General features: G+C 40.0%; 1 protein-coding gene and 1 long non-coding RNA gene across 7 annotated transcripts; one reads left to right on the forward strand and one right to left on the reverse strand.

Moving 5' to 3' along the window:
• The first annotated feature begins 1,000 nt into the window (after window positions 1-1,000).
• On the forward strand, window positions 1,001-137,179 carry NYAP2 (neuronal tyrosine-phosphorylated phosphoinositide-3-kinase adaptor 2). Of its 5 annotated transcripts, none has more exons than XM_033068174.2 (8): window positions 1,001-1,078; window positions 1,821-2,318; window positions 8,923-9,165; window positions 62,520-62,818; window positions 83,752-84,849; window positions 101,941-102,150; window positions 109,923-110,026; window positions 133,159-137,179. In XM_033068174.2, exons 3-8 carry the CDS (start codon window positions 8,960-8,962, stop codon window positions 133,384-133,386), a joined length of 2,145 nt encoding a protein of 714 aa, XP_032924065.1. In that variant the 5' UTR covers window positions 1,001-1,078; window positions 1,821-2,318; window positions 8,923-8,959; the 3' UTR covers window positions 133,387-137,179. The 5 variants fall into 5 exon arrangements, with proteins under 5 accessions (XP_032924065.1, XP_032924066.1, XP_032924063.1 ...); XM_033068172.2 differs by having other exon boundaries at window positions 1,004-1,721; XM_033068173.2 differs by having other exon boundaries at window positions 1,004-1,579.
• An 87,785-nt stretch (window positions 137,180-224,964) lies between these two features.
• LOC117001009 lies at window positions 224,965-231,679 on the reverse strand. Of its 2 annotated transcripts, XR_004418896.1 has the most exons (3): window positions 231,603-231,679; window positions 228,921-228,977; window positions 224,965-225,769 (listed from the first exon to the last, which is right to left on the reverse strand). It is a non-coding gene; the product is annotated as an uncharacterized LOC117001009 (long non-coding RNA). The 2 variants fall into 2 exon arrangements; XR_004418895.1 differs by lacking the exon at window positions 231,603-231,679 and having other exon boundaries at window positions 228,921-231,592.
• Window positions 231,680-288,358: the final 56,679 nt, after the last annotated feature.

Raw genomic sequence — 288,358 nt, forward strand, 5'->3', positions numbered from 1 at the left:
CTCTTCACAGGACTGCCTCCAGTTCTACACTGTAGATTCTTCCCTTCCAGATCTTTTCCCTTAACACAAAGAAAAGTCCTCCAAATCTTCAAAACCTGTTCTGGCTTTGTAACCTATCTTAAAACATTCTTTTGAAATGGTCTCTTGGAGATGTCACGAGGAAAATTCACTGCCCTGTTTCATGGGGTTGCAGGAGGTGTGCTGGGACATGCACTATTACAGTGAGCACAAAATGAATTAGCAGTGAATGAGAGACAGTTTTAGCATCAGGCTTTCTTCAGGCTGTGGTTCCAATGCATGAAGGTGGTCACTGTGTTTTTCAACTATCTTGAGTGCTGTTGAACGTGGGATGATGTTGATATTCCAGTTGTGGGGTAGTAAATCTGGAAGAAGTTGTCCTGTGCTCAGAAGGAAAGGTCTTATTTGTGTACCAGTACAGCTTTTCATGTGAACATGCATTACTTTAAAAGGATTTCATTCCATGACCATAATTTGTTATTAGTTTTAGGAATAAATTCAACTGTTACTGTAACATCAAAATCAATATTTATACTAGAGAAAAATATGCCTGTAACATGAGAAAGAAGAAAGAATGAAATGTCATTTGACAATGGGGTAATGCAATCTGTGCACATTCAGCTATCGCTCCTTTCCCTGGCTTTGGTGCAGGGAGTGAACGCTTTTGCTTTGTGTCCAGGCTGCAGGTTTGGGGGAGAGAAAGCAAAACTGCACATACTCTGCAAGGAGGAGCTCTAACACAGATTGATCCGGTTCAGAAGAAAGGAAATGTTTTCTTCCAAACCATTACACAAATTCTGGATGAGCATAAAACAGTGTAGTTTCACCCTGAATGCTTTTCAAACAGAATGCTTCTTTCTAGAGTGTGCATGTCAATATAAGGAAAACGGCATAAATGTCACGCTCAGTCTGTCCGAGCTGCGTAGTTTTGTTCTCGTGCAATGGGAGCAGGTGGTGGGAGGTTGTTTTGATGGGCTGAGAAGCTCCTCCCCTCCTTCCCCAAGCAGCATTCTCATCTGCGTCAGCAGTAATTGTGTGCCTTGCACTGCTTTCAGTGAGGGTGAGTGCAAAAGATACATCAATACCAGGTATCAAACTGAGGCTTAGATGCTGCTTTTAAGTGGCTACTCATTTCCTTGAGCCATAGTATGGGCTAAAGGTTAACTTACACATTCTCCGTGGAAGAACGATTTGTCTTTTTTTGGGGAAGGGAGAAGGAGGGGGAAAGGGCGTTGTTTCATATTCTTTCCTACCTATAGACTCCATGTGATGTACAGTGCTGCTCATGCAGATTCCCCCCCTCCACTGGATTATTTGCTAATCAGACTTCAGCGCAGTGGCGATAAGGCCGAGACTGTTGCCTAGCTAGGAGCCTTGTGCCGGCGCCCGAACCTCGGAGCCAGGAGCGACGCCGCTGCCGCGCCGGCTCCCGGCGCGCCCCCGCTCCGGCGCGCCGCGTGTCCATGGGCCCGGCGCGGCGGAGCTGTCCGAGGTGCTAGGATGCTGGTTGTAGCCGGATTGCAGCGGGAGAGGAGCCCCACAGTCCTGCTGGCACCCGAAGGTAGGCTTGCTCTTTGTTTGAGAATCCCTGATTAATCAACAGCAGCATCCACGGACCCGGGCAGCTGGGGAGAGCAAGCCTGCCTGTAGTCACGGGGGAGAGACCGAGATGATGCCACGAGCCAGACTGTTTCAGACCTTCTGTAAGTGGCAATGAGCGAGCAAGCATCTTTCCTGCTGCAAGAAGCCATTTGGATAGGATATTTGCTGTTCCTTATATTCCTTTCTTTTTGTCTCCACAGAACATATTCAAATGAGGCACCTTAGAAATCTCTATGTTAGTGCATATGATGGTGCTGTAATCGTCTGTGTTGTAAAGTGGGTAAAAATCATCCAGTTTCTTCTCTGCTGGACCTCAACGCAGGGTGTTGTTTATACCCTCCCATTATCTGTACCCTCTCCTCTCTGAATGTGGATTTAAAGAAGCAAGCACCTGTCTTTTCTTTCCACTTCATTTTTTTTAAGCCAAACTTTCCATGCCATTTTAATCGTACGTTAAGAAGATCTGTAACATAACACATTGACTTATAGTGATGTCGAATTCTACAATCTGGGCAATTCTGCCAACAAGATTTAATGCACTTTAACTGAAGAAGAAACTGAGCCTAACTGAAAATCTGTTTCTTATGGTGCTGAAATATCCCTTCCGACTGCACTGAGATAACCACAGGAAAGGGCTTTTACAGGCAAAAGTCACCTTTGATTATTGCACTTAGTGGTCCCCGTGGACTTGAATTTTGGTATGTACTTATTTTAATACATCATATGAGCATGCTAATAAAATACAGTGTGAATTAGAATGAGAAAGTAACATTACAAAATGAAATAATGAGTTGTCAGAATGCTTAGTGATGAGGTTGCATGTATTTTTAGAAGGTATTAATCAAGCCATTGCTAAACTGAAAGCTGAAGTCAGTTTGACTGGTTTTGTGTATTTCACATGTTGATTGTGCTTGTAATAAAGACATTTGGCAGCTGATTTTTTTTTGTTTGTAAAAAGCACTGTTAAATAATTAAAACCATTCTTTTATATTTTCTGATGAATTAATTGAAATAATTTCTAACATCTATGGTAGTCACTTAGCAGACCCATTGTATCATTAATATTTTACAGCATCTTAACATGATGCTGGTGGTAGTGAAATCTCCATTTCATTTTCTTAAAGAGGAGGAAAAAAAAGTCCATTAGTAAGAAGCTCATGATTTCTTCTGAGTCCAAATGAACTCCTATTTGCATAGAGAATGTGTGTATATGTCTGCTTGTGTGGTTTTATTTCTTGTTGTTGTCTGCATAATAATGGGATGATAAAAAGTCATAATTGCACTTAAGTGCTGGCCATCCCAAATCTAGGTTTGCAATTGTCCAGCATCCACATAGTTAGTAGAAAACCTAATTTTCCTCTGGGAATAAAAGTGATAAAAGTGTTGCTGTATTGTAAAGTAAACAACAGCTTTTTACATCCTGGAGTCATAGAGGAGTCATTGTTAGCAAAGACCCTTTTACCTTTCAAAAAGGCAGCTGCAAGGGGGCCAAAATTCAAGGCCCAGGGTATTTTTTAGCTCTTAAAACTAGAGAGAACACTGATTTCCCCTAGGAAGGGTAGGACATTTGTAGAAATTAACTATTCCTTTAAACCAATGCAGTAGCAATTTTAGTCTACTGAAGGAGACACTTTTAACCTCTTTAAGTGAGGGGCTCAGCACTACTTAGCTTTAGTGATTTCACCCAGGTGCTAGAGCTCATGCTGTGCAATTTAATGAGCACCAGGTATATAATCTGTAATCCCAGCCAGAATATAGCTTCTACTTCCAAATGACAGTCATGATTCCTTTTCTTCAAATATCTGCATATATAGTTGTCAAATGATATGTAGTAGGAAAGTTGCAGCTGATTTCAGAAGGTCTTTCCTCTTTGACATTATAATTTCCAGCATCAATGTGTGTGGAAACAGAAATGTCATTTTATTAAGAATGAACAAGGAAAGCAACACTGAAAGGTATGTTTTAGCAATTTGTCTCATCACATTCACCTGTTTGGGTATTTCAAGTATTACGTGGTAGAAGGCACAATTATGATGAGAGTTCTGCAAAGTAGTATCTAGTATATTTTTCACTCACTAGTTTTTTCTTGATTGCAGTGAAAGTATTTTTTTGTACACCCAATACCACTAGGTCCTTATTAGTGCTGCTGCGGTCAGCAGTTTATGAAAATTGGATACGGCTGGCCTGTCTGCTTTTATTCTTGCAAGAAGCTAGAATACAGCTCAGACTCAAGGGGTGAATGGCTGGTTATCACCCCTGTTTGTGCAGAATCTTTCTGCTATAATGAATTTAGTGGGGGGAGTTAAAAGGTAATGAGAAAGCAGATCTTCTTTCAGGAATAGGAGGCAGTGTTTGGGAGGGAGTCGGGCAGTATAGGAGAGATGTGCAGTAGGCCTTTATGAATTTGAGATTAGACTCAGGACTTTGGACAACCCTACACTTGTTTTTCCATGGTCTCTTCTACATTAAAATTAAAAAAAAGAAAATCCCTCTGGTTTGGAAGAAGGCAATCAGTGCCTTTGTCATTACTTCAAAAAGCTCCTTCAGTTTAATGTCAGCACTGCCAATTTTCAATGCAGCACAGCTGCAGCTTATGGCTGTCAAGCAAGCTGAAAAGCAACTGATATTTTAGGGATCCTGATATAAGAGGGAGAATGGCATGTCTGAATCTTCATGTGTAGCACTACTTGGATACTGTAATATTCAGTAGATTACTCATTCTGAAATCAATATTTTTGCATGCTGATCATATGAAAAGGAGGTGGTATGTGCTTTAATCAAAAATGCTGTATATGTGGCATCAGAGCAAAGGGTTAGATAGAAGTAAGGTATGCACCCGTCCTGTGAAACACAATGCACTCTGCTCTCACAGAAATTGTATCTGAATCAATACAATGATCTTGAATTTAGTTATGCAAATATTTTTAGGCAAACCAGGAAGGGGACTGCTTGCCCTTGCCAGTAAACCAGATGCATTGGCAGAGAAGGGGAAAAAAAAATCTTACTTGCTTTACACCTCCTATGCTGACAGCTGAATGCACGAGCTATGCCAGTATGAGCTACTCTGTGCTCCTCTGCTGAGGTCTCTCTGATCTGGGGGTACCTGAAGGGGCAGGTGCTAGTGGGCAAGATGGGTGTAATTGTGGCTTTTTCTCTGTGAGGTTTCACAGAGTGTTATTCTTTAAGAAGCAAAGTGCACATGATGGAGCACTCCTTCTTTGTGTCCTTGTGCTCAGATGGATTTTCAAAGATGTTCATGTTCAGTGAACACTCAGAACCAAGTTCCTCCAAACCATTTTTGTTGACTTCTCAGTATGTTGGCTTCAATAGCTAAACTCTAAGGCTTTTCCTCTGCTCCACTGTCTCCTTTTGTTCCTTCACAATAAGGAGGGGAAAGAAAGGAGTGTCTAAGAATTTCTCAAAACTGCCAGTTATAATTTTCAGGACTGTTTGATTTCAGATAACAAAATGCACTGAAAGCAACTTGATTACAAATATATAGGTGACTCTGTGTAGTCCTTGTTACTGGCTAACAAAATCCCTGACCATAGTGTGCATGTTAGGGATACCAGGATCGTGGGGCCTCAGCTTACATGACTTATTTAGCAATTTACATTTGCACAGTTTTAATCAAATATGAACGTGCTCAAACAGACCCCTTGTTTATGCCAGTATCTGCCTGGCAAATGGTTACCAACTGCTCACTGCCTGAGTTTACCAGTCATCAGCACCTTTGCTCAAAAGTTGATCAGTGCTGTCCAACCATTTTCCAAGGAGGGAGACAGGTAGACACTGCATGGGGTTCCAGGGGCTCTATGTGTTGATTGCAGCCGCTTGCAGTTATTGAGCATGTTTGTTAAGGTACTGTATTCTCTGAAGAGGCATTAATACCTGTAAGTAAAATTGGTCCTAGTGTGCTGCTCGAGGAATACCAAGACTGTAAAAATGTTTACAGTAATTAATTATGCTTTTTGCACTTGCTGTTTGCATTTTTAATCCCTGTGTAAGTATAATATGCACAGCTGTACACTATTAGTAAATGTAGTGAGACAGTAAAATACCACATACACAGGAGGTACAAGGGGTTTGAATCAGAAAATGCTTGCTGCTGGCACAGCTGCCCTTTGGAGTCAGTGCCATAAGAGCAGGTTCAAGGTTCTGAAACATCTGTATGTCCCCAGCTACCCCCAGGAGTACTAAAATGAGTTTGGTGTGCAAGGATCAAAAAAAAGGTGTGCAAGCATGCAAGGATCAAAAGTCACAGGAGGACTTCAGTAGCTCCAGTTGCTCAGTACTGTTGTGGGATTGGGCCCCTATTAGGACAAAGAATAGATCTTGATAGTTGTACAGATAGACCAAAGATCTTGGTAGAACAGATTTTTGATAGATCAGATTTTGATCTGTTTAGTAAATAGTAAGGTTTGGCATGAGTTTAGTAATAAAAAACATCAATAGCAAACTAGAATTTGAAGTCTCTGCTCTGTTCATGAAGCAGAATAAGGGCTTTTTATTTAATCCTTTTTGGATTAAATAAACTGTAATGACTTCATCTTCCTATTTCAAAAATAAACATCATAATACAAAGAAATTGAGCATATCCTTAATTGTCAGCTCAATTCTGATTCCCAAAAAGAAAGGAATACATGAGGGGAAGAAACGCAGAATAGTCACAAAAGACAATGTAAAGCATACCATGTCTCTTGCGGGAAAATGGATGAGAACTGCAATTTTGAAACCCTGATTAAGTTATCTTCAGTATAAAATTTCCTACTGAATTTCAGGAGTAAATCCTGGTCACTGAAGAAATTAATTGCAATACTGCCATTCAGGTCACTAGGGTGAGATTTCTCTGTCTTGCAGGTTTATTTGAACTTAATTCAACATATGCAGAAACAAAGTTTTACTAGAAGTCCAAAATGGAATACATGATGATATAGCCATCTACAGGGAAAATGGCCCAGACTTTAACCATCAAAAAGCAGACACCATTTGAGGAGTTCAGAGAAAGGGGAGTTAGAGCTGTCTGTGCTGTTAGCATTGGTTTTAATCTTGTAGCCTTCATGCTGTAGAGAGAGACTCAGGAAGGGGCTTTGATATCTGGCCCTTTTTTTAATCAGCAAGATTAGGAATTAGTCTAAAATTATGTCTGCTGAAGAATCATAACATTCATAGCATCTGTTCAGCTCATTGTCAGCTTTCCAACATCCTCCTGTGCCGACAGTGTGCTACTTATGGTGCACATATAGAATGGCTGAATGCATATTCCAGCCCAGCAGAGTTCTAGCCAGCTCCAATGATAGAGCTGTGTGAAATGGTATGCAGGCACATTGGACTGCACTAAGACCTCATTCACTGGTTTTACCCTGCAGGGATTAGTAGGAGATGCTTATACCCATGCTTGAAAATGCTTAAAGATCACGTCAGTGACCCTCAACATCAGCCTTATGTTCATGTTTAGGCTTAGTTGATAGAAAAGGTCATTCTTGGAAGGCAGGGGAGGTAATAGGAGAAGACCCTTTGCATCCTCTGATCTTCATGATTTTAAGAGTTGTGTTACCATTGTACAGAAATAATTTTGATTTGCAGACATGAGAGAAAAAGGGGAAATTATCAGTATGCTTTTAAGGTATTTAAAATCAGGCTAGTGCCTGAAACTAGCTGCTTGTTGTCATTGTCACTTCAAAAGTTCCCCCAATCAAAACAGGGCAAAAATATTCAAAGGCATAAAAATATTTCTCTACTCTTTTCCTCCCTGGTATTTTCAGAGTCAGGGCTAAGATCTGAAGCCCAAGAGTGGATTTCTAGAATCCTTAAGAGAATTTAAATTTATTTATTTACTTATTTCTAACCAATGCAAACTTAGATCAGAATTTTACTTCTCCAGCTATGAAATGAATATTAGAAATGTAACATTATATTAGGAAGTAGGGGAAAGATTTTTTGTAGCTGATTCTACAGGAACCCTGCCCCTAAGATCTGTGTGCAGACAGGATTCTAATTGCCTATTCAATACGATGCTTTCTAGTTGTAGTGTTGGCATGTTCTGAGGCTGATTCCGAGAAGCCACGCCATCCTTCTTCAGGGAAGGGAAGAATGCTGTAGCAGTGAATAAGCAAACGTGCCTTAGAGAGCTGAGTTCAGCTGCCAGGTCTGCCAGCAAGTCACTCAGTGACTCGTGCACTAATTCCCTGGCTGTGGGATGGTGTGCAGGTAATGCCCCTCAAGCTTGTAATGCTTCTGGACCTTAGAATAACCAGTATTTAAAATAAGAACAGTCCTATTTTTTTAAACTTTCCTTTTACTTGTTTAGTAAGTAGTTGATCCAGTGCTATCAAGCACAGACTTTAGACAGAGAGAGTCTATCTCTTGAAATTCTACCTTGCTTTTAGTCTCTTGTAGTATTTACTGATGTGTCTATACACCAGAGCGCTTGCAACTCCCCGGAGTTCTGTTGATGAATAGGAAACCGTTGGGGCCTTTCTGTAGGGTTTTTAGACTGCCTGCCACAGACCCAGGAACGACCCAGGGGTCTAAATGTGTCTGCTCCAAGGTGTTTTGCTGGAGGTGCTATAAACCCCAGTTTCTGCCATACCTCTGGAATACAGATTGTTGGAGACTTCAAGGGTCTGTTCTGAAGGTCCCAGCTCAGCTGGGCATTCTTGCCCATTCTTGGAGGTTCAAGCTAACAAGATGTTGAGCAGAAGATGAGCAGGGCTTATGGGCTCATATCACATTAATAAGAAATACAGGAAAATATTTCACACTAATTCTTTCTAAGTTCTGAACCTGAAGAAACTTTTAAGTTTTTTGTTTTGAAAAACGGAACAATACTTTTCACCTGAAATTTAGGATATCCTGCAGGTTAGGTCAGGAACTTTGTCTGGTTTTCATAATAGGAATTTTTTCTGGTAATCTACTCTGGTGCAGCCTTATCTAAACTGTAAAAGGTACCTGTCATCTTGTGATGGGAGCCTTCTCAGTTCAATTCAAACTAAGATTCAGTGTTTATGCAACTGATGGGTACTAGGAAATGGGAAGGGGTAGGAGGCAATGTTTTGGGATTTAAGCACTATAATTGTATGGACTACATTGCCTGGAAGAAGAGACTCTCGGTTTTGTCTCCTCTTGTCTCAAGCAATGTTGTTCTGTGTACTGAATTGCTTTGTTTATTATCCTTTAAATGGGAAAGTCTGAAAAATTGTCTCTTACGGAGATCTTAATTACAACTGACATGATCTTGCTGTCATAAACCATAAGCTATTTTCCTACTGATTAAGGTATTATGTGTTTTTCAACCTGCAGGAAACGTTGCTTTCCTTTGTTCATTATCTCCTGCAAGATGATGAGTTCTAATCAGGAGGAGGTCACTTTGGGCGCTTTTCTCCAGTATATTGAAGATATGGGGATGAAGGCCTATGATGGCTTGGTCATACAGAATGCATCAGACATTGCTCGAGAGAATGATCGCATGAGGAATGAAACAAACCTGGCTTACTTGAAAGAAAAGAGTGAAAAACGCCGAAAACAAGAAGAAGCAATAAAACGGTAAATATTTTGATAAAAAGGATGACTGGTCTGGCAGAGTGAATGAAAAGCAAGGGATTCAGATGTGGTAAATATGTGTGGAACAACTGATTTTTAAACAGCTTGCTGGCAAAAGCAGTAGAGAACGTTGGCCTCTATGAGGCCTTTTATATGTGGTTTACATTGTGTAGACATAGTTTGAGCATGTGTGGCATCTTGAGCAAGTGTGATTCGTAACAAAAAGTTTGGGTGATTGGAGTAGGAGATGTAGATCTAGTGACAAATGGGTTGTCATCCTCTTAGTGCTTTTAGATGAACAATTTGTACTTTGTGCAAAAATGTGTGCGAGCAAGACAGGAATAGTCTCACAGGTCAAAATAGACTCTTCTTGAGCTGATGTTTTAAATTTGGTCGATTTTCAAAGCTTTCTAACTGGTGTCTGATGGGTTTTTTTTAAAAAAAGGTCTATTATTTACATTTTCCTTTCAATTCAGTGATCTCTAAAGTCAGTAACAATATTGCAATCACTTACAGGAAAACGGATCAAACCCCTGATGGGCAGAACCCTATAATGCTCTTCTTGAACAATTCCATTGATTTTAATTGACAGTTAATGAGAGGAACACTTACATGACCTGGCCTCTTGTACCAATGGATATCAATGAAATCTCTGCAGCCTCTTGAAGAGGAAAAGAAGGTTGAATGGCATAGATATAAATATTTATTACATACACATTTGCTGATACAAAAAAATTGTTTTTTCTTGAGGTGAAGATAAAATTCTGCAATACAGATAAATCCTCCATCGAAATCCTTAACTTTTATATATGAATGGATGGCTTGAGCATAAACTGCTAGGACGTCCTTTGAATTTTTCCCCCCAGCATGAATCTTCTGTATTTCAGTTTAAGTGATTAAATTTTATGTTATGTCTTGGGTACTGTACATCCAGGTATAACAGACATGCTGTGCTGTGAACATTTGAGCAACGCCTCGGTAGTCTGATAATTTTGATAGAACGTTAAAAGGAAAAGAGTCGCACACACAGTTTGAGAGAGGAGGGAGATGAAGGAATTTAAAGAAAAAATATGGTTGCTTTATGTTCCAGGAAGTGGAACTATTTGGATTGTCAGTAATTTCATTGGAGTGATAAGAATAATGTGAAATTAAGGTGGATACAGCTAATTAGACTGTACTCTGGCTAAGCTGCGTGCGTGTACTTTTATACATGTGACCATAAAGGTTATCATGTACCAGAACAGATTTTATGAATAGGTTTCATGGGACATGAGAGAGCAACTTGTGGACCTACCTGGTTCTTTATAGTCCTCTAGCCAAGCTTCTCTACTTCATTTGAATAGTAGTGACAGTATTTCCTACACTGTGGTTGGTTTGTGTGGTTTGTTCATTGATCCTGGCAAAGCGATTTGATGAAGAGCTCTGGATAAGCACAGATGATTTAGGGCTAAGCCAAACCATGAAATTCTTGCCCACACTGAACTGTGATCAATGAGAACAGAGTATTTATCCTCAGTCACAGAGCCAGAAGACAGGAGGTAGAGGACCAGCAACACAGTGGGTTTATTAGAGGAACAGCATGTATCTGTACGTGATTTGGAGGTACCAACATTTCCTCAATACAGTGCTCTTCTGTGGGAAACTATATTTGCAGTGATCCCCTCTGATCCCTCTCCACTTGGCTTATCTCAATAACACTTAGCAGGGAAACAATATCTACCTGGGGAAACAAAGTAGGGAAACGCCTCGGGAAATCTTGAAAAACACTTTTTTAAAGTATTCTTTGCTTTCTCCCATATATGGAGAGGTAAAAAAAATGGTACTTGAGATCAACCTTTGGTTGGAAAAACTAAAAGCAATGGCAGATCAAGGACAAATACCTGATTTGACTAAAGGAACCATGATGTCTGAAGTCACTTAGGCTGATTGCAATTGAGTTGGCTCCCTCTAGTAACCTCCAGAGATTCATCCAAGACCATGTTGTCTATTGAAATGCAGCAGTCAGGAAAGGTAAAGTGGGATTATTGATTTCTTTGTTCTGTACTATATTCCTTATGTCTTTACCTTATCTTGGTGGGTATTTATATTATCCTAATTCCTGAGAGCGTGGCCTAGATAGCAAGTGGTGCACATGTGCAGTGGTAACTGCTACCAGTCTGGAGACTCCCAATAGCTGAAAACAATCTCCTTAGCAACAAGGGAGTCATCCCCTGTGACTAACTGCAGGTAGATTTTTGAGGAGGAGAGGGGGTTCCCACAAATATTTTTCTTTTGCATGTGAGAATCAAAATAAGCAGCTTTGGCACATACAGAGAATTACCTGCTAGTCCAATTATTGAATTATTTAGAAGCTATTCAATTTTAGTGTTCAGATGGTCTCTATTAGAAGAAGACTGTTTGTGTATATTAACAACATAATAATGAGTAATATTGTCTAATAAAGTGGTGGTATTCACACATAACACTATTTAGAAACATCTGTTATTTACCTAAATCATCTCATAACTATGCTGAATGACTTAAGTTCATTGAAATGTATTAGTCTGAGCAGTTTGGAAACAAGACATGAAAAATGACCTAAAAAAATGTGTTTGTTGTATGTTTTGCTTTCCAAAGGATACATTGGGCTGCATTTCTTCAGTAGCACTGAGGCACCTTCAGTGTGATTGCTGTCTCATGGTGTCTGGTTCTGATAGGTTAATTGTGGGGAAAAATGTATGGATCCGTTGTACATTGTGGGAGATAAACACAGCGTATTGGATTGGGAAAAAAAAAAAAGCAACTAGTCTTTGTCTAATCTTGCTGGGCTGAGTCAGCTGATCTGATCTGAATTTCTGACCTAATTTTAGTATGGTACTTAGCGCTCATGCAGAGAAAACAAGGTTAATGTGCTGATTAGCAGCTGAGAGTAAGACACAATAAATACATATGTATATAGGACCTAATGTATAGTTTTTTCTTCCATCTTTTATTCATCTGGTCTCATTACATGATCATTGTCTATTCAGGGAGCTGTGTCCAGATTAAGAGAAAGTACTGGCATATTGCCCACAGAGCCTAAAAACTGCAAATAAAGTTATGGAGAAATATCATTTTTGCTGGCAATATCATGAGATGTATATTTGCCATGATACAATATCAGCTGTAGGCAGCATTTCTGGGAAAAGAAGGTAAATTTGCCTTAGCTATCGTGGGTGCCAGGAAAAATGTGAGTATTTGGAGTTTACATAGGGGTTTGATAGATTTACCAATTGTTTTCTGATTCATCCATAACTGAAATGCACATATTAGATACTTTATTATTATTGTTTTGTGTGGATACTTCACCAGTGTTTTCCCTTTTTAGTTGCACAAATGTAAAATCTTGGTAAGAAACAAATAATGAACTCTCCTCCTCTGAAGGCTCGGACATGTTGCGTTAATCAGAGTTAAACTTTCAGGGACTACATGCTTTCAAAGGTCTGGCTTCTATATTTTATGCATCATTCAGGTGACTGTTTCTGTCAGAGAAGTCTTCATTTTCACTTTTAACACTGTGAAGATTTGACTATTGTACTGTAAAGCTGGTGGTGTCAGTGGGCATGAATTTCTGCCTGCCAAATCCTGTACTTAGTCATCAAAATATTTACTTCTAATGGTTTCCCTTACTTGGAGCTCATTCCCAGGACCTAAATGGCTCCATGGAAAGCCTTGCTTCTGCTTGTATCCAGACAGATGCTGTCAAGAGGAGGAGCTTTTAGGAGCACTGTTGTGTGCTAAAGCTAGCAGAAATGGGCCAGCCAGCCAGTGGCAGAGTTAAGCTCTTGTAGTAAAGAAGGAATTGTAATGAACAGCTGTCAACATATAACATCTCCTTTCTTTGGCAAACAAAGTACTGAAGACTTCCCCATCAGCAAAAGTAAGATCACATTTTTCTCTTGCTTTTTTTTAAATTCTTTTTTAAAATGATCCTGGAAGTAATTTAATTCAGGTCTTATATTTCTGTAGTTTTCTGGCATTCCTATCCTTAGTTTCCCTTATGAACAGAACAAGACATAAATTACATGTCCTTCAGCTAAAAGTCATGTTATCAAGTGTGGGTGACAGCAAGAAAATATAAAAAGATTTCTATTATTGGGATTGTTCACTGCCAAAAGCTCTGTTCAGATGAGAAAATGTGTGTAATCTTAGACTATATGGACATGCTGAAGAGTTTCTACCAAAATATTTTTACCAGAATAAAAAATAACCTAAAATAATTTCATTATGAACTTAATTTTTATAGTTATGTCTTGAAATCAGAACAATACTTGAAGTGAAAGAATATTTCAAGTCCTATTTCTTTTTTTTCTGAACATCTGTCTGTATTTGAAATTCTGTGTAGCAAGCTGTGCATTTTTAAATTTGCAGGAATAATTATGCATGCTAGACTATAGTATGCTTATAGCCTGACCTAAAAAAAATAGTGAAGGAAGTGCATTAAATATTGTGGGTCATGGTGAGAGCCTCAGTTGAAATACCTGTGGGCACATTATTGAGATATTATACATTACAAGCTTGTTAACCCATAGTTTTTGGCTCAGTGTGTTGATGTAAGCTGGGGAGGTTATTTTTTGTTTGGTTTTTCATTTTTGTTTTGGTTTGTTTGTTTTGAGGATTTTCTGTGGTTTTGTTTTTAATTCAAATCTGAGTTCACTTAGTGAATGTGATTTTTAGATATGAGGTCAGTGGTATGTACTTCTTTGATCAAAAGGTTTGTGCTATGAGGAAGCTTAACTGGGGCATTGTTTCCTTTATCTTCCTCCTGGACACGTTGCATGCTCATTTCATCCTAGATTAAGTTATTGCTCTGATACCACTGTTATGGTGGAAGTGGCTGATGAGGTGTGATAGAGACTAATTTTTCTATGATTTCAAATCCTTTTTCTCATGAAAATATGCTGGGGTGTCTTTTGTAATTGGTTCAACGTAGAAAGAGGAGCACTGATAGATTTTCATCAAGAGTAAGTAAAATGGTAGTGCAGTCAGTGACCTCCAAATGTATTTTTGTTGCTTTTATAAGTAAACAGATGTTATGATCTAGCCAACAAATCCTCCCTTCCAAATGCTCATATCCATATGGCTGCCTGTATTATTGCCACAAAATAAACAATAGACACAATGCAAACTATTTTATGTTGCTGTTATTCTGAAAAAAATTATTTTAGAATAGTCATGTGATTAACGTAATTTAAAATTTACCATAGAGGCTGATATCCAGCCTCAAAACCCAAAAGACCAAAGAAACAAAGCAGAAATCATTATCATTTTGCTATCTAAATCTTGATGTTATTTTCAAAGACTTGATGTTATTTTCAAAGCCCTTTCAGGGCTTCTGCCTAAAACTTTTACCTCTTCTCAAGCAGTTTACATGGTCTCTTCCCCTTCATTGTTCCACAAATTGCTCAGATTTATATTGATCTACTATGTAAGTGGGTGCATTCTTTTCTCTCAGGATTCATTTGCTCTGTTGAAAAGCACATTGTGAATGTGGGGTCACAGAGATCCCAGAAGGCTTCCAAAGGGGTTCCAGACCCCTGTTCTTGTTAAAACCCCGTGGAAATGTCTCAACACTGTCGGTATTCACAGGTCTGCCCTGACCACCTGTGTAAATGAGTGAAGACCTTGCTCCAAGGAGCCACCTCAGCCCACACTGAGTCATCCTGCAGGTGTGTTGTACCTCCAGGACAGTCCTTGGTACACTACTGCTGAGAGATGCTGGGGCTCTGTGGATCTTAATGGACAGTTTGTAGCAATTTCTTCCCACTCCACTTCTATTTCCAGTCTCTTCTCTCACTATCTTTTGATTACTCTTCAGCTACAGGATGTAGTTAAAATTATCCTGTATTCCTCTAACTCAAAATCTCTCTCAGCAAGAGATGCATGTAGAGCTGTCGAAATAGAGATATTTTGCATGATACAGTACAGCTCAGGTGGTACCGTTATTTGTGGTCAAAGGTTTGCATTTGTTTGAAAAATATCTTCAAATATGTTACAGAATTGCAAAGAGTAGAGGAGAATTTAATTAAAACTGTTGTTGTGAAAACTGGGTAAAAAATAAGGAAGACTATTCTCAAGCATGCCCAGATGAAGTTTTTATAACTATTTTAGGATGGACTTCATTAATTGAAAAATACATTCAGTAATACAGCATAATTCATATACAAATTAAAAGCATTGATCTGGTCTGGTTCAAGTTTTCCAGTAACCAAAAAGTGCTCCATGCTGAAGTTCGATGACCCCTGACAAATTTTGTAATTGCCTGTGACCCAAATTTAGAATTCGTGTTGCAACCTGGAGAACAGATACTTGTACAAAAAACATAGAAAGAAATCTCAAAACCCTTTTTAGCAAAATTGCAACTAGCCATGGTACTAGACACTGGGAACACACAGCCCTGTCTGAGAACCCAGCAGAACTGATGCTTTGTGCCAGCATCACAATGGTAAGAGTGAGTCTTTCCGTACCTTCAGGAAAATCCATCATTTAACAATAACTGTTCATAAAGTTGAAGAAAAACAAATGTTTCCTTTGAGCAAAATAGCTCAGTTCATTGCTCTTTTCAGGGCCATGAATTGCAGCTGTATTTGGCTGGATTTAATATTAATAAAGATTGCTTTAAGCCCCATCCAGCTGGCAGGCATCTGTGCCCTTTGCATGTTCTCCTCACCCTCCTGACAGGCTATGCATACTTTATTTATTTATTTCTATTCTTTCACAGGGAAACATGGTCTAATACTTGATTATCTAATTGGGATGTTTATTTTCTTAGCCAAAAGTAGAGTCTGCTCTTGGGTATGCCACTGGAAACAGATGTCACACCACTTCTGTAACAGAAGCATCAGGTGAAGGGCATCTTGTTATCAAGTTATGCTGCATTGGTGGCTAAAATTTGTATGAAAAGAAGAATATGTACGTATACTGATTATATTTTTGTGTGATTGGATTAAAATAGGAGCAAGGAGAGATTAGAGAAGAAATGGATTGCAGAGATGTTATTAGCTGTGGGTTTTACAGTTAATTTGAGAATGCTTTTATTTTTCCTTCTGGCTTTCTACTCTAATTTAAGTTGTAATCCTAAGAGAAGCCAGTTAAAAAAAAAAAACAAACATAAAAATAAATAAATGCACAAAGCCCTCACCACAAAAAGCCCCCATAACACCAACCAAATAAAAAAAGGCCTTTGTGGGATGTGTCCTGAGTAAGGGACCTTCCTTCAGGAGGAGTAGAGCCAGCAGGAGGGGCCAGCTCAGCCCTCGGGAGAGTCCTGCTGGGCTGGGGCAGGGGCTGCTGCCAGGAACTCCCAGAGCTGATTCCTGGAGCTGCCAGGAACCTGACAATGAGCACAGGGAGCTGCTTTGCTCCCACCAAAGGTGGGCATCAGTGGAATTGGTTTTCATTTCCCTTTTTATTGCATAGTACCGAGGACTCCAAATGGAAATTAGGTTCCTCTGAAACACTAAGGCAGTGCATGCAGAGCAAAGACAGCTCACAGCATGAGCTGAAATTGTACCCAACAGATGACTAAAGGGGCAGCTGAGGAGTTAGGGGACTGCTCATTTCCTTCTCTATATTGGTGCAGCACAGCATAAACTGAAGTGTGTCCCCAGTGGTTGTGATGAATTACATCCAGCAGTTCTCTCTGAAAGCTAGAGAGGAGCAAACACTTCCAACGGACTCTGGCAGATGCTTCTGAAATGTGTTAAGATTCAGAAGACCAAAGCCAGCTAAAATCCACAGAAATATTCCTGCCAACAAGTGTGTTTCTTGACAGAATGGTAGCATTTTAAAAGATCAAAAATGAGAGTAACTGCAGGGTTTTCCATAAATTAATAAGATTTACCTGGGTTTAATCCATTTCTCTTTATGGTGGATTATACAGGGCGTATCTCACCCGTAGATCCTCTGTGAGCTGAGGGCACTTTAGTTATTAGGTTGAGATCACATGTTGGAGCCATTAAGTGAATTGCTTTGAACAGCCTTCCCCTGAATGCCAGGGCAAATGCCGTATTTCATACCCTTAGCTAATTTCATGCTGTAATTTAATTCCAGAAACATACTTTTAATTGAATCTTTAAAGACAAAAGGAAACTGCTGAGTCCTTTAGTATTGCAAAAATAGATTGTTTAAAAATGTAGCCCATCTAGAGAATAATCTTCTATAATTAAACACAAAGTTTGTTTTGCTTCTCTGTGTGCAGCTATGGGGTAGCAAATTCCTGCTGTTTGCAGAATGCTCAGGGCTGCAAGAGAGGTACTGAGGAGCGTGAGAAGTTATTTATCTTATGCTCAGTTTTGTGACTGACATGATTCAGTCCTGCAGCCATCCATAAAGGGATGTTTGAATAAGTAAACCAAGAAAGACTAATTAAAAAATTATTCTGCTAACACCAAAATCACATTAGGAGGAGCCTGACTGCTGATCCATTTTTCTAATTTTTGGTGATGAGATAAATTTGAGTGAGATATCAACAATTTTATCATTAACAAAACTCAGTAGCACAACAAAATCAGTTATTTTCATCCTGAGACTACATCCAATATTTTAGTGGTTAGATTTTGATATTCATCTTCTGTAGGCAGACAGATTCAAAATAGTTTCAGTAAAAATTCATATAATCTGTTATGCAATTTTGTTGTGGGAGAAGCATCTTGATTGGATCAGTAGGGATGTAGGTCTTCAATTTTTTGGACATCCGATTAAAAAATAATAGCAATCAATGCTAAATGCTGCTCACTCTAATACAGAGGAAATCCTGGAGCATCACTTTGTGCTTTAGTATTTTGATTCTTTTAAATCAGCAAATGATTTGCAATGGAGATTTTCCCTTCTATTGCTATTGGAGAAAAACCTATAGTATGTGCTAGAAGTGAGATGTGTAGGGGTGCAGTAAAAACCATAAGGTTAGAGAAGAGAAGGATGTGAAATTAACCCATGAAACCCGAACAGAGTATCTTCTAATGAGGGGAAAGAACAAAGACAACATCATGATCTTTGTGTGCTGAGAGAGCTCTGCACTTCCACGTGCCCTGAGTTGGTAGCAATTACAGACTGGATGGTGCTGTAAGGTTGGAGAGCAGCCCCTTATAAGTGATGAGCAAAGTTAGGAAGCCCATGTAGGCATAGGGGGAGTCTATTTGGCTTTAACTAAAATTAAATTTTTATTTGGTTTTCTGGAGGGAAGGAAATACTGGGAGAATCAATTTTTTTTTTTTTTCAATGCCAGTTATCCCTTTTCAGGCACTGCTACAAACATGGAGACAAAGGACTGACTTTTAGTAAAAATTTCAAGTACTTTGAGGTCTGTCTGCTTTTACATAATTGCTTGAAGACTTGGGCACTCACTTTTTATGGCTAGGCTCCTTATAAATTATTGTGTAAAGTCTCTATCTGAGATTATTTCAGGACTTGAATATCTTTTCTCTGAAAGCAGTAGCACACTGGAATATCCCCTGTATGTGTATTAAACACTGAAGGCTGTGGTATGCCAGAGGTCTCTGAACATTTTATGTTAGATCCTGGCATCATAGTGAGGTTCCTGAAAGTGCAAGAACAGGCCTTGCTGGAATTGGCCTCAATCTGGTAAATCAGTCCTGTGGCTGCCCCTACAGAAACAGAATCCCCTCAGTAAACCTGCCTTTGGGTTGCAAGCTTCAACTGCATTCCATCACCAAGTTAGGAATGGCAGCCCATATGATGCATGTCTTCATTAGCCTGCTGTACTAGCAAGCTGCTTAATTTTGGTACCAGATGTTAGGGCTCTGATAATAAACTGCTACCTCAGTGTGAAAGGAAGACCTTTTACAGAAATTTCCTGCATGTAATGTCAGCCTGTGGATTACCACATTAAGAAATGCAAAGAGTGAATTTTAGGGTTGGTTTGACATGATTTTTCTTTCACTGGATCTGTTCTCCTCCCTTCCAGTTTTAAGTGATTAAAAGGATGAAGAAGAAATTCAATATTCTTGGTATTTAAATGGAAGAATATTCTGAAATTCATGTACTGCAGTTTATGTCAAAATGCAGCTACTATCAAAGATTGAACTGCTAGTGTTTGTTACATGGGTATTGTTCTGAGATTAAAAGGTTTTTCAGCAGTTTATCAAATAGCATTTCAGAGATAATTTTAATTGTTTCAGTTTTACATCCTAAATGTTAGGCAAAGTGAAGTGCAGGGTTTTTTTCCCTAGGAAATTATATTTGTGCATTGCTAATCTGAATTTCACTGCCTCGGTGCTGGAGCGGATTGGGAGCCGCATATGTGCTTGCCATGGCAACCCCTGGCTCACATGACACCCGCTGGTTCAGCCAAAGAGCTTCATGGCTTATTGAGCACAGACCACACACACCAGCGGCCATGTGACTGCTCCAGCCCCAGCAGCTCCTTAAAGGGAAACTGGCTATGAGCATCTTGCCTGCGTTCCTTCTTCTCTTAGATGCTGTTTTCAGCATTTTTGAAAAATAGATGAAGGTTGAAAAGGCTTTACTCATAGCTTTTTTTTGTCCTCCTGTCTTTCATTTGAAAGACATCTATGTGTGAAGATAAAGTAGTGGGGTTTTTAATTATGATTTTTTAAATTAGGTATTAAAGAGCTCTTTGCAGTTGAGTGAACTATACTGAATATATTGTTTTTCTGGAAACATTTTTTGCTCTCACCTCCTAGATTCTAATAGATTTCAGTAGAGTAAATGAGGATAGAGCAAAAAAAATCAAAACCAACTATGGTCCGTTCCATTATCAACAAAGCATTCCAAAAATACCATTGCTCCTTTACATACTTCCTCACAGACCCGATGATGATGACAATAACCATGATCTCCAGCTCCTTACTCAGCAAAACATAGACTGATACAAGTTTTTCCTAACTTTGCTTGTTTAAAAGGAGTTATGTGTGACATTTGATTAGGAAATTTGGAGAGCTGCAGTCTCACAGGAATGAGTGGTGGTGTGCAAGGAGAAGTTAAGAGTTGGGGCTAGAGTTGAGTGTCTGCACCTTAATGTACATGAAGGGAACAGCAGCAGGGCAGGGCTGCCCTGATTCCTTTGCTATAGGGCAGGTGCAGCATATGCTGCTGTCAGTGTCAGCTCTGCCACCCACTGGCACAGCTTGTACTTGGAAAGGAGCTCCTGAAAAACTGATCTTTACTAAAACAATGGAAAGGAATCACTTTTCCCTTCTCTTTGCCTCTCCTCTGTCAGTGCCTGACTGAAGCAATGCTGTTTTCTTTCTCATCTAGTTGGAACCTGAGGTTTTTGTGTCAGGAACTTTGTGCGAGCCCAGCTACACCACTGGTGTGGTGTCTGACTAAAATGGAGAGCACTGCACAGCAACAAAACACTGTGAAATAATGCATTTATCTTAATTAGTTATTGCCAACATCCCTTGAAGTTATTTAGGCTCCTGTCTGCTATGCACCTGCAATTTATCAAGCATTATAGAGAGACCAACTCTTAAGTTCATGTGCTGAAGTTAATTTTTGTGATTTATGGTGTTGCTCTTGAACTTGAAAAAAATCTATTTTCAGTGTCCGGTTCCAGGCTGTCATATTTTCATCCTCATTTCCCAAGTAATCAGTCAAGGTGCAAATACTGATAATTAACACTATTCAGTGAAAGACTGCTTGTTCCTTCTGTTTCAAATGAGTTTATTATTTGGTTATCATTTTGGGGAAGATCTATGGTAAGAGAACAATAACCTGCTTTGAGAATTAATTTAGAGAGGTACTTGTACCTAAATTGACCACTCAACAGGGAAGAAATATTGTCTGTGTTATTAGGGACATAGTGGTAAAGTGTGTATCCATGCATCTCTGCCAGTAACTGTACACAGATTCTAATACAAAACCAACCTTCAAATAAGGAGACTTGTAAGGGAATATGTAATAAAAACTCTTTTGGCAGAACAAGGTATTCTAGGTTACTGTTTTTATTGTGTTTTATGACAGTAGTTTCAGCATCTTTTATTTGCTATTAATACATGTTCTGATATATTATTAAGAGGGAAAGGAAACTTAGAGATTGTCTTTCCAGGGAAGGCACTGAACAAAGGCCCTCTCCACTCCACTAAAATGTAGTGAAGATTTTGACAACCGCTCCCAGCAGTCTGCTGCTGCTGTGTTGTGCTGTGTCTGCAGAAAGGGAGGAGTGGCAGCAATATTTCCCCTTTCATGAAGTGGCTTTTTAGAATTCATTCCTGCATACAAGTGGGATATTGCATTACCAAAAAATATTATCACAATCAATTAGTTTCCTGAGAAACAGGCCCAAACCACTTTTCTATTCTAAAATTTCAAATTTCATTAATTCAGTTAACTATTGAACTTTGCTGTCTAAAGATTTGTGTTTAAACCACAGGTTTCTGTATTGTTTGTTTGCATTTATGGCAGTGGAAAAGGCTATTTAGGCTTGTGACAAAATATTTTGACTAGCCTCTTCCTACTTAGTCATTTGTTTTCCTCAGTATATATTTATTGTGAATTGTCTTCCCAAGAGATTACAAAAAAGATGGTAGCTTTCACTAGCTGATCTTTGCTGCCATTAAATTGAATGCTGCTCCAGGAGGTTCTGTACCAAGTGGGTTTGTTGGACTGGGTCTAAAATTTGTGGAAATAATGTCACTACCAGTACACATCAGAAAAAAAAGCCCAATAACTTCATTGCAAGACATTTAGGGTTGCTAAGAGACAGAATATAATTATCTGCCAATTTGTTTACCATTCCCAAACACTTGGAAGGGGGAGAGCTGTGGGCTGCCCTGAATTCTAAGCTATGCACAAAACAAGCTGAATGCATTTTCTTGTCAAATGCAGTTTTAAGGGCATTTGGAAGTGACACAAGAGCTTTGACCTCTGGTTTCTTCCTAAATGTCTAATATCAGTTATTTTCATTTCCCTCTCACTCTCCAAATCTATATTTATATGCATTTTAACTGATAATACAAAAAAACCAAACCAAAACCTGAGAAAATGAAATGTATAGAAATATGCAGTTTTTCTAGTAAGAGAATTAACAGCTGTGCTTGCTTGTAAATGATGCATTCTTTAAAAGTGGCAGTGTTCAGTGTTCCTGTGTTATGATGCCATTATTAATGCATGCTGACGTTAATGTAAGGTTGACCAGCATATGTTATTGATTCTTTTTATTCTCTTTTTATTCTCTTTTTCTAAAATGTTTTGTGTTGGTTTGCACTTTGAGATAAATACTGCAATTAACTTTGGGTGCAAATGTAGTTTGTGCTACAATGAAGTTTTCCATTTCTTGTTGTCACCATGGCTATTATGTAGGCAGTATAAGATTTATGTCATCCTAAGCTATTAAATTTCTTGGTTTTAAAGGCGTGCATCTGGTAAATTAAATATAGGCAGTAAACAGAGAGAAGCAGTGTTTTTGCCCCTGTTCTCAGAATAATTTCTTCCATTGCTCTTTCTTTAATGGAAATAAATATTCATTTTTAGCCAATGTGAAACCCTAACTGTAAAATTGAAGAACTCCTGACAATACTAAATGTATAAGCAATTCTCAGCAGCCTAATAAAATCTAAGTCTGTGTTCAGTCAGTATCTCTGATAATGCAGTGCTGAAGTATGTCCATACAGGTGCATTACTGTTTTGTGGGATGTTGCTCTAGGAAGGTTGGAACAAATTGCCCTGGAGTGTGGTGTTTGACCTCTGCACCTCACCCCAGCAAGGGCTGTGAATCTTTCTGTTCACTGAAATTCATCGAGATATATGAATGTAGATGTTTTTACCAAGCTTTAGCTAAGCCAAACTGCAGGTCATTTCCCCAGAAAAACTGTCCCAGAACAACTTTGTCTGGCAAGCCCTTTTTTCTAGAGGCTGGTAGCCTCTACTTTCTGAGGCAGCTCTTTGGGGAAGCACAGGAGTTTTAGGAAAAAACCATTGGCCCCTCAGTGTCACTCTGGCTCATTCTCTGATACTTGTGGCTGCAAAAGTAGTCTTGGTTTAGTTCTGCTAAAATCCAGCTTTTAAAGTCCGCATGAGAAACAACAGGGCTGAAGGCACAGTGGCCTGTGGCACAGGCCATTCTTTTAATTTCCAATTCAACAGCAGAAGCCTGTATTGGGTAACTGAAGTGTCCCAGTTTTCCTCCTGACACCTTCTGAGTGCTCTGGAAGGCTGTCTCAGGCAGTGGGAGCTCAGCAGGGGCTTTCGGGTGGTTGCTTCTCTGCATGGGGTCCCAGTGATCTGCAGTTGGCTCCCAGGTGTTAACACCCGGGGACTGCCTGAAGAGAAGGGGCTGAGTCACTGCCTGTGAAGTCTGTACCTGGTGATCTGTTGTGACTGCACTGACACCCCCAAGTCCTGGGTCTTGCTGCAGAAGCCTTTAATATAAGGAGATGCCGCACTGTGAAGGGGTTTACTGCAACTTTGTGGTTTGTTTTGGTGACAGCTTTTGTTCTATTTCACACTAAATGCATAGTCAGGAAAAATAGGGTAAGATAAATGATATTCCTTTATATATTTCAACTTCTGGATGCCAAACTGTTGAGATGGAAAATAATTGAATCAGTAAATTTCCTCCCCTCTTTGTACAGAATCTCATAACTTTTTGCTATATTTCTTTTCCTTTAATTTTTCAGAATTACTCTAGGGTGTTCTTTGACAGCAAGGGAAACACAGTGACAGAAAAATAGGAAGAGCGGTTGGTTATTTCTAACCTTTTTTTGTCCGTTTCATGCAAATAAGAGGATGGAAAAAGCTTTTTTCAGTCTTTAATGGCAAGGCCATCAGAACTGCATATTTATTGTAGACCTTCTACCATAAAGTGCCTTGTAAATAACTGGGATGCACACTCTAATGATGTTGTTGACGCAAGGTGATGCTGTTTAGTGATTTTAGTTGCTACCCACTAGTAAAAGGGACCTTTAGATTATTTTTAATGAAATACATGATTGTTCATATTTTTATTAATTAAAGAAATGTAAATAATTGTTTGGAGCATATTAACAATAAGTTTACACGTGTATATGTTAACTACAATAGTCCAGTTCCTGAGGTAATGCATAGAAAGTATTGTTTTTTCTGGCACATCTCGTGCTGTACAGTCTCACTAAGCCGCCAACTGCAAGGTCAGCTTCATGAATAAATGGCATATAGCTCAACCTCTGTGTGAAAATAAAAAACACTGCCATTATTTTTTTGAGTTATTTTTTAGGAAGTCTTTTGTTATTCCATATGTTGGTTTATACCATGATTTCTTGCATTAAGACTGAATAAAATGCTTCTGCTTTTGTTGGAAAAATCTGTCAGTATGCCTGCTGGCCTTTCGTATGCTTGACACATTTGTTGTGCTTTTTCGGCCCTTGATTGTGTCTGTTTGATTTCACAAAGTTGTGGTAACCTGCCTCGAGGCTTTCTATGGTGTGAGGTCAAATTCCACACGACCAGCAGAGGTGTTCGCCTGAGCTCAAGCCTCAGTGCTCTCTGTCCATGTCAGTCACTGTCCTGCATATGTTTTATAGGGCACAGCAACCAGCAGTTGCTCAGTACCTGGGTTTACTGTTCATGCAGGGGCTGGTGTGTGTATCAGTAGTGCTGTGGTGCCTCCTGCCCCCTGAACCAGACAGGAGGGAGACAAGGGACTGCCCAGGCTGGGGGGCAGTGATCCAGCAGGTGGCCTGGGTGGAAAGCTCTACAGCTGGGGTCCTCTGGCAGCTGCAAATCCCACCACAGCTCAAACTCAGGGCACAAGGCAGAGCTGCTTTTCTCAGTGTCACAGCCAAGCTTTGCCCTGTGCTCCAGAAGAGAGCTGCTGCTGCCCAGCATGGGCCAGGAGCTCCTGAGGAAAGGCATTTGTACAAATAAACTACAGAACTTTCTTTCAATCCTTATTAATCTGTTTAGAACAAGCATTGCAGATGAGTTCAGGTGTCTGTTGGAGGCTACTAGATTCTGTTTAAGCTGAGTATACTTGGTACAAGAGTCAGAGGGGGTTTTTTGGTGGTTAGAACACAGCTCTGAATAGTTACAATAGTGTTTGTTGGCTGTGCAATGATCTTTACTAAATAAAGTAACATATAAAATATGATGACTCTCAGCATATTAGCCTTTCAAACATTGGAGCTGCCACGTAAAAGGAAAGGAAATTCGGATCTGCTTTTGTTAATAAAGAACTGGTACACCATATTAACATCTGGAGACCGTTTGATTTCCTCCTATTGATAGAGGTTGAAATATCGGGACAAATTTATGAAGGCTGTGATAATTTTTTTCTTCCTTAGTTTCTTGTTTGTTCAAAAATTACCTCCCCTAGAAAGTTCTGTTAGTCTATCTCCTGCTTTCTTGTAAGACCTTAAAGAGTATATTAGGCCTGTGTGTATTCTAGCAGAAATACTGCATAATGTTTTTCCCATTTCTAATCTGAACAGCCTGGCAAGAGCATGCTGGGAGTTAGAAGCTGCCTGCTTTGAAATCTGCAGGTAGACATCCCCACAATTTCCCCTGTTTATAGAACAGAGCTCAAGAATGGTGGTCTGGAGAAGATAAGATCAAAGCAAGGCAGAGAAACGCATAAGATAAATAATGCAAAAGTAAAAATTTTCCAAGTATTTGGAATTCTCCTGGACTAATACCTCCAAATGCAGCAAATTATAACCCAGTATCTCTTGTCTTTGTGTCTTTTTGCTCTATGGATCATTAGCTAATAACTACATATGCCATGAGAAGTTTTTTTTCTCTGATTCACCGTTATGTTTTGCTCCTACAAAATAATTGTGAAGAATTGAAAAAGCGTTATGTAGACTTTTAAAATTCTGTTTCGTAGGAAATTCTGCATTTTTTGAATTTTACTTTCCAACTAAAGCTATAATTGGAGTTGTTTGTTTTTTCCTGTGAAATGAATTTAAAAGGCAAAGTCCAAATATTTTCTTTCAATATGGTATTTTAAAATACTGAAATTAAAGGTCACTTCATGTTGAAACATCTACATGTTAAAAGCTTCGAATGTGACCACTGAATATGGATTCTGTCAAAATGCTCACTTTTAAGTTGTTTCTTGACCTAGAACACTATCAAAAGTGGCACAGGCTGCAGACGGCCTGGCTTTCAGCAAAATCTTTCATCATCTTCTCACATAAGGTGAGATTCCAGATTAAATATGGTAAAATGTAGGAGTGGAATGGAACAAAACAACCAAAACCTAACCAAACCAACCAACCTTGCTTAAAATGCTCACTCGTGTCTGTTGTCCTGGTAAGGTTGTAGTCTCCAGGTCCTTTGGATGTGTGTTCTGTCCTGTGGGTTTGCTGTGGTTTCTGTGCTGGTGACAGCGAGAAATGTGCCTGGGTGGGCTTTCAGTGAAGTGCATAAGGAGCAGTCTCAGGGCAGTAAAAGGGACCTGAGTAAGGAGACTCCTCACAGACTGAGATCATCTGAAGGCCAAAGCAGTTGATCCATGATTATTTCAATGTGCTTTATGAACCATCTGTGATTTAAGGTGCCACTTGGTCCACAGTGCTTGTCACCCTGTTGGAAGAAACTCTCCATGACCAGAGGCAGTGAAGCAGAAATTGGAGAACAGAGAGGCAGCAGAGGAATTGGAGTTCTCAGATATTTACTGCAAAAAAAAAAAAAAAAAAAAAAAAAAAAAAAAAAAAAGTGGAACAGGATGGTCGGTTGTAATCGTGTGTCATTAGCAATTTGCAGTCCTACAATTCACCCTTTTCATTTCTTGGTTTGGGAACTGGAAGCCATTTCTCCTGTGTCCTCTCTAGTATATGGACACCTTCTGTCAATTCTCAGGGAAAAAAAAGGGTGTAAGATATCTAAGAAGATCTAAGATTAATTTTTCTTTATTTCTTTAGAAAGTTATAGTGCTAGGCTGTGCATTGAGGAAGGCCTTTTAATTTCATTGAAAGAATAAATTAGACTTTGTTTCATTTAAAACATTTAATTTTCAGTTCTTTGCCTTAGCTCCTGACCTAAGTCCAGGACTGTCAATATTAGTGTTATTTGCATACCTGACTTCATATTTTTCCAATTTTTTAGTCATATAGATCAATGCAGGAGAACAGGTGTACACATGAAGAAAATTGAGGTACTTGTTTGCTAAAGTAGCCTTTCCTAGACAGACTGGTTTTGGACAATCCCAGTGCTTCAGGAGACTTGCAGCCTGCAAAGTTTAGATGAGCTGATTGTTGTGTTGGCAGTTTTATATGTGTATTGGGCTTTGCAGTTCTGGTGAGTGCAAGGTTTCACAGCACACAACAGTCACCTTTGGGTTCTTCAAGTTGGGGATCTTTTGGCTTTGCAAACCACAGCTGTGCCCAGATCTGTGAACAGATGGGCCTCAGACTCAGCCATTTTCAGATTAAAATTTTACCCTGTGTCCCAATGTGTCTCTACCAACATAACCCAGGTGTTAAAGTTGTAGCAGAAGGCGCCTGGAGGAGCAGGATTGCCTGAATATTTAGTGTATGGCTGTAAGCAACTTAGAATTTGCAAAGGGATGCAGTGTCCATATGGTGCAGACCTGCCAAAGCTTTTGGTTTAAAAGTCTGCAGTAGCCTTAAGATAGCTGAGGCGAGTGGAACTTGTTTAGAAGGGTGAACATGAAATGACATCATGAGAAAGAAATGCATTGCCTGCTATTTTTCTCTCCTCTGTGAAGTCAGAGCATTGATCTAGTTTTAGTTTGGACTACAGCAAATTTCAGGTTGTTTAATCAAAATTGATTCTTTGCCTCCTCAGTGGCATCTTGAATTTGCAAGAATTTTCTGTTTCTTCATTGTGTTTATGAGGCCACAAGATACAAAGATATCTAATCTTGCTGCTTTAATACTGTGCTTTTTAAAGCTTGGGATATTTATTAGAACCTGTCAAAGACCAGCAGATGTAATTTGATGAATAATTTGTTTGACAAGCAGTGGCAAAGTTCCTCAGATGATTCATACTCTCTGATTGCCTCACCTAAAGCTTTGTAGTTGCTTTGCTTTCACTGCTGCGTCCTCATTTGTCTCTTTGCAATACTTTCTGCTGAAAGAGATGCAAATCACTTTCCCCAGTCCTTTTCATCTTTCTGTGTATGCATAGGAAACAGTGGAACATCCTAATCTGAGCATTTTGAGCTGTTGTGGATAAGGCTTTTACAAGACACACTCAGAGCCCACTTTGAGCCCACTCACCTGAACACAGAAGGGGAACAGGAGATGCAGTTGTGCATTTTTAGAACAAATGTCTCTCATAATCTGGTAAAACATTCAGAAGCAAATTTAGCTTAATCCTAAAATTAGCCAGTTTTCTCCCACTACAGTTTTAGAATCTCATTGCATATATGATTAAATATTTAATTTTCAGCCTAAAGGAAGTAATTTTGGGAGTAGAGTTCTCAGACTCAGTCGCTGATTTTATATTTTAAAATTTTATTTATCAAGCGCCTCAAAGCCTCAGAAGGAGAGAGGTCTTCTCAACAAGGCACAGTCTGTGACTATTTTTCATAAAATGGGATTTCCACTTCTTGTAACAGCTGTGTTGCTATTCTTTTAGGGCCATTATGCCTATTCATGGAGGAAACTGTTAAGACAGTTTAGTCTTTATCCTCTTCCTTGGAGACTGATGCTTTTGATTTATTTTTTTGTTGTTGATTTTTAATGGGAATGTGTGATGAGTCTGTGGTCAGGTCACACTATATCACACTGGAAAAAAAGCCTGTGTGGTCAAAAACCCTCCCAATTTTGTAATTATAATGAAGGCTTGTATATCCGTTCTAATTGCCGCAAGTGAACCATTTCCTGGCCATGCTGATAACACATCCTACTGCAATAACCACATCTGAGCCGTGGTGGAATACCTGTTGAATTGGGATAGTAGTTATAAAGAAGAAGAGAATGAAGCACCCACCACTGCAGAAGATGGTAAATTTTCTTCCACTTTGATTTCATTTTATTTGTCTAGATGAGAAACTAGAAATAGATTCCAACTGGATTGGAACTATTAATAAATAGATCTTTAATCAGTATATTCTCCTACTTTTCCCGAGCTCACAATTTGTCCTGAAGCAGTGAAGGCTAACATAAATCTAGTTCAACTTTCTTTAATGACAGCAATAACATTTGGGACGAACTTATTCCTGAACTGAATTTGCAATAAACCACTGGGAAAATGCTATTTTTTTCATCTCTGCATGGTTTACTTGTGAGTAACCTGTCGCATTTTGACATTATTAGGGTAAGAATGCTGATGTAGGGGGTCCTGATTCAGCTCCTGTTCATTATTCATTTGCACCCCGAGTAAATACTTCAGTGGTTTCTGCTTGCCATGAGCCATCACGCTGCTGAAGCTGCCAGAGACTGCAGCAAGCAAAACAAAAGGTCAGGAGCACCCCAGGTCTTTTGGCGCTGCTGCAGCAATCCTTCCTTACAATTGCATAAGCGAGCAACAACTCCGGCACAATCAGCGCCTTTCTCACCTGGCGCTGCGCGATCATTAGCGGCTTTCTGCCGTGCGGAGCTGCTCCAGCCCAAGGGGGATGAAATCCCCCCGGAGTTGTTTCTCCGGCTGCTGCAGACAGCAGCTGCCTGCCGTCCTTTGAAGGTGTGACAGGCTGTGAAGGAGCAGCCCCGGCGCTGCTGCCATCGCGTGCGACGCCGCAGCCGCGCCCGCATGCCGGCGAGCGCTGTGCGCATCGGGGCCGTGCAGGATGACGGCTGACAGCTCCGCCGCCTTCAGCTCGCTGCTGGCTGCGCCTGCCGCGGCCTGCTTGTACAACCACCGCGCTCTTTGAGGGGATGTTCCCTCTTTCACGCTCAGCCAAGTTTCATCTGGCTCTGGGATGCTCGGGAAAACAGGGCACGGAGAGGAGTTTCCTTCTGCCTCGTGACTGCTGTGACAGATAAGCAGTGCCTGAGATGGGGAGGGATGCAGTGATAACGCCTCCGTGTGCCTCTGGCACCAGGGAGGAATTGGGTCAAGAGCAGCACTTGCTCTTCTGATGCTCGTGAACACGATGGAGATGCGACTGCTTACTGAGTATTTTTTGCAAGCTTCTCTAAACTTTGGGTTCCATCAAAGAGAGCAGGCTGGCTAGACTTCAGGTCCAACCCAGCAGGACAATTTCTGTGTACCAATACTACCTCCCATGTGGAAGATTTTTACATATACTGATAAATTACTTTCAGATTCCTTGGTTAAACAGGTTACAGAACAACATTTCAGGAAGAGAGGGTATGTTATAAAATGTCAAGAATTAATTTCCAAATCATTTTAAAACACTTCAAAATTAAATATTTTAAATTTCTGGTCATGTTCATTCACTTACTGGGATATTTTAGTTATTCTCTCTCTCCTAGACAACTCAAAAATAATGACTCCTTTTAAAAGGCACTGTGATTGGCAGGACTATTTCTAAAGTATTATGTGGTAGGTAATTTCCACCCATATTCTCTTTTCAGACTTGGGATTGATAGGATAGGTGCCAAGCTGTCACATTATAGCCTTTGGTAACTAAAATACTGGATGGCATTAGTATTGGTTCTGGATAATTACTTGTTTTTTGAGCAAAGCTTTGACAGACAATATTATGGACAGATCTACAAAAATTTGCTTTTAAAAGCTCCTCTCATGCCACAGAAAACAAAGATTTTGTTTTGCAGGTAGGGCTATTTGGGGACCAGTTGGTACCATTTAATGTAGGAGATGGTTGAATGATTTGTGGAAAATAAGGTTATCTGACAAATTCAGCCCATATTTCAGTTAATAAATAATTCATAAGCTAGTCGTGACTTCCACAATGCATTCATTATTCATAAGGACCCGCTGAATAATTTGTGCAAACAAATTTCAGCCTATAGAGTACCCGTGAGTTGTTTTGTGCTTGTTATTCTTTGTGTGTGAGCGTGGTGTTTGGTTATATTTTCATACTATACAAAACTCTTAAGTTGGAGGGTAGTAGATAACATTGAATAGTTCCCAAAGCAAATGGAATCCTTTCCTGTGTGAGACAAAAAATATTTATGTCATGTTTTGCCAGTGCTGACTTTAACAATACAAGCATTATTAGGGCTGGAGCTGTTTACATCTTCAAGCAGAAGGTCACATGGATGTGGTTCACTTGGGCTTAAAATTTTAAGTCCCAACACCAAATGTTGTCCAGTTCTGCATGGATTTTCTCAGGGAATGTTTTAATGCCTAACTGGATGTCTTTTCTTCCTCCTGTGTGTTTGTTTGTTTGTATTTTTGTCTGGTTGTTTTTTTGTTTTCTCCTTGCAACAGAATTTTTGCATGTTCTTCTCTGTGAATTTGCTTTTTGTGAAAACTACAATTCTTCTGATTTCTAGGGGAGGTGGATGTTGAGGAAGGGAGAAAGGATGAGGAATAGGAAATGGTAACAGGAATATAAATAACAGTAAAAAAGATCTCCTGAAAATTATATATATGTATCAAAATTCTCCAATAAGAGGGCTTGAGCTGATGCAAACAAATTCTCAGCTCCTCATAAGTCAGACAAGAGCTTAAAGAGGGGTGTCCTGTTGTGCAGAGGAAGAAGGCCAGAGAGACTTGTTTGAACTCCCCTGCCACTTTTTTTAGAGGACAAAAATTTACCAAAGTAGGGCTTTGGAGAGAAGGATTTTCTTTTCTCTCTGCAGTTGTTAGAAAATGAAACCTGAAGAAAGTCACTAAACCTGCTTTCCTTTGCTTGCCCTCCTGCTTTGCCTGCTTCTTACCTTCAGGACTATGAACTCCTTGCAGAATTGTCCATGTCTTATTGTGGTTGTGCCCAAGATGGGACCATGGAGGTGTGTGAGGATGCTGGAGGCAGCAGCACTGGAGTGTCCTGCCTACAGACACTTCCCTCAGCCTCAGTGGGAGCAGTGGGGTGTATCCTCCATACCTCTGAGTAAGGCTGCTTGGTACTGTTCATCATCTTGAACTGAAAGCTGCTGGATCAGAGGTTCTTGATCATTTTAGGAGGCTCAGACTTTCTTCCTTTATATCTTGTCTTACTTTTTTTAATAATGGAAAGATGTCTAAATATAAAATGGAGGTAGCATTCCTTAATTGCAGATTCTGAGACAGAATCTGAGTTCAGAAGCCATATAATTCCATTACCTGTAGGGAAACAACAGGAATCAAGTTTTCAGTTTTCATTAGAGAGAGAAGATGAGTTATGAAAAGAGTTAATAAGATACTCCTTAAGCAGCTGGGGAGATGTAAATTTTAAGGCAACAGACCTCTTTGTGAATAGCTTGGGTTAACAGCTTGTTAACTCTAGTGTGATTCAAAGTGATACTGAGCTGGTTTATTTGGAGGGGCTGTAGAATATGGTTTAAAACTGCTGCTTACATCTGCATGTTTAATGTCCCAGGTTTTTGGTTATTGTTGGGATCAGATGTCTTTTGCGCCAGACATCTGGAGTGATAAGCCAACTCCACTTTTTGTGCATACATGTAGGTACATGTGGAATTACTCATGTGCATCTTGATGAGAAAAACACTCACACACCTCCTAATTATTCCTGTTTGGAAAGAAATAAATAATGATGTTGTCTGATATTTGTACAATTGCACCATCCAGCTCTGAGGAAGATTAAACCAACCTCATGCTTCACACACAAATGACATTTCTGAAGGCCTGGGTATTGAGTGCAGCTCCTGAGAAAATATGGGGCACTGACTATTTGAGCTTGTATTTGGATGCTAGAATTAAGTTAGAGGATTCCTGTGAGATGTGTGATGTTCAAGCTGCATTCCTCAGGCAGTGTCTGTTTCTGTGTGGATTTGTGATATTGGGAGGAGAGTCTGGATGATTTGTTCAGGGGGTCTGGATGCCTCTGACCTACTAGGATGAAAGCTAGAGACTCAGCTATCAAGCAAAGCTGTAATTTTGGGATGAGAATCCCTACTTGGTATCAGACACAAGATGGTGATCTCTTACCATCATTGCATCAGACAGCAATTGTTGTAGTACAAATAGTTCCCTCATTTACACCCACTGGTTTTTCACTGGGAAGGAGAGTAGAAATGAGTGTCCTCATTGCCATCATTGGATGTTGGCCCAGTTTCTAAATTAAAACCATATTCCATATGTGAGTTTAGGCACTGAACCTTGGTGTTTGGCCTACAGTCATAACTCCCTGGATCCAGACAGCTCTCAAAAATTTGGAAAAATTTAACTGAAGCTCTAATTCTGGATTCAATTTTCACTGTCTATTACATGCTTTCATAAACTGTGCCTGTCTCTGAGCCACAGAAATAAAGCTGTGTTTTCCAAATAGGAGGTAACCAGTTGTTCTGCTGGAATGGGATAAGATAGTTCCAAAAGCAAACCTTCCAAGGCAGGAACAGAGCACACTTGTATGTGTGTGTTTACAGAGAAGAACTTGCTGTTGTGCCTCCAAATAAAAAGGTTGTTTTTAACACAAACTGTAACACGAGCCCAACTAAAGGACTTTTGAGCAATAAAAAAAGAAAAGGGGAGGTAGAAGTCTTAAGCCAGTTTTCTTGTCAAAACTAGGTGCTCCCAAAAGCTGCACCCCCACTGCAAAATGATATAGACCACCAAGAATAAGGTACCCTCTTTTGTAGTACTCATTTTGTCTGAAAGAAAAAAAAAACAATGTCTGTGTTAAAGGGTTTGTCTTTGACAAGCCCTCAGTTCACCTTCAATGCTTTAATATGTACCAGTAATAATGATTACAGTTGAAGATGCCATTATGCCACATGTCCTTTTATTGGTCTCTAGGGAGTATTTGCAAGTACACAGAGATAAGTGGAAGTTATTGCTTTGATAATCAAACCATGTGTGTCATATGGCATATGGAAATTAAATATTATTTAATAATAATCTTATTTTAAATTAAGCAACACTTCATTTTAAAACATGTATAGGCTTAAGTGTATATCCTTCATCTGGTATGTAAGACTAAATAAATATATGTGTCATGGAGAAAGCCAAAATTCTGTAAGCAATAGCAGAAATTATATGATCAGATCTGGAGCCCTCAAAAAATGTATCAGTTTATATATTTTCTCACACACTATGCTTAAATTATCAACTTCCCTTCTCCCTCTGCTTTAATGGGTACTAATCAACTGTATTGTTTAATTGGCAATACTTTCATTGCTTAGGTTATCAGTCCATTTTTTTACTAAATTCTGCCATTCTTAAGTCTAAAAAAGAGTGAGTTTTTGAACAGAGAAATTCACAGCTGGACACTTCTGATCCCTTAGTAAATAACAGAGAATGGAATTAATTTCATTTCTTCTTTGTGTTCTTGGTATAGATTTTCTCTTTGCTAAAGATTTGTTTTAAAGTTTATAGTCTACCTACTAAGAATACACATTTATAAAGGATTTTAGTGGAAGGAAAAGCTCTGTCATTGTACTCTGCCTTCCCTGTTCAAGAAGTTATTAATCTAAAATCGATCCCTTTTTATTTTGCCAGATTTGATCAGTTTAAGGCACTTAGAGAACATTCCCTCTTGATTACTCCTAACATTTCAGCAGCTGAAAAGAATCTTCCTGAAGGTAGCAGGAAAGTATCCCTGCCTACTCCTGACCAGAATATCCTCCTTGAAACAAGAAATCCCTCATGAAAGAACTTCAGATCTAATCCTGGACAGCGATGAAGAATCACTTTGAGGCTAAAATCTAGATTTTAATTGTTCGTAGTTGAATAAAGTAGGAATTGGTTAATTGACACCAACACAAAGAACTGCCAAAAATAGCCCATGGCTTGCTCCTGCTGCATCCGGTTGATGGAAGGATTCTCACCCACACAAATAGAAACAGAATCAAGCTCCCAATAGCTCCACTATTTTAGTACCTGTTTGTTTGGGTTTTGTGATCTTCCTTTCTTTCTTTTCTCTCCTCCTGACAACCTACCTGTCAGGAAACGAACCCACTATTTAATCTAATGATGTGTTTACATTTATTAATCAATTTGAATATATATTATCCTTGGTGTGACATTCTTCCCCCTTGTCTCCTCCCCCACATCTAAGCTGGCATCATTCAAAGTGATAAGTATCTGCCTTCCTTTTTCACTTGAGAAAGTGGCACAGAAGTTAAAGCACTTCAAAGGGATTGTTATCTCTCCATAGCTATTGTATAATTAAACATCAGCCTCCCCATACCTATGTACATTCTCCTTGATCTTTAAGTAGGAAAACAAAAGGAAGAGGCATCTCCCGTGTTTGTCTTCTCTAACACATGAGCATTAGTTTTTCATATTTCTGCTGTAAACTGACTTGCTTTGTGGGAAAGAAGCTGAACTAGGGCAAAAAGATTTGTATGCTGCTGCAGAAAGCTACTAGTACAATCTCTCTACCAATTGATTAAATTGTGAAGATGTGTGATTAATTATAGCTTGGTCAAATTTGACCTATTAAATATAGGGCAGGATGTGTGCAGTGACTTGCAAGATTTAAAGTGGAGTTTTACGCTGTGGACAAGGGGATGCTTTGCTTGTCTGTTTTGCTCAGCATGTCTCAAATAGGTTTTAACTGTAGCAAATTAGGTAGAGCTAGATGAAATGAAAGCCACCTCCGGCTGAATTATCCAACTTAAAACAGCTTTAGCATACTATTTTTAGATTTAAATATTCCTGTTTCATGGTGGGAGATGCCAAAGTTAATCTGCTTATGAAGATTCAGATTTCTGAAGTTTCCACATGGGGTCTGTTCAAGAAAATAAATTTTCTGTTTTAGTGTTTTAAACAAATTTAACTTTGGATTTTTAATTTAGCTAGAGGAGGCAAATTTCTATCCAGGACCACATTTTGGTATGGTAGGTAAATCCTTATCAAGCCAAATTTTCAAGCATGTAAACTTGGATTGTGCCACCAGCTTTAATGGAGCGACAGGAATTCTGCCATCAACCAAGGAATTTTCTTCTGGAATCAGTCAGTGCAAGAGGTGGGTGATGGGAAAGGATGACACAGCACCTAGACACTCCCTATTTTCAGCTATTTCTGAAAAAAGTTTTTTAAAAAAAAACTGATCAAAGGTGTTCCAAAATATCTCTCCTCTTACCTGAAATGACAGTAGTCTGACTGTATAGAACTGTAACAGGCAGCTCACAGGAGACAGGTGACACATTTTGCTTGGTTTCAGACTCACTGCAGTAGGGTCTAATGAACGCATCTGCTAAAAGCTCGTTAATGTTTGAGCTCTAATTCATTGTTATATATAACATAATGATAACTATTAGTGCTGCTGAACTACAGCAGGGGGCTGAATGTGCAAATAGCTTTTCCTCCAGTCTGGAACTAAATGTTGCTGGCCTGGCTGCAATCCCAGCTGGCTGGTTAAAGAAACCTGTCAAGGGATCACAGGAATATAGACATCAGTGGTGCATTTGGAATTAAAGCTTGCTCTGAGCTTTTGATTCTTTTATTCTCCTTAAAGATTTCCAGCACAGTGCAGTGTGGATAACTCTTCTTAGCACAAAGAACCTGTCCAAGCAAGTGTCTGAAGTAGGGTTTCAGATGGGTTTTCTCTGAGGAAAATATTTGTCTTTAAATCTTTTCAGCTCTAATTAAGCCTGCATACCTACATTTCATGTCTGTGTGAGCTGTAATTGCTAACATTTGCACAGAGGAGCTGCCATGGCTGCTTTGTAAAATGCAAGTGAGCAGAATCCAGCCACCAGGCCCAGTCAGTTTTAATGACTGACTGACTGGATCTTGCAAAAAAAGGATGGAGCTCTGCAGCATTTGTAGCCTGCTCAAAATCAATGTGCCTTCACTTCAGAACTGGGGATTGCAAGCTCTTCTTCCCTTCAGGGATTAAACTGCTTTGTGCTTCCCACTGCCAGGGGAAGTTTGGAGAAGGGCAGTGCTTGGGGAGGAACAGCAGCTACAGGGCTGAGATGCTTTCACTTCCCTCCCAGTCCATGATGGAGTTACCAAAACACAATGCTGGGCTAGCAGCTTAGGGGAACAGCTACAGAAATAAGTAAGGTGGGAGGAGAAGCAGTTGCAGCTGGCTGGATAGAGCAGAACCAATTCACGTCTTGGCTCCCGTCCCGCTGTGCCCCGGTCCTGCCTGTCCTGCTGGTGCAGCAGGTAGGTGTGGGTGTGGTGGGGCTGTCTTATCCCCACCTTCCCTATTCCCTTGAGGCAGTAGGAACTGCTTGCTCATAGGCCCATGCAGAGGGGATGCACCTTAGCTCAACTATGCTGTGGATCCAAGCCTGAAGCAGAATGCTTCATTTCTTCTGTTTGTGGGTTTGCTTGTACTGGTGAATGGATGAAATGGATCTCTCTGTGGAGCACGGATATGTGGGAGGTATGTGCTTTTCTGTCTCCAAACAATAGCAACCCTGCTTCTGGAGTTGTCTTTCTGGCCTGATTTTTCACTTTGGCTGGCTATCTGTGTAAGTGAAGGCATAGTTTGAGACTGAATTATACTACTGAAATATTAGTGATATGTTAAACTGGTGTGAAATCAGACTCTGGCTACTCATGTCAACTCTCTGGGAATAAGGAAGGAACTGAATTGCTTCTACCCAACAGAATCAGTCACTGCATCCAAATCTGGTACCTTGTCTGACACTTCAACAAAGACCTTACTGTCCTCAGGTGAGATACCAGGTGAGGTACATGAATCTCTACTAGTGAACCAAAACACAAGTCTATTGCATCAGCTTTTATCTACCATGGTTAAAATGGAATTTAGTGTCTGGGGTTGTTACTGTCACTCATTATTAAAGGTCTGATTATGCTGTTGATTCTTTTTTATTGGGTTAGAATCCATTTTTTATTTTCTACTGCATGAATTTTAGCAATGTGAAAACAAAGGCTTTAATTAATTGAACTACTTAACTTTTCCAATATACATCAGGCCTGCTCTTTTCCACATGTGTATCCAGAAGGGTAGAATAAAAGTGACATATGGTAAAAGGAAGCAGAATGTCTAAGCTCAGGTCATTAAAGTGGTAATAATAAAATGGAAAATACCATTTTCACTAAACGGAAAATACCACCAAGACTACTCCAAACTGTCATGATCCACACTCAATTCATTTTTATTTTTTATAGTGTTAAATATTTTGGGGGAGGAAAAAGTTTATATCAATTAAATTCATTGTATGGTTGTTAAATTGTAAATAACTAAAACTGCTGAAGCTTCTCCTCCAATAAAATTCTAATTGGCCTTTTAAAGTAACTGCACTAATAAATTTCCCTTTTCCGCCTCCTCATACTTAACAGACCAGAGATCCTTAGCTGGCATAAGTCAGCATCATTTTTTTCAGTCCTGTGAGGTTTTCTAACCTACACCAGCTGGGAATCTGGCCCAAAGCAGAGCTGGGACAAGGGAAGAGAAACATCACCTCTAGTGTATTCACATATTGGATTGTTACTCTGGCTGAAGTCAGTGCACTGCTACTTATAGAGGAGGAAAATGGGACATTGCAATAATTTGTACTCATTGAAATGGTTTATACACAGTGATAGACAGAGTAAAAAATATGGATCAATTTTGCAGCTGCTGCTGGTTACATGTTAAGCAGGTTTTGTTTGCAAATAGGACCAAAGGTAACTGCAATGCCTCTCCTCAGGATGTGTAAGGACTGGCATGCTGCTGGTTGGAGCAACTTCTGCCCCACAGGGCACCTGATGCCAACAGTGTGGCTGCAAAATGGGGCACCCCCCATGACCCATCCCATTTTAGTCCCGTGGTTTGAATGTCCATAACTACACATTTGAATAGCTTGGGCACCTCCTGTGGAAGGACAGGAGCCTCCAAAGGATGAATGCTTTATAAATGATGATACGAAGAATGAAGCCGGTCTTAGGCAGTGTGTGCACTCAAGCGAAGAGATGAAGGGAGGTCTTCCCCCCTATATTTGCCTGTTTCCTGTATTTTGAATAGCCTATCCCATCTTTCATAGCAACCTTACTATTGCTACTATTCTGATGGTTTATTTTTATTCTCTGTGCCATTTCTGATAGCAACCATGCCTAGAGACCATTTCTTTCTTAAAATGACCTTAGATATAATAATTCTTTTGTGCACAAGAGTGATTCAGGATTCTCTGCTTGCTACTGTCAATATATTTCTGGGGTTTGGCTGTGGAGTGTCTCTCTCTGTGCTTAATGTACTTCCAGACCGCTTGATCTACAGATTCTGCATTAAATATTAAGGCTTGTACATGTAACCTTTACAGTTTTGCTTGTGTACAGAAGATTTTGGACATGAAAATACACATTTCTAAATGCAGTGATTCCATTTTGTTGTGTTTCTACCTGCAAATTCCATGTACCTTTGCACTCTTGCAGCAAGTGTGGGGTATTCTGGCAGCAATATCCTCTGGGAGTGTGGCAGAAGCCCCAGGGTGGAGCACAGTCCTGGCACTTCACTCTGGTTTCGGGTGATGGATTGTGCTAGTGCATCACCCTGTTCTGCCACAGGATATAGGGCAGGGCTCTCCCCCTGCTGCCAGCAGAACCTCCTCTGCCTGTAAGAGAGTCTTGGGCAAAGCCACCATCCAAATATGTCACATAATGACACAGTTGTAGCTGCAGACTCCCAGCTGTACACAGAGCTGTTTCTCCTGTTGCAGACATGGGAGTGTGTGGGCACACCAAAAATTGCCTTTTACGTGTCAGGTTGCAAGGAACCTGCTTTGGTGTCTAATTATTCCCAGTCTGCAGGGGGGCTGATTCCCTGTAAATAGCACTTAGTCTAGTCTCATTTATTGTTTTTCCCCAAGTATTTCATTTTGACAGCGCTATAAACAAAAACACTTCTATGCATCTTTCTTTGCTGAATTATTTATTTGAATGTAGATATGAATCATCGTTATTGCCGAATACAGTGCAGTCAGGTCCTGGTACTAAAACATCAGTGCTAATTAGCTGGAAATAAAATTGTCAAAAATACTTGATTCTAATTAGGGTTTTTTTAATGTTTATACACTGTGGACTTGATCTTCCTCTCCATGTCTGTGTAAATCTGGAATGCTTTCATTTCCTCTAGTATGGTATTCATGCAAATAAGATGATAACTTTATGGCATGTTCTAATGGTTATTATATGCTGTTAGCTAAATTAGAAAGCAGTTCAAACTTTAAATTGTTTGATTAAGTAAAATCAGTCCACATGTTTTCCACTGCATATCTAAAGTGTAGAAATATTATCAGGTATGCAATTCCAGAAATATAGATCTGACCACATTCTGAAAAACAACTATGTACTCTTACCTATTCTACATACAAATATGCACATATAATTAACTGACTCCTTTTTATAGCTGCAATTGTTCAGTTTGTACGGTAAAAGTATTAGAGCTGATCTGCACAATAAGAATACCATGTCATAAGTGTTGAAAGTTATTGAGCTTCTCTCAGGTTTCCCCACATAGTTCATTTTGTCATTATCTTTCTCCTTGAAATCTGTTTTTTTCTTAAGTGAAGCTCAGCTACGTCTTGATGTAATTCCTCACTTGTTCCCTATCCATTTTTCCCAGTATTCCTGTTCATCAGACTACCCAATCCTCCAGTATTGCCTCTGCTTTGTACTTCTGTCCCAAGAGGTTTCTAGAATAACCTTTAGATGGGTAACCAGACATGAAATGAGTTTGATATGATATGATAACCAGATATGAAATAAGTTTGTTTTTAGTATTGTACTCTATTTGTCTCTTTTATTCAGACAAACTTTAGATTTATACCTCAATCTCACTGAACTTCAAAATAGGTCACATCTAATGAACATCTCATCCTTGATAGGCAGGAATTTTTGAATCCTGAGTTGACTCTCACTGATTCCTGGTAATCAGCCTGGGACAACTGAGGCATTTCTGCAATTTCCTCAGTCCAGATTTACATACTGTATGCTGTTCTCTATAAGATCCATGCCCTCTACTTTATGGATATAAAGACAGGAAGAGAAGTACATTCTTTTGTTTCTCTGAAATGAAAATGAACGTAAATCATAAATTCTTTTTGCTGAGAGTTAAATTTAGATGCAGTTATGCCAAACTAACGTGGTTGCAGGCTGTTAAGCTATTTATTTTTGCAACTACTTAAGTAGAAACTAAAGTAGAAAACATTTTTTACAGCAAATAATTGACATGTTGTTTTTCTGCTTTATAAATTGCTTAAGGGGGGCTTATGATTTTATTCATAGATTTATAAATTTGTTATAACTGTTTGGATAATTCTGTGGCTAATCCTTGAGCTGCTAAATAGTTTATAAACTATTTACTTTCTATTTTGAGAATTTTTGATTTAGAATTCAGAGGCTATCAGTAGCTGGTTCCCTGTGTTCTTGACTAGCTCTGGGGTTCCTGCTCTTTCATGGTCTGTAGGATGGGTGTCAGGACCTTTAAGAGCATTTGCAGTAGTAAAGAAATAAAAGTGACTTTAACTTGCTTGATTTAGCAACACAGTATATTAAGTTTCTGGTATGACCATCCCACTTGAAATCTTGCTGTCTGGGAGTATTCTCTAATGTTTAGCCCTGAACCAGGTCTGACCCAATCCCGGATCAGGGTGAATTACCTCAGATATTGACTCAGGGATTTGCTCACCCCAGGACCTCTGAGGTCAGGAAAGAATAGAAACTGCTCTCCTGTTTAGCTGAGAATTCAATTAGAGAAGGGCACCATTTATTTTTCTGCATACACCCTGAATTAATTGCCAGATTAAACTGTTTCCCTGTGTCAGCATCCCTTGCTGTCCCAAGTTCTGCTTGATGGAGACTTGAGCAGGTTCTGTTGTGCTGCAGCCCCATTAGCACAATCTGGAAAGGCCATGTAGGGTGCTCACAGATGTACAGTGACACATACATTTGTGTTTGATGAAATATGACCCAATAAATGGAGAGATTGCATTTATCACCTGTCTAAGGAGGCTGAATAGGAAACAGGAGATGCTTAGGAAGGGGCTGTTCAGCATATTATAGGTTGTATCTCGTTTCATTCCAGAAGCTCCAACTCAGTCAATTCTGCTGCATTTAAGATGACTATAATGAGGGATGTAATGTCTCTATGAATTACCTGAAAATCTTTTATAAGCTCTGTCACTATTCTTTCCCTTGAGATTAAAGATGAATCTTGGGTATTTGCCATCTAGGAATCTACCTAATTACCTGAGGTTATACAGTGGTCAGTTAGAGATATTTTATGAAGGACAAGGGAGTTGTCCTAGTGTTTATAAAATCAGAAATTAGGCACATAGTTTCCCTGCAGGTTGGTTTGGGAAGACAAAGCTAGGAAATTCCTAACAGGAAACTTCTATTTCATGAGAAGATCCATCTCCTCAAGTAGGTCATCCCTCACCTGTGGGTCTTGATTCCACAAGGACCTCAGACTGGGCAGGAGACAAGGTTCGAGGCTGTATTACTGCATCCCAGAAAACTGGTGGCAGTTCACAGATCCAGAGGTGTTTCCTCTAGTTATAAAGCAAAAATCCCTTCCTAGAGGACATTTCTAGACCTGAATAAAAAGTGTAAGGATGCTATCAGCCTTTCCCTTCCCAAAGACAGCCTCATGCACTATTGCAGCAGCTTTGCAGCCCCATTCATTTCATCACTTTCCCTGCCTTTCCTAGGGTGCACTGAACTCTACTCCCTGACGAGCTCCCACTCCTTCAGGCCATTTTAACTAGCAAAATATAGTTGCTCACATGGAACAAGTAGTTTTGTCATTCTTTGAAGATCTGTGCTCCTCATTTGACTTGTCTCATTGACATTTCTCCCTGGCCAGTTCTTCTGGAATTTGTAGGGCGCAGACTGGAAGTAAAGGGTCTCGATTGTCCAAAAGCAAGGAGAGGGCTTGTGGCTTGTGTTTGCAGGCTTCAGTGGGTTATTGCACCCCTCCTCCTTACCTTCCTGTTGGAGATGGCTAAATGAGATGTATCCCCTTGCTAACTGCTGCAGTGTGCAATCAGGCCTCATTGATATGCTGAGCTTTACGATAGTTTGTTATAATTTTTCAAAGGAAATGGAATGGCTTATTGTGCTTTAATCTATCCTAAAAGAACACATCTAGAAAGTATTTTCAAGTACTTTCAAGAAATATTATGACACTTTCTTGACAGGGTAACTCCATCTAGAAGCAACACAAGAAAAACCTGAAATGACAGGGATTACTTCACTTTGAAAAAAGAATAAAGAACATACTTTATTATGATTCCATGACACTTCTTTGAGCTGAAACTAATGAATAAAAAGTTATTAAGGCCATGGATTCTGATGCTTTTTACACTATATCCTAGGACCATGAATTCCAATAATGATGTTAATGCTAAGTACATCTTTTTATGTATTGTGCACAAAAGTGCTTTGTAAAACATTGGGAAAATAGTTGTTTGATGGTTTCTGCTAAGTAATACTTTATGTCATGCTTCCACAAGTAGTTTTCTCCTAGAAAACAAGTTTTCTCCTTTTGCTAAGCACAGCTTATCAAGCCTTGGTTTTATTTTTAAATTATAGGAATCTATTTTTAAAGCATAGTTATTATCCAAAAACTTGCCATCTTTACCTGGTATGTGTGTGTAACAAAAATGATTTGATTCTCAGACTGAGTTGCCTGAACTATATTTCACACATTACAAGAAGCATTAACACATACTAGTAGAAAAAACTTGGCCTTGAAAATGCTCTGCTTGTACATATAGAAATCCACAGGCTGAAGTTCTTCACTTACCACGTACAACACAAAATTGAAGGAATTTCTTTGCAATAATTAATTAAATTACCTGGGAGATAACACAGACATTAATTTTAACATTTCATTTAATGCTTCCTTGGACTTTCTATAGCTGGGTAACCTGAACTGTGATTTGTGTTTGGATCAATGAAGCCCTTCCATAAATCCTGTCCCATGGTATTAGGGTGGAATAGAACTTTCAAGATAATGATCGTGCTTTTATTGCTACCACAGAAAATGATGATTTATTTGGCTCTGGCCACCTTGTAAACATCCTAGTGCATAAGAACAGAGCAGAGAAATGTGTAAGACATCTTTATTGTTTATACATACAGTAATATTCACTGTATGTGGTTGCCCAAACTAGCAACATACAATTTGATCTAAGCATGGATGTAAATTCTCAGGCTCAGCCTCAAGAATAAACAAAATGGCAAAACAGGAAATGATCACAGACTGAATGTTCTGAAGCAGTTCCAACTCGTTTGATTTACTGTCTGATCATCTTTCTCTATCAGAATGGCAATTTTGGTTTTGGAGAACTACTTGTCGTAGATGAGTTTTGTGAGAGAATGGCAGTCACTACAAAAAAGTCAGCAGTTTCATGATGTGGTATCTAGAACACTGGAATTATTTCCAAACAAAGAAATTTTGAATACCATTCTTGTGCCATCATTGATACCCATGACAGCAGATCTAAAATACAAACTTTAGGTTTGTTTGTGAACTCAAAAATCTTATCAAGCCATATACTAAGGTGGGCCTGTATCAAAACACAGTGCGTGAGGATATTTGATCCTGGTATAGGTCAAACTTGTTGCATGCTCCTGTACCATCACTGGGCTTTGTGAAACACAATACAAAGTCTTATATCTGAGCATTACATCTCCTCAGATAGTGTAATTGAATTATCACTGCACTCATGGTCACTCTGGTAATTCTGGAGACATACAGAAGGCAAACATGGTTTTATGCCCTTCCTCAGTGCAGTTGAGAGCAGAAGAGGGTTTGCTCTCTTGAACACATGAATTTTATATCCAGTCCAGAGAGTAAACAAATGTCCTCCTACATAGAATATTGCCAGTTTGAATCCTGATGAAAGGATTAATATCTTTGGATCTGAGCCCTGAAAATGCCTGATTTAATACAATGTCTTTTCTAATTTATCCTGCCAGCTGATGTTTTACCACTGGCACCATGTATTTATATGTCGGGTTCTCCAAAGGGATGCCCATGACTTGTGTAGGTCATGTTGTTGTAGCAATGTGTTCCCCATGCCAAACTGGACAGCTACTTCCCCTAAAACCTGTGTCTGTTGTCAGCTTATATCAGATTCCCTCCAGTGTGTTTGGACTGTGATTTAGGCAATTCTTACATATTTTTTAAGTAGCTATTGGTAATTCCAAGACCTACAATCTCCACTTCAACCAGTCTTTGATTCCAAGACCACTGTGCTGTCAGAGCTGGAAGCCATATCCAGCAGCACTTGCATGGACAATGACTTCTGCAGGGAACATGCTGCCTTTTAAAAGACCACATGGTTAATCTCTGACAAGTGTTCTTTGTGAAAGAGAGAACCCTGACTGTCACATCTTGGGGTCTGACTTTTGATAGCTCCACTCTTCATTTCCAGCCAAGGAGTTTCTGTTGTTTAGCCCTTTCTCATAGATTTTCAAGTGGACTGGAAACAGGCTGAGGATAGGCACTCTTGTATAGCTTCTCCTCACCTGCCATGATGAGGTGAAAGGTGCTGCTGCTACCACCTCATCTCTGTTTTTAGTCCCCCATGAATGACACCTGCAACATGTTATGCTGTGGGAAAATATTACAACCAAAGTTCAGTCCCAAGAGCTCCCTCTTAGTTTATTTGACAAGCTATGCTAAATTTGGGTTTTGGATGTTTTTTTTTGGTTTTGTTCATTTGTTGTTTGTTTTTTGTGTACCTCCTCACTGGCAGAGCATGAGATAATAGAAAAAAAGTCTGTGACTTAGGCTAAACACAACTTAGTAAAATACCAAAACATCAGTGTATTGTCAACACCATACTCATTCCAAATCCAAAACACAGCTTTATAACAGCTACTGAGAAGAAATTAACTCCATCCCACCTGGAACTAGGGCACTGTCACAGCAAAACAGATTTTGCATTGCTTTATTAGAAAGCATTGGACCATTCCCATTAAATGTACTGTACTAGGGATTTTACTGTTAACTATGCACTGACACAGTCTCTTGTGTCAATGATCCAAATTTTAATGGTTTCATACTCTCCGTCAACATGATGTATCATAATTGCTTTTTTGGACGAGTTACAAGCTGAGTGTAAATATTTAGTATTAATGAATTCAGGTTTATTATGTGCAAGTATATCTGCAGTGCAGCAAATATGCATCCATCCATGAAGAATCTTACTATGCTCAGGGCAGGACTTGTCCCTTTCTTCCTCATCTTCCTCTTCCTGTTTATCTGGCTTGTGGAAAACAAAATAACTTGTTTTTCTCCAGTTGTTACTGATCCTCTCACCCTTGGCACTTCACGGTGTTTACTGGACACACTCTTGCATTTCTGTCTGCCGTGTCTTTTGTTACAAACAGATTGTCTAAATACTCAAACCTGTTCACAGGTTGCTGGCCAAGGGCTATATCATATTGACAATATGAGGTATTTTATCTTTTTCTTTTGTATTTATATTGTATTTTACAGTCTCACTTCTGCTAATGTACTGGGAAACTTTGGACAGCAAGGTGGGAAGTAATGAGTTGGCAGCTGGAGATAAGCCAAGAACATATTCTGCTTTGCTTTCCAGGTCTGTGGCCTCACAGCAAGCCCCTTTTGTGCTCTCAAGCCAAAGACTTGGTTTTCTCCTGAGAAAGTCATTTGTGTCAAAAGAGTGCATTGGAGGGGTCTTCATAGCATCAACAGTTCCTTCCTGAGATGGTGTGTGGTGCCTTGTGGTGCCCCCCTCTCTGAGAGCTCTGAAGCTGTGTTCAGACCAGTGTTTCTGTGTATTTCAGAGGTGAAACTCTAAGCACATAGAGAAAAGCAGAAGTGTGACAAAGCGTGGTTCTGGGTTTGAGATTGCTGCTTGGGAATTGTGGGATGTGTATTCAGGTCTTGGCTCAGCTGTTTGTTCTGCAACCATCTGCCAACTTTTGAAACTGGGCAACAGCAGCTATCCAAGAGAAAATTACCAGGAGAGACCAAGGTAGTGTAAGTCCCTGAGACTATATAACTGTACAAAACAGCTGCCCATGGCTGGATCCCCTGTACTCAGTGGGTTTCTGAGGCCCTTGTCCTCCTGCTGACTTGCAGCTCCACTTGTGGAGCTAGTTCTGTTTTATCAAAACAAGCTTTGTAGGAAGGCTTTTGCTTTCCCCTGTGCTCCTCATGCCTTCCTTTCCCCTTGTCTCTAAATTAAGAGCAAGTGTAAAATATCAGAGCCAGCACACAGCTGCTGACAGCTGTGCTGGTGCTGAACATTTGCACAGAAGCTCCCTCAGTGTCTAACATGGAGTGCACAGGGTGACTGATGGGTCTGCATTAGCAGGGGGCATGCAGAAAGGAGGAGAAATAACTGTGAAAAGTTGAGGCAAAAATCAAAGGCTGAGAGAAATGACAAAGAGAGCAGTGGATGTTTCTCTCCAAGAACTCCTCATGAATCCTTAGGTTTCCTGCTGCCTTCCCATATTTTATAAATGGACTGAACAGATGACAGTTTATATATATAAACCTAATGAGGTGCTGCTAGTCTTCTGTGAAATTGGTTGGATACCTAGTGATAAGCTAATACTTAGTAGCAGTTTTCCCTCTCATGACAGTATGAGTCCTAAATATCCAGTTTTATTTGGTGTCTTTTGTAATAAGGCAGATGATAGTGTCATTAAGTTTTGACTGGGCTACAGCCAGGTTCCCTCTGCTCAGGCTGGCTGGTCTGACAAGATGCTTCTGGGCTGTTACAGCTCTTGTGGAGACCAGACCCTCCCAGGGGCTGGCTGTGATGGTGCTGCCTGCTAGATATGTGCACACTGGTCCTGTCCCAGGGAATGAGAAAAAATCAGTGCAAAGGAAAGAGGCTGTTGAGACCACCTTGTTCTGGTAGGAGTGGCTGGCCAGTGGCTTAGTCTGCATCTCTCAATTTGAAGCCTCTGCTGGCCTGTGGCTTTAAAGTTTTCTGGGGTTCTGCAGTAGTCTGTAATTGCTCTGAGTCTGAACTGACCTGGCTTGTGGTTAATCATTTACACATATTCCACAGACTTGCCCAGAAAGTGGTAGGCATTTTCAGAGAGCAGGATAACTACTTCTGAATGCCAGCAATAAAATTGCCATTTATATTAAAAAGCCCAGAGTGCTTAAAATTGAGTTGGAAATAGTAGATGAGGCATTGCTTAATTTTCTCTTGCCCTTTCAATATCACAGTCAATTTTTGCTGCTGTTTTTAATAATACATTGAAGAAAATGTGCATGCTGTAAACCTTTTAGCTATGATTAAACTCTTAGAATTTTGTTTCTCTTTTCTTTTTCTTTAATTTAAGTCTCAGTAAATAGATGATTTTAAAATAAAGTGGAGACAAGTAATAAGGCCTGTTCGGAATAGTTTGGAGGCCCATGTGTTACCTGATGGAAGGCCGTTCTCATATAATATATTGTAATTTACTTAACATTGCTAATATTTTATAGCCATAGCTGCAGTTCAGCAAGAACTCTACAGTCATTCTGTAGGGAACTCAGCCCTAAAATTGCATATAAAAATTTTGTGCTGCTGAAGCTTGCTGTAGGTTCAACTCACTGACCCACTCAGTGATTTTATTAGCAATTTAAACTAAAAACATCTCTTTGAAAATTTTCAAGCTGTTTTGGAGAATTCCAAAGTGTGTTTCTATTGTGAAAGTGTCATCAGAACAAGCTTGCATTGCAAATTGTCATATATCTCTCTCATATACTTGATGATTTCTTACAAAGAAATGCCTTAAATTCTTTTGCCCATTGACCTCCTAGTGACTTTAAGCCCCAGTGGAGGCACGCTTCTTTGAGGGTCTAGATTTACTTATTTTTTGTTTAGCTTTCCAAGTATAAAGCTAAAACTTTATAGATTAATTTCCCTTTGCCTTAATACAACAAAACACAGTCTATCAAATACATCACTGCAAGCTCACCTTAATAATCTGAGCCTTTAGACTTACTCAGCCTGAGAATAAATTGAAGAATCCTAGAATCAGGTTCTTGGAGGAACATTTTCTCCCACAGGAGTTCTAATGAGCAGGTAACAGACAGACTGGGCAAGGACCTGAATAACAATAAAACACATTAGTGATGGAAGCTAGGAAAATGACAGAAAGTGCAGCAAAACAAAAAGGAACAACAATGTTCATTATTCTCATAGAATACTAATGGAAATATTAAGCCACGTATTGGAGCATTGTTATTGGAAACAGCACTAGCTGAGATTGAAGCTTTCTGTGTGAGATTGTGTGAGTAATACACGTGTGTATAACCGTTTCTAAAGGAAGTTTTGGGGGACTTGACTCTCAAGAACTTTGTTTCTAGGGTGCTTTAGGCTCTGTTTTGACTCTCAATTACCTTGCACTTTAAGTTAAAAAAGCAGGACAGAGACTTGACTTGGCTCACATTCTTCCTGGCCACGAGAAGCAGAGGGCACAGAGGGCTCCTCTCCAAGGACATGTCTTAGACGTTTGTCCAGCCATTCATAGTCACTGTAGTCACAGAGTGACTTGAGTGGGTAGGAAAAAAGCTGACCTTTGTTTATTTCCATAGAAAACAGAGCAGTTTGTTTATACTCCTCTCTGGCTCTGTAGTCCTGACAAAGCACAGTGGGGCAGATCTGAGGCTGGCTTTGATAAAGGATGTGAGGAGATTGTGCATGGAAAAGGGACAGAGGGACTGGGCAGTCCTGCTCAGGTTTCTCAATTTTGTAGAAATTTTGTAGTCGTTTCTTTCAAACTTAATACATAATGGATTGAGTTTCTGGTTTCAAAAAGAGAATGCAACCGATTTGCTCAGCTTAGATTTTTTCTTCCTACTAGTCTGCGTCTTTAACAATTTTGGACTTTGCATTCAGGCTCTTCCCAACTGAAATAGCTTCAGTTCATATTCTCATAACTGATGTAAACCTTTTGTGGAAGTAATATTGATGTCTTTTTAAATGGGATCTTCAGCTGCTCTCATTGTGCATCAGTATTAATATAGGAATACAGCCTTTAATTTCCTGTCTGTATTCCTGTTTCATTTAATCATTAAAAAAATATTAATCCATAGACTTTCTTTTTTTCTTTCCAGTTCATTAACCAAATTTAGTGTTTATCTCATGAGAGTGAAAAATGTAGGGAAATAGTTAATTTCTAGCTGTTATGCTATTTCTGGTGGAAATATATAACAGACTTAGGAGTGCATCTGGCTTTATTTTTTTGCTATCTACTACTTAATTCTGCTGAAAGTGAGGAATAAAATCAGTGCTGCTCATTTTCCTACAATTTGAAGCAAACCATTTTCTTCTAGCCTGAAATTCAGAATATTTCCCAATCCAACTGTGTTCAGAACATGAAGGAAACACTCATCTGTTTAGTCCTAAAAAAGAAAATTCAGATGTGACTTTAACATGTCTCTTTGCTGATGTGGGCTTCCTCTGACACACACTGATTGCCTGTCATACTCTTTAAATCAAAGCTATAGATCTGCATGCTCCATAGTACCCCTTCTAAAAAAGGGATCTAATTGTCTCTGTAGGCAACTTGGAGGGCAGTAAACACAGATTAGTAAGTATATGCATAAAAATGTATTATGAAAGTTTATACTTTGTATTTATTTTTATCTGCATTTCATCTGCATGTCAAGAATTATAGATGCTAGCATCTAGGAGATGACCCAATTTTGTCACTGTCATAGGAGGGAATCTCTCCTAAGGAGATTTTTTTCCTTGATGCTATTCTTTTGTGAGCCCTCTTAAAACTGTTCTGGGTCTTGAATCAGAGCTATCCTAATTTTACTGGATGCACCTATGAAATATCCCTTTTTAAATATCTGAGAGTGGATTAAAAGTGTCAGCTTGCATCACTCACAATCATCTGTTAAACTCTATAGTTTTGACTTCTAATGTCCTACAACCTTAGATTGTATTTAGTTTTCCATTCCAAAATCCAGTAGCACGACTATAAAAAACCTTGGCTCTCATTTTAAGTGTGTTGTGAACATAAGGCAAAACTTGAAAATATGACAACAGTTAACGGTTTAACTCAAAACCCACCATGGAAAATATGCTGATTTTACCCTTTACCTCCACAAAGTTTCTAGAAGGCACTTTAGAGCTGCAATAATGTAATTGTGCTGCATCATTTTCTTACTTCTAATCATCTACTTTTGTTGTAAAGCAGTGTATCCACTGGTTAAATAACTAGGTGCAGCTAGTTCTTATTTAACAATTGTTATCTTTCACTTCTTACTGAGGTAAAAATAAAATTCTAGAGATTCTAGAAACCAGAATAATGAGCTGGTCATCACCAGGAACATTAACATTTCCGTGTACCATTCTAGGTAGGGTACAAAATCATTTCACATGGAAATTCACAGAAGTGTGTGTGTGAAGTCCAGTAAGGTTCATCCCTTCTAGCACCGAGGACATAGTTTAGTGGTGAACATGGTGGTGGTGCTGGGCTGATGGTTGGATCTGATGATCTTAAAAATCTTTTCCAACTTTAATGATTCAGTAATTCTATTCCTTAAAGCTCAGTATCCCATCCCTACATTTATTAAGTGGGTAAAAGTGCCTATTAAAAAATATGTTGTCATGAGCTCTCTGTAGGACTTAAAAGTCTACTGTTCCAGTCCTCTACATAATGACCCAAAATGTTTGAATTGAGGCTACACCGGCTTAAAATTTGTATCATGAGACCATCTTGAAGAAAGATTTTTGTCTTAGCATCTCAAAATTTAAATATTTGAGGTAGCTGGTGCAGTAAGGACAGAGCAACAGGCTCCTGTGTCCTGTGTGGGCACTGGGCCACAGGGCAGGGAAGGGGTTATCACGTATTTTGGAGCAGAGAACAGTATTTTCTTGAGTTTAAAAACACAAAAACTATTAAAAAGCATAGCTGACTTGCTCCTCTGAGGGGCAGAGGCAGCTACTGTGTGCAGCCTGGTGTGTAGATAACTGATTTGGACTTCAGTGCTTGGAGCTCACACACATATTGTCTCTGAACTTCTTCCCCTTTCAGCTGTTTTGAAGTAGGCTGCCTGCAATGTAGCTTTGGGAGAGGGAAATCCAGTTCATATTATGTCAGGGTTATTGTTCCTAGGTAGAAGACTTTTCAAAGTGGCTTAAGCAACCTGGAAATGTACATGCACTACAACTTATTACCAGAAGCTTTGCAGACTTTAGCAATAATTCTTAGAGCAAAGGAAAGCAACAGAACAATATTTTGGTTTATCATCTGTATGTAAAATTAGGTCCAGACTTTGTGTGACCCTGGTTGCCACAACTCATGACCTCAGTGCACACCCAGCTTTATTTCTTCAAGCTGAGACACTTCAAATGTGACACTCAGTAAATGACTTCTCTGAAGAGTTGCCTGAGGAAAAAAAGGAATTTACATACTTTCAGTGTGAACAGCACAGTGCTGATCACCTCTCATGTGGGGAACTAAACTAGTACATTCCCCACTTAATTTACCATTGCACCATTAAATGCAGGTTACAAGGATGTTTGCTCTTGGCTTTAATGCTTTAGCTCTCTAACAAATCCTCACAGAGACTTTCTCAGCTTGGAAAACAAGCTGTTGTTTTAGCAAAATTCCATTTCACTACAGCTTCATAGGTTTTAGTGATGACCCTTTGGGCAATGTAAGTACATGTCCCCAAAGGAGCATTTAAGCACCATCTTCCCTTTACTGTTGGACCTTGTTGGACATAGTTTTGTCTCAGAAATTTGGCAAAAAGCTACTCTTGCAGGAAAAAACAAAAAGCACAACACAGCAGTGCCCAAAATTATCTGATCATTCCCATTTGCAAAAGTAATTCTGTGAGTGATGAAAATCAGCATGTGCTGATTTCTGGCAGCTTTGGAAGTTTATTGGCAGCTTTTATTGTAGCCAGTTGTCTCTGGTGTTAAATTCCTGTATGTGTAAAGCCCTTTTAGTAGACTGCTGGAGTTCCTGGGTCTGGCCCATCAGATCTGTGCATGGATACACAGGAAAAGAAGAGTTTCTGTGATTTGCATTTGGATAATTCACCTTGATTTCTAAAGGGAATGGAGATGCAATGAACATGTTGGAAGGCCTCAGTGTGGAAAGGGTTCAGGGTCATGCTGGGTACATGCATGAGTGGGGAAAGACAAAGATGCATGGGCTGGCTGCCCTCTTTCAGTGTCCTGACTCAAGTCACTAGTCCTGACCACCTATATGCCCACTACAATTGCTTTTCACATGCTCTGACGTGCAGTATTAAAATAACTGTGTTTCTGAAAATAAAATGTCCTTTTAAATTTATTTCTATGCACAAATAAGTAGCTTCTGACAACCCTGGCTCAGAAACTGACATCCATCAAGGAAAGGAAAGAGTTTTTATATTATTATTTCTAAACTTAGATATGAAGTACATTAATATTCTGTTGTGGCAATAATGATCACTTTGTTACACATAGAAAAGTGACATAAGCAGGGAGATCTTCACAAGAACTTTTTATCTTAGTGAAGAAACCTCTCCAGGCTCTAAAGATAAAAGCTGTTGATACTGATGTACAGGGTTTCATGTAGCTTTGTTTAGCAGATTAAGGCTGTCCGGACAGGAAGGAGGGAGGGATGACAATGTACACATCTATGGAGTGATTCCCTTTCCTGTCTTCTGGGTTTATTATACCAGTCAAAAATATTTCACTTAGTTTTTTGAGTGTGTTTCACTTTGCAAAGCAGAGATACTCACTGCTGTCCACTTAAAATACAGAGTGGTGATGGACAAAAGAGCTGAAACCTTTCCTTCAGACATCAGAAGGAACAGAGGGATGATGATACCTAATAGCCCAAGGGTAGTAATTCTAGCTGTAAAGTCAAGGCAATGGGCTAGGCCAGGGCTCTTCCAGGTAAAAAAGGATTTTTGTGGTGAATACTTTTATGGGTTCCAGAACCTAGGGCAGCAAAGGGATGTATCCAGCAGAACATTTATGTTGTTTGGCTGGGTAAACTGCAGTAAAGTTGCTGGGTTGTTTTGTTTGGGTTTTTTTTTTTTTTTTTGCTGTTTCCTATGCAAAGACCAGTCCAGCACCCAGAGTCCTTGTAAGTGGGGAAAATACCCAAATATGCCTTGCACTGTTTGTAAAAACTTACACTGTGTATTCCTCTAAAATGAAAATTTTACTATACAATTTTTAGGTTAAATTTGATTTAGTCCTATTTGAATTGCTTAACGTGCAGTTTTTTTTTTTTCTTTTATAACTACCAACTGACCCTGAATGTCAATGAAAGCAGTGCCTAAAATCGTACCCAAGAAATTCAGATAAATGCCTGGTCAAAAGAATATAAACTTCCAAATTTTGTCATGTGCTGAGATGTCTGGAAGCAAAATTGCCCTATATGAATATAATAGATGTGGAGTGGTGAGCTGCCACAAGATGGGCTGTTGAATAAAGCTGTCCCTTCAGTGGAAACTGCATCTCTATCTCATCCCTACAGTAATTGTGCTACTGAGACCTTCTCCCAGTATGCCAGGAAGTGCCTCTCCCCTTCTCACCTGCTCACAGGGCATTTAGAAAAGAAAATGAAGAGGCAGGACAGCTCAGGGAATGTATTTTAAATTGCAAATTGTAAATGACAATACTACCAGAAGAATTATGTGAATAACTGGACCATCAGGTAAGTTCTGTAAAAAATAATCTGTATGTTTTGCTATGAATCTTGCTAAAGAGCAATTCATCAGGGGTTTTCCTCCAAACTGAAATGCTGCTCTTCCTGTTCACTGCCATTCAGGATTGAAGAGTACTTTCAGAGTCCCTTTTCTTTGGAACTGGATACCATAGGAAGTGTTTATTTAAAACCATAATTTCCTTGTCAATCCAATTTGAGCTTGGATTTAAAAAAAAAATAGTATCATGTTTTCTTGAGGGACTGAGAAGAGCATCTGTACAATCAATGTTTGAAATAAACCTGAATTTGGAAAGGCTAGACCTAATGTAGCATCTCAGCCCATGCAGGGCTCTTGGTTTACAGGTCTCTGTCTTAGTTTCAGCACATTTCACTTTAACTTTTCACAGCATCTGATCCACAAAAAGGGTTTTTCACTCTGTACAGATTTCTTTTCTCCATTGAGACTTTGAGTCAAAATTGAAGAAACATTTTCTTACAGAAATGCTCAAGAATTATTTTGTATGTTAATTTATTCCTATATGTCATTGAAATATTTACTTAGCCACAGTTGCTCAGGCAGAGTGGAGTCTGCGCCATGTGGTTTTCCAGTGAATGTGATAAAAACACAGCCTTGGTCGAGCTCCACCTGTTTTTGACAGGATGCAAAACCCCACTCCATTAATGTGAACATGCATTTGCACTCAGTTTAAACTTTGCATATGCTCCATGTCTAATTCTAGGTGACTCTGAACATATGAGCTTTCATTTGCTGGCTTTTAGCTGTGCATCCCCCAATGCAAAATTAAAAATAACTGTATCCATATAACAGCAGAGCACTTTTCACTCCAGCCTCTTAAATGTGGTGTCTTCACAACCCAGAGGTGTTCCCATGTGCATCAATTAGTCACCAGGCACACGTGGGGCTGCAGCACTGGAGTCCCTGTACCCAGACACAACAGTGAGAGCTGGTCCTTCTGAGGAGAGCAGCATCAGGCCTTTGTGGATGTTCAGCCCAATGCAGGCATCCTTAGTCCCTGGTTGAAGAGACAGTCTGCTATAAACAGAAACAGTGCCAGTGGAAAATAGAACTAGCACCTGCATTTCTGTACAGACTCATGAAACAATTTTGTTGAGTTCTCTGAGGATCAGAAAGGTCCTTACTCCTCAGTTATGCCTTTCCAAACTGTCTAGCTTATGTTAGATTTGTTATAAAAATAGCAAGCAAAGTTTTTATCAGTGTTTCTCATAAAATATTTTGGGTTTGTTTGGATTTTGCTTTTTTTTCCCTTTTCCCCCAAAACTCCAACTCTTGCCAGCATTTTCAATGTTTTGCATTTTAAAAGTAGTTATCTGCAGAGCATACCAGATCATCATTTGAAATCAGATTTTCTAGCATCATATGGAAAACCTGCTGTGGACAGTCTTAGTTTTGCTTTTGTTATCCATTGTGCACTGCAGAGGGATTACAGCTGTCTTTTGGTTGCTCCCCAGGGACTCAGTTAATTTTACAGTGCAACCACAGCATGGGGTATGGCAGTTCAGTTTCTTCTGGAGAATCTTCTGTGAGTCCTGTTGGTGATGGCAGACTCACAAGAGGAGCACAGAGGACTTAAGAAATAACCCAATTTCAAAATGGGCAGTGGATACATCTGCAATTGGTGTTGCTTACAAGAGATTAATGAGGCACAAGCAATTGTCACTAAGCTAACTGGGTATTTTGGTGCAGTAATGCAGGTACTCAAAGCAGGATTGTCAGCACATTGCATGTCTGCAGGATCAAACCCTGGGCCTGTGGGTTTGACAGGTGGGATAAAAGAATAAATTTTGTTTTGTAGCACTAATGTATTCTGTATATCCTGAGAGGCCTGACTTCTTAAGCAGCACCTGATCTCCTACCTCAAAAGCAGAGGCATATGGTAGGGGGGAGAAGTTTGATGTGCATAGCCATATTGGCTGCTCATTTTAGGCAGTCCTCCAGGTGCACAAAATGGCTCTAAATCTGACCTTTGTCACGACTCATTTACGCTTTAGCCTATATCTAAAAGGATGGTAGTATTACCCTTCATTTAAGATTATGGTGAGTCATTTGGAGTATATCAGAAAAGTAATGCAGTAAAAAAAAAAGCGTGTATGTTCTTTGGGAATAAAAAGGGGGGTCCCTGAAGTGTTAGTTTTAAAAAATAGAGGTAAATGTGTGTAATTTGCATGTTTATTTTTTGTGATAAAAATGGTATGGATTTGTGTAAAACCATACCTCCAGTGTAGTTCCTGTATCCACGGTTGTGATCCTGTCCTTATTTCTTCAGTATTACATTTCATGGTCTGTTGAAATCATGTTTAGGGGGATAAAAATAGTATATCTTCTGTTATTTTGGCATCCAACCTCTAATTTACAAATATAATTTATGCTAATCTTGAAAGTACTTCTCAGATACAAAGTAAAATGTGTCATCCTTAGTATATGTGTGTATAATTTATTCTGATGGGGAATAGACATTTCAAAGCCATTTCATCCCTTCATATGCAGAACATTTGATATGAGTAGGGCAGTTGGATGTTCACTGCTGTAAGAGCAAGGAAATGGTTAAACCAGCAGTAGCTACTCTCTTAACCCAGAAAACATAAATACACCATGGGATAAACCGCTGTTTGTACAGTCAAACCAGCTTGTATAAAATCCTTGAGTTAGGTATTTTTATTCCTTTTGTTTTACTGATGATTAGTCATTTCTACAGAAAATTCTTCCTACATTATCAGTTAATTTTTTAGTGACTTTTCTTCTGTCTCTGACTCAGATGGCTTCCCTGGTGGATTAGAAGTGTGTCATGGGACGTTAGCTCTGCGTGGGCTTGCAGCTCCCTGGAGGGCAGGAGCCTGGCTATCCATGTGCTTCACTTGCCCTGTAATTCATAGTTCTCCCCAGTTCCACAGAGGAGCCTGCAGAGACTCCCAGCTCAGTTTCTGCCAGCAAATGAACCAGTGTCTGTGATGAATATTCTTCAAGCACAAGATGAGCAAGCAGCAGCTCTTGAAATGGTTTCTCTTGGCTACCTGGAATTTCAACACTTAGAAGGATGGTTACCTTCTAAGGTGGTCCCTGACTGGAATGTATCACAGCAAAGAAATGGTAAAATACCTTCAAAGATGCTACATCCCCAGCAGAGCACGTCCCCCTTCATCCTGCTTTGGAGGTCAAATCCCATAATCAGGTGCAGCTCCCTTTTTTAACTTGTGTCTAAAAAGCAGAAAATCCCATGTAAAGCAGCACAGGAATGAAAAAGGAACTCACCCAAAGATGAGGAAAATGACAGAGTGGTTCTTGGTGCCTGAGGGGTGAAAATAATCCAGTGTGAATTTAAACTGATAGGAGAATTTTTGCATGAAAACCAAGAACAAGAGTAGAGAGATGGCTGGGAAGAAAATACATCTCCAGGGTATTCTGACTTTATGGTCTCAGTCCAAGATTTCTACTCCTTATAGCTGCACTGAAGAATTTAATATTCAATTTTGTTTACAGTTAAACAGTGACACCAAGTAAAACTCAAGTTTTCATACAACTATCAATTTGTTTTCCAGGAATTGGAAATTGGAATTGGAATTAATTCAGTTTCTGTCTGGACCAAGTAATGAAAACTGCACAGCAAATTAAAATTGTTCTTTGTAATATTAAAGAAGGACAATGCAAACTAAAAGGACCACCCTGATTGATGTAGACAGTCTCTGAATACTTTCTGTTTGCCATGTATTTTTCATCAATGTGATGAAAATTTATTTGTATTAGTTTTCTAACTTAACAACTTGAAAATATGTTTACAGTCAACAGGAACATTATGACTCATGGCAAAACAAGGTGGAATAACTTTCTCCATGCTGTTTGCATTTAAAGTACTTTCTGTGCTCATTTTTAATGTTTAGTCTTCCTCTGTAACTTTCACTCTTGTGATGTGTAATGAAATGTATAATATAAAAGACTTTCTCCTCTATAGTTCTTCAAAGATGTTCTTCCATTATTCTGTGCTGTAGTTACATCAATACTCCAGTATCTGCTCGGTAGAGAAGGGCAGGCAGAGCACCAGAAGTGAGCTGTGAAGTGCCCAGCACTGCCATGACCTCAGCCTCCGTGCCAGCAGGCTGACACTGCTGTAGGAGCAGCAAGGCCAGCATGGTTTAATGCTAGCCCAGTTCTGACCTCAAAAAACTCAGCTGACAGAGAAAACTGGTATGGAGATATAGTGAGACCCATTGGATCCATCAGTCAGATCTCTTGTTCATATTTTAGAAATGAAAGCTGGAATCTGCTGTTCCTGGTTTAAGACAGATCCAACTGTTTTGGTATTTGTTGTAATGATTTAATTCCATCACTGTGTGGAAGAGGGAGAGGGATGGGATCTTGCTTCCCTTGCAGTGCACCCAAGGAGAGAGCATGTAACCTGGTAGCACTTGATGGTCTGCATTGGCCTGGTTAGCTGGGTTTGGAGAAGGTCTGTAATGTGGTTCTGACAGGATAGATGGTTTGCAACAATCTTCTTAAAAGTATCTGACACCAACCTTGACATTGCCCTTTTCTCCACCCGTGGCAGCATCAGTCACTAGACCTGGGCAAACACTGAAGTGCATTTTCAGCACAAAGCCAGCTTTGATGTGTTTAACTTGAGGGATCATATGATTAATTTTGTTGTTATATAATCATAGCTCTCTTTGCATTTTTAATGGTTATTTAATGCTGTACATAATTCTTTGTCAGAGAAGCATTTGATCCTGGCCAAGTTCAAATTGAAACTTCCCAGAGAAATAATCCAAATCTGCATTTCCATATATATTAATAAACTATTTAATACTTGCAGCAACTTACATAATACAGTTTTAAAATGAAATAGAACTCATTATCTGTACAATGAGGAGCACAGAGTCTTACCTGTCAGAAATAATGGACTGAGACCTACACAGTTGTTTTCTCTCTCACTGTCTCTGTAGTAATTGCTGCACAGTAAGTTATGTGTAAATCTTTGTCAGCTTGTTGTGCTGTAGTGGGACACATGCTAGCCCCAGCCAATTCCTGTGGCTGTGAGCAGGAGGAGTATATAAAAAAATCCTTTCATTCTGTCTGGGTTCATGATGTGGCAACAGCAACGCTGTGCATTGTACAAGCCCAAATGGACTTTCAGGATCTGCTGCCTGAGGGCAGGGGATACCACATTTGAAATCTGCCATCCTGCTTTTGAACTCGTGCTCTGAGTGTGAGTCTGGAGTTACTCCTTTCTCTTTACATACGGGGGATTTTGCTCTGCATTGACACCCCACTGTGTGCTGTGCTGGTGTGAACTGGTCAGACTTAGCTGGGAAACACCCACTGCCCTATACTGGGAATTGCTACCAGCATTAGGAGCAAGCCTAAGCCTTTTGTGATCCTGGTCTATGACCAGGGCTCAGAACCAAAGATTAGAGGCTAGTCTTCTGCAGCTTGTGGTTTACAGTGCTGCAGCAGCAGCTGAGCATTTGCTCCTGCATTCAAAGACAAATGGATCCTCTTTTAAATGTGGCTGAAAACGGGAAAATGGTGCTCTGCTGTTTCTACCTAGGACCTGACCAGAGGATGTAGGAAAGCAAGACCAGATCTACTCCAGATGCAATGCTGAACAGCAGCAAGTTCTGTTCCCATCTGTACCCACAACCTCTCTCTGACCTGGCTATAGGCTTGTTGTTCTGTAGAAAATGTAGGAAGCAGGTGGGAGTTTCATCTATGTTGAAATTCAGTAAAGAATGAAAAAATTAAGGGAGAGGGGCAAAAGGAAATATTTCATTTAATTGTTTAATAAGACAGTGCATTTAGATACCAGGCATACATTTTGTAAGTTTTCATTTTTGGAGTACAAGATGCAGCAGTTTGGCAAAAAAACCCTCCCACGCTTCGTATAAATGCAGTTTTGTGTATTCTTAAGACAAGGGTGAAATATATCACCTCAGAGGGATTTGTGCAAGTCCGTCTGGAAAAGAACCTGGCTTACAGTGAATGGTGTTTGAACCATGCACACAGCTGTGAAGTAAATGCAGTAATTAAAGAGTGGAAACTGTTAAGAATTGCAACATTGGAGACATAGCAAACTGAAATTTTCTTTGCTAAAAGTAATTATCCAATGGACTTAAGAAAGAAAGCAGACTCCCCACCTGCATTCTTCAGCATGTTTGGATAGTAATCTTCTTTAAATAATATGACAGACTTTCTGTAGTCCAATGTCAAAGGATTATATGATTTTCAGAACAATTTATGAAAGATTAGTAGAGACATAGTTAATCATTCAAACTAGCTACAGTTTTTTTAGAAATATTCAAATTAATGATTTCTACCTTTTGATCTTTCTGGCTGCAAATCCCTTTGGAATTGATGCCAATTAGGATTTAGTAACAACTTGGTTATGAGCATGGACCAGTGTGTGCGTATGTCTGGCACAGGTATGTGCACACATTTATATATGTTGGGGAGGTGTCAGTACCCCTGGAAAGTGGCACTTGGTCAGTTAGGCCTGTTCTGCTATCAACCAGTTTTCAAACTGGACATCTCCACTTGAAGAGGAAATGCAGTAAAGAAACAGGGAGGGTAATAAGCAAACAAGGTTCTGCTTTGTATGCACACAGCTGTGTACTGCTCGTTGCCAGTCTGATGCTTTTAGGACAATTAGATACAATTTGTGTTTTACCTACAGTGAAGATGGGGACAGTATCAGGAAATTAGGTGACCTTGCTTACTCTTCATACTTTTGAGAAACGTTCGTGTCTTTTAAAAAGGCAAATGTGTTCCAGCACCAAATTAACTGCACCAGCCCAAGGCAACATCAAATAAGAAACTTTCAGAGAAGCACTCACCCAGCTTAGAACTCTGTGTGAAGGGAAAACAGGAGCTAATTAGAGCTTTCTGATACTTCACAGTTCTTGTACTGACATTTCTATGTGCCCACAGTGGTACCATTTCAAATCTCCTTGCAGAAGCCCACGTTGACCTGTGTGTGTGTTGCTGAGTTTCTTTGCATAGTCACTGACTTGCCTGAATTGAAATGTGCTGTTGGATTGCAGTATAAACACCAGTAAGAGCTGTTTTGCAGAACTGATAAGTGTGAGTGGAACAGGAATAATATCAAATTCTCAGTCATGCCACCCACAGAAATTGCAGTATTTGGTATGGTGGCACTTGTTTCAATTGAACTTTCCTTCGTCTTTACCTGTGTTTCTGAATGGCTGGAGGTTATTTTCTTCCTGGTGTCCCATGGTCCATGGCCTTTTAATTTCCTAAACTTCTAATTTACTAGTCTGAAGCTGCTTGTGTTGCAGATTTATGTGGGTTTAATGTGATGTTGAGTTTCCTATATCCAAGTAATTTTTAGAACATTTCTTCTTTACCACCCTTTAGTCTCAAGGGAAGAGATTGATTGGATGCCATGAGCCTTGTTTCCCAAGCTACATGAGCATCTGTAGTCAAATATGAGTGTCAGAGAGTGTGGATCAATACACCATGTTGTATTTCTAATGTGTTATTCTTTTCCCTACTCACAGTCTTCTGTTTTCCTGAAAACTCAGTTCTGACTTTCAGTGTTTGAAATTTGTTCTGTAGAAAATTTCTAGTTACAATACTGTGAAACCTGTCAGAGGCTTTTCTTGATTTCTTCTTGTAATATTCTGAGTGCATAGCAGTGTACCTATGTCTCAGTTGTTGGCAGCTTAAATTGAAAAATAGACTTTTTTAGTAGTCATCTTCTTTTCAGGGAAGAGCATTGCTTGTTTTCAAATTCAAAAACATGATCTGCTTGTCACAGGTAGAACTGAGACCCTGGTTCCAGGTGTGGTTCAGGCAAAGGAGAACCTTTTACTTATATTTGTATTTTCTCTTACAGCATAGGTGGAGAAGTAGCAAGAGGAAATGAAGGCAGCTACGTGGGGAAACATTTCCGCATGGGATTTATGACAATGCCTGCTCCTCAGGACAGACTGCCACACCCCTGCTCCAGTGGCTTCACTGTCAGATCCCAGTCTCTTCATTCAGTTGGAGGAACTGATGATGAGAGCAGCAGCTCTCGAAAGCAACCGCCTCCAAAGCCGAAACGAGACCCCAACACCAAACTGAGCACCTCATCTGAAACAGTCAACACTGGAACAACAAGCAAAAGTGGGAAACTACCGGACAGGACTGAAGGTAAACACTGTAATTCTTTGGAAAAAAAGGGGGTTGGTGTACCAGTCTTTAGATTATCCTGTTGTGTTTAAGAATTACCTGTGTGTTTCCCTATTTGTGTAACAGTGCCAACACAGGTATCCTAGACCACTCATGTCTAAATGTTGGACCAACTATCCAACTGTTCTGGATAGTTTTGCCTTTGGCATTTGTCACAGAACTGCACCACTTACATGGTCTGCATGTATACTGGAGAATAAGTTGAGTTTATTCAAAGTGAAGGGGAGAAGAGATTTCTGTCAGCTGCAATGTAGGCCAATGTTATCTGCCCACCAGCCAGAGACCACTGACAATGTCATTAGCATGGTGCAAACCACAGCTCTGGAAAGGGTTCTCTTCAACAAAGGAATGAAGAACAGAAATTAATAAAAGAATAGTGCATGATCCTGAAACTCCACAGCAAGGAGTTGGAATATCATCCAACAATAAAAATTTTACCCAGGATCATAATAACAGATTGCCCAAAGCTTCTGCTTGCATCTGAGTCTACGTTTTCTCCTCCCATTCCTCCCAGTTACATTTCAGCCAGTGCAGCATTCAGAAGACAATTAACAGTTTTAGTAATGATATTGCTTCCTTACTCTGCACTGCTAAAGATGAGCTGATGCTGTAGGGATCATCTTCTTCCTTTATTCCATGCTGTAAATACATTCTGTGCAGCAGTAGCACCAGCTGTACTCTCTCCTAGGAGAGATCAGGATAGCTCTGCTTCACAATGTGAAGTGTAGGAAGGAACCCATAAGGACAAATGGTTTTGATCAGTGCTGGTGTCTCCCACTGCTGTGTTATGTGTCAGTTTTGACATCCGATGCAGCACATTGTCCTCCCTGTGTGGATCCCTTTGCTTGGTGTTGTGGCCAGAAATACTTGTTAGCTACATTCATGCTATGACCTCCTTAAGCAAATCTGATTTTGAAAAGTTGTCAATGATAACAAAGATGCCAATGAATGCGTAAATCATGGTGACACATGTGTCTATGATTGCAAATTTGAACACAAGTGCTGAACAAAGCTGTGGATTTATTTATGCTCTTGGTAGTTGTTGTACATATGACATTTTTCATTACTTCCATAGTTTGTCTTCTTCAGCAACCATGATATCAGCACCATGCAGACAAACATAACAAATGCAAACATTAGGTAGCTGTCCTTAACAAAAGCAGTTTTCCACAATTTTACTGGACCAAAGCCTACACAGAAACCATTTAACTTTGAGATTTAAATTCTCATACCAGAAAGGGTCTCAAATTTTAATTTAATATCAAAAGATGGCACAAACTTCTTGGTCTGATATGCTCTGAGGTGAAAGGCAGAAGCTCTTACATTACTCAAAATTCTGTTTAAAAATACAACATTTTAAAGTATTTTTATAGTTCTTTAATATATTTCTGAGCACTCTTTCTCCCTGAATCTGTCCAACCGGAATCACCAAGACTTTGGAGACAAGGTAGTAGTAAAGGGTTTAATGTTTTCTAACTTGTTTACTGACTACTCCTGCAAGTGTACATTGAGTCACACAGTATATGGTGCTGTTGAGAATAGCTGACCTTGGCACTATCTCTAGGAGGATTAGGAATGGAGTCTCTTTCGCACCCATATCCCAGCCCTTTTCCTCATTTGCTGAGAACCAAGAGAATCTGACAGACATGAAATAGCAGTAATAGCAATGATAATGATAATTGAAATACATCCAAGTATTTTGGCAACCTCACAGGAGTTATGGCAGACCCCTTAAGCAGCCTTTGTCCTCACAGAACTAGGTTTTCTTCAGTGTTATTGTCATTCTAGAAGGTCCTGAAAATTTTGTTTCCTTTCCCTCGTCTTCTTCTGCCATCTGAAATTTGAGCCCAAGGAAGGAATATCTAGTCATGTCCTTTCTGACAGATTTCAAAGTTTGAAATTGGTTGACATTTCTGTTTGCAAAGACACTTTTCCTCCTCCATGCAGGTTGAGCTTGATCCATCCCATCACATGAGGTTATGAGTGACGTGTGGTACTGTAACCTTGTTCACTCTGGCTCATCTGTATGGCAATGGTACGATACCAGAGTCCAAGTATTGCAGAGCACCTTGGATTCTCATTATTGTAATCAAGAGCCGAATATTCATAGCAAGATCTCTGGAAAGAACTGATGAATGAGTAATACTCCATCACTAGCAGAAAAGATAATACCTAAATGTTACCTTTCAATGTGAATAAACGCCTTCATGGAACATTAAGAATCTCTATGATGTTTAATTTATGATATGTATTATGTTCATTCTGCTGCTTTGCATGTAGAGCAGTAATGGGCACTTTCAGGATAAAATGAAGAAGTTCCTGTTTAATTGACAGAACCCTTTAATCACACTGTTGTTTTTTGTGTGTTCAGAATGCTCTGCTTCTGTGTGTAATGTAGTTTCACCAAAGAGTTCAATACACACAAAGATCATATCGTAGGGATGTTTTGGTGTAGTTTGGGTTTTAAGAGAGCAGTCATTTTTTAAACACAGATATACTCAAGGCTGGTACAATATGGTGTTTAGATGAACAGACTGAATTTCTAAGATGTTTTGTTCTCACTAGGAGAGGCTTTACTATGACCTGTGCACTCCAAGGTAACGTTTATTTTGATGAATTTTCACAGTAGTCTGGATAATATAAGAATGTTTATATAAAAACTATGGTCATACATTGATGAGAACCTCTAAAGATGAGCAGAACAGATGGAAATCAAGATTCATTACCTGCAGTATCGATTGATGCAAATATTAGACAAGTTTTGTCACTGAATATGAGATTATTACTGTTGCTCTAAAATTAATTTCCAGCAAATTTAGTATCTGAAATTTTGCTCAGAGAATTCTGTGAAGCTCTGATTCTACTAGTCTTGTGTTTTGTGGGCCATTGGTTATGTTTTTACCTATGTAGTAGTTCTCATTCTAGTAGCTTTGAATTAAAGATATTTTAAGTCTGCCTCTTCCCAATTTCATATGAGAAATTCCATAGGATGCAATACTCATGTTTTCTTTTGGATGTCTTTGAAAGCTCAGTCCAAGAACAGGCAGGTTTAACTTTCAGTCACTGTTGTCTGTATTGTACCCAAATATTTGTATATGCATGTGTCTCTCACATTTGCATGCAGTTGTGGTATTTGCAGGCTGCATGACTACAGCCTTTTCCAGGAACTATGGAAAATAATGATGAAAACCCTATTGTTTCTCCATCAATTACCATGGAATCTCTACAAAGCAGCTGTCACAAAATTGTTCCCAGCTAAATTATTTTATGGCTGTGCAGAATAATTCAGACTATAATGTGTATTGTCTGACCCTGTGGCTACTTTGAAAAGGAATTTGCTACATTTTCTAGACAACTAGGGACAGCCTCATCACTCCTTTCTTTTTATTAAACATACAGTAAATTCACGAATACAAGCCGCACTGAGTATAAACCGCATCTCTGGGTGTTGGCAAATATTTCGGTTTTTGTCCATAAATAAGCCGCACCTGAATATAAGCCGCTCTGTCGTTCGCAGCGAGGACCCGCATGCAACAAAGTTGCCAAATACTAACAGAACCGCGGCATGGCGGGGTTTACTGGCTCAACTAAGGCTGTGCAGGCTCGGCCCGCTAGGGGCCGCTGACGGGGCCAGGTGGCCCAGCCCGGCGCTGCCACTCGGGGCTGGCCGCCGCCTCTGGGTTCGCTCACCCTGGCCCCGCTCCCGCCGCGGCGCCGGCCGGGCACAGAGAGAGCGCCCCGCTCACGCCGCAGCGCTGGCCGGGCACGGAGCACCCCCTGCTCCCGCCGCAGCAGCGGAGGGCGGGGGCAGAGCAGCCCCCCTCCTCCCTGAGCCGCAGCAATGGCGGCGCGCCCCCCCCCCCCCCGTCCTCCCCGAACTGCGGCAATGACGGCGCAGAGCCTCCCAGTCTCTCCCCTGGGCTGCGGCAGAGGAGGAAAGAAGAGAGCTCTCCCGCCTTTCTCCCCGCCCCCCGTGCTGCCTGCAGGGAGCCAGGGCAACACAGTAACACTGTAACAATCGCGGAATGCCGGCTTTTACTGGCAGGTGCTTGGCTCGGCACTCTGGCTGGCACGTCTGGGGTTGTAAATGTCAAAATTATTCGCAGATTAGCCGCCCCCGACTATTAGCCGCACTTCCGGGTTTCCACCAAAATTTTTGTCAAATTGCTGCAGCTTGTATTCGTGAAATTACTGTATTTACTTTTTACTTTTTGATAGTGATCTGGTTTATACAAACAAAAGCAGTTGCTGATAGTAACTTTGATACTCTTTATCATCGTGGTGAAATCAAAATATTGAGTCTATCCCATTTACACAATTGGCTTGATTATGTCTGACTTATCTGCAGAAGGGGCAGAAGAAATTTGGTCTTGAGCTTGAAGAACCTTTTCCTCCTGAAGCACAAATAGCAGCAGTAACACCCACACTGGTTCTGTGCACTTTTCCTATAAAGTGCTCTGGCTTCCATCTTTGTGGGAGTGTGAGAATCTTCCCTTAGGTTGCAGTGACCCATATTGGCCCTGTCCCTGTGCCCTCAGCAGTGTGGCAACTCTTGGGTTTGTTTCGTTCACCCCAGCCTGCCTTGGCTCTGCCTGAGAAGAGCCCTCTCCAGCCTAAAGGCATCATTCTCCTTAGCTTGACTTCAGCTTTGTTGCTGTGTTTCCACACTTTGTGTCCCTTCTTGTGCTTTAATATTCAATTTTTTACTCTTCTGGCTGCCTCTCATATGCACCCACTAAACGCCTTCCCAATGCATTTCTCCTCCGTGACAGATTTCTAGAAAGTGTTTTTTAAAAATGTGGGTTGTATTTCTTCAGAGTTTTCAAACTCTGGTAGGAACAGCAAACAAGTGGAGCTGCGCCCCATGCATCACACATTGGAAGTGAGAAGTGCTCTGAAAAGGGTAATTTAAAATAACATTTCAGCACGGAAGGCACATCTAATCTTGATCCTGAAAGGCTCTTTATTGAGAAAATGCAGGAGTGTAATTAATTGATTTGTTTTCAGTGCCCAATCGCACAGAAAAAAGGAAGTAATAAAACAGTATAATTGGTTGATGTAACCAGCCTCAAGCAGTGTTTTTTGATATGATCACTGCACGTCTACAGATCTACTGCAGTGCAAATAAAAATTGAAATATATAAGTGAACTGCATTTTTAAAGTTAATTTTTTGTTAAAATTCTGCTTAGTAATGTGAAGTACCACATTATATAAAGAAATACTCATGAAATACATAATTTAATTACAAAGTTTAATTAATGTCTGGATAATATACACATATAATGAAAAAGCAGGTTCTACATACTTGTGTGTACATACAAACGTGCACACAGATACCAGCTGAAACTCAGAGTAGCATTTTCAAAATAAGCCAAAGGAAAATTTACCTCTGATGTGAGAAAATACTTGCAGGGGACTCACCTCTTGAACCCTCTCAATTTGTTTAGTGTTTTCCTTCCAAGTGTCTTGGGAAAGAAGATATCCCTCTTGCTGCTGCCTTCTAAGCCCTTGTGGTGAGCTCAGCAATTTCTAAAGGTGGGCAGCCTGTAAGGAAAATTTTTCTCAGGAGAAAAGCAATTACAGTAACTTGCAGTCCAGCTGGTCTCTCTCATAAATCTAGTTTTCTGTCAGCTAGACTGACATTGTAAGTTTGAACTTTTGCTACTCTCATTAAGCAGAGTTTGGATTAAAGGGATTTAGCACTTTTGCTGGTTTTACACAGAGTTGGTTTCCTTTATGTCCTACCTTAGTGAACAATGTATTTAACCTGAACTTTGAAATAATGTCCTCTGTGGTAACCGTGACATGTCCTTCCTTCCAGCCAGATCTTATTCCCAGATCTTTTCATCCATGCCTACCAAAGGAAGAAATATCAATAATGAGCCCTGTTCAGACCTAACAAGTCTAAAGGGACTGACAGCTGAGTTCTGGTGGGTTGACCTGTGGGCAGTTTCAGATGCTCCTGCCCTGGGCTATGTGCTTGGCCTCCTGCTGCCATGAGAACCCAGTACTGACACAGCTCAATGCAGTGTTTTAGGGATGTGTCTTGGAGGCACAGTGCTGCTGCAGCCACAACAGGGGCTGTGGCAGAGGAGTGGGGAGGCAGGGCTGGTGAGCAGCATCCTGCAGTCTGTCAGAGCGCTGTGCAGTGGGCACCAGACTTGTGCCATGGCTCTTGCAAGGAGCTCCCTCACAGCAAGGGCCACTTGTCACTGTGGCCTGCAGTGCTGGGCCTGGAGACAGGAAGGGCAGCGTGGCCAAGCAGCACAAGGGTGTGCTGCCTCCTGAGCTCCAGCTCCAGGGCATCCTCCCAGGACATGGGATCCTCAGCCATGTGCTCAGTTTGAGCTGCAGTGGGTCATTGTGCCTGAGAGGCCTCAGTGCTTGCATACTATGTACTGCATATTTTACTGCTCATTTTCCTCTTTCCACAGCCTGCACTGTGTTTTGAGCATAGACTTTTTCCCTGTGGGAAGCTGCAGCTTGGCTCACATTAGCTGTATAGGTATAATGTGAGCTGGTATTGAGCTGTGTGTAGAGCAGTGAGTATTCCTTCACATAACTTAATCTGATTTGATCTCAGAGCTGTCTTACCCATAATTGTTTGTATTCTGCACTGTATCCCTTGCAGCCTGTGAGGCTCGAGAGAGCTTAACTTGAATCTGTGCACGTCAGGAGAAGGGCTGGCACTGGTGAAGGGAAAAGTCAAGGCCAGAAAAGTCAGAAATCGCAGACCTTGTTGTCAGTAGAAGGAGGTGGAGTTGGCTTTCAACTACCATGCCTGCCTCCAGAGAAGTGTGTGCCCTGTGTGTCCAGGTGGCATGGGGATGCATATGGTGCATTCAGCAGTGTCAGAGCCATGCAACTCCTAATGGAACTCTGGCAAATCTTTTTCTTTGCTCAGCCCTTCCCCTCACAGTCCCCTTGCTGCCCCAGGGATCAGAAGGGTGGAGGGCAGCACTGTCCTGACTGTGTTGGGACTCTGCCCAGCAGCTTGTTCCCACTGACCTGCATGCAAGCAGGTAGGACATGGCAAAGATTTTCATCTGTTCTCTAGTATTTAATAACTTAGATACTTTCAAAGGCTTTGCTTTTTAGGGTGTTGGTGGTAGGAGTAGTTCTTCAGTGCTTTGGGATTTGGTTTTCTCTGCTTTTGCCAAGATTTCAGTTTGCCCCTCCCTGCAGCAAGTCAATTTTCAGCTTGCAGCTTCCAGAGCTGGTTTACTTCCCTGCATCACCTCCTTCAGTGCTTCATCTTTCCAAGTCTGTTTCCTCATCCCTCAGATAAGTAAGGGCAAGGGGAAAGGAGGGAATGAATATAGCAGTTCTTATAGCTGTTATAATAGCTTTCTGTGCAGAGCAATGAACACAATGTGATTTTTGGAGGGATTTATAAACAAGTTTTGAAGCCACAGAGGGAATATGTTCTTACCCTCAAGGCACATATGCATACTCATTAATGTTAATGGAAGCTGCAAGCATTGAACAGAAAATAGACCAGGCAGTGGTAGAAGACACGGAGCTTTGTTACCCACTTGGGAATCACACAATGCCCAGGACTTGGCAGTTGGTACATTAGCTGTGTTCTGCTAGTCTATCCTGTGTACTTAGTGACTTTTTAAAAATTCTTCTTAATTTAACAAAGCCACTTTATATATTCCACCTCGCTCTTTTCACGATAGGATGTTGCTCATTTGCTGAGACTCTGCACCTAGGTTAAAAAAGCCCAAAATTAAATGTGCAGCTCCCCTGCAGTACAGCTATTGCTCTGCTCTCAAGGGTGATGGAAGCTGTGATGTTCTTGATAATGGAAAAACCTTAATAATGTGAGTTCAGGGAGTATTTTGCTGATTTACCAGATTAACTGCAAATGCAGCCAGTCCAGGAGGAGCTGCCTGCCCTCAGCTGAGGCCAGGAAGCTCTGCTAAACATTTGTGACTCCTGCTGTGAGCATGTGGGCTTTTCTGCACACTCAGTGCAGAGCCCTGGTGCTCCAGGGCTCAGGAGAATTTATAAGCCTGGTCACAACCCCAGGTCCAAACTGCTGGTGAATTCACATCATTCTGCCCTGGAATTAGCTGAACCACCTCAGACCTAAGAGCAGTGTTGGGCATAAAGCAGACAGATTGTATGGGAGATTTTCTCAGGCTGCTGTCCTCTGACTGTACAGGTCACTGTAGCCCCTGGACATGGCAACAAGGCAAGGAAATGTGAGCCACTTATTCATGCAGTTACCTGGGATCTGGGACAGAATATTAGCACAGGTTTCACATCATATGGAAGTCACTAGGCTGCTTTTAGAGCCAACCCACTCCTGGAAGTATTTCTGATGTGCTCTTTGAGGTGTCTGAATCAATAATCTCTGCCAGAAAGACCAGAATGAAGAGGGAGTCTCTGAAGAAAGCTGAAGTGTGGGTGGTCTTGTTCACTGCATGGTTAATTTGCAGCCTTGATAGACAGACCCTATGTAACTGTAAGGTTATAATATCAATAAACCTATTCATTGTCAGCAGGTCACTGTAAGTCATCATATTTGTGACTTTATTTCATTTTTTGTTTTGTTTATGCCTCAGGGGGCCATAGTACTGAAATATTATGAGCTGAAATACTATGAAATACTAGATTCTTGCATTATTTTGCTTCACTGAATGGCTCTGAAGTCAAGGCCAGGAGAGTAGGGGAGGAGAAATCCAGGTTAATTCTCTTGCCTTATTTTGACAGCACATCACAAATTGTTAAGTAAAATGAAATGCCTCTGAAACTGCAAAAATAACAAACTGAGAATACTCCTACTACACTTATGTTTCGCATACTGTCCTTGGCAAATTTTTCTGTTAAAGGCATTGTGGACAAATGAGTAAAGGGGCTTGAGGGATCAGACTGAAATCCTAATGTCTCTGTTTACTCTTAGAGCTCATCTGTAATAATAGATGTGTGTGGCAAAATTCATTTGGAATTAAAGAAGAAAACCACAAAACACATTTTATTACACAACAAGTACATTGGATTTCCACTTCTTTGTCTTACCTTATTTTTAACTGCTCCCCTAATTTTCTTCTCATTTTAACAACTAAATGAGACAAATCCTCATGAAGTGAAGCATGACTGAGCTCTCAAAACATTTTGTGCCCCCTGCACTCACATTGGGTTTACTGGGAATGCACAGTGCTTACAGAATCACATCCCAAGAGATTCAAGTCTAGCTCCAGGTGAGATCCTGTCATGGCCAGCCTCTGTTTCATTGGTAGTTTCTTCCTAATGACTGTTTGAACATAGTAGTCTTGGTTGGTGCACTGGTTTGCTGCTTTCATCCCTTCCACTTGGCTTAATACTGGATGACATCAGGCAACATATGCCTGACATGCTGCAACTGTGTTTGGCACTTCATGCTTGTCCGTCCGTCCGTGTGCAAACACTGCTGTGCTGGGGTAACGTGCACGGCACTGACAGCTCTGCAGAGCACAGCTTCCTTCTAGCAGTGCGTCAACATGCCTGGCACAGCAGTGTACCAGCCTGGCCTTTTCACAGATGCAAAAGAGCAAAATATAAAACAATGCACGAATAATTTGGTGCTTATTTTGGTGGCAGTAACTTTGAACCGCCGGCATGTCAAACGAGAAGTGCATATCCCAAAGTCTGATGTGTTTTGGAGCTGGCTGCTAGCTTAGGGTGGGGAAAGGCCTAGAAGTGGGCAGTAAAAGGCTGGAGCATGGTGCACTTGACATCAGCAAGAGCTTGATATCCATTTCCAGTACAGGGGTATAATATTTGCCATGGTTCCCTTAATTTCCCTGAGATAATCATAAATAATACTCTGCCTTCAAATTCATGGCCCTCTTGCATATAAGGATTGAAGAATTATAGCTCCCTTTATGCTTACTGGTAAAATGAATACTACAAGTACAGGACTCTGAGCATAAACACGCCTGGAAAAACCAGCATTATTACCTTTGGGTTGTTGACCCTAATGGTGTATTGTGGGATTAAGGAGATTGCTGACATTCTCCCCTCCGTGCATGACTGCAAATGGAGCTCTCTCCCATTTCCTATTGGTAGAATATAAAAGGATAGACTGGCTATAAACCTTGCTTTAGAATCACTGGGGTGATGCCAGAAGTCTCAGTTTCAATGGTGTTAGGATTTTGTTTATGACAATGGAAGACCCTTAATATTTTAATTTTGGTGAATAGGATAGTAAGTAATCTTTTGATTAAAAGAAAAAAATCCCCAACTAAAAAAGCAAACATGCCAAAGTGTGCCAAGGACAAACTTGAAGCTATAGGACTAGTGTGGATGCAAAACCATGGTGTCTAGCCTACTCATTTTCAAGCAAAGGCATGAAAACTCAAAATGTGCTATGATTCTGAATTTGTTGTTTTCTGTTAAAGGTGAGATAATTTTCACTGGTGGTGTGGCCAAATATCATTGCCATGTGATCCCAGTTCTGCAAATGTATGCTTACATGTCAGTAAGGGTTATGCCAAATGGAGACTTTGTAAATTAATACTAAGCATCATCTCCCAGGGGTGTAAGTGGAGGAAAAGCCACTGGCTCAGATGACCTTGAGAATTTCACTTGCCCCTCAGTGTCACATACTCCTGGTTTGTAACACACGGATAGTGACAAAAGCCTTGTTTAGCAAGGTAATTTGCAATCAGCTTATGATGAGAATGTTTCTCATGTTTTTCACATGGAAAACTTGAGCTGATGGGACACTGCTTTTGGGGGCAGCACTGTAGAATGAGGCTTTTGGGCAGAGAAGGGAATGTGTGAAAAACACTGTCCTTGCTAATGTGAAATTCCACACACCTGGCAGGGTTTAATTTGTGAACTCAGGGCAGTCACTGTAGAAACCAAGACTTCAAGCAGTCACTCAGTGTAGGAACTGCTCAAGTTCCCTTTCTCAGCCTTCTGTTGGTATCACTGATGCTGCAGAGTGTGAATAAGGATGGCAAAATCTGAGCTGCCATTATGGTTCAGCTCTGAAATGCTGACTGCTATGGGTTTACAGAACGGGCAGTCCCAGGAGATGGTGTGTAACAACCCCCACAGAGCTCAGGCTGTTCTGAGCTGTGCTCTGCAATAGACTGTGCCTCGGTGGTGGGGATGAATTCCTGCAAAGAGCTTCACTTCTGAAAAACAACAAAATGAAACATGCTGTAAACACTTGGTTATAGCAATAACTTCTGCTCCAACTTGCTTTTTCATCCTCCATCTTGCTTCTTGGGTGGAATATTGAGGTCAAGCCTGACATTTCTAACAGGAGATGCTTCACCTAAATCTTGTTTGGGACTGCACAAAACACTGTCAAAATGGCACTGTCCACTGCAGTCATATCAGGTGAATTTATAGGGATTAAGCCCAGCTTCTTGACCCTTGTAGATCAACACTATTACAGGCTCTACTAGTTTCACTACATGATCTGCAAATAAATGCAGGATGAAATGATAGATGCCAGGCACACAGAGAAGCTCTGAGTGTGAGGAAGCTGATAAAGTGTGGCCTGTCTGTAATTTTTGTCAGCACTGTATTTAGAGTTGAGGAGAGAGGAGTCACCCCTATGGAGATGGAAGAAAAATTAATAGCTGGGAGGCATTTTTCCTAAAGCTGATTACAGTGAGTATTTCATAGCACTCAGCCTCTGACCACAGTGCTGTTGCTGTTACTTTTCCAGGCAATGCTGCCTGCCTGTGAGCTGCTCCAGCAGTGTTCTGTCTGCTTCAGCTGTCATCATATTCACCAAAAAACATTCAGTGACAACTTACAGGAACCGCTTTTGCAGGGTCATCCTGTGGCCTTTTGGTAAAGGAAAGAGTGCCCCTTTCACTGAACTCCTGTTCATTGTGGCTCATTTGCTTTCTGATGCTCCTGCTGTGGTGGCTCATCTGACCCTGGCCATCAACCTTGCGCTTTGTTTTGAAATGTGAGCTCAGTGGTGGCAGAAGGACCTGCTGGATGTGTCAGTCAGTGGCAGCTTTGCACAACTGCCTCGAGGAAAGAACTGTACAGAGCCCACTGAACTTCTAGGGGAGAGGGGGTTGCTGAAATCTTTTGGTTCTTTGTTGCTGGTGCAGATGCCTAGGAAGCACAGGAGCCTGTGTGGGGCTGCCATGCTTGGGGAATAGTTGGACACAACACATCTCATGTTGAAATCCCCACGAGCTCAGTATTCTGCATAACACCACCGTGGTGGGCCTGCCAGTGTGATTTAATGGGCTGCAATTATTTTAGAAGCTCGGCAAACAGCTTGTTACTTATATAACAAATAATGCATTTGACCTACTTATGTTAGCTGTAAATAGAAGATAGGCATTGCCGTGGATCTGAAAAATGAGGAGTCTCATATCTCTGGATAAATTATTCAAGTCTTTGCATATAGTAATTGCTACAGTTCTGGTCTGGTTGGTTGTGAACCAAAACAACAAATCAAGTGAACAAATACAGACTACTTTTCTAGATAAATAAAGTAGGTGAGTTAAACTTATTCTAGCTTGATTTCTTTCTTTACCATTTCTCCAGTAAATAATGTTGGGGTCTACTATTTGGGTGCATGTCCTGGTTTTAGAAATCCCAGAGAGCCAGGAAGTCTCGCAGAGATTTGTTTAATTCAGTGTCTCTGAGCACTGGGTCAGAGAGCCTGTGTCTTGTACCTTCTCAAGAAGTTCATTAAAGTTCAGCAAGTGATTTCCCAAATTGTTGCCCTCAGCTGTCACATGCAGTAATCGATAGCAGTGTTGTTCCTGTGAAGCCAGGAGTTGCATTCAGACTGGAATCTGCCTCTGTTTACAGGAACATTGACAGATAATACCACAGAGGCCTTCAGTGCCTCTGGGCAGCAGGTAACAGGAATTAGCAGCTCAGCCCTCAAAGGCTCACTGCTATCGTGGTGTCCTCTGCACACCAAGCTCATGTGATGCAGGTGTCTAAGGCATGTCTTGATGGGATTTAGCTGTTCACACACCACCAGAACCTTCCCTTTCTGGACAGAGGAGCGATCTTTTCTTTCTACAGGCCAGCAGAAATGCTGCTGCACTTGCAACCATTTCATGGTACAGCCTGTAGAAACTCAGAACATCACCATCTTCTGTGTGATAATCAGGGAATAGCTACAGGGGAGCTGCAGAGAGTAAGAAGGGGAAGCTAATGCAGGATGATAGCTCCATGAGAACTGCACCACAACAAAAATGCTGATTTGGGGAAGTGGGGAAGGCTGGAGTCACTGATTGTTCTCCATGAGAAATGGCAGTCAGTTTGTGGGTAGCTATAAGAATAGAGCAATAGCAGTTAATTCACAGTAAACCAGCAAACTCTTCAGGTTTCATTTTCCCAATGTCAAGACTCCATAAATTGTACTATAAATTAGAAGGGCTTTACTGATGTTTCTGCTCTGTGGCTGTTTTACTGTACTCTGCTGTGAACATGCTTAACCCCTCAGTACTCCATCTCTGTGCAGGTTCCTGCATGAGAGACACCAACAAACGAGCACATAGACTTCATAAATTAATTTGTCTGTATTCATGATTCAATAGTTCTGTTTGCACATTCTTCACTAATGATGCTTGTGATAGAGAAATTTCCATGCCAATTGCTTTTCTCTAGAATTCCTTCAGAGTACATAGCGTTACAGAAATTTTTATTGTCACTGTGCAACTGGTTGCAAACCCTGTTTTGCTTATTGCAGACTTCAGAATGAACCAGAACTTTGAAAATACCCGTTACATGTGTGGGCAGCGTGAGGATCTTTCTCCAGTAATCCTCCCACCTCTCTGTCCTCAGAGCCTCTTCCATCGGAACTTCTATAACTTAAATTCATGTAATGCCAGAGATCTGGTCCCTTGTGTCTGGTCGTATTAGTTCAAGGATGTTTTTCTAGATGGGTACCCAGACAGTAACCTAAAATAAGTTACTGTGAGATTTTCATCTGCCTCCATTTGCACTCAGCACATCAGTTTTCCTGTGAAAGGAGGATTATTCAAATTGACTATTTTTTCTTTAATTATCCAAAGTCTTGCTATTTCTGCCTTACCAGGCCTATGCCAACTGACAATAACTTTTAGCCTCAGTGAGTAGTACAGAACAGCTTGATTGCAAATAATTTGTAATTATTTCCCAAATACTCCCCTTCTTTTTTTCTTCTTTGCCTATTCAATATTATCTGGAAAAATTAGGGACATCAATTACTTATTCTTTAAAAAGACAAGGATGTGAAGTTCAAAAAAAAGGAGAGCACAAGGCTGGGCATTCAGGAGGAGACATTAGCTTTGTAATTTTTTAAGAGTTTTTGGAAACCTTTGCACTGTAGAAAAGGGTAATTGGCCAGGTGGAGGTACAGAGAAGTGAGGGCTGTGAAGGAGAAAACCTGGAAGTCAGTCTGCTCTGGAATGTGGCAATTTGGGAAGGAACTCTGCACCATGCTGATACTGCAAAGGTTTTGACATATCCTGGCACCTCTGGGTGCCCTTGTCTTGATGCTGCAGAGCAAAGGTCTGGCAGCCCCTGCTGTGCTGGGAGGAGGCTCTGGCAGCAAGCACTGGTGCCCTAGGCTGGCTTTTGTGAGCCCCAGAAATGTATGGCAACCGTGGCATATGCAGAGTGTAAGGGGCTGTGGTGCTGGGGCTGGGAGTTCAGCTTTGTGGCCCAGATACACAGCCCTGAGCTGAACCTGGGAGCAGAATGTCTCCAACCAGCTGCCAGCTGTAGTGATTGTACTCTTGGAGCAATGCAGAGCTGGATTTAACTGCAGGCCCTGATTCTGCTCCCTGTTGTACTGATGTTTAATTCTGGAGTATCACTCCCAGAGCCATGAGCTCTCCACCACTTTGAATTAGAGCAGAAATCAATCATTTTAAAAGCCAAAAGAAGTCGTAGCCAAAATAAAGGGACCTGATACTTTTGAGAAAGTATCCTTAATCATAGCCTTGAGACATACAAGAAGCACGTCAGTATTATTTTATGACACTGACTTTTAGTCCTTTCATTTTCAGCGTAGTTTTGCCCTCTTTAAATGCCCAAATAATTTCCAGTAAGAGCTAATAGATTCAGGGGGGAAGAAATAGGTACTGCTTGAAGCCATCATGCTGAAGCCACTTATTGCCTGTTTGAATTAATCAGATGCTCCTTTTATTCCTCCCGTGTGCTTCCCTTCTTTTAGAGACTCTTTTAGAAAAGGAGGAGGTAACCTGCAGGGAACAGCCTTGTGTCCACAAGGCCAATGCTGATTTGAGAGCCAGATTTTTTTCTTGAGAGAAATACATTCTCTGTTGTTACTTCAAACTACTGATGATGTTTCAATAATCACTTGCTAAGATGCATAATTGCGTGTATATTTTATGGCTGTTCACAGTGTAGGAATATTTGCCCTTCGATATTTTTCTTTTGGAGAACAAAAATGCATGTTTACCACTGCATGTCTCCAATAACTACATTTAATTTTTTTCTACTGTTGCTTTCCAATGATAGGAAGCCCTGTGCGAGTTTTGATATAAATGAATAAATTAGAATAAAACCCTTGTGTAAAATACCTTAGAGCCTAACATGGCAGAAGAAAAATATTTGAAGGTGGCATTAGGAGATAAAATGATAGGTGAGGTCCCATGGCCCATGAAAAGAGATGAATTAAACTCGGGTCTCCTGCCAATCTTTTGCACAGTTCAGATGACTGTGCCTTTTAAAAAACAGTTTCACTAAGACTATTCAAACTTCATCTACAGAGATAATGAAATCTAACCCAATATAAGCACCAGTGCACAAATGCACTTAAGATCCTGTGCAAGTAACCCCACTGGCATTAACGAAATGAACTGCTTATTCATAGTCTTCAACTTGCACATATATCTATAGGCTCTGAATGTTCTCTCACCCTAAAACTGGATGTTCTCTTTAGAGTTATGTGATGTAAATCAGAATCTGTGCATCTGTGATTCAGTATCCATCACATTCAGGGTTTAATTAAAGAAATTCTATTTCCTTTCACTCCTGAAAGCTCTTTTTGATAGAGGTACTCCCAAAAATCTAGCAAGATTGATTCCTTCTGCATTTAAAGTCACATTTTTAAGAATTTAAAAAAATTTTAGGTCCCAAATCATTCCTTCATTAAATATATAGCCTCTTGTAGAAATTGAAAGGGAATAATTTTCCTGTTTGTGGTTTTATTCTGTTCATTACAGTGAACGGAACTGGATATGCAAAAGAATGTAGAATGCAAAAGCTGGACAATACCCAAAGGACAATATAAAATAGCAAAATTAATTTTAGTTTTTAGAAGTTTTCACTCATTCCTTATACAGTGGACAAATAATAAACAACAATATAAAAAACATATTTTCATGTTTCAGCCTCTCCTTAAAGAAAAAAAAAATACTTCAGAAGGATAACACCAGCAGCATTGTCTCTTTCCAAAATTAGCTATGAAAGGGAGATTATCTGGGCATGTCTGAAAGATATGCATAACCTTTGCACTACAAATATCTTATTTCAAAAATGTCATATTCTCCTTATTCAGTAGAGCTTCCATGAGGCTATTTTAGGCACTGTGCTTCTTGCTTCAGGATGAGCCCTGGAGTTACTGAGCTGCATCTCTTGTTTCCCTCGAAGTTTGTTAGAGCCAGATGGCTGCTTGGAAGGAGTGCCCTACTAAACATGGGGAGTTCGTTTTTGTTTGCAAGGGTCGTTGTGCCTCAAGTTTATCAGCTGTGGTAGCTTGGGTGGTTCTGATGCAAACAAGGAGGTGCTGGCACAGCATTCAGAGCTCTGAGCTGGGACAGCTCCTGTGGGGACAGAGGACCATGGAGCAGGTTCTGAGCATCATCCCCTGAGCACCTCCCACGTGCTCAAACTCCTCACAGGCCTGGTGCTGCCTTGTGTTTGTGTGTGTCTGTAATAGAAGCACTCACAAGACATTTGTAGTGCACTTTGAGATGGATGCTTGAGGAAAGCATTGTTTCTTTCCCTGGTGGGGATAGAAACAATTCTCACCTTCATTTCTTCCGCTTAGCTTTGGTTCAGGGCTTGTGTGCTCTGATGTATACAAGTGGCAGTCTCAACACAAGTTACAGGCAACAGTTTCATCAAGGACATAGTAATTCATGTTGAAAAGCACTTAATTACTCCATGTTTAGAGCAGACAACACGGTAGGATGTGTATCACCAATATGCCACCCTAGTTTGCTTTTCATAGAAGTTTATGTTCTCAGCAGGCACCGAATGCTTTTTCTGCCTGATAAATGTCAAGTACTTTAAGCAATCTTGCCTGTTCCTCCCTGGAGATTGCCAAATAATTTCCTTTCATTGGGTATGGGATCTTGCCAGGGTTTCTGCATTCATGCACATCTATCCCTGCCAAATGTTGGGAACACAGGAACTGCACAAATACTCCCTGCTCCTTTCATTAGCCTTGCACAGCTCTGTTTAGCTGCAGGGTTCCTGTTACTTTTCTCTGTTGTTCTGGGCTGGACCAGTAGTTCATGATCCATATTCCATTAACAGGTGTGCTGTAGAGTTCAGCCCTTGCCAGGGAGCTGAATTTCAGAGTAGAAACTGTTATTAAATGAATTTAAGTGTCTTGTACCACAACCTTCTTAAAGATAATTCAGTTTGCCTCTTGTATATCCTGCTTCAGCTGAGGGAGTTCCTAGTGGGTGTAAACAGTTCCTCTGTTCCTAGTAATGGTAAAAAACTTTCTACATTTACCTCTGTATTTTCTCTAATGAGTCTTATAGCAGCAAATGTTCATGCTCTGTGCAGCATATAGAAAGTATCTTTTAAGGTTTATAAAATACTTAATTAAAATTTTAGTTTGAAAAGTCCAATTTGTCATGAAAGGTAAAAGATCTCAGTAACACACCACCTCCTGGAAATAGATGGAAACGCTAAATAAACTAAATAATAATAAAAATAAACTACACAGGGGAAATATGTTTTAAATGGCAAATGGAAAGTAAATAATCTTGTCATGTTTTACCCTGTCTCCTACAGCAAAACCAGGTCATTTGACCTTTTTGTTGATAATGTCACCAATATATTCTAGGTTAATGCTACATATCATGCAATGGCAGATGAGGCTCTGTGTGTCATTGTGGTACTTAATTTCAACCCATGCAAAAATATAAGACTAGATGGCAGAATGTCAATTGTTTTTCCTAGACATTTCTCATTTCCTTATTTGTAATGTAATAAACTGTGGATGTTGCATATGGGAACTCCGACACCCAAGGATGGATTTAGCCCATGTAGTAGAACCTCTTCAGCTGGATAAAAATTGTGAAAATGGAATGAGGGAAGAGAAGAATATGCTTTTTTCTAGCAATTTAAAAACAAAGTACTTTAGACAACTTTTGGTTGGTTTTAGGAAAAAAATATCAGTTAACATTAGCCTTGAATGATCACAGCACTAGATTAACTCAGCTTTTGATTATTTTGTCCATCATTAACATCCATCCATATAAAGACTTCAAAGGTGGGGTTGTGGCTGTAAGACAGAGCACATTCTCAGTGTGACACCTGTGGCACAGAAGATGTGAAAGGCAGCCCTGGGAGCAGGGATCTGAGGAAGTAGAGGAGTAGGCAATGTTCCTTTTTCAGGCATCCATTAGTGATGGCAGCATGATGCACAGGGAACTGAAGGCTGTGAGAAGCCCGTGTTTACAAAACACAGGGTTTTCAAATGTAGCTGAAGTAGAGTTCAGGTCATGTACAACATGTTCACAAGTGATCAGGCAGCTTGTACCAGTTTCATTGATGGTCTCTTCATTTTAATGACAGCAATCTGAGTAAGATTGCTTTTGACAGGGTTGTGAATCAGATTAACAAAGGTTGGAGAGAGGAATGAGATCCAGTTTATGCTAGTAGAATATATAAAAACATAATATACAAATAAGACACTAAACAGAAATGAAATAGTGATTTAGCTGGAAGCAGGCAAGAAAAATCTGCTAGTATTGTCAGATACAATACAAGTAATATTTTCTGCAAAACCCAAATGATTCTGGTAGCCTACATCTTATTCCCAAAAGTCTAGCCTAATACATTCAAGAAAATTAATTTGGGTTAATTAAAAAGACAAATTTAAAATGCATTAGGATATATCCACATAGTGAAAAACTATCAAGCTACCAAACACTCTTATCTGTAGTAGCTTTTGCATGTCCCTAGCCTGCTGCAAAGTGGAACACATTAATTGGCACCATCATGAAAGTATAATGTAATTTTTGAGTCTTTTTTTTCCCTTTTAATTCTGGCAAGATTTATTTTGCTTTTTGCTTTGTTGTGCCTTAGTTAAGTGTTAAGCTAAAACAAATGCTGCTAACAAAGAGTAGCCTCATTACCTTATATATGTACACAGCCCCTTATTCCCGAACAAAACTTGTCATCTGCCTTTTACTGCTACACCTTGTGGGAATTGAACAGAAGTTATTTAGCAGATCAAAGCACAAGTGTGACAAAGTGATAACACAGTTTGAATTCTCCTCTGATAGTGACCAAACCACATTAGTAAGGTGCTTTAATCCAGGTTCTTCCAGCTCTAAGCCAACATCCTCCCAGACTCAAAATGCTTCTTTGAGCTGGCAGAGCACTGTCTCACTGCTGGCTTTAGGAATATGTTTATGGCTGTTTCTAAAACAAGTTTTTCAACTCCATGAGTGCTGCCTGCCTGGTTTAGCATCAGAGATTTGCTGACTGTTTGCTGATGGGTCAGCAGAAAGCGTCTGGAAACCTCTCTGAGCAATGAGTTCAAACTGGCAGATATGCAGTAGTGAATTACAAGGAGCAACAAAATTTGGAGAGGCAGGAAAGCTACCATTCTAACCTGGCCACAAGTTTAGTTCTGTGTGTGTGTTTGTTTGTTTGTTTGTTTGTTTGTTTGCACTGGGGAACTTACCAAGGAGGTATCAATTACCTTCTAGAAATAGAAGCTAGGTTTAGTGTATGTGATAAATCTTGCTTCTGAACAAGTTTGTTGAGTCTACTTAGGATAAAAACTGACTTCACTTAAACATTTAATGAGGCATTTTATTAACTCTAACATTTAATGAGATGTTTTATTAGCTCTTTATGCAAAGTGAACAAAATGCCATTTGCATGAGTTTCTTTATTGTTTAATTCATAAAGGATAATTTCCAAGAAACCCTTGACCTCTCATTTCAAATTAATTTTAACACAATGTTTTTATTTATGATTTCAAAGACAAGGTGTCTATAAATAACCAGTGTGGAAAGGATCCAAATCTGTGAGAAACTTTGTTATTCCTTGACTTCATAGAAATATGGTGAAGAGATTCACCAGATTCTAAAAATAGAATGGAGTCCAGATAAATCACTAGGATTATCTCACCAGGAGATTTTACAGTTTGTGTATGAGTATTTTCCTTCTCAGTTAGTGCTAAGATAATTCTTGTGCTTTATGCAAGAAGTTACTATAAATAAAAAGATCTTGATTCATCATTTATCACTACTGTTATCTCACTGTCATTCCAGTATGACTGTCCAGGATCTTAATTTTTCTTTTGAAGCCCAAAGGGGTTAATTTGATATTTAGTGTTATGTCATTGGCAACTCTTTGGGTCTTTAAAATCCCACAGTGATATTTGAAAAGTATAATATTTAAAAATGGAAAGTCCCCTGTCCCAAAAAGTTTGGGAAAGAACAGATGTCTCGGAGGAAGGAAAATGCTCACTAGTTACTTAATCCTGGAGTGTCAGAGCATTCTGGGGGAAGTCTAGGAGTGTTTTGAGTTCAGTGGTATTTTTATAGTGTCCTATTGATGTAATACCAGAGAAAACCAGCAACAAGCTAGTCCCAGGAAATCCATTCCAGAATTATGACACTGTAAAGAGAACCTCTGGTTGACAAATTGTGTTACAGGCTTCTGACAAGTTTACGTTCTTCTCTGTTTTCAGTGTCAGCCAAACCAAGACCTCACAGTGATGAGTACACAAAGAAGATTCCACCTCCTAAGCCGAAACGAAACCCAAACACTCAATTAAGCACATCTTTTGATGAAACTTATATTAAAAAGCATGGCCCTATGAAGACAACCCTCACTAGGGATGCCTCGCTCTCACAGGTCAGCAGTCCTGCTCCAGACACAGAGGAAGAAGAGCCTGTTTATATTGAAATGGTTGGGAATATTCTCAGAGACTTCAAAAAAGATGAGGATGACCAAAGTGAAGCGGTCTATGAGGAGATGAAATATCCTATATTTGATGATGTAGGCCAAGATTCAAAATGTCAATGTGAATATGACCATCACACTTGTTCTTCTCAGTGTGCTACTCCCACAGTGCCTGACCTAGATTTCACCAAGTCTTCAGTGCCATCTACTCCCAAGGGCTTGCTTTGTGACATACCCCCACCATTTCCAAACCTGCTTTCTCACAGACCTCCACTGCTGGTGTTCCCACCAGCACCAGTGCAGTGCTCCCCAAATTCTGACGAGTCTCCTCTAACTCCACTAGAGGTCACAAAGCTTCCCGTCTTAGAAAATGTGTCTTACATCAAACAGCAAGCTGGAGCTTCTCCATCTTCACTGCCACCTCATACACCAGGCCATCAAAAACTGGAGAAAGACCAGACAGTATCTCATGGAACTAGCACCCCTGCGCACACCTCCTCACCTCCTCATCCTTCTACCTTATACAGAACGCAGTCTCCACATGGTTATCCTAAAAGTCACTCTGCCTCACCTTCTCCTGTCAGTATGGGTAGGTCTCTTACCCCCTTAAGCCTCAAAAGACCTCCACCTTACGACTCTGTACATTCAGGAAGTCTCTCAAGAAGCTCTCCATCAGTGCCTCATTCTACAGCCAGAAACACATTGCAAGAAGGAGGAAAGATGGTCAGTGTCTCAGTCAGCACCTATGGGTCATCATCTCAGAGCAGTTCCCGTTCTCGGACACCCACCAGTCCTCTGGAGGAATTAACCAGCCTCTTCACCTCAGGAAGAAGTCTCCTGAGGAAGTCCTCCAGTGGCAGAAGATCTAAGGAACCTGCAGAAAGTAAGTCCTTGATATATTTTTTCCTCATCTTTGCATGATAATATGTGCTAGTGTACTTTACAAAATCAAATGCTTGCAAAAATTATCTCAGAATTATGAATTCCTTATAGAAATTTCTTGTAATGAAAAGAAAAATTATTATTACTAAAATGGCTTTAATCTTCATATTGTTATAATTCTAAGGTTTTTTATTATGCATGCTGCACTTAGAAGTACAATTCATAGCTTGGTCTTGCAAAAAGAGTCAGTTCTCACTAATTTTTCCACAGCTATAAAGGTTGTATGTGAGTTGGGATCTTCCCACCTTGTCACATCCTTCCTTTCTTGATGGATGCTAAGACATTAAGCAGCTTGTAGCAAAATAACCAAACAGTAGCTGTTGAGGGTTATTTGAAAAGATCCACTAATTGCCCTTAACCTGGACAGAAATCCTGGAAAATGTGATAGTAACCAAAGGTACCAGCTTAACCTTGGTTAAGCCTTGGGAAAAGGTTAAGGTTGATGACCTTGGATGGCTTTTCCAACCTAAATGATTCTGTGTGATTCTGTGTAAACCATTCCTCTCCTTCCATGCTGTGCCGTGGAATATCTATTTCAGCTGGACTAGTGTGACTGGTTGGAAGGTTGTGCTGTGAATTAATCTGAAATCCAACATAACCTATAAACCCACACAGGAAGAAATGCACAGAAGGAGGCTGTACAGGAAAACCTTAAGCCAATATTGACTTGTCATATGCTGTGTCATAAAATCAATGTTCCATATGCATTCAGGTTTACACCATGTACACTGTGTACTTCCGAGCTAGTGAAATATGGGAACTCCTTTTGAAATCAACAGGAGTCCCATGTGTGAAAGCAGAACCTGGCACCAGTATTTCTATTGCAAATGTTCCTGTTCAGTGGGTGTCCTGCAGCGGAAGGTCGTTCTAACACCTCCTGTCTCAGTTCAAAGCAGACTTGGGATGCTTTCTCCTCCACTTCAGTAAAATCTTTTTATGACTTTGAATTGCTGACACCTGCCTAATGAACAAGCTGTCTTTGGAGAGCAGCTGATCTCATATTTGTGTAGGTACTACATTATGGCTATTGACAGCTCTAACATATTTAATATGGTATGATAAACTGCACTGGTTTATACGTGATAAAAGAGAGTGTTCTGGTTTCCAGGCTACAGTATCACTAGGGAAGGGAAGTGAATTCCACACTGTGTTTCTGGTTTGTTTGTGCCACTCTGTTATGTCACTCATCCCAGTAGGGTCCCAGCACCCTGGGGCAGGTTCAGGGTGCTCAGCAGGACACCCCCTCTGACTTTGCATGGACAGAGCTGTCTGCCTCACACCTCTGCAGCTGACTGAGGATACACCTGTGTGTAACAATGGAGAAGCTTGGTGACAATGGGTTAGGCTGGCCTACAACTCACCCCTCCTGACATACTGGCTTCTCTTCTCCACCCTCAGTGTTATTCTTATTGATCTCTGTGCGCATCAGAAATAACAACTCTGCAATCAGAAGGTGAAGGTGAGAATGGAGTTAGCAAGATGCTGATAATACTAGTTGGTGCAGCAGTTTGTTTAATTTGCCTTTAGTATTTTCATAGCCTGTTTTATGAAAGTTTCAGCTCCACAATTCAGTAGGGCTTCATTAATTGATTGCAGTAGTAAAATTATAGTAGCACCGATTTTGTGTGCTGGATGGAAACAAGTTTGTATCCAAAAGGCAAGATAATTCTTGTAATTGGGAACAATTATGAGGGATGTCATGTGACATTTATAAATAATTTCAGTGGAGCTCTAGAAAGATTTTGGCAGGTGATACTGAACATTATTAAATATGTTTCTTATTCCTAAGTCCAGAAATCCCCTGTAAATCCCATGCTACACCAGTTCTACCCGATGAGGTTTGTATACTCACCAGTGCAAGAAAGTTTGAAACCTGGAGAAATTCCTGCCATGAATATTGCAAGCCCTGGGAAATTTCAGCATATCTGTGCTGCTGTCTCATACCTCTATGCAGAGTATATTTGCTATATTCTACTTGACTGGAATTGAATGCAAAACTTTCAAAGGACTTTTCACTGATAAATTTAAACTAAATCTTGCCAGATCAGTACCAAGAACAGCCTTGTTGGCCTTTCAAGCAGCACTCTTTGCTCCTTAGGAAGTAGAAATGTGCTCCTTATTGGCCACAAATGGTAAGAACAAGATAGATATTGATAGATATTGAATACAAATTGAAATAGTGTTCATTTATTTCAGAAAAACACATTCATGTTATAAATAGACACCAGTGGTGAAAAGACTCTGGGGTGCAGCTGTGTTGAGTAAATGAACAGACTGCCCATCTAATCCGATTGTAATTTGTCTGGTATTTACAGTATGACTTAATCCCGTGGGATTACTGCCCTGAGCAAGAATCAGGTTTGTGTTCAGACATTGCAGAGGTAGAAGACACTCTAAGATTTATACAGAACACATACAGGTCTGGCATTTTATGTCTTTCAATTCTACATTGAAATGATCCACAATACAGAATCTAAATTGGGAGATTTGAACATAGTATTTGACCATTCTGCCACATTTGCATGTCATGATTTACATGGAAATAGATGGGGAGGCTGGGCTACTCATCTGATATGTTAAAGAAACTTTGGTCCTGCAAATCACTCTGGAAGCTAAGGCACCCACACCATTCTGAGCTGCTTGTTTGAAGCAGTGGGAGAGCAAATGCGGAGTGGGACTGCCCTGTCAGGGTAGTTTGTTCTCAGCATAGAGAAAGATTTCCGTAATCTAGAGGATCATAAACATACCAAAAAGAAGGTATATGACTCTTACAAAGTCATGCTAGGAAATTAAGATTTAAGATTAATGCTTTTAAAATATAAAATTATTCTGACCACATCTCAAGCAACTTTCTCATTGAACCCTCCAAGACTGTCCCCTGTGACTTCTCTGAAGTTCTCACTACCATATGCTAGTCTGAAACAAAAGCACAATACTAAATATTATATTCAGCTTAGTCTATTTGGAAAATATGTCAGCAATGTCAGAGATAATTGTCTCATCTTTATGGTTATTGCAAATCACTTTGTGGAACTTTAGCATGTAAGTCCAAATTCCAGATGTATTTGCTCACTTTTAATTTGTGTCATCTTGGAGTGTTTGTTGGGGTTTTTTGTGGTTTTTGTTTATTTGTTTATTTTGGGGTTTTTTGTGGGGTTGTTTTGGTTTGGTTTGTTTGGGTTTTTTTTGGTTTTGTTTGGTTTTTTGGGGAAATGGGACTGCACAAAAATTATTTCCAGACAAAGACTTTAGTATATGAGTAAAGTTGCCCTTTTAGCCTTTCTGTATTATTTCCACTTTTCTGCCATTTTTCATTTTTTATCCCTCTCCATTTTATTTCTTTAGAGTTCATTTGTGTTATTGAGAAACTGGGATAAATCAGTGGTACTAAGGAGTCTGTCACCTAGGGCCACGTTTTCTGAGGATATGAGCTTCCATTGAAGCTCCAAACATTGATGACCACACTCAGCATCCACTGGCTGCAGCTGTGATGTGCCAATCTGGATTTTATAAATAGCTCACTTATTGTCCTCCTTTTTAAAAACCCTTTTGTCTACTTTTAACATCTTAAATATGTATTACAGACAATTATGAAAGCGGGAAGAAAATAACAAAGGAAAGTAAATTGTAAGGCCAAATCAGAAATGAAAAAAATTCGGTGGAAGATTATGGAAAAAATGCAAAAAGATTCTGTAGGAGGAAGGTGTAGAACATGAAGAATGTGAAGAGTGGAAAAGATCAATATTACTAATTGTCACTGACTGTTCCCATATCCTTTCTGTGTTTGTGCAGCACAACATGGCAGCGTGCCTTAACACTTGGCAGACCCCTATGAAATACAATGTCAGTCCTCAGTGGTTAGAGGGAAACCATTTAAAGGGTACCAACACTGCAAGGTGTCCTTGAGCTGCTGCACTGTGCCCTTTCCTGCAGCAGCTGGAAGGTGTTCAGGTATGGCCACTCAATCCAGATGTGGAATCACACAGTGCCTTTATTTCACTGTGCACACCGAGTGTCTGTGTTCCCTTGCCCTTCAGTAAAGAGGGATCTGTGGAGGGTCTGAAGCTTTTCTAGAGCTGTATTTGCTGCTTCTGTCATTTCTGCACCATAGAAACAGGCTGTACTCCATGAGGAACTAGCACTGGAGTCATGTGCCTGAAGGCATCCCCACATCCTACTGAGCAGAACAGAGGCTGCTGTGCATCTGCTCTGCACTGGCTTTCAGGCTGTGTGTGGCTCCAAGGCTTTCTTTGTGAACTGGTCCTGTAAATCCTGGTCAGAACCAGCCTTTCTTTCTGCATATTGTTTGTTAAGGCTTCTGTTTCCTCACAGTTTCCTGGGAGCTTCACACCAGTTTTGAGTGATTATTGCAGACATTCACCCTAATTTAACTGCACAAGATTGCAGCGATCTCAGCTGTGTGCTCTGATTCTGGATGAGCACAAGGTGTGAGATCAGAGCAAGTGATGCACAGCAGTTCAGGTTTTTGTTTTCCTAAGCTGCTCTGCAGGGCTTCAGAGTTGCTTTGACATTTGCCTACGTGAACTTTCACTCTTCAGCTTCTAGTCACATAAAGGGAGGAAATCTGTGAACATGCTACTTTTAAAAATCAGTTATAGTGATTGAAAATTGGGATCATAATTAACATTTCCTCTTCCTGGCTGGTACTGAATTAAGAACCTAAATATATGAAATAATGCAAGGAGAGGAGGGATGCTGAAGTAGCTCAGTTGTTAAAAAGGAGTTTAGACTGAATGCAGGCAGCTGAGACTTAGAGTAGAAATTTTTTTCCCTCTTTTTTTTTTATACTGCTGCTTTCCAGGAAGCTAGAAACCCCAGAGAAGTACTGGATATTCCATCCCTGGTAGTGTCCAAGGCCAGATTAGGTGGGGCCCTGAGCAATCTGATCTAGTGAATGGCATCCCTACCTGTGGCAGAGAGGTTGAACCCAGATGATCTTTAAGGTCCCTGCTAATCCAGGTCATTCTGTATTTCTCAGTCAGCTTTGGGTTCCTTGTTAGATAGAAGAGTGTGATACAGAACAGAGTTTGGGAGATGCATCAAGTGAAAATTCACCCCACATGGACCCATTTAACCTCTATTTTCATGCATTAAGTCCAAAATGAGGGACATAGGGCAGGATTTCAGTTGATGTATTTCTAACAGAGTTAGGATGATAAATGTTGGCCTAAGGAGGGTGGGATTGGGATGGCATTGTGTGCATACCTTCTCACTTGTATACCTGCTCAGCCTCTGATGTCCTAAAGAGGAAAAGCTTGCCTGCAATATGTGGCTGGCCATAAAAACCATTATAGATACTTCATTACATCCTTGCTCAACTACTGCTCAGCTGAGTCAGCATAAGAGACTAAAATTTGAATGCCTAGCTCATTCCTAACCTCTAGGTTAATATTTTTTCCATACTTTTATCTAAAGGGATGTCAGCCCATTTCTCTGTCCCTTTTCTGCATTGTAGCAATTGATTCTATGCAGTTTGAATGTTAAATTCAGTCTAATGAAACAGCTACAGCTTTTCAGTTATTCCTGAACCTTTGAACCAGAGGTGTACTGATTTCTCTATCACTGAAGAAGCATCCCTATCCCAAATAGTAAGCTTTTGTAATCTGATGAGCCATGATATGTGTGGGATTAAATGAGGTGATCAAAACAGTCACATCTCATTTGACAGTCCTGAAAGTAGGTCTGAAAGCAAACACTTAGTGGAAGCAGGGAAATGTGCCAGAGGCAAAGGTAAAGAGAACACCAGCTTTGAAGAGAATGACACTCGTCCACCCCTGGAAGGATATGATCTTACCACAGTTAATTCCATTTAGTCAAACCCCAAGAGGGCTATGCTGCTACGTCCATTCCCATCTACCAAGGTATCAGCAAGCCAAGGAGTTGCAGCATCAGAAATACTTTCTGCAGGTGCTCCCTTGTGAGTGCATATCTGGGGCAAGAGCTGTGGACACCTGCACCTACAAAGGTCATGGTCTGCCAGGGTCCCTTGGGTCTCTACAGCTCTGTCCTCCCCTAAGGGACAGGTCTGTTGGGGGCTGTGCCATGTTGTGGGACAGCACTGAAAATGCCTGAAGTATACACATGGGGATGACCAGGTGTGGTCAGCATCCTTCAGGAGCCAAACTTCTGGGGAAAAACAAGATCCACTTTGCAGTACAGTGGTCTTGAGTGCTGCTTCACTCAAAAAATTGTCTTTCCACGGCAGTCCTTAAGTCCCTAGCAAAGGAAGGTGTGCACTGGACTAAGTATTTTGGGCTTGATCAGCTAATCCGGCCAGGAGACTCTTGTTGAAGTTGACATGTGCTCCCCAATTAGCAATCACAGACAATAATTGGAAAGAAAAATCATAATGTATCAGTAAGGTTTTTCAGCTAAACCTACAAAAGGCAGGAAAACATCATTTCACCTGTGCTTGTTTAGTCCAAAGGGGAAGCAGTGAGCTGTAAAGCACAAGTACAAAGGCGAAATGTGTGGAAGCACCCATGGCATCCCTGTGGCACCTTGCACATCTCAGCATGATAATTCCATGCCACAGCTCCACCATCAGTGCCCCATTCTGCATTGCAGGACAGTAATTCCATTCTTCCTCAGCACCAAGGGTAGCGTCAGGTTTAAGAACTTGTTTCCAATGGATAAATCAATGGACACCTGTTCCTTGATTGAAATGCATGCTGTGTGTTTATTGTCTTGCTGCTTTCACACAAAAGTGAGTATGGCATTTAAAGGCATTTAGTCATTCAATACATTGATGCTGGGATGTTCTTCCATGCTTAGGATGAAGGAATGTCTTTGTTAGATGCAGTTGTTAAAACAGAAAATAAGCATTTTGAGATGATATGCAATACTTTTGCTAATTGGTGCCATGGCATTGTTTCCTAATTCAGCAATTTAGGCTCATCAGGAAATCAGGCCCTCCCGGGATTCTGAGGGTATGCAGAAGCATTCAAGAAGACATAATTTCATAAATAATTGCTCAAGATTTTCTGGAAACAGCTACTGTCTCTGACTGATGTATACAGATTTATTTATTCCTTCTGTTTATATTACTCAAATGCTTGATAAAATTTATTTTTCTGGAGAAGAAATAAACTTGTGAGGGGTAAAAAGAGAAAAAGAGATAAAGCTATTCTGTCTCTTATATTTCAAGTAAAAGATGGTTTCAGGTAAAGAAATGAAAAAACATTCTCTTTATGTTTAATGTACAGTAAGATGTGAGATGTCTGAAAGTTGTTACAAATAGAGGGTGAAAAATGCCTTAAATTCACTTAATGGCAGCCAGTTCACTGTATTGTAAATAAGCAAAGGAACATATGCTGCACTTAAGGACGTGGATAATGATAATAGGTTCTCAGTTTTAAGTGCCATTGATTTTCCCCACTCCCCTGAACAGAGCTTTCTAAGCCAGAGAAATATCTTGACCTTTAGACCAAATCCTCAGCACTTATAAATCACCGTTTTTTATTTGAAATCAGGAGAGGTACTCCAGTTTATACCATCTGTGTCTCTGCCTTCAAGAAAATAAATGTGTCCTTTGTGACTAGAACAGCTTGTATTCAAAATGGTGCAGTGATACAGCAGGATGCTGAATTGGAGAGTTTATTGCCTTTCTGTTTCAAGCAGGACCACGCAATTTATGACCAACTTATGGGTGCTCAATCTTAATGGCAAGAAATGCTTAATCTGGTGATTTTTTCCATGAGCATATATTGGCTTCAACAAAACTACTAAATACATTTTCTTAAAACTTCCCAATTGGTTTTTTCAGGGGATGTGGTGTCAGTGTAGGGTAGCAGCTCCTATTGGGAAAGAACTAAAGGGAGAAAAAAGAGGATAGGAAAGGAAGTACTTTGATTTAATAGAATGGTGCAGGGTTATTTATGTTTCCTCCACTCAGGAAGCTGGCACAGACGCATTGGATGAAGCTGTTGGCTTGAGAGCACAAGCTGCCAGCTCTTTCAGAACTTCTCTTTATAACCAAGCAGCAGACCTGGAAATGCATCTTTTTCTGAATTAAGAGTCAGATTTTCTTTGCATTATGATTCAAGTGCATTTGTCCAGTTTGAGGCCATTTCCTCATTTGTTTTCTTTAGCCTGGGAGAAAAGATAATATTCTGATAAACAGTCTTGGGTTTTTAATGGAGGAAAGGTAGATGTGCTCCCCTGAAATTTTCTCTGAACCTTTCAAGACTCTATCAGTAACAGGAAAAATCTAAGTGTTAGAAATGGTTTTGTTTAGGTTATGCATGTAAATTATTCAAATATAAAATTATGAAATTGCTGGGGTGTACAAACATGCTAGGTATAGATAAGGTGAAAAGTACAGGAACACTGAGGCAATAATTGTGAGGATAATCATGCATATTAAAAACCAGGTTCCTTTACATTCCATTTGATGTGAAGGTTCACGTTCCTTTCACTCCTCTGAACAGAATTATCCATCCCTAATAATTATTTTATTGTTAAAACAGTAACATGCAATTAGCACTTTATCTAGCATTTAAGAATGAGTAAGGAGAACTATTGTTCTTGTAACTACCCATCTGAAAGAGAGAAGCTGTGTGTTTAATTTTACTGAAGATGGCAATTACTTTATTTTTGTGTGTGCATTTGAATTCATGACTCAAAAAGTACCTTTCAGGAAACCTGTAGCTAATTTACTGCTCCATCAATGTTTGTGTAATTTGTATGTAGTTTGCGTGTGCTGTAACACAGAGAGCCTGTGCTAGCCACAGTAACTGCTCTGCACAATTGTGAAGGCAATAATAGTAAGGCCTTGCAAGCACAGACATCAGCCACAGCTGTTACAAGACCATCTGCAATTCTACTTATTTCCTTGATACCGGAAGTCTGTGCTGGCATGGTTTCACTGTTGCTTTTCTAGCAAGAATAAATCCAGTTCACAAAATGAAACCTCTAATTAGACAGTGGGGAGGGCCTAAAATAATTAATTCTGTTAAAATGCATAGAAAGCCAGAATGACATAAAGATTTCATCCTATGACTGGGAGGAATCTTAAGTATTTACTTGCAGAGCAAAAATTTCTTGGGATCCTGACCTAGAGCTAGCTAGGCAGAGAGGCTGCACAGGAACATTAGGTGCTTGTGCCTGGCTCTGTGAAAGAGACTGAAATTCAGATGAGGTCAGTGTCCAGGAAGTGTCAGGATTCCCTTTTGCAGGCAACATACTGGATAAAAGGACAGCAGTGCAATTGGCACGTGTGCTCTAATACTGAAAGGCAACTTTTCTAATTCATTAATGAAACCAACAAAGAGAAATGCATTAATAAAAATGTTTTTCATACAGCTAGTTAAACCATAGACAAAGTAGTCAGGAAGTAATTCATTTTCACTTCAACTTTGAAATTGATGTTTTTATGTTCATATGCAATAGGGAGGATTTCTGTCCCTAGTTTCCACAATCCATATCCTTTACTATACTTTTGTTTTCTGACTAACACTTACTACTGAATCTGGATAAAAACACTTCTTAGAAGACATTGAAGTGTTCAGAAATGGAAAAACCTTACATTCAAACTCCCGAAAGAGTTCAAAAGCTGTTTTTCAGGAAAAACTTGACAAAAGAGTGTTGACTAGTTTAATATAGTCAGGACTTCCATGAAAGATTGATGATTTTGAAGAGAAGCTTTGAAACATAAGGTCGTGAACTTTCTGCAAATGCATTTTTCTTGAAATGTCTCTATACTTCAGCTCTTTTGACTTACTCTTGCCTTATGATTTCTTGCCATACTGTGTTAGGGTGTTTGCAAGACCTATCAAACCATTGTGTTCTCATTCAAAGATCAGGGATGTATTTTAAAAACCTGAATAATAGAATGAGTGAGAGGTACAATGAGTGGGGCTGAGAAGGAAAGCCTTTAAGTGAGAGTAGCCACCATCCCTTCAAATCAAATGCCAGGTAACAGTTGGGCCACCTTTACAGAGACTGATTTCTACAGTTTCATTACAGGTGTCATTAACAGTGTTTTCTTTGGTCATTATAGAGTTTAGGGTGAGCGTGGCAATCTGTGCTTATGTGCAATGCATGTTGCTAATTAGTCCAAGGCTCATGGCAGTGAAACCAAAGTTTCCCAAGCCTGCTACACTCAGACTTTTCAGGCTGGGCTTCTTCCTTCTCCTACTTAAATCCTGTCTGCTGCAAACAGTCATAGACCTTGTTCATACCCACTTATGGGTATGAAATATACGTGCACACATTTAGTTTGTTAATTGAAAGCACGGCCTGGGTCTGAGTGCACAAACTTTGAAAGATAAATGTTTACAGGTCCCCATGGTCAGCTATTCCACACATCCATATGAATCAGCATGTCTGGCTAGCCCCAGCTAACAACTGCTGGAAGGAAAACCCTTGCTCTGTTGAAGTTAATAACAGAATTCCCTGTGACTTGCTGTAATTAGGATTTTGCCCAAAAAGGCACCAGAGGACACAGGCTTCTGTTAAGGTTTTTCTAAGTGCAAATCACCAATTTCCAGCATTCCAAGGTTTAAAAGGAAAATGATAAAAAAAGAAAAATGCAGTGAATATCAGATAATAATGTGTTCTACTTAATTATGTAATTGTGACAAGTCTGAATAAAGTAGAAAACTTGTTAATAGGCTGTCATTTGATGTAATGTTGAGAGTCCCAGGACACTGCTTTTATTTGCTTTAGTGGTACATCTGTACAGTGCACATCTTCCAGATGTGGCCTCTTTGGTCAGAGGATGGGGTTAGCATGTGATTTGCAGCAGAATAGGCAAACTTAAAAGATCAAGAAAAGAGTGAATGATTAAGAAATATTGATGGCCCTGTTGGAAACAGGTAATTGTCATTGCTTCTGTAATATATGCCAAAATATGATAATTTTGGATCAATCATAGAATCATAGAATAAGGGTGGAACAGGTCTCTAAGATCATGAGTTACCAATGTCAGCCCAGCACCACCACCATGCTCAACATTCATTTATGTCCTCAAGTGCCATATCCACACATTTTTGAATACTTCCAGGGATGGAAAATGTCTCTCCTTATTTAATAGTAAAAACAGGTTTTCCTTTATTTTAATCAATATACAAGAGGATTTTTTTCTCTTACCCTAGGACATCAAATAATGTCTTACAGTGGTGATTTTTTAAAAATTTGTCTTTTAAGGGACTGACACCAGCTGAAGTTTATTGGAACTTCAAGAATTCTATTCTATTTTTTCAACCAGATCATAGCTTTCATAATTTTCATTGAATATTTTTATTCTAAAGCCTTGGTTGATAAATCTATGGTGTAAATATTTTGCTATAACCTATCCCTTCTTTTATTAGTCTTCAGTTAGTTGTATTGTGGCCTTTTCTTTTCCTATCTTGTTTTCCTAACCAGGATTGCACACTTAGCAGGTTTGGGACAGCCACAGAAAATCAGCTAAACACATTTTCCTCCGTAATTCCTCTTCGCCTCCCTTGGCTGTCTGTAGCAGGCTGATGTGATCTCCACTGGATTTCACCACATAAAACAAAAAAAGCCCTGCACAGCTCACAGGAAAGCATTCCATCAACACCAAGAAGCAGCTCAGCTATGTCTTCCCTAAATGTTAGATAGTTTGGGAAACTTTTAGGCTTTCTATTGATTTTGCATGGAACTAGGTCAGAGCTGCTTTTAATTGAACAAGCTGGCTGCTGCAACTCTCACTTAACTGTAAAAAAGGGTATTAAAAATTGATATGCAAAGCAAACTCCTGCTTAATTAGCAAGCAGATGAAGTCAGAATAGACAAACCACTATAGTTAACAAAGATGAGGATATGTGTTTTACTGACAGTATTATATGCTCTTTTTTTTTTCTTTTAATAGCTGAAACACTGGGCATTATCCGTATTTCTTGCATGTGGTATTAATAGCTGATTATTTTTCTTTGGGAGAGGTTGGGATAAATTTAGAACTGTGCAGATCAGACAAACACCACACATCAAAAATCCATTAAAAGGCAGCTCTAATTTTCAGATGTGTACTAGAGGTAAATAAAAGCCCTGGGGTGCAGATGGAAGAAGCTCTGGGATTCTCTGAAAGGCTTAGTCCTGCTCTCTGTGCAGTGCCTGAGGAAGGGGTCAGGCACACGGGCACAGGCTGCCGAGGTGCCGGCAGTGGCAGAGGGGACACTGGTGCAGCTGTGCCCGGGGCATGTCTCTGGTACCACTGACCATCACACACACGTGCTGGCTGCAGTCTCACCCTGCATCTGCACCCCTCCAGTGTGCCCTCGCAGTGCTCTGTGCTCCTGCTCCCTCAGCCAGGGCTGTGCCTGCCCTGAGGCCAGATGAGGTGAGGTCAGATATGTCGAGGCTGGAGGAGATCATGAGTTCTGGCATGCATTTAAACTCCATCCCAAATGACTTTGCTTTGCACCTGTACATGAGTGTTGAATTTTAGACCATTTCCTTCCCCCAGTATGGGAGTTCTGTCTAGAGTGATATATTATTTATGTAGGTTTATAACAAACACAAAGAAACAAAAGGAATAAATTAATAATGTATGGATTAGCTTATACATTTCAGCTCACAGCTGAGAGAGAGGACAGAGAGTAATCCTCATTTTAAAGTCCTTAAGACAATTGCTTTTCTTTCTTCCCCCAAAACCCCAAGCAGTAATAAAAGTTCTGCCATTTATCACTTACCATTGCACTAAGAAACCACCTGAACCTGAAATTAATTTGTGTTTAAGAGCAGAGTGGCAGACTGGCCACAGAATTATACTCATTTGAATGATAGGTTTTTGGATGTTTTCTGTAGCTGTAATTTCAGTTTGCTTAGGTACAAGTTACAACTGACTGAGTTTATTTCTTACTCCTTTAGCATCAGGTTTTATAGTACCACAGCTCACATGCCAGCCTTGCCTAGTGCACAGCTATTAGGGGATCTTTCCTGGAGGGGAGATTGTACATGCCAATTATTTGTAAAATATGTATTTTACAAGAGATTTTAACCTTATACTTTAAATGGAAAAGTCTGAGATCCAGGTGAAATAAATAAGAAAAATGCGTATCTTTAAATATTGAAATATAATGACAGATGAAAGTTCTTGAAACATTTGAGTGCCTTTATGGCAGTTTAACCAACTGTGTCCATAAATATTTAAAGCAGTGAATTATTTCTTGAAATTTACATTTTTATGTACCATTTTGGTGGAAGAAGTATTGAACAATAAATATGCTTTCCATAATAATTTCAGCTTTTAAAAAAGTAGCACTTGACTGAGAAAAGATTTTCTGGTGGCCACCATATGATTCAGTGAGCTCCCAGCATAATACTGAGCTTTGATATTTCCTACCTCCAAATTAAGGTTTTTAACAGCACAAGATAACCTAGACCCAAGCTATGTTTCTACACTTCCCAAATAAAAATAAATAAAAAGAGCTGTGCAGCAGCTGCTGTTACCTTTCAGCCGTGTCTCTGTATGCACAGATATATATGACTGGTCAGAGTTCCTGTATTCAGGATGGGATCAATAGTGATAAAGTGGCCATTTAAATCCTGCTGTAGCTTTTATGAGGGTTACTCTGTGTTAAATACCCTGGTTTGCTTTTCAGTGGATGATAAGGTCCCCACCCACAGGTGACCACAGCCAGCAGCTACGGGCATGTTCTGCTCTCTGCCAATGCCTTCTGCCAGGCTGCAGGAGCCAAAACGTGGAGCAGGGAATGTGCTCTTATGAGACACAATCATTTGTGCCACAACCATTTGTGCCATTTGCTCCACTCTGTGGAGCTACATTTGCAGCAAGGAACAGTTGACAAGATAAAAACATCCAAGTGGCTGAGACAGTCAGCAAATGTGCCAGTGATGGGCTGAGACCTGGCTGGGGAGCATTCTGCATTTCCAGAGCTGTCCTGGCCACACTGGAACTGAGGTGCTCTTTTAGTCAACCAAGAATTAGAAGAGTGATTTTAAATTTTGTTTAAATTGAGTTTGAGTATGATTCTTATTGAAATTTATTAAAGAAGCTGAAATTTTTCTAAAATTCTCCAAAAATATTTGGGGCAATAATTTTCTTTTTCGTTTTTTTCTGTATTTACAAGTGAACTGGAAGGTAATATTACAGAAAACGACATAAAACACTGACATGTTGTTTTCTGGCTGTGTATCATTGTTACTGATAATGATCACCAAATAATAATGATTCAGGCCCAGTGATGGGTTACATGACATTATAATCTATTTCAATCTGCTTTTCATTTTTAGGATATATTACTTTTCAGATAAACTGTGAACTGAAAATCCCCAAGAAGGGATAGTGGAATGTAAATTTGCAAAGTCTAGACAGCCAGCTGAAAACTGATTTTCTACACCTTATAAAGTAGACTATAAACCAAATCTTTATTTAGTCTGAATAGTTCCACAGTTTCCAGCTGTTTGCAGAGAACTGCTGTGCTTTGATTCAGCAGACAATAAAACTAAGAACACACAAATCTTTTTTATCAGGCAACAAGTACAAATGCTTCCCTGTTAAGTAAACTTAAGCAGATAAATCCTTAGCTACACACTCAGCCAGAGTATTTCCACTGTGACAAGGGCTGACTGCATGTGTGTGAAATTTCAAGGGGTGATGTTCAAGTAGTGTCAATGAGGCACACACGGAGAAGGTTTTCACTAAGGTAGTCACAGCATTTCCAGGAGCATCTGGATGACATAGTAAATTAACTCTATTGAATGATGCATTAACTTAGTGGGGCACTTGCAGGGCCCAGTTCTTACTTTCTAAAAATGCATTCTAATCTTCTGGCTTTCTCTTCATTTTGCTGTAAAGAATAAACTGCAATCTAGACACCATCCTGTACTAGTGGGAAAGAGGACTGTGTGCATTTCCAAAGAATTTTGAAACTTTGTTTTTATCTTTCATTTTCCCAAAAAAGCTGTATCTTAAAGAGGTGAATGTTATTGGTGTGAAGAAAAAAAATCACATATCATTGCATGCATCTGTTATGTGAAAAAACACATCAGTATTTTTGATAGCTCGATGCTGTCAACTGTAACAGTTCTAATCCTGGTAATAATTTGGGTGCTCTCTCTCTTCTCACAGCTCTTTGTATCAGCAGGTCTCTCTGTGCAGTCACAGAGAGATCTGTGTCACACACATCTCGTAGCAAAGGTCCCTGAAAGGCAGATGCCGTGTTATATTGATAGACACTGCTATTCAACCTTGTACCCTGCTGGGGTTGCTAGCTAGGAAAAACAAACACTTTGGATTTTCACTGCAGTGTCTTTTTGCATACACTAAGGTAGGTAGGTGACCTAGAAGTTCATAGAAGAGGTTTGAGTTTTGAAGGTCTTTGTCACATAAAGTGTCACTGAATCCTATTTATGACTCCCAGCCTGAGGTGGTTTAATCATTTTCTCATGCAAAGTTACTACTTGAAAGCTGTGGTAAGATATTCTCAACATTACATTTTATTATTAACCAAGAGTAATTAATGAAATACACTAATAATTACATCTGGCACTGCGTATCCACTGAGATATTTTTTACATTTCTTGTATGATGTTTCATTGAGGAAACCCCAGGCTGACTGTGTTGTTAATCGTTAAGGTCATATGCAGACTGGAATGTCAAAGAACCCAAAACAAGGTGAGATTTTGTCACTGTCGTGAGTAGTTGTGGTCTCTACCCATCACAGATGTCTAACAGTGCATCTTCCCCTGTTTGCTGTAGCACAGGTAACGATCAAAATTGGTGAATCAAAGTGGTCCTTTTCTGGGACTGTATCATCTGGGAGGTGATCCCTGTTGGACAGTCCCAGTTCCTGGCCATAGGGATGACTGGGAGAGGAAGCAGCAACTCAGACTGTCAGTCCTGCCCTGCATTCAGCATGGGCCCCTCGGGGAACTGCTCGCATCTCCCGGCTCTCAGTGGCTCCTGACGTTTTCTCCTTGCTTGGCTCTCTCAAACCTTCCAAAGTCCCTTGAAGCCACTAAAAGTTTTTGAGATAGAGCTCAAGGGAAGATTGTTATCTCTATCAAATGTAGGTTCCAAGGCTGCAGATACATACAGGAATTAAGATACATCAGGGGGTTGATTAATAAATCTGTGTGACTGGAACTGAGAGCATCATGTAAGGATCTCTTCAGGTTTGTGATATAAAGTTCCAAACTGAGAGCTAATTTTTTTTCAAAAGGAGGTAAACAGTAGCTTTGAATAACTGTGTAGCACAGTAATTAGCTCTTACAACTGAAGAGCAATCTATCTGTTTCTTCTGTATCCAGTTTTCCATGTGAATTTTTCACAGCTACAGATGGGAAAGAGTAGGAATTAATTCTTTTTCCATGCATTGCTCAATCTGCAAGAAAAGAAATTAGAATCTTGAGAAAAGAACAGATAATCACCAGCCAAGAAGAAAGCAGACATCACTACTTCACTTGAAAAAATCATTCAAGTGTGTTTTGAATTGCTCCTCTTTTCATTGACTTGTGGTGTTGCAAGCAGAAAGTAATTTTCTGATTCCAAGGATTTTCCAACCAAGTGCAGTTTCATTCCCCAGGTTGTGGTGCTGGGCACACCCAAAATGGGTTTGTGCTCTTTTGTTTTCTGGATTATGTGCTTTTATTAGAGCTTATGAGAAGTACAGATATGTTGGTTGCACAATATTGCCTTAGGAGAGAGCTTCCTTAGAAAGTGCCTGAAGAACTTGTTCCCAATGAAATGACAGCTGAAAAGATTTCAAGTATTTCTATAAATTGTTAATAAACCACAGTTTGGTAGGGAACCATTTTGAAAATTATTTTTCTGGCATATAAAAGTTGTAACAGAAATGTTTCATTTTATCCATCTGCTGCATGGTGTGTGCTTTTAATAATTAAAATGTGTACTGAACCTACGTAAACTACAGGGTTTTGGCCTAGATGGTAAAACCATGCTATAAATTGCCCTTGAAAGATTTATGATTGATATGTATGGAGTATTTTTCAAAATATTATTGCATGATATAGATGATTAGCAGTTGCTCTATAATGAAATGTGCACTTGTGTATTTTGCAGAACCACTAGATGAGCTGAAGATCAGAAGTCACAGCACTGAACCACTACCAAAGCTGGAAAACAAAGAGAGAGGACATCATGGGACAGCTTCCTCTAGGGAGCCAGGGAAAGCTCAGGAATGGGATGGAACGCCAGGCCCCCCTGTGGTGTCCAGCAGGCTGGGGAGATCCTCTGTCAGCCCAACCATGCTGGCTGGAGGCAACAGCTCAGGTATGTCAAGTGGCAGCGCAGGGAAGATCTAAGGAATCTCCTTGTGAGATGAAGAATCTCTAAAGATACTCAGGTGTAGGAAGTATCCAAATTCTTTAGACTTCTAAATATCTTCCAGATTTGGCCCTGCCCATTGACTGCTGCACTAATAAGGCTTGTGCTGTAGCTGTGCTCTGTGCCAGAACAGCTGGGATGGTGGCATGGAATAGAAGCATGTAAACATGCCAGTCATCTACTTTAAATGAGGTAAAGCATTCCACCTGACACTGAAAAAGTACCCTATGGCAAAGACACTCCTAGGATGGCACCTCAGGAAGAAGTTCTAAAGTTCAAGTATCACATAAAGTAACAAAAATACACTGTGCAAAAGCAAGGCTGTCTTACCTAGGGGCACAGTAACAGGACACAGGCAGCCTTTCTGTGACTATGAATTTCAGAACTCTCAGGTACACACCTATTCATTTTATTAATCAAAAATGTTTACATATTAAATTTACATACTAAATTGCCATAAACCATGGTATTTTAATGCAGTCTTGTTTATAAATTGACTAAGACAAATGGAACTGATAAATGAATAGATATCTATACAGAGATATCTATTGCCCATGCATGTAGTACCACGGTATTGGTACTTTTGAGATTTGACAGCTCTCATAAAAGAGTAACTTCTTTGCTTATTAGTTGGACTGTGAGAAATATCCACTTTAAGGAGGGTTGGCATATCTAGTACTGAAGCCTCATGGTCAATGTTCAGTGAGTATAAGAGCACAAATGAGCTGCTCAGACAAGAAATCATTCCTGCCTGAGAGATCTGCTGGGCAGTGAGTGGCAGCAAGAAGTGTTTAAACTGCTGAGTGAACAGAGATGCTCACGCCTTACCAAGAACATTGCTTCCCTGTGTGATAATGGGACTCAGATTGTCCCTGAATTGCTGAAAATGACACCTGAAACTCAGTGTATAGGTTAAAGAATCTTTGCTGATGTGAAATGTCATTTGCAGCAATCATGTAGTCCAGCTTTACTTGCTATAGACCCCCCAAACAGTCCTTGCTGGTGCAGTGAAAATTACTTTTCTGCAAACTTATGAGTCTAGCACTGGTTTTTGTATGTTACTGCCATTTGCTTACTTGTCTGTTCTCACAAAGCTTCCTAGAATGTGGGAATTTTCCAGATTAGCTCATAGTTTTTGGTAAAAAGTTTTGTTCCCAGTGTATTAGAGCATAATTTGTGCTAATGCAGATTAAACGATAGGTTTAAAGCTACCACATCAAAGAACTGGCATATCTGATAATTAGAACAAAGGTGTGTACCAATCTCTTCAGTTCTGCAAGATGACACTATGGAGCAGAGTCGAAAAGAAGTTAAAATTGAGGAGTAAGCTCTTAGCAAAATAAAACACTGCTGTCCAACATTTCTGCAGCAGTTTTATTTCAAAGAGTTGGTTGATCTCCAAAAGCAGACAAAACATGTTGGCCTCAATCTCCATTTGGCATCAACAAACTGCAATAGTTGTTGAATCATGCCTTGATTTAGTTAACTGTGACTTTGTCTTACATTGCTAGGACTGTCAAAGAAAAATTTTATTTTCTTGGCTGAATTTTGACTCCTTTTTATGATTAAAATCTGAGCCCTGATTATGACTTTTCTTTCCCTTTTGTGATATTTCATTTGATGAATATTGCCTCTCATCTGCCCTGAATATTTTTTCCCCTGTGCCTCTTGCTGTTGCCTGAGCAACTTGTTTTACCTTTACTCAGTGGGGCACTGCATTGAGAATGCTGTACACAGTTCTCCTCAATGAACTTGTACATGAACTGTAACAGCTCATTCTCTGCAATTAAATTAAAACTGTAACAGAATGCAAGAGGAGAGATTTAATACTTTCATATGAATACAAATGCTTTCTGGAGTCAAGGAGATAAAGTAATTCTGCACTAGCAATTAGAACTTAGATTTACTGCAGGACCAAATAAAATCAAGGCAGTCCCCAGTACAGTCATCACTGCTGTTGCTCTCTTTGCAACATCATAGATAACAGAAAAAAGGGAATTTTTTGGTTTTGGTTTTTTTTTTTTTTTTTGTGCAGTCATGTCCTTGAAACACCACAGTTTGGTACTTGCCTCCTAGTTCACACTGATACAGACATTTTTTTAGGGCAATATCGGAATAAATTTTTTTAAATGGTGTTGAATTGCTCTGCTGTAAAAGAGAAAGGGTGTGAATGGACTTCCCACTGAGCTCATCAGGCAGCTCTGCTCCAGCACAGATGAGCCAGGAATTGGGATGGCCTGGGCAAATACCTGAGTGAGAATACTGATTTTTGGTGGGTTCTCCCCAGCACTGGAACTGCTAGTAAGATCAGAGGGAGAATGAGGCATCTCCAAACAGAATCTTGAACTTTCTATCCATTTTGTTCAAAGAGCCTGGGCTGTCAGCTGCACAGTTATCACTGTCTCCAGTGTCTGATTGTTCTGTGACAGGATTGTCAAGGGCACTTTCTGTTTCTTGGCATTCTATAATTTCTTATGGAAAGCAGTGTGATTTGGGGGCATGCTGACTTTTAGGAAAGTCAGTGCAATTATAATGAACAGCCAAACACAATCTGTAACACAGAATCTATATAACTTCACTCCAGGAGACTTGAAGAGTATTTTCTGGAATCTTGCTGCTTTTTTCCTAACTGCAACAAAGAAGCATTTTGCATTGCCACCTGCTGCTGGAGACAGGCACTGCCCTGCCTTTAAATCTCAGAAAATCAATTGCATCCTGGTTTTGAATCACCAGCAGCTTGTCACTCAGCCAGCCATAAGTATTCCATCTGAAAACATTGTAGGTAATCAGAAAGGGAGTAAATGCCCACCTTTCATTAGAATTACTGGCCATCATTGGTGATTTCCAAAAGTGGTAAATATTTTAAATTCATCTATTTGGGAATGGGGCAAAGCCTGGGAAGCCCAAGGCACAAGATGCATCCATTGGTGTATGCATCCATTGGTGTAAGAAGGGAATAGCAGCAAAAAGTCAGTTCATGCCAGCCAAAGTGCTTCACACAAAGACCCTCACATATTCTCCTCACAGGCAGTATCACTGTGCTCCTAAATCCACAAGGATTCTCTATGTGAATATTCTCCAACTTAATGCAGGGGTTTTATGTTAGTGCCCAGACCTTGCCTGCACTGGCCATTCCTGTTCTCTGCTCACAAGCTCCTCCTAAGCAGCTCCTGTGACCTTTAATACAAGGAGCAGTATTGGGAGCTGCACACTGAGGCCATCCCACCAGTGCCCGTGGTCCTGCTGTGTGACCTCCAGGGTGCAGGATCACACCGATTCTGGCTGGAGTAAAAATGTTGCCTAGGTGTAACAACAACACACACAAAAAACCAGAGCAAAGATACAAAAACTTCCTTGTATTTCAAAGAAGCCAGGAAATAGCAAACAAACAGCCAAATCCTACAACAAAAGCATTACAAAAAAAATAAACACCCATATTTCAGGATACAAAGTATATTCCACTAACAGCTTTTCCCTTTGGGCAAAATCCCTTGAACCTAAACAGAGAGTTCCTCTTCAGATACAGTTTTGTTCATTACCTGACTTGGGAATGAGACTTGCTAAACTTTTTGCCTATGGACATCTGGCAACACCGAGTTCCACAAGCTCAGTGTTCCCCTAGTGAAAACTGTTCAGTCTGACATGTTCTGTGATATTTTAGCACTAATTGGCTTCTGCCAATAGCAAAGTACTAACTACTTTTTTATATATAGCAGAATACTGTATAGTTTATTGCACCCTCACATTTCATAATGTTAAGCTATATTTCAGCTTAATCATCCCTTTTTAGGCCTTTATGAAGATACATGGTGTGATGTATTTTTCCACTATGCATGCTTCCTTTTTCTTCTTTTTCTTCTTTTTTTTTTCTTTTTTTTTCATGTGATTGCTCTCAACCTGTCACATTGCCTCGTTTAATTCAAAACGCATTTCTTGGCAGCTGTAGCAAATAAGCAATATTTCTCTTTTCATGTGCAAAGAAGAGACTGTGACAGGATAAGAAGCTTCTCCAATGTAAGTGACAGCCAGAGTATCTTTTCGAATTAAGATTAGGATAGGCAGAAAGAAGACTTCCTTGGGTGAATAAAGAACTCTTCCCATCAAGATCCAAAAATAAAAATAGTGAAGAGTTGTACTTCTGGAGGATATAGAAAGTCATAGCACATTGGTATAAAACAGATTGAAAATATTTCCATAAAATCTTGTGACATTTCATCACTGTGCTTTATTGAGGAAAATCCTACAACACCCCATGTCCCAAATGAAATCAGCCAAGCCTCTACATCTTTAGTCATGATGGCAGCCCTTGCAGTTTTGGAAAACAAGCCCTTTATATGAGTGCTTAGATGCATAATTAAATTCACAACTTTAAGGCAATCCTATTTCTTTTGGAAAGCCTATATTTCTGTGTTGCAGTCTCCTAAAATTCTCATCCTTAATGCTGCCCTTTGGAACTTAATGCTTGCCTGTTTCCATGTGTAATCTTCCTGTGCTGTCAAGACTGAGTTTAAACCTGAGAGCGCAGTGATGTTTGGCCCATCGCAGCAGATTTTGTGTGTGGATTTGCTTGGTGTGAGGAGGCTGTGCTCCAACTCCCCTGTCCAAGTGTTGTGGCCACTGTGGATGCCATTAGAGGGGACTGAGGCCGCTGGCCCACCCTGCCCTCCTAGCACTGCACTGCACCTGGCTCCCAGAGACCTGCAGTGCATTTTTCATGTCATGTCTCTGTGAGAGATGCAACATTTGAAGCTTTGCAAAATAATACTACTAAAATTCCAAATACACCAACCAAATTTTATTAATATTTTTGTGCATAACATTTCACAGCTTTGTTGCTACCCCCAAGACTCTATTGGGTTCACACCTCATGCTGCCCAATGGTTGCATGAGGCATTTCTATAGGCTACTCACATGCCCAGCATCCCCTGGCCTACAGAGCCTTCCCTGTGTGCCTGTCAGGATGGTTGATAGAACTCAGCTCCACACCATGGATTACTGTCACTAAGGGGACTTCTCAAGAACTACTCATTTCAGGTGTTAATACTGAGCTGTCTCAGTATCATCCACTAGAGATAAACATGAATTTCTAAACACTAGAAACCATCCCGATATTACTAGCAGTAGTTCTTCCTTTAAGATTCTTGGCATTAAATAGAAAAACCCAGATAGTCCCAGCACAGTGAATAAGCTGCCCATAGCTGAAAAATAACATGCTGCAGAATACAGAGCAGTGAGTTGTGCAGCACTTAAAGAACAGACCATTTATGGACTATTTTTCCCCCCCACAGAGGTGTGCTGTTACTCAGACCACCAATTACAGTAGAATACAGTATTTATTTGGTCTACAAATATTGCCACTGAAACACAAAAGCTAGATGGAGCCATGTCTGGAGCACCTTTTGGTGAGGATCACCATGGAAATCACAATAGTTTCCTTAATACTGTAACATATATTACAGGGAGATAAAGAAACTAATACTTCATTTGTGTGTGATAGGTTTTATTTCTTTGATGCTAGATGAAAGGAGTCTCTTTGGCAAGGAAATGGTAATCTCTTGTTGTTGCACATAGATCCAAATTGGAAATTATGACACTTCTTTCTGCTTTCCTAAAGCAAAGAAAATAATTCAGAAGCACAGTCAGACAGTCTTGGAGTTTTTTATGGACTGACTGCCTAATTCTGCTTGTCACAGCAGAAACAGAATCTCTACTTAGCAGTAGAGAAAAACAACTGAAAAAAGCCCTAATTCTTGTCCTTTCTGAAACCCCAGCAAAATTCCAGGAGATGAGAGATGAGGTATAATAATGAGATCCATTATTACATCTATATTACTGAAAGGAGCAGTCAGAAATCTGGCACACAGACAGCGTGAAATCAGAACAAAAACAAATCTAATCAACCTTCAGAGTAACTGCCCAAGTCCAAAAAAAGCAAACCAGCAGACTGTGTACAAAAGCAAGGTTATGGAGGAGGCCAGTCTGCTCCTTTCTGTGTGCCTGTGGCTGTGTTGACTCGTGGTGTGTTTACAGACTGACTAGGAGAGAGTGAATTGAATAATGCATTCGGTGAGCAGCATAAATATTTTTGCTGCTCAGCCAGCTGGATGTTAACTAACCTATTAATATTTAGTTGATGAATATTCACCCATACAGATGCTTTCATTGGTCTAAGTGCTCTAGCATAAGTGGATAGCTCTTCTCCACGCCCTATTGAATTCTGAAATATCTGAGGAAAATACGCATTTAAGGTGACAATGAAAAAGCATCAGTGAGAGTGGAAGAATCCATTTCAGCATGTTGCTGGCATGTGGAGTAATGTGCCAGCTGTCCTCAAGTCTCTAAGGTGTGCCAAGTGACTTTAAGGACTTGCTGGTGATAGGCATCTTCTTCCTTTCAAGCTGTGGCCCAACCAGTGGCCAGTGGTGATACTAGAGATCCACACAGGAAATAAAGAAAATGGTGTAAAACAAACACAAAGAAAGCAGCTGTGTAAATGAGGCACGAGAAAATAAATTTCAGACAGACACAGGCAAAAGGCGTGTGCTTCAGAGGCAACTTTGCTAAACCACAACTGCATGAGGTATAGGTTCTTCCTTTCCTCTTGAAAACATGGAATTGGAGGAATTCTTCAGACCTTATTTAAAAAGCTTTAAATTCCTTAAATTGTAATGAAGCATGGTAGTGTAATTATTTGTTATTCATGGTAAAGCAGCAATGTCAATGTGAAAAGTGAGGCTCTGTTCTTGTACCAAATCTGTCTGGTGAGTCCAAATGTTTTCAGTGTTTGCCCACTAAATAGAAAAAGCAGGGGCAGGGTTGAGAAGAAGGTTTATGAAAAATGAGGAGAATGAGCACATTGCTTTGAGCAGAGCCATAGGCTGAGAGGTGCTTCCTCAGCCATATAAAGGAAATACAAGGACCAAACATTTTTTGGCAGAATAGGCAGATCCTTTTTTCAGAAAGAGACAGTTTCCTCCAGACCACTGAACACAGGGGTAGCACATGGGTGTCAGCATGGCTTAGATATAAAAAACTTTGTCCAGGCCTCCTGAACTGCATGGTCACCTCATGTCAGTGTGCACAATGGTAACCTCTGCTGGAAATTAGGGGAGTCTTCTCATAAGTTATTCCATATAAAACAGTAGAAGGAAAATCAAATAACTGCATCATTTCTGTGCAATTCTTCTCTGAAGTGGAGCTTTCTCTCAAGACAAACATTTTTTCTATTATCATCTTGATTCTGGGCAACTGACTTTGCCACTGCTGATGTTTTGATTTGGCTCTTCTTCCTACTTCGTGTTTCTCAATTCATTGCCACTGACATGAGATTCCCAAGTATTTTTGTTTTTTTTTACATACCACCTCCTTCATTTTCTGGCATTTCATGGTTTCCTTCAGCACAGTCTTTGGGTTGTCATGTCCCTCAGCTCTGGAATGGAGAGGTGAATCCAGAAGCCCCGTTTTTGTTCTTCCTCTCTGCTGTTCTATGCTCTATCCTTCAGAGATGCCAGGGCCAAGAGGCCAGGATATGGCATGAGTGCTGTCTGAATCCCTCTTCTGATCTCAACTTCTGCTCAGGACTCAGCCAAATGCCCAAGACTAACTCATTACCAAGGCTGGAGTGCCCATTTCAAGGGAATCCTGGATCCACAGTGTTTCAGCCTGCTGCAGCAGTACCCTGCTCTGCTCACTGGTGTTTCTGCTCTCTCCCCTTCCAGAGTCTAAGTCAAGTTGCCGGTTGGGCCGGTCCGCGTCCACATCAGGAGTGCCTCCTCCGTCTGTGGCGCCGCTCAGGCAGCCCAGCGACCTCCAGCCGAGCCAGGTACCATCGTTAGCCGATCGGGAATGACTCCATGTGCTGCAACATGCCAAATGTCCCCACCTCTCTGTCTGTCATTTGTTACAGTAAATGGTTTTTTTGGTTGTCTTTATTTTCTGTGTGTGTGCGTGCATCTGTGTGTGCGCATCTCTCACTGGCAATGAAATTCCACTGGCTGCAGCCAGCAGAATTTTCTTTGCTCTTAATTCCTTGTATCTTTTTCTGTCTTCATTCTGTAATATAAATGTAGTAAAACTGTACTGTATGTACTGGCTGGGTTTTTTATTTTTTTTCATGTTTTCTGTACTTTTTTACTGTCTTAAAATTTATCAAACTTTGATAAATTTAATCTATGTTTTTATGTAAATTTCTTTTAAATGTCTTGTCTAGAGCACTTACACCAATGTTGTCAATGACTTGTACATACTTGACTTCTGCCCAGTTGTACTTTAATATTTGTGCCAGTCTCACATTTGGTTGGAGCTTAATGCATGATTGTATTACACTGCGATTTATCACTGTCCTGAAAACTGCTCTTACAGCAAGTGATTTTGTTTAGTTGAGGCAGCTAGACTCTCTTCAGCTATAGACCATATAATGCTTACAGGACTATTAAATAGTCCACTGTAGTTATATTTATTGTACATTGTTAGGAATCAAAAAAGCAAATCAAAGGAGCAACACTCCTTTAATCTTAAATAGAGATACTTTTTTTGTCCTCACCAGAAACAAAACTGCCACACAGGAAAAAAAGAAAGTGTTTGGGTTTGGCAAATTTCTCCAATAGAGAGAAAATGGAAAAGAAATAAAGACATGGGAAACCTATACTTACCTTTATTTTATATGCTAATACTGATATTGTAACATTTTGTTGCACAGACCTGTATTATTAGTTTGACAGAACTCAGAATTGCTGAGAGTAGCAATTGAAAGAAGAGGTTTTGCTTAAACATCATGTGAATGGCTTCTGTCAAAGCACTGTGGCACTGCACTGGTGTGTACGTGTGGGGTGTCTGTGCACAGGGAGACAAGAACACAGATGGATTTATGTGCACATGTATGCACAGGCACCCTTATTTTGATGGAAAACTTTTGCCTGGCTTTCAGGGAGTTAGTCCCCCAAATCCTATTGAATATCACTGAGGTTTGAGTGCAAATCTCCCTGAGCACTGCTTTGCAATAATCACATACTTGTGTTTGTATCTTGGTGAGTTGCTGAATAATGTCTTGACCAAAGGAAAGACCACAAGAGTAAAGTTGATTTACTCACTCCAGACAGCCAGCAACTTGTTAGAAAGGTTATATTTGGATAGCCAAGTCTGTACAGGTTACAGCTGTGTAACCTGTATGAGCTGGTTTGATTGTATTACTTCTGAGCGCTGTCAGACATGAAGACTGAGAGAACCCTGCATATTTCTAAAGCATATTTTACATAAGCAAATCAAATCCATAATGGAGATTCAAAATGACAGCCCATTTAAATAACACATCAAGTGTTCCTTCATCTAAGGAAGAAATTAGGGTAATTGTACTTCCAAAGGTTTTCAGTGTCCCAGTGTTCATGTAGTATACTTTTGATTAAATGGGTCTTACAGCACTCATGATGCTTTGCTGTTTACTCAGTGGCAAAGGCACCTTGAGTGTTTTGAAGGGATTTTAGCCTGTCAGTTTATACTAAGAACTGAACAATAAGCCTTGAAAGCAGAAGCTGATGTGATAGAAGAGATAATGAGCCTCTTAGAAGCTGTGGCCAGGGTTCATGAAACTGTGGAGGGAAAAATCCACCTCAATTCATACAGAAGAAAGGAACAAAGATGATAAGAGGAATTTTCAAGTGACTGTAGGAGGGTGATCTTGTTAATTGAATAATTTATGGTATGGTCATGACTTCATGAAAAACAAGAAAAACCAGTACAAGGTTTCTCTCCCTAAGTCTTCCCTTCCAGCTGACAATCTCTTACTGTCCATCTATTACGTTGCAATTTACTTGATAGCATAATTTTTAAAGCTGAGGATTTGACCCTGATTTCAGAGGAATGAGGAAGGTCTAGTCTCCATGGCAGATACAAACACTGATTGTTCTTTCAACACCTATTCTATCTTAATGTGCAAATAATGGATGACAGGTGAAATGTGTTTCCAACAGCTGGGCTGTTAGCCCATTCTCAATCTGCTGGGTTGTGGCATACAGGGTATCTATTTTTGTGTGCTGTGGCTATTGATTGCATTGATACTGCTTTCCATAAAAACATCATAATGAGCAGTTAGACTTTACAAAAGATTGAGGACACATGTTGTCCACCTCTTTGTTGATCAGATGGCCACAGCTGACATTCAAACAGGAATATAAGATATGGATCCCAGACTGATGGTTTTCAAAATACTTAATTTGGAAAAAAAAAAGACAAATTTCCAACTGAGTTCTCAAAACCCATCATTTTCAATGCAAATGTTCAAAGAAGTGGTGACTATGCTTAGTAATTAAAAATAGATCTGATCTAAGGAAACCTATATTATAATTCCAATAATATATTAGATAATTATGTAACTATTGTCATTTAACTGCCCTATGCCTTATTCTTTTGTTTCTTGTTTGCTTATTGATGTAGGAATTGTGTGGCTTAATCAGCTAGTATTCAGAGAATATATCTATGGTATATTGATGGGAAGCAGTAGAGGGATCACCTAAAAATGAGAAGAAAGGGCTTATAAGCAGAGATTAATTATGTGGTTGGTCTCTGATGGAGAACACTAAAAATTCTGTAGTGTAGTGGCAGCCAGCATTTTCTAACATGCTGAGCCAGATTGAGAGCCTGCCTTCTGTCCTTAGTTCTGGGAAATGGTGAGGATATTTGGAAAGAGTTGGTTGCAGGAACTGTCTCAGTTTAAATTGAAAGATAAACGTAAGTTTATCCCGGAACTGAAGTTATTGATTGTGAAAAAAAAAATTTAAGAAATTAAGAAAATAGCAGAGGAAGTCAGGTGGGAGGCTTGGAACTGTAATAATGGCAGAAACATAGAATATTTTAGAGCTACAAAAGTGGCACATAGCTGTATTTCCTAAATGCATATCTAAATAAAAATACCCTACAGAGAGGAGTGTAAGTAGCAGAGAAGTATTGTCTTGTAAAGAAAGGAAAGAAGGAAAGAAGTAAATCTTAAACATGGAGAAGCAGACCATCCTCAAGTGCCAAAAGACAAACCAACAGGGAAGATGACCAGACTGTCTGAACAGAGATTTTTGCTGGGACTCAGGAAAAGAGAGAGTTTATGAAAGTTGGAAGAAGGGACAGGCAACTCACGAGGACAGGGGTGTCATGAGATTTTGGGAGAAAATTAGAAGGGCCAAATCCCACTTAGCGCTTAATCTGTCTACTGTCATAAAAGACAATAAAAATGTTTCAATAGATACATTAGCAGCAAAAGGAAGTCTAAGGAGAATCTCCATCATCTTTTTGGATGACAGAGAGAACATAATGACAAAATATGACAAAAGGTGAGGGAAAAGCTGAGGTACTTAATACCTTCTTTGCCTTAGTGTTCAATAGTAAGACCAGCTGTTCTGCAGGTACCAGTCCCCTGAGCTGGAAGATGGACACAGGGAGCAGAATGCAGCCCCCATAATCCATGGGGAAATGGTCAGTGACCTGCTTTAACACTTAGACACACACAGTAGGACACCATGTGTTTATATTAGGAAAAATTTCTTCACGGTTTGAATTGTCAGGCAACAGAACAGGCAGCCCAGGGAAGTGGAAGAGTCCATTCTACCATCCTTGGAGGTATTTAAAAGATATGTATATGTGGCACCAGGGGACATGGTTTAGTAGGGGGCTTTTCAGTGCTGGGTTAAAGGCATCTTTCAGACTACGTGATTCTCATTCTATAAAGGTACAACATTGTTCACAAAAAGCTTACAGGGAATGGAGAAATGTTGTAGAAAGTTAAGCAATTTATATCTTAGAGAAGTGTGTGAGTAACACTGGAGATAGTAAAATCCATCTGTATTTGGCTTTTATATGGAAATGCGAACAAGTAACTGTCTTTTGTAGCCATCTAAGTGGACAGAGAAGAGTAGAATTTAACCACTTAGTGAGGTTTATAGAGTACAATAAACAAGGTCCACAGATACCCCAGTAAATAGCTCCTCACTCGTTTTACTGGAGCCTCTGTGCTGGCACCTGAGACTTCTGTGGCAGCCATGGCCAAGGGTTTCACCCTGCAGTGGTAAATGCTCAGTCCTGCCGCGGGACAGCCGCAGTGAACAAACCTGTTGGCTTGTGTAAAGCAAGCAGGATTTGGAGTCACAGGTATCACTGCTATGCAGTGATGTTTCCCTGACATCCTATCCTTCTCCACATCTTCACCGCAGAGTAACAAAGGGTTACATTCCATCGATGAGCTCCGACATCCCTGTGGCACACAGGGTATGTGTGCACTGAGCATGTCTGTAACAAAAGAAGAAAACCTTTCAAGCAAGCTGTGGAAGTCCCTCTGCTGGAGAGGAGCACATCCTGCATCCAGAATTTTCATGTAGATAAAATCCTCTCTGTGTCACTGCCATGCCTCTCTGTAACTGTCTCCAGCACAGAAAAACCCCACTGATTTCCATTTTAAGAAAAAAAAGAGATCATATAAAAACCTTGGGATTTTTTTTTTTTCTGTGAATGAACTTCTCAAAGTGAGGTTTGTTTTCATTAATTTGTAAATAGTGATTGGAAAATCCCATATTCTAGGCTGCACAGCAGCACAGCAGTGCATGTTTTTAAGATCCATGGTGTGAGGAGAAACACACTCTTTGAAAAAAACTACTGATAGGTAGTTTCATATTTTAGCTTCCCTGAAAAGCAGTGCTTGTTTTCAGACAGATTTCCAGAAAACTGTGTTCCTTATCTGCAAATGTGCAGCCTCTCTTCATGCCTGTTAGTTTCTTGCTTTTCAGTGGCCAGACAGCACTGTCCTTTCCTGTTGCCTCGTCAAGGTATGTTATCTTAATTCTGATGGTTTGTATACCTCTTAAGGCTTGGTGTCTTGTTGTGGGGATGGACTAGGCAGTGATATCTAGTTCAATTTAAGCAAGGAAAGAAGATTTAAACTTTACAGAGATGATCAAAGTAAAATCCAGAAGCCATACTGAGATTAGAAGGAATAATTTAGGGAAGGGAATGAAGATACATCAATGGCTATGAATTAAGGAGTCTCAGCGTGCATTGAAGGAATGAGGTAGAAGCTAGAAAATATATCAGCATCAACACTGAAACTTTTTGGGGCTTGTTTTAGAACAATTGCATCTCAGTCCATTCCTTGCCTGGTATGTGCCTGAGCTCTCTACAAGCTGAGGCAGCATTTTAGTTTCCCCACATGACCACACCAGTAAACATGACAGAAGGCACAAAATGGACAAGCTAACCATTACCCTCCAAAATTCAGGATGGCTCTCACTTATTTTATGATTTGTATGAATATAATATGGCAAAGGGGAAAGACCTCCCAAGAGTGGACTTGACCATTGTCTTGCACCAAATGAAGTGAATCCATCAATAGTTTATTTGAGAATGTGTCTTTGAAAGGCAAGAATTTTAGATACAAGTTGACTCCTCAAGTTCATATCTAGGTAGAAAAATGACAAGACTTGTAGAATAACCAGGTGCTGGGGGAGCCTGGTGCCTGGGGCTGGCTGAGGGAGCTGTAGGACAGACCAGGAGTTTTCCAGCGCAGTTTTCCAACGTAGCAATGTAAGTAGGGAAGTAAGAAGCAGATTTTCTACTTTGAATACGCAGCTGGGAGGGTTTGTCTTTGTGTTCACATCCCCTTGGCCTGGGACAGAGGCAGTGCACACTGGGTGTGTGAACAAGGACAGGAGAGAAGCCCCTCGGGATCGCTCAGATCTGTGCCAGAGGCAGCCTGGGTGAAAATGCACTTTAGCAACTGTTCCAAATGGACACTTTGGCTAATCCAACAGGATTAGGAAAAGCTTTATTTACCCCAGAGCTGGGGAGGCAAAGCAGGTGCTGCTGAGGTTTGCCCCCATCCCACTGAGGACAGGTGGGCTCAGCTCTGGGCTGAGGGGCGGTTGTGCCCAGCACACCCCTTTCAGCTGGCCCATCCCACATTTCTCGTCCCACATCCTGCATCCACAGGGCGAGCAGAGGCTTCACTGGGGCCACCCCGCCCACTCCTGCCCTGCCCCGGAGGGAGGGAGAGAGGAAGAGAGAGAAGGAGAGAAAGAGAGAAAGAGAGAAGGAGAGGAGGAGGAGGCTTGCTCCAGCCTCAGCTGTTAAATCTCCACTCCTCCACACAACAGATTAGATAATATTTTATTTAAGATTCAATATTTAGATGCTAAATGAAATGCAAACAAAATGCATACATTGTACTGTGAAAAAAAAAAATCTAGCATTAAAACTGATGTGAGACCTTCAGGGTGGCTATTTAATTTTGTACTCCAGATGAAAAATCCCAAACACCTTTCTAATTCCTCCATTTTAAAACAGAATCATGATGTAAGGGAAGTGCCACAAAGAAGCTGAGACATATTTTAGTTGCTTTTCATATGCATGAGTAGAGCAATATCTTGCAGTTCAAGGGCAGTAAAAGCTCATTGTAAAAAATACACAAAACTTTAAGGGAATGATTTGGAATTGAATTTTGACAAGTAGAGTACTCTTCAGCGGCATAGCTACATATTTGTCTCATGCCTAAGTTCACTCTATTGGGTCAGTTAAATATCACAAGCCCAGCTTGCAATGTTGTGAATACAAAACGTATTAAAGTCTTTGTACGCCTTGTAAGCATCGTGGTCACCCTGTAATTAATGAATGCAGGGAATGTAAATTGTTACCATTATGGCTATAATTATTTTTGAAGGCACCTAGACAAAGTACTTCCCCAATGAATTGACATTATCATGCTTTAGTTGGCAAATGTGCATCTGAAAGTGAATACTCTGTGAGCATAAACAAAGCATCTGTGCTCTTCTATTATTCTCAGCTTAAAGTTGCCATTTTTTCCCAGCAGTAGTGTACAAGGGTTCAAAGAGCCAGCAAACACCCTGCAGTTGTGGGGCACAGTAGCAGAGCTGGGTTCCTGGTTCTGCAGTTAATAAATTCTGCTGCTGAGAAATGAGCACCTATAAATCAAGATTCACTGTTCTGTATCTGATCACAGCAATCTCTTTTTTTAGCTTCCATTATATGAAAGAAATACAGTCATTGCATGTAGATGGAGAACTCTGTGGACTGAAGTAGTCCTTCATCTAGTTTGATTACTAGGGAAATGGTAGTAAAAAAATTAATTATCCTAGCAAGAAAATGTGTGTGTGTTACACAGCATGGACCAATGTCAGTGCTCAGTATTGTCAATCTGTGCTACATGCACTCCTTGATGAATCCCTACCTAGAACTAGCATCAGACTCTAGTGATTCTGCTACTCTGGCTCTCATCATACACAAGGATTCGCAAAGAAAACCAGCTTCTGCTGATTCTTACCCTCTGGAACTAAGGGAAAAACGATCCCTGTGGTCTGCTGGATAAAAATCTCAGGGGACATGCACTCCCAGATTTCTGTTCAAAGGGAATATCTAACTACTGTGCTAATTACCACTCTTATAATTTTCTCTGTCCCTCTTTTCTCCTCTAATTTTCTGAAGTTCTGAGAGTCTGTTGTGTATTTTGGACATAGAATAGCAAAACATATGAAACCATTCATGGGACAGTGGCAATCCCTTTCCTCCCCCTATGTGCACATGCCAAGTGTTCTTCTTGAGCCACTGCAGTGCCTCTGAGATGTCTGTCTCCATGCTCCTGGAGCCAAGGTTATGGTTGCTCCTTTTTGATACTTGATCTTTTTCTTCATCCAAAATATATGTCCACAGTGTGGGAATAGTCCCCTGCAGCTCGCTCTGTAATCAGAGCCCCATGGGGCTTTGGTCTGGACTTTCTATACACTATTTATTACTTTGGATGGTAGCTTCTATTTTTGCCTGAGAAGATACTCTCTTAAAGGAACTTAATTACTCCTTATGTTTAGCTATCACATTTAATAAGGCTTGGGATTGTCACTGGATCCAAAATCTGCTTAATGTTGGCCACTAGGATCTACCACAGTACTGATTGTGGTGGTGTCCAAGAGTCATAGTTATTTGTTGCAATATGCATGGAACAAAGGCTGTTCCTGCCCCAAGGATTCATAAATTCAGCATAATACATGAGAAAGTAAGAGGTTGCAGATGGGAGGAGATTGATAAGGGTATGACTCTCACGAATTGCTTAAGGTTTGGTTTCTGTGAAATTAGAAAGTGCAAAAACTATTTGGGGTGCAATCTACTGTATCTGTGACAGTGATTTTACATAGTTTTATGTGTCACTGATGCAATGAAATGCATTTTTGAATGTCTAAAAATGGAAAAGGTATATTTTACTCAGAACACTTTACAAATTATGTCTCTCTCTCAAATGGCCATCAAGGAGAAATCTTTAGTGTCTGTGTAGGCAAAGAAAAAGGAATGTAGGCATAGACTGAATCTTGTGACTGCTGGTTTTGCAAATGACTGAGAGAAAGGAAATCCTCTGGGTCCTGCTTGGGAGGATGGACAGGTGTGGAAGAACCCACAATGGGGTACAGAGAGCAGCCTGTGGTACAGACACTTCACTGAGGGGACAGGGGCCAATTTTACCTTGAGAGGATGTCTGTATTTGACCAGTGTGTGTGGCCTGAGTGTATTTAGAAACCTGAATCCAGAGCGATAGGATTTTACTTCCTTGTTCAGACTGAATGTGCATAAGAGTCAGGGATCAGACACCCTGACTGCCACCACTTTGAAAGAGGTGCCGGGACATGAGGCATGAGCTGTGTCCCGCAGTGTCACACAGCCCTCTGGGGACTCAGCACTGCAAAGAATCTGTAGGATTTCGGATTTACGCGATTTGTGCCTTTCAAAAGTGTAGCAGAGCCCTGTGCCCACGAGAGGGAGCAGTTGGATTACTTTCCACAGCTCCGGGTTTTTCCTGCAAAGGCAAACCTCTTGCACACATGAAGGCAAAATTCTGCTGTCGACAGTCCAGCCAAATGTGCTGTCAACATTTTGGATGAGAGCAACAACAAGAATGTTAATGCTTTGGGGAAGGCTCCACATTGCATTGTGTTGAGTTTCAGCTTGAATCTGGTCTTACATAATCAGTGCGTGGGTCCAGAGCAGTGCAAATGGTTTCTAAATATAAAAACTGCAAATAGAGAATGCTTATTTAAAAATTAAAATCTAAAAAAAAAAAAATCAAAATGAAAATGTGAACCTTGAAGTGGATGGAATTGTGACATCCATCATCCCTCACCTCCAAGGCACACCTGACTGATTGGCATGAGAAGCAGATGTGTCAAAGCTGTCTTTTGCTGGCAGACAAGCCTGCTGCTGCTGTTCCAACATCTTTTCTTCATCCTTCAGCTGGGTTGGTCATGCAGCAGAAGCAGGCCAGTGCATTGCTTTGCCAGGACTCTGTTTCAAGTATGGCCCCAAACTGCAGCATGTCCCCCAGCCTGGGGACAGCAGGCACAGGTGGGTCTGAGCATGCACTGCTGTCAGGGTACCTGCCAAGGCACAACATGGCTTTGGTAATTCTTCTTCTCCATACGGGTCATAGCAAGGGGTTTAGGCACAAAATAAATGTGATGGGGGAGGCAGTAATGGGTGAAAGCAGATCAGCTGTAGAAAAAGTAATGCCACAGCAAGAGAGTGTCAGATGTGGGGACAGAGTGACTGATCTGAGCATCACACCTAGTCTGTTATCCTGCCTTGCCCTCGAGTGCTGGTGTGGCTGCCACTATTTCAGGTGTGATGGAAGAGAGGAGATGAAAGAGTATTCCATTCCCTTACCCTATCTTATTCTTGCACTAGCTTAAGCTTGTCAGCAGAGAACAGAAAGAGGTGAGCTCCGTGACAGAAATTGTTGAAACCTTTCAAATGCAATGATATTCTGACAAAGGATGAGATAACATGGCATTTATGAGGTTTTCACTTTCACGTTCAACATTTTTTTACTGTCCTTGCCTAGTTGTTTCTCAGATTGGGAGTTAGAGTTTCTTGAACAGGCCAGGACAGAGATGAGATCTCACCTGTGTGGTCAGAGGTTTCAGGGAGGTGCTGTGTTGTACCTGGTTTTGATAGAGTTGAGATGGTGTGTTTCAAGATTTTGAAAAACAGTGAGCTCAACAGAAAGATTTATGGGGAAAGATGCTGCAGCCAATGCAGCACAATGAATGTGGTTGTTCCCTGGAATTTGAGGTACCCTCCAGAATACCTGGAAGCTGATGACTACTGTGTGTGTCTGGAGCCCAAGACTTGAATGTGGGGTAACAGCCAAGCATGGCCTCTGCACCCTGACCTTTCTTTTGGGAGTCAGACTTGAGCCTGGGTGTACAGAGTGGGATCCACAGGAACTAGCAATTAATATTTCCAATAAAACATTTATGGAAGTCAATGACAGAGATACATTCTTGAAAGTCTTATGCCATCATTGATCAGCTGTGCCTGAGCTGTGATTCTTGCAGCTCTCTGAATCACTGAGACCACTGTGTGTACTTCCTGCTAAAGAAACTGAAAATTATCTGGAAGTTCTTCATCTCATTTTTAGCTGCTCTTACAGCACTGTACATGGTTCTATTAAAAATAGGTAACAACTAATGTTAAGCAAATATATAATGTCATTTGTGTGAAATAATTTCAGTCCAAGCATCAATAAGTTGCCTATAAAATAATTTGATTTGATAGCATTGGTAGCATTCCTTCCTCTTCAGGGAATCTCTCTTTAAGGCATATGTAATAAATTTACTTGTTCTCTTCTAAAACTTGTAAATTCACTTCAAAACTTGTTCTGTGACTTTTGTATGCAAACAATTAGTTTTGCCACAGTCTCAGAACAATAGCACTTGCTAAGTTTATTTCAAATGGTCTTGCAACCACTCTTGAAGACATTGTGCCTTGGTTAAAAATTTATTTTAAAAAACCCAGAAGCATGCAATTTCCTTTTTCCCCACCCCCTTTTCTGTGTGTATTTATGTTTAACTCAGGGCAAGAATTTTATAATATTCTTAAAGGAAAAGATAGAAATAAAAAATGGCATGAATTCATGAAAGCATGGGTTTATATATAGGCATTCTCTGTAAATGAACCAAACATTCTGTATCCTAAGTAGAACAACCTTATTTGTCTGCTCATACACATTTCAGTTTCTTCTACTCACTCCCACTTGTCCTCCTTTTTTGGGCTGAGGGTATTGTACCATGTTTCTGTTGGAACTGTGTGTGCCTGATGCATAAAACATGACACAGAGCAGCCAGGTTGTCCCCTGTCTGCATTGAGTCACAACCATCCAGGCTTTGTTCTCATGGCTCTCACCACCCCACCAGACTCTCTTGGTGTTTGTGTAGCCTTATACAGTATATTGCACTGACTGTACCTGTATAGTATCTCGTCTGTATACTGTATGCACATAAATATGTATATTCACTCATGTATGTATGTATAGGACGTTTCTCTATCTCTGTATATGTACGTGTGTTTGTTCATAGTCTTTCACTAGAAATGTGTGGCTATTCATAAACATTATGTGTATGTCAATTAAAAAACAGTATGAATGCCAGCACCCACTTTTGATAACCTAATTTTACTCTCATTTTGTCTTGTTAAAACAATGAAAATAAAAACATCATGTATTTTAAATGATAACTTTAAAAGATTATTCTTTTTACTCATTTTTAAGGTTTCCAATTTTTCAGATCCAAAATGGTAAATATATTGGTGTTTCTCCTGACAGTTTTCTGTAGGTAAAAAATATTTGGAAACAGGTCAGTTTGTGTAGTTTTGGCTGTCTGTATCTTATGCAGATCAAGTGCTCCAAGGTTTAGAAATGCCCTAAACCAGCTGGACTCTTGTGCTGCAGATCCCAGCTCTATACACATGAGGGACTTGCTGTCAATCTAGGGGTGACTTACATCCATAACATCTTACATGAATAGATACTGGATATAGAAGGGCCTTAGACTGGAAAGAAAGTTCCTCCAGTGCAGGTGAGCATTAGGAATGGTTAAAAATACCCAACTTTATGAGTGGATTTTATGGGTGCATTGCAGACTATTTGTCAAATCTCTTACCCTTTGCAGTTCACAGTAACATATAATTGCCAATTGATTAAGCATTTATTAAAACAGCTAACAATCATTTATTAGCCCTTTGTAAAATGAATCTCCACACAGCTGTTTGTAGTCTCAGTTTCCTGGCCTTGAGGCAGCAAAGCACTGGCTTATCTTAAATAGCAAAATATTTCTGTTAGTCAGGAGTATGACAGATACACTTTTTCCAGTTGAGCATGTCTTTAGGTTACCCATTGAATCGAAGTTTAAATTATTATCATCTGTGTTTCTCTATGAGACCTATGAGTGTTACATTTTTTCCCTTCACAGTTAATTTTATCATTGTACTAGCTTGTCCAGCTGGACCAGTCTCAGTGTGCAGTAAGTTACTGCAGCAGTGTGGCAGCAGCTACTCAGAAAAACCTCAGAAAACAGGTTTTAATGCAGGAAATACTGAGAACCTTGCAGGGTGATGGATGCACTGTAAGGAAGACCCTTCAACCCCAACTAAAATTGCATAATAGAAAATACTTTCCATTTTTAATTTAAAGTTAGAGGATTAAATTCTGACCTAATAGACATCAAAAGCAAATTCCCATTTTACTCCTGAGCTGTAACTATAATGTCCAAGGAATGCTTTTCCTCTACAAAACATAAACTGGACAAAGGACATATTCCACTAATTGGGATAGGAGTTTGTGGGCCAGTGGCCTGATCTTATGCCTTTTACAGTCTGGAAAAACACATTTGCTGTCTGGTGTTTCTGATCACAGTTGTATAATTCACAGTAGAAGAGAATAAAAATGAGAAATATAATAGCAATAGCAATATGCATTTTTAAAATTAACATTGGTCAGATCATGGTTCTTGGCACCAAACTTTAAAACACCGTAAGAGAAAAGCAGCGCGTTTTTACTGTTTGAGTTTGTTTGATTATGTTACAGGTGATATGTGTCTATAGGTTAACAAGAATGCTTTCTTTCTTTCTCAATGTTTTCTTTGTCCTGCACTGTCTTTAGCCTTTCCTTTTAAGCTGGATATTTAAATTTCCTTCCTGCTCTGGAGATGTGAATTTGAGCACAGCCCATGCTGCTGGCATAGGCTAAGCTGAGTTTGCCAAGTCACTCCATGGTTGAGGAGGCTGCTGCTCCTGGTTCAGTGTGTTAGTGCTGCTTCATACACTCTGTCAGCAGCACCATCCCTTTTAAACAGAAAACAGAAGCATGGTACAGGGAATGTCTGAACTCAATGAATCCCATTTTTTAAAGCGCACAGATGCCAGGCTGAGTCACTTGCTGTATCTCAGCCATCCTGTGTGCCAGGAAATCATGTCTATATTAGATTTGGGTACTGTATAGTTTAGCCATTCCTGATAAAAATCAAATTGCATGATGTTGCTGTGGGGTAACATCAGTCGTGGTATCTCATACCGAGGCAGGCTCTTACACCTTTGTGTTCTTCAGAGACTCTCAGGATGGTTTATAACTTCAGCAACTGCTGTTTAACTGCACTTCAAACTGGAGTTAGAAATAAATGATTAATGGAGATAGCTGTCTTTTAATAATGTTTTTGCACATTTTTAAGAGGAAGTTGTGACCACCTACAAGACTATGATCATCTCTGAACATTCGGTGCTGGTTTTCAGTCATTTTCCTGAACATTTTTCCCTCTATAAAATCTGTACAGTGTTTGAGAAATGGCATTTACTCTAAGAAAATAATCTTTGACTCAGTTTCACTATTAAAAATTGAGAAATGTAAGAATAGATTTCAAAATTTCTTGTAATTAAAGTAACTTTAAAGTAAAGCATTTTTCAGTGGTTTCAGCACTTTCCCTCCATACATTATTTTGCTAGTTTTATATTTCTTTAATTTTAAAATTATTTTTTTGTCATTTTCTTGACAGTGCTAGAGGAATAGACCTAGGAACTTTGCTGGTAAACTGGTGTGGTAAAGTTCTTTATCTGTTGCAGCAATTAAAGTTAGTTAAATATCGGGTTCAAGTTCTGACTTCAATAGAAACAGTGCTGAAGGTCATGTGCTTTTTATAGCTTGGAAACAATGAGGTCCAATAAAAGGGAGAAACTAATGGAATTTGTGGTGTCCCCACATTTTTGTAACTTTAGGACAGGTTTCAATGTCCTCTTTCTTGCAGTTCTTAGGTCTTCCAAAGTTACTATCTAGTTTTTATTTATTTTCATTCTTCCATTCTCAATTTTTGGGCCCTTCTTGGTCCGAGCAGTATCCAAAGCATTCACTCTGCTGCCTTCAGCTCCCTTGTACGAGTGCTTTTGCAGACCACAGAGACTCTGTGGATCCAGAGGAGGAAAGGACCTCGCCCACAGCAGCTCTCACTGCTCCATGCCACCTCTCAGGGCAGTTCATCTCCCTGTGAGATTTAGAATCTGGCAGTTTTTCGGAGCTGCCATGACTCACAGTAACTCTGACTGCAGGTGAGTTGTACTGTGGGCACAGCTGCCCACACATGGGCAGGGCCAGCTGCAGTGGGGTCACAGCTCAAACCACCCTGCTGTGTGAATTCTGGTTCATGAGCACTTGTGGCACAGAGCAGCACATTCCAGCAAGGGGAAATGCTGCAGAGAATGGGTTAGTAACCCCCACAAGAAATCTGGGACATGAGAGAGTTACCCTGCAGCTGCTGCACTACAAAAGGCAGTACACAGGAGATCTCTGTATCACTGAACCCTAGCAAAGTGTCTGTCCTTGTCCCTCCTGTTATTGACCTAATGCAATATTTTATTTTCCTTTCTATTTTACAGTGAATTACAGAAAGTATAATGGTGGGTTGCTTGAGTTCTGCATTTATTCCTTAGCAAAGGCATAGATGAAGTTTTGATTTTTAATGGGTGATCTCAATAGGAATGCACTTTGTGATGATCCACTGAGATGCATGAGATGATTTTCCACAGCATCCCCAATATCAGTTGATTTACAGGCTCTTCTTTCGAAAGCATTTACAGAGTGTGATCAAGCAGTAAATTTTGGGCAGTTGTTTGGTGTTAAAAAAAAGCTTAGATGAAAAGAATATGTTTCCAAATAAGATAATCATGCAGGGTCAGAAAGATCTATAGCTAGAGTGACTGCCAGTATGAAAATGGAAAGCAGAACAATAAATTTGTCACCTAAATTTTGCTTTATTAGTAGCCTCAGTATTAATCTGAGGGCTACTGGAAAACTTGAGGCATAGGAGTATGTGCAGGGCTGATTCTGAATAAAGTAACTGTGACATTTAGTAATTGAAAGCAATGAATCATGAAACTGGAGGTCTGGAACCAGAGGTGCTGAAGGTTTACTAATAGTCTGCTAATTTAATTTTAGGATAAGTATTAATTGCTCATAATCTTGAATCTTTGGGAGTTCCTGGAGCTCCAAATAATCCTGTCAGTCATTTTGAAGTGGTGGATTAGTCAGGCCATAGAGCACAACACAATGTAGTCAAGTCTTTTAGTGACTTCTAAGTTTGAAAAAAGGTGTCCAGAGTTTTTTTTACAGTACTGTGTCATGTAATTACTTTGAGTGATAGTGTAGCTTGTCCAGGACTCTAGTTTTACAGTTTTTACAGGGACTTTGCTTTCATTTTATTTCTGTAGTAGTATAATTTGAAATAAAACATATTTCCAGTTTATAAATTCAGAATAATGTAAATCAAAACCTTAAACACAGCAATTCAAATGTTATAAGAGTCCTAAAATGTGTTGCATATGCTGTTTCATAGATTGAAATAGCAGGTGTCACTGAATGCTTTTAATGTTAAATATGTACAGGGTAAGATTACAAAATGTTCACTACCACACATTCTGTTGAAATAAAAACTAGTGTGATGGGGAAATTCTTTCCCATGTTCTTAGAGGGAAAATAGAGATTGATCTTGTGTCCCTTGAAAAGAAGAATTTGTGAAAGGTCAGAAAGGGCAGATTGTGTAGTGCTTAACACCTTGTGTGTGCACTTGTGCTTGTGATGCAACTACAAAACCACACAGGATCCTTCTAATGCGGCTGCTGGCATCAGAGGAAGGCTTCTAGAAAACACTTGAGGCACTCCTAGAGAGGAATTTGCAGTTCTGCAAATCCACTGTCCCCAGGGAGCCTTCCCAGGCACTCCAAACTGCATGGAGAGTGTCTGCTTTCACAGCTCACCTTGCACATCCTGCGTGTTCCTGAACAGACTGTTACTTTTAATCACCTTTGTATTAATAATCAACTGTTGTTTTGAATTTGACAGTAACAGGAGAATGGGTTAGCAGTACCAAGCTGTACGAACAAGTAACTATCCTGGGCCAAATTATACTGTCTTCAATGGCAATGTCCCTCCAGAATTCCCCTGTCAGAGGGAGGGGAATGACTGCAAATTTAGCCTGTAGTTCCATCCTGACTCACTGACTTTCACAGCCATTGGAAGTAACATTCAACAGCAGTGCAAGGGTTATAGCTCACGGTTAGCAAAAGAAATCTTGCCCAACATAATTTTCCAAGTGCTCTTCTGCAGTATTTTTAAATCATTTTTATTGAGGTTATTTCTACTGTTTGTTTAAGCAAACTATAGTTAAATTCTTGGACCCATGAGGTCAGATGGTAAATTCCTGCTGGCTTCAAATGGGTGAGGATCTCTCTGCTCAGATTTTCTGAAACCTGATTCTGGCTGAATTCCTTCCTGCCTTGGACAACTTCCCTTTTGTGAACATGTGCTGAGAGGACCTCCACATCAAGACGAGTATCAGATAGTGAAGTCGCTGTTGCTACTTGACATAGCCCTCCAGTGCTTGCCCGTGGGGCACAGGACTGCCTTCTAGGAGCGGGATTTCACACCTTCCCAGTGGAAATACCTTACCTGGCCGGGGGGCTGGGAGCCATCTGAACCAGAGAAAGTGCCATCAAGAGTTTCAGTGGGAAGCAGAGGTTGGAAACTCCTGTCTGAGAACAGGCATGAGGGAGGGAGTGCCTTTTCCTCCCAGAGGATGGTAAGTGGCTTTCAGAAAGCCTTTCTTCTTCACTTACTGCAGCCTGCCAAAACAAACCAGCATGCTTGGCTCTGCTGAATGATGTGTAGCACTGCACACAGATTGCACTGTTAGAGGCCCCTTTGCTTACAGATCTGGGAAACATTTCTAATAATCTCCTCCTGGTGCCTTTCTTTATTTCACTGTATTTTGTGTTAGTTTAAGATCATTTTGTTATAGCCTCACTTCAGCTGTTGGGCTTTTATTTTATCTGTGTTATGCAGTTCAACAAAGAAAAGGGTATTTTTATATGGTAGCCATGATGTATGATGTCGTTTTCCCCATTCTTCAAGAGTCATCCCCTCTTCTCATCCAGCAGGAGAGGGAGATGCTCACTAGGGCCAGAAGCAAATAGCAACATCCTCAGCCCCATAACCTATGGAATTTCAGCACAATAAGTGGGAACATACCCTACTAAGAAAAAATTATGGAAACACAATTTTGGGGCTCTCCTATTGCCCAGAGTTTCTGATTTCACATCAAAGAAACCAACAGCATTAAAACAAGGCAAGCAAAGAATTTAACAGCCAAGATGTCATGAGGAGAAGCAGCTATAGTGAAAGATATTTTTTAGGTCATTAAAAGTATGAACTTAACACCACAAAAGAACACCCTGCTCACAGACATATCCAGAGCATGAAATATCATGTGGTCACTTCAAATGTTTGAAAGGCTTACCCAAAAATGAATGAAAATTGTCAACATTTTCAAACTTAGCAATTACTAATAGAGCTGTGTACAATAGTTTGGGTATTTCTTCTCCCATGTAGCATTTTTAGCAGCACATATTTTCACGGGCACTCATGTGAAAAATTATAGTGCACCTTCAATGACAGGATTCCTGAAACACTGCTTAGCACTGGGAATTAGCATGGCTTTATCCTCATACCACACTTCACCCCAGTGGCCTGACACTGGAGGAGCAGAATTGCTCCTGGCACTTGCCCTCCTCTTGTCTCCTGCCTGCCCAGTGTTCAGGGTTAAGGTTGCCTAGAGCTTGGCTTGAGACAAGGGGATATATGAGGGACTTCTGTAGCACAAAATGGCTTTTTACTAAGAAAAGAGTATTATCCATCCATGTATTTTTGTAGCTATTTATGTAACACATGAATAAGTAAAATTTTTCTCAGCTAACAAAAAGTCCCAGGCCTAGTGTTTCACTCTATATTTTTGGTTCTGCTCATTGATTTTTCTTTTCACAGCCATCATGTTTTTCATTTGAAAGTCTATGCTGCATGGGATCATTTTGTTTGTAACTTACAGATACCACAATGTCTTTTTTCAGTGTCATTCATGTGTTCAGCCTTGCATAGTCCTTCTTGGGACTTGTCCTGATGCAGTTTAACTGATATTGTCCAGTTCCTGAAGGGCCCAGGAATCTGACCTCACAGTGTGATATTCATCCACAAAAGGATACAAGATGTTTTCTACAGCAGGTGAACGCAACTAGCCTATGTGTAAAGTCGTATCCATCAGTAGCTGCTTAATTGTATCATTGGATAACACTTTATTATTTTTCTATCAGTACACATGACTCCCAAACCAAACTATCCTGCCTGGTTAAGAGCTAGAAAGAGCCATGTTAATTTACATTTCTGTTTGTTGCTTGAAACAGCCATCTTTTGAGCACTTTAGTGGATGTTCTGGTGCAGTGCCGTGGCACAGCGAGGGCCAGCAGTGTCCGGCAGGCAGTGGTGGGGTGCCCAGGGCGGGGCAGAGACAGGGCCAGGGCAACAGAAAACAGAAATAGTCCACTGTGACACCAGGGGCTTCCTGGCAGGGTGAGTCACTGTCTGTTCCCCAAAGCCTGTTCTGAGTTTTCCCTGGGATTGTGTGCTTTTCCCAGCAAATTCTGATGTGGCAGAGAGCTATGGCATGTACTGACCTCTGGCTTCAAGTCCTGGCCTCTAAGAGCGATTGAACTGGACACGTTCTGCCCATCAAACCTCTGCTCCAAGACAGTTCTGTGGTCTAGCTCAGGGCAATCTAATTTAAGCAATACATGTATTTGGAAACCATTGGGACTGCTAATTATCTTTCTGGAATAATATGAAATTTCAAACCGATGAGATAGGAGGTCAGGCCCACTGCTAATGTAGGCACACAAAAAAGTCCCATTTTTGCTTTGCAGAGAAGGGAACTACTTTGTCTAGCTTGTTCTTTGGCCTTCATAAAGCATTAAAACACCCACCAGAAAAGATCTATTTTTTACTTTGAAAGATTTTAATTTTGCATTGTTTTGAGGATGTGTAAAGTTATTTTATCTTAGTTGAAGATGGGTTTTTCTTCACTCTCTTGCATTGATTTAAAATAAAAATTTTATAGAAGGTATCTTATACCTTGATTAATCCAATGAGTAAAAAAATCCATCAAAATAAAAATTGATGTCAGCAATCAGCAAATTTTGTAATCCAAAGGATATTATGGGATATAGTACCTGATAGAAATCCTGGAGTCTCCAGGAGGTCCCTTCTTACTATCCTAACTTTAGTTTCTGGCTCTTTCTTCCCTCTTCAGTAAGAACAGGCTTTGGGCCAAGACTCTTTGGTCAGAACCAAGTTTTCCTCTCCTGTACTCTGTCTTGCTGGCTGTTACCTCCAGTGCTGATGCATTTTGTGCCTGTCTGTGTGCATCCACATCTGCAGCCAAGCTCTGACATGCTGCAGTGTGTGTACCATTCCTCAAGCACAATGGGATCTTTCCCAGGAGAGCTGGAGAGCTGTAAAATGTTTTGAATGCTCTACTTTTTTCCATAAATTAGATTGTAGCATCATTCTTTTTTTGTGCTTCTCACACAGAACAAATTCCTTGTTATGATGTAGCAGAGGTATTAACAACCTGGTGCATGACCAGAGGAGCAGGCTACAGCCAGAAAGGAGGGAGGATGAGAAAAAAATTAGTGCTGGAACTAAGTGTGAGTGCCATGAGTTCAGTCACTGGGAGGATGAGGCCTAAGACTGCAGTGTTAAACACATTAGCTTTAAACACCTCAGGAGCTCTACCGAAGTCATCAAGCATTTTTACAGCAATTAAACAGCTGGGTTGAGTCCTGGCCTGTGAGCCTCAGTGCCTGTCATTTGTCTAGGACACACTGAAAATTTAGTTAACATTGTGGGACTTCATATAATCAACATGCTTGTTGTCATTTCTGTAGTTCCTTGATATGCAGTGGGGATTTCCTCTCAGGTCTGTCCCGCAGCTTCCAGTGGCCATGAACCTTTGTTCCTAATACTTTCATTTTGTTGCACTTAAACACTAAACAACTGGGAAAAACTATCAAAGATATCCCTTTAGTATTTAGGCTTATTTTAATATTAAAGCTCTTTTTCCCCCAGGCCTTTCAACATTGTATGTGCTCACTTGGTGTATTTTAGCAAATGACTTTGCTCATCCCAGTTCTACATGTTTCCCCTGCACACACCATTACTGAATGGAGTTCCTGGAGAGGATTGTGCCAAGTGGACAGTACACCTACGAAGAAGCTGATAGGAAGGACTTAGCCATCAAGCAAAAATAGCGTTAAAAAAATCCCAAGTAGACTTGAAAATCTGTGTTTGGGAAAGTGGGAAAATTCAAATTCTTCACAGTAAATGATTCACTAACCATAACAAAATACAGTAGCCAGTATAAAAAAGGGATTTTGGAGCTGCCTACTCTCGGGTATATTTTAGGTGCTGTTTTGCAGGGGGTGGCAGAGTGTCTGTGTAAGTGATACTTTCTACTACTCCATTTCTATCTTTGGGAAGTTGCAGCTGGCATTTTAGAAATCAGCATGTCCAAATTCTGCTTCTTCCCCCTTGAATAGCTCCTGGACTGCAGGAGGTGGGTACCACAAGGCACGGTGTTGGCGCTGCACTGTGTGGCACGGTGGTGAGCGGGGTGGCTCACGGGGTGTGACACTCACACGGGGCTGCGTGCCGTGCTTGTGACACTTGGTGGCTGGAGCACACTGTGCTGTGGGGACTGGCACTGGCACAGCTCTGCCTGTGACGTGATGGGCTATAAAAGAGAAGGTGTTTCCCGGTGCCTACAAGAGGAAATCCATGCTCAAGTGCTGTTGTCGTCAAGCCCGGCACAGGAGCCGCTGTGCTGGTGAATATTTGTGTAATGAATTGTGTACAGACTGTGTCCCTGTCCTTCCACACGGAGGAGGACCCAGCTGAAGACACTGCTGTGTAAGTACTGACCCACCACTGGTGAGCAGAGTGGCAGGAAATCTGGGTCAGGCAGAGCCTCTCCAAAGATCTGTGGAGTGGAGCTGAGGGGTGGGAGGGGAGCATCTCCAATTCAGACAGGGCATTTCGGACCAAGCTTGGGCACCCAAAGAAAGTCTCATGGCCCTGGCAGACACTGTGCCTCATGCCCACCTACACCACAGTAAACATTAGATCATGCCTGAAATTAAAAATATGTATTCAATTTAAAGAGCAGGCACAGCAGAATTCCTGAAGAAATGGCTCAGCCATTCAGGAGGATGCATTGCAGATAAGTTACGTGTGCAATTCAAAATTCTTAAGAACATTGAAGAACAAAATCCGTATTATGGTTTTAACTTGTTTTACTCAGAGTACTATCTAGTGTATAAGGTAAGCATGGTCTTGTGATAAAATTCTTTCATCCTGTTTTGCCCCTTTTTTTTTTACAAAAGATACTGACATTTCTATATTCTATTAATTTTTCTGTTTGAGTACATATTTTTTATTACTTTTTCTGGCAGGTTTTTTAAGATTTATTCCTTTTGTTTTGTTTTCTGCTAAGGATCTGAACATCTGCTTAATCTATTATCAATAAATGCTAAATATGCTTCAAGCTGAACATGAAAACTACTGAGATCCAAGGAAGTTTCTATAGGGAATTCTAGGCAAACCAGGCCTCAGGTCTAGGGACTTGGTGTATGCCCATGTTTGGCATTCTCAGACTTGTGAATGAAAGCATATGCATTATTAAATGCATGCAAATACCCTTAATAATAAAGATACATTTCCTTCATGAACCACAAACTCTGCCAAAGTATTGCTGTACATGTTCATTTTCATGACAAGTGCAGAGATATACCTGGACAGTATCATGTGTTTACTTACACGCAAATCCTTAACTCTTGGGAAATAAATGTGGGGACACTAGAGACATCACTTCAAATTTGCAAAGTGTTGAGAGGAAGTTGTCTCAGCTGCAGGTATACAGTGATATCCAAAACCAATGAGCCCTTTCAGAAGAGTTTACTATTAGTGATTTCTGTTCCAGTCTAAAGCTTCTGAAGACACATTTTCAATTGTGAACTCCCCACTGAACTCGAATGAAGTCACATTCTCAGCTTCAGAGGGGCTGTGACATGTACTTACAGCTAAACATATGCTAACCTCCCCTTTTGGATCACGATCACATTCTCCAGTATTCCACATGCATGAAAACATGGAGTTTCTTAAGTCTTCCAGTTAATGAAATATCACAGAGTAGGAAAGGTTAATCCATATAATTCTCATGGTGTTCATTAAATCATTTTAACAAAATTTAACAGTTATATTTAGCTTGATACTCAGAAATGTTAACACCCTGCTTTTAATGTGACAGATTGGATTTGGAAAGCAGTATAAAACATGGGTTTCAGTGTGCAGAATTTTTTATTTCCACAACTTAAGGATGTTGTTAAGATCCATGTGCCTTTTTAAGATCTATTCTATCATTTAAAATCCAACCAGTGCTACATAGCCAAAATCATTTATCTTTATTAGATTTTAGTGCTCTGGAGAAGTTAAAACTGGGATCTTCTACTACCCTTTTTTTCCTTAAAGAAATAGTTAGACGTAAAGACTAACTCTGTTTCTGTTGTTGGCATAGACATTTTTATTCATAAAATTAGAGTGTTTCAAATAAGAGTAAGCTAACTTTGCAAAGAAAAAGCATATTTAATCTATGACCAAGACAGTTATTTGTGTGTTTTTTCCCTTTTTTTTTTCCTCCTCCCCTTCTTTTCTTCATCCACCTCCTCCAATAGGTGACATGCATGCAGTGGTTGCAAGGGGACCATACAATGCTGGACATGATTGAAAAAAAGCGTTGCCTCTGCAAAGAGATCAAAGCTCGACAGAAATCAGAGAAAGGACTCTGCAAACAGGACAGCATGCCTATTTTGCCGAGTTGGAAAAAGAATGCCGGGACCAAGAAGTACAGCCCTCCTCCTTATTCCAAACAGCAGACTGTTTTCTGGGACACTGCAATTTGACAGGCCTGTGGAGGATGCCCTCTCCACTGTGTGGCACCAAGCACAGGTAGCCTGCTTTCTTTAAAAGGCAAAGGCTCTAACCTAAGACTTACCTACAGGTGGTGAACTTCCTAGGAAAAAACACACCTGTACAGTGCTCACCTGTCAATCGAGAGAGAGATTTAAGTTTCCGACTGGATTAAGGCGTTCATATTTATCCAGGATTTTTTTGGATCCAGAAGATATCAAAATGTAAATATTTCACCAATATATTGAAAACACCCAAACTAATACACTGTTTAAATATATAAATATATATATATATATAAAAATTCAAAAATTTATGGAGAATTTTACTATATAAGGTTACTGTTATACTGTTTTATTACCTATTTTCTATGTTCTATTCTACTGTTCACCCCCACTCCTGCTGCCACTCTTTTATTTCTCTCACCTGCCTAGATGTGGCCTCTGTACAAAAGCATGTGGTTGTACGTGTTGTTGGAGAGGACAATGTACAAAACAACTCAGTGCTAGGGCTGTAGAAGATAACTAGAGTCATACTTGTTAGATGTCCTTAGCTTGGGGGGTGGGATGGACAAAGGGGAGAGTTCTGGTGGGAAACAGAAAACCTGCAAACACTGAATATACAACTGCTAAGTGCAGGTACCCAAGTTGCAGTTAAAATATTAATTGTTCTGTACCTGTTTTCCCAAAATGGTAACCAGATAAATTGTCCTGGGTTTTATATAAACCAGTTACTAAAATGATTTGGCCAAGGAACTAAATTTTCTGCAGCAAAGCCTGCAACAGAATCTCTTCCTTGATGACGTTCTGTTGTTTAGCAGAGACCATGGTTCACTGTGACTAAGCATTGTGCAGCCCTTGGCGGAGAGAGCCGGTCGCTCGGCGGGTTGAGGCAGTGCCACTGCAGCCGCCATCCCTGTCCACATTTACCAACAGTCCAGAAAATAAAGGTGACAAAATATGTTTACATGTTTATTATTTTAAATCCAGCAGCACATCCTTCCTTATGCCGTGTCAGATTTCCACGTGTTGTTTCTGTGGGCTGGATTTCAGACCCCTTGAAAGGCTGTTGGGAAATCCCTCTTGATTTCATGCGGTTTTGAAGCAGAAGCCCGCGTATTGTGTTCTCCCGGCTATGCCATTTCATCTTCCTGGCTGCTTCTGGAATTGGCTCGCAATCCTGTATTGTATTACACCCATTTTAACAGAATATTATGTCATGACCAAAGAATTATGACCTCCTGGTTTTAACGGGAGAAAGAGATGGCTTATACTGATTATGAGGGTGAAATCTGTACGGTGAAATATCTTCCAAAAGGATCTGTTGAGGATGAGGGAAAACTGTACTGTGGTGGAGTAGGGAGAAAAAAAGATCTATGGCATATATTTTGTATATTAAAATTTCTATCTATGTGTCTGAAGTTTGGTAGTACAAAATTCCCTCTTTAAAACAATCATTTTAATGTTATATTCACCAAGAAGAAAAGGTGTATTGTTTGAAACTTCTTGTTATATTGGCTTTTCTTTTAAATTATATTGACAGCATTGCCACAGCTGTAATTGCTGATCAAAAAAGACCAAAAATAACAAATTTTAGAAGGTTTTTGTAATCTATATTGCTAAAGTTTGAGTTTCAGTAACGTTTTATCAGTAGTAGTTTCCTTTCAGCCTCTGAAATAAAGTTTTTAAATATTTTATAACTAATTAACTAATGTATATTTTGATGTCCAAGCTGAGATTTCTGTAAAAGATGAAGTGTGTGTTTATATGTGTGTATGTATATTAGCATTATTGTATATGTATATATGCATATGTGTACACACATATACATGTGTATATGCATGTATCTATATATACCCATAGATGTGTGCATACATATATCCACATACGTTAAACATTGGTGTGTTATGAATATCAAAGGATGGAATAGGTACAGAGTGGAAATGCAGATTTGAAGACACCCTCACTGCCAAAACGACAGAAGACATGAAAAAACCCAGAGGCTGTGAGGGAATCTTTGAACACGTTATATCCAAAATACACCATCTGTCTATTTTGCTATTCTCTGTTTTATAAAGAAAGAAAATGGCAGAAGAACAACTCCAGAGATCTCACAAAGTTCCAGAGTCTGCTGGAGAGGAGACAACTTGTTGGTCATGAGAAATCTGTTGAGATAACAGGTTCATTATTCAGCAAGTGTTCATGCTTTGTCTTCCTTGTAATGTGGCAAGAGAAGAATTTTCCATGTCCATGTGTGAATACTTAGCTCAGCCCTTTCCCCCATCTGCACAAAGTCACTGGTGACAAAACAAGCCAGCATTCAGCCAGCTCTGCCAGTCCTTGTCCTCACTGGTTTTCTCCTGGAGCGGCTCCTTTGAAGCCTCGCTGCCCGCGCAGACCCCGGGCACACCCGCTGGGGGAAGGCAGTGCCAGTGTGAACAGTTCCGTCCTTGGTAGTGTTTGTTCATATCGTGTCCTTTCCATATCGAGACGTAATAGGAATAATGATCAGGGAATTGAAGCACTCTTGTCCTAAGCAGACTTGCTTGTACACTTAGCCCACTGCAAACTCCTTGTTTTGCTTTTATTGCTCACTGCTGTTTATGTTGTCCTTCCTAAATAACTGCCCACGTGCTTCCAGACCTCCATTGTATCCCATGGAAACAATGGCTTTTTGTTTTAAAGTGCAACAACATGAAAAAAAAAATACAATTTAGCACTTACCTTTAAGCACTTTAGAAATGTGAAGTAAAGCTCATGCTTGCGAGAGCCGTTTTACTGAGGAGGGACGTGAGGCTCAGGAGGAGAAGTTTCCAAAGGTCAGGGACAGAGCCAGAGCAGGACACAGCCACTGCCCTGTCCCGTGACTGCTGGCCCACCCCATGGCTCGGGTAAAAGGCGCATCGTCCTGCCGAGAGCTGCCATCACAACGCTGTCAAACATTTCCTACATCCCCTCTTGTCTCAGCAGCTTCTGTGTCACAGGGTGAATGACAGTGCTTAGTTACACACGGTCATTAAAGCTGTAGTCTGTATAAATACGCAATCTGTATATATATACAGATCACATATATACACACACTTATGGAGACTGTATATATGAAATTGTTTGGTATGCACTTATTTTGCTTTAAACTCCTGAAGTTAAACATTATAGTGTAGCAATTTGTGTAAGGTGCACTGTGATTTCAAGAAAGCACAGTAAAGTCACAGGTCTTGTTATTCTTGCACTAAAAATGTGTTTACGTATATTAGCCAATGTATGTCTACTTTATCGCTCCTTTTGACAAATTAAAGCAAATGGTATAAAATAGTATGGGGTTTTTTGGTTTGGGTTGTTTATTTTTAAGTGGACAATGGCACTATGTTTTTAAATGACAGGGTTTTTAAATAAAATTAAATCATTCTGTGTTCATTCCAATGTAATACATTTACCAATATCTTGAAACTGAATGTCATGTTGCTTTTTTTTATATTTCATTAGAAATTGTCAGGTATGTGCCTGAGATTGTGTAGGACTAAGGAGTAGCTAGAGGCTAACTGTAATCATATATTATTAGCCGTTTCTATATACACAGTATAAATACATATTAATTTTCTTTTCATTTTTGTACTTGATTTTTTTAGGTAAGATGTAATTAAATGTACTTTGATACTTCTGAAGTAATAAGATGTTGTTTGAAGATCAACTCTGCTTTCTTTAGTGCATTGACAATATTTTACAATAATTTAGTGCTTATTTATTTGTGCTCCGGTGTAATTATAATAAAAAGCAATAGTTTAAAATATTTGGCTATTCTTTTTCATTTGATAGTTTAAGTTTAGAGACAGGTTTCTCACTAGGATTACCCAGAGATGCCTGGGAAGAAAAGTCAAGTCATAGATGTATATTTATAGCATTCCCTAGGCACATTTTTAATCATACCATTTGTTGGAGGAAATGAATTAATTGCTTTAATAGGTTAGTATTTGCAAGTCATGCCTCGTTGCATCTAATGCCATGAGTGCCATCCTCAACTAAATCCTTAGGATAAGTTTTCTCTGAAGAGCAGATAAATTTTTGCCTAATCACCTTTCACAGTTTGGGATGGCAGATGCTCACTTCAAAGACCTCCATTTGCAGAATATCCCCAAATAGGAGAGGGACCCATCACACTCTCCATAAAGCTCTCAAAAATCTGCTCAAAAGTAAGCAAAATCTTCCTATTTCCAGACTAAACTTTTAGTCCCATTAGGATGTAAAACCCAGCCCTTGCAGAGGAAGTCCACAGCATTTTTAAGAAGACATCCCCCCTAATAATTTCAAGAAAGCATTTTGTAATTTAAAAATGTTTCCAAGTACATGTAGTTAATAAAGAACCCAGTAAGAAATAGTAATGCTCTTGATGTGGCACTGAGACCATACTTTTCTCCTTTCATCAAATAAACCTGCTTCTAATATGCAAAAAATGTCTTATCCTTATCTGTAGAGATCTGCGTGCAGAAGTGCACCGAGGGGGAATTTTTGGTTGTCTTCATCAGGAGCTGCTTCTGCAGCAAGTTACAGATGATCCAGGAGGTGCTTTCCAAGTGCTTCCCTGCCCCAGGAGTCACCTGCTTTCCCCAAGGCACAGCCTCTCTCCTCAGCAACAATCCCATTGACAGGGCCCGCATATAGCATGAGGAGCTTTGCTACCTCTTCGTTCTCCTCTTGTCTCCCCAGCCCTTCACACCGTTGTTCAGAGTAAATCATCCTCTGAAGGTAAGCCCAGCCTTTTTCTCACAGACTCTATGTTTTGCATGAAGACCCCATATGGATGACTGGAAATTAACACTCTTTTACAGAGATTTCTCTGGCCCTAAAAAAGGAAAGGAGATTTTGTCCGTTTGTCAGATTCATGTCTGTGCTCTTCAGTGGTACATTTCACAAAGTTGTGTGTCCTAGCCCATTTCTAAAGGCTTGCCATGGTGACTTCCAACATTCACCTTACTCCACATGACATGCCTGACCACTTTTGGGCACAGCAGCACCTGAACAGAGGAGGAATACAATGGAAGGATTCCCAAATGCATAAATAAGGAGCAAATTCAGACTTTTTCGTATTTGAAATATGTGTATTCTCTTTCTTTGCCACTGCAGAAACACTTTTTATATACCATTGTTTTTTAAACAGAAGAGGTTTAAATTAAAAGGAGACAAGACCATAAAAAGTAACAGTTGAGTTTACACTTGTATTTTCTCTAAGTTTATTTAGAAGTGGAAAGGTGCCTGCAGTGCTCTATCTTGGATCTCTGCTCCTTTTGCATTTTGAAAGCCATCACAATACCACTGGTTGGAGTTGCTGCTGTTTCTCCCCAGCTCTCACTCCGATTGACCCCAGCTGGTGCCAGAGTGGCTGAGAAGCAATTAAAGCACAGAGCTGCTTGTCTCGCTTGGGAACAAGTAACCTGCCTTGAGCACAGCAGGGAAGCCAGGCAGCCCTTGGAGGGAAGATGGGCCAACATCTCTCAGATCTATGGCCAGCACTCAGAGCTGGCAAGGGAACTGCAGGGAACCAAATAAAATTTACAAAAACAAAAGACAACTGAAAAGAAACACTGCTCAAAGGCAAGACTGAACACATTTGGCATTTATTTTCTAAACCTGCCAACGTCTCTTTTATTGTGTTTTTTCTTTTCCTTTAAAACAAGTTTACACATCTGTCACCTTTTAATTGAGATCTTTGGCACTGGGGTGGGTGGTGGTTTCAGTGTTTTCCCCACCTGTGGTATATTTTCATCTTCTTTTGTCTCCTTCTCTCTTTCATGATGTGCTTCGGGAAATATATTGGTAGGTACAACAGTTCCCATCCGACCTTTTTTTCCCATTAATGTTCTTCACCTCCTCTGTTCTCAGCTGTCTGTGTGCTCTCTTAAACCTCATGAAAACATACGAGGAGAGCAAGAGGATGAGCCACCATTTATTTTATTTTAGAAGGTAGGATTTATCAATGCTATTCTCGGTTTATACACAGCAAGTTTCACAGAGGGCTGGGGAAAGAGGAACGTGGTGGGAAACACTGAGCTTCAGCCCCCGGCACAGGGGTGTCCCTGAGGCAGTCACAGTGGCCTGCAGGGGTCCCTTTCCCTCGCACAAGTGTCGCAGGAGGAGCCTCCTGTGCCCGGCTCTCGGTGGCCATCGGAGCGTGCTCGGGAAGCCGAGAAAGCCCCGCAGGAGAGAGGAGCCGCCACTTCCTCAGCAGTCGCTCCTGATTGAGTCTTCGGTCCTGCTCTCCGCGACCTTATCCTTTGTTTGGACGTTAACACCTCTGCAAAGTGGGTGTTAAATGCTGGTGTTAGTGTCTGTAGCGTGCTCTTGCATCCACTTGAGAAGTGCAAATGATTCTACAAGGTGCAGGGCACTGGAAAATCCGCTTTCCCCCGGCTCCAGCTGGCTGGGGAAATTCAAATTAACTCCTGTCGAATCCAGCTCCTGCCAAAGAGCTCTGTTCTTTCCCAGGTTCTTCACGGTTTTTTTTACTGTTCGTGTAAACACAACAACTGAATGGCTAGTGTGTTTATTTATTAAGTTTAAAGAGGCTAAGATGTCCTTGGCCAAGCAGGCAAAGACATTCACTTTCTGCCTGGCTTTTACACTCATTTGAGAATTTTGTCACAATTTCTACTGAACTGTTGCCTATCCAAGAAGCCCACGCTTTCTTTCCCTGTGTGTGGGATGTGGTGGCACATGTTGTAGATGGAATAAGCTGACAGAATGAGTTATTCCCTGAGGTATGTATTTCACTGACCAGGCACTAACTGAGAGCATTTCTTCATCCTCTGAATTGCATCACTTTCAATTTCCATGCTCATCATGGGTGAGACTTCTCCCCCGTGCTTTGGCCATCCCTGTCCCTGGCTATGGTGACAGAATATCTGGCCTAGCTTCCTAGAAGGTATCTAATTTGGTGGTATGTCCAAATAAGAGGACACATTTTGAAACTAACTGGGATCCAACCTATTCAGGGTACTTAAGGCTGCAAGCAATGCAATCAGGCTCAATAAAAACCAGACTTTTGCTCCTTGTGCAGCAGCAGTCAGCAGGGGAAAGCCTGCAGTACTGTGCATAGGGTCAAAGGGTTAAAAATCAGCACTTGGAAGAGTCATTTAAGCTCGCCTAAACCTCTCAATGCCCTTTGAGTGCACCTGGCAGCACCCCCTGGGGTTTGCAGCACTACAGGAAGGCTAGGTTTTGAGGGAAAGTCCAGCCAGGATCTCATCCGAGCAGCAGCTCAGCAGCAGCTCGGGCAGCCCTGGCACTGCCACCCCTGTAGGTGTGGGTGTGCCTTCAGGCATGACCAGGGCATCGCTGTGAGCCCTGCAAACACGTGCTGCAGTCACCACAGACAGTGCTGGAATGATCCTGCCAGCATTTGTCCCAGGGATTTACTGCTGTGGACTGACAGGAGCTGTGAATTTGATCAGTTATGATGAGTTTTGCCTTGTACTTTTGCTGCTATTTCATTTTTCCTGGAAAGCTCCCCCCTGCTTCATCACTTGTATCTATTTTTGTAGACACAGACAGAAGTACAAATCTCCAATACACTGTCTGAATTAATACTCTGAATCTAGGGCTGAGAGAATGCTGAAAGCCCTTCATAATAGCAGGGTTTGAAATGAACTAAGTAACATGTCTGATTCTTATTTTCATTTTGCCAGAAGTTTCATATTCCTTTATTTTCCATCTGTTTCTGGAATTCAAGCACAAATAGTCCTTTCAAACTTGGTACCAAAATAAATTTCAAATTATGGCAAATTTTAATCCAATGGGAAAGCAAATTTGAGTTCATGCTTTCTTTACTTCTGTAAGAAAGCTTTCTTACTGCCTTTTTAATTTCCACAGAGATACTATTGCTTACGTTAACAGGGTTCTACAACATACAAATCACCTTTCTGTCCTTCTCTCTCTGAGAAAGAATGAATATATAGTGTTTTCACTCAGGTTTTTCTTTCTCGGTATGTCCACAAGATAAATGAGAGCTCTGGCAAGTGAGGTTAGTGGGTTTAAGGAAGGGAAAGATTATTTAGTGTCTCAGTGTGGTGAAATATAGCACTTTATGTATATATTCTGCTAGTTCAAGGCGTGTTTTAGGAAAGTTTTATACTGTTTCCATGACAAATTAATAGGAAATTGGACAAATGCTGACTTTGGATTTTCACTTGTGGCAAAGTATTCTCTGTCCTTCAAACTTTATCTTGACTGAAGAGCACTAGATAATACAGCCAAGAGGAATAGTTAATGGTACATTTACTGCTGTTCTAGCATAGACAAATACACTCTTAGTTTTACTCTGGACCAAAAATATTTTATACACCTTTGATTTATCTTTGGATAGACTGTTAGTGGCTGTCTCATACTGTCAAAGGCTTTCATCAAAGCCTTAATGAAAGATTAGTGTCAACCTGTCTCACTGTTTCAGAGATCATTTTAAAATGTGGGACACCTCAACTTCCAGTACTCCCTCACCTCTTCTCTCAATTTTTTTACTTTAGTCTCATTTTCTACAATGTGGACCTTACAGACACTCTCCACATTCCTGCTATTTGCTAGGTTGCTGTGGATCTTTTGTGCTGGGTTTTGGGGTTGCAAGTCTTGTTATATGTTTTTATTCTCCTGACACTTTCCCATAAACCTTTGAAATAAGTGATACATTAATTTTCTGTGACAAGGAATGGGCATATCACACATCTATTCTTGTGTGTATGTACATCTCAAAACCAAAGCGGGTGCCTGACTCCAAGTGCTCCTATAGAAGAAAACAGGATCATGTGCCTTTTTGGCATTCAGGGCCTTCACATTAAGAAAGTCTCATACCATGTTATGACAGCTCCAGCTTGGAATCCCAGTTTGAAGATGTCATTTACTTTGCTGTAGATTTTGGCAGTTATTTACTAAGACATGTGAGTAACTTTCCTCTAGATAGTTCAAGAAATGACATTACATGCTCCTGCAGAATTCAAACAGCAGTATATGCTTTAGCTCAACAGATTATTATTGTTTTAAAAGAAAATAATTTTCAATGTCACAGTTGTCAAGTGCTATTTGATGGATGTAATTCTGTAATGGAATGTGAAACTTTAAGACACTGTCTTCTTTTAAAAACTCTTCTGAGGGGCATTAAGCTCTAGTGTATCTAATTAATGCTTTAAATATTCTTTCCTATCAGTTCAATCTTTATCTATCTCTGTGCTGCCTTGTTACCCAATATGTACTGCTCACTGAAATCGATTGTTCCTGGTCTTTTCAACCGTTGATTATTCTTTCGTGGCTGAACACTTTAAAATAACAATATTGATTTTTCTTACATTATAGCCCTCCTCATAAGTCCTAACTAGACACTGTCACTGTGGCCTAAGAACATGTGGGGACACTTAGCCGTTCTGAATTTAGAAAGAAAAAGGTATGCTTAGTGAAGTATTCATCCAAGCATGGATCTTGAAAGAGTCGGTCCAAGAATTCTATCTTAAAACCGCTATCTGGTTTAGTTTTATTTTAAAATGGGTGAAAATATTTAATCGCAAATGTGAAAAAGTGTGACACAGATCCTAGAACATGCTAACTGGAATATCTTGTGTCTTCACATGCCTTCAGTTTACTGAGTTTCCAAATTTCATGGGAACAGAATAGGACAAGAGAATTATTTCTGTTCTCTCTTCTCCTGCTGAGCGTGCAGAGAGTGTAGGGAATTGACTCCATCTCTTGGACCTCTGGTGGCCCTAAGCACTCACTGTGTGCTTGGAGATGACTTTCGGGCTGGTACTCTATGATGGCTGTGCAGGGAAGGATGTTCACATCTGTCTGGTCCTGCAGGATTAGCAGTAGCATGGCAAATTGTGGTCTCATATTACTGCAACACTCAGGCCTGGCTTTGGGGAAAATATTAATTGAATCGCTTTCCATTTTCACAGGAGAAAGAGGAACAGACTTCTTTGTATATTATAAAAGAAATATCAGGAAGATAAATGAAAAGAACAGGAAGTACAGTTGATTAGAAAATTTGTAATGGAAGACTTTTTTATAGGGACTTTTATTTTAATTGAAAAATGTTAAAATTCTGGTTTTGTTTAAAAATATGAAGTAATTTTTGAGTGTTTTTGTCTCCTTTGATTAATTTTGCAAGTGGAATTTTTTTTGCATTGAAATGGATTTTTAATATTAAGCAGATTTTGCATAATAATAAAAAACTTGTGAAGAAATCACCATTTTTGGTGCTGTTGCTCAAGTTTAGGACCTTGGAATAGGAAAGACTAGAAACCTTGTTTCTTTTGGAAACAAGTTGCAAAATGATTACAAGATCCACAAAACAAAAAAATCTGATAGGAATTTGAAGCAGCAGAGCATGACACACTGACACATAAACACCAGGACAGTGGCCACAGTGTGGTCTTTCAGAAGAGCTGGCTGTGGCATAGTGTCAAAGGACAACATGAATATCCAGAAAACCCTAAAACAAGCCCTCAGATTCATGAGAAGTGGTTGTCTGTGTGACCACACAAAATGATGTGACTAAAAGCTGAGGCAGAAAAAAAATGCTGTGTGTCATGGCCTGTTTTGTAAGATAGAAATTCTTTTTGTTGCTTTGGACTTTGCTGGTGATCTGAATTGTTACCTGCACCCCAGCCTGCTCTGCTTTTACTCATCATGTAATTGGAAAATTAATAGTTGAAGATTAACAGGAATATTTAGAAAAGGACAAAATCAGGTAGAAGAAAAGCTGATGCAGCAATTTGAACTCCCATAGAAAAGACATGACTCTGAAAAGTTTTTAGCCTGACCTAAAAAAAGTGAAATAATGAACAGATGGAATATGCTTTAGTTGAGGAAGTAAAACTAGAAGGGAGAAGATAAGCATTTGTCACTGTTCTGGAGTACAGGAAAACAGCCAAAGATATTGTTAAAATTTAAGGCTGACCTGAGGATATTTAGAATAATTATTAAAATAAATAAACCTGGTAGGGATTAACTAAGTAAATGGGAAAGAATTTTCAGGTATTTTTAGCCCCTCCATCACCCATATTGATGTATGACCCTTGTGAAACTGCCCTCAAGATTGTGATACTGTGGAGTCAAGGCATAGTGTGAATACAGATATTTTTACTCTGAAAACAATGTAGAGTTTCGGGGAAGCTTTTCCTGGTTTTGAAAACTTGGTCCGTATTAGTGCAAACATGGTGCAGGGGATGATTGCACAAGGGCAATGCCGTTAATACACAGCATGAGACATGATCTCTGGATCTTGGGCCCCAGATCAGGATATTTTGTGTAAGATATTCCTCACTATCTTCAGAGAGTTGGAAAAGGTGATGTGAGGTGTGAGGCTGTGACCCAGTTGTGAGGATGAAGCTGTTGCTGGAAGGTTGTGCTGCAGTTTGTGGATGTGACCCAGCTGTGAGGATGAAGCTGTTGCTGTAAGGTTGTGCTGCGGTTTGTGGATGTGACCCGGCTGTGAGGATGAAGCTGTTGCTGGAAGGTTGTGCTGTGGTTTGTGGATGTGACCCAGCTGTGAGGATGAAGCTGTCACTGTAAGGTTGTGCTGCGGTTTGTGGATGTGACCTGGCTGTGAGGATGAAGCTGTTGCTGGAAGGTTGTGCTGAGGTTTGTGGATGTGACCCAGTTGTGAGGATGAAGTTTTTGCTGTAAAGTTGTGCTGAGGTTTGTGGATGTGACCCGGCTGTGAGGATGAAGCTGTTGCTGTAAGGTTGTGCTGCGGTTTGTGGATGTGCGCAGGCCCTGCCCGGCGCTTGCCTCACGCGCCCACACCGGAGAGAAGGCCTTGGCCCTGGGGCCATGTGGATCACAGGCCGAGCACCAAAGATCTCTGAGAAAACATCCTCAGCAAGGCTCAGCTCTGTGTAAGGGCTTCTCTGTGCTTCAGGGAAGACTTGTTAGCATCCTCTGAGAAAGTCTTTAAACCTTTTCCCTGACAGTTGTTGTCCAAGCTAACAAAGTACCATGGAATACAAACAGTTACAGGAGCAGCCTCTATTTTCTGCCAGCTGTGTGACTCTGACTCTTCTTTGTAAAGGGGTGAACTTCTAATTTTGTGTATACATTTTTTTTTTTTTTTTTTTAATTTAAACATTATGCAGTGTGGCAAGGCCTTTGATCACGAGCAGTGCTGGTGGTCAGATTGATTTTGGGTGGGTTACTAAGGTAGGCCTGGAAACAGCTGCTGGCCCTGGACTGCCACCATCAAATCAAATTAAACTCGCTGCACACTTGTGACAGCGACAGCAGCAGAGGAACCCGGCACTGCAGGGAGCTGAGGCAGGGTGGCTGCTGCAGGCCCCGAGCCAGAGGAGCTGTGTGTGTGCTGCAGCTGCACCAGGGTGCCCACAAAGCTGTGGGGTGCTCTCCTGGTTGTGGGCAGATGCTCATGAAGGCTGGCACAGCCATCTCTGAAATGCCCTGGATTTAATTTTTGTGCCAGGCTGCTTGCTTCTGCCGAGAACAGTTTATGGTGGAGTTTTGTGTTTACAGAGAACTGTTAGGCTGCCCTTTAAAGTGTTTAAATAATATTGTATCAACACGTTGCAGACTGATATGTATCTTAGCAACTGTGTCAAGTTCACGATGGGCTAAAAATCCAAATGGGAATCAAACAATCTGGAGACTTAGAGCTTAGAAAGCTGAGAATAAGGAGAAAATTACAAGGTTGTTTTGGGCCCAACCAAGGCAGTCCTTCAGCTTCACACCATGCTAATTGTAGGTTAGCAAGTACCTTAAAACTATAATTAGAATACAAGATACACACAGTTTCTCAAAAAAATTATAACCAAAAAAATTATGGTTCAAGACAAGAAAAAAAATTGAAATAACATAAGTACAATTTAAGTTTGAAAGAAGTGAAATCACTAACAAAGCAAAATAGTGCTGGTCTTATTTACATTTTACATATCCATTGGCTCTTAAGTCTGGAAAACTCAATATTTGAATACCAGGTTGAATGCAGTGTGTACCCCAAGTGCATGTGAGGAAGAATAGGGTGCAGGTCCTGCTATAAACATGAGCAAATGCTCATCATCTACTGTGCTATTGTAAAAAGTCATGCAGAAACCAGCACTACAGGGAGTTTACAGGACTCTGGGTCTGAGACAAGTTAAGTGCACCATAAATTGTCCCAGACCTAACAACAGTCACTTAGCATCACATTCCAATGATCTGTATTCATGGTCACCCTATTTATTGTGTGACTATCTCAAATCATTCTGAACATACTGTGTGAGCAATTATTTTTGGCTTGAACAGGCTAAATTGGTCTTGTCTGCAGTACTTGAGGTGAGTCTGCAATGCCCCTTACCTTAGAGAATGAAGTTTCCTCCACAAAGCACATTCCAGCTTCAAAATGCATCATGCAGGAGTTGTTTCAATTTTCCAGGCACACATTTACACAGAGATCTGTGACTCAATTGATGGTTTGTATGAAGCTGATATTTAAAGGTGTTGTTAGTTAAGCCTTTTAAGTACCTTGAGGATCATTGTAGGTGTAAGAGTTTCTAGTTATCAGGACTTTAACTCACACATCTCTGTCAGAATTCTTACAAGGCAGCACTGGACTTCTGTTTGTCTTTTTCCTCTCCAAAAACACATCTAAGAGCAAATGAAGGAATTACGATGGCCCAAACCAAAACTGACACAAAGCTCATTTTAGATGTTAATGTTTATGGCCTTGTAGTTCTTGAATGTGCTGGATGAATCACTGCAGTAAATACCAGGGAATTTCAAAAAATAGTCCAGGCCCCTGAGGTTCCAGCCAGATCTTGGGAAGGGATGCACTGTGTGAGAACAAAGCCTTTGGTTTGGCACATGGAGATTAAAGGATCAATTTGGTAAGATGGAGCAAGAAGGCAGAGCTATTAAAGTTAAAAGGATCTTGAACCTGATTCACCACGTGATGTGAGGAAGGCACAAGGGGTTTATGTGGTTGTGCTGCTTCTTGTACCGTGTGAACCTCTGAAAAGTGGAGGTCCCATCTAATCTTAAATTGCTTTGTCCTTCCCAGTTTTTGTGTCATGCCTGAGATGTGAGATTTCACTGACTCTGTGTGCTCAGTAACTGAATCTGCCAGCTGATGACTTGAACCTTTCCCAGGAATCACAAGGGACAATCAAAACATCTCTGTATTTTAAGACACTGAGAGCATTCCACCATATGAACTTGAGGATTTTTTTACTATCCCAATGTCCTGGGGTATTGGAAGAAGTATTAAAGATGGGAAAGAACAGTAACTTCAAAAAAAGAGGAAACTTATTTTTAAGAGTTATTCCTTTGGAAGAGGTTAGGTTTATTAAAAATGTAAAGTATGAAGATCAAAATAGAAAAGCAGAGGAGTGATTTCTCAAGAGCTAATAATCTGTTCCCAGAAAATGTTTTAAAATAATTTACTGTGAAATCAATTTTATCAGATGATAGAATCATATGGCTCTCTTCTGTCATGCAAATTCTCTGAAATGAAATGCCTTTTTGAGTGAAATAACCTATTTTTTCCATGCAAAAAATATAGTTTTACAGGAAAGAAAATATTTTCCCTTCAGGAAAACTTTGCCTGCAGAGAAAATGAAACTTAGAATCTCTTTTCCTGTGAATATCTTACAAGGAGATGAAGATGCTGGGTACCCTGCAGTCTCACTTCCACTGAAGCAGTCAGCTACGGGAGTCAAAATTTTCTGGGAGCTTGGATCCTCTTTGCCAGCCTAGGCTGTGTTCAGGTCAAATTTATTCCTGTGAAATGCCCAACATCCTTTCAAGTAGACAGCAGGAAGAGAAAATTCATTATTGTTCTTCCAAAACCGTCCCTTTCCCCCCCAGAATTTCCTGTTGATAAAGCAGAAAAAGCCACATTTCTAAGTTTTTCGACCCTCCTAGAAGGAAATCTTTCCAAACTCCACACCCTTTTGAAGGAATGGATGTGATTTTCTCAACTATTTTACTGAAGACATTGACTGGATTTTTGTCCAGCATCCTATGGGGGTTTTGGAGCAACGCACAGGGAGTGTTTTGTGGCAAGATGAAGCATTGTGCCTAGTGCAGGTGAAGGTCTGAGTTTCCAGTGGCCCTGGACACAAGATTGTCAATGCTTCATTCAGGATGAAGGAGGCTGCCTACAAGGTCTCTAATTGCTAGTGAAACTTCTCAATCAGTATTGTATTAAAATCTGACAACCGTCTAGCAAACCTACTTTTGCTAATCCATGTTTTTTTCCACCTCCTCTCCCTTGCTTATTTTCTTCTGGTTTGTTTTCCCTTGATTTCTGTAACCTTTTTCATTATGTATCGCTCTCCCCTACTTTTCTTTTCATAGAAATTTCCTTCTTGGAGGTGGGAGGACAAGAAATTTGGTATAGTCAATCCCATTTTCTCCTGAACACAGTTTTTTTAACATTCATAATATCTAAAGATACTGTCAAGATATGAGAGAAGAAAAGAGCTGGACAGTGACACCAGCATTCCATCTGGTAAAAAATAAAATTAAATGGTGCAGCCTGGACGTTTCTGCCAGTAATAGCTATAACAACAGCATGCACCATCTTAATAACAATGATCTTCTCTCCCTGAGTGGCAAAATATTAGTATGAATATGTGTAATTTTCTTTTTATCAAAAATACTTTGATTTAAGGGCCTTGGTCTTTTTTGGTCTTTTTTATTTGCTCCCTATTCTGGGAATAATTTTATTGATTTATTGGAATTGATACTTACCTGATACTTTCCAAATGAATAAGAAATCGTTAGACCTCAAATAACTGCTCAAACTTTGCTTCAGAAGTTCAGGAAGAATTATGGGATGTACACGTTTTTGTAAGTCTGCCTGTTCGCCTGCCTAGCAGGTATGAGTTTGATCTGCCTGCAATTTTAAATGAAAATTTTTGGTGATTGAGTGTAAAATAATGATTTCCTGAGCACTATTTCTGTTTCAGTAGAGTTTATTGGTATTTTGTAGTAATAATTTCTTCCATCACGAAAAGAAGGAAACACATCTAACGAAAAGAAGGAAACACATCTATTTCTATCCAGGTTGTGCAAGAGAAAAAAAGCCGGTGTAGCTATAATTCCTTATTCCGCTTTTAGAGACTTTTAGAGAGAATATTGCAGTTTATGTAGCCCATGATGCACTAAGAGGACTTCAAGATCTTGAAAGAAATATTAATTCTCATTTCAACATTTTTATTTGACTGTAGATCACAGTTCTGAAGGGGATTTTGTCTCTTGCCCCTCAGTTACAGTATTTGACACATCAGGTACGATGTAGAACTCAAGTTTTTCTGTTACAGGAGAATGTATTTGTTTATCTCGCCTAGCTAGTCTCCTTTGATAAAAACAGCTTCTTTTAAAGACTGTTCTGCTCCCAGATGTTGTTTAACATTCAGCTTCCCTCCTTGGCTTGAACTATGTTGCAATGTTCCCATTTGTTTTGAGATTAGCTATGGTTACAATATTTGACTTCAGCATTTTGAACACTTTGGAGTTAAATAGCATTTAAATCCAAGATTAATCATGTTGGGTTTTGCTATTAAATAAAGAGTTCCATCTGCTAAATTTAAAATTACTTTGGGTTGAGTAGTTTCAAATATTAACAGCAAGGCATTTAAGTTTGAGCTTGCTTAAATTCTATTGTTTGAAATCAAAACCCTTTCACTTCCTTCATACCTGCTGTCAAATTACAATACAATATTTTAGAATAATGTTTTGCCCAATTTTATTAGTCACAAAGATATAACAAGATGGCATTCTACTTTTTCATTCAGCACCTGGAAAACTTTCATTTAAACCTGCCAAAATAGATGATTTTTCATTCTTCCTGGAATGTTTCAAATGCAAACTCGGAAACCAGCACAGCGTTACTATCCTGTAAGTTACCACTTTGTCCATGCCTGGTTACTGGACAGTCTGTGCTTGAGTCATGGGAATTCTGTGCTGATAAAACCTCCTGCACCTTTCTCAATAGCAACGCTTGGGTTGATGCCTCAAAACAGAAATTACAATAAGAACATGGGCTTCCCTAATTTTATGGAGTCTTAAGATGTGACTAGATATTGTTGTCATCTCTTGTCTCTAGGTTGTGAACAAAGCCACTGAGTTTTACTCTCTGGGGTCCACTGCAAGCTCATAAGGAGCTACTCTGGATCTGGTAAGAATCTTTGGGAAGGCAGAATCTGTCATTTTTTTGGGGGTTTTTTTTGAGTTGAAGTCGAATTGGAGGTTTATGTCAAGCAGGTTTTTTACATTGAATTTTGTAATAATCTTTTCTGAATAAATTCTACCTTAAGCAAATTTATGTAAATCATGGCTATGTATTTATCGGGAAAGATTTCCCAGTGTTCTTGGAGAAACTGGGAAACCACACCTTGAGTGAAGCCTGTGTTATAAACGGGCCAGGAGACCTGCTCCTTTGTAAGGCCTTTATCAGAGGTCAGCTTTGGGTGGGGACCCCGAAGGGCTGCACACACCACTGCTGCTCCCTTTGGATGACGCAGAGGAGGAGGAGTGCAGCTTTGTCCTGAGGCAGAGCTGGGCCTTCCATCCTCATGGGGTCTGCAGGAAGGCTGTTCTGGCTTGTAGACAAGGGGGAGGTCATGTTGGTAGGGTGCTCTTCAGGTCATGGCAATGGAACAAAGCAGCTCGAGATGATAAATTCGTGTTCTGCGCTGCTTTCTCAACCTGGGAACACTATTTTCAGTTCCCGATGCTATTTTGGGCTCGTTGTTTTAAGGGATTTTTAGCACCAAATAGTGTCCCAGTGTCCTTTGCACTCCTTTGCTCGATAACGTCACCCTCCTCACAGGCGCCATTTTAGGGGAGCAGCAGAGGCGTTACCCGGAAGGGAAAGGGCACAGAGGTGAGACAACTGGGGACCAAAACATTAGCAGCATATGGTAAATACTGACAACAATTACATTTACTGGATAAACATACACAAATAACAACCAATTCATCAACAGTTCACCCACAACACCTGTGGCCAACCAATGCTTTCTCTGAAAATACCTATTGAAGGAACTGTTCCAGGAAGGACAAAATAAGTGATATAATACCACCACCTTTTCTTTGTCAACATCAACCTCTCTTCATGTTCTCCTCTTCAGTAAGGGGGTTTTATGTCAGTGAAAGATACCCCTGACTACTAGTGTTCTCCTTATTTTTATTCCTCCCTTATCATAAGGGTACTTTTTTCCATTATATCCCATTTTCAGGGTTGTTATTTCACCTCCCCTCTCTCTTTCTTTTCAACATACTAAGGGATCAAGAAAGGAAGGGTAGTAGATTAATCCCTGAGAGCAGAGATTTCAAGATTTGATTCCTATAATGCAGAGTACTTTCATCTCCAATTAAAAGGAATAATGAATGAATCTGTTTTAAACACAAATTCAGTCACCAAATTATTTCCTTTTACCTATGCTACTGTGGTTTAAAATTTTCATACAGCATTGGATCTAATGAAAACTCCTCCTCTGAATGACTCGGAACAGAGTCTTAAGATACTCCAATTTAAAATAAAATAATCATTAAAAAATGTAATTTTGAGCTGAGACACGGCTCATGTAAACTTTTCTGTTTTATTTTAGAAGCTACTAGTTGATTAGAAAAAAAGTGAAGAAACTTCATGCTTTATTGCATAACTCTATATCTTTTAATTATTTTTTTAACATTTAACATACAAACAGGTAATCAAGTATTGCATCACTCTAACCAATACTCCAAGTTCAAGAACCAGTCAAAATAATTTCTTATCTTTGTGGGCTTTAAGTCACACAAATATATATATTCTTTATTTATGCAACAGAGCAAATGTGAGGACATGTATGGATACAAATTAAGGCATGATAGGTGAACTATATTTGTCCTCAGGAAAAAAAAAATTAAGAGTATAATAACAAAAAAATCAATACAAAACTTAATCTATTAATCACTTTCCCTAAGGTCATTGAGTTTTACAGAAACTACATAATGTAGTTACAATGATGTTTTTATATAAAATGCATTAAATATTACCACTAAAATAGTTTAAGGTTCCCAGGCAGATATTATTACTCCATGAAGATGCATTTTAAGAAATATAAAGCCACATAATGATTTAAAAATAGTGATCAGTTCTGTGTACCTTCACAAAGTGGATAAGTAGCATTTGAGTTTTATTATTTTTCTGTTAAAGATGAACATAATTCATTAAAAAAAATAAAAGAGAGAAAATTATATGCAGTGACATTTACTGTGTGGGTCACAGGACAATTTGCTTCCTCAAAGTCTTTCATATCGCTGTAAGTCTAACATGCATTAAATGACTCAGGAATATCAAGCATACAAATAGAAATTATGAAAGTGAGATATGTATCAATTTATTTTTGCTTGCTACATTACTGAAATTTTGTCACAGTTAACAAAAACTGGGAGACATTTTCTTACTTAGTTTTCAGTTTTCAGCAATATGTGGCCTGACCATTATAAATTTTAGTTGGTGAAACAGAACCAGTGCCTAAATCCCAAGAATCCAAGAACGACCAAAGAATCTGAGGGTAGGAGAAGGTTTGCTGGTCTGGAAGCTTTTTCAGGCAGCTTAGTGTGGTCATTGCTATTTATGGGTAGCTGAGTACTGAGTTGCTTCAGAAACTGAAGTTCTCTTATGTCAGACTCAGAAATAAAGTTGTGTATATATTTATATATACATATATAATTGTGATAGGTATGTGTTTGTGTGAGGGTGGTGAAGAACTGCGTTTGCTTACACTTCCTCTTAGCAGTTTTGTCAAATCTGCTCTGCGAAAGTGGAGCTACAAAGCCAAAATCTCAGTTTCTGAGAAATGGTGGCATTGCACCTGTTTGCTTAAGTTTTAGTATGCACTCAATTCCCACAGATTAAATGTTGGGATGAATTTGATATCGCAGTCAAATTTTCATAGAAGCTGCATAAAGACAATGGGTACAGAGCTGAAATCTGTCCAAGCAAACTCTGCAGTAACTGAGGCCTGCCTTGGATGCCTTCCACAGTTTGCTTTTCATTGTATTAGAAATGATTGATCCCAGAGTACAGATGGATTCCTGAGTTCCAGAGGTTAGTTGAATACCAGTATTACCCTGGCATCATATCTCAAAAATAATCAGCTGTTTAGTTCTGCATCTTTTTTCTTAGTAATCTTTTTCCTGGGTTTGTGATAACCCATCTGCCAGAGCCCTAATTTCTGTTGTTTTCTGTGGTTTATCTGAAAAATCTGATTTTCACATCTTTATGTACCACCTGGCTCACAGAAATGAAACTGAATATGAACAACAACAAAGAAAATAGTTAGGTTTTTCCTGGAAAATCTTTATTGTAGATAAAATTATTCAGTTCCTTAGGGACTAACTGAATGTTTCTTATTCTGCTACACTTATCTTTTATTGAGGCTGGGTTTTTTCTATTATAAAGCCTATTCTTATATGTGCTGTTAATAAATTGAAGAGTACGTGAGGGAAGAGTAATGTAAACCTATGTATTTATAAATTCAAAGTATCTAAAATATTGTCAATTTTATGCTTGAATGACTTTACATTCACAGAATACTAAAGCTTAAAATGATGCTAACTAAATATTCTGCATTAAGAAAATTAAAATGCATTGTTATGCACTCAAAAATCAGGAAATTATAGCATTAAGATTTTGTGTCTAACCAAATGTGCTGCCTCTATATTGTCATGACAATACAATCTTTAGATTGTTATAACAGACTGCATGTAGTGCTGCAGTCTTATGGGCTCATATCTGACAGCCTAATGCACATCTAGATTAGAAAACAATAATTCTATTTGGTTTTGGGTTTTTTTTAATAATATGACATTTTCATGTTTCAGCTTGCATACTCTGAGAGTTTTCAAAATCCTGGGGAAAAATCTGAGCACGACAGTGAAGCCCTCCCCTGTCAAGGTTGGTTACCTGGCAGTGAAATCCTCCCCTGCACTATTCCTCTCAGCCCTTGACCAACACTTACATCATGGAGCCAAAAACAAAACGACTTTGCAGCCACCTGTGCACTTCAGGATAAAAAGGTGCTGTTAGAAACATATTTGGGAAAAGTCTTACAGAATTGTGAGTGGAACCTGCTATTAGAACTGCAGCATTTAACTGCAGGGTTAGCCTGGTAAAAAATATCCAACATAATCATGGGTTCTGCCTGCTCTTGGAAACGAAAATACTGGTGATAAATTGTTGGTAAAAGTTTACTTAGGAAAAAATTTTACTAATCTTCTGATTTTTATGCTACCTAAGGATCCACAGAATTATGCTGTGATGAAAGTTGGGCTTCATGTTTGGAGATGACAGATGTTTAAGGCATTATCAGTATTTTAGACCAGTTCCTCGTGGTTATATTTTCTGTCTCTTGTACTCTTCAAGGGGCAGTCATGAAGTGAAAAATTTCTCCAAGTCACTTCTGCACTATTTTGGCCCAAGACAAGATGCTGTGTTTAAATTGCATTTAAACCCTGGCTATTAGTGCTGCCACACTGCTGTTCTAACAGAGTCCTGGGCTTCTTTCCTTGGCTGTGCTACATGAATTTTACCTGCCAGGAGCCCCTGGAATCAGCTGCATCCACCTGCTGAGAGCAGCTTTACCAAGCCACGAAGTGTCTACCCATGAGCACTCTAAGATCCCACTATGCAATGGGAACATGCTACTAAATAAATAAACCTGGCTTGTTCTTTTGTACAGGCTCTAACTCCCTCTTTCACTGAGCACAGATCAGAACGAAGCCACTTAAATCCAGTGAAATCCAAACTCCCAAGTGAAACGGTCTTGGAATAGGTCTTGCAGAGTGAAAAATATACCTTTTTACTATGCACCCTTGAGGGCTGTAGTAAATATGTTACATTTAATGCAGTATTTTTATAAGCTGAGAACACAGCCTGCTGAATTTTTTTGTCTCTGATTATTTAAGACTATATCATTTCTGAACTTCTACTTTCAGTAAGATCTGCTATGATTACTCTGGGGATGTGAAAGCCAAAGCACAGGCTTTATCATAGGGCTGTTTTAAATAAACATTTGGTTTGATTTGGTTGTTTTCTTTTGCTTGACTACTTTCACCACCTGTTTAGCATCCCCATGATAAACCAATTAGGGCCAAAAAGTTAATGAGGGGGTATGCTGAGTTTTGGGACACACTGGTAGAAATTGCTGGGGAAGAGATAAATTCCTACTAATGGGAGAAGAGCAGGATCTTCGTTCTTGGGTGGCACAACAAAAACCTGGTGAGTCTGTCAGGGCACACTTCCCACATCACTGGCATTTTTATACTTTGTGTTAACAGAAACAGGAGCAGTAACAGGCTCTACTGGATCTTCATGGGATGACCAGGCAGTATTGGTGAGCAAAAGTGGAACACAATTAAAAGTGATCTTATTATAGTGGGTTTATTTAGCAGAATTTCCAGCTCTCCGCCTTTCTCCAACCATTTCACACTCTGTCTTGACCTTGTGTTAACTTCTGGTTTCTCCCAGTCTTGTGTTCTCTTGCATGTGTTCTTCCTTCCCATATGAACAATCAGCCAGGGAATCCCCTCTCAGCGAGAGCCTGGAATTGAGAAGCTGAGGTGTGCAGCTTTTCTGCATTTCCTGTTACTGTGATTAGACACTCCTTGCACACATTTTGTAGTCCATTCTCATCTTTAGCTTCCAAAGAACTCCCTGTACAGTTTCAAGCTTTGGGGATATACGTGGGATGGTTGTGCAGAAGCCAAAGCATGTCCAATCACTCTCCAGACAGCGTGGTGGGAGCTTTCTGAAGGATAAGTCAGCTGTGGCAAAGTAGAATGACTCAGCTGTAGTTTTAACCACTAAGGATTGTATAGCTACATTTTTCAGACAAGAAAAGCTAGAGAGTAAATCAGATGCATTTTTAAACCACAGAGCAGAATGAAAGTGGTGGTTATGATACAAGCTGTTTTATCACCCTAGCAATTTTCCAGTGGTCTCAACTATAATTCTAGTAAATCCAGCTGTGGTATTTAGTAAAAAAAAACCAAAAAAACAACTTGTGGTTTTGTTCTATATTTTTTTTGTTTTTTAAGTTTTTGTTTTCTTTAATTGACTGACTTTTCACATACTGTAAAAGGTCAGAGGTGAATGGGAAAGGTTGATTCACTTCTCTTAAAACTCTACCTGCCTTTTTAAAAGCAGTATTTTGTTGTCCTTTTGTCCTGAAGTTGGCAATTTTTCTGTTACAATCTGTATCTTGTGGTCTATATCAGCCTTATTCCAGCAAAGGGAGGCAGGATTGGCATCTTTGAACTAGAGACATAGAAGTAGCAAGGTTGTTCTTTTATAATCCCAGAGCATACTTTTTACAAGCCTGCTCTTTAATTGTGGTGAACATGATGGCCAGCCTCCCGTCAGAGTACTCTTCCAGGGAGCACATCTTTTTATTTTTGGCTGGGAAATGAGAGGGTGGCCTGGCAGGGAACAGCATTGCTGGAACTCACCCGTCGCTGCCAGCAGTGGCTCCCAGATGTTTGTAAGAGATTTTCAGAAGCCATGATAGTCTAAGAGTATAAAGTAGGCAGTATCTGTGGGCAGAAATAATAGTTTTTATTAGATTGATATTCTTGGAAAAACATATATTTTCAGGCACTCAGCTCTTCATGTATGACCTTGTGTTCTGCATGGCCTGCCATGGGCTGACAGGCTGTCCCTGCCATCTACTCTGCTTTTCCCAGCATTCTTTTTTTCTTGTTCTAACCAAGGCTATTACCTTTTCCTGCAAATGTTGACTCTAATATTGAGCCTTTAGCAGGTGGCAGAAACTAAACTGGTGTGGGTTGCTTCATCGCAAACCTGAGGTGGAACAAGTCAGAGGTGGCATGTCCTGAAAAGAGGGAGAGTGTGTGTTTCTATCCTCCCTAAGTTCAGGATTGTTTTCTCACTGTGTTCTCTGCCCATGACAATAGCCCTGGAGGGTGACAGAAACTGTAATTAAAGAAGGAGGTTATTGGGCAATATGAACTTATTGAGGTTTGCTAAAACAGTCCTAAGCTGCTTACATACCTTTTTCACAGATTTGGGGGCTTACCTCCATTTTCCTTGACACTGGATGTTGTCCCTTAGTCAATTCCTTGCACAACCATACTGGAGCTGAACAATGAAGAGTGCTATAGAAGTAATGACTTGAAGTATCCTTCTCTTAAAACTCCTAATAGTTTAACCAACACCTACCTGAAGCACCAACATGCATATTATGATTTCTTAACTTACATATATGACTATATGAATATCCAAAGTATACCTGGAAAGTGCAAATAGTATAATTTCTATGATTTGTCTCTTCTTACTCCAGTTCTTTTTCCCATGTGATTCTTTTCTGAACAGTAAAGTCTAATGAAATTAATTGTTTATGTCTCTGTGGCTGTGTAGAAAACTTGCAATGGCAATTACCAGGTGTTTCTGCTTATGGTCAGCCACTCCTCACTCTGGTATATAATCCTTAGGAGGTGAATAAGAAGTTTCTTGGAAGGTATTAGTTTCCTAGGTCCTTGTTTGGGCCTGCTGAAAGACCTCTCAGTAATTATCAAATGAGTCACGCAATCCTGCTGAATTACAGTGTAAAATATTACACCTGTAAAATGTTCTGCCAGATAAGTGTCTCAAGTATAAATGAATTTATCAGTGTCAAAGTCTGTGATGAAATGTTTTGCATCATGTGCAACATTTCTTTAAGTGCATCCACAGCTTGTCACTTAAAATTAACCACACCCAGCTGTGACAGAAGTGCCAAGCTCAGCACCTATGTCCACTTTGGAGCCCTGGAGTTAGGCTTGTTAAGGATGATGAGATTCAGCGGTTCTAGTGGTGTTCCCTTCACCCAGGGGCACACAAAAGAAACCCTGGGAGTACCTGAGGCTGCTTTTGGCTTGGAATGAGAGTGTAGCTTATATGGGTGCCTTGGAGGTGAGGAGGACTGGGAAAGTTTTTATTGTAGTTTAGAAGAATGCTATCACAGATGTGCTTCTCTTAAATATCATAAGCTTAAAATCTCCTCCTCATTACTGTCTTTCTTTCTTCTTTTTAGAAAGGGACTGAGAACCAAATAATTATTTCCAGAATGAAGGAAACTTGTCCTATAGTACCTGTAAAGCTGTGAGTAAAGGTAAGTCGGAGAACTTTCAAGTTGTCTTCCTGGCTATAGTACATGTATCTGTACTTCGGGTTTAGTATTCATTGAGGGTCATGTGTAGTAATCATCTTAATGTAATTTGTTTGGAATATCAGTGGCAATGAGGTCACCTAGGGAAACAAATTTTATCATTATTGTCTGCACTTGTCAGAAGGACACAGAGTTGGGTGTTTTTTTATATATTTCTTGTTGTTTCTGACTTATTTTGCTTTAGATCCCTCCATACTCAGTTCAGAGTACAAAGGATTTTGAAGGTACAAGTTCTCAATTGAGGTGTGTCCATTGAACAACACAGGTCACAGGTGTTAAAAAATGAAAAGTATTGTGCTTGAAAAATGTTTTTAAAACAGTGTCAAAAATCAAACTTTAGGGAATATTCTGAAAGTCTTTCAAAAATAAGAGTGTCTCTGAAACTTTAAATTTATTTATTATTATCAGAAATAAACTCTGAAATTTAGTCTCAAGTAGAACAACCTTGCTGTAGGCAAACTGAGGGCAGCATATCCATGTTTGAGGGACAATGCCCAGAGAAATGTGGGGGAGCAGGTGAAGGGTCTAGAGCATGAGTTGGATGAGGAGTGGCTGAGGGATCTGGAGAAATGGAGGATAAAAGAGAACCACAGAGCTGTCTGTAGAGATAAAGAGAGGTGAGATGGGGGTTGGTCCATTCTCCCCCCTAATAAGTGGTAGGGTAACAAGAAATGGCCTCAGATTGCACCAGGGGTGCTTTAGATGGGGTGTTAGGAAAACTTTATTTTTGGAACGGGTTGCTAATCTCTGGAATAGGCTGTCCAGGAAAGTGGTGGTGGAGGTATTTAAGACCTGTAGATGTGGCACTTAGGGACGTGGTTTAGTGGTGGACTTGGCAGTCCTATGTTAACAGTTAGATTTGATGATCCTAAGATCGTCTCCAACCTAAATAATTCTATGGTTTTAATGAAACCTTCCTTATTTAACCACATGAGTATAATGTGGTAGTTCAGAAAAATGATCTTATTCAGTTGATCAAATGGAAGGGAATTACTAATGTTATGGCTGTTTATACCATCAAATATCTCTCAACTGTGTGGGTTGTCCATGGTTCCTTTCATCAAGACTTAATCTGTGATTTATAACTCATAGTAATGAATCAGATTTCTGGTGGCTTCCCCATTGCATCTGGAGAAAGCATTACTTTAAGGTAAAGTCTTAATTATTTATAGCATTAGAAAATACTAAAAGTGGCTTAATTTTTTCCAGCTTAGCATAACGCTGGATCTTTCTATTTGCTTCCGTATAGCTCCCAGTAGTACATATTAATGAGGTAAACTCTTTTGTTAAAAAGAAGTTTTGCAGAAATTTTGGAAGAAGCAACCAAGGAATAAACTTACTGTTGCTAACATATGTAGGTTTCTTCTAGTCACAAGAATAAGGTTGTATTGATGAGTTTTTAGCCCTTTTATTTTAAAGCATGTGTGGAAATTGCCCAATTTAGGGGTTTATATGCCTACATTACTTTTTTTTTGGCATGAAAAAGTAAGAGATCAAGAAATGTGAATGTTAAATGAAGCTCAAAGCTACAGGGGAGAAATGAATAACATAGCAGAAAGATAACACAAAAGAGCTCTCTAGGAGCTGATGATTTAGCTGTTCACAGTTCCTAGTGCTGTGCTAGCCTTCAGGGTCACTTTTATGCTCCAGAAATGTGAGGGGCTGCTCAGCATCCCCGGAGGGCGAGATCTCTTTTTTATTTTCTGGTCCATCACAGCCTCACCTAGATGTCTAATGGGCTACCAGTAGCACTGCTGAAACTGTGTTTGAGAGAGGCAGTGACACCTACTAGAGCAGGTTTTTGCCCTGTATCTCCCTGTCTCCTGTACAAAGCAGAAACACAAAATCTGTGATAGTTGTGCAATGCATTAAATATGAAGAAGTGCTTTGCCAACTCTGGTGCCTGAGGCATGGGTTTCATTAGACATTCCATCTTCACAGAGTGCCTAGCTTTTAACTGTAAATGCTCGTAATTAAGTCATCCAGATTTTTAATGACAACCTTGAACTCAGTTGCCCTGGATCTTGATCTAGTATTGTTTCCATTTTAGAACAGAAATCCCCTAATCCCCTTTGCTCTAGTAATTGCCTTATTGATAAGAGAAGCAACCATCTTGGGTGGTCATGAATCTGGCACATAATATTATATGGAGACTGTAAAACAGTTAAAAAGACAGAGTTGTTCAAGTTGTTCATTGCATAATAGGAATCTTGATAGCCAAGGTATTCAGAGTGTCATTCTGTCAAATAACTTTCGTTTGTCTTCAGTGGTTCTTTAGTGCTCATTGTTTTGTTTTTGTTCTTTTTTTTCTCAAATGCAATGCAGTCACCTTGGATCCTGAAGTCTAAGTTACAAACTGTGAAAAAGACCTCAGTTTCAAATAGTTGTTAATCAGACAGAATAAGCATTTAGTAAATTAGAGTTGATTTGTCTCCCTACTTCTATGAAATGATTTATGCATGCAACTAATTTTCAGTAGTCCCCGAGCCTCATGCAGTGTTGCTGTGTGTAATAGCTGGCTTGGCCTAGGCAGTGAACTGATGCGCAGGCCAGAGGGAAGCTTTCTGCACAGCCAACCCTCCCCATTCAGAAAAGTGAAAACCAGTTTAGCTGGAATACATCCACAGGTATGTGTGTATAGAAATATCTGCAAATGCAGGCACACACTGTGTATAAATAGCTGAAGAGAAATCAGTGAGCTGCCTAACAGAACCGGAGGGAAGAAAAAGTGGAAAGTAGGATACACAAATCTGTGGGGAGTTGAGAAGGGACTGCTTTCTTCAGTTTCCTGGGAGACAATTTGACATAGAAACAGAAGAAATCCTGGAATGGGTTAGTGGGTGCTCTTTAGAGTGCTTGTTCCCACGCATAAGCTTTTAGAAGTTTTAGGGCTTATTTAACTGTATGCCACTTCTAAACAGCATCAAGTAGAACTAATTACTTGTTTATATTTATTTATTTTCCAACAATACAGACTTTACTGGCAAACAACTTCTTTCCTCTCAAAACTGACTTTGTAAGGATGGATAAAAAATGACTAAAGTTTGTGGTTTTGTTTTTGGGAGATTTTTCTAAGGTTCTCAGTCCTAAAATGCAGCCTGAAACTAAAAATGATGCACCCAAATATGAAGTTTAGCTAAAACTGGACATTCTAAAAATACTTGAAGTTGGTCTCGCTTCTGTTAACTTAGTGGTAGTTACAGGAAATTTTTGTTTGATAACAAACTGAATCCTGTCCAGTATTAGACTTGTATTGCATCAGGTATTTTCATCTTGTCGGTGGGAATTATGTTTTAAGATTTCTATAGGCATCTTTGATTGCCTACGTGTTTTCAATTACTCTGTTATAAAGCTTCTCTGTAAGTAATTTTTCCTGGTTTCATGAGGACATAGGGTTCTGAGGGTTTGCTCACTAAGTACAAAAGTAAGAAACAATCTTGGTGGTATAGAAATTATAGGCCCCTTTTGGTATGGAGTTTCAGAAAGGATGCATTTAAAATGAGAGTGAATGCAGAGAACTGCAAAATTAATCAGGCTTTAAGGACATGCTGTGTATTGAAAGATGTCTACTTGGTCCATTAACTTCTCCAAGTAAAGGTTAAGATGTTTCCTAACAGTGGTCAAGTGTCTTTATAAGGAAAAATTATGGAGAGCTCTTATATTCAGCTGGAAAAGAGAGAGAAATCTAATCATGAAAAGTGAAACTATGTAAATTCAGACCAGAGATAAGGCAGCCTCTTATCAGTAAGGGTTATTCATCACTGGAACAACTTACCTACACATGTAATAATTTCACCTCCACTTAGTGTATGAGTGAAGATCTTTCTAAAAGAGATGCTATTACTCAAAAGCAAATTACAGTCTTGAAGCATAAATTATTGGGTGAAGTTCACTGGCCTGTGTTATGCAGGAGACCAGACTACGCTATGTTAACAGTCCCTTTTTTCCTTACACTCCATGACAAAGTAGCTGCCAGCAGAATTATTTGGAAGTATAAATCCATCTTAGATGTATATCCCTATTGAGCTTGATGAATTTTGTGAGAACACTTCATGGATCAGGTGAAGAAATTATTGTCCACAAGCACTTGAGTGGCACTGCATGTAGGAAAAACTTAGTCTTGTGTAATTTCTAAATGCCTCCTTGTAGACAATCCCAATCCATTAGAACAGTAATGGTAGGAAAATATCTCTGTTATCAGCCTTGTTTGCTGAATTCCACTGAACTATGTCGAGAAATCCTAGTAAGGCTGCTGGTATATTTACAGCTAACTGCAAAACTATTATAGGATGATGGAATCTGAAGGACAGCTTGTGATATCAGTAAAAAACACCAGATGTTACATGCAGGCAAATGTAATAAATTAACTGTCATTGTTACAATTGATAGGGTAATAGCCCAAATTCACAGACACTTTAATAATGGGCGATATTTATTTATGCTTGCTGAAATCTATTGGTCTATTCACATTGTCTGGTAACTTGGAGGAGCCTCGTTTCTTATCCTATCTAAACAACTAAGAAATCAGACCTTATATAAACTTGTACAGATCTGCTGCATGTTTAACACCCTATCTCAGCAGACTCCTAACACTGGTACAAAAGGTTCCCTTACTGATGGTGAATACTTCTGGAATCAGAGATCAGTTGTAACTGTATTCCTTTGTAAACAAAGAGGACAAGGAACACTGCCTCTTGATGCATGGTAGAGCAGCAGCTTCCATCAGCTAGAGACACAAAGGTCTCTTTAGGGAGAGAATTGTTGGCCCTGAGTGTGACTTTTTCTTTAAAAAAGGAGCACAAAGGACACCATGTTCTCTTCAAGGTCAAACTGACATGAGCAAAAAAAGTCTAGATGAGTTACAGGAAAAAAACTATTGTGCTCTTTATACGGACTTCTTAAAGGACCATGCCAGGTTTGACATCATGGAATTCAAAACAAAATCTGACTCTTATTAACTGTAATTAAAATATGCTATTTGTGTCAGCTAAGTACATAATGCCCTTAAAAGATCATTATCTTGGGATTTGTCAAGGTTGAACTGTCTCTATAGTAAAATCTGAGAACATATTTCAAAACTGACTAGATTCCTCTGAAAACCCATTAAATCCTAGTAATTCAACACATCCTCGTTGTCAACTTCCACTGAAAATATTTATTTCAAAAAAATTATTGCAGTCTATCCAGCAGGGGTCACACACTCTGGTTTAACTCGTGACTAACTTTAATAGCTACAAGTAAGATAGTCATACAGGCTACAGAACAGTCTTAGTTTATGTTTTTGCAAGGAGGGATTAAAACTGACTTCCCTGGAAAGTTGGTGTGGGCCCAGCTGTCTCCCCTCAACAGGGTGATATTAATGCATGCTCTGGACCCTGGCAGGATTTTGTCCCTTTATTCTTGGTGTCTGCAAGGCGAAGCCCAGGGCTAGGCAGGAATGGGATTGCCAGGCCCACTTGTGGCTGCTGTCCCTGCCTGCCCCATTCCCAAGGGCTGGCTGTGAGCCCTCCTGCTGCATGTAGTAGGGACAGTCCTTGGTACCACGGGCTGTGGCTGGGGACAAACAAGGCTCAGAGTGAGGCAGGGCTTTTTTTTGTGGCTCGAGGACTTTCCTGGTTGCTGGTTGCTCATCCCAAGCTGGATGAGTCCCTGCCAATGCCTGTGTTGTGCTCAGTTTGCCCTACTGAACAGGGTAAACTTTATCCTTTCTTGCACAAACCCAGAAGGGCAGCACCAGTACCATGGGTGAGATGATGTGATTGTGTGTGGTAGTTTTTGACCAGTACATCACGGCTGTGAGTGCCCAAGGGAGTGTTTGAACTGCTCTTGTCCTTACACTGTTGCAGGTGTAAGTAGCCTCTAATATAGTTCCCGTTGTTACTTGACTTGCTTTTATAAAATAGGGTAAAAATTTAGTCCAAAATAAACTTTCATTCCTCATGCTGATCTGTAGTTTCAAGCTCATCTCAATCATAGCTGAGACCAATTTACATCTATTTAAAGCCAATTCTGGGTGCATTCCTAGTACTGCTTTATTTCACTTCCTTCAAGAGCCATTGTGAGAGTTTCTGTAAGCAATTTAGAAGCAGTAACTGTACTGATAGATGGCATTCAAATGTTCTTGAAAAGCTTAGAAACAGGGATAAATTTCTGCAACAGTATTAGAATGTTGGCCAGGGCATTTTTATTGAAAAGTAGAAAATATTCTTGGACTGGGCTGCAGTGGGCTCATTTATTCCATGATGGAAAGTGGCATTTTGAGAATGGAAAGTAGTGTTGCAAAAGACAGATTTCCTAATTAGTTCTTGTTACTAAACCCTACACTAGGCTACAAGTCATGACTTGTGGCATCATTCTAAGGTGTAATTTTGACCTGCTAAAGCTGTCTATAGGGACAGTCGGAAAAGCAGTTTTACTGTGGATGAGCTCCTTTGTCCTAGGAAGGAAATTATCAGTAAGTCAGAAGTATGTCCAGGTGTCTGTGTGTTCTTAAATACTCTTATGGCACCCTTGAAGTTTTCAGTGACAACATCTTTAATAATGCAGTTTCTTTCCTAATTCCTTTGAAAATTCTGGCAAAGCATTGCAAAAATTTTAACAACTTAAAGGATTGAAATTGTTTTAAAAGCTGGCTAGGGTGGGTTTGATATCTTTTCATGTAACCAGAATAGTTACCTGCAGATAGCGACAAGTGTTCAGAAATGCAAACCAGTTTGAGACAAACAAAGCACCGTTGAGGAATCTGAGGTAAACAGGATGTAAATACAACATTTGGAATAAATGTGCTATTTCTAGATAATAAAATTATTCAGCCTTAATTTTCCTGATAACTTTTTATTAAATTCATTTTTATATATAGAAAGAATCTTTGCATAATATACACTCTCAGAAGTGATTCTATCACAAGTGTGTTTAATAATTCTCATTGTTGCATTACACATTTGGAGGACAAATGACTCCTTGTAGTGAGTTTCTATAACATCTAGTGAGCCAGACAGGGCAGGTTTGCAATGTTAGAGTGAATGAAGGTGCAAGGAATTATTAAAGAAAAAATAACATAATAACTAATTATGATTAAAGAAAAAATTATTATTAATAAGTACATGATTCTTGGTACCACAATTATGTTTACAATTACTTCCTTACCTGCTTTCTGGAGAGATAGGGAAGGAGGAACAGTTATATTTTCTTCTCACATAGTTGTCAAGCAGATAATTATATTACTTTTGTTACTGTCCTGTTGTAATAGGGATCAGTACCCACTTTAAAGAAAAAAAATTAAATTAATGAGTTTGCTTAGCATCTCAAAAGACCAAACTCATGAGTTTTTAGCATCTGGAAAAACAAGGTCTGAAGTGAAATGTAATGCAATCTAGTTTAAGAAAAAATTTCTAGAAAACACAGCCTTGCAGTCACTGAAGCCATGGGACAGCATGTTGGTTTTATTTTGCAGAAGGAGGTTAAGGCAGCTAGTCCTTTGATAGAGAGGAATAGGGGGTTTTATTATGTAGAATTTTGGTGAGAATTTGATGAAGTCTTGAGCTGCCAGTTTAAACAGAGCAGATATCAAAAAACAAAGTTATTTCTTTAGATGAACTGAGAGTTGAACAGGTATACATTGAGCTGAAAAAAATTGCCATTGAAAATTCTGAGGAGCTGAAGGGGTAATGGAGGTAACTTCCAAGGAAAACTTTTGACTATTTGGGGTGGGGTGTAAGTATTGTCTGAAAACCAAGAACTGCCCATGTGGGAGATGTTACTTGGGATGCAATTTCCCTGCAAAGTGGAAGTGGCATCTACCCCGTCAGTCAGATGATAGTGCAGATATTTAAAAGTTATTTTTGAATCTTTGGATAGAATCTGCATGCTGTCAATGTATGCAAAATACTTTATGAAGTTCTGTTTCACAAAAAAGTGCAGTTTTCCATCAAAAATATTTTTTAAATTTATTTTACAAAATATAAGCAAATAGTACATATTGCCATAAAAATGCTACACTCTGTATCAGGTGTAAATAACAGCATTTATCTTTCATTGTGTCTTTATCAAAGACTAATTTTATAGCTTTTGCATCTAATTAATTGTAATGGTCTCATGGTAACATTGCCTATGGAATTACCTGTTCTGGTGGAATAACTAAAGCCAGGCATGCAAATGTTTCTCATGCCTTTTTAACTCCTTCCCTGGTCTGAAGGGCAGAGCTTATATTCTTCTCCTTCTGGAGCAGCTAAGCAAGACAAAGTCTGAAGTATTTTGTAGCCCAAACAGAAGTCATGGGGTAGAAGTCCCTCTCACGTTTTATCACTGTTTGTAGTCCTGCAGATCTGTGCCTTTTAGCTAATCAATCGTGCTGTTAGTTTCAGGCCAGGAATGAGAAATTGCACAGTATATTCTGTAAGGTGGTGTAGAAAACATAGGGAATTTTGGTTCAAGCAGCAAAGGAATGAGATTCCAAAGGAGTTGCAGAAGAAACAACAATAAATATCTAACAGAGGTCTAAGTTTCAGTCCAGCAGCAGAAACACAAGAGGACTAGTATTAAAACCTTGCCTTCTCTACAGGACATGTATTTCCAGATCTGCCAGACCCACCCCCCTTTCCCAAAGTGGGATCAGCTGTTCTCCATGCTCTCTGCCTCTGTTTCCTTGCTGTAAAACCTTGCAGCAAAAGCCACTGCAGTAGCTGCTGGCTCCTGCACTTCTGAACACTGCCTTTTCCTCGTATTCTTGAGCGTCATTTCCACCAGCTGAAATCTCTAAGCCACTAAACCTATCTTCTATAAAAATGGAAAGGTCTCCTTTGCTGCCATAGTTTGTACTGTATTTTCTAGGCATTGAATATTTTTCATTTCTTTCCCCTGTTCTAACTGGTCATTCTCATAGTCTGGTGGCCATAGTGGAGGTAATCCTTATCCTGTGACACATGCAAGATCATAGAGCAAAGTGACTATTTTATGGACCTTGTCCTTGCAATTGGCTGCAAATCCCTGATCCCGTTTTATAGATAAGCTATATGCACAATCCTGTACTGCAAGGGTTTTTTAGAAGAAAAATACTATCTTTACATACTGACTTATATCTGTGGGTTTACCTTTTTTTTTATTTTTACTTGTCTAGAATTCAAATTAACTTTAACTATCTAACATCCATAGGGTGAGCGGTACCAGAGCCAGAGCAGAGCTCTTCTTTGAGACACCCTTCTCTCCTGACAGAGAGCAGCTGACAGCTGCTCTCTGGATATGATTTTCAAACCATTTCAAAATCCTTACTAAAGTCAAGGCATGACATCTACTGCTTCTCCTCTGCTCATAGCACCTGTTACACGAAACAAATAATATCAAATCAACCCCATTCCCTTCTGTTGCATTGTAATGTCCATTGTGGGCATGTCAAATGTCATGTTATCTTCTAAGTATTTCTAAGGACTCCAAGTATTTTTCTGCATGTTGAAGTTAAGCCAGCTGGGATATTTTCTTTCAGCATCCTGTCTCTGCTAAAACATCTGTTGATATAACTGAGTACAGCTGCAATAGCATTCATGTTACAAGGTATCTACAAGTTTCACAGCCAACTATGGGAATCTTTAGACGCAGTGATGGATGGTTTTGACAGCAGCCATAACTCACTGTGACTGACTCATTCTTCAGTCCTTACAGCCACTTCATGTGTAAAACTTACTGCCAAGGCCTGAGCTTACAGGCACCAAGAGTGGAGTTCAACCTTGCTCTGAAGCAGCAGGTGCTAGCTACACCTAGGTGTGGAACAAAGCCTAAGCAGAAGCTTAATGCTGGTAAAAGTAATTTCATGACATGATAGGTTTTGCTGAAATCCTACTGTTAATTTTTAATTGCGTAAATAAATCATCTGACCTAAGAAATGTTTCTTTAGGGCTATCTCCTCCCTTAACCTCTAGTTTAGTAAAAATATCCCGGTGTGTGTGAAAACTTAAAATAAATTTAAAATTCCTTATTTTCTGCATTAGTTGTTGTCAACCTCTAAAATGAAGATTAAAACAATAGCAAAGTGTATAAATGTTGCCTCTCACATTGAAGTAAAAATACTTTGTTAGTAAGATTCCAAATTCTGTGTTTCATGAATTAGCAGTTTAGCTTATGTTATATACAGGGAAGCGAACTCCATGCTTGTCTAAAAGATTTCCATCTGTTTATATAGAGTGAGGTGCTAGAAGTGCCTGGAAATAAACTACAAAACTGTAAGAGGAGGAGAATTGAATAATACTATCTATATGCTGTAATATTTGACAAATAAGTATTGTATCATATAAGGTTTCTAATCAATTTAATCTATAACTCGCATGATCTGGCTTCCTAATTGAAGTGATATTTAAAATTGCACCAATTTTTGAGCAAAACTGGGTTCTGTTCACCTGTCAGGAGTATTGTATAAAAACAACTTGCTGCACACTAAGTTTTAAAACATTAGATCTGGGTAATTTTAAATTCAGTGACGATGCTGTTATTTATACACACTTGTCTGTTAAAAGCTACCTCGGTAAAGTGGCTTGGACCATTTAATAAAAATGAAATGTATATGGTAAAAAAATACTGAAAGATGTGACAGGCTGGGGGTGAACAGCTAGAGCCAATTCCAGCTCTTGGATGTGCTTGTGACTTCCGATCATACACACCAGGGAGCAGAATTTGGGCCAAGTAGTAAGCATTTAACTGGAAAGTTGGATATAAAGAGGTATGAAAACAATAAAAGAACAGCTGGCAAACACATTCTGTAAAACAAATTGAAAATGAAGTTGAAGACAATACACTTAGACAAAAAAACCCTTAATTCTTGCATTAATTTCTTGAGTCTGTTTTTGAAGGAAATTTGAACACAGGGGAAAAATTAAATACCATTAAACACTTTCAGGAAGAGGGTGATGTCATTGTTGCAATTCAACAGGCTTCCAGCTCATAAAGTGCACTGTGAGAATAGGCCCACAGGAGAGGAAGAAGCGGAGAAGGAACTGGAAATGGAAAACAAAAGTCTGATATGTAAATTGCTTACACAGGTGACTTACTATAATAGAAGTCATTTGTTGCTTAAAAGTAATAATTGTAAAAAACAGTAGCACTGTTAGAAATTGTTGTAGAACTTGAGGGTAGGATAAAAAAAGATTGATCAGCTGACAATGGTTTGAACAAGGATTGCAGGAGAGGTCAATTACTCTGTAAACATTAAAAAAGGAGGAAGAGCTCAGAACTGAAAAGGATTAATGAGATGGTGCCCTATTTTTGTTAAACAATGAAGGTACATAAATAAGACACTTTTGATCACTTTCATAGAGTATGTAGCAGTCAGTATTTTGGGACAACACGGAAGAGTGTTATTCTTGATTGGCCTTCTTGCATTCAAAACCCTTGTGAAAATCAGTATTTGATTTGTTCTCTTTTCTTTAATGAAGGGGACAAAATTGCCCCAAGGAAATATGAAAAGATTGACTATTATTGAATCAGTACAAAACAAGGTTTGTGCAGAGCAGCATCATCTCTTATTAGACCAATTGATTCAGTGTCAAGGGATGTCCTATTTTGAGCATTTTACAAAGGGAGATTATTCTGTTGGTCTGCTGCACTTGCGTCCAGTGGACTTGGACATACTACAACAAAACTGTCCTAAAGCACAAACTCCAATCAGAGGCAATTCTACTTACCTGACTTTATATTTTTCTGTTTTACTCTACTCCTTTGGCATACTGAGTTCTCTGGGTACATCCTTACAGGTAATTTGGGCTGGTGTCCCTGTGGCTTGTGGAGAATGTACCAAGAAAGTCTAGACAACATCTAATGATACCTTGGCTTCCTGTCTTCTGCTGACACGTGTTGGCTACTCAGGGATGGAACAGCTCTGTGTGTTCATGCATGGAACAGGTCCTGTATTTGCAGTTTGTCTGCTAGGACACAATACCTGTTATAGCCATTCCTTCTCTGACTAGCATTTATCCCTTCACTATCTTCAAAGTTCACTCCTTGGAAAAATGGAGCACTTCCTTACTGAGGCATTCCACTATTTTGCTGTTTAACCAGCAGAAAAGTTTGTAGATGCTGAAGGACATGTGGCACTCCTTCAATTCCTTGTTGTTGGTAAACAACTAGGGTAGATGTTGATGTATTTTCTGGTTGGTCTAGGAGAAAAAGAGCACCCTAGTGCTTAGGAATGCTCCAAGTCAATGCCTGAATGTGGATTCTTTCTGTCACATGGAGGTACAGAATGACCTTCTGAGCCTCCAAGAATCTGAATTGCATGGGCTCTTGATAGTATTCACAATGCCTCTTTTACAATTTGTTTTCTTAAGATCATCTTAAATCTATTATATATTTTCAGTTATTATTTTAACCTGGAGTTAAAAATATTATGAATCTGCTCTGTTGCCATTTGAATAATCTTAAATAAAGTGTGCATGTTTAAGACTTAGAAGACCTATTTCATAAGTCGTTTTGACCTGCCTGAATCCAAAACAGCCCTACTGGATTGGGTTAATGGTCCCCCTGAACTAATATCTTGCCTTTGACAGCAGCCAGACAGCAGCACATGCTGAGGCAAGGAATATAAGGGCAAGCCATATGATCCTTGGTATAGATACTAGTTTTTGGTAATCTGTAGCCTTTTTAACACTAAGGCTGCATTTGCATTAATGTTTTTAACAGCCCTTTGGGGTTTTGTTCTATGAACTCGTATAAATTATGTACAAGTTAATAGTCTTCTGTTTCTCTGTTGGTATTCAATTCTTCTGATAGTGTTTTGCAACCGGCTACACGTAATCATCGAAAAAGTGTCCCTTTGGTTTTATTTCTGAGTTTGCCACTCAGTATTTTCATGTCTGACTCCTGATATCAGTGTTAGTCTTATCCACCCTCTGATACTTAAAAGTCCCCCTCTTCCAACTGTTTCACCAGAATGCTGAGTGATTTCATCTATCTTCACATGGAAGCTGTTACAGGTTTCTAAGATCATCTTCATCATTCTTGTTTAAGCCTTTTTCCCTCTTCTGAGGCGAGAGGATTAACTGCATGGTCTCAAGGAGTGGCTGTGCCACAGATTAGCAGAGCATTGCAGTGGTATTTTCTGTTTAGATTCATTACACTTCTAATTGTACTTTTACATCTTTTTGCCTTCATGAATGCTGCTGAGCATCAACATACACTTTGCAGATAACTATTTATATAGAATCTGATGTAACTTTGAGGTTTTCTTAATCAGGCATGTTTTACAAATAACTGTTCAACAGGTATTTTGGAAAAAAACCCCACCCTATAGCTTATCAGCACCAGAATTTTCAGTTGCATAGGCCATTTCGACTTGGACCATATTACTGACATTTAACTATCAAGCAGTCTAGGCTTAAAAATTTATTCCAGTTTCAGCCTTTGCTTACATATGTATAATTCTCAGTAGCTGGTTGTAACTTAGGCAAGATTGAAGTGAATTTAGATGCCAAAATGAAAATACTCCCTTTACATAGAAAAAATCTTTGTCAGCAGGGTTATGACTTCTAAAGCCATTCTATTTTGGAAAAATTATTTTGGAGCATTGTCTTCTCGAGACTTATAAATCAGTGCTTAGTTTTACTGCTTAATATATATACTCTAATAAGTATTTGGACTGAATAATATTTTATTTCTTAAACTAAAAGACTAATTTCTAAGGTTTAGCAGAACAAATTAATTAGGAAATGTATGGAGAGATGAATGACCATGCTGAAGGTAATTCAAATAGAAATTTCTTACATGCACAGAGGTGTAAGATACTCATATATTGTTTATATAACCATAATATTATTTCCCTACTCTTCAGAAGGAAGTCTCTAGCTCTTTGTATGCACCAGTTAAGAGTTAAAAGCAGCAATGATTGCTTTGAAAGTAGCACTTGGCATGTGAAAACTGTCTGCTAGGACTGCTCTTGAATGTTACAAGCTCTCAGGGCAGCACCCACAGGAAATAGTACAAGGCTAAAAGAGTGAACAAGCTGCCCTAGAGTACCTGAGCAGAAACTATACTCTGGTAAAATGTTGCCCTTCTCTATGGTGGCTGTATTTAGCAGTTTTTGTTTTCTCGCCTTCTGATGACAAGTGAAAGATTTTATTTCAGTCCGAACCACGCTCTCATACCTATATATTTTGTAGTTCCTGGATGATATTCAGCTTTTTCACTTACAAACAATTGCATGATTGAAGACTGATTTTATATGAAAATCCCCCAACTTTTTTGGGAGCACACCCCAAACACGAGTGAAAGTAGAATTTCATAAGTAAAATAGCTGTTATTCTATCTAGAATTCACAAATTCATTTTACTATTCTATGTGCCAATAAAACACTGAATTATAATAGTCTGGAGTGATGAAAAAAATCCTGTGTGCCCACTTGTGCAAGTCAACCTGCAAGCCACCAGTTAAACATTATTAGCTGTGCAAGAACAAATCCCATGTGCTTCAACAGGAAAAGCAGACCTTGGTTTTGTGTTCTTAAGTGAAGATAGTCCAAACCTACTGTAAGTGAAGCCCAAAGCAAGAGCTTTTTAATTCATTGTTTTGTTGGGGTTTTGGTTTTTGTATTGTTAATTGAAATAATGCAAATACAAAGCCCCAGAAGTATGGCTGTGTGTTTCTTTATAAAAGGCTTCCATGATGAAATAATGGCAAAGGGCTGAAAACTAATTAAAAAAAGTCCCTCAAGTGAATAAAGTTAAAAATGCATCTTGCAGCCACATTTTTTACATTGCCAAATTGTCTCTTAGCACATGATGCAAAAATTATATGTTCATTGAGGGGAACTTAGAGCCTTGTGTGTTAACAAGTAGTTAACAGTGTGCAATGCAGTTCTGGGGCTAAATTTACCTTTGACTCTTTAACACATGAGCATTCATCACGCCATTTATATGTGTGAGACCAGAGCTCTTCACCCTGCCAAAGACAGAGAACTCCACTTGCTGTAAGCAAGGAACTGTAGCTAGGGTTAATGCAAGAAGCAGGGCAGAGCTAAGACCAGGTCGAGTACCTGGCCTCTGAGAATGGGAAAGGGGGATGTACTGGAACAGTTTCAGAAATGTTGTCACCTCCTTCTTGCAAAATCCTACTTCATGGCTGACTGACAAAGGGAAAAAATTGCTGATCAACGAATGTGAACACTTCAGAACAGATTTCTTGAATAAGCCTTTTTCCTACACAAGCATCTCCAGCACCCCAGCTCCACAGAGGTAGCCCAGGGCTGTGTGACCACAGAGACACTTTGTCTTGGGTGGGGGAGCAAAATCCAGCTTTTTGTGCCACAGCTCCTGTCAGCTTGAAATGTCCCCCTGGGGCAGGGCCTGTTCTGTGGTAACACCAAATCAGGCAAGAGACTAAGAAAAAAAAAATAAAAAATTAAGCTATATAGGAGAACCTCTCTTCCCAATCTGCAGCCCTGGGATGCTTCATTAAAACCTTGTGCAAAGTTTTTAATAACACTGGGATGGTTTTTCTAATGGGCACAGTGAATTCTTCAAGTGGCATGCCTGATTGCTGCCACATAATCTTGTAATAAAGGAAGTAACCAAAATAGCTAAGCACTCCAGCCAATAAAAATCTGATATTAAAATAAGAAGGCAAAATATCTGGACTTTGTAGAGCTTTAGATACATGCATAAATTAATGACATTTGATTTTGCAAAGGTGTTGTCTTGTTCAGATGATGTTTTTGGCATGTGAATCTTGATTGTTTCATAAGATCACAAGGGTCCAGTCTGACCATTTAGAGCAGCCTCTGACATACAGCATGACACAACTTCACAGAAATCACTGCAACTGCTCTTGCCTGTGGTTAAGGCTGCATGCTCATTTTAGAGTAAGAGCTAGTGTGGAACTCTGGCCCTGCTGAAGTCTTTAGAAATAACATAACAGCCCCAGCCTTTAGAAAGGCAGAGATTTTTGAGAGAAGCTTAAGAAACACAATAAAAATCAGACATTGAAGGCTCTTGGTTCTCTGAAACTTTAATCTTCCAGTCTTATGTGTAGGATCCACATGGTCATGCCATTTATGTAATAGTTCCTGTAAAAATCAAGTTGTGTTTTGTATATTTATAAGTTCATGCTGGAACTCTTGGCTGTCAGATCCTTTCACTGAGTACAAGGGCTTGGAAGCAACTGACCAAGCTGTCTTGCTATGCTTGGGTCAGAAATTTTGGTGCCAAGGCATCATGCAAGAGTGCTGCACATTTTCTTATGCTTTCTTACAATCTCTCAATCATTTATCTTCTACGTGATGCAAAACTCTATATGCACCCAAACCCAAGTATTTTATAATAATTGTACTATATACTTACATGGCATATAACTACTTATTGTAATTTAGAAAATATGTGATCATATAGCTCATAAAACAAGTAGGCATGAAGAACCAGCAGGGTATATGTGAAAAAAGAGTTAAATAATGCAAGAGACTTGGTTGTTGTAAGGTCTGGAATTCATTTAAACTCGAAGTTGGCTGCGGTGCACTTGTGAGTCCTTGTTGGTGTATCATGATGTAAGGACCTTGAGTAGCCTCTCTGTACCCATGAGCTCTGCAAGTGTCCTTGATCAGCTATTGCAGTTCTGTTAAAATATTTCAACTACAAGGTTGAAAATTGTTATTGTGGCGATCTTGTGTTCTTGTGGGAATCTTGCGTCTTGTTAAAGTTGTCATATCACCCAGATCTTCTCTGTTTCACTGTTATCCTGCCTCACAGTGAACATGGAGAGTGTTTAAGGCCTGGCAGTTGCAACTGATACAAATTGTCTCTGGAAGACTGAAAAACAGTTATGCTCTGCTGGTAACATTCTGACTTGTTGCGGAATTTTCCCTAATAACCCTGGCTGATTATGTCACAATATCAGCAACTTCTCACTTAACATTATTAGAATTACATGACTTAAGTTACTTCATATGTGCTGTAATCACAATTTTTCTTACCAGAGTAAGATTAAAATCTGGCTTCAAGTCTTTTAATGACAAACTCTGCTCATAATATATTTTCTATATCCATTTTGTCTTCCTTTTTTCTGGCACCTGTCAGGAAATAGCTGTTCTGCTTTTTAAAGTAATATTACTCTCAAGTACTAGATTACTTTATATAATCCAGCAAGAAAACTGATTGCTTCACAATAATAAGACAACACTTTTATGGATATTAAGGATGTAACTCTTGTTAAGACTGATTGATGTTTGTCAGAAGTAGAGCACTGGACCCTAGAAGAAATAAATAAGGGAGAAATGCCTTTAGATTTACAGTAATTTCGCAACCATAAGGCACACCGGACTATAAGGCGCACCTCCGGGAGTCGGCAAATTTCGCAACTTCGTACATTATATAAGGCGCACCGGATTATAAGGCGCACTTTTTTTTTGCAGCGAGGATCTGGCCCCAGCTCCCCCGGCACGGTTGGTGGCCGAGGCCCCGCCTCAACCCGGCAGCCATGGGCCCCCGGGCCCGCCTGTACCCGGCAGGGCCGGGGCGTGCCTGCCGCTGCTCCGTGCCACCTCCTTGGGGCCGGGCTATGCCCACCGCCGCTCGGCGCCACCTCCACGGGGCCGGGGCATGCCTGCCGGGGTGCCATGGGCCCCCGGACCCGCCTGTACCCGGCAGGAGGGGTGCTGTGGGCACCTGAGCCCTCCTCCACCCTGCAGCCGCGGCCCTGCCGGCTCCCCCCACGGCTCGCGGCTCATGCTTCCGGGTTGGCAAGTTTCTGAACTTTTGCCCATATATAAGGCACACCGGACTATAATGCACACTTCCAGGTTCAGGCGAAAATTTTAGTCAAAGGGGTGCACCTTATAGTCGTGAAATTACTGTAAAAGTGAATTCTTAAAAAGGAAAGATATCTTGAAGCAACTGGAGATCAAGCAAAAGTCTTCAGACTGTAATATAGTAAAGACTTCAAGGCTGTATATGTGCATGTGTGCACACTCAAATACACAAGTACATGCATGTTGATTTATGTATAAATTAATCTGAAGTCAGTAGAAGTTGTCAACATGAGCTAGTATCTTCAAGAAACTGTCATAGTACAAAAAACCAGAATTTTTTAATGTTTCCAAAGAATTTAATTCTTTTCTTCTGGTCTCTCTCATTCAGGGACATTTCTTATATTTATTGGATTGCACACACTGACAAAGGATGATTCTAAGTATGCAAGTGTCCTAGAACTACAGTATAGCCTAAAGAAAACCCGCCAATTTTGACAGAAAGAAATGACTGTGAAAACACTCTTATCCAATACAATCCAGAGTAAATTATCCATTTGTCTGTAAAATACCTTCTCCTTTATTGAGAAAAATGTATGTAAAGTAATTTTTCAGTGAAAAATGGGCATGTTAGTATCTATGAATTTAAATGGACACTTTTAGAATTATATTTTTCTTATAAAATTGTGAGTATAGCCCAGAAGAGGTCATTTGCCTGCACACAGATTATTGACTCTTCAAGTGTGAGTGATGCACAGCAGAAAATAAAGTAAAAGTGACAGACTTTTCTGCTGTGGGGTAGTCTTAATTCATCTGGGTCTTATACAATTCTACTCTATCTAAAAATTAATAGACTAAAATTTTCCTGGGCACTGAATTCCTAAGTTATGTGGGATTTCTAGCCATGGTGATTTTGGCCTGAGGAGAAAAAGACAAGCCCCATATCTATCTCAGGGTTAATCTAAAAAAATGGCAGAAAACCTACAATCATGGCTATAAATTAGCAAATCTTCCCCTTGGAATATGTCTTAATCACTGGAATACAGATGAAACTGGGTGTTGTGTTTATCTAAAATATATCCACAAAACAATATTTTAGAAGGAAATTCTTCTTGACTTACCAGGGAAAATTCCTGAGATGCAAATGTGAGAATGGTTTAATGCAATGCATTTTGACCCTGCAAGAATCAGAGAGGAGATACAGGGAGGATCATTCAGCTTTTGCCATACCTCACTCATTAAGGTGTACTTTCAAATCACTTTCCATGTATTTCTGCAGGTAGGATGTTTGACAGTCTGATGGTGGCATAGAGCGAATGGTGTTTGATCACTGCTTACTCTTGTCACATCTGCTCACTTGTGCAGCCACTGGAATGTTCTGTCTTCTGAGGAGTTAAAAACCACACAAAAACACCCCAAATCCTGAATTACTTTAATCCTGAATCTTGAGCTTAGACTCTCAAAAAAACAACAAGAGTGAGCTGCTCCAGGGGTTGCAGAACTGAATTCTGGTGTTCTACATCTGCCTCCTGTGTGGATTATCTTATCTGATATGGAAAGATTTGTGAGCTGTTTTGCCCCATGGCCTTCACAGAGCACTGATAGGGTCTTTCTCCACCACCCATCTTCTTATTTTACTGAATTCATAGAAACTTGATGTCTTTGGGCTGTCTTTTGAAATTCTCCAGTAGGTACAAAGTTACTAGGGTAGACTGATATGCTTTATACACAAATCAAGATTGCATAAATTCCATTCCCCTAGGAAAACAAAATTAAAAACTGCAGTCCTAACAATCTCTCTAGAGTAAGGCCCAGGCTTGCTGAAGTCAAGAGGCAGCCTTACCATATGATTTCAGTGGGATTCATGTTTGGTTGCAGAACTTTATACCTTGTTGGAGCTGTTCTGTGTTTTGGAATTGAAAGATGTGGAACACATTTAATAACATGACACAAGCTGGCTCAATGCTTAATTGATTTCTTATGTGAAATCAGTGCTTTTCCTTTTCTTATGTCCACAAAGACAGTATTAAATATATGCAGTCAGACCCTGAATTGATTTTTTTATTGCTGCCTCACAATATGGACCATAATGTACAGCAGAAATAGGAACCTCTTGTAGTAAGTGGTACCTGTGTGTAAATGTACTTTTTGGCTACGTTCAGAACAAGTTTTTCACATGTATAATATTAAATATGAGTCTGTGTAGCATATTGACTTATACTGTGGCTTGGAAATTAAAAATATTGGAAGCAGCAGCAGGCTTGCTTTAGGTATCTTGAGCAAAGGAAAACACCCTTGCAGTTTGAAACATCTGGGTGTTAAGAATGGGGGTCATAGAGACGGTGCAGTGGAGGATCTCAGGCAGACCTGCAGCTTTTGTGTGGAGCCCAGCAGGGCTACTCTGCATAGGTAGCTGGCACTAGATGCTTGTAGACAGGCAACTAAGCCAGGAACCATTTATGATTCATGCTTTTGCATGCAGAGGTCTCGACATTGTTTGCAGCTCTCCTCACTCCTTTTGCTCATAGCCAATTCAAGAGTAAAGGAAGGAACTTGCAACATAAAAGAAAAATACAAAGGGAACATGGTGATATACTATTTTCATTTCCCTAGAAATTATAGCCCTCCTTTATTCATACAGTAGTTGGAACAAATAAAATTTACTATCTTTTGTTGTATTTGGAAAGGAAAAGAGTAGTTTCTCTTGAAACAGAATTAAGTGGGAAGCAAGAGCCCTTCTCTCTTTCTGAAATTTGAATACTGAAGCAGTATGAATTTAAGAGTTTTAATCAGGGGCTATTGATAGCTCACCTGTCTCTGCAGGCTATTTCCCTGTCTGCACATTGAAAGTCTGTTTTATTTCTCAGCCATAAAAACATAAATAGTCATTCCTGGCCCTGCGTTCACCTCAGCAGAAGTAACTTCCCCAAGACTGCACTGTGGCAAGCTTGCAGGGTCCTCTCATTCACTGGCTTTACACAGGGACTTGCAGGACACATTCTATAGTTGATTTTAGTGAAAATAGAACCAGTTCCTCCTGGATGTAGCTGCTGACTGTCAGCAGACTTAACATCTGTAGAAATTATGTTAGTGCTTTACTCGAGTTATGAGTACAAGAAATCCAATATTACACTTGGCCTGTTAGTCCCAAATGGAGGGAGAGAATGGATTGCATACAGCTCAGGCATTAAGATACAGTGAACATTTACTTTGGCAAAGAAGAAGCAAACCCTCAGAGCTTAAAAAAAGGCTTTCAGTTCGGAAGATCTCAAGGATAGTAAGGGCAGCATCTCATGGGAACTACACTTCTCATCTGACCAGAGGCCATGGTGACATGTTTGAACTCAGGATAAGATTTGATGTGGTCCAAGTCCTCTCTGTACCCTCATTCAGTTGCATGGTGGAGTGCAGGAAAGATTATGACTGTTCTCCTTTCTTCCCCCTCCTGTCCCAAACCATCATCCTGTGTGGCAGGAAATGTTGCTGCTCCCAATGCAGCACCATCTCTGTGGCCACTCACTCCCACTTCACCACCAGCTGATTTGGACTGAAGGTGCTGCAATGCAAGGGCTGAGTCCTGCCCATCCCTGTGGCTTCCACACAGCTGCACTCCCCTTGAGACTTGGGATTGTGTGGTGTGAAGGTGATGAAGCCCTAAATCCGAACACAAAAATGTACCCTAAATCAGAAATTAAAAGTATTAATTTTTAATGTGGGGATGATAGGACTTGGGAGGAATGACCCAGGAGTTTTTCCTCATGACAGAGAAAGTTGTGAATGTCACATATAAAGGACAAAGGTGATGTCTGAGAGGGCTGAACAGATAGATGGAAGGGGGCTATCTCCTTTAATTGTGTTCTTAATGGAAAAAAAACCCCAGCCATCTGAAAACTCTGTGTGCCTTTGTGTAACAATAAAGCACCTTATACTTACTGGCAAATCCCAGCAGTGGTGATAGGATGGATGTTGAATTGAGTTTGTGTTTCATTGTGGCTGCCCTTTCTGGGCTCTCTCTGACTTTATCCCATCTGCATAGTCTCAGCCACCCCATAACTCTCTTTCAGGTCAGACCTCATCTATGTGTGGGGTGCTGGGCACCCTCACTCAGTGAGTCCTCAGAGCTTGCCAGTTCTCTTGTGGGTATTTATCACAGTGCAGGCACCATGCACCCTGTTGCTTTTTGGCTTTGTCTATAGCCTGGATGCAAAAATACAGTTTTCACCTTATGTCTAGGAGCTCTGGTTGTGTTTCCATCACAACCTCTTTACAGCATTTGTACCAGAGTCCTGTACTTTAACTCGGCCTTGAGTGAAGCTTTGCTCAGCCTTTTGCTTTCCCTGAAAGCATCTATACTGCAGGATATCCTCCTGTGGTGAGGTTGAGTAAGTGTCTTTGGCAAGGGCAGTCAGGTCTAAGAACTAAGCACAGATCCATGAAGAGACCCAGAGGGGTACATGTGTCCTAGAGCAGATAGATAAGCTTGATACGTTGATGTCTGTAGGGCTACTGATAATTAAACAGGAAGTGCGTCAGGCAAAGGCAGTGTCAACACACTGGAGACGCAGAAATATCAAGGCAGCTTAGCACAGAGTTACTAAGCAAAGGACTTGTGGCAGCAGAGCAGCTAGGGCCATATGAACTCCACAGAGAACAGGCTTCCTGCAAAATGGATTGATGTCTGCTCTAAGGAGGGCTGCTTAGTGTAGCCTGAGGTACTAAATCACTTTGAAAACCAGTCTGATGTACGCACCAGCTACTTTAATGTAAGCTAACCATGGTTAAAGTGGTACAACTACCCAATGTAGACATGGCCTAAAGCAGTGCAATAAAATTCCCTTCTTTTCCAAGCCATTTGGGGTTGTGTTGGCAGGTAATATAATCCTGGAGGTGGAAAAATTACTGTATTACCAACTGAAATTAGGAGGGAAAGTCAGTTAACAATATTGGTAGCACTCTTATTGCAGAATCAGCAATTACTATACAATTCTCTCTGGTTCTGAAAAAAATTAAAGTGGGAACACACATCCTAAGTCTCGGGAATATGTCATCCCTAAGAGCAAAGAATTTCTTATTAGCATGTGAGACATTTTTGCATAATTTATTTTGCAAGGGTTTATTCAGACCTATGGAGTGAAGCCTGTGTCCCTTGTTTCTCACTATATACCTTCTTTTACCATGCTAGCTATCTACATTTGGGAGAAATAACTTAATATACTTCACTATATATTTATAGGTTCATAAGAATTTGAAGTGGAACTTTAATAACTTATTTCATTTTATGTTATCAGTTTCATGATGCTTTCTGCAGGATTGTATTTTTAATTGCTTGTGCGGATCCCTGATGGCTTGGATGTCAGGGTAGCTTGTCATTATAATAAATCAATTAAATGATTGCTGTTAATGATTATATAATGTAAGGAGGGGAAGGCATTTCTAGTCCTGGGGCACATATGTCTGGAGATGAAGATTTTTCTGGTATGGTAGCTGAAGACTCCCTCCTTTGCCATGATGGTGTAAATGCATCCTCTTCTACTCTATCTTCAAACAGTAAAAGGGAGTAGTAGGTTTGGTAACGTTTCAGGGTGCTTGGGATTCTGTAAGAACATGTAGATACTTGTGAATACCATAAAAAGTAAGAATTTGGCCTAGGGAAAAAAGTCCTGCACAAGTGTGATTTGCCATTGTGAGGCAAACACTGAGTGCTTTTTGTTTCCAATTTTCACACTTTCAAGGCATAATTAGGACACCATGGTTCATGTGAGTGTAACAACAATGTTCTGCCTGTATAATCTTCCGTGCTACCAGCAAACTGTATTTATAGCAGACTCCAATGTTTATCTATTATTTTTCATTTCATAGTTCAGTTATAACTGAAAGTCTACACACCAGCAAGTCCAGCAGAGTACCTGCTTTGAGGTGGTCCTTGAAGCACTGATAGCTCTTGCATGGAGCTATCACTGCCAAAAATATTTGATGTCTCTGTGGAAAGGGAACCAGAGAACAGTCTCTATTATTTTCATATGAGAAATGTTGATATTGAGCTTGTAGCATCTAAATCCCACTATTTTTCCCTAGAGATGTGAAAGCATGGCTCAGTGAACTTTTAACAAAGTAAGGGCTATTTGGGTAATACCACTGGTCATTTAGGTATAATTTTTCTTAAAAGTGGTCTTTGCAGTAGATCAAGAAAAAGGAGGAAAGGAGTAGAAGAGAACCATAGTCAGCTGAAATAAGTAGTGTGTGCCAACTGCCTGTCATTCCTGCAAAGTGAAAGAGTATGCTGGAGTGAGAAATAAGGACACTTTTTGGTTTACCTATGCAGTGGGAAATTATGAGCGTTTCTGTATTTATGACCAATACCAACTCTTGTATCAGTCAGAAAAAACTTCACTGACTAAACCTAAGGAAAACATATTTCATTTAATTTTATATGTCTGTTCTACAAGAAATAGCTCTAAAACAAAGAAGAAACAACTGAGCTGATGGCTACCTGCCAGTTACACCACCTCTATTGATCCATCACTGCAAGACTTTGTGATTGCATAAGCTCATCTGCTATTAACATTTCTAACCTGAGGTGTTTTGTATTAATGTTTCCATAATAACATAATAATTGAAGTCATTTCTTAAGAGTCTAGATTAAAAAGAAAACAACACTGATAATTACAGTATTTGAGGTTAATTACTTGGGGCCTGCTTCCTTTCAAATAGTGTACATTTTGTGCTCTCTATGTGCATAAATGGTTCAGCTTCTGAACTTAACAAAGCTAAACTCCTTCCTTCTGATTTATATTTTCAATTCACTGTCAGACTGCACAGAACGAAAATCTGCTAGTTTAGAACAGAGCCAGACGAGAATGACTGAAACAAATTAACAAGCAACAAAAGCAAGAGGACAAAAATCCTGTCAGGTTCACAGGAGAGAGAAGATGAATGAACCTTAGTTCCTATATGCTTTTTGACTCTGCACTGAGCATGATGTTATAATACATCCTGACATACTAAACTCAGTAGAATATATACAATAGGGGAAACATCCTCCCCTACAAGTAGTGTGTATTAGTTAAAGGGAGAGGCTGGGTCAAGCTGCATTTAATCTTTCCATCAGCTCTTTTGGATAGTAGTGAACCTCTTTGGTTTTGATTATTTCAAACAAGGGTTGCTCCCAGTACAAATCCTGAGATAGGAGCAGTCTGGTAGAAGTTGGAGGCAGTTGGTTGTGCTGCTGTAACATTAATTACAGCTGTGGGAAAAGTAAGGTGAAGTGGAAAATATAAACCAAGTCATGGGTACATTTCATTTTGTACCCTGTAAGTTGTATGCAGTTTGCATGACAAAATTCAGTGGGTGTGTGTAGCTTTACTCGTGGTCATCCCCTTATCTCTGCTCTAAAGCTTAACTGTGGTACAGCTTTCTGATACATTTAGTTGTGTGTTCCAATATATTCAACAAGCAAGCTCATGAGGGAGTATTAATAGATTCTTCTCTTGGAGCTCATCATCAGCATGGCATTGATTCTGAGTCCTCAGGGCTCTCTTGTCTGCTTTTACCTTCCATTTTGCATTTGCACACTCAGACTATCTAGTTTTAGTAATTCACTGATGTATTAATTCTGCAGGTTGCTTTTGAACTCTCTTTGTAAGTAATACTGTTCAGGAGGAAGAAGCAAAACTGGAGTCAGAGGCAGATTTTCATGTGAGACAATCTACCTGGAGATCATCTGCACTCCTGTGCAGCTTCTGTTCACATCAGGTGCTCTCTGTGGTAGATGACCTTCCATTCAGGAGAGGTATCCCTAGCGTTTTAACCAGTCAGAGTAACTTAAGTCCCCTTGCATCTGCACTAGCAGGGCAACAGGTAACAGCAGGCTGTGTCCTGGTGTCTGGCCAGCTATGTTGAAAGAGAAAGCACCAAACTTCAGTGATTTATGTGCCCAGCCTGGCCCTTAAGCACTTCCCTGTAACCCAGGGGAAGATTGAACTGGCTGGGCTGCAAGATCCTGGACCTGCTATGCTTACTAAAGAGCTTCACCCCAGGGGACTGTTGTTTCTAGCTAGGTGATATATGAGAACATCAGGATTTTACTGCCTGATGTATTCACAGGACCTGGAAAGGTTATGACTTGCAGCCAATGAAATGATATGATCCTATTCTTAGTTTTATGTAGGTGATCAAATTTTAAAATAGGTACATTCAGGCAAGGAACTACAGCAACTAAAAGCCTTCTTGCTTGACAAATGTATGCAGCTTTGAAACAGAATCTCTGAATTTTGGTGACAAAATGTGCTTTCTCTTCAGTTTTAATTCATGGTCTGACCAGCCAAGTAACAGGGGAAACCAAGCTTTTTTTCCAGTCATCTTAGGATGTTCCGTTTGAAGTACAGGTGAAAACTTGTTTTCTTTGGTTTACTGGGAGCTGTACATGAACAGTTATTATTGCAAGTCCCCGTTGCTAATGAACAGCAAAACGGCAGATTAAGCAAGTTTCAGAGTTGTCAGTTGAAATGGGGAGCAGAGAAGATGGGAACTTGTTTCCCTGCAGATTAAGAATTTGCATATGGAAGTGAAATGGACCAGAACTATTGAACCCATATCATCAGGATTTAAATCTGCTTCTCAGCTGCAGGGCTGGATACAGCTGGTGATCTGACTCTAACTACATTTACATAGGCATTCATTAACAGTTCATCCCCTGAAGTGAATGGACTTTAATGTAATACAGACAAATCACTGTTGAAGAGATGGACTCTGGCCCTATGGGTCTATACACCTCTAGAGGGACTGGCTGAGTCCATTTTTGCATGGACTTTCACCTCATATAACCTCACTGCTTTCACTAGAACCCCAAAATTGTAATTCAGCAAAAAGCTGGCACCATGTTTCCTGAAGTTCAGTCTATGAACACGAGGTTCTGGGTGAGGTGGATAGGCACATGTTCTTACTCCTTTTCCAAAAATCGCTTTTAACTCATCATGAAAACAGAAGACTTTGCTTTTTCCCACTGGTATTTATGATTTTCTGACCCTTTTATGCAGGAATAGGAGTTTTGGTGTCTCTTCTTCAAAAGCTTCCTTCCCCACACTGGCATGCACGTTTTCCATCTTTTAAAAAATAATCAGATGTAATAGAACAACCGAAGGACTTAGTATTTTAATTTTAGTTTTTTGCACCAAAATTACTGCATTTTTTGGTTTTTCAGAGTATTTCATACTCACTTAGGAGGTGAAAACTAGATCACCTCAGTTCTAATGACAATCAAATGTATTTGCCCTTCTGTAGTCCTACAGCTAACAAAACAGTTCAATTAAATATTTATCAGGTTGTTGTCATTAGAGTGATATTTTGAGAGATTCTCATCCACAAAAATATGCTAATTCATAAGGCAGAAATACTGTTCCATAACTTTGTATAAAAAAGCAAATATATTTATTTCAAGCAGCAAAATATATTTTTGGAAGTAATTATTACAACGTCATAAACTAAACAAATGTAATTTAGCATCTGATTACTAGCATGTTACTCTTCCCATAGATGAAATGAGGGTATTTCCAACATAATGGCTTTTATTTTCTGTGATTTTCCTAGCTAAATGCAAGGTCCTAACAGAAAGTACTTCAGCCTTTTGAGCTATGGGGAGCCAAATAATTTTTACCTTTGTCTAACTCCAGTGATTTTTCACAAATGCTCTCCCTTTGTTGTCATTGCAGGTGCAAAGTTGCACCTGCTGCTTTCCCTGACAAAGACTATGGGTGTTTAGTTTTGCTGGGTTTTTTTCACCCCTCTAACTCATGGACAAAATAAGGTAGAACAGGGCTTCAAGGGATCCGATTGCATTTTCCTGTAACAGATCTGTGGTGTGCAATTTCTCTAAGGAACAATTTTGCACTCACCTTGCTGTTGCAAGGTGGTACCATCCACTGGGACTTTCTGGCTTGTTAATGCTGGGGAGCCCTTATATTGGTGGAAGACACCAGAAATTTCCCTTGTACAGACCTGACTTCCTCTCAGCTTGCACATTAAGCCTATTTGCCTAAAATGACTGGATTTCACAGCTGAAAAATACAACCACAACATTTTTGGTGACTGCTCCCTGCAGCTTCCCAGGGGTTTGAGCATTGGCAGAAATCCAATCATAGACAAGGCTGTTCTTAATGTTTCAGAGAAGTGATGTATTGCAGGAATCTCAGAATTGCATGTTTTGGCTATATGAGAATAGGTGCATATTTACCAGTTACATATTTCATTTTTGAGAAATTTCCATCATATTTGCAGCCCCACAAAATCAAAAGTTTGGAGACAGAAAGAAATGCTGCATTTTGTTTTCTCAACTCTAAGCTGCGCAGTCTGTATCTGTAGTCCTGGCTCAGTTACCTAGGAAACAGCTGTAGGATGGAATTTATTTATTCTGTCTGAATAAGTGTCTGTGATATATACATGAGGCTTATCCTTTCCTACCTGTGGAAAGTCAGTGAATTCTTTTATTATTATGAGGCTGATACCAGGCAATTACTGGCACTATTTTAATGGTTAACAAAATCCTCTGAAATTCCCAAAAGAGAGAGGTGAAGAAACTGTTCAAATATATTATGAAGCATTTATGGTGTTGGGTCAGAGAGGGAAGTCCCAGGAGACAACAGCTGTCTGCAGCAAATGGGACTAGAGTCCAACCCTTGCACAGAGGAGAGCAGCACACCTGGAGCATGGTGTGAGCCCACATCTCATCAAGTCCAGAGGTACAGAGAGGCTCAGGCATGGGGTCACTCATCCAAATCACACCCCAGTAGCCAAGATACCGAGGTTGTGAACTTGGTCAGTCTTGTCTCTAGGGGATCCAGTAAAACACCACCTCTTGCAGGAAAAAAATCAGGCAGAAGTCCATGTGCTCTCATAGCCTGACTTTCACCTTTGTGCATCCTCACCACCCCCTTCCATGCATAGCATCATGCCACATAAAAAGCTTCTGTTTCAAGTATAGGACATTCTCTGATTCATTCTAGCTCCCAGTGGGAATCATTACTCTGGCTTCTTGCCTTTATCTGTTTCATTTATTGTTTTGACAAGAACACAATGTGTTCCCAGAGTGGTTATCCCAGAATGCCCTGTGAACTTGGGGAAGGAAGAGACCACCAGCCTGTTCCTTATTCTCATCCTTCCTTGCTTCCCAGCCATGATAACCTCTACTCTTGGGAGACCAGCCTTACACAGCAGCACTCAAGGCAGTATGTGTCCAGTCTGACATATGCTGTAGGTTTTGTGTTTTGTACTACCAGGAAAAGTTCAATGACAGATTACATTCCAGGCTTCATACAATTTTTTTAACACAGTCATTGAGGCCTTGTTGGTAGCCCAAAGAAGACTCTTCCAGACCCCAAGGGTGACTCTGTGTGTAGCAGAAATGCCCATGTGTGGGCTTGGAACAGAGCCACTAAGTGAGGTTTTTCACTTCTGTTTCCCATTGCAATTGCTGTAGTTGGTACAAAGGCAGAGCATGTGTGTCTACTTTTAGTATCTGGTGTAGTAGTGGCTGCACTGGACATCAGGGTAGTCTCAGTCTGATTTGGGACTCTGAGTCCCTGGGGCTGAAGCTACACCTCTCACTTGACAGTCTGGGCAGCCCTGCTGAGCCTGCACCCTGTAATCAGCTTGAGTGCTGGTCCTGTGGTAGAGGTCAGGTTTTTGGCTGCATTAGTTTAGCCAGCATGTAAAAAACATCTCATATTTCTGTAGAGTTAGATGGCACTGGGAACATTTGTGTGAATTGAAATAATAATAATTTCAAAATAATTTAGGAATTTTAATAGTAAATCAGCCTTTGATTACCACCCACTCTAAACTCTCCCACAGCATGCACCAGGTGCACCCCTATTCTAAGATGAGGCCAGCTGTGTTTTAGATTGGTGACTTTTATCCCCGTTTCATAAGCTGCGTTGTGATGCTGCTACTACTAAGTGCAAAGCTGCTCTGCTCTGATTTATGCATAGTGCAGTTCTGCTTTTAATAGGATTAAGCAAGAGGGAAGTAAAGGCAGAATGTGGCCATGCATTGTATTTACTGTGCATGTATCTTTACTGTGGTGTTTTAGTATTGCAGTCAAAGATCATAAAGTGCTTTACAAAGCTGGTAAAATCATGAGCTGTACGTTATGGGTGGTAAAACTGACTCCAGTTAAGAGAATTTTCCAGTGTCACATCGAGTCAAGAGGAGGAAGAGACTACTCCAAGTTACTTTAACTCTACAATCCCTCATTTAATTGGTACATTATTTATTATAACTAATAGGCTTTTCTTGATACTACATTAACATAAGGCAATCCAAACCACTCTCAGAAATTATTTTTAAAAGCAGAGGAAACTGTTAAACTCATAGTATGAGCATGCAGGAAATTAAAACATGTAAGAGGTTTACGAATTTAACAGATGGCAATCTTAGCTCTTGGTACATGTGATGCTTTGAGTTTTTGAGGACATTTATTTGAGAGGAATTCATTATACTACTAGTGTGGAGAATTCTTAAGAAAATCTTGGTTTTGCCTCTAGATGGCTCACCTGGAGCTCCCATTGCAAAAATGTTATCCAAAAAAGGAATTTCTGCACTATATTCTCATGATACAATGGCTTGATTTTCCAGCAGTAATGGAGAGTCGATCATGTAAATGTATTATATCTGTGTAAAAACATTCTGCTAAATTGTTTTGTCTTTTGTAAGAACAAGAATAACAGATGGATTAGGGACAAGGCAGATTTATGAGTAAAGTAACTTTCTATTACTCATTATCATGAGTCACATCTAAAATATCTACAGGGAGGGCTGACTGTCTGGCTATAATAAACATTTTCCAGGTGCAGTCCTTGCTGTGGGGTAGGTGATGTGTTATGCAGCAATCATGATGTTGTCTGTCTATTGTATTTCTGCCCCATGAATAGGAAATGACATTTTTCTAGGGACAGTAGGATACAGATTACTGTATGTAGTCCTAGAACTTCAAAGTATATAAAATAATAATGGATAATATGTGTTTAATCTAACGGCAATTAAAAAATACAAATTAACTTGAGGAAGGAGCTAGCAAGTTTTGCTTCTCCAACTAAGCCAAGTAGAGCATAAAGACTTTTAAAAGTCCAGATTAAAGTACGTATTTCTTTACTTGTCCATAATAATTCACAAGGAAATGGAAAAGGATAGCTGGTGACTGAGATCACAGTGAAACCCACCCAGCTTTCATGAGCAGAATTCAGAAAGGGCTGTTTGCACACTGGAGCTGGCAGGTTTTGTGTGGTGAGAACTGCGGTGCTCAGGGAAGTCCCGTCCCAGCCTGCAGATAGTGCAAATTGTATTTAGAGTGCTCAGGGGATAAAACACCACCCACCCAACACAGAAGTTACTGTGCTGTTCTGGGGCTCCAGTGTACCTCACTGGAGAGTCAAGCCACTTCCCCAATATTTTTATTCTATATCTTGAGCGGTTGTGGATTTTTTCCAAAGGTTTCTTTGGGATGGGATAGAAATCAGCAGGAAAACCACTTACGTCACACCATTCTTCTGCCTGCAATGGAGACTGGATTTATCTTCCATCTGCCGCACAGGAGCAGCGCCTGTTTTTCGGCAGTGCCCCGGCCGCTCCCGCTTGCGCATTCCAGCTTTGTTCTGCGGGAGGAACTCCCCTTGACATGGATATGTATTCCACACACCAGGCGAGTGCAGAGCTGGGGATTGCAGCCCCTGCGCTGCAGCCTGGGGAGGAGAGCATTGCTCCACAGCCTTCCTTGCATTTTAATCATCCCCAGAAAGTCGAAATCTCCATTTTCTGAAATAGAGAGAGTAAAAAAAGGAATTTAAAAAAAAAAAAAAAAAAAAAAAAAGTTGGGTAATGAAGTGAGGATTAAACTAATTAGATTTTTCTTTTCTTTTTTATAATTGTACTATTTAGTCACACCACTGTCTGTGTGGTAGATTAAGAGTGTAATCTGTAAGAGTGTGTTAGGAGTGTAATCTCAGATTGTAGAGATGAATCTGGGAGATTCACCAGACACTTTTCTTTAATAACTGGGACATACAAAGATCATGCCACATGTCCAGACCCATAGTAAACAGGGAACAGGATTGACATGTCTTGCAAAGTCTCCTGCCTTTCTGAAGCATGATTTTTGGGGAAAAATCTTCCTAATACATAGTCAAAACTGGAAAAAAACATGAGACCAATATTCCTCACCAAAACCTTGCTCCATCTCAGAAAATGTGCTTACTACTGTAAGCTACTAATAAACAGATTATATCAAACATTACACCTTGAAAAGGTGTTAAAAATAGGTTGTGGCTGAATAGCTATTATGTACTTTGATAAATGTGTGTCCTTAGAAACAACTCACATTTCTCAGGGACGTGTACGTCTGTGTGCCTCTGTCGTGCTCCTGGTCACAAGGCTTTTTCCACATGTGCAGAAATCTCACTGCCATTCCTCAGATCTTGGACAGACAAGCTCCTTCACTCCTTGGCATTCACCTCAAAAATTTAACTGTCTTCTCTGACTCCACAAAAGGACATTACATGCATTGCCCTCCTGCATGCGTGTCATTCCCCAGTTCATAATAAATGATGTTTAGAAAGATGTTTAGATTTTTGTGCCTCTCAAATGAGATGCTGAGAAACACCACACAAAAGTGGTTCTGCTCTTGTGGATTTTTTTCTGGTGGGAACTCCACTGAGATGTGAACTGCAGAGCCTAGTTTTGTGGTCTTTTCTGTGTGCCCAGTTCTGTAAATTACAGTAAGATTTAGGTATGCTCCGGTTGGAAGGACATGTTTAGGAGAAGCCATTATTAGAAGAAATTCTACCTCTTCTCCCATTCTCCCCAGCACACATCAAGCCTGAAATCAACCCAACCCTACTGCTCTGTGAAGAATTTGTCACAGTTCAGCACAATGAGCAAGCCCAGCTCAAGAAAAGCCCAGAGCTACATTAACACAGAAACCAAATATGTGCTGCTGGGTGGTTGTGTGGAAAGGAGGGTCCCTTTAGGCCAAGGGCAAGGGCAACAGCTGAGCAGAGATGTGGCTGCCTGCACTGTCACTACTGTGCCTTTTGTATGTACATAAAACTTTGGTTTCCAGGGGTTTGCAGGCACAAAAGTCCCCCTGACACCCAAACAAATAACCAGAAATAAAAAACTCGTGGAGCTGTTGATAATAAAGCCAGAGAATGGCCATTCATAGAAATATGCACTACATCACTCCTCCTGACTGTGTGGTGATTCATCACCATTTCCCTTCTCTCGCCTTTCATTCTTTCGATTATTTTTGCTCAGGGATCCCTTAAACTCTTTCCAGCTAATTGTAGATATGTTTTTGTTTGAAATGCTAGGTCTTAGAAAAAGCCCTTTTCAATAGGAGTATTTCCTATAAGTAGGTCACTGCAGCAAAAGGGTTAGACGTGCAGCCTTTGCTTACAAGATACTTTGCTTTCTAAAGCCCTTAATGCAGCTTTACAAAAAAAGAAAGGAAGGGGAAAAAAAAGATACCCATTTGTTGACCTTTGTCTGGTGCTGGGTAGTGTGTCTCTGACCAGTGCAGGAGAGACATTAAACCAGTGATGTACAGAACTATATTTATGCTCTGAATAAATAGACTAAAAATATCCCTTCAAACTGGGTAAGCTATAATTTTAAATTGTAGCACTTCTAAAGAGCTTTCACTGATATCAGACACTCCCAGGCTCCAAGCAGTACAGCCCTGCTGTTTAATCAAATAACTGTGAAACCATTGCCACAAAATTGCAACCAAAATGTTTGTGTAATGTTATGTAGCTACGGAAACAAACTTGGGCTTCTAGAATTACCTTATTAACTGGTTCATAGCAATGGGCCTGTTGCAGGGTTTTGGTAGAATTATCTGTAAGGCTGTGAGATTTCTTCCCTTGCCCCAAAGACAAGTAAACCCCATGTTTAAGAAAGGGCAGGTGTGAAGTGATATTGGTGCTGCAACTGGTAAATCAAAGGTTCTTTTAATGCATGAAATACCACATGTTGTTTATAATAGATTTTCTCAATTATTTTCTTATATAACCTTTCTTTTCAGACTTACTTCATTTCAATTTTAGTTAACTGGGTTGCAGGCAAACGTAGAGTCTATGGTCACTACCTATTGTGCGTCTCAGAAAGCATGATATTGAAGTTACTAGATGTCTTCTTTTTCCTTTTTTTTTTTGTTTTTTTTTTTGTTTTTAATATGAATTACACTTATTTACAGAGGCTTAGTAGTGTTCTTCCTTACTAAGCTCTATTTAGAGTTTGTCAGGAACTTCTGGTATCTAGGAGTGCTCAAGGATTAGGAGGCTCCTCCACCCTTTTTCCTTCTCCTCCACCCCCTCAAATTTTTGGTGACAAAACACCAAAACTATTTGTTCAGACTGCACTGTCTTGCTTTACAGTCTCCCTAAAAGAGGAAAGTTCAGTACAGACTATTAATTTTCTCCATACAGAAAAAGTGAATATTAGATATGGGGTATTAGCTTTCTGCTGGGGATAACACAGGGCTAAATTTCAGATGAAAGCCACTTTTTATGTACCAATAAGCAGTTACCAGAAGCTAAATATTCTGCAATTCAGTCATGCTGGAGATGAGTTGCAATAGTATTCTTCTCTTTCTTTCTCTTTTCTTAATCTGACTTAAAATGTCATATGTATCTATTGAAATCTTTCTGCATGGATGGGGAAGGTAGAAAAAAAATCTTGCATATTGGTGAGAGAAAAATTTTGCATGGTGTCTATTAAAGAATCTGTGTTTGGGATGAAGAATATGCAAGCTCTAGAGTTGTGGTCACGGTGGTGCTCTCATGGGCAGGTGGGAAAGGGCTCAGTCCCGGCTCTGCCTGGCCAGCTCCCAGGGGTTGTGGTAACTCAGAGCTGGAGCTGATGGCTTGTAGTGATCAGGAACTGCCTCTCGTTACTCAGCTTTCAAGAGAGGCACCAAGCATAGGTAACTATTTCTGGTCACAGCTCAAGCTATAAAACACAAACACTCAGGCTTATTTTCAGTCTTCCTTATTATTTACTCTTTGGAGGCTGTATTTATGTTACCTGCAAAAAGTATGCATGCTGCTGATTGAACTCTACAACCAAATCCCCTGTGATAGAACCCCGCAAGGCATCTGCTTCCAACAGTCAGTAACAACAACATGCAGCATTTTTTCCAGAGACAATTTTTCAGGCAAATGAGATACCAGCCACCAGACTCCACTCTCCACTTCTGTCCTCTGATGATCTTATTTATGTCATCCCTTCTGCTATAGCCTTAAGCAGGTATCAAAGAAAAAATGCTTGGTTATACTTACTTCCTATCTCAAGAAAGCAGGACCTGGAATTTGTCTCTCTCTCCCAGAAATACAAATATTAAACATCACAACCTCTGGAAAGCATATCTGGGCATATCTGGAGAGCTCCAGGGAAAGCAAGCTTCTGCAGGAGTTCTGCAGATGGGGAGGCAGAAGAAATTGTTAGCAGAGCATCACAAAGGGATCCAACAGACTCCTGTCAGCTGCCCTGAAAACTGCACTCTGAACTTGATTGTGGGTATCTGGCAGATACTGCAGCACGTGTCTCTCTCCACTTGCCAACCCTGCCAAGGAAGGCAAGCTTAAGGGGAGTACTATGAGTGAATCCAACACAGAGGAAGAGACAAACCTGGCTTGGCGCAGAGGCTCATGATGTTAGTCAATGCCAAGCACTGGCTGCCTTCTTAGCCAGGCTAGAGACCTGTCAGGAGACTGCATGACCTGGGACAGCTTTGCCACTTGTCCACTCCAGCTGAGAAGGAGCCACAGAGCGAGAGCTGAAAGCAAACATCAAGGCAGCTGCAGTAAATGGCAGCTACTCAGCAAGGCTTAAATCTCAGTATTCTCCTTTCTAAATCCATTTTTGTTATTTCTGCCAGCAAGGGTCAACCACAGTTTATATTTCAATCTGGAAGAAACTAAATATTTGTTCTTCTCTGTTAGAGAAGCTGCAGATGCACATTGCTGTGGACCCAATGTCAGAGCTCTCGGTGCAGTGCTGATGATACAAAAGTCCAGCAGTGCTGATAGAGGCCATCAGTTTCAGAATGCTTTGTATGTGCTCAAAATATAAATGTTTGCCTCCTTCACTTCAGATGTGGGAATCCAACAAGTGGAGCATGATCCAGAAAAAGTATCTGAGAAAAGAATTGTGTGTATGCCCTTTGCAAACTCATACTGATCAGTCATGGAATTACAGCACCTAACATATGTGTAAGCCTGCCAATTTCATATCGAAAACTTCAAGTTTTAGATATTAACATGACTATTTTGCAAAGCTGAAGTTAAGCTTTAATGTCAAACCAAAACATACAACTTCTGAATCAGGTTCCCAAAAAAATTGTAGTGTTTTTTTTATTTTTTCTTTTTAATTTTTTTTAACAGAAAGATTTCAGAAGTGACTGTCGTGTGATTATGGAGTCTAAAATTCAGATTTTCAAGCTTTCTCAGCAGACAGAACCAGAAGCTTGCCTTTTCAAATGTCTAATCTGTGATTCTCATAATAAATCCAGGATTTTAGACATAGAAGAGAACATGAAATACTGTCAGCTTTATGATAACACCACAAGAACTGCTGGTGCTACTTAAGCCTGCATTTTTTTAGCTTTCCTATGAACATACATGATGGGATATTCTTAAGGTGTTCTTAGAAAGTAGAACTGTGCCAGGAGAATGCCATGTGCAGTAGAAATATTCAGACTAGTTGCTAATTTCAAAATTGGTCATTAGTCTCAATAGATAAGATACTTAAGGCTTGGCTTTTTTGAAGATTTGAACACCCAAATTGACACTGATTTTACACACAGTTTTGATGACTGATGCTTCTAGAAATCATGCTCAAATCAGCTTTTTTGTAACACGAGCATCAGAATAACTGGACCAGACAAAAAGTCTCTCTGGCCCATTTTCTATTACTGATGGTGGTCGACAACACACTTAAGAGCAAGGCAGGCACATGTCAGTGATGCATTCTGCCAGCCTCCAGAAACAGACCAGGAACTCTGGGAGCCACAGCAACACCAATGAATTTTATAGCCCATGGTGGATTATTCTCATACTGGAATCCTTGTGAACTTCACCTGCGTTGTATTGCATGTTGTGAGAAGGACATGCTTTGTTGTTCTGAGCAGGCAAAGGTGTGACCTGTCTCTATCACAGAAGTCATGTCAAGATTCATGGATTCCTCTAACTCTCCTGGAGCATTTATAATGAAGATTATTTGCACAGATACTAATTTTTCACACAGGGGTTGGATTCTCTTTGGACCAGAAGATATTAGAGTTATGACATCTTCTGCATGGTTTTTAAAATCACGTCTGTATCTTCAGTAACCACACTCATCTCCCTTTCCCACATGTCTGCTCTCTGTTGTATTAACATCCAGAAATGCTTATTAGATGCAAGCACTGCATTTACCCAGAAAGAAGGGAATTACCTACCAAATGTTGTAAGAGAAAAGCAAATGCAATCCTTGCTTCGACTTCCCCACCCTATGTGTTCTGGAGACAGACACCTTAAAGTAAAATTAGGGCGTTTCTTACATATGAAAGAGTAAGTTGTTGGTGCTGTCATCTACTTGACAAATCAGGAAAACTGAAATTGGAGATGAGCAACAGCTACCTCTCTCTAGAGATGTTTGAATATTGTTTGCCAGCTGACAAACTTTTTAGCAACATTCCTGGTGAATATTCACCATAAACCCAGCCTTTTGGCCATATTCACCAATCTACTGCCAAGACACAAAAAATGTTTAAAAGACAGTTAATTACAAAATAAATGCCAGTACACATTTTATTCTTAAGAACTCCCACTTCTGAGCAGTTTTAGTCTCTAAGGGAGCGACCCTCAAATGGCATTCTCTGTATGCCTGGCCTAGTAGCAAATCTTGCCTGGAGCTCACAAAGATCTTGGACAGGAGGAGCTTCCTGTGCTCCTGCAGACATGCTGCCCTTCTGCCATTCCCTTGGGGAAGAGTGACAGCAAGCTGTCACAGTTCACAGCATGAAACAGCATCCTGAAATGGGCTTGTATGGCTGTGCTGGGGCAGGCACACTGCCCAGAGCAGAGCACATCTCTCTAAAAATTAGTGTTGCACCCAGGTGATGGAAGGATGGCATCTCCCAGTCCTGTGCCATCAGCTGGTTTTGGCTTTAGGCCTTCTTCTCTTTACAGTGTTCACTAAAGTCAAAGACAAGCTAGAACCATCTGCCATCATGGGTGTGGATAGACTGGGACACTCAGATGAAGCAATGATCATCCTTCAAGGTCAGGATACCATCTGCAGTAACCATGGCTCCTTGGTGTTGGAAATCCACATTTTGCTTACTCTTGGCAGGAAAAAGCACAGTTAATCCTATTGATTAAAAGTAAGACATCTCAGAGTGGAAATATCATTAAAAGGCTGTGAGTCCAGTGCTGCTGTAATCTACTACAACCCCAATCCTGTGTAAGTTACAGCCATCTCAGGAGGACTCGCTTGAAAAATGAGTAGAGCCTGTAGTAGGTAGGCTGAAGACAACTGATGTAAGGTTTCAAAATAATTTTTCAATGACTGAAGAGACTTATTTCTGTGAGTAGTCTGAGTTCCAGATTTCATAGTGCCTGTGAACACTCAGGTGAGGAGTCTGAATATTTAACATATCCCTGGGAGATAAGTACAGAAAGTAAGGGTTTGTAATGTAGACAGTCCATACCATCTAACATAATCACTCTGGGCCAATTGATCATGTTGCTCTCACTGTTCCTTTATCATTTTTTCCTAGAGGCTGGATTTATTTTAAGTGGAGGTAAGAGAAATTGTTTGCAATGAAAACTTGATTACTTAGGACTAGAAACAGATTTTCATGTATTTGCATGACAAAGATGAAAAATTTCAGCTTCTCCTTTGTTCTTCTGCAATAGGATTGTTGCTTTTCTCGAAGGGTTGTTGAAACTACCATGTTATTACCCTCCTTTTACCCATGCACCACTTTGTTTCTATCTGCTACACTATGATTATCTCTTTTGGAAGACTTGAATGAAGAAAATCTTCCAAATGACTTTACTTGTAGATACATTTCTGCTCTAGGCTTTAGGCAACATCCTGTAGCTACTCTCTAAGGCTGATATATTTTTAGTATAATGTGCTGTTTCTAGCAGCCACCAGCACCAGGCAGTGCACCAGGCAGCAAAACGTAATTACTTAGTCTGTGAATTCTGCATAGGAGGCAGACACTGTGAAGAATCTGGCATTTTTTTTATTGCATAGGATCTGAGTCCTAAGTGTGAACAGAAAATGTCACCAGAGAAGCTGTGTCTACTGCCTCAGTCATCTACATAGGTTACACGAGATTTTTAAAATTCTTTTCATCAATTTATCTACCCATGCTATCTCCTTTGGACTGAAACTTTAATCTTGGTTATGATTCTTAGCTTCAAATTACAGAAGGTTACATTCTTAAAATCTGGAAAATACATTGAATGTTTGGTTATATGGTTGTTGATTCCTCAGTAAACCTACACCAGAAAGCGGCCCTGTGGGTCAGTGTCAGTGATTCAGCTCAAGAGACTGGAGTGGTGAAACTTTACTCTCTTCTGGATGAGCTACAACACCATGTAGTATCATACATCAGCTGTGAGGACTTGTAGTAAACTTGGAGTTCATGGTTTATTAAGGTCTGCCAAAGAAAATGGCCGAAGGGCTGTTTATCTGCCATAAATTACTTCAAGCACTAGTACAGTAGTTTCACGAATACAAGCCGCACGGATTATAAGCCGCACCCCCGGTGCCTCGACAATGTTGCTGTCTTTGTCAATAGATAAGCCGCACCCCGAATATTAGCCGCACTTTCGTTCGTCGCGAGAATCCGTGCGCAGCTTTCACAAATTGGCCAATTAGTAACAGGATCGCGGCATAGCGGGCTTTACTGGCTCGGGGCGGGGCCAGGCAGGCTCGGCCCGCTCATGGTTGCTGACGGGGCCGGCCGGGTGGTGCTGCAGCCGCCGCCGGGCTCGCTGGCCCCCCTCTCCCGTCAGCACTGCCCCGCTGCCGCGTTCCCTAGCCCTGCCGGTGGGCTGCCGCCGCCCGGCTCGCCGGCCGCGCCGCGCCGCGTTCCCTAGCCCTGCTGGCAGGCTGCCGCCGCCGCCGCCGGGCTCGCCGGCCGCCCCCTCCCGTCTGCACCGCCGCCGCGTTTCCTCGCCCTGGCCGGCACTGCAGGCCCCCGCACCGCCGGGCTCCCCCATGCTGCTGGCCCCGATTCTGCTGGGCTTCCCCCGCTGCCAGGCAGCCCCACCCGCCGGCCTTCCTGCTTCTGCCATGCTCCCCTGCACTGCTAGCCCCAGTTCTCCCAGGCTCCCCCGCCCTACTGACCCGGCTCTGCCGCCCCCCTGCCCCGCCCTCCTGGCTCAGGCTCTGCCGCCCGCCCCCCACACTGCTGGCCCCGCCTCTGCCAGGCTTTCCCACCTCTGCCGGGGCCGGCCGGGCTCCAGCTTGGCTTGGGGCTGCCGCGGGCTCTCACTTCCGTGTTGGCAGCTTTTAGAATTTTGTTAATGTATTAGCTGCCCCGGAATATTGGCCGCACTTCCGGGTTTCCACCAAAATTTTGGTCAAATTGGTGCGGCTTGTATTCGTGAAATTACTGTAATAGTGCTGTAGTATTAATGTTCCATGTGATATTTTTATATGAATATTACATTTATTTCTAGTTGCTTGAATAGAAGCAATGCACTCAAAAATTCTAGAACACTTACAAATGTAGTTTTTATTTAAGGAATCTATTTAATTGATTGAGTTGTTTGCTATAAATATATTTAAATATGACTTAGATGTCTGTAAATGGCTGACAAAGAAGCAAAGTCTGCTACTGAAATTAAATTTTTTAATGTAACAGCCTTCTACAGTATTTTTACAGCACTTATTCCTCCTCATCAGGCCTCTGTGAAAACGACACAAAATACATGGGGAGAAATTCCCAGTTCTAGTGATTTCACAGAAAAGAAGTATAAAACATCAGAAGAATGATGATTTATTAAAAACAAAACTGAATTTTCCATTCCTGCAATTTTCAGGAAAAGATAAGCTAGCAAATGGTATCCTTCCTAGGGAAAAAAAAAGAAAAAAAAGAAAAGCTGATGTGTATTAAGCCCTTTTTCTTTCAATATTGATGTCTGCCTTGGGCACAGATCCTCTAAACACTTACTGCAATTTTGACTTCAAGCATAAAACCAGTCACAAAGTTTCTCTAATGGGATTATTCTCACGCTTACAGTTAGGAACACAAATATTTTTCCAGGCCCATGTGTCTTCTGAGAAAGAGAATTCCAGGCCTTCAATCAAGTCTCTATTTCCTCTTGTATGGCTGAGGCAATTAGTGCTAGATGGCTGTTCTGGGGAAACTGTCTATAGAGTTATTTCCAACATCATTCAAATCGTGGGTCTTATTTTGCTTGTTTCCTGCTCCTTCATGAATATTACCATATGATAAGAGTGTTGCACACAAATATTGGTTATAAAATTGTGTGGCCATAAAAATTAGCTTTGCTTGTCTGTAGCTGTGCGCTGCATTAAAAGCACATACACCTCATTATTGCCTAAGGGATCAGTAACTTAGGCATTGTCCAAAAGCAATTCTAAACACCATTTTTCAGTTTGTGCCAATCAGGTGGTTAATAGCATGAGAGCTGTAAAACAGCAGAAAATGCCATTTTCCAGTGAGAAATACATAGGAAGTCCCTTGGTTATGACTACTTTGAGGCTACTCCCAAGAGTGTATGAGCAGGGAAATTAAAGAGAGATAGAATTGAAAAGGGAGGCTTTAGTTCTCACTAAGCACTCAGTTTGGGAGTCACTCTATATTGGCATTTCAATCTAGAGACCCCAAAGCCCCGGTTTAAGACCCACATGCTACCATCATGCAGGATGAAGTTTTTAGCAGAACATTTCAACAGTTCCTGAATTTCTACATAGTATGTAGTATCTTCCAAAATAATTGCTGCTTCTGAAAGGCAAAAAGTAACTACAAGCTGATGTTTTACACTAGTTTGCAAAAATTTGAAACATACAGGCTGACAGTGGTATGAGAAGAGGACGTGAATGTGGTCTAAAGAATATTTTTATTTGTCAGTCACAGCTCATTTCAAGAAATTGCCTTCAAAAAAGGGAAAGCTGAAGTTGCCACTGATTTTTAGTGGAGAGCATTGTACTGTAAAACCTGCACTTGAAAGGCAGTGTAACACAAATTTTCCTCAGTCTCTTCCCCTGCGGTTCTTCCTTCTGGCTGTGCAAGGCAGCTTCTGCCTGGCATCCTGCATCCCACACTCACTGTGGGGATCCCAGCAGACAGACATGGGTCTGCTCCCTGTGGGGAGGAAGGCACCTGAAGGGCCCTTTGGTGATGGTTTATCTATATTTTGATGGGAGTTCTTATGTTTGTCTTATTTACCCTTTTCTTATATGGCTGTTTTAAACTCGTTAGAAATTTTTTCCCTGGGAAAAATTCCACAGGTTCGAGAGAGTTTGCCATTTATCACATAACATTTGGGTTTTGTGTAACTTACTTTCTCTGGAAAAAAATAAGTCTTTAAGAACTACAGCTGGGCAAAGCCCATTATTTTAGAATTTGGATAAGTGTTTTGTATATTGTTATAGTGTGTTGACTATATGACCACTGGGTCTCATGATGCCAGACACCCACCAAAGCCATTCTATCACTGCCCTCCTCAGCTGCACTGGGGAGAGAAAATATTGCAAACGTTCATGAGAGAAGGACTGGAAGAGATCACTAACCAAATGCATTAAGGGCAAAATAGACCACAATTTGGAATCTTAATTGAATTTATTAGTAACAAAATCAGGGCAGGATAATGAGTAGTAAAATAAATCTTAAAACCACCTTCTCCCACCCCCTGCCTCTTCCCCCTGTGGCACAGAGAGACAGGGAATGGGAATTATGGTCTGTTCATGCCCTTTTTTCCTGCTGCTGCTCAAGGAGAAGGGTCCCTGCTCCAGCATGGGGTCTCTTCCACAGGAGATAATTCTCCATGAGCTTTTCCAGTATGAGTCCATTCCATGGGCAGCAGCTCTCCACAAACTGCTCCAATGTGGGTCACTCTTCCACAGGGTCCCATCCTTCAGGTACAGCCTACTCCAGCCTAGGTCCCCCACAAGAATTCCTACCAGGAAACCTGCTCCAGTGTGTGCCCTCTCTCCATGGCTCTGCAGGTCCCTGCCAGGAACCTGCACAAGCCTTTCATGGATTCACAGCCTCCTCAGGGCTCCTCCAGGGGCTGCACATGGATCTCTGCCCCACCGTGCCCTCCATGCCTCACCATGGGCTGCACCTTAGGCTGCAGGGGAATCTCAGCTCCAGAGCCTGGACACCTTCTGCCCCTCCTGCACTGACCTTGAGGTCTGCAGAGTTCTTTCTCTCACATATTATCACTCTGCTCTTCTCTGTCCACAGTTACACCTAATGTGTTATCACAGAGGTGTTGCCACCATTCCTGATTAGCTTGGCCTTGGCCAGCAGCAGGTCCATCCTGGAGCATTGGCTCTGGTGGACATGGGGGAAGCTTCCAGCAGCTTCTCAGAGAAGCTGCCCCTGTAGCCCCCCTGCTGCAAAAACCTGGCCATGCAAACCCAGTACAATTGTATCTCTCACTGGGACTTGACACAGTGCATATAGAGGAGTATTTCATGGTTTGTGATGGGAATGGTCAGTTTAAGAAAGGAAGGAGGACCTCAGACTGACTGGGTATTTCCTTATCCTCTTCATGAAGGTTTCTATTTAAGCACTACATTTCTTTCTTTTTGTATTTCTTCTAAATGCTTCTCCAAATCAAAGGTTGCATTACTCTGATATATGAGGTTTTCCACCTGAAGGAGGTTTTTCCTCTTCCAGTCCGCATTTTATGTGGTTGTTTTTTACTGAGACCTACACAATGACTTAATCAATACAAAGTACCCTCTAGGCAATGAAAGACCACAAGAAAGTGCAGCATCATTAAACTGAATTACAGACAAGCACTTAAGGAGACAAATAAGTATTTTGTTACTATAAAGCTTTGCTTTTTTATAGCTATGATGATTGAAAATTTTTACAAGCATGCATGGCACAGTGGTGGCAGAGGGGAAGGCTGAGGGAAGTGCTCTGGCTGAATGGCAGCAAACTTCTATTGCTTATTGAAAAATGGTTGGGAGCTAAAAACCAGAGCCCTCCTCCTGGTGTGTCTGGAAAGCCAGTGAGACAGAGCCAGCTCACAGTGCTCTCCTGACAAGCAGCTCCAGCCTGGGGCCAAGGAGGAAGGAGGCGCTCAAACACTGAGCAAGAAATGCAGTTCTGCTCTGGTGTGAAAATGTCAGGGTAAACTCACAGATGAGAAAATGAAACATTGGTCACCAAGGAGAAGTGCACAAATCCCCAGGGGCACCTTACAGACAGATTAGTAATTTCTGCTTTAAATACACAAGTGCCTCCTTCTGTTTTCTCTATTTATTGCTAAAGATCTCTCACTTAGCTATTGAATATTAATAGCTATGATGATTTCTACTGAAGTAATTTAGAAAAGTCGTCAAGCCTTCTGTAAAAAGTTGCTTGTCTGATTTCCAACATCCTCCTAATCAAGTTTTTTTCTTTCCTGTTACTTAGGGAAAAAAAAAAAAAAAAAAAAGGAGAAAGAGAAATCCTGCAGTTCATCTGAAATTCCCATGACAGATCATGCGTGTATCAACCTTCCTCACCTATCTGTTTATCTGTCAGGACTGTATATGAACACTTTCCTGATAAAATTGAGGAGCAAAACTAAAATCACTATTTCAGCTGATGTGGACTTTGGCACATCTCCCTTTGTGGGAGACTGGCCTTCTTCCTTCTTCTTACGAGAGGATCACATATTTAATGTTAATAACTTGCAACTGGCATAATTATTTGGAACAACAAAATGCTAAGTAACTTTCAGGATAATCTTAAAGACAAAATAAGGTTCTAGTTCACAGAAAAGCTATGTGCTTTAAGGTTGCATAGCTGAAGGACAAAGGTGTCTTCATAAACAAGAAAAGTCATCTAACAACAAAAAAATGTTTATTCTGACCTTCTTTCCCTATGCAAAAATATGTGGGCAATGGCTTATACCTGTGCTGAGCACACACTCGGATTCCTCATGCAAAGAGATCAATTATAAAAGGATCAGGGATGTGTCAGTTTTGTTAACTGCTCATAAACCACTCCATCCTGTTTGTGCAGAGAGAACAGTCCCATGTTAGGACTGTGTATCTGCATCACTTGTGAATTTATACAAGCAGATTCTTAACAGGAATTGAATCAGGAGGTAGGATTTTTGGGTGAGTTTTTAAAAACTGTTTAGCATTGGCTTAGCTTTGCGTCATTTGACAGAAACTCAAGAATTCATTATTGACTTACAGGAGACCAAATTAGGCTTGTGATGAATGCTTTGGCAAACACTTTTTCTTGGTTGTCACACACGTTCAAATTGTGATCCAAAACCAACTAGTAGCCTGAAGTGTGTTGAAAGCTGTGGCTATGCACATGGGATTGGACCTACTCCTCTGTTGATTAAACTGCATCATGATTAGCTTAAAAAAAATTTTCAGCAATTAATGGCCTTACACCACACTTCCAGTTCCTTTCATTCTCCCTTCCTGTGAGGCAGTCATCACTGGTATGATGTCTGGGGAAATCTACAAAATCATGGATTCATTGGGAAAGGAGTGGAACTAAAGGGTTTTTATCCCCTCATTAGCACTGGCCTTATACCTACTCCTGGAAAAAACCCACTAAACATTTATCTACTCCCAGCCTAGAACTAGAGCTGGTTAGGGAAGCGTGCAGGAGATGTCTCAGTTGTAGAAGACTTAGAGTTTCCAAAAAGCTGCTGCCTGCATAGCTGCCTGTGCTCCGGATCTTGCAGGCCCCGTCTAAATGATTATAAAGCTGTGGCCATACTTGAATGCTTGTTTACATGCACAGCCGTATACTTTAGAAGATATACTTAAATGCATTTTTTTATTATAAAGAACTTGATATAAACATCTGTAGCTGTTGTACTGCTGGTATTTAACCAACAGGGAGGAGAAGTGATCTGTGCTGGTCTCCCATGACACAAGAGGTGGCTCATAAAACAAACTGTTAAGATACAATCCTTGCTGTGAAAATGTTTGAGTGGTCTCTGACTAGAGAGTGCAGCACAAGAAGGAATGAAATGCACTTTGCATTTAAATGCAGCCACAATTGTCATTACCTATCAGCCTCACAATTTATGGCATCTGTCTTTTTTCAGATAAAATTGTATAAGTGAGCCAGTTTAACAATATGATCTGAAGCATCTACAATGTATTAGAGCTGTCAACATTGCTAAATATCAGAATTAGAATGAAATAACTTCATTTCCTTAAATTAGGAAGACAGGGAGGCCACAAGAGGGTTCTGCTATTTAAAAATATTTCTCTATATCTGAACTTTGATTTTCTATTCTGTTTCTGCCACTTTGAAATGGGTGAGGCATTGTGAAAAAGGGGATAGGACAGGTTCCATTCAAGCAGGCACTCTGCTGGTCAATGGAAACTGGAATTTGTGTCAAGGTCATGGGAAAGGTCAATGACCTAATTTGTTTTCCTGCTCTCAGCAGAGCACTTCAAGTGCTCCAGAAGAGGGGAGAGAAAGACTCAGATCTTATGGGCAATGCCCTAACACTATGAAGGGCTCCCTGTCATCCACCAAAGCTTTGTGCAGAAAGCCTCGCCTTTCCTGGAGCTATGAACTTGACAAGCCCTCAGATCTCCTTGCAGCCATTTCCATTAATCCCTCACAAGCAGCCAGCTGCCCACACCACTGCCTGAACATCTGTTACTGATACCCAGCCATGTTTGTTCTCCTTCCCTCACCAGCACCCATTGTGTATGGACAGGATGGATTAGTGGGGCTCACACACAAGTGAGAAATTCAAGGAGCTGGGATAAAATCAAGAAGCAGCAGATCCAAGTCATTAAACACCAATTTTGCAGTGAGGATCCATTATTGATTCAGGCTCCAATACCGGCATTCAAGTAGCAGGCAATATTTATGTTTGTCTCTGAGATGGGATTATTGCTTTCCTAGGATATTCTCCCACACGAAGGAATCAAAATTTATCATCATCTGGTGTCCATACCCCCCCTGAAACGCATAAGGTTGGGAGAATGGTAGATCTCGTCAACTGCAAAACCCCCTTTCTGTGCTTTAGAGCAGATTCTGGCAACTTTGTGGTGTTGGTTACACATACTGTGATTTTCCTTCCCAGTTCAAGGACTGAACCTGCCAGTAGGAAGCCAGTTGGAGCTAGGAGAGACTCACTGCTACATGCAGAGTGAGTTGCACATGGTTGATAGCACTGAAGCTTTTAGGGTCCTGTTCTACCATCAGTCCTGGAAGCCTGTCCTCAGGAGGAGGAGAGCTGCCTGTCTTCAGGAATAGCCCATGCTGGGGAAGGTTCCCCTGCTCTGCTCACCAGGCTGGAGACCCTTGGCAGTGCTGCTCAGTAGCCATGGAGAGCACAGCCTGCAGTGTCCCGAGGGAGGGAGGAGCACCTTCCACCACAGAGAGGATCACAGACCTGAGAAGAGAAGCTGGCAGTTGAAAGCAGGTCTTTGGCAACTCAGGCTAATTAGAAGCATGGTGTATTGACTTTGCTGTTAGACACCCCAGCTTTTGCCATTTGAGAGACATGCTTTTCTCTAGTATCAGTATTGCTCACAGTCTGTTTCTCAAATCTGGGGTTGTTTGCCATCTGTGAGGTTATGTATTTATGTAGATAGATTAAATAGCTCTCTGACACACTGCTTCCATTTCTATTGTGCTAGTTTATAAATTTACATGGTTACAGCATTCTCTAATTCAGTGTTAAGAATAACATCTTTAGACACAGACGTTGGTAATATTAACTCCCGCCTCTCCAAGTATGGCAAGCAACTATTAGTAGCATTAGTATTCTATTAGCAGACATTTCACAGAGAATGAAATTCACTTAAATTAGAGCTGGCTGAAAAAGGTAATACATGCATTAAATATTAATATAGTTTCCTCATGAAAATATTCAGAGGACACATAAGACCTGTCATTTCACTTTCTTTTCTGTTTGTGGAATATCTGTGATCATAATTTTCTTCCATTCATTATTTAATGAATTGATTATGAATATTTGAAAGTCAAGCTGTGCTGTTGAGCTGTTGTTCATCAGAAAAGTCACACAGCACATTTTACATATTCAAGCATTTATGAAGCAATTCCTCACATGTGCTGGATTAAACCTTGTTTCCACAAATTCTCTGTGATACAGCTTTGAAATTCCTGTTTCATAAACAGTTCAACACAAACAACTTCTAAAAGTGTCAAGAATTGTGCATGTTGGGGTCAGTTCAGCAGCACAGATTCTACCAGATGCAAATGTCCACGTGCAGAACCGACCTGATGAAACAGTAAGACAGTAATAGAAATGCATATCTTCCCAAGTGCCTGCTTCTGTTTAAAAGTTGATTTGTATTCAATTTTTTAGCAAGTCTAGCTGTAGCACCACCAAAGGTCTGTTCACTGCATCCTCTCTCAGACACCTCTGGATGTACCAGTCTCTCATCGCAGTGACTGGGGAGGCAGTACAGGTATCCAGTTTAGACATACCATTTTTTGATAGCTTGTACTGGGTGAAATGAATGTAGCTGAACAGTGAAAGTCTCAGATGTTGCATTAGTTGGTTATTGCATCTCTTGAAGACTAAAAATTAAACTAGTTATGAAAATCATAGCTTGACATGGATACAGATGTCAGTATTTGTTGTTCTCTTTGGTTTTTGGGGGGTTTTTGATTTTTTTTTTTTGTATTAAATTGGAACTCAGACAGTTTGATGTTTTTTGTTTGTTTATTAAGTGAGGTTTTCAGGTTCAATTGAAATCATTTCTGTGTACACTCTAATTTAATTCTGTGTGATATTAAGCAATCCTTATGGCACTTGTTTAGACTATTTCAGTGTCATTACCTAAAAGTATTGGATGACTTGCAAAATTTGGGGCCGTGGAAAAAATATTGTGTTGCTTTTTTGCCTTTGAAAAAATCTGAACTTGATAAATATGCAAACTGAGTAACAAGGCTTCTGACCTGACTAAGCAACTCCAAATTCAAGATATTTTAAAGTCTTGTAGAACCTGTCATGAATTGTAGAAGGAGTAGTGAATAATATTTAATCAATGATCAAAGAGATATAATGAGAAGTAAGCTCTACAGCATCAGAATATTATTGCATGAGGTTTTCAAGCACTATTATCTTCAGGAGCACTTGAAATATTCATGTATTTAGGCAATTGATAATTCTTGAGTGCCTCCCAAAATAATACTGGATTTTTTATTTAAGGCTTTTCAAAGCAGCACAGAGTACTCACTCCCAGAACATTCAACATCTGCAAGGCAATTTAGGCTAACCACCCAAAACTGGAGGCACTGCTAGCCAATATTAAAAATGTAGATCTTAGCTGCATTGCAAGGAATCAAATGAATTGTACACAGCACACACCAAGATGCCAGGCACTGATCTCGTTTTTTTGGAACAGATGTAGTCTCATGCTGTTGAATCTTCATATTCAAATAGACACATGAGAAATGCATAGCATTTAGCACATTCCTTCAGAGCACTAACTCCAAGGGCAAGTTAAAATAACTACCATTATTTCTCTGACTGTTAACAAAAATAAATTCATACTGCATATCTTTGTCTATCTCTCAGTAGAGTACAAAACGTTTTTAGGGCCTCCCTGTTTGTTTCCTCTGAAGAATATACAGTAAATGCTTTCCTTTGCAATTTGAGCAATTCAAACTCTGTTCACCTGCAGATCAGGGTTTTTGCATGCTGTACAAACAAGGCACAAGGACACGCTGTCTCAATGGGATCAAGCAGATATGAACCGTGTTTGAGCTGCACAATACCGCTCCTTTTAATACACATTTCATTTTCTGTACAGCATTAGAATCTACAACTTGGCTTTAATAGTAACACAGGGCTGAAAATGTGACAAGGACTTTACAGACGTTAGCAAGAGACATCCTGGCTCCCAAAGGGTTTGCAGCTTCTCTAACTGATATAGAGGCTTTGGGATAAGCATTGAAAGAAAGGCAGCCAGCCTGTCTTCTGTCCTACTCTGTTTTGTAGAACTCTGCATTCTGATTAATTCTTTGTTTTTAAACTGGGAAATGCTAGCAGTACTCATTGCAACTTTCTTCACTGATTTTGATGTCTTGTTTTAAAGGGGAGCCAATACTGAAAGGCTGGCCAGCTGGTGAATTAGGTGATGATAGCTCCTCCAGAAATAATGATTTCATGAGGTGCAGAAACAGCATGCAAGTTCTTTTCATAAATACAGAAATGTTTAAAAGCAACCATCTTACTTTTTTTTTTCCTGATTAAAAAAAGTCCCTGGCTTTCAGCATTACACAGCCAAACTCTAATAATCTGACAAATTCTGATCTCTATTTATTGCAAGGGTAGGAGAGGCATTGGCTCTTGCAGAACTTATCAACTATTTACAAGTGTTAATGTTTACAAAGTTCCTGTGTTGGGCTATGCATCTGCAAGGCTATTTGGAAAGAGATAAAGGCAACTTCTAAAAAAATACCCCATTTATCTGCTGTGATATTATTAGATGCTTTCTGGGTGTGTTCTTACTTGTTTTAGGTTATTCCATTCCAAAAGTCTTATGTTTTGTCCTTAAGACACTACTGTCCTTGGAATCAAAGAGATTAACATTTTTTTCCCTGAATTAAACATAGAGTCAGATTTCTCAGCTCCTATGCCCTCTTCATTCTTTACATCTCTTGTTTCTAAGGACATTTCTTATAACTTCAATTCTGCTTAAATAATTGGCCCTAGAACAACAATTCCATTCTATGATAACTTTAGCGGTCTCAAATTCATTTTGTTCCACCCCAGAACACACAAAATATGATCTTTGGAAAATATCACAAAACAGGAGTGCTGTATTTGTCTATATTAAGCATTGGAGAAGGAGGGGAGGGGATCACAATTTTGAGTCTGTTTTTTCCCTTTTGTGTTTCTGTTTGGAAGTGATCTGCACCACAGGAATATTCACATTATAAATGTGTTGAATTTTTACTTTTTCAGAAATTGTTATAGTTTGATAGTGGAGACTGACCTAAGGAAATGCACTTAGTCAGAAATTTTTGGCCATTTCTTTTACTTCAGCACTGGGGGAGGTTTGTTTATTTGGGAGGACTTCTGATATATGGTGATCTGTTTGCAAAGTGTGCTCTCTCTGGTTTATGCATCAATTTTTACTGCAAAGTTATCATGCCAGGGATGATTATATCATCCTGCCACTTAAGGCAGTCTGGGATTCTTCAGGAGGAACCTTTCTCTAGAAATTATCTGGGAAAGTGAACCTATTCATTCATCCTAGTGTATGCTAGCACATGCCACACCTCACCGGATGAGAAATGAGATTAGCGCTTTCTCAGAACTCAGAATGTTCCTGGACTTCTCTCCTGTTTCTTGCCTAGATGTGGGCTCTCCTGACCACATACTTGATTGTGCTGCTTGTGCAGATTCCTGGCACTGTGTGTAGTCAGTGCATCTGCATGCTGCTGGCTTTGTGATACCACCAGAGCTGTTGGGACAAGTGTCCTCCTCCAGCTTCTTCAGCCATCATATTTTCTGCTCCATAAGCTGAGCACACCTTGCTCCTTCCACTTCATCAGAGGCCCCCTAATAAGCCCCTGCAGCACAAATGGCTGCTCAGGTCCTCATCCCCAGGTCAGCTTGCTGAAAGGACCTGCACAGTTACTCTCTGCCATAACCAACCCAAGACACAGTCTCAGGACTCTGATAGAGGAGTGAAATGGTCAAGGTATGAACACAGCTGTGCCCTGTGCTAGAATAGACCCTCCATTCCCATTTGCCAGCATCTTCATTCAGACCTTTCCATCGCTTGCACATCTCATGGGCCCAAAGCGATTTCCTGGACAGGTGACTTAAATGCTACTCATAACTCATTTCTCCCTGTGTGGTTGTGAGGCTTCTGTTTGTCTGTTTGCTCAGAGCTAACATTACAAGAGGTTGAAAAGGCAACTTCAAAAATAAAACTTTATGTGTGTATTTACTGTGCATGACACATTTACATACACCTATATAACGAGGTGTGGGAGCTTTGCAGCACTTCCCAAGGACATGTAAGCTCTGTCTCGAAAGGGAGGCACATATAAATAAATGTATACCCATAAAACTGCATTGACATTCATTGATCCTGTTACACCAAAGATTTACATGACACCCTACTGTTTTTCTGTCCTGGGAGTAATAATTCTTGCATAATTTCCATCAGTCACCTGACCTCATTGTGTTAGTCTTGCTTGAAAAAGAGGTGGGAACTTGGCTTCACTGACATCAGTGTTAAAGCTTCCATTAAGTTCACCAAAAGAAAATGTTCTTAGCCCTTAGCTCTAAATGAGGGGTTTGTATAAATGTCCTCAGCAAAGCAGGCTTTTGCATCTCTAAGGAGAGCTGTGTTGCAAAGACAGCACAATGAGAGACACTACCCACTGTAAATTAAGTGAGGGGACTAAAGGGCGATGTCACAGGGACTTCTAAAGAGAAGCAAAGTGTGAGAGCTGTTGCACTAAAGTTTTTAGCACATCTGGGGTTCAGCCTGGGGCCTGACCACACGGCTTTCTTTCTCTCTGCTTCTGTTACTGACATTCACCAAGAGCAGGAGTGTCTCATCAGGACTTTACTAAGCCCGCTGGTTTTGGAGAATCCAGTTAATGCAACTCTGATGGTTTTCTGAGGGATCCTGGATGGCAGATTTATTGATTGATAATCATTCACAAACCCCATAAACAAATGTAGACCTATCCTCTCTTGCACAGAGAATAGTGCAACCAGAAGTCACTTCTCTGGTGCAGGGTCTTCAGACACAAGAAACAGAGTGGTTTGGGTTAGAAGGAACCTTAAAGATCATCTTCTTTGAACACCCTCTCCATAGATACAGACACCTTCTACTAGACCAGGTTGCTCAGGGGCATATCCAACCCTGTCTTGAACACTTCCAGGGATGAGGCATCCATAACTCTGTACAACCTGTTCCAGTGCCTCACCACCCTCACAGTAAAGAATTTTGCCCTGATATCTGACCTAAATCTATCCTTTTTCAGTTTAAAGCCCTTCCTCCTTGTCTAATTCCAGCATACTCTTAGGAAAAGTCCCTCTCCAGTTTTTTTGTAGGCCTCCTTAGGTGCTATAGGGTCTCCCCAGAGCTTTTTCTTCTTCATGCTGAACATTCCCAGTCCTCTCAGGCTGTCTTCATAGGAGAGGAGCTCCAGCCACCCGATCATCTTGGCGATTCTCCTCTTGCTCCAGCAGGTCCATGTCCTTTTTGTACTGAAGGCCCCAGACCTCCTTGCAGGACTCCAGGTGGGTCTCACCAGTGTGAAACAGAAGGGCAGAATGCCCTCCCTTCACCTGCCCACACCCCTTTGGAAGCAGCCCAGGACACTTTTGGCTCTCTGGGCTGTGAGTGCACATTGCTGGCCCATGGCAAGCTTCTTGCAAACCCACATCCAAAGTCCTCAGTGCTGTTCCCAATCCATTCTCCTCCTTCCAGCCATATTTGTGCTTGGGATTGCCTCAGCCCATGTGCAGGACTTTGTGCAGGATCTTGCACTTGCCCTTGTTGATCTCCATGAAGATGTTCCTTCTTATTTCCGTGGCAGATGCCAGTCTTCCCACCTGGCCCTGGTGTTGCCATCCAGAACTGCCATCCCCAGAGGTGCTTTAGAGGTGTCTAATGCTGGATGATGTGGTTTGGGGGCTTACAGTGATAATTCTGGGTTGATAGTTTTTCTTGTTGATCTTAAAGATCTCTTCCAATCCTGACAATTCTGATTCTAAACGTTTATATTAAACTATCTGATGAGAGAAAAAAAAACCAACATAGACAACATCTGTGATTTCTTCTTGCAAGAAATGGCTTTATACTGTGCTCTGTTTCAGGAGGATATTTACCTTTGTCCTATGTTCCACTTTGGGTTGCAAAGATAGAAAAAGAAGCAAATGTTCAAGCACAGATGATGTCTTTGTAGTAGAACCCAGTCCTATAGAAATACTGAGAACATGTAACCAAATTAAAAATGTTTATTCCTATTCTTCATGTCACTTCACTGTAATATCACTAGAGGAATCCAAAAATAGGTGACAAATATGATTTTAATATGTAGAATGTTGTTCCTGCAGAGATGCATTTTGCTTAGATATGTTATTTAACCACATGGGCAAGCAATTCCATTATGGAAATACAGTGAATGAATGTCTGTGGATACTCACTATATATTTGCTGCTTTGTCTTCAGATTTCTATGTGCAATTTAACTGCAAGACCTTTCAAGCTTGACAGAACAAAAGCTATTACTTGGAGGCACTGGCAAAGGGAACTGTAGAGTCCTAAAATTTTGTAAACATACTTGGAGGGCCTTGAGCTTTAGCTACAGAAAATGGAATTCAGCTCAGAGGCAAATGTGTGTCAAGGGCACTGACTCTGCAGTTTGCACCAGGCCCTATCGGAAGAGCTTTACTACACAGCATAACTCATGGCAGCAGGATGTCAAGGTTCTCCTTCCTTATTTATAAAGGCAAATGACCATGAATTTTCCTTTTATACCTTTAAAACTAGATACTAACAAGCAGTTGTGATGTAACCTTAATTGAATCCTACTGAGGGGTTTTCCTAATTCAAAGTCCATGCCCAATGCACACACCCTGTCAGTGCAGCCAGTGTTTGAAAAAGTCGCAGTCTGACTTGTAAGGAATCAGTTTTGTGTGGAGGAACAGGAGAGGCCACAGGGCCCATGGTTTATCTACACGGCCATAGCCAGAAGTTCAGGAATAAATCAGGTCTAAAGGTGTCCTTCAGTTAATCCCATACTGAGCCACATACCTTACAGGATCTGTACTGGTTTCCTTAAGGAAACCTTCCTGAGGCTGAAGGGCCAAACATCTTTTTGCAAGTAGGGGTTTTTATCTCAGTCTTGACAGATAAAGTCTCATAGTTAAGGGCTTGCTAGCTGCCTCTTTTAAAAGAGCTTTGGAACTTTTAATGTGATTGTTCTCTAGAACTGATTTGAAAAAAACCAGAACCCAAAACCTCTATAAACTATGAAACACAGTTCTGCAGGGCCTAAGGCTGGAGGTAGCCACCACAGGCATTTCATTAATTTGGGAGATTAAAGACTCACAGCTCACAGCAGCACTCAATGTTGCCCCAAACTTCACAGAATAGAAACTATAAGCAAAATATTAATAGAACTAAAATTTAGCTATCAGTAATACGTGAGGATGATTAGTCAACTGATTATGAAATGCCACAACTTCTTAACCTCATTAGTTGCTTCATAGAGATTTAATGGGGGGAAAAATTCTGTCTTCAGAAATAAATAATTTCATAAAATGTTAAAAGCCAAAGATATTGATAGGCATCACTGGAGTGAGGCAGAATAACAAAAATCGCTGTAGGAAATAAATACTTGGAAGATGATGAGAAATATAATTAAGCCAATTTGCTTTTTATTTATAGAGGTAAATTTAAGGGTTAACTCCAATCCATGCTGATATAGAATTATAAAGACAGAAAACTAATGGAAAGAAATTAATTGATTGAAAGTTTTATGCCTCCTTTTCCTGATGTTTTTCGAAGCAAAAATAGAAGTATGAAATTATGATATAAATTAAAATCCAGGGAAGACTGGCCAGAAAAACACTAGACTTAAACAAGCATTAAAACAGCACCAGCTTGTTCCTGGGGATTTCATACTATTTATTGCATGGTTTGCTAATGAAAGGTGCCAGACTCACTCTTCTTACTGTATAACAACACACCAAGGGGTTCTGGATAGAATACAGGATGATACTAGGGTGTCTCAGAAGCACAGGCAAAGCCAAATAATGCCATCTGGTAGCCAGGTTTTACTCAGTGAATGCAAAAGCTAGTGGAAGGTTATGACAAGCACACCAAAGCTTAATAATGCAGAGATATTAATATTTTCTTCCCTACCTGATTACCCCAGCAGAAAGTCTGCACCATCCTGTTCTCTGTAAATGATTCAATTTACTTTTTAATTGTTTTTCCCTGGGCATGCTTGTGCAGCATTTAACGTGTTTTGAGCATTGCTCACACAATAAATTAATAACCAAGCATAAAAAAATCTATTACCCTAAATTCTATCTTCCCAAGGTACAATCTCTGCCTAGAATTAATTTTATGTAGGCAAACCCTACTCTTGAGCAAAAAAAGGGGGAAAAAATGTCTTCTCTGACAAGTGTACTCACCAGGTACAAATATGGCATAAACAAGGTGTGGTTTTCCTTGTGCTCCTTTGGTGCAGTTCATGCCTCATGTCTACAGGACTATGAAAATATTTACTGCATTCTTTGCACTCTGACTTGCCTGATAGCATGAAAGGCAGAAATACTTTCAGTTTCCTGCTCCCAGCAGACCCTAACCAAGTGCTTGGAATCCTACTATCCTTTATCCTCCCTTTCCATGGGTCACTCCTACCACCAAAGTTCTTCACAGCATCAAGATCAGGGTGAAGATTGGGCAGATGCTATTCTGCTTTAAGGGTATCATCTTGTACCTTACCCAGGAGGGTCAGGACAGAGTTTACTTCCAAAGGAGCTGTGGGGGACCAAGGCCTGTTTGACTCTGGTACAAATAGTACAGAATTTTGGCTGCAGTCAAGGATCCATTAACTGCCTTGCTCCAAACCACCCAGGCAGTTCAGGGTTGACTCTGAGCATATGGTACCTGTACTGCCACAGAAAACCCTTCCCCCTCTGCATCCAAGCCCATCTTGCCTCCCATGGGCTGGCCAGGTGCCACTTGCCAAAGTGTCCCTCTGCAACACTGGCCATTTGGCTGCTGAGCACTGTGTCCAGCTGCTGGGTGTGCAGGGCAGGGCAGGGAGCAGCCGGAGCGGGAAGGAGGGCAATCCTCACAGAGATAGCTCATCCTCCAGGGAGGGACACCATGGGGAACCAGGCTGCTTTGGGAAGAGTAAATGCATGTTTTAACTCATATTGGGAATGAAAATAAAAGGCAGTCATGCTGTGGGTTGAAGACCTGTTCTGGCCTCTGTTAATGAGAAGATAAGAGGCTGTATTTCATTTGTAGTGGTTGGCTCTGAAACTGGCCATGGCCCGTGCCAGGTAGAGCTCTGCCAGGGGAGACACCTGCATGTTGTTCTCCATCAAAGGCTGCTGGAGAAGGAGGCTAAGCCCTCAAGGAAACAACTATATTCTCAAATTCACTCCCCTGGAGCCAGAATCAGCATAGGCAAGAAATATTCTGTAGCAGAAACATCATCCATGGTCCTTTCTTTGAGGATCAAAACTTTGCCTTATGAACTCTTAGGTAGATGTGGAGGCATCAAAGCTGGTGGGCTGGATGTGAGATCCCATAAGGGAAAAACTGGGAAACAAGTCATGGATTGTTCAGCATACAGAGGTGGTGCCTATCTATGGCAAGGTTATTGTCCTGGCCTCTTCAGCCTTTAGAAGCCTGAATGAATAAATATAAATTGTTGACAGAGCAATGCAAACAGGCAATGCAATAGTGATATACATACTAGGAGACGTCCTTTTAATGTCCCCTCTGACTTGCTGGATAATGCCTTTATGAAAATTTGTAATTAATGGTAAGAATTGAACTGAATATTTCCTAGTTGCAGAAAATTATTTTGAGCTAGGCTGTGTTTTTTGAAAAAGCTGATGCACCTGCCCGGAGTACATGTGCTCAACCTGGGCAGCACAAGCCAGGCAGGTGCTCATCTCATAGGCTAAGGGTCCAATTTTGGCATGTGCATGGTGGGTGTTAGCTGGCCCTTGCTTTGGCCACTCACCCTGAGGGCTCAGAGAGATTGACAGGGTTCAGTACTTGCCTTACTCTGCCAACAGGGCTTACACTTGGCATTTTGGAAAGCTCATTGGCCAGACCTGAAATTCTGCATATGGATGTAAGATACTGGGAAAAGACAAGTGTGGAATGTGACACTAACAATTTTGTACAAAATATGCCCTCTCAGCCAGCAGAAAATTGAGCGAATGTCCATGGTGTCTTGTTTGTGAATGCAATCCTAGGGGTTAGGCGGGCAAAAAATAACTTTCTGCATTAGTTGGCCAAGCTTATTTAAAGCAACCAGGACCCTTGCAGCTTCTTGAAAGTCACGTGAAATGAGAACATCCGCAGTGGTTTTCATTGTGGGAAAAATTCTGCAGGGAAGTGTTCATGCAATGCCAGTTTTGGACCTTAGAACAAACTTGTATCAAATGTTATTCATATGTAGCAGAGTGTCACTAGAACACAGGGACCTAAGGATGGAAACTCATTTTCAGTTGGTTACATGGAGTAGAGAGCCGAAGGCTGAATGAAAGCTCAGGTGTTGAAGGCAGAGAAGCATGAAGTAGGATTTGGTTTGAAAAAATATGGATTGGATTTCAAGAGGTGGTACCTTAGTGTTTGGCTTGAAAAACATGCAACAGTGAAGAAAAACAGCATGAAAACTTCTTAAGAAAACATATATTATTCAAATATCTAAAGCATTTTTATTGACCCTTTAAACACAAACATGCTTGTTCTGAAGTGTTTTAAAATACTTAATTGGTGTGTATGCAATTGTGCTCCAGAGGAAATGAGGCATAGAGAATGATATTGAATGTAACTATCCTCATCATGGTAAAAGTATGGCATTTCCAACCAACCTACATGCTTCCATCTCAGAGAAGAGCCATGGGCATGTCATGTCAACCTAGAGAAAGCCTCTCATTTCCTGCCAGAATAGTGGAGGGAGTCCTGCATGGTTAAGTTTCCTTGACACCTATTTTTTAATCCAACTAGCAGAATATATGTGAATCTGCCCAGCTAGGATATTCTTCCACCCCTCTGTACTTATGTGCTCTGCAAACTGGCTAATGTCCAAATGGAGAGTTCTTCTGCAGGGCCTGTTTGTCAGCGAGCTCAGCTCTGCAGTGTAACCCCTGGGGAATCACAGAGATAAGTAGAGCTTTCACCCCTCTGGTCTTCAAGCCTCCATCCAGCTTGCCTTGCACTTGGGTGCCTGACTGTCCTAAGTGTGACAGAGACTCCTGACATTATTGCCCAGTGTTGCTGGGCAATGCTGATCATGTGGTGCTCTAAAACACTGAAGGAGAAATCAGACCACTGAGGCACTTCAGCTCAGCAGAAACTCTGGAGCCCTCCAGGAAATACTTCAGTGAAGCTGAGGTGATGGGTAGAAAAAGACAGCAAGCCTGGGGAGAGAAGAAAGACATATTTTTTGTTATTTTAAACACATGTACTTGTCTTGATTCATAATGGGAATCTGGGTGGGAAGCACAGCTGGGAGGACAAAGGGAGAGGCTTATTTTTATTTTGAAAATATGTGCTAATTGTGGCTTAAAGCAGGGAGAGAGGGTGGGACAGTGTATGATGAAGAAGCCACCTGCAGTGAAGGTGGGTAAGTAAGGAAGTTTTTACTATCTGTCAATTGAAAATACATGTATTTCTACTCTAGTGACTGAACCACAGCTAGGCAGGCAGCCTCAGAGCACTAACTCACATGCAGCTCTGCTTCTGGCAACAGCTTTTATGGCTTGGTTCTAGCACCTTTTATTTAGCCTTGTGTGAACAATTGGTTTTGGGTGGAATGAAATGTTTCAGAACGACCAAAAACTGACATTTGTTTTCACTCAGTCTTCTAAAAACCATATTCTTTCCCTTTCAGGCATCAATTTGTATTATTTTTGTGTTTGTTTAAAGCCAAGTAGTGGAAATGCAGAGGCATGATTTATACATGCAAGAAATTGGAAAAAAAATTTCTTCTTTTCAGCAATGAAAAATACAGGAATATCCACACCACTCTCTCATGTTGTAATAAAACTCTCCTTAAGGCTTCTACTTTTTTGAGAACTTTTAACACCAGGTTATGGGTGATTCTGAGCGGCAGGATATCTGGCCAGGGCTCTGTATTAAATACCTGACTAGTTACCAGTATTGAAGGTGATAAGCAGCCGGCACCCAGTTGCTCCACACATTGGGTAAATGTACAAATGCTCTTTATGTCATTGAGTAAGGTAGAGCTTCATCCAAAATAGATTGGCTTCATCGAGAGAGAGCCACAGAATGGTGTTAAACTATCTGGCAGAGATAGTTCAGACAGCAACTCAAAGAATATTATTTGAATGAACGGATTAGTTGCTGTTGGTGTGAGTTTTTTGGAGTGTTGCTGTATTTTCATTAGCACCTAGAATGTAAATATGTGTCATGAGCAGAATGCAATCTGAGGGCCTCAGATACACTTTCATGGAGCTGTGCTAGAGGGGGTTCTACCACAAGACACAGGACACACATTTTGTTCTGCAGAACACTACATAAACTCTAATGGGCCCGATTCTTCTGAAATACTAAAAGAAGTTTTGCTATTTCCAATTACTCTTCTAGTTTCCTCTTAACCTAAATGATTCAGCCCTGCTTCTCTGTAAGTGGGTCTTGGACCAGCAACCATCAAAAGGAAATGGAGTAGGACGGGGTTTTTTTTTTTTTGCTTATTTTTAATTTTGTCGGCAGCTAAAAAAGAAAAAGGGCACATAATTCCCACTTCTGCTTCTACCTTTGAAAAATCGTGTTGTGATCCTAACTGTATTGTTTAGGTGTCTAATACTTTTGACATCTACTCCTAAAACACTTCATCCTTTATGCAGCAAAGTGCAGTATTTTATGGCTGCCTGAATGAGAAAAAGGCACATTAAGGAGCAGAAAAGAAGCAAAGTTTGGATTGCTACTCTCTGAGTTTTAAAAACCAAGAGGGAGTTTTGGTGAGGGAGGAAAGAATGAAAGGAAAAATAGTCAGGGATACAGTGATATACTCTACGGCCAAGATTTCTTTACTCTCCCACTCAGACAAGAGTTCTCATTGTCTGGGTTTTATGTGAATTATTATTAACCACAACTTGACTTCTCTATTCAGCTTACCCCCTAAGCACACTTATCAGCTTCTGATAACACTCATAACTTGCCTAGGTCTAGTGGAATAATTTTGGTATGAAAAACACTATGTAGAAATCAAACTTGTCTGCGTCATCTGTCAGTTTGACATGAAAACACAGGAAGCAAACAGATATATCCAGGACTAATATACAAAGGCTCACAGACAAAACATTTCTCTTAGGCACCATGAAATGCCTGACAATTTTTTTGTTCTTTACATGTAAACGATGGCCAGGAGGTGCTCTTGAGAGGAGCTTTACTGTGAGCTACATTGAAAAAAAAGCTCCTAAAAGACCATGCATGAAGCAATATAGAGAGTGAGTCAATTAGGAAATCATCCATGTCATGTGATACTGAAGTTGTGTGGCTGGTATATATACTACAGTTTTCCCATAAATAGAAGTGAGGAAATTGTTGCTCTAAAACTTGAATGTGTAGCTAATTTGAACGTGAACTCACAGAGGGCTGTTGGGAGTTCCTATTTGTTATTATTTGGTGATTAAGCATAGCTTGTACATCTGAAACTCTTTGTCTATTCATTCCGCTTTTAGACTTGGAGCAGCAGATGCCATACCAACTCACAACAGAAGATGATTCAAGCAGAGATTTCTCTCTATTTTGGGGATTTGCAAAGGCTTCCTCAGCCCTCAGAACTCTGCTCATTAATTCCTTGACTGTTGTCATAAATCTTGTATTTTGATATCTTACTCATTAGCCCAGACAAGCAACATGCAACCCTTGCCAGAGTTCAGGACTAATCTGTGTGGTGGAGAGAAAGCAACAAAATATATCTAGCTTCTTCACTGGAAATTTAAGCCTAATATATCTATACTTTGTTTTTCATTGCCCAGAAAAATAGGTTGATGTTTGGATTTCCTAGGCTCAATTAATTTTTTCAGTCAGGCTGCATTTTACTCTGATGCACTCTCATTTCACTTAATAAGAGTTGCTGTTTTCCAGTGAATAGAGAATCATTAATCATACATTGTCTCTTCAAACACAATACACAGACACTTCTCTTATTCTAAAGAAAAGCCCTCCATCCTCCTCTGGAAGTGCCATATTTTACAAAAGGGTTCCCACTACTTGGAAACTAACCAGTGACTGGAAGTCTGTGTCTCCAAAGGCCATGGACTCAAGAAAATAAATAATTAGACTGCCACCAGCTGTTTAAGTTAAAAGTGATGTAACTGTTGAGATTTGTGCTTCCATAGACACAAACAAGATGAACACTGGTCAGAAAGGAATTTTTCATAAGTACCAAATTATTTGACATAGTTAAATAAGAATTTTTTGCCAAGAAAACACACACACAAAAATATTTTCCAGCATGAACAGATGTTAAAAGTTTGATCTGTGGTGTATAATCTGTAGCAGACATACAGAAACTCACAGGAATTTATGAAGTTATTTCATTTTAAATTGTAATGCATGTCTCATGAGAATATTAACTGGAAATACTAGCAGCATCAGTAAAGGCCAGCTCTCTTACAGTAGTGACAAGCAACATCTAACCTATTTGTCTGCTACTTTGCAATCAAAATTGTAATGGCAAAACTGCATGGTATTTTTGTGTAATCTTGACATAACAGGGAAATTATTTTTCTTGTATCTATTCAGAGAGAAAAACAAAAGTAGGATTTTTTAAAAATCTTTCCATCCTTAAAGTCTTTCTAAATCTCAAAATCACTGTAAGATAGGATCAATTTTAAAAGGGCATACAGGGAGCAAGGCCTTCATTGCCAGGCTACAAGTGAACAACTTATATGCACATTACCAGTTACATGCTATTGTTTTTCCAATCATTGTGACAAAAAACATGCTTTGATTTGGTCTGGGCTGCAGGTATATTGTCTATGCCACAAGTGTTAATGTATATAGATAAATTATTGCTATAGATCCAAAACTTTTCATAATGATGAAGCTCAAAATGAAATTATATAATGAGTTATTCCCCAAGAAGTGCTGAGGGTGGCCTTTGTGAATTTCCAAACCAAGTATAAAGTGATGTTTATGTGCACACATCTCAGTGATTCACTGGGAAATCCAAGCCTGGATCATAGAAGTCCACCACATAAAAGTTTTCCTTTTAGGTCAAGTGAAAATACTGTTGGAAGTATTGAGGAATAATCTGTTTTCTCAGTAGAAGTTACATGACTCCCCTGCCTTCCTAAGACTTTTTCCATGTCTTAGATTTTACGATTGACAAAATAATGACAGCTGCATCCTTTCTAATTTCTTAATGGAATGCAGCCAGCAGTACCCAGAAGGACAAAAAGCCGGGATTGAGGGGAGCTGAGAAGGGAGGGAGCTTACATGGCTAGAAAACAAGTACTGTAAAAGCTTTCTGAAAACTTACAACCAAAGTATAATTACTAAAACAGCTTTGAAAGGAGGGAGTTAAATTAATGAGTGTGGCTGTGATCATTCTGCTAGCTTAGATTGCTCCTGTATAAATTAAATGAAATAGGACCTGGACTGCTAATTAACTACCCTACCCACAGGTGATCACAATATGTGCCATGTAGAATCCCTGCAAAAGCAAAATTTATACACCTAGAAACGACAAGCATGCATACTAAAACCATTTTTGCAGTTTACAAGAATAGCAAAGTCCTTTGATAGCTAATCAGGAAAATGGGGGTTGGGGGGGGCAGGGAGGAAATTCTGTATACATTTAGAAGCAATGATTTATACAACATTTCCCTTGAATTAGTTTATTTTAAAAGAGAACAAAGGGGTTGTCCTGCTGGGTAGCTTTTCAGCAGGGAAGCCCTGCCTGCCTTATTTCAGATCTGCAACATTATGTGGTTTCAATTAGTGGTAGCACTTGCAAAACTAGCAACACAGACATTTTGGCTTGAAATCTGACTCCGAGGCAGCGAAGGGTACTTAAGATCTATTCGGGGTGGGTGGAGAAATACAGCATATTTGAAACAGTGTTGATCTTTTGTCAGAGTGGCAAAACCCTCTCTGTGTTTTTATGGGCTTTTTTTTTTGTTGTTTTCATTTCTTCTTTGTTTCACTGTTTAGGAGTTGATTTCCACTTTTCTAGCATCCTATTTCCTATCTCTTTTGTCACCTGGCTACTTCCTAGGCCCTGAGTTGGTTTTTTTCAGCTTTGAGGGCAGCCAAGTAAGCTAGCTAAGCATGCTCAAAATACTATGGTACTTAAAATGTTTAATATTCACAGTCCCCTTCCTCCTCAAAGTTCTTTGCAACTATACGTACTTTAAGAACAACCCTGTGTTATTAGGGACTGACTGGTTTTTATAGCCCATCTTTCCCCTTAATGCTGTGAAGGAATTACTAAAGTATCCTTGTAAGGCAAATGATGATTTCTTCAATTTTGCATACAAGGAAGCTGACTTCTGTTGCTACTGTACATCAATATAAGTCTCATGTAATACATCTGCTGGCAGAAAAAAAAGCTTGTGTATGATGATTCAACAAAGTTTCCCAGTCCTACTTATCTTAGCTATCTTGATAGGCAGGTGACATTTTGATGAACAAACTAACAAATGTCACTGCTGTGGTGACAGACATATACAATATTCCAAATATCCACTGAAGAGAAGTGTTTAATATTGGATTGAAAGAGGCAACTTCTTGACAGGATTTCAACATGTATAACTAAAATATTTTTAGCAATGAAGTCAATAATATGTCTCACTATCACATCTATCATGGTGCTAAAGTAGTTTTTATCAAGACTTTCCTAGATGTTGCTCTAGTATGGTGATTGCCAACAAACATAGTAGAGCTGAAAGGAGACTACAGCAAAAACATGAGCATTTTTTTTCTCCAAGGGTTGCATTCCTAATCTCCACTAAAGGACTTAGATTTGTTTTGGTGGTGGTGAAGGCTGGAGATCAAAGAGAACTAAATATCATCATCACGTATCTGTTTTGCTAACCTAATGCTGGCAATAGGCCTTATAAAAATCTGGCTGTAAAATCACCACATATTTGGCAATGCTTTATTTGTGGTTGCTATCAAGATGAAACAAAATTTAGGGGCTGCAAATGGAAATGGAATGAAACTGTGGAAAATGCTGCTCATCTCAAACCCCATGGTGATCATCTGCTAAATTATTCACATGTCTGGTCAACAGCATTTGCTTTTATCAGTGTTACCTCAGCCCTGCTTGCACAGCCACTTAGCCTGACTCTCCCTTGTGCTGGAAGCAGCAACCTGAAGCAAGGAGCAGAGTACAGAGCAAAAGCATGGGACATGCATAGACTTTTCCTTTTTGAGCTACGTAACAGAAATCAGAATATAATCTGAGCAGTTGGGTCACTGTGATCAAACATCTGCAGTTTAGTTTGACTGATTTGAGGCTGGAACACTAAATTTACCCTGCATTTCTTCAAAGTCTCTGCAATGGGAGTGCCTTACTTTAGAGGCAGCCTCTCTTTTTAGATAATCCACAATGATCCACAATCATACAAGCAGGCTTTCCAAACTTCATTCATACTACTTAACAGTGTTATTGCAATTCTAGGAATAAAGATGCTCACATTCCACTGACTTAAGAGAGTAGGTTTAATGCACTGTGCCATTTGCCACCATCCTGACAGCCCTTTTTTTTGTGTCTGTGTGATTAATACATGTATTAATGCTAATAAAACACTTATGGAGTTTCCCAGACGTAGGCATGGCCCCTTAATCCTTCCCTGTTCTGCTGGGGATAATCATTTTTACAACATGAGATCACTTGCACCAGTGAAGTGCATTTTAACACCTTTTGCTGTTATCTGTATGAACTGATGATCCTAATAGAATCCCAGCAGTGCATTTAAAGTTTATTTCCTAGGTTAATCAGGCTAAAAGACAGTTAACTAAGTTTCCCAAAGGGGGCCTTCTTTACATTAAAAAAAAAAAAAATCAAAAACCTACTGGAATTGTTTGTCACTAGAAATTTTGGTCAGTGAGAAAAGAAAGGGAGTAATGCTATAAAAAGAAATGGTGTTTTTGTCTTGTAGTGGACAGCACAACACACCATTAAAAAAAAAAAAAAAAAAAAAAAAAGAGAGAGAGAAATATTTTCTGAACAAAGAACTCACGCCGGTCCCCCTCCTTTTTTTTTTGATCTTTAATCCCTTCTCTCCTAAGTAGAATGGCAAAGGAGCCCTTCTCTCTCTCTAATAAATAGCTAGCAAAAGAAGGCATTCAATGCTCTGTCCCTTTGATCAGCACAAAGCTGTCAGCTCCTGCCGCTTTTTTTTCTTCTAGCTCTTGTTCCTGGTTAAAAGTGGAAGTAATACCCCCTGAAAGAAATACCCTAGGTGTCCTGCAAATCATCAATCCTATTTTTTAACTTGTTGTTTTTCAGTGGCCCACCCTCCTGGCCTGAGCAACCTCCTCACTAACACCCCTCTTCCTCTTTCCACCCTTTTTCCAGAATACCAGTTTCATTTGATACGCAATTCAATGTGCCAGTCTGACCTACTGGGACCTTGCTGTCTGAGACTCTACCACTGCGCAGACAGGGGAAACCTTCCTTCTAGCAATAAACATGTTTACTTCCATTCATTTTGCTCCCTATAAGGGAATTTTTTTTTTCATAGACACAGAAAAGGGATTTTTAGAAAATAGCTTTTAATAATTAATACTACATCTCTAACTTTAAAAAAAGCAGAACAAAAACAGTAAATAAAAAAATCACAGGTTGTGCTTGACCGAGTGTCTGAGATCCCATTTTGCTCCAATCTTCAAGCTGCTGCATTTCAGCGACATCACTGCATCTCAGCAGTAAACAATCTGCAAATATCGCTGCCTTCAGACAGGTCACTTGGTGCATTTTAAAGCAGGCTCCTTGTTTACTGCTCAGATTATCTGCAATGTGCATTTCTGCTCCTCACAGTGTCAGGACCTGATACACTGTTTGCAAATATTATGCAAAGGAAATAATTCACAAAGGCAAACAATTACAACCGAGTGTAGAACAAGAGAGTGGCTGGTGGTAGGAGAGCAGGGGCAGAGGTTTGGTGTCTGTGTGTGTGTGTCTATAAAGGGTTGGAGGGGGGAGGAATGGGGAGTAAGGAAAAACAAATGTATAAAGGAGCATTTTTACCAGACAATGTCACAGTCTCAGTGACATGTAATGATGTTTAAATACCTTTGCCATTTTCCCCTGGTGATTGCTACACTGGGTATGTTCTGTGGGCCTATAGAGATATGTTTTTCAAAAATCAGGATGGAGTGAATGCTGTTCGTTGTTCTGGCTGCAAAATGTCAAACTGCAGTGGAAAGAAATACAGCATTGCAGTGGTGGTGCACTGAGGCCCCCGGTAGGAAAGCAGGAGCTATTAAGTGGAAAATTCCTGCAGAGGACGTGTTTCCATTTCTAATGCGAAGAAAGAGGGTGTTGTTTGAGGCTGGCAGGTCTGTGGAAAATACAGAAAACACAGGGAAGATGAGAAAATGACCTCATTGAACTCTGACAACTTAAGCAAACAAACAGCTTCGGCCAACATACCACATTCTTCTGCCCAAACAACAAATTGACCTATAAGTTATATAATCCCCCACAAGCCCCCGTGCCTCGTGTAAATGTGAGGAGGGAGAAGGGGGGTGTTCACTGCAGGGGTGGGGAGGGCAAGCAGTAAAACCTGCTGCAATAGGAAAGACTCTTGGGGTGAGCTGCCTGTCCTCCCCACAGCACCACCTTCCACCCCAAATGGAGCCCTCACATGAGGTTCAGGTTTAATTGCGCTCTGAATACCAGCAGAATGATGGCACTAGTTGTTTATTATAGTATGAACTATTTCAGTACAGCATAAATTTTCCATTTCAAAGGATCCTGAATGCCTTCAGGGAAGGGACTAGGTTTTGTGAGCAGAGGGTGGCCTCTGTAAAAGTTGATGGGGGGTTTGTGTTAGGGATGGCTAAAACTGCATTCTTGGAACCTGATGGGGGGACTCTGGGACCCTGTTTGGGGACTGTGTTTTCCCCTATAGAGGCCCCCTGTAGTGTTGACTTGGACTGCCTGAGTTACCATTTTATATCAACTGAACAAATCCTAGTGTAAAAATGCAGGGGCTGACCAAGGGCCATGGTTCTGCTGGGATTGTTGTTGTTGTTGTTCTGTTGTTGGCAGAAAAGGCAGATGTGTGCCAGCGCTCCCAGCATCTGACTGTGTTGAAAGGTTTGATTTGTTGTGCGACTGCTGGCCTCGGTGTTTTTCCAATAGCTAATTAATTGAACATTATAGAAAGTTATTAATAGGTAGAACAGCAGATAAGCCACAATTCAGAGCTTACAATAGTATTATTTACAAATCAGAAAGAGCTTTTCTGTTAGTTAATAGTACATTTGATGTAGAAACTAGTTCTCAGCTACCATATATTTCCAACGTACACTTTTAATGGATAGACTCTTTTTTTTCTTGCTTACATTATTAAAATCCTGTTGTCTCCCACTTGCAGTTGATTTTGAGCACAACCAGAACTTGCTCTACCATCCAGCATTTTGCTGGACTCAGCCTCTCACAGACAAAGTCAGTTTGAGCAGTCCTTGCAGCTTTAAAGTCTACATGGTGCTTTAAGGATAAGCATAAGTATAAACAGATAAAGGGTTTAATCTTGCATCTTTAAAGCATATGCATAGGAATGTGCAAGATTCAAATATTAGCAGCTGACTCAAGATTCACAAGCTACAGGTGCACATTCAAATTTCATGTACGCTGCTTTTTAAGTCTAATGGTTTGATCCATTCTGTCATTAGGCACCACTAGCCATGAATGAATGCACTGAGGGAGAATTCAGAAAACCCCAGCAGCTATAAGGAGCTGATTACATTCAGTGCTCACATTCCCTCATCAAAACGTTTTAGAGGAAGATAAAGTGAATTACAAGATAAATGCTGAAGAGAAAGTGAGACCATCCCAAACTCAATCCAAAAATGCAACTCTTGCCTCTTGCAGGCTTTGAAAAATGTAAATAAGCATTCTTTCTTTTCCAGTTTGACATACCCTGCATGTGGAGAAGACAAGGCAAAAAGTGACAGAATTACATACTACAAAAAAATCTGTACAAACAAGACTTTCAGCATTGTTCTGTAGATATTACAAGTTGTTTGAAGAAAGATCAAAAAAGGTAGCTGAAGATGGGGGCATGTGGATATATCAAATTAAATTCTCACACAGCTGTTGCATATTGCTTTTCAAGGCTCCAGTTGCCACTTATTTCAGGTATGAAGGAGATAGTGTTGTGGTAATACAAAAAGGAAATAATTCTGATCTGTGCAGCTCAGATCTGAAAACCAATTTGCCCAGAATCCAGCACTGTTTCAGTTTAACCCTAAATGCCTGCACCTCTGCAGCACAAGGGCCAAAAGACATCCAGGAGCTCCACAGTGTTGTGTTATTCCCTTTCTGGAAATGTTTAACCAGGGCAAACTATATAGTGCAGCATTTCTACACGGTGCCATGGATTCTGTTTCTCTTTTCCTTGTGCTGTGTAACTAAGGGGCACTGTAAGGGGCACATAACTTTCAGACTAGAACAGCTTTCTCCTCTACACTCTGACAGGAAATAAAAAGTGCCCAAAAAAATCAAGAGAAAAACAAACTCTGTGAAGGACAAAAAGAAGCACTGCCAAAACAAAAGTTTCCCACACCTAATAAAAGAAAAAAGTCAGATTTTTGCTCATCTTCACCTTGTGGTTGCAAATAGCAAAGGAAAAGAGGTAAGGAGTGCCCCATGATTAGGGCTCTGGAGTTTAGCACCCATTGCAGGATTAACTCTTTGAGGAGTGCAGGGCTTTGTTACATTTCTTTTTATGGGTTTTTTAATAGGTTATTTGTCTTTTACATAGTGGACTCCACTCATCTCGAAGCTTCTGTATGTAGTTTTACATTCAGTTTACAAGACCTGAGAATACCTAAAGTGACTTCTAAGAGACTGTTTTAAATAAAAGCATGGGTATATGTGGGTGATGAAGTACAAACCTGAGCCAAAAAGATTGTAGGCAAACCACATTCAGCTTCTGCCAATGCATCTCAGTGCTGCCATACACAAAACTTTCAGAAGTGTGCAAAAATTCCTGGTCAAACTAATGCAGGAGTTTCAGAAAGCACAAAAATAGGTAATAGGATAAACAAAAAAATTAATGCTTGTAAATTGTCCCTCTTTGCAACACAATATCAAATGTCATGGAGTAAGAGAGACACAGAAATCACTGATCAAGTTTTGGCTTTTATTTCTTTGTTATTTTATTTTAAATCATAAGATTTCATCACAGCTGGGAAATGTGTGGCGTCAGCATTCCCAAGCTTTAGCACTGTCCACTCATTCTGATCCTAGTGGAAATTGGACACTTGGCCTCTGAGCACTGATGGAACTTCCCAGGATTCTACTATCACTGTGTCTGGTTTCCTAATTTTTTTTAATCTAAGATCTTGAAAGAAGTTTAGAAATCAACCGGTTAATCAACTTGACTATGAACCAGTCTTCCTCAATGTTTTTCAGTTCAGTTAACTCCCAGTGTGGACAACTGTAGGATGAGGACCCCAGGACATGATGAAGCCTAAACTCACTGTTTTATCTGGATGCAGAAAGAAAGGCCTCTTGGCTTGTAGATCAATGGTTTCATACTGAGAAAAGAACAAAAAAAAGGGAAACATCACAACAGGATGTGTACACAGGACTTTCATGGATAAAAAGTAATCTGCACCAACACTGACCAGCTGGAGACCATCCTCTGTCTCAGGATGTCTCCACCTCAAGATGTGGGTCCTGCTTTGGAGGCAATAAGAATTATCAGGTGTTTCAGGTTGGGAAAGCATTAAGCTTTTGTACTTGAGAGGCAGCTGCAAGGAGAAAGTAATCTGTGTTTTCCACATCTATTGCAACTAGACTTGGTTCAAAGAATATTAAGACAGAATTACCTTGGACTGTATTAAAAACCTTATGTTGGGTGATAGGAAGGAGTACAAGCACAAAAGTGAAAACATTCCCTTGAATGCAAATCCTCCCACATACCAGAAGAAATACATGTATCAGTCAAAGTGTGGATCAATTTGTGCTTGGAAAAATGTTTGACTCAACAAGGGATGGAGTGCTGCTCAGCTAGTTTTGACTTAACAGTGCTGCCAACCACCTATGAAAAAACCATGGTGGCCAAACATTTTTGGGAGCAATGGCCCAATGGAAGACTTTGGAAGGGTTGTTCCCAGCTTCTTGAAATATCTATGGCACAGTTGACCTCTATAGATACATTTAGTATTTTTCTTACAACAATTATCTGGCAATAAGGAGTGCTTGATTAGACTGTTTGCAGACTGATCTTTTGCAGTGCAAGAGCCTGGCCTTTACATGGAAACAAGGCTAAAATGTGCCTCTTCTGTTGGAATGGTCATTTGCAACAAAGGTTCCTCCCTCTTTACACCAGTGAAGCAATTTAAATGGCATATGGGACAAAACAATACCGATACTAAAGATCTGAGTCAAGATCAATCAGTGTCATGATTTTTCTTACCAAAGCCTTAAGGAGATCTCCTTGGAGATCATTAATTTCTATAATATGTGTTACTAAAAGAAATCCACAGGGTTCTAAGGCTTTTAATATACTCCTTTTTCTGCTTTTGGTTGTGATTCTCTTAAGCGATGAGTATGATGCTAAAGTCACTCTGTCCAGCATGCTGGGAATGTTACCCAGTGTCACTACAAGTGTTTAGACTGATCAGCCCCATAAGTCCCCCCCACCCACCAGAAACTAATTGTGAGGATTAGGGCACACCAAGACACTCAAGCTCCACTCCTGTGGGTTTGGGGAGAAACAAGGCATTTAAACATTCCAGCTACAGTTCCCTTGGCAACGTACATAACAACAACTCAGTAACACTATGGGTTTCTGTTTTCTTAACCCTTCAGGACATTGACTGAATGAATACTTCCTTGAGGAAACTGTTCAGTCAACCAGATATACTCAAACACACTTAAATCCAGCAGGCCTTTTCTCTTTAAAGAAACAACAGCTGTTGAATTCCGTGTCAAACTGATCTCCTCCCCTAGCATTAAAGGGTTTAATTCAAACACACACATATACCATTAGCAAATCCTCCATGGAAGTCTGTATGAAAAAAAGACAGTAAAAACCAATTCCCAAATGTCAATGTTTCATATCATTATGAAGTTACCGTGGATCAGAGGACACAGAGAACAATACATGACATTTTATAAAGCACATAAGTACTCTTAAGAAACAAAACAATATTAGCATTTGTGTAGATTATAAAACACAATATTGTTCCTGACAGTAATAGGAATGATAATGTCTACAACAACTTCATAATGATTTCTTGGGGAATTTAAAATACTTTGTAAATATTAACTATCAAATAATAAGATTTACACCATCTTTGTGAAATACATGACACATGCCCCTGAGTTTGTTCCCCAGCCCAAAGAACTGGAGCTTTTTTTGATGTTAAGCACATCTGTTCCTTAGCAGTGATCATTCTTGTTGTGCAAAGTTTGGAAGAAGAACCACCAGGTGAATACTTATGCAAGGTCACCAGAACACACCTACCCTCATAAAGACCTGCTGCAGGCTTTGGGCTATCATTAGTAGACAGAATTAATGAATGTGCTTGCAAGGCCTCAGTTAATAGCTGCAACTGTTATGGTGCTCTGCAGATTTATTTAAGAGACTTGTCTGTGCACTGTTGTCTTCCTCAGAAGTTTAGATTTATGAAAGCATGAAAACCTTTACCCTGGAGACCTTTGCTCCAGGCTGAGATCGACAAATGATGTGTAGCAATTGTCTGAACTAGAACTTACCTTTCTTTCTCGGTATACAAGAAATGACCTGACCTAACTTTTTAGGAGAGCAAGAAGAACCATGAGTACCTATGTTAAAAGTATAACTATTCCTTAACTAGTAGCGCCCTGATGCATGGTTACTTACACAAAGGAAGAGATTGAAGCTACAAAGGGAAATCAGGGATGAAGCATGTTAGTGCAGCCCAAACCAATCACAGTTCATAACATAGCTTTTTTCACCCTTTCTCTCTTTAAGATTTAATTTTTGTTATTTTCAAAAGGAGCCTGTGTAATCTTCCCTTAGATCTGTCCTGTGATGATGAGGCACCTTGTCACATTTGTAGCTTCAAGCAAATAGAAGAAAGAGTTAAGTACACCTGCAAAATGAAGGCTCTTTATCCTTAAGCATCTAAGGTTCCATTGGTCCAGCACTGCCTTCCATGGAGAATTCTTACCTTCTCTGCAGCAGCTCCTGTGTAAATCTCTGGGAAGCAGACCTCCCTCCTCACCAAACCGCCACCCCCAACCTTAGTTCACAACCATTTGTTAAAAATTATGCAGCATCCTCACTAACAAACACGTGGTTGCCAGGGCATCCTTGTTCCTCAGCCAACTACTATACTCAGGCTTTACTGGCAGCCATCCAGCTGTGCCTCATTTAGGAACCTCTGCAGCAGTAAGGGATGTGTTTTTCCCGTTTACAGGCAAAATAAGTCAGTTTGTTGATTGTCTCCTAAAGACCTTAATCATTTGGGGAAGCAGTAATTTTTCACAGCAGACTGAGACAGAACATTTCTCCATATTCTCTACAAACCAGAATTCAAGCTTACTGCAGACAGCTTTTTGCACAAGCCCAGCTAGAGTAGACAGCTTGGCGTGGCACTGGGAGCAGCACAGCTCAGCACAGATCCTTGCATGGCAATGCCCTGCACAACTGGGCTGGTAACTCTTAGCACAGGTTTTGCTGTGGAGAGGTATTGCCTTGCCTGGGAGGAGACAGGGATTATTAGTAGCTAAAAACCCCATTTCACTTAAGATTTTACAGCATCACAGAAACATCAATCCCAGCTAACCTTGCTCTCAATGTCAAGTTCTCTTGGGCCAACTGCATTAAAGAACAAAGGATGGCACTGGATAGCTGTGGAAGGGCCTTGCTTGCCATTTCTTTTAGTGCAGGTGACACCCAGCGATGCAGCAATGCTATGGCTGATTCCAGGCTGGACTTCTGCCTGCCCAGCAGCCTGAGTGGGCACTGGTCACAGAGGTTGATGGCAGGGGACATGGTGCCAGCACTGAGCTGCTCTCATGGTGGGAGCTCATGTCCTGAGAGCAGCACCCAGGGTGAATGAAAAGCCAGAGGGAGGGCTGCAGCAAGAGGATTGACAGAGCTTTTTGCTCATGCCATGATTCTTCTGTCCGTAATGCCTCCAGGGTGTCACTGCTCTTTCATTCCTCATTCCTAGAACAATTAATGAGCTGTGTTTGTGCCCTTAGCACTGTCTCATGGTACCTTTACAGTAGCATTCATGCAATAAGTGCTGGATGAAGAAAGGAGGGAAGCATCCAGAGGGAGATAGGATGTTTTGGATTACATACTCCTGCTGTCCCTAAAGGAGAACAAGGTTCCACACACTAAGGAAAGGAAAGTTTAGACCAAAAAAAGCCCAACAGGAGGTGGATGCCACCATCCCTGCAGCTGTCACTCATAACTGGTGCTTACATACCAGACCTTTTATCTGATAATTAAATTTAAACTACATGAACCCTGGAATAGGCAAGTGGAAAGGGCAATGAAAGTTTTCATTGTTAAGCTCTGTATTATGAAAAGGCAAGAAATAGATTCCTGTGCTTAAGACCATGAGAGCTTCACAAATTCAACTTTTGGAGGTCTCTTTACAACACTGAGAAATTTATTTTAACAGTAACTATACCATTGTGCTAATTTGGGCAGCAATTTACAGTAAAATCCTGGCACCCATTTTATCCATACTCCTTATGTGTCAGTTTACACTCTGGCTTTAGCCTGGGAGAAGCCAATAGGGAAAGTCAAGACAAATTAAATACCAGGTTATATTTAAGGTTTCTTCCTGCAGGGTGGATAAACCTCACTGTAACCAGTGTTCTGAGACTGCAGGCACAGCTATTGAAGATAGACCAGATGCAAGCCAGGTGTCATTTCCAAAGCATAGGGTGGATTGAAAGGTATGATTGCAGTTCTACTCACCCAACTTTAACATAACTTGTCACAGATAGATAAGCTAAGAATGATATGCATTAATAGTACTCGACTAGAGATTTTTGCACTCTAAGGCTGCCTTTGCTATTGGTTCTCTGTGCTGTGTTATAGAAGTGGCTGATGCCAAAGACACGAACCCAACTTGTTAATGGGCACATTGTCAATGTTCTACATCTCATACATCTATAAAAATATATATACACATATAAAAATGTATAAGGAATTACCAATGTGTAGTGCTCCTGGTTGATAGCAACTGAACTATTTATGCTCTAGTCTTGTTGGGGGAAAGGACATTGTGTTTGCAATTCATTATGTCCCCAAAGAAGTAGTAAACACTGTATCTATGCTATGAAGTAAATATGTAAAAGGTCAGAAAAGCAATGTCATTGCAAGAGATGGGAGATGAATCACTGACCTGCATCAAACCTTACCCTGGTACCATCCAAGAAGGTCTGAGCATCAGTATTCAGCCCTCACGATTGCACCAATAGTTTAGCATTTCAGACCTAAGGAAAAGAAAGAAATAAAAGCAAGCAAGAATTTTGCTTTCGTTCAGTGTGTGAAAGGGGAGTGTGTAGCTCCTCACACAGTCCCACAGGACATGCAGAATGCAGTGACTGCTCTATACAACCTTTCACTGGAAGAATGTACAGGCAGCAAAAGAATTTGTGATACTAATTAAAGATTAGAAAATACTCATTTAGGAAAATGTCCCTTGACAGGGTATTTCAAAATAAACTAAACATATTCCTCTCCAAACTGTATTCCTCAATTTAGGTAGAGAAAAGGGGATTAAAAAGGCACCCCAGTTGGGACAAAATGGTTTATAAAAATGAGACAGAAAACACTTTACATCAGTGCTGACAAGAGCCCAAACTAAGAATCGTCCTTTAGTCCAAAGACTGAAAAATAGAAGACATCCAGATGGAATAAAGGTTCATTTAACATAATAATCTGTTTTTAAAATTTGAATTCATCTTCCTAAAATACAGCAGTGAAAAAAGTCACTCTTTTTATCACAATTAAAAAATAAAAGAAATTAAACTTTTATAACTGATATTATAGCTCAGTGGAATGCAACACATAGCTGCAGCACAGATTTTGCACAAGACAGACTTAAAATTGAGGCAATATTTTGAGACCATATTGTACCCAAGCCTAAAACTTGGAACATTTTGACTAATTTCATTTTGCATGGGCCTTATCAGAGTAGCGAAAAACATCAAAGGTAAATTAATATCTGGAAATTCCTGTGTAAAGTACAGTTTTGCTGATGAAAAGTCATGCACACAGCATGAACTGGTATTAATAAGTGTACAAAAGAATGTATTATCCCTCACAGTATATATGTATAAATGTTGGCTATACCTCTGGGTTTTTTGGAAGTAGTGTTGTCATGGTTACCATTCAGCTGTCTTTATGTTTTAATATGCCGTGTTTTGTAAGGTTGAGGTTCAATTCAAGTTCATGTGAAGCAAATCAACTGAAGTTTTCAGACGTGGTCTCTAACTTAATGTGCCTCATTTTCTGAGAGGCCAACTTGCAATACTTTTGGCATGACTTTAAGAGATGTCAAGCACCCTCAGACGCAGCAGAAGCCAATGCTCTGTATGCAGTGACTGAGCCATGAATAATCTGCCAAACTGCACAATCCGTGACAGTCTTCTTTTACAAGGCTATAAACCTGTTTCAGGTAGTATAAGGAATGTTTCTGTGCTCCTACAGGCTGAACTTACCACTGTTAGACACTAAATGAACAGTGTGTCATTCTCTCAGCAGTCTATTTATTTGTCTGAAGCTACAGGAATGCTTGTCTGTAATGTAAAACATAAGCTCAATTCCTATGTGTAACATCAATATTCCAATACCTTTGGTCCATTGAAACAGAAAACTCCATTTCCCCTTTCCCTTTGCAAATTTCCTCATGTTCAAATGTTGGGGGTGGATGGGTGTAATATGCAATTTGCCTCTGGTAGTTCACTAAAAAGCTGGGGTTTCAGCTCCAGCTGAGAGACTTAGCAATAATCTAAAAAAAACCAAAATAATAAAAAAAACCAAACAAATTAAAACAACAAACAACACTCCCAAAAAACAAACCGAAAAACAAACTAACAAAACAAATCAAAAACAAACCAAAAACCCCAACAAAACAAAAAAACACCTCCTGACCAGGGTAGTTAAGTATTATCTCAGCTCTGTGTGAGATTTGATTGTCTTCTGGAAGTAATCCCAAAAAGGAAAACTCACAGGTATATGTCCTTGTTGCTTTTCTATGAAAACAGAAGAACCTGCTCTTAAAAAGAGCCTTTTTACCTTATTAACCTTTTCCCAATCTCCAGCAAGCCACTTGGATCTGCAGAAGACCCCAGAAATGGCTCTTACCTTGCTTTCCCTTTTTTCAGTTTAGCTGAGCAACCTGGCAAGGACGTGTTGATCTTTTCTGTGGTGTAGTGCACAGAAGTGGAGCCTGCTCCTAGGCAGCTTTGTGGTAACACTCCAGTATAGCTGACTCGCCTATGAGCATATTACATTCAATTTAAAACTAATTTAAATATTGTCTACTTTTCTCTTTGGTTTAAAATTGAGAAAGATGGGGATAGGGGAGAAAGAAAGTTCTAGGGCAGTGCACCTGTGCTCTAGTTCCTCTCATACATTGCCTTTCAGCTTTTAGTACTTTTAGATTTTGACTCCTGCTCTCTGAAGAGTGGGCACAAGCAAGATAGCTGCACACACCACGTTCCCCATGGCAGGTCTTGCTCTATCTTGAGCACTCATATTCTCCTAGAAGTACTCAAAGACTGGTTTCTCTAGCTTTTGATTGCTTGGCTGTTGGTGTCTGCTTTGCTTTGTCTCCTTGAGGACATCCCTCAGCAGTGGGGTGCAGGAGCATCTCTTTTCAGATTGTCCCTACCCATCCACACATCTCACAAGTGCACAGGATGCAGTTGTTAAAAAACCCTTGCCCTTTCCAAGAGCTCCAGATTTCTGAGGCACCAATTTAGCCATTAAAGACCGTTCAAAGTGTAGGGCACAAAGTGCAGCATAAATCACAGAGACCCAGGTCTTCATTTGTGTTGTGTGAATCTGCGCATGGTCCCCACAGTCCTGTGTGTGCACATACATTTGAGTATGTAGGAGTCACATGTGATGGCAGTGTTACAGAGGTACATAATGAATGTTATCATGGGCTGTAGAAAACACACTCCCACACTCTCACCTATGTTCATTCAATTTATTCATTTTTCATTATTCTAGTTTTCAAGGACCTACTCAGACAAATGATTAGTTGATGTGTCATTGTATATGTGTATTTGTAATTAGAGATACTCAATTGTATTCTTTTTTTATCAGACATCTCAACCTTATCTCATTATTTGATTTCACTGTGTGAATTCTTTCTGGCTTTTCACCCATTCTGACACTAAATGGGCCAGTAAATCATAAGCTTTATATCCCAAACCCTACAGATAAGCATCATCAAAGAGCTGAAGATGAGTAGTAAGCAAATTGGATTGAAGGTGGTCTCCTTGGCCCATTTCAATTCCAGCGTATGTTCAGGTGAGTGGAAAATGTTTGCTGCTAACCTCAGTGCAGAGCTTCCAGTTCATTGCACAAGAGATTCACTTCCATACACTTGATGATGTGGTCTGTGAACTGTGGGAGGAGGAAGAGAGCTCTGAGGAGCACCTATTTGTTATGCTGTGGGCTCTGAGGCCTGGAGCTGTGCAAAGGAGCATTTGAAACATCATTTTCTAGGTCACAGCAAGAGTGGGAGCAATAACATCTCTAACCAGGCTGCCTTTGAAGAGCAAGCATCACCTGCTTTGCACTGTGTTAAACACTGAAGTGATCAAGGGCTGGCACTACAGGCTCAGCCTTCTCCTCCAGTGAGTAAGTTCAGGTCTCCATGTGTGAGCATGTTTTTATCAAAAGCCCCAGCTTTATAACAGGTTATTAGCAAAGAACCAGCAGGGGGGTCTGAAAAAATGAAAACTACTTTTTGATTTGTTCATTAAAATCAAATAATTATTTATAGTTGAACTGATCAAACCCTCTACTTAAAAAAAAAAAAAAAATCCTCATTCTGCCTGCTTGATGTTAAATGGTGAAGCAGCACAGGAGTGAAAATATCCTGGAGCCCTTTATCATCTTCATTATCTCCACTGGTGAAGTGAGTGAGTGAGTGTGTGAGTGAGTGGAGAGGTGTGAAATTCCAGCAGAGAGGAACATGCTGTTTTAAGAGGAAGTGCTGACATGCAGGCTACAATTAGACAAAAAATGACTGCTGACATTTAAAAATCATTACAGAGAGGAAATTGTGAGTGTAATTATGTCATCATTGACACTATACAAGTGTGCTGATGCATTTTTGCTGATCAAAATCAAGTGTTTATATTTGTAAATAGAATGCACTTAGCAACTCTATCAATGGAAATGCTCTAGCCAAGAACTACAGAAAATGAAGCCAAGTTACTTTCACAAAACTTATTCCTTTTTACTGATTTTCAGTATTTTTGATCTAAGAATCATTTGGCAATAGAATTGTTTCTTGTTATTTAGTACTCTGGATGACTGTTTGATGAAGGCTTCTTTATAGGGTTGTTTTAGTGTGCTTTTTGCACAGAACAATAGAAATGGCCATTCTGGAGCAAGTCAAAGGTCCATTTTGCAACTACATGTCCTGTATCAAACAGTGGCCACCACTGGAGGCCTACAGGAGAATATAAAAGGACAGTAAATATATATTAGCTATACCAGTTTCACAGTTTCCAAAATTTGTTGCTCAGGTACTTAGAGACTACTCCAAGAAATCAGAATAATGAAGTCTCTCTGTCTGGTTTTAGAAATAGTCTGATACTGGAGTCAGTGCAAAGGGACACATGATGTCAGCAGGTGGCAAAACACGTACAGTAATTTCACAATTATAAGCCACACCTGATTATAAGCCACAGCTCCGGGTGTCGGCAGTGTTTAGCTCTTTGTCCATATATAAGCACACCAGATTGTAAGCCGCACTTTCGTTCGCAGCGAGGATCCGTGTGCAACTTTCACAAAGCTGCCAAATAGTAACAGAATCGCGGCATCGCGGGGTTTACTGGCTCAGCCCTGCTCGGGGTGGCTGCCAGGGAGCGGCCCCAGCCCCGCTTGCCACTGTCACTGGGAAGAGGGAGAGGGGCGTGCCCGGCCGGTGCCGCCACCGCACCTCCTGGGGCTGGGCAGCGCTGCCGCTGCGCCGCCACTGCCCCACCGCCCGGGGCCGGGCAGGCTCCGGTTCAGCTTGGGGCTGCTGCAGGCTCGGACTTCAGGTTGGGAAATTTCCAAAATTTGTTAATATATTAGCTGCTCCTGAATGTAAGCCGCATTTCCGGTTTGGGAGCAAAATTTTAGTCAAAATGGTGCGGCTTATAATCGTGAAATTACTGTAAATGTTATCATTTACTTGGAGGCGTTTGTTGACTGTGCAAATACTGGATTTTTGGCTCTGCATTATTTAACACGGTTCTGCCTTGAGCCCTGTCACAAGTCCTTTACCTGTGACATATGTCACTCGATGACAGGGAAAAGTGACAAATCTATGATAGATACAAATGCTCAGCTCAGAATGGGCAAAATATGTGAAAGAGTATGTTTCTGGCTGATACCAAAACTGGATTTTTTTTAATCTTGGAGATTTTGAAGATTATATATAAATACCCTTTATAAATGTGCAAGCAGAACTGCTTACAAAAGCTCCTGGTGGAAGTAAGAAAATGTCTTGGCTTCTAAATTGAAATATCCCCCAAAAAGTGTCTAAAAATGCTAGTCCTCCTGTGAATGGCATTTTGTTCACAGTATTCTGGAACATATTTATGGTGAAAATTAAGGAAAAGACTAGAAGTGTGAAAAAGATAAATGATGCTTAATAATGAAGTTCTCTATAGTATCAACACAGTTATTTTTGAAGGCTGTGGCAGAAACAAAAATATGAATATTGAATGTCAACTATTCAGGTTCAAATTAACTATTCCTCAGCCTGCATCAACTGAGCTCCAAAACTGCCTCACTATCTCTGCTATTTTTATAAGAATTGGTTTTTCTTTACAGTTTTTTGAGGGTTTTATTCAGTCCTCACTTTATTGACTTTGCCCTTTGAGAAAGGGGGTTTTTGCAATCCACCTATTAGTTTTCTGGGTGTCCTCCTGCAGCCAGCTTTTCTTCTTTTGACATTGGGTCCATCAGTTTCCATCAGTGTCCCTGTTGTCTGGATGTCAAAACATATATCCAGTCAAACTGTGTTAGCAGAATAATGTCAAGCAACCCTATAGTCACCATATCAGCAAAAGAGCTGCTTTCATGATGTCATTTTATGATTGGATGAATACTTAATTCATTTTTAGAGTTATAAGGGTTTCCCTGTCAAAACAGAGAATCCTTTGTGCCATTGAAATGGTAGAAATCAGTAGTTAGGGAACAATCCCCAGTGGGTGTCTTGGGAGAGGCCAGTCCCACAGGTATTTCAGATGACTGCTTATTCCAGCAGGGAATACTGAAGAATTCATCAAAGAGGGGGCCACAGAAAAATGTAAAAGGGTTTCATTAGAGCATAAAAATATGACAGAAAGGGTAGTGTTATGTTACTGTCATTTCTATTATAACATTTATTTACTGACTACTTTCATCTTTATCTCCCTTTACACTAATTCAGGCCTTTTCAGATTTGTTTTTTCTTTGGAATCAGTGTTTTCTGTATGTTATCTTAGTGGAAAGCGTATTTAACTACAGATTTTAACAAGCTAAAGAAAATGTATTTTCCCCATTTTCTGCTTGTTTTTGAAAGACAGAATTTTTTTTTTTAAATTCATCTTTCTCTGCATGGTAAACTGGTGCCACACACCTAATCTCTTTAAAAACATCTCTCCAGAATGCCTGAACTCTGAAACTCAGCCACATCTAATAATTATTGCTTTTAATCTATACCTAAGTGTATTTTAAAAACATCACTTTGTTTGAAATTTTGATAAACACAAGATGGACAGAGCATTGTTGTGTATCAGGACTATCAAGCAGTTAAATTCCCACTCCTACCAAAGGGAGGCAAACACAAATCAGTGCCAATAAATCATACTGAGTCTATCCAAACGTGAGGAATTGAGTTCCAGTTCCAGTTCAAGATCTGACCCCAAAAGCCGTAGTGGAAGGAGCAATGAGAGACCTTCTGGATTCTCAGGAGTGAATCAAATTTGCATGTTGCCTTTCTTTTTAACTTAATGATGGTGTGTTTTTGTAGGAGATTTTATTTATTTATTATTCTTAATTTTAGGTTTTTGTTAAGACCAGGATAGGTATTCCATAACATGCAGATAAAATGTATTCACCTGCACTTCTGGAGACCTAAAATCTAACCTGAATCTTCCTTGACATTACCTCTTGGAATACCTAGAATCTTTCAGTCTGTGATACTGGCCCCTATGAAACCTTCTGGCCTCACAGCAGTCTGGGTTCCCTTTGCATCCCCTGACAAACACAAGTGGTGCTGGGCTCAGTCTTGATGGGTGCTTTACATGAGGCAGAAGGGAAAAAAAAAACCACTTCCCAAATGAGACGCTGCATCAGCACAGATATTATAAAAAATATGGTAAGCACTAAAAAAATGCAAGTCCTTGGAGACTGGAGGGTGTCTCCTTATATTGTCTGCCTTGCACAATATTCTGTATAGTTTATGCTTTCATTGCAAAACAATTTGTCAGCGTCTTATTTGCCAAGACATTGTCAATATAACATAATGCAAGTCATAAGCTGCTGTCTGACAGCCCAATCCTGTAAGCTGTGTCCTTTTATGTTGAAGGACTCCTTCAACAAAATCAAAAGATTTTATTTTTCCAGTGGTTCCTTACACATTGAGGTGTGACCTGCAGAAGTTCCATGACAATGAGTAAATGCAAACATTGAAAGACATCTGCAGTGTTGTTTTCTTGCATTGAGTATTAGCAACAAAGCCAGTGCAAAGTAGTAGCAGCGTTCAGAAGAGTGATTCTGCTGAAGGACTTTGGGTACAGCAGTAGGAGAGACTATGGAGCAGTCACAATAATCACTGCCATCTCTTATCTGTTTTGATTACATGAAATGATCCACTCTGTCACCTTTCAGACAGAGACCAAATTTTAAGCCCTTTAATCTCCCTTGTGAGTAAGTATCTATCAAAGCTGTTTTCTTTCATCACAACATCAAGGTAGGGGATCTACCAATACACTTAAATAAGACTGGAAAATCATTAAAACAGTGGAGCTCTACTGCTTTATGCTATTGCTACATGTTTAGTAAACAGAAAAGGGTGTTGTCTCATTTTAGTAAAACATACTCTAATAACAATTATTGCTTGATCCATTCAATTTCAAAAGGCTTCAGCTAAGCCTCCAACTAAGCTACACTGTCATACATGAGACTATAACAATCAATCTCCAAAATGATTCAATATTAAAAATCCATGAATATAACAAGCTCTTTCTACTATACAATGACTTAAATTAATATATGACCAAGGCGTAGATAAGAACATGCAGCGGCAAGTACAATGATCACTGTGGGTAAAAGAAGGACAATTTAAAATGGAATAATATGGTTTATCAGCTAAAGATTTGCAATTTTAAAAACTTCATTCTTTTCCTCTACAGTAAAGTACAACCAAAAAGAAGACCTGGAAATCTGAAAATATGGAAGCAGAATAACAATCCAGAAAAGAATGGTAAGAAAGGAAAGATATATTATCCAAATTTCATTGTTGAAATTTTTTCGGTTCTGAAAATACTGCTAATTAGCATGCTTAAGTTTTATTAATTGAACTTCAACTGTTATACATGTGAAATGAATTATGCAACCTGTAAATCTTAATTACTTTGTTAATTACAATAACATTATCATCATTTTGTGATGTCTTAAATCAGTCAAACGTTTCTCAATTTTAGAGTTGATCAGAACTGATGGCTTTATGAATATAACACACTGCTTGTACATTTTAACAGAATTTAAATCATTAATTATAATATCTTGATTTGAGTTGTTAACACTAGTATCCATAAAACAGAAAAACACAGGAGTATTTAGATGTAATATGACCTTAACACTTCATGCAGCAAATGCTTCTGGTTAAACAATTGGTATTAATTATGCAAACATGCGTCATTCATGCACTGGGGATTTATGTCCATCACAAGAGTGAAGCAGCCTCAGATTGAGACACAGATGCAGTTGGCAGAAGCAGCACCTGTAAGTGAAACAGCTCAGGAGGCTCAGGTGTTGTCATGCCAGGGCATTTGTAAACGTGTTCACTGTGCTTGGATAATGTAAGTCAGTATTATTTAGAGACATTGAGACACTGCATCAATTTTATGCCAGATGAATGTCTGGCTTCTCTTAGCAACAGTTCAGCCTTAAGTAATTATTTAATTATATCAAGTAATTAATTTAATTATAAGTAGCCTCAGCTACTTACAATTAAGTGTTGAATGTAATCATGGGTGTGTCTGGTAAAAGCAGTCCTGCGAGAGGGACTGAAAGTAGCCCATAACCACAGTAAGGCTTCAGCAAGAGTATCAAGGTCCAGTGCTGAACACATGGCTTCCAGAAGGTTGTTAAGTGACAGGATGGACTGCTGTTAGATGGAGCTCTGAGAAGAACCAAAAATCTAGAAAACACAGCTTAAAAGGTAAGATTGAATGATTAATTAGTGGGCAGAAGAGATACCTGGGATAACAGTCAGCATGCACAGAAAAGGTTGGTATAAAAATGAAGGAATTAGCTTAGCAGAAAAGAAGTGACAGCAGCATAATTGGCAGCAAGAAAGAATTGTTCTGGACATTATTAGGAAAAACTTTGTAATGCTAAGAATTAGCCCAGGTGCATCTTGCTCTTTGTGAAGTTATGGAGGTGCTCTGCCCACCAGGGTTTTAAGAACAGACTGGACTAATGTCAATCAGAAATGAAGCAGATATGGCTGGGCCTTTGCTGGGGCAGTCCTTAAATGACCCATGTCCTCAGCAACTCAAGCTTTCTAGGATGCAGAAAGTGCTTCACGGTGTTGCTAAGCTGGAAACTCTTGCAAGAACTGGCATTCTGTAATTCTCTGCAGCTCTGTACTATAGGAGGAGATGGTTTTCCTGTTGGGACAATCCACAGCCCCCTAAGTCTGCTGAACTGTGGCACTTCTCTGGGCAGCTGCTGCTGCCATCAATCTCCTACCTATGTCCAGTATCCAGCTCAGGATGATATTATTAAACAAGGCTGTAGTACAAACCTTCCAAACACCTCAATCCTAGTCAGACCTTACCATGAAGTGTGAGCCACAACTTGCATATACAAAATGTTATTTTTCTATCAGCTTTAGTGATATCCAATGAAGTTTGAACAGTTTTCCAATTGACTGAGGTATGAAAATGCTGGACTGTCCTCTCCTCATAGAAAGATCTCACAAGTGTCTCCACACAAAGTTATGCAGTTTTAGACAGAGACAAAGCTGGTGTCAGTGGGTGACCTATCTTACAGCAGCCTGTTTGCTGCTGTAAAAGGGTGGGACACAGCAGATCCTTTGAAGCCCTGGTTCTGGTGAAAGTTTTCATTGTGCTCTTCAAGTTTGGTACTCCCCAAAGCAAAGTTCAGGTTGTACATTAGAGGGATCTGGGACACCAAATCATGCACTGTGCTTTGTGTCTATTTTAAGACCAGGCTCTTCCCTAGCCTGCCTTACAGCACTGAGCCAAATTCCCTTCAAAGCTGCATTCAAATATTCCTCTTGGGCTAAAGGGTCTGCTAAGCAAAACAAATCAATAATAACAAAAAAAAAAAGGGAAGACAAATTATTTAGTTTTGTTTCTGGTTTTGTTTTTTCCATCTGCATTCGATTCAGTATTTCAGGAGAGAGCTCTAGGGCAGAAAGTTTATAGGTGATGCAAACAACGCCCTGGCACCTCTCTTTTTTTCTTCTTTAAGAGAATGCCTAACTTCCTGCTCAGTAGAGCAACTCCAGAGCTGATCACAGCAAAGATCCACCAACCTACTCCTGTTACTGGTTGGGTGGTCCCGTGCTTTATTTCACTGCAGCTGAAAATCTCCATCTTTGTCAGATGCTTCTCAGCAGTCACTTTGCACATGAGTTTATAGAAAAGCTTTTCAAATCATTGAAAAGTAAAGTAGGAATATGCCATGAGTGTGCTTGTAGGTAAAATTAAGAAATATTCTGGTTTGATTTCTGAAGGTTGGCGACAAGCCCTGCAGCTGAAGTTTTCTAAATATGCTTTCAAAATAAAAAATACTCACTAAACGCCTCTTGAAAGAGTAAATGGTCAAAGCAGCTTTGAGCTTCATTTTGTGCTTCACTTGCAAATAGTTATCTGACCCAGCCTCACACCTCAGCCTCTAACTCTGCAACAGGTCACCCCAGCATAATGTTACAGGCTATAACCTTGCCCTGCCATTCATGCTTAATGTGGTCACGGCTTGATTTCTTATGGCATGCTAGGACTCCTGGCCAAATTTCATTGCTAACAGGGAAAAAAGTCAGGCTGACAAACTGAACATTTCCAGTGCAATTACAGGAAGACAGAGTGGCTTTTCACTCCAAAAACACATATACCCACACACATATACATGTGTATATAGACAGACACACTCATATATGTGTGTATAATATCTTGCCTTTATGTTGCATTTAAGAGTTACAGTGATTTTCTAAGAGGAAAGCAGCCATTCCCCTTGTCAGAGAGCTGCAACTCTGCCAGTCAGTTCAGTCTGAGAACGCCAAGTGAGCCATTTGAGACGTGTGATCTTTCAGCTGCACAGCATCCCATTCATCAAACGCTCCAGCAATGTAATACGTAAAGCTGGAAAAAACAGAAGCTGCAGATGCAAGAAAAATCAATTAGCAGGAACGCCTATATAAGAAAAAAGGCCTGCACAGAATCACTACATTGCCATTCTGAATTTCCTAAAGCTGCCTCCTCCCTTCTTTTGGGTGATCTTGGAATGCATTCTGTAATTAGGATGAGAGGACAGGAGTCTTCTAATCCCCTAATTAGGCACTGATAATTTAATAGAACAGTGCAGAATTTAATTTCACTAGGTAGCACTAAGCACAAAGTTGGCATTATATCCTTTTCTCCACACCCCTGCCCCACCAAAAATTTCAGATATGGCAAGCCTCAACGTTAGGAAAGAGGCTGTTATAGTTTGCAAATAGTTTCCATCTGGAAGAAGGCGCACCCAACAGAATTCAAACAATGCACACTGCAATCTCAGTTACAGTGGCATAAATTAGGATCAATTCCACTGAGGTCAGAACAGTTATATCTGGGAGACACGTGAGGATTGAGGCTAACTAACTGCAGGAAAGTTACTTCTCATCTCCTCTCCCATAAGTCAGGCTGGCCCCAGTTTCCAGTTGGACTCTGTCCATATAGTGGGCCAAACCTGGCTTTGAATTTCAAGAGAATAAATGTGGAGATACTGATTTTACTGGAGCTATTCCCAATTACAGTAGTGCAAAGTTTGACCCAGAGACTATTTATAGATCCAGGCACTGAGCAGTGGCCAGCAGTTGACGTCCCATCATACTCTGGCCTTGCTGGACTGGAACATTCAGAGTACAAAGGCATTTCTGTGTGATCTGGAATACCATGCTTCAGAGCCATGTTTGAACACAATTATTTCTCACATGGATGAAGGCAGCAATTCCCTAAATAAAGTGCACATGTGGAACGCACTTATCTACCTAGTTCCTCTCCTCCCCCAGGAATATTTTTTGACTTGTTAACTACTGGAACCTGATCCTCATGTAATACAGGAAATGTGTAAGGGTGATACCAACGACCTTAGCAAAGTGCAAGCTGTGAATAGCCCTGGTGAAGCTGAGCAGCCAAAAAAGACAAAAATGTTGGCATGCCAGCTGTTGACTGCTACTGCAGGTGAATGGCTTTTAGAAACATTTAAACCAGCTGGAGTATAAACAGGCCAATCTTCACTAATGGTAAAAAGGTGAGAAAGAAGGTAATAAAGCATAAGAAGTGCAGTGACCAAATAGAGTGACATGAACAGCAAAGTGTCTTCCTTTGATGGCAGGAGCAGCCAGAGGCAGAAAGGCAGAGCTCAGCAAGAGGCTACAGAAACACTGGTGTGAGCTCTGAGGGCGATGTGTGTACCCCAGGAGGAGCTCTGTCTTGGGTGGAGAGGAGGAAGCAACACCAGCTCAGAGGGCTGAGGTCTGTCTTGCCACCTCTTCTCCCAGAGGGGTAAATGTGGCTCTGCATAGCTGAGTGCCCCTTAGGGCAGTAATTATAAGGGGAGTGAGAATGGTAGCTGTATATGAACAAGGCCCTATTAAGAATTCTCTCCCATTATTTAAGGTTGAACTGATGCAGAGTTTAATGAACCACTGCTGTCTGACAAATAATAAATACACCACACAAATGAATTTCAGGGTTAGCGAGACTCTTCATGAATTTGAATGGAATTTAGCAAATAGTCTCAGATGAAACAATGGAGAAAAAAATTTAAATGTCAAAGCACTTCATTTTAGTATTTTCAAAATGGAGTGGTTCATTTTAGAACTGCCAAAACACTTTCAAAAACTTTCAAAACAAGCTTTTAAGCTGACCATTTTGAAATTGCTCTAAATTTTAAAAGGAAAGAGAAAAAGCTTTTAAACATATGAAAGAGCCCAAAACCAAACATGAAGCCATTCTTTTGAAGCAAAACTAAATATTTTGGTTTGGAAAAAAAAATTATATTTTTCTTGTTTATTTTTTATTTTGCCAGCTGTATTTCAAAACTCAATTTGAGCAAAACTAAAATGCAATTCTGAAAAAATAAATAGTTGTTATATAGAACCATTAATGACTAGCTATAGACTCAGAGAGGGCTTGGGCTGGAAGGGACATTTAAAGGCCACCTATCCCAACCCCTCTGCAACACACAGAGACCTCTCCAACAAACTAGGCAGCTCAGAGTCCCATCCAACCTGACCTTGAGTGTTTCCAGGGATGGGGCACATCTCTGGGCAATCAGTGTTCTAACAACTTTGTTGTAAAAAACTTCTTTCTTATATCTAATATAAATTCAAGCATTACCAAGCTTCTGTTTAGGTAATCTACTGCCCAATTAATGTCTCCGAGTTTAATGGAGCAGAGTGAGACCCATTACTTTCCAAAAACTATTTGAGCTTATTGATTTGTTTTTAATTGGAAAACCTGAAAATATTTGTTTTTATAACAGTAGAATAACAAAGGTTCCATCTGAAAACTCACAGTAAAAAACATTAACCATGCAAATTGAAGAAATTATTGTTCTCTGCAGTGCTGTATCAGAATCTGTGTCTGCTTAAGCTGATCCTGGAGCTTTTTTCCAGCCCATGGTCCTTGAGCATCCCCACTGCCCTGGCCTGCTTGAAGGCAGATCCTAGTCTTGCAGGAGTGGAGTGGGATTTCAGCTCACATCCAAATTCTGTTCCACAGCAGCACTGTTGTCACGTGTGCTCCTGTCCCCACTCAAGCTCAGCCACACAAGACACTGAAAATGTGGCACTTGTGAGCCCCTCACAAAGAGCATGGAAATGAAGCACCAAACTCCCATCCTCCTGAGAGGATGGATACTTTCAGCCAGAAATATTTGGCTTGCAGGTGTTTGGCTGTCTGATGAATAGCTCTAATTTTCTACAGAGAGCAGACACTTTTTTTTGTGGAAAAAAATATGGTCACAAAATCCAACTTTCCTTTTAAGGAACAGATGGAGATGGAAAATTTTTAACCTGTAAGATGTAGCGACGTGTGGTTTCCACTCACCCCCACTTCAGTTTTTCTGCATATCCACTGATTTGCCTTGATGTAGAAAATGGTACTAAAGGTGATTGGCTTTGAGCCCAAAATGTTGCCCAGCTTCTCAAGCTCTATCAGTGGATTCATCAATGATGTTTCCATATGTGGACCTTGATTTTTCTCAAATACCAGTCCTATTAGAGGTAGAACAACATGCTACTGTGTTGCGAGTCACTGGATATCATCATCACATTCCCATGCTGGCCAAAGGGAAGAAAAGGGTGTTTGCAAGGCCCTGTGGACACAAAGAACCCAGAACAGTTCCCCAGGAAAGGGGAGTCAGGTTTTGTGGCTATCTTAGAGGTATGAAATGTTTTATTACCAATACACATATGGAGACATTCTAGACTTTATTTGCTTCCCAAATAAGAAGACATATTATTGCACTAGCAAAAGAAACTCATTTGTGTTTGAGGTTTGTTATGATTTGAGCAAAAGGAAGGAAATCCAGAGTCAGAGATCACTCCTTCCCTACTGTCTATCACAACAGGTTACCATCCTTAATTTTACCCAACTTTGTCGATTGGAGGTTTGATCCTTAACTTTGAAGTTTTTTCCTCTTTCTGGAATTAAGCCAAAACCACAAAATATTTTAAAACACAGGGCTTGATGGACTTGAATATAGTTTTTCTCTGTGAAAGTAAAACCAAACTGAAAGTGTTTACCCTTTCAAAAGATGCCTTTGAAATTATCTTTCACCTGTTTTTTTTATATTTATATTGGCTCTGGATATTTGATAAAAGCTGTAGGAAATCTATTGCAAAATATTATTTTTAAAAGACAAATAAGGAAACTTTGATTTTTAAATTTTTCTTTTTCAAATATATCCTGCATTATTTTATAAATGCTTTCCAGATTTGGCTTGACACTATTACACATTTCAGGATTATCTGAAAGTTAATTCAATGATACTTTACTTTGGCCCTCCTTTTAGCATTTTGATGTACTATTGTTAATTGACTTTAGTATTCTCTTCAGGAATATTTGATATAAAATCACAGGTTTGAAGATCAAAATCAAAAATACAGACATATACAAATGTACAAATCCATATACATACATATACTTATACATACATATGCATACCTGTGCACACATATGGACACGTATATATGTAGCACACAGAAATTACTCATAAAAATGCAATGTGTTCTACAAGCCAACTACAATAAACACATCATTCATTACTTTAAAATTCTATTGACTTTAGCAATAACTTTTCCTGAATAATGAACATACATTCTAGACACAATAAAACTTAAGGAGTTTAACAAAATATTTTAATAGAACTATGCCTAAAATAAAAATAATTTCACAGAAGGAGGTTTCAGTGATTGATATGGAGGGAGGAAATTTTCATATCAATAAATATGGTGGCATCTGCCAGGTAAAATGTAGCAATAATCCTTTGGGTGCTATTCCCTCCCACTAATGTGTTGGACAGTTTAGATTAGCACCATATGCCTGTTCATAGAAGGAGCTGGAAACCAATGTAAATACAGAGAGAGTTCATTTTGCAGCCTTGTTTTCCCTGCACTCCTGCTACCTCTGGGATAAGGGTTGGTGGTATGCACAGAATAATGGAAGAGGAGGAAAACAGCCCCAGGAACAGGTCAAAGTATGGAGGGAAAAAGCACCAGGGGAGGGAGAAGGGAAGGCAGGGAAATATTTACAGAGAAACTCTTGCAGCTGCTTTCTGATAGACTGAGATTTTCATTCACTTCTGTATCCTCTTCATGTCCTTTTCCCAACTTCTGACCTTGCCTTACTTTGGCCTCCGGTGGTAATTGTGCTCCTAAGGCTGAGCCAGACTGCTCACCCACACCTCACCCTGTCCACAGTGCTTCTCTAATGTGGGCTAGCAGCAGCCCATGGCAATGATTTATTACAAGCTAGGTGCAATTGAAGTTCCCTTGTCCTTTGGGAAATATTTGTAGATAGAGATCGTTATGTAGCATCTGTAGGTTCCAAGTATCCATATGCAGGATAAATTAGTCAAAAAATTATTCCCTGACTCTGCATTTACACTGGAGTCTTCTTGGCAGAAAAGATTGTTTACTTATTTGTAGCAATATAGCAAGACCTTTCCCCCATTGTTTGCAAGCTTTAGCCAGCAGATGAGAAATAAAAGCAACTGCAAATTAATACTTGTACCAAGCTCATTTATGAGTGAATTAAATTACAGCTTCCAAAATGAATGCCAGAATTAGCTTGCACTGCGCTTCACTGGCACTGTTTTATTAACATTTATGGTGTCAGGCCCGTTCATTTCAACATACAGAACTCTCCTCTGGTGTCACCAGACAAGTTACTGTCTGTAAACAGTACAAGTCACAATGTAGTGAGGTGGAACTCCAGAAAATTAGCTCCAAACCATTTATATGAATTAGCTTCAGATAAAGGGCAGTGGTGAATACTCCATTACAGCAGAGGCAAAAATATTTCTGTGAAAAAAATTAAACCACATGAATTGTCTGTTTTCTGCATGGACAGCTGTATAAGGTCTCCTTGCATTGTTTTTTCAGAAGAGCTCTAGGCTGGTCTGTTACTTGTGAAAATGGTTCCATATTTTTTTTCATCATAGCTTTTGAGTATGAGAGCCTAGGACTAATGGTATTTAGTGAAGAATTATGTTCCTACCAGAGGAGAATTCTGGAGTAAATAGAACAAAAATAAGTAAAACATTTGCAGGTCATCACATTGGTTCTGTTTTTTTTAAAAGATTTGGGTCAGAAACATTGTGGTCAGATTTATTGCAATCCATCTCTGGTAAAATAATGCAAAAAATACTCACTCAATTAAAAGTTCCAGAATTCAAACTAAATGTTATTCATAAAAAATGGTTCAGTTAGGCGAATCTATGGTGTGACAGTGGCAGCTATAATGGAAATCAGCCATGCTATGATTTTTTTTTCCATTCAGAGAATTCACAATGTATTTTTTAATTAGAGGGAATCCAGTTTTCAAAAACCATGACACATTTCTGTGCAACCAGTCTGCCACTACCTAGTCCAGTAATGCCAGCATGATTTAAAAATTAAGGGTGGTTCTGTAATCCAGGACTTCAAACCCCAAGCCAGGGATAGTTTCTACTCCAACATTTCAGGTTTTCCTGGGGAGAAGTTATCCTAAAATTAAAAATAGTTGAATAGATCATAAATGAAAAGGTCTAAATAATGCCCAGCTACTACAGCCACTGAATGTTGTCAGGCTCAGAGCTGAACTGCATGGCTTTTATGCAAAATTTGCCATTTTTCCCCTAAAAACTGAAGGAGGGCAGGGATTCAATATTTACACTTAATCTTTTCCTAGATAAAAGGGATTTCCAAGGGTTTGCCTTCAGTTCTAAGTAGACAAAAAAAGTGAGACTTGTTTTCTAACCAAACTACACAGTGACATTGTGAGGTACATGGCAAAGTTAAGCAACTGAGTCCATTTCTTGGCTGCAAGATTCCCAGCCGAGGACAATTTACCTTATTTTGATGTTTCTGAAGCCAGCAGAACTGTTTCCTAAAACAATGAATGGGGTAAGGCCTCTGTTCATGACACATTCACAGAGTGTAGAGGCTTGTCTGACAACAGAAATAGCAGCTGAAGAAATTATTTACATTCAAACAGTCAGTATTTCAAGAAATGCTGAAAGATTTGCATCATAATACATAGGGTAATTTACAATACGTAAAAACAAATAAGCCTTGATTCTAAATTTTAATGTTTTGCTCTTGCTTACAGTTCAAACTCTTCTTGCTCCACAAGCACAAGTCTTCAATGTCTATGTTTTTACAAAAGGAAGCATTAGACTTCAGACAGGTGTTGGACTCAGGGCAACAAGAGTCCCAAGCAAAGAAAATTCCCAAGTCAAATGAAGGTTTATATCACTTTGTTTAGAAACTGCAGAAATAAAGTTTCTAATTTCTCATAAAGTGAGACCTACATAATGTCTGTGACTGCAGTACTGTTGGGCTATGACAGAGTTTGTCCCACAGATAATGTTATTTAATTATAGATGTATGGACATACACACACACACACACGAAGAACAAAACTGTTCTTATTCAAAACTTATTCAACAGATAACTTCAAGAATGGAAGAATTCGATAATATAACTGAGCTCTTTTACATAGGAGTAATCCCATTTACGTCAATGGAATAATTTGCTATGACAAGGTTTTAGAGGGTCAGGTCTGTATAACAACCATCTGTGCTCCTTAGGTTTTATCCTCAGATAACATCATTCTCCAGCAACAGAAAGAAAATGCCGCATTGACAGGTAACCCAACCTACTTCCAAACAGCATGCCAGGCCCCTGAGTGCTTGGGTGTGACATTTGACTGCAGTTGCTTTCACACTTTGATTTATTCTGTGCTCTCACCATTGCCCTGCTCCCCCTGTGCAAATTCCTGTAGACCTCAGCATGGGCACTGTCACCCCGCTTGTCCACTTTTCACAGCTGAGCTTGGAGCTATTCAGCCAACACCTTGAGAGGGATCCCAGCCAAGGTGGGGCACTGCATGGTGCCCCATGCATGGCAAACATGGACTGAGACCCTCAGGGATGTGGCAGCTACTGCAGCAGGCACCACAAACCACTAATTGTTACTGGGAAGAGAATTCTGTATTAAGACACCAAATGTCGAGCCTTCTGTAAATGTGTTAAAGTTATGCAAAATAACCTTCACTACAGTATAATATTGCTGCTATTATTATACTTCAGAAATTAATCAATTTTACATATTTTCCCTAACAAATGTTCAAGGGAAGGCTAGGACCCGACTGCAGGAATTGGCATTACCCACTACCATAATTAACAATGTCTTTTTTAGGCAATATTCTGTCTGTAAAACAGCAGTTTCAATGTAAGAATTTATAACTTAATTCTGATAAAAGTATTGCAAAATCATGATATAGTTAAGGGATTTTGTAAGACACTATATATCATTTTTTAATAGTTTAACTTGCAAATCAGAGAGGCATTTTCTTAAAACCAAAGAGAAAACCTCTCCCAATTGCAATGAGCAGCATTGAGAGAAGATAAGAAAGCTTATCAGCAGCATTTGCAAAAACTGATTTAGGGTCAGCATCAGAAACTCCGGATCATTAAATGTCTTTGCCAAAGCCAGGTTTCCCCAAGAACACATGCAGAGGATTAGACTTCCAGAAAAGGATACCAAAGAGAGTAGAAAGAAATGTCAATGGGTGGAGAAGAGCTTTAGGCTCATCTGTATTTTTTCTGAGAGGCTTCTCAAATGTGAACTTTCCCATAGAATAACACATCTGATGCAATGAGAGATGATTTCAGAATGATTGGCAGATTCTTCTCAGTCAGGGCAAGAACAACCCAGAGCACCTGGTAACTGGCAGTCCTGGACTGAGAGCCAGGCTCTCCACCTGCCAGGGCATTTCAGCCTGGTCTGAATAGCAAAACAGTCCCTGAATCAACAAAGGAGTGCTGCAAACCTATTTGGTAGTGGCTAAGGCACTCTCTGGCATCTGGGAAATCGTGATTCAAATGCCTGTTCCCGAGTAGAGTAGAGAATGTGTAGAGGGCACAGAAAATGAGAGGGAAATAAAAGAGTGAGGAGCCAACTCCAGCCACTCAGGAGCTTCAGATTCGAGTCAGGGCACCTAGAGATGAGAGCTGATGGTCAGCTTTGGAGCCTGATCCAAAGAGACCACACAATAAAAAGACAGAGTTACCTGTGTTGATGTATAGTGTCATCCTGACATGAATCTTCATTATATCCTCATCTCTTGCAGAAGGATTCCTGCTGCCTCCCAGTAGTTTTGCTTCCTAAAGTGACTTAAAGGAAAAGCTTAATCAAGGAGGGGAAACAACCAAGGTGAGTCTAGAGGAATACATCTTCATCACCTGGTAAAATCTATTCAGTCAACTCCAGCCATTGTACCTCCCAAGCTGATGAGATAAAAATGGATTATGTGTAGTAGTACTGTAAGACCAGCAGGATACTACAAGTAGCTTCCAATTAGCATAAATATAAGGTTATCACAGAAAAATGTTTCTGTAAATCTTCACAGTTTAGCATTTTAACGTTCTTCCTAATGCTTTCTATGAACAAAGTGATGAAGAACAGGACCTGCTGTTGGGAGGAGATAACTCCTGTGCTGTGCATGCACACTGCAACTAAGCTTTCACTGCCACATCTCTGTGGTACACAGGAAGGAAATAAACCACCAGGAAATATCAACAGACTTTCAGAGGAACAAATGCAGCACGAAGCCGTGCAGTTTTGCTGAAATTGGAAAAGCTGGACACAGAGTTGTGTGAAGCTCTGAACTTTAGTCTACTTTTGCTTCAGCAAATTGTCCCATGAGGTTGGTTTCCTTTGCTCAATTTCCCAACAATAAATTTAAAATTTTTATATGCTGGAAAATCAGAGCTAGTGCTAAACCTAGGCAAATTTTGCCATGTTCTCTTTCCTCTTGCATGTTATCAGCTCAGAGTTAATATGTCGTCTCTGATAATGTGGGAGAACAATAGTACCATGTATGTTCAGAATCATCACACAAAATGTTTCAAGAGCAAACAGAATACCTAGTGTTGGATTGATATGACCCATTGCCACAAACCTTCCAAGGTCACTTACTGTCCCTAGAAAAGGAATGGAAGTTTTTTTCCTGGTCAAGGACTTGCATGGCTAGTGTGATCTTGAAAGCTGCAGATCCATGCCTGCCAGCCATCACTTTTGCTTTGTAAATACATTTCTTCCCTGTAGGAAACAGCAGGCTCCAATTTTTGTTTCAGGTTGGGTGGGATAGAATCACCTGGACACAGGGCTGTGCCAGAGTAACAGAAGGTGCAACGCTGTGTGCTTAGTTAAGTCGGTTTTTGCATAGAAACTCATGTAATCATTTAAACCAGAGCTAGGCTGGTTCACACTGGGCTGGACCAGGTGAGATTATCATCAGTGCCAACTCACTCCACTGCACTGTTGTAACAGAGTTCTTTCAATTAACTCCTCACAGCTTCTGTGGGTAGAGAATCTTGTCTCAGAAACTTCTAGTCTGGCTCTCCTGGCCAAATATATGATATGGGGCTGTCACAAGTGAGACAGAGTGGCTGGTGTAACACAGTGTTCTGACAGGAACTGCACTCCATGTTCAGGGATTAGCACAGCTATAGCCTCAAGTGCAGGCTTTGGTTTCCCAACAGAGACTTTTGATGACCCCTTCTTTGCCTTCTTTGTGTCCCACACTCACAGCCCTGTATGACCAAGAAGGTGCTTTTGGAAGAACATTCTGTGTCCCAGTGGTTGCCTGTGCACAAGTACTGTGGTTACCAGCCTTTTACAGCAGCTTCAGTAATTAATGGCATTTCAAATCTTCATGATAGTTTTTGACAAATTACTATATCATGCATTTGGCATTGGCAAAAAGCACTGTTCAGTCAGAGATCTAACCACAGAAAAGAACATTTTAAAAAGAGTGTTTATACTTTGTAAGGATTACAGAAAGTATATGACATTTTCCTGGATCTATAAACAACATGAAGTAGAATGAAGTATTGTGCCAATAACAATGTCAAAATCTTGTAGAAAAATGAACATGAAAGCTCAACTTTACCAAATAATTCATATTTCAATTTTTCTGGCTTTATGACATATAATTTGTGCAAGAGAGAATAGTTGTTATTATTAACTGCTTTTTCTGAAAATTAAAATCCAAACGATGTTCACAGGTAAGCAAATTTTTCTACATCTCTGCTGTCAGAATTGAATCCACTGATTATATTAAATGCATTTTCCTGGCCACTCTCCCGATGTGGAGAAAAATTCAAATCATGTTTCTTTGAACATTTAGCAGCTGGCAATTGCAGGCTGCAGAGTACCTGCCAAGAAGACACTGTGCTTACAAACAAAATTATACACCTACTTACATGTACACATAGAACAGGTCGTGTTTATCTCTACATTAATACCAGCTTTCACAGTACTGGAATGAAGCACCTTCACCAGGCAATTGCTTCAGCAATAAATTTGCCTCTATTATCGACTTCCCAGGATACATTTCTTTGAGAATGGGCAGTAGCTACCAGTGTCTTTGTCTACTGTGAGTGCAGCAATAAAAGAAATTGATCAGATGAGTACTGAAAATGCAGTTCAAATGTAGAATAAGTTTCTACCTTGACTGTTCAAGCAACATAGACAGGATAGATGCATTTTGTCTATGTGACCACCCTCAGGATATGGATCTCCTACTGGCATTTTTCTGGTGGGAGCAAGAAATAATTACAATTGCATTTGTTCTGCAGTGGCATTTTCTTTCCTTATTGCTCCTTTTTACCCCACACTGAGAATGGAGATTGCAAGACCACCGCACAGTAATGCTGCGGCACAGTAGGCATTAAAAGGCCATAAATGTATACAAGGAATTATCATTTAATGCAGTGAATATGAAACTGAAGCAGCTATGAGTGAGAGAATGCCTAAGCATGGAAAAAGGGTTTAACATGGAGAAATCCAAAACTTATCCTTTGAACTCAGCTACCTCTTGGAGACAGTACCAGGGCCCTCCTTTCACGGGGACCACACAGGTGGAGAGATCTTCCTGACAATACTGTCACCACAGCTTTGGCAGCCTAGTCCAGAGCCACATCTTACCAAATTATTTTAATGTTCAGGACATTCTCACTTTGGAGTATTCAGGACCCTGGAACAAGGCTAAATTGTGGTGAGAAATGTGACCTGCTCCAGAAGTGGTGGTGGAAGTCACCGCACCTGAGTGCCTGCCTGTCCTGGTCATTGCTGCAGACACTCCAGGGTGTGTGTATTTGACTGTCAGGCTTTGCTCTGCCCCTAGAAAATGCAGTTTTCAGGTGTGCACAGTGCTGCAGTGCTGCTCTGGCACAGCTGTGAGGGGCTCTGCCCTGCCCCACCCTAAGCCACAGCAGCCAGCCAGATGCGGCGCTGGGCTTCTCTGAGACAGGAATATGAGCAAAGCACTCAGTGTCCTTGGTACCCTCCCCACCACCTGGGCATGTGCCAGCCAGGGACACTGGGATTTGGACATGGGTACTTAAAACTGCAACAAATTGCTGCCAATAATAATTAAAAAAGAAGTTAGTTCAATGCACAGTACGAATGGGAAATAAGATCAGAGATGACACTTGGACCAGGAGGCCTTTTCCAGGCTGTGGAAAAAAATAGAACACAGTTTTTTTCCCCACAGCCTGGAGAAGGCCTCATGTCCTAAATGTCATCTCTAATCTTGCTTTCTATTTCTAGTGTATCTTACACTGCTCTGCCAGTGCTGCCATAGTTAAACTGGTGTCAGTGTTTCCATTGTAAACCCCTATTTTCAGAGGTTTGTAACTCAACCAGAAAAATTTTGCTCTGGGCTGAAACTTAGAAAACAAGTTCTAGAACTGAAACATATTTAATTTTTTTTCTTCCTGTTATAAAAAAAAAAAAAAGAAATTCATATCTTAAACATAAATTTTTGCAAGCCATTAGACTATAAGAGAAGCACACGATGTGTGAAATTTGAAATTATTATTCCGAAAGTACTATTAACAGCTTTTTGAGGCAATTCTAAACTATTTTTTTTTTGCGTTAATTCCCAATACATATATACTTTTTTTTTTTTTTTTTTTTTTTTAAGAATGACTATCCATACACTCAGGTCAAATAACTGGAGTTTTAAAACTTTAAGTAAATACTTATAGGAATAGGTCAATAATCTGCATTTTATAAAGGCTCCTAAGTATAAATTTATATAATAAAATGTAGCAACAATGTATCACAAACAAGACAATAACATGCTTTTAGAAAACTTCATAAATGTAGTTACACAGGCCAATAGTCTGCAAGGGATTTTTTCACATGAAACGGGCCTCTATTTAGCTAAGAAAACCTTATTCATGCAGAAATAATCAGATAAGGTTCATCCATCTTTCCCTTTTCCACGTGCTGCTGCAGTTACAGAGCTGGATATCCACTTTGGGTAAGGCAGGAAAGGTGCCACACACAGCTGCTGAGGTTTGCAGAGCACTCCAGGAGGCTGTGCAAGAATTATTTCAAGTGAGACAAAAGGGTTCTGGCAAGGATTTTGGTAATATCATGGAATTCTGGTTACTGGAAAAAGACAGCAACTAGGAAAACCTGCCAACTGACTGAGGAGCTGACAAATACAGGAAAGCCCCATGATTTGGAACATGAGAAATAATACTGAAACAAATAACAGAAATATATATTTGACAGGAAAGTACCACCAGAAGTATGGTTTCAATCATTACATGCACTCTGCCCTTATTTTGTGTGCTGAAAGACATCACTATTTCAATAGACAAAGACTTTGATTTTGCAATTGGATTTTCACCAGTGAATCCTATTGGAAAGTTTTTGGGAAAGGAATATCTGACTCAGAATGTACATTTGAAGAGCAAGAGATGGCAGTCATTTTCCTCACTGACATCTAAATAAAACCCGTGGATGGCAATCACATTGGGAGTTTTGCAAAATTAGTTCAAGGGACAATCCAGAAGTGCTAATGAAATCAGATCATAAATTTCTGTTCATACCAAAGCAGATAAAGGCATCTCTAGTTTAAGGCATGTTTGTAACCATCTGTATATTCCATTGACCTGTAGCACATAGAAATTGCATTACCATTTCATAACAAGGAAGACTATTATCAGTACTCTTATTCATAGTCTGGCTTGAATTTTGTTGTAAATACTAGTATTAGCCTTGCTTCAGGTATTGTACCTAATTTATTTATTTCAGATGACAAATTTCTACTACTGCTTCAGTTCCTACCTTTGTTTTATAACTCCAATTTAAACATTACAAGGCATGATTTTATAATCCCTAGAATAAAGTCTATTAAAGTCACTAAATCACATGAAACATGGTCCAAATCCTGCTGAGGTGAAGGGCTCTCTTGCAGTTAATTAATTTTCAATGATGTTTTACTCTCCCTAAAACTCCAATAAAATCTCTGTTAATGTTTATGGGAATTTCAAGCATACATTTCCTTTACTTAAATGGCTAAACCATTTCCTATCTTATAATTTAAGATATTTTAGGTTCATACATGTGTGTCTATCTTGTGATAAGTTTTATTCAGCATAAAGATTCCAGCGTCCCAGCAATGACAGGAGGACTCTGTCGTCCACCTCCTTATTCCTCAAGGTGCCCAATTAATTTTAGTGAAGCTACTGGAATAAGGTACAACATGGGGAACAAAATCAGAACCTGATCCTCAATTGTCATTAAAGAAAATAAAAAGTGGTATTCTTCTATCCTCCTATTATTAATGTCAGTTACATTTCTGACTCTTACAGGAAATGTTGCATCTGTTTCATAATTGACCTGACTTGTAAAGTTGTAAGTGGGTAGCTACTAAAAGAACTCAGAGGCTATTTTGGAAAATGTGACTGAAAGCATATTTTCTTAGACTCTAATCCAAATATAGTACAGAGTTTAAAAAAAAAAAAAAATCAGGGAAATTTCAATGTTTTAATATACTAAAATGCAGGAAAGTATGCACACTGTGGCCTAAATTCCCATCACCTTTCTCATGCAAGAAACATCACTGGGTTTATAGGGACCAAATTTTTTTATCCCGTCATCTTTTTTAATATCTTATTCACAGTTGCAGTGTCAGCACTCTGCAGGATTCACTTTAAGCACTGGAGCTTTCAGACGGAACTTCTCAGTCTTTCAACATTGAAGCATTTATTTGTCTAAATTTATGATTGTTTCTTTGCCAAGAGAGAGGCTCAGAAAGAAGATGGACTCCTCCAAACACACAGTAAACACTCAGCAAATGAAAAGGCTCCTGACACCATGTTTTGTTAAGAAATTTACAGCAGGTGACCTGCTCGTTTTCATGGTGCCAGCAGCTGCATTATTCACTCCACGTAATGAATTGGGAGGTTATGCTAATCTGAAGAGGGAAGCTATCAATTGTATATGTCCAGATCATCTCTCCCATTGATTTTGTAATTAATGATGAATGTACATTTTGGGAGGGAGGGATTGCTGAGGAGGGAACTTCACGTGCAGAATAAAAATGTTACAGTAGTCTAATCAATTGGGTATGGTTGACAAATGGGTGAGGGATGACACAACAAAGCACTGTGCTTTAATAGTGGTCACAGAGAAGATGTCACATGATATCTATATTAATCTCTCCACAGGCTAAATGTGATCCATTTCATCAGCAGGACACGAAAAAACTGTTTGGTATCTCAAAATCACACGTTTTTGATGCTAACTTGAAATCTGCTTGCTTTGTTCACAGACAAAAACATTGTAATAATGCACTAGGTGCCAAGATCATTTGTAATTTTAAGCGTGGTTAACAGGCTTAAAAGCCACTTAAAATATAATTTGAGATAATAAATAGCACACTTGAACATGGGTTTAACCTGTTTTAAGTGTCAGGAAAAGAAGGTGTGCCTTTGGAAGCAGGTAGTACATCCTCTCTTGGATGCAGCCTGTGCAGAGGTTCATCCCTCCATCCCCAGGAAAGGCATCACAGCCTCTCACTGCAGCAACAGCTGCCACAGGATCAAGTGACAATATATGTAACCCACTTAAATATTCAGCTCCAGCTACACAGTGACCTGTGGGTGGGAAACATGCAGCAAGTTGTACCATTCCTTTCCAACAAAATGCAAAAACCAGCTGCAAAAATGCAGGGCTTGAATCCTCAAGTCTGACTCACAAATACCAGCACTCCTTACACACAGCTCCCAGCTAATCTGTAATTATTGCTAAGAGCAAGAGAGGTGTAACAGGGCCATGCCTAGGACCACGTCCTCAGGGAACAACACCAGACATCAAACAGCACTCCATCAGGACTTCAGAAAGCTTCTTACTTTTGGGTGAGCTGAAGGACTTACATTTCTCACTGTGGGAATTTTTCTAGATGTATAACATGCACAGATTTCATTTGATTTCCCTCTCTAAATGACTTTGGAAATACAAAGCAAAACAAGACTGACTTTGGAGTGAATAAGAAACATATAGGTGAGTCTGTCAGTTCTTAATTGAAAGATGGCCAGTGCTGAATTTTTATAAACAGCATTTCCTTCCCTGTAGTGGTTCAGGAAATTCAGTTTCGTGACAAAAGCTCAAAAACTAAGACATATTCTTTTCTAGGCAAGACTGGCTTACTGAACGGACTTCTGCCTCACTGCAAATTAAATTCAAGCTCAGCACACTGTGAAGAGGATGAATCACTTGTTTCAGCATAAATCAGGGTTAACTTGCCTGATATCTATAGTATCCTAAAAAGATCTATCCTCATGTAATTCACAGGGCCCCTCAGAGAACTTGCATTGCTAAGGTAAAACTGAAGGAGCTGCATAACAATCCTCTACCACTGCACTGTTCACCTCTGTATGTCACAAAGACACCAGAAACATCTCTCAAGGTATGGTGCTGTGGGGATCCAGGACAGAGGGGTGGTGTTTGTTTGGGAGTCATGGCCTGAGAAGCCATTCCATGTCTGTGCCACACAGGGAAGCAGAGCACTGCTGTGTGCACACAGCACCACCCAGATCCTCATCAGCCACTTCCTGCAGAACCCACCCACACCAGGAACACTCCAGTAGATCAGATCTGTGGGAACCCCAACACAGAGCAATCTTTCTCCAGTTGTGTTGCTTTGCTTCCCTCACTTTTCAGGGTACACAGGGATCATGACTGCTGCTAAGATATTGCTTACTCTCACTTTGGATCAAGAAGTTCGGTACGATTTATAATGACTACAACAAGCTGCAGGCACAATATAAAAATCTGGGTTTCAGTAACTGGGAATATTAGCAACATTAGTAATATCTTCTAAAGAGAATTGGTGCTCCTTAAATTAGAGTTTCCTCCTTACTCCAATGCAAAACAGGAATAAGCCATTTCAGGATAGTGCTGTACCCTGATTAAGCATTAGAAGGATCTTTGTCCCTCCATTACAGTTTAAGTTCTTGTCACAAAGCCTCAGTTCAGCACAACATAACATGTCATTATTCTGCTTGCTATCTCCACCTTGGACATCAGCAATCTTTTCTAATTATAGGCAGGTAGATTCCTGAAATAGTATTTTTTTATCCTAGGAGAACATACAAATGGTACATGTGGTTTTTTATCAGTGAAGATGGTTGGCAAGGTTTTTCATGTTGGTGTTTAAGAGTAGATGTTCCAATGTGTAAAAGTCAAAGAGAGTAAGGTGTATTCACTTGAGGATTTGCATTGAGCTGTGTGGTTTTGGGCTGGAGCTGAATGGGAACTGAAATGTTTTGTGGTTTCCACTGTCCTAGTTCTGTAAAAACTGACTGGTTTCGTTGGATACAGGTAGCTTAGGAAATGTGGGGTTTTTTTAGTTTGAACTCTGTCCTTCTCCAAGTACTTTGCTCGCATAGTAATACCCCTGTTTCCCAGTTGGTGTTGCAAAGTGAGTTAGAGTGGGTACTAGGGCAGGGAAAGAAAGAGAGGAAGCAAGCCTAAATGTCATACTGGAGTTTACAAACCTGGAAGGCAGGAGATGGACTATTACAGGACCAAACCAAACCTTAGAAAAATCTTTACCTGTTGCTCAAAAGTACAAAGCACAGAGTACAACAAAGACATTTAAGATGGTTTCTTTTGTTTGTATAAATATTTGTCCTGTGAGGTGGTATAACAACAGATACAAGATTTATTTTCCTAAAGAAGACTAATATCCAAATTGAACTTTATAGGGGCAGAAATCATAAAAGAGACAAGATAAATACCATAATAAAGAGTACGGAATTGTAATTATTGGTGCACCTTTTCACGTGGAAATTTGAGCATGGGTGGAAGGAGTTCCATGTAATTTGTTTTTACAGTTTTGTCCCTTGAGCCATTTCATAAACAAACTCCTAAAAGATTACAGTGCCTGCCTCAGTACTATCTCTGGAGAAAGTTTGTAAACCTTTAAGTGTTTCATAAGAGCTCTGTGCTAGTTCAGTTTCCTTAACTCCTTTATTAAGTTAGTCAAATCCATTCTTGACTTCTGAATTAAGCACAGGAGTGAACTTTGTGGGAGCCCCAGCTTTCCCCACAACTGATTTCAGGTTTATGATGCATTGTCTGAAGTTCATTCTCCAGTGGGTCCCTGCACTTAAAAAAGGAAATAAGCACATTTCAAAGAAAGGATAAAAGCCAGGACCAAGGCAAATCCAGAAAATACTGGGGGGGAAGGAGGGGTAAGAAAACTTTGGGAAGATGCTTGTAATGTTCCCTGAACTTTTCTTCTATGCTAAGAGCTTACTGGCATCAACTACAGCCAGCTGACACCACCATTAAAAACCCAAAAACACAAGAACAATAGATTGGGCCTTTTCAAGACCTTTTAGCCTCTCCTTGACACCTCCAATATAAGTGTCAAATATTGCCCAGACATTATTTTATTGGTATTTTGAGACACTCTCTACTTTTCATGACAGGACTGGGCACTTTTCCAAAAGCCACACTTTAGCTTGTGGCTTGAATAACTTTGTGAATTGCTATGGCCCATTCTGATTTCAGTCACCTCTTCTGTCTCAAAAGCTGAACAACCTTAAGCTAGCCAAGAACTCAATGTTATGAGTTGCAGAATTCTTTTTAATTAAATATCTCAGTAATCTGTAATTTTCCTAACACAATGACAATCAGAACCTAATGGAAGGTCCCACTGTTTTTCTTAAAGAACACCCCCTCTAACAGTGTATTTTGTATCACAGCAGATGTCTTCCCTCAAGACAGACATTTTGCAACTCAAACTGTCTCACCTCTCTGTTCTCTTCTTTTCCCAGAAGTTTATGGTGTGTTTACCAGCACAGGTTATGCAGAACTCCATTATTGAGATCCATTTATTATTTTCTTGGTTTCCCTTAAAAGTGTTTGGCACAGGACTTCATGGAAATCCTTTCAGAGTTACAAGTATAACAAGTAGCTCACCCTTATTCACTTTCTTATTGGCCTCTTCAAAGGCCTCTGATAGATTTGTAAAGCACAGTTCATGTTCCATCAAAGTCTGCCCTGGTCTGAAGAGTTTTCCTTTTCATTTTAGACATAATCAGATCACAGTCAATAGATCACAACCAGATTAAAAGCAAGTAGAAGCATCTCTGCTTATTTAACAGATTGGGCTTACTTCAACCAAGGCAAGACAGAGCCCCTGAAGTGCCAGCTGCTGATGGGTTTCTGTTGAGTCTGATTTGCTCACTGAGAGCCACTGCGGACTGTGTGACAGTGACTGCCATTGGAAATCAGAGCGAGGCTGCTGAAAAAGGCCTACAGAGGGTTAGAAGCTCATTAGCAGCCCCTAATTCTCCAAGTTTCCTTAGAAAGCCAGACTAGTTATAGACAGGAGACACTAAATTAGGATCCCACTAACATGGAGGACTGGGGAAGTGCTGAATTTCCTGTAATCATCATGTCCCTGTTTCAGGGAGATGTCACATCCTGCTGCTCAGGACAAGCACACCAGCAAGGGAAAAATGACAGAACAACACATATTTCTGTTATTCAAAGAATATTTGCCACTGTTCTCTCTGTAGGTTCTGTAAATGTCCAGCTATGACAGCAGAAAAGAAAATGATCTACAGCCTTAATAGCTGCCAGAGCTTTCAGCCACAGCTGGGCATTTCTGTATATCCCTTTCTCTATGCAGAAGTAAATGCCAAAAAAAAAAAAAAAGCAAAAAACTTTTTCTGGCCCTTCCCTCCACCTACCATGCAATAAGCTGTATGTAATAACATAATATATTTTTGTTTTATAATAAATAACTATTTATAATAACACAGAAGGAAATGGATGCAAAAGTTTTGAGTGAAACATAACAGATTTTGCAGAACTGGAGCTTGGTGAACAGGAATTTGATCTCTGTTCTGAGAACATTAACATGAAATGAGAGAAATACTTCCAGGAATAAGGCAGAAGCTGTGCTGGTATCAATCATGTTGCTGTGGAGCATAGGTACAATGCAAAGAGCACTGCAGAGAGCAGTAAACAGATGGGCTTCACTCCACCACGTGTTTTACTGAGTATTTGGACACTCATATTAACAAAAAGGAGAAAAATAAAAGTTCTTTTGCTGTATTTTCTACCAGTGTAAATACCTTTTATAGAACATGTGTTTGTCTCTCCTTGCCCTTCTGTTTTAAGGGAGAAACAAATTACAGATTCTGAAAAGGAATAAACAAAAAAGTATGAAAGCAAATGTGGCTAAGTACCCCAATTTTCTAAGATTTAATTATTATCAGTAAATAGCTCCCTTTTAAGAGTAGCCCTAATTGGCTATTAACAACAGTAGCTACCAATTTCAAGGCAATTAATATTTTAAAATAATGAGATGGCTAATATATTACATTAGAGCATACAGTAAGCAGTAGTCTTGCTAATTATATATATTATTCTCCCCACTTTGCCTAATGAAGGTGTCTGGCTTGTAGATTAATTCATTCTTGCTCTATTTTTTATTTTTTTTAATCAGTGTAACTAATCCTCCCACACACTATTGTAGCACTAAAGAAGAAAGATGTGGATGAAGCAGTGAAAGAAGCATAAAAAAGAACATTAAAATGAAGATTTGCTTCCAAGTTTTAGAAGCAGTTGCCCAAAGTAAAGAATTAATATGTGGGAAATTAGAGAGAAAAGGCAGAAGCCTGAGTCAACACTTATTTAACACCTTCTGCCTAATGCTGAAAACATAAATCTCTTCACAGAGGTAATCACACCCAGATCAGTTTGATTTTCAGAACATAATAATTCTTCTGACAAAGATATTACCATTCTATTGCTTAAATAACTGCTTTTCCTGTTTTCTCCAAAGCAGAGACAGGAGGGTGCCTTAGATAAATGGAGATTTCTTCCAAATTGAGAGCTAATCTTCCAGGAAAGAATAGTAATGAATTATTTGTTTACAGTGGAAATCTTCTCTTTTATATTAGTCTACAACTACATTTCATTCTCAAATATTTGAGTGTGTCTTTGTGCTCAGCAACTGTTTGTGACTCTGATGGCACAAGAGAATTGCCTTGGCTGAAAGCTGGAGTAGACAAGTTTTCCTGTGCTCTGCACCAGAAGTACACTGCACTGTTACCCCTAGGCTCTAGAAACAATTCCAAACTCCCTGGGAAAATGATCCCTGCTTTGAAGAGAGGGAAGTGGAGAAAGCCCTTCCTGTGTGTACCCCAGGGAGCGACAGGGCACTACTGTGTCCCCAGCTCAGCCCTGCACACCCATTGCACACTCATCCCACAGCCCCACAGACACAGCCCAGGGCCTCTGCCCAGCTCTGAGAAGACCCTTTTCCAATTCCTCACTGAAACCCAAGCAGCACTGACTGCCTAAAATATTATAATAGCATGAGGAAATGTGAGGTCAACCTCCTCTTAATCACCCTACTGCATCTCCTACCTCTCCAATATGTATAAAATCCTCTTTAAAGCCCAATAGGAGCTGTTAGCACAAAAATCAACTGCTCAGCAAACAGGTCATAAAACAGAAGAGAAACTATTTTAGTGTGACAAGTGTCCCTCAAGCATCAGACCAAGGTTTTATTTTAACTGTGAGCTTACTCATAGCTTATGTACCACAAAATAAATGTCACCTGTACTATGGAATATAAAATGAAGCCTTTACACCAACAATACCTCATTAGATTTGTGTATTTGAAACACACAGAAGCACAGTAAATGATGGTTTAAAAAGTATATTCACTTGTAGACATTCAGAAGACATGTATGCTCATCTCAACAGCAGCACATCCCTCAATTAAGCATAGAGCAGCAAGTATGGGATCCCAGGTAAGCACACAGCAATAGCTCACACACAGCTTGCAAACTGTACACACTCACTGTCTTTTGTCCAGGATCCCACCCATCAGACAGCCACAGCATCTCTGTGTTTGCATCACATTTAGGAGGGAGCATTTTTTTTCCAGCTGAGACTTGTCAAAATACTGTTCTATCACTTGTTTTTCATATTGTCACTGTGACAGTGGATGTTGGCTCTTGGGAAGAAAGACTCAGGCAGGGTCATATGAGGCAGGTTAATAATAAATGAATGCATAACATGCATCCCATCTCTGAATATTATTTTATAGTTTGTTTCTGTGGTTGCTAGTGCACATAGATATAATCTACTGGAGTTCTCTCAATTTTGGGAAAAATCTTTGCACTCAGATCTTGAGTTGTTGAGCATTTTTTCATGTAGTGCTGTGTAGTAGATGACAAAGTATTTTTCTCATCAGAAATACAAGGGATAGTAAATAATATTGTAATAGACATTTAAAAGGAATATTTACTAGCAAATCCCCTTCCAGCTTCTGTACCAGTTTCTATTGGGTACTAATTTGTCTAAGATCTTTTTCTTATTTCAACTCACTGGAGTAGACAAGACTAACATGAGACATTTAACATACACATCTACTTATCAAAAAATAAATATATTACCAGTTTGTTGGAATCTGTTGTATTACATATCCTGCAGCAGAGATAAAGACTAACCTTGGTCCACAGATCATGTGATAGCTTAACAAACCATTGCTTTGTACTAAATTTATCTTTGGCACCCAGACATGGTTCCTCAGCTTCAAGTCACCTCCCTAACTTTTCAACCATTACAGAAAAAAAAAATTTAAAAGAGCAGTACAGGGTGCAGGCAACTCTGCTCAATGGCCATTGAGTAAGTAAGCTGCAGCTTCCACAGGTTAAAAAACCCTGCTTTAATATTCAGACTCATTAGGATTCTTTGAGGACTGATGTGACAATGGGAGAGGGGATAAAAGAGCTCAGATATACAATTGAAGATTTATTTCATGCACACACTTACAAATAGGATATCAGTCTGTCTCTATATCCTACTCCCAAAATGAGCAAGAATCCAGTGAATATGATAAAAGATGGATAAAATGTCATTTCTGACGTCTCCCATCACTTGGCAAATGCTCATTATGGAGCTGCCAGTAGAGAACAGAGACCTCATTCCAACACCAGCCTCAAGGACTGACATGGGGCAGTGAGATATTACCAGCTTCCCTTTAAGCAAAACCTGAGAGAAGGATTTTATTCTTCCACCCCTGAGTAAAAGGCACCAGAGCAGGAACACAGACGTTCCTGTGGGCACAGAGGCCTCTTTTCAAAACATGCAGAGGAAACATCAGGTTTGGGGTTGCCAAGTACCTGATTTCAGGGTTCATTCTGTTACTGCATATAAATGTCTCTGGTGTGTGTTTGGCACGACATGTAATCCTAGACTGATCATATGTTCACAGATTGTGGAGAGTGTGTGAAAGCCTTTTTTGCTGTAGTTATTGGGCGAAGTCACGTCTGTTACCTGGTACTCATGCACAGAAATCTGTAGTCTGGGAACAGATGGTCTGAGTGAGTGAGTGAAAGAGAGAGCGAGAGAGAGACGCTGTCTGGAAGACTGTAAAGTTTTTAACTCGGAGGAGATGAAAGAGGAATGAACAAACCCAGCACAGCATGACAAAAACATGAAAATATAGAAGAATGTCAGTCCTGAAGGTCATTCCTTTAGAATTCACCAACTGCCTATGTACCATATGTGCATATGAGCACACCAAAGAGAGCCCATCATTTACACAGTTACACAGAGCCAGAGGTGGCTTACACAGACAAAAATTGTGGAATCGTAGACTTCCCATTTAGAAAAGTGACACACAGTAGTCTAAGCATACAGTCTGAGCAGAATCTGAAAAAATGTATAGCAACTCCTGCTCTGGATTTATTACCAAATTTGATTGCAATAGGCCAGAACTAGAAAATTCACATCCTAGTCTTCAAGCAGTTCCTTTTTGGGATATGTTTGGATCTAAGACCTTTTCAGCAACTCGAGGCATGTAGTCCAAGCCTGGCTTTGGAGTCCAAGTGCCCCTGGAATTGGTGACACCTGCCATCAGGACAAGTCCATCTTTTCCAAACAGTTACATGGAATTGATTATCGTTACCAAAAGGTAGCACTGCACTGCTCCCAAATAAAATGAATGAATAAAATCTCATTAAGCTTTCTTGACAGTGGGATTTTGGTAATCAGCAGACTATCCAAAGGTACTGGGTGCTGCCCTGCTCATGTGAGAATCCACCTTGCTGGTGTGAGAGCCCACATCTCCAGGTGGGAGCTCTGATGGCTGAGGTGCTGTAGTTCTCCCAGGAACAGGAGGACATCCAGCCAACACAGGCATGTATCACATTGTAGCTGTGACAGCACAGAAGTTGACAGGGTGCAAGAGCCCTAGCTGAGGGTCTAAAAAGTCCCACATTAGCAGAATCTCAGGGATCCCTGTGTGCCCTGGAATTCACCCCCAGACAGTTTAGAGCAGCTCTGCTCCATCCCCACAGCTGCTATCGCATTGTTAGCCACAGGGGAGACACACCCCAAAACACAAACCTCAAGTGAAAAGCCATGACCACTCCAAGCCCCATGTTCCCAAAGACATTGCTCAGGACATTTCAGCCAGAATGCAAATGAAGAAGCCCCTGAATGAGAAGGCAGGACTCCAGTGCTGCAGTGACAGCTCTGCAGCGAGGGCCAGGCACTGGAGGGCTATGTGGAGCAGGGCAGGAAGGGCAGCACAGGGATCAGCCATCCACATTTTGCTCCCAGAATGACACTGTGCAACAGGTATTTAGGGAAAGCAAGACCTATTGACAAAATCCTCCAGGCCTGTGAATTACACACTGCAGGGACTCTCAGCATGGGCCCTTCTAAAAGCTGCTCACATAAAACCTGCCTGCAGGAGCAGGGGAAAGAGGAGAATCAGGACACTCCCCTGGGTGAACCACTGGATGAAATCAGTGCTATTTTCCTCACATAAAACTGATTTGAAAAGATAATCAGGCCCTAATAGAACAGGATGGTTTCACTAGAAAGGTGAGGAGTTGCAATCTCACCAAGCGATTGTTGGAAAGAGACTGAACCTCCAGCCCTTTCAGCCTACAGCCAAAATCAGATGAAGCTGATTTTAAGAACACTTCAGCTTTTAGCAAGCACAAGATTTTACATTTGGGTGCTATCCAGTACTTAAATTTTTCACAAGAAATCCACATTGTCAGATATAGACAAGCAACCCTGTATTTTACTATTTATTCTTCCAGCAATGTGTCAGTCAGTTTGCAGAGCTAATTTCCAAATAGGATAAAACATTTTTTGCCTCTCAATAAAAATGAGTGACTTCAGCAGAACATTCAGAGGCAAAACTCCTCTTCCCTCTCCTCTTTCTGTCCTGGTGAATGGCAGCAGAGGTAGAGGAGAATAACAAGATCCAGAATTAAACATGTTGCCAATGAAAAAATCCATTCTTTGACAGTAACAAAGTGTACTATCGTACCTCATGCCTAAACTACAGAAGAAGGCAACATCCTTTTGGTCAGTCTCAGTTATTAAAAGTATTTGCTTCCAGCCAGAAAAAGCTGGCTAAAACATTCTGAAACAGAATAAAGCATCTTACAGGAGAAATGAAATACAATATCTCATTGTGCAATACAAAACAAAGGCTTTGACTACAGCTTTATGCATTTGCCAATTCAATTATGTAGATGGTGATCCTGCAAACATGCAAAAAGGGCAAACATCAACTTAAAAGCCCATCTTTGCTCTCCTCTCACTTGCATTTTTTTTACTCTTCTGAGGCAGGACAAATTCATATTACATGGGTATTACAAAGGCAGTCAGTGTACCTTTCTTTTCCTTCTCCATCATTGTAGAAGTTGTTCCTTCTCCTAGTTCTGTTCTTTAAGGAAGAAGTTTCCCAGACTCTAGGAGTCTGGTAAGGGTACAGGGAAGTTTTTTTTTACACATAGCCGTGTGGTTTTTAGACAGTGCAACAGATCTCTTGCAAGAAGCTTTTAGCCCTGCATCACCAACACTGAATACAGCACATGGTGCCCAGTGTAAAAAAAATGTATTTGTTGTCTTCTCCTTGGGAGAACAGAGATTCTGAGATTCTAGGAAGCTGCAGCTTTCAGAAGAGAAAATTACTTTGAGTGTACATCTTGAGGGTATTTACATATCTCTCTAATGTCTCCCATTATCCCCTAAGGTCTTTAGACCCTTAATTCAGACAGCTGAGTGATGTTCATCTGCTACCTGCAAGTGATGGGTGTCTACAGAGAAACCAGTCACATGACAGAACAATGCAGAGAAATGGTTGATTCAGAAGCACTGCAATGTTCTTGGTATTTTGCTGTTAATTAGGCAGTGGGATTGCAGCCATTGCATATTGCACAGAAATGAAACAACAACGAGAAGCTCTAATAAACAACACTCTAAATAAACAAAAAGCACAAGGAAGCAGAAGAGCCAATTTCAACTAAAGCTGAGCAGCAATGCTCAGTATGTGCTGGGATGAGCAGGTGACTTGGATCTAGGAAAAAACTTAAAGCACAAAAGGACCTCACAATAATTCTATATGCTATATCAATTTGACAGACACTTGTCCAGCAGCCTGAGTGAAAGCCATGAAGAGTAGACATGACCATGCCACCAAGGAAGTGACAAGTCCTTAAAGAATACACAGGACAGAGGGGAAGGAGGATAGCCCTCCAGACAGGCATTCAGACTGCAAGAGCAAACACGAGACCAGACTGGGAATGGGGCCACTTGCAAAGAGTTTGTACCTGCCAGCACAGACACAGGGCCAGGGGACAGCTCTGCTACAGAACATGAACGTGCTATCAGCCTGAAAGCAGATGGCACATTTAATATTTTTAAATTAGCCACTAGTAAAAAAGCCAACAGGTTTCAATTATGTGAATGAAAAAGCACTAGGAGTAGATAAGAAAAAAGCAGTCTTTTTACAGTGTCTTAGGTGTATCCTCCATCTCAACAGGGAAACTAAAGGTATCTCATAACACTGTTGGGAGGCAGGCAGAACATATTTTGTAATAGCATGAGGATTGAAAATTGGGCTAGAAAGTCTGCCATAGGAACACAGAAACTTAGTGAGAGTACAAGATTGAGTTGAACTCAAACCATAGGGACTGTGTTGCATATAGGTAATACCATATAAAATAAGGGCCTTGTTACCCTTGTCAAATCATGGCTCAGGCCTGTTACTTTGGCTAAGTAAAAGAGGACTACAGGAAGGTGACTCAGCTGAATTGGAGGTAAAAAATCAACAGTGCAGGACACCATCAAGCTGCTTTGGTCATGCATAGTTAAATCAGCTGAGGACTTGGTCTTTCACTCCTGCCTCTGCCATAGTACACAAGTTACTGCTATGGAAATGCAGCAAAGCCTGGGGTTCTTAGAAAACTATCATTTTCTTCACACCCAAATCTTCTGACATGCAGGTAACACAAAGGCAATTCTGCTAAGGACATACAGTAGCACTACAAAACATGGTGCACAAAGAGGCCAAAAGAACACAACAATTAAAACTCTTAGTACGGTAATTTCACGATTATAAGCCACACTTTCATTCGCAGCAAGAATGCTTGCACAACTTTCACAAAGTTGCCAATTAGTAACAGAATTGCGGGATCGCGGAGATTACTGACTCGGCTCGGGGCTGCTGCGGGCTCGGATCGGCCCCGCCTTTCCCCACTGGGGCCAGGCGGGCTCTGGCTCAGCTTGAGGCCGTGCAGGCTCACACTTCTGGGTTGGCAAATTTCTGAACCTCATCAATGTATTAGCCGCTTCTGATTGTAAGCTGCACTTCCGGGTTCAGATCAAAATTTTAGTCAAAACGGTGCAGCTTATAATCGTGAAATTACTGTACTTTCACAACCCTTAAACTATAATACAATTTAATTCCTGCACAATTATATCTTAATAGATCACACCTGGGTAACCTCTCAGACACTGCATGATTTTATCTGCCAGTGCAACTTTGGTAGTGATTCTGATAGGTATCAATGCAAGTATAATGGCAGCAACTGAAGCTCTTCATCTCTGCTGCCACTTGAGCAAACACAAACACCCTGCAAGAACATACACACTTGTTGAGATCAATAGTCATTTTTATAAGTTACTTGGCTCTGAGTATGCCAGCTCTTGGAAAGGTCCTGGTGAGCCTGGAATCTGCAAATGGTTGGTTTTTTTTATTGATGCTGATGAGGCATATTGATGAGCTAAATTACAGAAGTTGGAATTGCTTTTAATATTATTCAAGGGGAACATTTCCAAAGAGTCCACTGTTGCAAAAACCAACAATTTATGTAATTTATGTCTCTTCCAAAACATTTGCCATTTCAGAGAACTGCAAGCTGCCTCTGTCCAAAGTATAACATTTTCTTTTGAGAGAAAAGAACCTGTGTTCAGTGTTGAGCAACATTTGGAGTTTCCAAATGTGCTCAGCACCTTGCAAGGTCAAGCCCTAAGCAGGATTTTTGGCATGCTTGGAAATTCACAGCAAGGCCAAAGAACCAATCTTCTGCCCATATTTCATTTACAGTATGTTTGCACTGAAAGCCACACTAAATCCATCAACAAAACAATTTCTTTCTTTAATTCACCCTCTTTTTCAAATAGTACAAGCTCCTCAGAGGCCCAGACATGAAACAAGTGTTCTGGGTGCTGTACAAACATGGGACATCGTGGCCATCCCAGCTAAAAGAGACATTTTGTACACACCTCCAAGAAGAATCAGAACAGAGATCATCATAAGCAAACAGGTGATCATAGATTCAGGTCCTCAGCAGTCACACGCTGCTGAGTTAAAGTGGAAAGTGCCATGAGTAGGTGCTGGATTTCATGGGGTGCTACAGGGGGCTTCAAAACTTCATGGAACAAGTAAAGACCTATCTTTTTTTACTGAAATTCATTCAATTTAAATCAATGTAATCCATAAGAGATTTAATTTTCCATGCCGCTGTGGAAAATCTTCAAGTATAAATACACATTTCAGCAACAGGAATTGTCTCATATTTAGCAAAAGCCACCATTTGTAAGAGTATGAACAAACAAGCATTTCTCAAATTTCCTGATTTTACATATTCCCAAGAGATGACCATAATAATCTCTTACTCAGACATCCACTACTCCCCAGATTACAATGGCTCTTATTGACAGTGCATGGTACCTGTTTGCTGGAACATGCCAAACTGACCATGACTATTTAATGTGTAAGGTCTGAGCTGCTCAAGAATATATTTATCAAAGTGAGACTTACTTAAAAACAAAGGCAATTTTTCTTACCTGCATTACACTGTTCCCTCTGGTGCTATTCCTATTCCATGAGTATTGTGAAACTGCTTCTTCTGCAGCCAGCACAGCTCACCACTTACCTTGTTGAAAAGTATGTCATGGATATTGCTCCAATCTCCAAAGTCACACCTCACACCTTTTATTTATGAACAGTGCCAGCTTTCTTCCCTGGCTGAAGTTTTGGGGGTTTCTGTTTATGGGTTAAGTTTTATTCCTATCCTCTTTCTGAAAGCCCTCAAAGGCACGCCTCAAAATACTGTGGGTGAAGAGATCTGCCTGTTCATGTGTCAAGACAGAAAAGAAGATCTCCTGATCACAGCCCCAAAGGATGGTCTCATGCTTGGCTGCCACACTGCACAGCAGCAGCAGTACAAGTGAACAGGACTGGTTTCAGAGGGCAATCACGTGGAGGGCAACATTTGAGAGGCATACTGACAAAGCTATTTAGAACACAATTAAGCACATTGGGTGATAGACAGTCTTTCTAGGAACAGTACTCTGACTTTATTAAAATTGCCATGAGTGTCTTTGATCTGAAAAACCTCTTATCTGTAGGCATTCTAACAGTGTGACATCTAGTTTATCCCCACCCCCATTACATTCCCGTGCAAAGGGAGTGGGATTCCTCTTGTGCTCAGAGGGGAACTGGGTGAGACCCAGGGTAATTCAGTGTCTGAGCAGAGCCAGCCTGTGACATCCCCGTGGAGCCAGCAAGTGCCATGGCTCTGAAAAGAGGTGTTTAACCCAAGGGATGTGACGTGCCGCAGTCACTCAGTGTCTTGCAGAAACTGTGTCTCCCATTCAAAGCATGACAATCTCTATCCCAAAACTGAATCAGCCCAAAGAAAGGAAGAGTTGTTACAACAACCCAAATGGTGCCAAGACTGCACAGAAGGTGCCAACAGATTCTTTGTTAAGATTATTTTACTTTTATAGCTCAACAATGCCCACTGTGGGAATACACAGAGACCCGCTCTGATTTCATCTAGACTAGCAAGAGTCAAAGAAGCAAACTGTCAGTGCAGCATAAACTGGGATAACTGATAACTCTACTAACATGATAATAACTTTATACCCAGGTAGCACATCAAAGATCCAGCCAAGACTGAAGCCCTGTCAGCTTGGCATTATACAAACATCACCAGGGACAATCCTTGTCCAGGCATGCTTACAAACCAAACAGACAAAACAGGCTATGTGTAATAGGGAAAACAAAACCACAAGGGAATTAAATGTCTGGCCAAGGGTTACACCAGCCAGTCAATGGCAAAGACAGAAATAGAATCCAAGTTTCTTAGTGTACTACTTGTGGCAATGGGAACTATGTGGCCCATCAAGAGCCTGATTAGTCCACAGTATTTGGCAAGGCCTACCACAAGTCCTTCATTAATATTTAGAGACATCATTTGTTCTCTGCTCTATTTTGCTTTCTTTCTTTCTCCTCAAAATAGAAACTTTTTCTTTGGAGGAAACTGGAAGGAGCTCCTTTGTATGAATGGGGGAAGTAATGACTGCTATGGGATGAAGCAGATGGATAAATAACTCCCCCCAAAGCAATAAAGAAAAACTTCTTTATTGCAAAATATTATTCCTCTCAATGCTCATAATTGTAACTGTCAGTTACCAAAATTAGGATGGAAGCTACTGTATTTTTAATTGCATACTGAAAGAGTGTAGAGCTAAACAGTGCCTATTAGTCCACTTAAACAGATGTTATCTAAGTCAATACACAGTTTTGAAAATAAGAGTCCATATTTAGACTCCAAATTTCTTTTTTTAGGCACTTGCTAGATTCCCAGGTGGTGGCTTTGGGTAGGGAGTACCATGATTAACAAGCATCAATTTGCCAGCTGAACATTAGACTCCTAGGTTAGAGCCCACCCACATCCACATAACTCCCCTTAGGGGCCCATACATGGCGCTGTGAAAAGCACTCACCACCCATTTAACTCCTCTCTTCCCAGTGTAACTTGAGGTTTCAGACCAGCACTAAACAACTACACCTGAAAGGGACACCAAATGACAGAAGCAACAAAATGAGCCCTATATCCACTCTTTGAGAACCTGTCAAATCTCACAGTATTGCTTTCAAATATTATCCACATTATCCCAATTACTATCCGACAAGTATTTCCTTTATTTACAGCTAATTTCTTGAATAAACCCATTTGCATTACGTAGGAATTGAAAAATCAACCCTCTTTCCCCTATAGTCCATTAAGTATGTTTAAAAAAACTTCTGCATCTTCTGGTTGCCAGTCATTTACAGTAAATGAGATTTGAATTCCAGGCTCTGGAGTGCGGCCATTTAGGATATGCAGCTTTGCAAAACATTTTCCATGATGAAATCTGATGATTTGAAGGTACTTCACATTAACCTAAAGCAATTTATTAGTGCAAAACCCTCTAAACTACTGACATATCTGGTCAAATTAAAATATGATAAATCTGATGATGGGATTATAGTCATTACACTGTAGTGAGAACTACATTTGGAAAAGCTGGTGTTTTTCATATCAGCAGGGTTCCTTACAGTCCAAAAATGAAATGACAAATGCTTTCAAAAGAAAGAAGTGCCAGCTCAATGCACAACTTTTGTGCAGTACGGGGTTGAGATTTGAAGTAGCATTGTTTGTGTGGAAAAACACAAGAAATGTCAATGATCTATCTTGGAAAAGTACTAACAGAACATGATTGGCACATTGGGTATTTTTAAGCTGAAGGTATAAGTGTTACTTCTACATCTGTATCTTTATAAACCAAAACCTCCATGAAGGAATATCGCATTCAATCTTTTGTAGAGAGGAGTCCAGAAATACAATTAGTCTGTGAAAACTGAGATAGCCAACAGCTTCCTGTCACCCAAAACAAAAAAGTTACACATTCCAGATGATGTTAGGAATTCAAGCTACTGCAAATTGATTGAGCCACAGTAACTGTTTGGATATATTCACCAGTCTACTGAAAGTTTCATTCAATTTAACTTAGCCTGCTATTAAGAGTGTTATCCAAGTTTTTATTCTCTTGCCTTTTTTGCTACTACTTAAAACACACAGAAATAAATATTGTAACTTGGATGATGTAAATATTGCAACTTAGTATCTTGTCAATCTGCAGAACCTAAATTTGTTTTTTAGTTCCATTTCTGATCCTGTGTTTATATATAGGTGTCACACATTAACAACAAGTTGATAGAAGTCCCTAGTTACAAACTCCCTGGGACTTTGTTTGAAATCCAAATAGGAAATGCAAACAGATTCTACTGTAGCTTCAGCTCATATCTGATGTTTAACAAATCTTGTATTTCCCACAGAGCTGAAAGCAAATCCCCTATTACTTGAAAAAACATACATTTCAGTTTCTTGGAAGCTATCTATTTTTTATCACTATTTCTGACATTGCTGCCTTTGCTAGCTGATGCATTCTGTGATGGTACTTTAGAGAAGATTTCTTATTTCATTTTTTTTTTAGGAGTTTCACTCACAAAGACTTGTGCCTCTCAGAGACGAGGCTGTTCTGATTTACCTGTAAATACCTTTGCATCTGTAACAAAACCAGCCTTTTTTAGTGCAGAACTCAGGATTACAGTAGGTACAGCACAGGATGTGCCTTACAGGGAACACATGAACATACCAGCCTCGGTGCTTTTTGATCATGCCCATGATCTTGTGCTATCAGAGGCTCAAAAGGAGGCTAAAAATTGATTCTTAAGATTGGCGTTGCTCTCAATTCTCAACACAGCAGGGTAGGAGATTCACAGGGTTTGTTGTATAGAGAGTGTGGCCATACAAACCTGAAATTTTGTGGTGATTTCTGTATGTTTCATAAGTCATGAGCTATGAAACAACTTTCTACCCCTTTGGCAAATCCTTTTATACAAATTTCTTCCAGTCCACACGGCTGCGTTGGCTTATTTTGCAGCCAAGCAGTCCTCAAGTGGAGGAAGAAAGGTGCAGACATTATTAGCTATGCTTCAAAGGTTTCACCTCCTCTCTGTCTGTTCTTTAGTCAAGTATGTCAGGCCCTACAGGTTCGGATCTTTCCGTGTCTATCAGAACTGAATTGTGCATGTAACAGGCAAAGGAGTGTTAGATGAAACATCACTGAAATCAGCCACTTATCAACATGAGAGAGTCAAAACGAAATCTTAATGTGCAATAGCACATAGAGCACATTCCTGCACATGAAGCCTAAGATGAATGGTGGCTTTTTGGACCTAAAGATACCCTTCCATGGGCCAGCCTCAGTACATGGCCATGGAGATGTTGTGTGACTTTATTCTTGCAGTACAGTTACTGTAGTGCAGCAACTCATCCCAAAGTCAGCATCAATATTGCCATGATATTTCCAGACCCTGAATCAAAATTTTAAATCCCAAAGCCTAAGACAAAGAAGTCTCAAGCCATAGCCATGGACAAAATCTCAGAAATAAACACTTGATTTGAAAGTAATAGAGAACAAAGCACTGCATATTCATGTATTTTTTGTATCCCACTAAATTAACAACCCACTGTAATGGGGTTAACCCATGCTTAGACAAATTCTGCAGCTCTTGAGCTCAACCAATCTCTTCTGAAACCAGAAGAACTTGTTGTTTAATGCCCATCCAGTTTCCCTGCTTTTTGAGGGGTAAGAGCAAGGTTTCCTCAGAGCTACAAAGGACATCAAATCATCACCCTGGTCTTTAGGTAGATCTTCATAAATTCTAGAAGTGACTTACCCTCACTAGGTTTGCTTTTTTCTTGGTATCTTCAGACCATTATAAGCAGGGGAGAAAATAATTACTCCTCTCACATTATCAGACTTGTCCAGATAAGACAAATATTTTGTGTGATGCCCTATTACAGAACTCAGCCGTGCTATAATTAGCACCTGTGAAGAATCAACTCCACAGCTGTCAGCAGATCCATCTCTACTTTCCAAAGGGGTTTGTTATACGACTTGGAAAAATATGGATACGTAGGAATTCTGAATGAGTTATTTCAGCTCAAAGGGAAATACTCATCTGATCAGAATACCACAGTTCAGGCCATTGCAATACTTACCTGTAGTAGGCCCAGTTTAAAGCATCTAAGTGTTAATTCTAAAAAAAAATCCTTGTTGCTTTAAAAGTTTCACTCCATCTTTTACTGATACTTTAACATTATTTTGACCGAACACAATCACTGACATTTTTTCCTAAAAGTACAGTAATTTCATGACTAGAAGGCGCACTGGATTATAGGGCGCACTTCCAGGTTTCGATCAAAATTTTCGTCAAAAGGGTGCGCCTTATAGTAGTGAAATTACTGTACTTTGAAAAACTACGCTGGTGGCTGTAATATCTGCAAATACCATTTCATTTCAATGATATCCCAAGGCAAGGAATTTCCTCATTAGTGAACCTGAAGCCGCTGGCTGGCTGGGATGAAAGCAGAGTGGGGAAGCTCTGCACTCTTTGTGTGCCAAGACAGCGCAGTGGCTGCTGCACAACTGGAGACCATTGAACCAGGCTTGGGTCTGATTCTTCTGGGCATCATGCTCTCATTTTACCTGGGCAATGTAGACAGGTTTCTCACAAGAACAACTCCTAATCTGCTTTACCCAAGCTTACTGAGATGGAAATACAAGAGCAGTGGTACATTTAAAACAAGGTATTTGAAAGTAGGGAGCACCACAGCCCTACTGTCAGATATCCCTGAAGCTTTGTTGGTGTTGTTATGGAAATTCAGCTACACATGAGAGCAAGAGAAAAGAAGGTTTTGTTACAAGGTCACATTTTCCCTATGAAGACCATTTCCAGTAAACAGGATCTGTAAGGCTGTACTATTTTACACATTACCAAAAGTAAATAATCTTGAAAGATTTAAAGAAATATTTCTGTCCAGTGATATCTTTATTGGTGTACTCAAAAATGTAAGCTTGTCAATCCCTGCCTTCTGTAAGAGTAATCTCCAAGAAATATGTTTTGCCTGAAGCAACAGAGGCTCCAGATACACTTCTGGTTTAAAAGCAAATAATATGAGGCATCAAAAGCAACCTTCAACAACAACTATTGCACTTTTTTCCAGCAGGACTCCTGCCATTGACTAAAATCTAAGGGTTGATACAATTTCAGGCAGTAAATGTTGTATTTTCCTAAGTCAAGGACAACATTTTGTTTAGGGGTAGTAGAAATATCTGAGCAGATTGCCCACAACATTATCACTATTCATGTCCAGCACATGGGATATCCTGATATGGTTTTGTGAGCATGGGTATTTGCTTTAAATATCTTGAATAAGGGCTGACTCAAAGCTACTCAATTCCTAAGGAAAATCCCAATGAGAATCATTTGGGTTTTACCTAGGATAGGCAAAGGAAAAATAAATAAAACCTAGTACTATCAGCATTTCTAAATGTTCTTACTAACCAATATTCAGAAGGTTGCCTGAACTCTTCTAGAACAGAGTAATACTAGTATGAATTGAAGTTATACTAGCTGATGGATGAAACAATTGTCCTATCAGCCAAGTTTTTTCCCCATACCTTATGGTTTACTTAATGCTTCTTGGCTATGCAATGAAAAGCTGAAAAGTGAACATGGTTAGAGTTTTATAGATTATGTTTGTGTCTTTGGTGCTTTTCATTATTATAGTGTGTGAGGTCAAACACCACAGTATTTGAATGATGATTTCTTATTTGCAATTAATGTTCTTAAAGAAATATTGCCATAATTTGTTTTATTTATTATAACTTCTAAATGTCCTCAAAGCTAATATCGAGTGTTTACTATGGTAACCAAAGTAATAATAGATTATATCAATCACTAAATTCTAATTCCATTGATTTGCTAATGCTTTTTTAAAAATCATGAGTCAGAGAAAGATTTTAAAGATGTCTGTGTAGCTTTTCCACCCTGTGCAGATGATCATTAACTACTAATAGACAGCAACAAACTCTTGTACTACATAAGAAAGCTGGGCTGCTCTGTCATGACCTCTGCAAAAATTAAGAAAATATCTTTCCAAGGGCCTTAATATTAGTTTTACCTGTGATAATTTCAAGGGATGTAGTGAGTCCTCCAGGCTGCAGTACCAGGTACAGTGGCTGAGACAGGCCCACAAAGCTGATGTAGAGTGTTAAATCTTACCCAGAAATATGTTTAGTGATGGACAGAGAATTACTGGATTGAGCTGATCTCACTGGTAAGAAAGAAAGTTAAAGCTGTGGATTGGTTTGAATTCCAGGTGTCATTTCTTTGTTGGTAGAGCAGCTGCTGTCCTCTGAGAAATAATGTGCTCCTAAAATGTGTTATTCTGTGTTACCAGTAGAACACCAGAGGTGTACATGGTACCATGCAGGTAAGCATGAGAAATGGACTGTGGCAGAGGCAGTTATATTTAAAATTAGATTTTAAACTGAATATTGGGAGCATACAGCAGCAAAAGCAGGAAGAAGAGTTACATATCAATAATGGGGCAGGCAAATGGATTGTGTTCTGGACTTGAATCGCTGCCCATCATTCTCAGGCCTTACTTCTTGAAGATCTGTGGACACTACAAAGGTGGTCTGTGATTCACACAGTCTGTGAGTGCAGTGAGACAGAGCCAGCATGGGTGTGGGATTGATACCAGTGAGGGCTGCACTGAGGACTCACAGGTTTTTACAGGGAAACACTTTTGTGCAGAGTATGAGTGTACCCCATCCAAACCTTGATCTCCTGCAGTATCTGCACTTTGGTGCTGTAAGTGCTAAGTGCCCTGGAAAGATAAATGCTCAATGCCTGTGATCCCTGCAGTTATCTTTAGGAGCTGAATTTCCAGTCTGGCTCAGCCTCTTGCTGGCCCAAAGCAAATGGGGCAAACAATCAATTAAGAACACTCAACATTAGACCAAAATCCCCAGATCCACACTGTTTGAATCAGAGCTTTTTCCAAGCTTATAAAGTTTAATCATTCATTTCATTCAGGACTTGACAGTGTGTTAGGGAAGTTATAAGACCAAATAAAGGGAGAAGGAAAAATAAGTGCAGAAAACACCTGTCTTTGCAGCTGGTCACCAGGCAGACCTTTAATGTGCTGCCTGCTGGGAAACAGGGATGGTCTCATGTTACACTGAGGCTTCAAGAAAGGATGGAGTTTGCAGAAAGGAATCCTACAACTAGAAGATGTGAGGCTTGGGCTTTAGCCAAAAACAATGGAGAACAGAATTAAATGAAAAGTTCCATAAGTTCAAAATGCATTCAATCACTGAACAACACACGGCTTTGTGGTTTGAAAGAATTTAAAAAAGAAATTTAAATCATCACTGCAGAGCTACCAGTTGTTTCTAATTTTGAAGAACAATCTGTATTTTACCCTTAACTACCACCAAATGCTTCCCAGAGTGACCATAGTCACCCATAAACAGACTGAATGTCTTCATTTAGGAAGAGCAGATCAAGCCTGATAAAAGCCAATACACTACTTTGAAAATTGCTTTACTGCCTGAAGCAGAATTTCATCTTTCATAGGCTAAATTGACCCTAATAAGTGGCACCAGTTTTGCTTTAAGTTACATCCTTAGAAGCTCATTGACTACAATTGAGAAGTCATTGAACAAGAGTGATTCCAAAAGATTAGTAGAAAAATATACATAATGGTATTAAAGTAGACATTTAGAGGGTATAATCTTAAGAATAGAAATGTTATAACAAAAAGCAGTAGAATAAAATTTTAAAAAAAAATGGAAGTTGGACTGCAAATCCTGAAGCAGTGAAATCTGCATAGGTTTACTCCTGAAATGAAACAGTGGGAAAGTGAGGACAGGACTGCAAAATACCTAACAAAAAATGATCAAAGCACTACATAACCAGGGACTAAAATACACATTAGAAGCCAAAAAGCCCTTTTTTTTCTATAGCCTCAATAGGGATAAAGGCATTAACAGGTGCTTAAGGAGCAGATCAGTAGTGACCTGCATTTTCAGCAGTGACCTCTAATTTCAGTTTCATAGCATGAGACAAAGAAGATTCTCCTTTTCTGAGGGATCTAAAATATCTTAAACTCTGGCTGATTTTTGGTAGGAAATGAGAGGACAGTAACCTTCCTTGATGAGGGAGTGAGAAGGGCATATATTGCCTGCAAAATGTTGCTGAGAAACGAACTGTTGGAATTACAATTTTACAATTTCAGGAACATAACATTAAGGATTGATGAAAGAGGTATTTAAATGCTACAGTATTTGAAAATTAAGTTCTTGAATGAAGCAGAGTTTGATAAAATAGTAAATATTTTAGGATCATATACAGATACATTTCATACTGGCCCTTCAAGTGAGGGATGGGCTTCACATTAACAAGGGTTTTTGATTTCAGGGGTTTTTTTTATCTTCTGGCAGATAAAAAACCTTTGGAAAACAAAAGAATCCATAAATTGTATTTCAGCTCTTTGTTCTTAGGTTCATTACTAGAGATTTAATGATGTAAGATTGCTCTAATCTCTAACTTTATTATTCTATTAAACAAATGATAAATAAAAATTTCCTCTAGACATATAGAGGGAGGGAAAAATAACCAAAATATTGGAAAAGGATCCAGCTTTTCAGTCAGTTGAAACATCCCTAATTGGCTGGCATGTTTTGCTGCACTTATTACAGTGAATGCTGCCATCTGTTTCTTACTTCAAAAGAAATAGTCAAACGATTAGCAAGCCAACAGAGAAGAAACTCTTATCATGCATATAGAATATTTTAAAAAGCATAGTACTCACTGGCTCCCTGTGGATAGAATATCTCTAGCCTTGACATGATGATTGCTGGTAGAATAATATTCAACCATCTTCCATTTGTGATAATGGGAAAAGTAGAGATGAGAGAATTTTGACTCCAGGTTTTCTGTTTCCCACTTTAGCATTTGCCTTTTAAGGATCCTGGTAAGGGTGTTTGTGGTGAGCCAGGCTGTGCTCTGGACCACAGGTTAGTGGCAGAAGAGAATGAAAAGTTTGCCAGTGCAAAGCATCACCTTTAACATCCCAAAGAGGAGCCTACAAACAAGGAAAGAGCATGAAGGAGAGCACACATAATGTTAGGGCAAAGAAAAAGACACAGAGGAGACAGAATTCCCTTCCATTAGACTGGTAATGTATCATCAACAGTGCCATCATCCCAACTGATCAAATATGCATCCCATGGGCTATTTTCCTAATTGTTAAGCATCATAATGAATTGCTGATATTTCTGCACTTCACCACTTAATTTCATCAACTGCTGATTAACCTGATGACTGCAAAATTCATGCTTTCAAAACCAGTAATGTTTTTACAGATACCTTGCCTATATATTAATGTAGGACATTAAGTGCTTGCAAATTATTCAGTCCATTATGGAAATGCTGTAAAGGCAAAATTCCCTATCAACTTGCATGTCCACAATCTGAAAAGCCAGGGAAAGGGAACTATAGCAAAGAGGATATGCAATAAACCATGGTAGCTGCTAGAGTCAAGAAGTGACAATAGAATAAGTATGAAATACGGAGGGGATTCACTCCCATGAAGCCTGTTATGTACATTTTCAGCCTATCAGTGCAGTGGAGAGTAGCGTGATTCATAACTTCTCTCCATCCCATTATTTTCCTATCTAACCAAAGGAATCCCAGTCTGGGTCTGTCTGAGATTAGGAGAAATAAGAGCTTTTTGCTCTCTGCAATTCCCTCTGCTACAGGGAACAAAAATAATTTCCAACAAAACTACTCTTGTATCATCCATTTGTTTGCTTTGCTTCACAAAAAACTTTATTAATTCACTTTTATGTTTTGCTTTTTCTTCATATGTCAATGGCAGCACCCATAGTATTTCTTGATTTTACAACTCCCTGAGTAACAGAAGCATGAGACACACAGGCCAGGGCTAAGGCACAGTGACCCCTGCATTCACTCCTGTCTGTAGACCACAGAAAGAAACTGGTAATTTTAGAAGGAACTGCATGCCAATTTATTTTTTAACACAGAATGTCCAGGCTGTAGAGGCACCTGCTCAGAGATGAATACAGCAAGTAGGCAAAAAGAATAGAAGACAACATGGACGGGGGTAGATGGCAATATAGGGAGGGGGAAACCCCAAAACAACAAACCACAAAAACCAAGAGATGATTAACAAGTCATCCATGAACATTTGCTATCAGTACCTGTGGACCAACCACAAACCATAAATAAGAAAGAACATACAAACTTCAGACCAGAGCAATAACCCTGTCTCAGGTATCCACACATCCACACACAGAGTGTGGGAAACAGGAGAATGGCCATGAGCTGATGTGTGATAGCTGCTGGCTCTTGCAAACATGAAAGGGAAATGTGAGAAAGTGCAATAATAGCAGCACTTACATCACACAGGCAAAAGAGCCTTCTGTGCTATCACACTGGAGGGTTCTACTGTAGCCAGGGATTCAGCACAGTTCTCAGGTAAAGGGACCTTTAGAAATGCAGATAAGTTCAGGGAGATATGAGCCTCTAAAAAGGATATAAAGTAGGGAAATTCAATAAACTCCTCTGTGAGCATTGGTGACTACTACACAGGCTTGATTTGTTTTAGAGAACTGTGTACTAGGATGTTTCTTAACCTGAAAAACAAACAAATAACAAAAAAAACCAAAACCCAAAAACCCCAAACAAAAAAAAATCATAGCTTGGATGAAGGTATATTTTTCTTCTAGAAGGGTCACCATTCCTCTGCCAAAAGGGAACATTTAACTGTTATCAACAGGCAAATCTGAAGTTGGACAGAGCTGCCTAAATCCACTTGTCACAAATATGTCTACTCTGTTACCAAGACTGGTTTTTGACAAATGAATTGGAAACCAGCCTATTCACCCTGTATAATAAACAGCAAGTGCTGGAGGGTATTTAACATGCAAAGGGTACACACCACAGATTGCCATGCTCACTGCATGACAGCCACCCAGGAAACTCGTTGGACACAGACTCCACATTCCTCATGGAAGGGAAGAAATGTCATTTAAGGTAATGTGTACAACTGGTCAAATCAGTGCTGACAAATACATTTGCTGACAACTTCAGTCCTTTTTCCAATTACCAGCTGTTTGCAAACAGACTACTGCTGTGTTTGTTATTGTAATTGTAGGACAGACAATTGAAGTGCCTGAGCCAAAGCCCCAAACTCTCATTGACTTCACTGGGCTATGGGAAAGGGCTGTAGATGAACAAACTTTATGCAAAGAATTTCTGAAATATTTACTTGGACTCTTTCCCACTTTTTATTTAGGCTATGTAACTGGTCATTCATATCATACAGGTTTTTTTTTTTTTCTTTTTTCTTCCAATCTACATATCTGAAATACCTTAATTAATAATTTAATAGCAAATAATTTTTACATCTGAATGAATAACCATATTCACACAAGAGTAAAAAATTGTGAAGAGCAGTCATCATCCAAATATTTGTGGCAGTACAAATATCCATGGCTGATACCAAAAGGCTGTGGTAAGCCTGGGATGAGCCATGGCAACACTTGCCAGCATAGTTTTGGTCCATTCATGAAGCTACTGATGGATCATTAGTCTGAAGCAGGAGCAGTCTCAGAACAAACTGCACTGCAAGCTGATACACTCACTCAAGGCTGAAATCATCAACTAAATCTGTCCTTCCATGAGTAAAGAGGAACCCAAACAATGGGATTAAACATGTAGCTGCTTCGTTTTCCAGGATCTGGAATTACATTGCTTGCCTCTACAGGGGGAAGTAATTTCCTTCATAATTCAGCCCTACTTTGTCTGGGTACAGTGAACAATAGTAATAACATATCTGTTCCAAAGTACTCTAGGAAAAACTCTTCAGAGGATTTACTATTTAATAGTGAGATTACGATACACTTACCTTTACAGAATAACATCCTCTTTTCCTAATCCAGCTGGATTTTAATAGCTTTGTTGGAAGACTCATGGGACATGTCAGGTACAGCAGGATATCATAATCTGATCCTTAGCTTCTTCTAAGTGTGTTAAGCACTATGGATCCTCTCAATTGAACATATCAGAAAGTTTCTCCTTTTTCTCCTTGATATTCAAGGATATTTTTATACGTTGCCTTCCTCTCCTCTTTATAGAGTAATTTTTGTCCACCTTGGCCTTCACCTATCAAATAGTGCATGCTGAGCCTAGATTCTTCTAACCAAGTCATCATGGAGCAGTCAATCTTTCTAATGAGGCACTGAACAGAACAACATAAACTGCAGAATGTACATTGCAGAATTACCACCTACTAGTGCTACATGCATGTGAACATTTTGGACTGCAACTCTTTCTTCCCTGAAATGCCTTCTCCTGGAACATGCCCAGAGCAGATCAGATATTCTGATTATTTATATGTTGTCTTGCATCGAAATCCCTTTTCAAGAAACACTCCCCCCAAAGGCACTTTAACAACCCAGAAATTCATGAGTGATTGGTTGAAGCTCTGAACAACAAGACAACAGCTTGTGGCATATCACAAATATGTCTTCCATCTTTTGATTACCCTATTTATTTTCCAAGAATTGAATTATAATGTTTACTACAAGGAGCATATAAACACAATAAAACCTGCCATCTTTTAACATAATAAAGAAGTTCAAGCAATATATGTGCCATTCAATTTACAACAATTTGTTCCTTTTTGATACTGTATCTTGATAGCAGCAATTGATGAATGTGGAGAAGATAACATTGGTTTGAGTGTTCAGTGTGAAACACAGAAACATTGCTGTAAATGATCCTAAAAGCTCATGGAACAGGGAACTGGCAAATAACATAGGGTATGATGAGCTGAGCCAAGAATGTGATTTTGGACTGCTTCCATTGCGGTTTTCACTTCAGAGTAATTTGTATGATTTGGAAAGCCAGCAATATAACTCTGTGTAAGGACGGGTTATTTGAGGTAACCTCTATGTTTTAAGGATGGGGTATTTTTATAGCCATAGACCAAAAATTAGGTCACATGCTACAGCTACCTAGAACGAGGAAGACAGAGAATCCACTGTTTTTAATTTCTCACATTATCTTGTAC

The sequence above is a fragment of the Catharus ustulatus genome, chromosome 10 (genome assembly GCF_009819885.2).
Source record: "Catharus ustulatus isolate bCatUst1 chromosome 10, bCatUst1.pri.v2, whole genome shotgun sequence".
In the NCBI taxonomy this organism is placed as follows: Eukaryota; Metazoa; Chordata; class Aves; order Passeriformes; family Turdidae; genus Catharus; species Catharus ustulatus.

What these genes read in the sequence shown, in the direction of transcription:
- NYAP2 (XM_033068174.2), top strand. Translation starts at nt 8,960, where the DNA reads ATGATGAGTTCTAATCAGGAGGAGGTCACTTTGGGCGCTTTTCTCCAG. An exon ending in CAAGAAGAAGCAATAAAACG is followed by an intron (nt 9,166 to 62,519) that starts GTAAATATTTTG and finishes TTTCTCTTACAG; the next exon opens with CATAGGTGGAGAAGTAGCAA. An exon ending in GGCTGGAGGCAACAGCTCAG is followed by an intron (nt 102,151 to 109,922) that starts GTATGTCAAGTG and finishes CTCCCCTTCCAG; the next exon opens with AGTCTAAGTCAAGTTGCCGG.